This window comes from Camelus dromedarius, chromosome 3 (genome assembly GCF_036321535.1).
Source record: "Camelus dromedarius isolate mCamDro1 chromosome 3, mCamDro1.pat, whole genome shotgun sequence".
NCBI lineage: Eukaryota > Metazoa > Chordata > Mammalia > Artiodactyla > Camelidae > Camelus > Camelus dromedarius.
The window spans coordinates 111,289,390-111,491,934 of record NC_087438.1 but is presented as its reverse complement, the minus strand read 5'-3'; the positions used below and the strand labels follow the sequence as shown (position 1 = coordinate 111,491,934).

The 202,545-nt window shown below is 45.6% G+C and overlaps 5 protein-coding genes, 2 long non-coding RNA genes and 1 other non-coding gene across 12 annotated transcripts in view; 6 read left to right on the top strand and 2 right to left on the bottom strand.

Annotated features, from left to right (window-relative positions):
* Positions 1-4,583: 4,583 nt before the first annotated feature.
* Positions 4,584-112,940, bottom strand: CYFIP2 (cytoplasmic FMR1 interacting protein 2). 3 transcript variants are annotated; one of them, XM_031449411.2, is made up of 31 exons: positions 112,827-112,940; positions 100,330-100,469; positions 98,489-98,578; positions 93,597-93,674; positions 92,040-92,141; positions 89,622-89,803; positions 87,708-87,804; positions 85,988-86,116; positions 83,655-83,759; positions 81,480-81,571; positions 79,548-79,665; positions 77,039-77,158; positions 76,094-76,219; positions 71,378-71,544; positions 70,498-70,645; positions 67,126-67,279; positions 66,029-66,185; positions 65,217-65,313; positions 64,652-64,728; positions 61,830-61,938; positions 60,031-60,150; positions 54,376-54,575; positions 53,412-53,499; positions 38,353-38,496; positions 36,734-36,824; positions 35,819-35,949; positions 17,114-17,186; positions 16,557-16,651; positions 11,238-11,476; positions 9,700-9,847; positions 4,584-7,487 (listed from the first exon to the last, which is right to left on the bottom strand). In XM_031449411.2, the coding sequence occupies exons 2-31, from the start codon at positions 100,444-100,446 to the stop codon at positions 7,320-7,322; spliced, it is 3,762 nt and encodes a 1,253-aa protein (XP_031305271.1). In that variant the 5' UTR covers positions 100,447-100,469; positions 112,827-112,940; the 3' UTR covers positions 4,584-7,319. The 3 variants fall into 3 exon arrangements, with proteins under 3 accessions (XP_031305271.1, XP_064340560.1, XP_064340561.1); XM_064484490.1 differs by lacking the exon at positions 112,827-112,940 and adding an exon at positions 112,423-112,567; XM_064484491.1 differs by lacking the exons at positions 4,584-7,487; positions 9,700-9,847; positions 11,238-11,476 and adding an exon at positions 11,499-13,688.
* Positions 48,511-53,259, top strand: FNDC9 (fibronectin type III domain containing 9). The gene is made up of 2 exons (XM_010987242.3): positions 48,511-48,633; positions 50,678-53,259. The coding sequence occupies exon 2, from the start codon at positions 50,685-50,687 to the stop codon at positions 51,399-51,401; it is 717 nt and encodes a 238-aa protein (XP_010985544.2). The 5' UTR covers positions 48,511-48,633; positions 50,678-50,684; the 3' UTR covers positions 51,402-53,259.
* LOC116152341 (uncharacterized) lies at positions 57,782-63,059 on the top strand. The gene is made up of 2 exons (XR_004135952.2): positions 57,782-58,265; positions 60,628-63,059. It is a non-coding gene; the product is annotated as an uncharacterized LOC116152341 (long non-coding RNA).
* A 47-nt stretch (positions 112,941-112,987) lies between the features above and the next one.
* Positions 112,988-174,224, top strand: LOC116152342 (uncharacterized). The gene is made up of 4 exons (XR_010380407.1): positions 112,988-113,921; positions 145,649-145,709; positions 150,588-150,650; positions 171,979-174,224. It is a non-coding gene; the product is annotated as an uncharacterized LOC116152342 (long non-coding RNA).
* On the top strand, positions 115,639-115,829 carry LOC116152401 (U2 spliceosomal RNA). Its single transcript, XR_004136035.1, has one exon. It is a non-coding gene; the product is annotated as a U2 spliceosomal RNA (small nuclear RNA).
* On the bottom strand, positions 121,030-177,834 carry ITK (IL2 inducible T cell kinase). 2 transcript variants are annotated; one of them, XR_004135951.2, is made up of 18 exons: positions 177,541-177,834; positions 155,743-155,847; positions 154,179-154,260; positions 151,847-151,975; positions 148,253-148,293; positions 146,347-146,498; positions 142,655-142,720; positions 139,630-139,684; positions 132,525-132,607; positions 130,649-130,782; positions 130,178-130,252; positions 128,050-128,221; positions 127,443-127,659; positions 126,333-126,397; positions 126,124-126,242; positions 125,202-125,359; positions 122,222-123,460; positions 121,030-122,125 (listed from the first exon to the last, which is right to left on the bottom strand). XR_004135951.2 is itself a non-coding variant. In XM_010987245.3 (17 exons), the coding sequence occupies exons 1-17, from the start codon at positions 177,676-177,678 to the stop codon at positions 123,389-123,391; spliced, it is 1,863 nt and encodes a 620-aa protein (XP_010985547.1). In that variant the 5' UTR covers positions 177,679-177,834; the 3' UTR covers positions 121,038-123,388. The 2 variants fall into 2 exon arrangements, 1 of the variants encoding a protein (XP_010985547.1); XM_010987245.3 differs by having other exon boundaries at positions 121,038-123,460.
* Positions 177,835-189,427: 11,593 nt separating this feature from the next.
* GARIN3 (golgi associated RAB2 interactor family member 3) lies at positions 189,428-192,667 on the top strand. Its single transcript, XM_031442035.2, has 2 exons — positions 189,428-190,602; positions 191,480-192,667. Exons 1-2 carry the CDS (start codon positions 189,982-189,984, stop codon positions 192,644-192,646), a joined length of 1,788 nt encoding a protein of 595 aa, XP_031297895.2. The 5' UTR covers positions 189,428-189,981; the 3' UTR covers positions 192,647-192,667.
* Positions 192,668-201,645: 8,978 nt separating this feature from the next.
* MED7 (mediator complex subunit 7) overlaps positions 201,646-202,545 on the top strand; it is a 6,900-nt gene continuing 6,000 nt past the window's right edge. Inside the window, exon 1 of one of the 2 annotated variants that reach the window (XM_010987248.3) lies at positions 201,646-201,719. The gene's annotated coding sequence lies outside the window, so the exon portion shown is untranslated. Of the gene's footprint in view, positions 201,720-201,746; positions 202,117-202,545 lie in introns of those variants that run through there. The other variant, XM_010987249.3, reaches the window with a different exon arrangement.

Genomic DNA, 202,545 nt, shown 5'->3' with positions numbered 1-202,545 from the left:
CCTCAATACCACAGCTCACTCTTTAGGGCTCTTCAGTGAACTCGATCAGTGTCCCTTTTACCTTGCCCAAACTAAAGCGAATTACTTTAACAGCATTTTGCCAGCAAGTCCATTGAGCGTGTGAAAGTGGTTATAATGCAAAATCTGATATGTTTCATCAAATGTTCTATCTTTGAACAGCTCCATAAAATACTGTACAGAATCTTTTTTGTTCCAAAAAATGACATCATTTGAGGCACAGCTGTAATCATGTTTCCTAGTAACAAATTCAAACTATGTGCTGTGCGTGGCACAAAAAATGCTCCTGGGTTTTCAGCTAGAAGTGCCGTTCTCACAGGCTTGGCCACTGGGGCCTGAACAGCGTCAGTCACAGAGCGATGTTGAGGCTTTCAGGTGGCACTGAGCCAGCACTGAGCATCAGAGTTTGAGTGACAGAGATGCATAAGGTTGTCTTACAAATTTATTGTTTCGTACAATTGTGACATTCAGAGCCCAGTGAAGCCTGGGGCTGGGGACAGGAGCATGTTTAACCTAACTTAAGCCAGTAAAGGTTAGGGCCATCTCTAGGTCAGCATTTGGTGTTGGTAGCTGACTTAGCTTCAAACTCTCCGTGCCTCCATCTCCATGCGGGCAAATTCTCGTTTTTCAAGTTTAGGTAAACATGGAGCCTCTTCCATGAAGTCTTCCCTGATAGTGCCCTCATCCTCTCCCTCTTACCCTAGCTAGAACACCCTCCTTCCTCTGATGCTGAAAGCTCTTGGCGTGACTGTCTCTTGGGATCCCACAGGATAGAGGCACTGCAGAGTACACTGTGACATGCTTAGGGGTTAAAAGCTTGGGACCTGGATCCAGACCTACCGGACTTTGAATCCTAGCTCTCTCCCTTACCATTTTTGAGACCTGTGCTTCGGTACCTTCACCTGCAAATGGAAGTAAATAATAACACACATCCCCTACAACTTGTCATGAGGCTTAAGTGAGCAAAGCGTTTAAAGTGCTGTTCCTGATGCCTGGCGTGGGGAAAGCTCAGCCAATGCTGGTGGTGATCAGACCCACCGTATCTTCCCTCACACCCGAGTTCACTGCCTGCATGCTTTTATCCTTCCTATAACTCCACACATTCCTTTAGGTCACGGCCATGATAGAATTGTAATCATACACAGAGCCTTGAAAATCATGAGCGTTCAGGAAGTGTTTCTCAAATCAATGGTCCAGGGACCCCAAGACAGCACCCTTCCCAGACCTATTCTTCCTCTTCTCCAGGGTCATGAGCTGAATTTCTCCCTCTACTCTATTCATATGTTGAAGTCCTAATGCCCTGGTATCTCAGAATGGGACTATCTTTGGAAATAGAGCCTTTAATGAGGTAACGAAGGTAAAATGAGGTCCTATGAATGGACCCTAATCCAATGTGACTGGTGTCCTTAGGAGATTATGACACAGACTCAGAGAGGAAAGACCATGTGGAGACACAGGGAGAAGACAGCCATCTAGAAGCCAAGGAGAGAGATCTTAGAAGACATGAACCCTGACGACACCTTGATCTTGGACTTCCGGCCTCCAGAATTGTAAGAAAATTAACGTCGGTGGGTTTCAGCCACCTGGTCCGTGCTATCGCGTATGGCAGCCCTAGCGAGTGAACACACTCAGCTACCCTATGGGCTCCCATCACGAAAATGCTTCCCCCTTCCACCTGAACGCCTTCAATACTTTGCCGCACCCCTGCTTCCTTAATTGTGCCCAGGTGTCAGGACTGTGTGTAAATGGTCCTTTTCCTGTGGGAGTTTAAGAAAGTATCTTAAATGGATTTCCATGCCCTTAGCCCAATGGTTTTCAAAGCATCTTCTATGAGAGGATCATTCATGTAGCGAAAGGAGGGTCCGAGGTCAGCGCCTTCTGGGAGAGGTGGCGTTAATCCAGGCTGATCAAGTTCTGCAGGACCCCTCAGAGCACTGCCAATCTTGGGGGGGGAGTGAACGTGATGCATCCCCCAAATTTACTTGACCGTGGGACCCTCCTTTCATTGCGCATTGATCCAGACTAATAGTGAGTGCTTCAATGACAGTAGATCAAAGATACCAGCCCTACGGAGAACCCTTGGAGGAGGTGACAGACTCACAGCTGAGAAAGATTATGAGCTTCTGAAGTAGTCAGGCCCCTCCAAGTACACCAGCAGGAAGTGACCTAGAATCGGGCTATCAGAGCTGGAAGGGACTGTGGTTTATTTTGTCACCTTGAAGGTGAAGACCCTCAGGCCTCCCAGGCTGCAGCAGTGGGGAGCCCCAACGCCCCGGGGCTCATCTCCGTGGACGATCTTTAGGAAGGCTGGTGCTGGGTAACACGTGAGGCTCTGAACACCGGTGTTGGTCTTGAACACATCCTTCTAGTGATCTTCTAGTGCCATCTTTTCTGCTGAGTGTGACAGGTCCCCAGGTGACTTCAGCCTGGGAACTTCCCTGCCATTATGCTGGGCTTCTCCTGATACCAGGCTCTGATCAATCTTACCGACTCAAAGCCCCCCAGGGCCCAGTGACGAGATTCCTAAGTCTAGTTTTGGGGCCTGGTCTTGCTGATCAGTCTATTGTAGTGTAATAGCAAAAAAACAGCCTTGGAACTGGGTTCAAACCCCAGGTGTCACTTAGTAACTGTGTGAAAATAAACACACCGTATAGCCTTTCTGTCAAAGGCGGGATATAAGACAAAGTGACGGTGGTTGATTCAAAGGAATGGAGGAAAGGGATCTGTCCGCACACATGGCACCCGCACACATCAGGCCTCATTAAATATTAGTTCCCATGCTGCTTCTTAAACCTAGGGATCTAGTGATAAATGATATATAAGGAACAAGACAGAAAGTCCAGAAATAAACCCATGCACTAATGGTCAGTTAATCTATGACATAGGAGGCAAGAATATACAGTGGAGAAAAGACAGTCCCTTCAATAAATGGTGCTGGGAAAGCTGACAGCTACATGTAAAGGAATGAAGTTAGAACATTCTCTAACACCATATACAAAAATAAACTCAAAATGGATGAGAGACATAAATGTAAGACTGGACACTATAAAACTACTAAAGGAAAACACAGGCAGAACACTCTTTGACATAAACCTCAGCAATATTTTAATTGGATCCGTCTCCTAGAGTAATGGAAATAAAAGCAAAAGTAAACAAATGGGACCTAATCAAACGTAATAGCTTTTGCACAGCAAAGGAAACCATCAACAAAATGAAAAGACAACTTACTAGATGAGAGAAAATACTTGCAAATGATGTGACCGACAAGGAGTTAATATCCAAAATACACAAACAGCTCATACAGCTCAATATCAAAAACACAAATAAGCCATTCAAAAATGGGCAGAAGACCTAAACAGACATCTCTCCGAAGAAGACATCCAGGTGGCCAACAGGCACATGGAAGATGCTCAACATCAATAATTATCAGAAAAATGCAAATTAAAATTACAATGAGGTATCACCTCACACTGGTCAGACTGGCCATCATCAAAAAGTCCACAAATAGTAGATACTGGAGAGGGTGTGGAGAAAAGGGAACCCTCCTCCACTGTTGGTGGGAGTGTAGATTGGTGCAGCCACTATGGAGAACAGTATGGAGGTTTCTTAAAAACTAAAAATAGACTTACCATATGATCCAGCAATCCCACTCCTGGGCATATACTCAGAAAAGACAAAAATTCTAATTCAAAAAGATACATGCACCCCAATGTTCACAGCGGCATCATTTATAATAGCCAAGATACGGAAGTAACCTAAGTGTCCATCAACAGATGACTGGATAAAGATGTGATATATATACATATACACACACACAACGGACAATTACTCAGCCGCAAAAAAACAACAAAATTCTGCCATTTTCAGCAATATGGACGGACCTAGAGACTATCATACTAAGTGAAGTCAGACAAAGACAAATATCATACATCACTTATATGTGGAATCAAAAAAAAAGATACAAATGAACTTATTTACAGAACAGAAATAAACTCAACGACACAGAAAAGAAACTTACGGTTACCCAGAGGGAAGAGGGAGGAATAAATTAGGAGTTTGGGATTAACAGACACACACACTACTATATACAAAATAGATAAACAATCAAGACCTTGTAATAACCTATAATGGTAAAGAATCTGAAAAAGAATATATATATGTACATACATATATATACACACACTTGCACATATATATATGTATAACTGAATCACTTTGCTGTACGCCAGACACTAATACAACATTGTAAATCAACTATTCAATTAAAAAAAATTTAAAAAGTGAAAACCACTACGGATGTAGAGTGTACAGATAGTGTTAGACTATAAAATCCCTAAATGCAGGAACTCTCTCGTATATTCTGCCCAGTGCAAGGCAATTTGTAAAGCTTTAATTCCCTCAGTGAGAAAGCAAACATGTCATTAGGGTGCAATGTCTTTATCTTCTTTATGTTTATCTTTTCTCATTCTCTTTCAGCTTGTTTCCTTAGTTACCCGTTTTCACATGGCCTTCCACAGATCGACTAGGACCAGAATATGACCCAGAATCAAGACCCAAGATGCTGGTTTCACTGGTTTGGAAGCAGTTTTAATGGAGATGGAAATGTTCATCAACTTAACACAGGTACCCCAAAAATACAAAGCAAAATATCATCTTCAGCTGCATAGCAAATATGATTTAAGAATTTAACAACATTATCTGATCACAAGCGTAAATATAAGTCACCATAAATAAATGTAGATTCATTGTACAAAAATCTCCCACAACTCTTAATACAAATATGGTACATTTGACAGTTTCTGAAACATTTACTTTTAATTTTTTAAAACCTAAGATTTTTTTTTTCCTGGTTCTTAGATACACAAAAAATCAAAAGGGGGCAGTAACACCAGGAAGGAGAGAACGTTAAACCTGTTCGGTGTTCATAAATGCTGCTGGTGAGCCAGGGAAATGAAATGTCTCTCCTGAAGGCAAAGACCTCAATTTACTGGGATCAAATCTCTTGAGGATAATGGGATTCTACCCAGAGGGTCAAATTCAGGGTGGGAGGGGCGGGTGGTTGAAATAGCAATCTCATCAAATGGATGATCCAAATCTCCATAAAGCAGTGGTCAAGGGTTTGGAACGATCTCCAGGACCTAACAGCCAGTCATCTATCTGAAAGCATGAGCCAGCAACCGTCCCCAGACAGGACTGAAGGCTCCGGAGCTCAGAAATGTCCTGTGGGCTTTGACCGTGGGTTTTATTGTGTAGTTCTCCCGCGTGGTGTAACACCTCGCTTTTGCCTCTGGGACTCATCTATGATCATCAAGAGGGAAAAATGAGAAATCAGAACAGGACGTGGCAGCTCCAGACAGGAGGGCCCAACAGCTTCCACCCTGACCCACTTTCCTGCCCTACAGGTGTCTCTTCCTGGCTCAGAGGGAGCTCAAAGCCCAAGGTGAGCAGTGCCGGGGGCACTCTGCAGCATGGTCCTCAGACTTCCACGGGCAGCACAACAATTCAGCTTGTGGGAAGTGCAGATTTCTCAATCCTGCTCCCAAAGTTGCAGAATTAGTGGGTTTCCGGTGGGGCCCAGGAACCTGCATCACAGGTAACAACCTCAGGAGGCCCTGATGGAGGTGGCCTTTGGACCACACTTGGCGAGCCCCACCTCTCCCCTCTCTGGAGAGCGTGAGTGTATCACACAAACCTCTTGCTACAGACACGTCTTTGCTCTTGCCATACGGTTGAAATGGGCCATCTGGTTAACGGTAATCATTCCCATTCTTCTGCCCTGAGGGAGAGGATTGTTACCGTTCTATTTTCTCTCTTTTCCTTCCTGGGCTGAGGGAGAAATCAAATGTCTCACTTTATACGTTCTTACAAGCTCAGGGTCACAGATGCCCTTTGATGGTGAGACTCTGCAATGAGACACTCACTTCCCAAAGGCTTCCATCCTTCTACACAGTCTCCCCATTTCTTGGGGGGAGATTCTGCAAGGAATTTTGGTTCAGTCTGAGAAATGGAAGTAGACACGTCCCTGTGACATATGTCCCACCCCTCAAAATCTAAGTTAAGGAACACTGAGTTGAGAGTAAAAGATAAAATGTCTCCAGAATCTTTCAGCTTCTTGGACACTGGAAGTCCTGTTCACTAAACCAGGACTCCTCTTAGAGGCGTATTTTGGAATTAAAAGCACACTGACAAGTATTATTTATACTCCTTACCTCCCTGACCCCAAGATGTTTCTGGCTTCTGTTAAAATAACTCCTTAATGTAGTCTTTCTTGTGACGGTCTTCCTTGATGAGAGAGTCTGTGCCGAGAAGTAGCCCCTAATTTGGCTGCTGGCTAATGCTGCGGGCAGTGCATGCCTGGCCTGTTCAAAGCTGGAGCCCCAGTGACTCAGTGCTAAGTACTTGCTCAGTGAACAGAGGACCCAGTCTCCACCAAGCTGATGAGATGGCCTGAGAGCCTTCTGTTTAGGCCTGTGGAATTCCTGGCTGGGTTCATAACTACTGCTTCCACCCAGAGGGCCTAACCATGCTCCTAATTCAATTCCACACTAATTAGTGGGATCCAGCTGTGAATGCATTTCTGAATGCTTTCTAGGAATATCCTGAGAGGGGAGTTAGGACACGGTTTGGGGAGCCCATGGAAGACCAGAGGCAACCCCACGACCCCATCTACCACGGTGCTGATACCGGGTCCTCACCTCCCGTTCACCACGGCTCTCAGTGCCTGGTCCAGGAGTACTCTCGGTGGTGGACTCCCTGGCGTCCAGAGCAGGAGAAGATGCCATCTGGGGAAGTTGGGGGAGGGAGCCAGAGGAGGTGAAGACGCTAGTAAGGGGGGCATGCCCGTCAGGCCAGGCTGACGTCCCGGGGCATGGCCACACTCTGCTCTCCACCTCTAAGGCTTCAGTCCTGGGGTTGCGCCCGGGCACTGGGTAGGAGGTCGCCATTTAGGAAGGAGGTCTTGGGAAGCAGCCACAGATGTGGGGAACCACGAGATTAAGGGTGAAACTAGGACTTTAAACACCGTTGGGGGGAAAAAAGAAAAAAAAAGCACATATTGCCCTGTTTCTTTCTTTCTTTTTTTTTTTTTTTCATGTACACTATGGAGGAACCACCATGGAGATGTGATGGGAGAGCATGCAGGCCCAGCCCTCGGGAGGTGCAGATGTGTCTGGGGAGGCTCTCATTTGCTTCTGGGTCCATCCCACGTGCTGTCCAGCCAGACCCTGTCACAGGCTGGCCATGGCTTTCTCTCTCCTGCTTCTCCTCCTCCTCCAGGACGAGGGGTTTGCAGGACTTCCCGCCTAGCAGGTGGTGGCCAGTGACTGGTGGATGGGCGGCTGGAAGCAGCGCACATGCTCCACGGTGGAACTGTCCGTCTCCACGGACTTCATGTACTTGTTCAAGATGGCAAAAACCTCATTGTTCAGGATCTGGTACTTCCTGATCCTGTCTGCCATCTTCTTCAGGGGCTGCAGAAGGACAGGGGCACGTGGGTTAGGGGTGGGAGGAGGGGACAGAGAAATCAACAGTAAGGGAAGAATTCAGCTGAGGGTGGGATCCAGGGTCCTGATGCGTCAATGATTGTGTCATTTTCTTGTCAAGGCCTTCTATGGGTGCCCAGAGATTGGCAATGAAACGTGAATTTGATCATAAAACTCTGAGTTTCAGAACTTACCACAAAGCTGCAGTAATCAAAATAGTGTGGTTTAAGCGTGAAGACAAGACATATGGACCAATGGAATACTGGGTCCAGAAATATAAACCCTTTCCTTTTATGGTCAAATGATGTTTGACACGGGTGCCCACAACATTCCATGGAGAAAGGATGGTCTTTTCAACAAATGATGCTGGGAAAACTGGATATCCACATGCAAAGAATGAAGTTGGATTCTCACCTTATACCACACACAAAACATTAGCTCAAAACGGATTAAAAATCTAAACATAAGAGCACAAACTATAAAACTTTTAGAAGAAACAGAGGAAAAACTTTATGCCGTTGAGTTTGGCAATGACCTCTTGGATATGACACCAAAAGCACAAGTAATAAATAATAAATTGGACTACATCAAAATTTAAAACTTGTTTGCATCAGAGATTACTATCAACAGAGTGAAAAGGCAACGCCTGGAACAAAAGAAAACATTTTCAAATCAGGTATCTGATAAGGCATTAGTATTCAGAATGGGGAAACAACTGCAACTCAACAACGGCGAAAAGACCAAATAACCCAACTAAAAAGTGAGCAAAACAGTTGAACAGACATTTCTCCAAAGAAGACAAACGAACAGCCAAAAAGCACACGAGAAGATGCTAATATCACTAAATCGTTAAGGAAATGTGAATCAAAGCCACAATGAGACACCACTTCACATACATTCAGACGGCTATTTCCAAAAATATCCAGAAAGCAACATAGAACGGAGGAGACAGAGAAACTGAACTCTTGTGCCTTGCTGGTTGGAATGTAAAATGGTGCAGCCACTATGGAAAACAGTATGGCGGTCCTCAAAAATTAAAAATAGAATTACCGTACGATCCAGCAATGCCAATTTTAGGTAGATACCCAAAAGCAAAGAAAGCAGGGTCTTGAACAGTTATTTGTACACTCACGATCACAGCAGTATTGTTTACAACAGCCAAAGTGTGGGAGCAACTCAAGTGTCCATTGACAAACGAATGGATAAACACAACGTGGTGTATACATACAATGAAATATTATTAAGCCTTTAAAGGAATGCAATTCTGACACACACACATGGTGAGCCTTGAACACATTATGCTGAGTGAAGATTCCCTTATATGAAGTGCCCAGAGCAGTCAAATTTACCAAGACAGAAAGTGGAAGGGTGGTTACCAAAGGCTGGGGAGGGGGAAGGTAAAAGGGGGAGTTACTGTTTACTGGGCGCAGAGTTTCAGTTGGGGAGGATGAAAAGTCCTAGAGATGGTGGTGGTGAGTATATTTAATGCATTAAACACTTAAAAACAGTTAAACTCTATTGAAATGCACATTTAAAAATCATTAAAATAGCGAACTTCAATGTATGTATATTTACCACACTGGAAAAAAAAAATCTCTTGAGGAGGCTCCTGCCTCCTTTTCCTCTCGGCTGGTCCCGGAGACTCTCGCTTTGTTCCAGCCACACATCTTCATGCCTCTGTGCCTTCGCTCCAGCTGTTCCCTCTGTCTGGGGCACCCTCCCCATCCTACACCCCGCTTTCTGCCTGGCTGTCTGCTGCTGGTCATTCTGGACTTCACCCAAGCATCGCCTCGATGGGAAGCCCCCAAGACCCCTTGGCAGCCCCTCAGCCCGGTTATACGGCCCTTCCTGATGCTCCCATCGCAGCCCTGCGCGCCCCCATCCCCACGTCCGCGCAACTTTCGTGTTCAGTAGAAGTCTGGGCAGATGACAGACCAGCACCAGCAGAGTCTGACTGGCAGAAGGAAGGTGTGTTTCAGGTCGGGAGCCTGGCCCTGCCCAGCGGGGTGACCTGAGTCATCCCAGTGCGTTACGAGCAAGTGACTCATGGGTTCCTACGACAAGGTCGCAGCCGCTGAGTGTCTGAACCTCCCTGCCGTGTGGGGAGTTGGCCTCCACAAACAGCTCACCCTCGGCTGCAGACGAAAGCCTGCTTGTCGGGCCTGCCCCGTCTCCCAGGCCCCAGCCCCGAGCCGCTTACCACATTCTTAATGATTTCGTCCTTCCCGTCCTGCCTCTGCACTTTCAGCAGGTGATAACAGAAGTCGAACAGGTCGAAGCGACGCTGCTGACCCAGCAGGACGATGATGGAGCAGCCGGCCCAGTTCAAGCCGTCTCCAAAACACTGCCTGGGAGCGGGAGAGGAAGCAGCTGGAGTGAGAGGCAGGGGAGGAAGAGGGGAGGGCCCTCATCTTGGGCCAGCAGTACAGCTAGTGAGCCGGCCCGTCTCTGGACCAACTCTGTTAATCTGTAGAATGGGTACAAGGGAAGCTGTCAGTGTGGATTCGTTTCTTCCAGGGACTGTGGTTAAGCCCTTTTAAGCACAAAGAGCTGTCAGTGTGTCAGCCCACTAGGGTATGAAAAATCAGTTTTGAAGATGACAACTTTGCAAGAAAAAATATCCAACCAGCCTTTGGAGACTTATCTGGCCATGAGAATTCTGATGAGAATCTGCCTTGGCTCTGGAAAGGAACCAGAGGGCCACCTGAGAGGGTAAGGGCACTTCAGCAAATGGGTAACGCTCAGCCTGCACGCCCCTAATCTCAACAGCAATCTGGGTGATTTAGGAGGCCGTGGGGCATCTCTCACTGGCTTTCCTGTCCCCAGGAGCTGCAGCCCACTGGGAACGTTTCCCTGCTCCCCCATTTCTGAGGCTGAAAGTACAGCTGCTCTGGAAACAGCCTTTCCATCCCACTCCCCACACCACTTCCTCAGGGATGCCTCTCTGGCCCCGACGTGCATTTCCTCTGGAGCTCTTGGCTCCTGGAGGGCAGGTCTTGTCTGCCCCCTGCACTACTGTTTTTGCTGTGTAGCTGGGTGAGTGATGGGAGAAGGGGGTCCCGCCTCTGTGTTCTCTGAGGACAGGACTGGGTTCCTCTCAAGGGCCCCCAGAGGCCTCACAAGCAAGGTAGGGCCTGGCTTCTGCCAGGGAATCCTTTCTTTTATCTAGATCCCCCGGACTTCTATCGGGGTGAGTGGGCAATGAGGCTTTAGTGCCAAACTCTCACCAGGGCTCCCTCCTGCCCCCTCCATCAGCCCAGCGTCCAGTCTCGAGAAGATAGGTCCTGGGAGAGGTCTGAGGTCCTGATGTGCACGCTCTCACACACCACCTGGAGCCTTTCCTGGGAGGTCCCCTTCTCCGCTCTAAGAGCTGAATCCCAGGCAATGTTCAAGCTCAGCTCTAGCCTGAGTTGAATTCCTACACTCCACTCATCTCCCTTCTGGGGCATCTCTCATCCTTCCTGCCCTCACTGCCAAGCAGCCCCATGCATTGCACCTTTTGTCTGTGTTCTTGTCTCCTCTCGGCCCACAAGCCCTATGGAGCCAGGAATCGTCTACTTTTGCTGGGCATGGGTGTTCGTCCGGCACCCAGCACCTAGACGGACACGCATGTGCTCAGTACATCTTCACTGGACAACCCCAACCCCGCCCTCCCTTTTGGCTGAGCTCTGGCGGCCTGGTGGCTCCTGGGGGGATGAGCAGGTTAGGGGGCGGCCCCGCCTTCCCGGGGGCACGCACTCAGCCGTGAACTCGTTGGTCCCCACGGGGATGCAGTACACGAACTGCATGGCGCTCCAAAGCCGGTGGAACTCCACGCACTCGTCCACATGCATGACGCCGTTGGTGGGCGGTGGGCCCCGCCAGATGGGGTCCTGTAGGTAGCTCCTGATGCGGGTCAGGATGACCTCGAACATGGACAGGCCGCAGCACAGCCGCTCCTTGGTCAGCAGGTCGCCCTCCCGAGCGATGGCAATTTGCTGGGAACGGGAAGGTACATAAACCTCTAGTCTCACCTGAGATCCCATCCTCCACCTCTCACCCGAGATCTCCAAACCCTGGCGCCAGCTACCTCTGGAATTCATTCACCGGAACTGATATCTTGTCCAGAGGTGGGCACTGATTTTATAAACCTGAGTGCCATCACAGGGAAGTCTTGTGGTAAGTAAAATCTAGGCGCCGTCGATAGAGGAATAGTTTAAAAAAAAAAAAAATTGAATCTACCCATATAATGACATGCTAGGTAGCCTTTGAAAAGACTGAGATGATTCTATAGCTAGTATTACTACTACTACTACTGTACTATTACTACTACCAGTGCACACGCAGTGTGTGTGTAACACACCAGGCCCTGTTCTGTGCATCTGATTAAGTACTGACTTCATTTATTCCTCACACAAACCCTATGAAGTAGGCGTCATCATTATCCCTATTTTACAGATGAAGAAACTGAGGTTCAGACAGGCAGCCAGTAAGGGGAAAGCTAGGATTTGAACACTGGTGGTCTAGTTCTGTGGGTTAAATTGGTATGTGAATAGAGCACGTTGCAGAAAAGGACATATACTACAATCCTATTAAAAGACATCAACAGCATACAATCCCACAGACAGACACAAAACTATACATGGGGTGGGTGAGAGTGTAAAACATTTAGGAGGATTAACGTCAGTTGTGGGAACAGATGGGCTTGAAGAAGCAGCTGGGATTTTCACTTTTTACTATAAATGCGTCTGTACAGTTGAATGTGCTACAATGAGCATATGTTACTCCTAAAAATTTGCCAGTGATTTTACAGAATTATTTCCTCCAATTAGAAGTCCTCAAAAAGATACCAGCACCCCAATGTTCTTAGCAGCAGTATTTACAATAGCCAAGACATGGAAACAGCCTAAATGTCCATCAACAGATGACTGGATAAAGAAGATGTGTTATATTTATACAATGGAATACTATTCAGCCATAAAAATGACAACATAATGCCATTTGCAGCAACATGGATGTCCCTGGAGAATGTTATTATAAGTGAAATAAGCCAGAAAGAAAGAAAAATACCATATGGTATCACTCATATGTGGAACCTAAAAAAAAAAGATGACAAATGAACTTGAATATAAAACAGAAACAGACTCATAGACATAGAATACTAACTTGTGGTTGCCAGGGGGGAAGGGGGTGGAAAGGGACAAACTGGGAGTTCGAAATCTGTAGATGCTGACAGGTATATGTGGAATAGACAGACAAGATTATACTGTATAGCACAGGGAAATATATACAAGATCTTGTGGTAGCTCATGGTGAAAAAGAATGTGAAAATGAATATATGTATGTTCATGTATGACTGAAAAATTGTGCTCTACACCAGAAATTGACACAACATTGTAAACTGACTATAACTCAAAAAAAAAAAAAAAGTCCTCTCACCATGGTTAACAATCTCTATTAATCATTTAAACCGGCCTCTCATCTGGCTTCTGGTTACTGCATCTCTAATAAGCAGCTGGCTAGACTTGCACAATACCGACCGCTTTATGAGTGAAAATACCTAGGGGCAGAGGTCTCAAAAGCCATGTGCAAAGTTAGATATCAAAATCCAAGGTCAAAGTAAGTTCTCCAAATCTAGGGACAGAGCTAAAGAGTGCTGGCTTCTGAGACCGAGAGGCCCACAGGGCACCCGTGGGGTCAGCTCCCCAGAGAGCTCACTGTACAGTGTGGCTGGGAGTGGGGGGCGCGTTGCCTGACTCTTCCATGTACGCACCCACCCTACTGCCCCCAGAAACAGGGCTGCCTCCACTGAATTAATCCACGCTGGGAACTAAGTCAGGAAACACCAATACTGGAGCCTGATAGGTCCAGAGGGGTGGTGTCATGACAACCATAAATGGATCAGCAGTCTAGGACGAAAAATATGAATTGGGGAAGAAGAGTTTGATGTGTGCTTTGGACAGGGAACCCTGATTCTGGAGACTCAACTTGATTCTGGTGGCAGAGAAAGATGGCTCCAGAGCAGAGAAGCTGCCACAGTTAGCTAGAAATTACCTCTGACCCAGTGCCTGATTCTGCTCTCACCAGGCACTGTTCTGTGGTGGTGTCTGGACCCCGACAGGGCTCTCCACTGCAGAAGGCGTGCCTGGTCCAGCAAAGACGCTCAGTAAATAAAGAACCCACGTTTCTTCTTGGGCCATGAATGTTCTCCTTCATAAACCAATATAGATAGAGAGTTCTGGTTTACTGGTTAATCTCCTGTGCATTTAGTCTGAATCAGCCCACAGAGCATGACAATCGTGGGAGGATCTAAAGAGTTAGCAAGCGGGTTTAAAAATCTGCAGTCAGACTCTGAACTCCAGTGACCCCCAAACTACAGCCAACGAAAGGCCCCCGACTGAAATGGTTAGGGGTTTTTGACCCTCTCCTGGAAAAGTGTTTACCTTTATGAGTTTTCCAACAAACTATAAAAGTAAAATTTGGAAAAAAAAATTGTAAAAATGTTATAAGAAAATAAAAATCTCCTATAAATTCCATTACCCAGAAGTGAGCTTTCTTAAAACACTGGTGCATGATTTGTTTGTGCTTATGTATGTGAGTGTGTGTTTGTAACTATTTTAACAAAATTCAGATCATACTATCTATATTGTCTTTTTCTCTTAAGATACTAATACTACTAAAAAAACCACTTCCTTCAGTATCTTCAGTAACATGGTATTTTAATGGCTATGAAAATGCCGGTTGATATGATGTTATTCTTTTAATCCTCTACTTTTGTTGGTTATTTTATATTGTTCACAAGTTTTCATCATTATAGACAATTCTTAAGCAATTATCTTACATATTACACGTTCTGAGTTCATCTCTGGTTATTTTCTTAGGATAAAATCCTAGAAATAGAACTATTCACTCAAAGGGTATAAATAGTTTTAAAAGGCTTTTGCTACATACAGTGGCAGACTAAGTCCCAGGAAAGCTTCAGCCACTGCATACCCATCTTTTATGCTCTTTTTCATTTCATGAATCACTGGCAGAACACTTTTTATGTTTGTTTTATGTGTGTTGGCATTTATATTTTTTATATTGTGAGTTTTCTTCTGTGTCCCTTTTTCTTTCGATACGACTTTCTTTTTGCTCTGAAAAAGTGCATCAAAGATCATTGCATATATCCCCACTCTGTGGCATGGTGCTATATACACATGGTGTGTGTTTAACATACATTTAATCCATTCCTTTCCTAGTCCACTCAGTGGGGGATTTTTTTTTTCTCCTGTCTCTTTCTGTCATTCTTTTCTGAGTTAACCAGGGTATAGAAAAAGCATCTGTGAAACCATGTGGACAGAGATTTCTGCAGGGAGTACTTTGATTATATTTAGCATACTTTGGAGAAGAATGGTATCTCCACACTCATTCTTCATATAATCTTTGCTTTTTTGAATTTTTAAAACTTATTTGTGTATCATTAACAATCATGAAAGGCAGCTCAGCCAAGGAAGCAAAACAGCTATTTGCCCATTTTATAGATGGGAAAACAAAGGCCGGAGCATTTAATACCTAGCACTAGATTATGTAATCACTAAGGGTAAAGCTGGGAAAAGGAGCCCTGTGAATCCCCGACAGAATGTTCTCTCCATGAAAGCACTGGGCAACAAATCAGGTCACCCCAATTTGTCCCAGAAACAATGCCAGCAGTGCAATACAGTTAAACCCACCCAACTTTCAGTATGCAGCAGAATTTCCCTGTCACTGACCTAGATGTTACGTGAGTTCCCTAAACCCCAGCTAGCTTGGAAGTCAACAACTTGATAATTTTTCTTTGTTCTACAGGAGGACTGAGTTTCGGACTATTCCTCGAGGGCTGGGAGACTTACAAACCTGGCATTTCCTTTCCGGCAGAACGCCTAGGCTTTCGTTTGTTAAATATCAACATCTCACAAATTGAGATTTCTGTCAGTCCCAAGAAGATGGTGTTCACCAGAACAGGGAAGGAATTCACAGACTCCTAAGTGGAAACACATGCCAAACCCTGGGTGCTAGAGGCCAGATTCTTGTAGGATGACACCAACAGCGAAGCAGACACATTTATATGTTGCTGGCTTGGGGGATTTCTCCCTAAAAAGGCAATCTTTAGAGGACTTTCTGTGTTCAGCCCCCGAAGGCCAAAACAGAAACTGTGCATATTCCGCAGCACCCAAATTCTCTCTGCGGTGACTGAAGAACCCAAACGCCGCTAAACGCTTAGTCATTGGTCTCAGTAGGAGGTGGGTGGCCCGCAGGGGGTCCGGCAGGGGCTGCTCACCAGCCTGACTGCCCGGGCAGCCGGGGCTCTGCAGCGCGCCCCAGCACCGGCCGTGGTTTCTGAGAGAGGAGGCTGCCTTCTGCCCTCTGCAGAGGACAACAATCTCTTTGACTCATAAGCTTCTGAGCTAACAGGAGAGAGGGCCTTAGGGAGGCAAGCCCAAGAGAGGATTCGGAATCCTAAACCTTTTAAACAGTCAGCTCTGGCGAACAAAACAAGCCACCCCGGCTGGTGTCACTACTGTGCCCTGTTTCTCTTCTTCCTGAATTACTCCCCTGACCACACCACCCCCAAATGTGCCGTTTGCTTGAATCAACTCGAAGGGAGACAGCACATGCTTTTTTTCTATTGAGTCAGCCCTCTACTGATCGACATTTAGGTTGTTTCCAGTTTTTGCTTTAACAAACAAGGCTATGGCAAACATCTTGTATTCCTGTAAATATTTTTTTTAGCAAAGATACCCACAGGTGAACTGCTGGCTCACAGGATGTGTGGTTTTAACTCAGAGAGATAACTTAGCAGAATTCTTGACACCTAACAGGAGATAATAGAGACTTGCCGCCTTCCTTCTTCCTTGGCAGGACAGATGATACAGAGTGCAGGCCTGAGAGTCAGCAAACCTCATTCCAGACACGCCTCTACTACTAACAGGCTGCGCGGTATTAGAATTTCCCCTTCTGAGCCTCAGTTACCCCATATGTAAAATGAAGGGGTTGGATCAAATGCTCTCCCTCTAAAGCTCCTTTTGGTTCTCTGGGTCCATGAGAGTGGGACTGTACCTGAGGGGTCCCCAGCCGCTCTATCAGAGGGACCAGGTGAAGCGGGGCGTACTTGGCTTCCAGGCGTTTCATTCGGACCTCCAGCCGCTCCCCCTCTGCACAAAGAGCAGTAGGCAGAAAATGAGATTCAGGGCACATGGGGGAAACGGAGAAGGAAGAGCTCTCAGAGGACCTGCTGGATTACTTATATTCCAGCACTTGGATGGAGCATGGAGAACGGTTCTCCTTCTGGCAAGTGTGATCAGGACTCACTACAAGGAAAAATGTTTTATTATCTTTGTCCAACAATGGAATCACCTACCTCATGGGGTGGTGAGTTTCCCATCACTTGAAGGATTTAGACCAAACTACACAGCAACATAATAGGGATGATCTAGAAGGACCAAGGAAACAAGCCTGGAGCATCATTTCCAACACTACCATTCGATGACTATTCAACAGCTGCCTAAAGCTGTAACCAGCTCTCTTTCTGACTGCAGATCTGAGTTTATTGGGGTTAAGTGAGCATGAGGTTCAAATTCAAGCTGGCTCTTCAGCAGCTGCCAGTGGTTTCTTACCTTTGATGTAGACTCTAGGCAAGATGTTCTGGAAGGGTGCAGCGTGGAGCAAATCACAGACTTCCTCCTGAGACTGCAAACAGAGAGCGAGGGAAAGAAAGAAAAAATCATTTTATTTTCAACAAGGATTTTCATTACAAAAAACTTGAGCACTGCAGTCAGCCAGACCTAGGTTCAAATCCTGGCTCTCTGACTTACTAGCTGTGGGATCTTAAGCAAATTGCATAACCCCTCTGAGTCTATTTATTTTTCTGCAAAATGGGGATAAGAACAGTTCCTATTTTCCTGGGTTGCTCTGAGCATTAAGTGAGAGAATATACGGCTTCATAGCATGGTTCCTGCATATAATGAGTGTGCAACACATTTCATTAACATTTTATAAGGAATTTGTTGAAGAATTCAAAGTGGCAGTGGGATCACATAGAGATGATGGACCCACACCATGTCTGGTTGGTTGTGAGGCCTATGGGCTCAAAGCTGTGGCTGGGCCAGTCTCCCAATCCACTGATGTGGGATGATTTGGTGTCAAAACCTGTGTCTGGTTGGCTTTCTCCACACCAGACTTCAACTAGTGGGAGAAGGGGAACTAGATCCCAGACAGATAGGTTCTGATGGGGACTTGTCACGCATAAAAGTAAGCTTAGCAGCAAACATACACTAACTACAAAGGCTGGAGGAGAAAGGCTGGGGGAGGACAGTCTTGGAAGATACGGTCTGATGGGCTTCCCGTCCCAGGACCAGCTTATGATCATTGGATTTCAGAGCAAAGGGTGGGGAGGGGGACCTAGATGAGCCACTCTCCTCGGGGCTCGGTTTTTCTTCTTTAAACTATGGGGATTCAGATGAGATAAGATACAGGCTTCATTCAACTCCAACACTCTTGGAGTCTAAGCACCTAAGAAAATCAGGACTGTGCGTGCCGCTGGCTTTCTTTACCAGGCAGGGGTGGAACATGGCTGTGGAAATCTGGCAGGCCAGCTGCTCAAGAAAGAAACCTCCAAAGTCCCTTCAGTCCTTGAAGTGAGGATAACAGAGGGAGGACAAGTGAACTCTGCAGAGGGACCTGCCTGATCTAAATAAGTGTAATTCTCAGTTTCTCAACCGAAGGGAAAATTTCCCCACTTTCTTAATTAATCGGTTTCTCCCCAAACCAGTGAATCAAGTAACCTGGTCGTCATTGCTATGTCTAAGCTTAGATCCTTCGATTCATCATATAATCTGAAAAATTGGCTATTGATTATTCAGGCTATACTTAAGTTCATTAATATAGTGAATTATACTGAGTGGTTTTTGAATGATGAACCAGCCTTGCATTCCTGGGATAAGCGTCACTTGGCTGTGATGCATTATCCGTTTTATGTATTGTTGGGTTTTATGTGCTGGTGTTCTGGTGAGGATTTTTACTCTATATTCATTAGGGACATTGATTTGCAGTTTTCTTTTCAAATATCTTTGGTGTTGGCATTAGGGTAATGATGACTTTGTAAGGTAAATTGGGAAAAGTTCTCCCTCATTTCTGTTTTCTGGAAGAGATTGTGCAGAATTCGTGTTATTTCTTCCTTAAATGTTTGGTAGAATTCATAAGTGAAACCATCTGCATCTTGAATTTTCTTTGTTGGAAGTTTTTTTGGTTTTTTTCCTAAATAAGTACACAATTTCTTTAGCAGATAGAGGACTATTCAGGTTATTGATTTATTTTCTTGAGTGAGTTTTGGGGGTTTTCATGTCTCAAGGATCTGATTCCTTTCATCTAAGTTTAATTTTGGGGGCACAGAGTTGTTTGTAGTATGCCTTTATTACCTTTTTGATGTCTGTGAGATCTATAGCAATTTCCCCATTTTTTTCCTGATATTGGTCATTTGTGTCTTCTTTTTTTTTCCTTGGTCAGTCTGGCTTGAGGTTTATCAATTTTATTATTATTTTTTTTCTTTGAAGAATCAGCCTTTAGTTTCACTGATATTTCCCTATAGGTTTTCTGCTTTCTTGATTACAGATTTCTGTTCTTATCTTTATTATGTCCATCCTTTTGCTTGCTTTGGGTTTAATTTGCTTTTCTTTCTCCAGTTTCTTTTGGTGGAAGCCCAGATTAGTGACTGAACACCTTACTCTTTTTGAACATAACATTCAGGCTATTCTTTGATATCTCCAGGAATCAAGAGCTCAGTACTCCTGGAGACAGCCCAACCCACTTCTGAACAACTCTAATGGTTAGAAAGTTTGATTTTGTATTAAGCCAAGGCTGCTGCCCGGTCGTTTCCATTCAGGATCCTTGTTCTGCTCTCTGGGGGCATCACTGAATGTGTTTTTCTAGCCACTATCTCCAAGCCATCATTCCCATTTCTCTCCTCGTTTCAGGTCTGAGCACCTTACAAGAGCTTTCTACCATTCCCTCTCTCTCTACTTCCCAGTCTTTACTTCCCTCCACAGCAAACAGAAATATCATGCCTAGCTACATCACACCTCAGCAATGGCCCCGGCAAAGGTTGCCGAGGGTTGCCCTGTTACCAGGTTCAATGGATACCATTCAGGCATATCACAGCATCACTAATGTATAAGGTACTGTCCTCCCTCAGCTACTATGACAGTGAGTTCTGCTGGTTTCCATCACTTTGGTTTCTCCTTTTTAGACTCTCCTGCAGGTCTGACTTCTAACCATCCTTTAAGTGTTGGTTTTCTCCAAGGTCCCACCTTGTTTCCTTTTTCTCCTCACTGTGTTCTACCTGGTTTGTCTCACCTACTCCCATGGCCACAAGCACTGCCTTTGATTCATCAACTCTGCATTCCCAGACAGAACTTCTCTTTCAAGCTCTAGATCTGGATATCCAACTCCTTGCTGGATATTCCCACCTGGATATTCCACAGCTCAGCATTTCTAAAGCTGACCTTCCACTCCCCTTCTCATCTGAGGATCCCTTCTCCCAGAATGGCATAATCATCTCCTCATCTGCCCAAGCCTAAAGCCTGGGACTCATTTCCTCTCTCTTCCTCACATCCCATGACCAGTACGTCATCATGTCTGATTCTCGCCACATTTCTCCACATTAACCACAACGCTATGAGCTCCTTCAGGGTAGGGAGGCTGCCTCTCATCTCCAGGGCCTAGGTCATAATAGTCTCTCAATAATTATTTATCCATGCATGAATACTTGTTACGCCATGTTTCTTAGATGAATAAATGAATTCATTTATTCACATGACTATCTTCCCAGTGAGAATACTATTACATCCATTCATTCATCCAACAAATATTTATCAAGTACCAGGCACCGTGCTTTGGATTTGCAGATGTGATGTTGAACAAGTCAGACTAGATTTTTGCACTCATGTAATTTACATTCTAGTTGGTATGGAGAGAGAAAAACAAATAAACAAATCAGAAAATTTCAGATAGTGATTAAGACACAATAGGGTACTAGGCTAGAGAGTGACTGGGAGTAGGGAAGGGATTGCTTGAGGGAGGGTAGTTAGGGAAAATCTTTTTGAGGGGGAGATATTTAACTAGAGAATGGAATAAAGTGAAGGAGCCAGCCGTGCAGCTATGAGGTAAGAAAACGCCAGTGCAAAGGCCCTGGGGCAGAGAGTAAACTGCAGTTCAGTGATGCAGGGAATCATAGTACAGTCCAAGGCCCTAATGGCTGGGAGGGATCGGATCATGTGAGGCTCACAGACATGGTATGAAGCCTGGATTTTATTTTAAACGCAATGAGGAATTACTGAAGTATTCCAAGCAGAGGATTGGTACACACAGCCCTACTGCCAAGTTTTCTTATCTTCTTGTTTTCTTTTCTTCCCAAAATTTCACTTGCTCCTAGACATGTCTTCCTACTAGGAAAGTTGCCCCTTGCATGAACTGTCAACTTTCTGCTTTGTTAATGTACATAAAATCGACCTTAGGAGCCACCTTAGGGGATGGAGGAAGGGGAAGGAGGCTCTCGGCCCTCTACAACAAGACCCGTGCTGCTGCCTCATTCACTTCACATGATGAGCTTCCACCTCAGACCTCCTTGGGGGAGACAGAGTGTTCCATTGACCCTCCTCTGAACTCTCCCTGCTCTCGAGTTTGCAAAGGACCAGAGGTTCTTTGGGGGGGGGAGGGGGCGCCTGTTGGAGCGCTGCCTGTGTGTTCTCTACCTTCTAATGCCATGTGTTAATGAAGATGAAGAGGCAAGGATGTGGTTTCCTCGTAGAGGTGGGAAGGCATTTGCCTGGAAGGTCCCTGAGGATGAGCTCCATGGCCATTTGCATGATGTGGTGGCCACATACTCAGCCACACCTTGAGTGGGAGGTGTTTGCTGGGCATTCATGAGCTGAGGCCACTGTGACAGATAACAATGTCCCATTCGGAGCACACAAAGGCCTCTGTCAGGGATGCGACCAGGCTTCGTTGTGGGCACTTATGCTAACACCTGACCCCCTCTTGTCTAATCTCTGTCTTAAAGGACCGCCCTTGGCCTTCCACGCTGCTAGGAACCCCTCCCGCCCCTGGCCTGTGAAGGCCACCAGGAGTGGGTTTCTTCCCCACTCTTCCCCCCAACCCCCCAGCTCTTTCTGCTCCAGACACAGCACCTTTTTGTTATTTGAATGCACCATCTGCATATTTACCACTGAATTTTGCCTTCTCTCTGTAATGTTCCCTAACCTGTCATTCCCCCATCCCCTTTGCTTAATCAATTTCCACTCTTCCTCGAATCTCCGCCATCTCCATTCAAGCATCATTTCTTCCAGGGAGACTTCCTTGACCCTTCAACACCTCCCTGCTCGTGCAGGGTTCCTTTGCTGTTTCCTCTTTGCCTTTTCATCATTTGAACTCACTCTCTATTACATATGCCTGCATGTGCCTATTCGATTAATATCTGTCTCCCCCTACTGGAATGTAACCATGAAGCCAGCGACATTGTTTATTTTTGATCATATTTCATGCCCAGGAGTAAGCACAGTGAGCATCTGGTATCTGCCAGGCACGAAGTATGTGGAATGGAAGTTGAATGTCTGTGACAGGTACGGGAACTGAGACCTAGGACAGAATCTCTCCTGTTTTGGGTTTTCTTATGTAGGCCGGGACGCTTCCCCTTATCACTAAGGGAGGTGTTTTCTCTACAACATTACTGATCACTCTATGAGCTATGGGATGTGTTCCTAAGCGATGCTCCATGAAGTGGGATTTTCAGGTGTTTTTTATCGTCTCTCTCTCTCTCCCCCTCCCTGTTTTTTTTCCTCCTACTTGTATGTATATACTAATTTTTTTTTACATTAAACATATATTACTTCAAAAAATTAATCTGAAAAAAATCTCTGCAAGTAACTAATTCTTCTTAACTTGAAACTAAGGGGACTTGGGGATTTTGGCGCTGGAATCAGAGAGAAGAAAAGAAAATCCTGGCATCACACTTGGTCCAGCAAGGAACAATATCTGCATAGGTTTGATCAGTAAATAATACTTGTTTTTGTTTTTTGTTTTAGGCTACACTTCAGGACAAATTACAAACGCAGAACAAAATACGTACGTTACCAAAAACACAGCTGGGATGATATAAAAGTAAAAGTGCAGCTGACAGGAGGTAGGACGTAAAGTGTCAGGAGAAGAGGTTAGGAATGTAAGTTTCCACAGCTTTTAAGGAAAAGAGTGAAGATACTAAACAAAAAGAAGCCAAATGTTACCAAAAGAAGCAACAGATCCGTAAGTATATCATCTCTGATGACAAGAGGAAACAGTAGAAGTAACACAAAATAGAGTCAAATGTTGAGAAGAAGAGACAAGAGAGATGTCAACGAGCTAAAATCTCCTCTTTCCAACCAGGGAGCCCATAACTACTGTATAAAGTTGCTAATTAGGAAACTGAGGCTAACTTCATATTATGAATCGACACGGAGAGAACAACTAGCAGAACTAGTGACAGAAATGATGAGGACAGGTTGCCTTGGGATCGGGGTGCAGGTGGGGAGAGGTGCAGCAGAGCCCAGAATGATGTTTTCCATCACAAGCTCATGTGCATTGCTTGATCTATCACGTGCAATTAAAAATAATTTAAATGAAACAAAATGAACAGGTTGGATGAAACAGTCTCTAAGGGTCCTTCCTTAGACTGTGTGCCAGGTTCTTTGTACCCGCTGTCTGCTTTATGCCCTGTGTGTGAGGACACTGAGACTCTTGGGCAGATGGAGTGTCTTCACCGGGTCCAAACAGCGATAAGGAAGCAGCAGGGCTGACACTGAGACCCAGGGCCATGTCACATTCACACCCATTGCTCTTCCATAGCAGCCCATGCGGCCAAAGCCTTGGGGAGCTTGAAATAGCCACCCGCCCCCACCATCATACATACACTATATGAAAAACGCACTATTAAAAACAGAAACAGGAGGAAATTACTTAAAAATCTCACTACCTGAGAAATATTTTAGCCTCACTCCTATCTGAGAGGATTGCATCCTTTGTTGCTTTATTTACTGGGTTTTGGTCGTAGCAACTAACATTCTTTAAACCTAAAAAAAAAAAAAAGTGACTTATCTATGCTGTTTGAAGAATGACAAGTCTTGCACCATTTTCTAGCTGAAAAAATGGAAATTACTGAAACCTGGTACCCAAACTCCAGAGGTTACCTCTACCCTGAATTTGTGTAAATAATTTCTTTGCAGGTAACTAATTTTTGAAGCTCTGCTGGTTTGATTCCAGGGTAAATAACTGGACCACTCATTGATCCCTATCAATTCCTTCTTTGGCAACCTCCCAAACCACAGTTCTCCACTCATACTTACTTATCCCACAAAGCCCCAGCCAGATGCACCTTCTACGAGTTTTCCAAGCCCCTTTAGTCTACAGTGAAAAACTTTTAAAAAACTGATCAGAGTCCTATTCATTCAGATCCCCCACCAAGCTGTCAGCAGGTTGAGCTGTCTAAGCCAGTTTCAGCCCAGGGCACCCCTGAAGGACAGTCAGAGCAGCGTTTCACAGCGCATGCAAACACTGATCCGTCCCCTCAGAGGGACCAGCCTTATTCAGGACCTGCCTTTTACCAGACATGAAAGGTCACAGAGAGGAACACAGACAACACGGGTATCATATTATCTAGAGACCAAACAGGGAGGTGCCAAATTCTCAGCACTGTCATTCTGACTAGGATATAGCCTGAGCAGACATTAAATTGTTCCTTCTTTGTTGGTTCATTCATTCATTCATTCACTCACTCACTTGCGCGCTCAGTGAATAGCAGTCATCTGTCACACACCTGTCTCTCTGCAAGGTGCTGGGGATACAGCAGTAAGTCAGGCAGACTGGTTGCACGGTCCTCACCAAGATGAGGAGGGAAACAGGCAAAATGGGCGGTTCTGGTAAAGGCTTTAACTACGGATTGCATGGGGGCTATGGGAATATGTATCGGGACAATCAATCCAGACTTCTGGAGTGGCCGCCTTCTAATTTGGACTGGCCAGCTTGCCCCGACCTGCCTTTCCGTGATCCTGAATGGAGACTTCCTGCTCACAGATCAAACAGCTGGGCAGCTTGAGAGTTGTGGCTGAGTCAGGCACTAGCAGATGCCTCTATAAATTAAAAAATGAGGTCAGAAGTACCTCTGGGGCATATGTTACTAAGAATAAATCTCACCAACCAGCAGAAGTAGCCAGAAAAAAAATAAACCCTAATAACTTTTCCTCCTCCTTATACATCATGACCTTGTCTGCTCAGTGACCCTTTTCCTTCTCAACTTCCTAGATTCCATGATGCAGTTTCTTTTACACCCCTCAAGTTTGTGTTATGAAAAATGTGAAACATACATAACATTTGAAAGAACCAATAATACACTTATACCCTTGATGTAGAGTCACAATGAGCATTTTGCCGTATCTGCTTAACTCTCCCTGATTTACTGAATCACCTGAAGGTAAGTTGAAGCCATTGCATTACTCAGCCTTAAACGCTTCAGCACACAACTCCTGAAAGCAAGGACATCTTCCTACGTAACCTCAGTATTATGACCGTCTACATTAAATAAATTCTTGGTCATCATATAATGTACTAAAATGTCCTCAGTTGTTCCTAAGATGTTTCTTTTATAACCTTTTTTTTTTTTTTCCCGAGGGGAACCAGGATCCAACCGTGATGTATTTTCTAAAGTGTGAGGACGAAGCAATTGCCCCACCCAGAAGTGCTTCAATGCTTCTCTCCTTTGCGAGCAGCCGAGTGCTCCTGCTTCTGCACAGGATCCTCTCTGGGAGGAGACAACTGCTATTTGGGAACTTCTACACTTACCAAGTGCCACACTAATGCTTACCACTCCTATTGCTTAGGACTAACGTATTACAGTTCTGAGAGAAGTAGTCATTATAATCAGTAGGAACCAAGAGCTACTGTGATGACTGGATAAAGAAGACATGGTATACACATACAATAGAATACTACACAACCCTAAAAAAGAATGAAATAATGCCATCTGCAGGAGCATGGATGGACTTAAAACAGATTATCATACTAAGTGAAGTAAGTCAGAAAGAGAAAGACAAATACCATATGGTGTCACTTATATGTGGAATCTAAAAAAATGACAAATATGAACTTATTCACAAAACAGAAAGACTCAAAGATGTAAAAAACAAACTTATGGTTACAGGAGTGAGGGCGGGAGAGGGATAAATTTGAAGTTTGGGATTTGCAGATACAAATTATTATATATAAAATAGATAAACAACAAGTTCCTACTGTATAGCACAGGGAACTATATTCAATAACTTGTAATAACCTAGAATGAAAAAGAAAAGGGAAAGGAATATATATATCTATATATATAGATATGAAATATATATATCTGAATCACTATGCTGTACACCAGAAACTACCACAACATTGTAAAGTGATTCAACTTCAATAAAAATAAGTAAATAGACAAAAGCAATAAAAATTATTCTGTATGATACTATAGTGATGGCTATATGTCATTATGCATTCGTCAAAACCCATAGAATATACAACACCAAGAGTGAACCCAATGTAAACCATGGACTTTGGTTGATAATAATGTGCCCATGTTGGTTCATCAACTGTACTGAATAAGCCACACTGATGAGGGAGGCTGAGGGTAGGGGAGTATACACGTGTGGGTGGGGAGGGCTATGTGCCAACTCTGTATTTTCTGCTCAATTCTGTTGTGAACCTGAAATTGTTCTAAAAGAATAGACTTAGGGAAAAAAAAAGCTAGTGTAAAACTGCCCTTTGTCAATAGAATAAAAGAGAAGAAGTTTTTGGAGTGAGGATGCAAAAATACTTTACTATAAGGAACCTACATAAAAACTCTTCAAGGGATGAGTATTTTATTTTTGGATTGCTTTCAGTCTTGAAACTTCCTGATGAACTACGAGGGTTCTCCACAGAAGAGCACAGAACCTCATGTTCCCAACTCACACACTGCATGAGGCTAACTGGGAACTTGGTTTCTCTCGGCTAACGGGTACCACACAGACTCAGAACACCTGATTACAAAAACAGGGTCGTGTGCCCCTACGCATTTCAGATTCACGTAGAACAGCATTAGGCGCTACCTCTAGGCTCTGCTTCTGGGTGAAAAACCACCTGCCAGTGTTAGCTGACTTCCTAAGAGGAATCATCAAACCATTCTCAACACAGTATTTTCTGAAATAACATTCTAAGTTTTGAGGCAACAAAAAGACAGGAACACTAACACGAATAAATTATGTTTTTGTCTTTGTTGAGTGCATGGGGAGAAATGAGCTGCAAAACCAGAGGTGGGGCACCCCCAGGAATCCCCACCCTCGCTTTCCGGTGGGAGGTGGGGAGGCAGGGGGACAGCCCCTGACCAGAGAGCACAGCGGTCTATACATTTCCTTACATGGACGCACACAGATGGTCAGGGTAACTGTTTCCTGCACACTGATGTTAAGCCCCAAGGATACACGGCCTGTGGGGCAGTCATCAACCTAGGCTTCCCATGTCCACCACACCCCTCCTTGGCACAGAAAGTACGAGCTGCAGCTTCCAGCCCCGCAGTGGGGACTCCAGGAGCAGGGGCAAGCTCACATGAGGCACATTCCATCTGCTCCTGCTCCGTGGGCCCCTCACTTCCAGGAGGACCTCCGTAGCCCCGGCTGAATAAACCAGTAATTCAATCTTAATCTGATTCTGTGTGTGTGTGTGGTCTTCTCCCTCCCTTGAATAATGCCACATATGACTAAGTCTCACCTCCACCCCTTCCCCTACCCCCTAAACTGTCAAGGGGAAAATGAATTATTATTTGGATAGGATCAAGTCTGGTCAACTGGGAGAGATCTACAGCCAAAACACTGACCTAGAAAGTAGATTTTCCTTCCCTCCAAGTGCGTGTCAGTGTCTTCCAAGGTCGGCGTTTTCCAAAAAGTGGAATTTGAGGTACAGGGCAATGGAATTTTGTAATAGTGAGTCACCTTGAGTATGTATTTCCATTTTCAGTTTCCTATTCATCTTTCTGACAACTTTAATCAGAAAGTCTCCATGTGGAGCCAGCAGTCTTAGGACTCCTCTAACTTTTGCTAATCTCCGTTTTTAACAGAGAGAGAGACAGTGGGTGCTGAGGTTACAAAAACAACCCTCTCCTGGGAAGTCTTTCCCATTTCCCACCCTTTCCACTGTGTTCCACACATCAGGGCTTGTTCAGTGCCACTTTTCACTCAGTTGTAGTGGATCCTGTAGTGAAGAACTGATTCTTCTCAAACTCTTCCAAAAGACTGAAAAGGAGGGAATACTCCCAAACACATTCTATGAACCCACCATCACCCTGATACCAAAACCAGACAAAGATACTACCAAAAAAGAAAATTACAGACCAATATCACTGATGAACACAGAAGCAAAAATCCTCAACAAAATATTAGCAAACAGAATCTAACAACACATAAAAAAGATCATACACCATGATCAAGATGGATTCATCCCAGGGACACAAGGATGGTTCAGCATATGCAAATCAGCGTGATATACACCACATCTACAAGAGAAAGGGCAAAAATCACATGATCACCTCAATAGATGCAGAAAAAGCATTTGATAAAATTCAACATCCATTTATGACAAAAACTCTCACCAAAGTGGGTATAAAGGGAACATATCTCAACATAATAAAAGCTACTTATGACAAACCTACAGCCAGTGTAGTACTCAACGGTGAAAAACTCAAAAGCTTCCCACTAAAATCTGGGACAAGACAAGGATGCCCACTGTCACCACTCCTATTCAACATAGTTTTAGAAGTCCACAGCCATCAGGCAAGAAAAAGAAATAAAATGGGTCCAAATTGGAAAAGAAGAGGTAAAATTGTCACTATACGCAGATGATATGATACTATATATAGAAAACCCTAAAAGCTCCACACAAAAACTACTAGAGCTGATTAAAGAATTTGGCAAGGTAGCAGGTTACAAGATTAACAGAAATTAGTTCTATTTCTTTACACTAACAATGAAATATCAGGAAAAGAAAGTAAAGAAACAATCCCTTTTAAAATTGAATCCAAAACAGTAAAACACTTAGGAATAAATCTGACCAAGGAGGTGAAAGACTTGCACACACAGAACTACAAAACACTGACTGAGGAAATTAAAGAAGACTTAAAGAAATGGAAAGATATCCCATATTCTTGGATTGGAAGAATCAATATTGTTAAAATGGCCTTACTATGCAAGGCAATCTACAGATTTAATGTGATCCCCATCAAATTACCCATGACACTTTTCATAGAACTAGAACAAATAACCCGAAAATCTATATAGAATCACAAAACCCCAGAATTGCCAAAGCAATACTGAAGAAAAAGAACAAAGCTGGAGGAATAACCCTTCCAGACTTCAGACAATACTACAGAGCTACAGTAATCACAACAGTGTGGTATTGGCATAAAAACAGACAAATGGATCAATGGAATAGAATAGAGAGCCCAGAAATAAACCCACAGACCTACAGTCAATTAATCTTTGACAAAGGAGGCAAGAATATACAATGGAGAATAGACAGTCTCTTCAGCAAGTGATGTTGGGAAAAACTGGACAGCCTCATGTAAATCAGTGAAGTTAGAACATTCCCTCACTCCATACACAAAAATAAACTCAAAATGGCTTAAAGTCTTAAATATAAGACAAGACATGAAGAAAACATAGGCAAAACATTCTCTAACATAAGTCTTAGCAATGTTCTCCTAGGGCAGTCTATCCAGGCAATAGAAATAAAAGCAAAAATAAACAAATGGGATCTAATTAAACTTATAAGCTTTTGCACAGCAAAGGAAACCATAAGCAAAACAAAAAGACAACCTATGGAATGGGAGAAAATATTTGCAAATGATGCGACTGACAAAGGTTTAATTTCCAGAATATATAAACAGCTCATACAACTTAATAACAAAAAACAAACAACCCAATCCAAAAATGGGCAGAAGACCTAAACAAGCAATTCTCCAATGAAAACATACAAATGGCCAATAGGCATAGGAAAAAATGCTCAAATTGCTAATTATCAGAGAAATGCAAATTAAAACTGCAATGAGGTATCACCTCACACCACTCAGAGTGGCCATCATTAAAAAGTCCATGAACAATAAATGCTGTAGAGGGTGTGGAGAAAAGGGAATCGTCCCACACTGCTGGTGGGAATGTAGTTTGGTGCAGCCATTATGGAAAACATCATGGAGATTCCTCAAAAAACTAAAAATAGACTTACCATATGATCCAGCATTCCACTCCTGGGTATATATCTGAAGGGAACTCCAATTTGAAAACATTCATGCACCCCAATGTTCATAGCAGTGCTATATACAATAGCCAAGACATGGAAACAACTTAAATGTCTATCGACAGATGACTAGATAAAGAAGTCGTGGTCTATTTATACAATGGAATACTACTCATCCATAAAAAAGAATAAAATAATGCCATGCAGCAACATGGATAGACCTAGAGATTGTCATTCTAAGTGAAGTAAGCCAGAAAGAGAAAGAAAAATACTATATCACTCATATGTGGAATCTAAAAAAAAAAGAAAAGAAAAAGGACACTATGAACTCATCCACAAAACAGACTCGCAGATATAGTAAACAATTTATGGTTACTAGGGGAAGGGGGTGGGAAGGGATAAATTTGGGAGTTTGAGACTTGCAAATGTTAACCACTGTATATAAAAATAGGCAGAAAACAAATTTCTTCTGTATAGCACAGGGAACTATATTTAATATCTTGTATTAACCTTTAATGAAAACGTATATGAAAATGAATATATGTATGTATATGCATGACTGGGACACTGTGCTGTACACCAGAAATTGACACACTGTAACTGACTATACTTCAATTAAAAAAAAAAAAAAAAGCCAACAGAGAAATCAGTACAGCTCAGCGAAGCAGCCAGCTCTCTGGCGCCGAGTAAGTGAACCATTGGGATCTTGGGTTCTCGTCTCAATTCCTGCACTAGTTGTAGCTCTGAGAAAATCATCTCTTCCTTCAAGCCTCAGTTTCCCATCTGCAAGATGTGGGATTGCAGCAGATCAGTGGTTCTCAACAGGTGGAAGTTCTGTCCTGCAAAGGAGTATCAGGCAGCATCTGGAGACATTTGTGGCTGTTAACAATTGGGAGGTGCTGCTGCCCTGGAGGGGGAGAGCCCACACACAGATGCTGCACAATATCCTGCAGTGCATGGACAGGCCTCAACAACCGGGAGTCTCTGACCCAAAGTGTCCATGGTGCCGAGGTCCAGGCACTGGCCCTGGGCAGCCTCCAACAGCTCTCCTGGATCTGACCTGCCCTAGATTCTGTGAGTTTGGGCCTGAACTCTCCTCACCTCCTGCAAAGGTAAGTAACGCTCTCATGACCAGCCAGTATGACTATGGCTCACTCAACTATAAGGAGGAAGAAATAAATCAACAGCAGGGCCAAAGGCAGGGAACACTCCCAAGTGCTGGGCAGGAGGCCCTGCAGCGAAAGGCAGACAGAAGGGCTGTCTCTTTGGCAAGCACTAAGGCCCTCCCTCGCTCACTTGAATGAGCAGGGCCCTCTCCTGGTGTGTGTGGGCATAACAAACAATGTGCAGGAGAGGAGAGAGGAGGAGAGGAGGGGAGAAAACTACACAAAATTTGAACAAAAACTTGGTGATTGTGGAATTTTTCCTTTATGATTTCTCAAGGTAAAAAGTACTAGACAGAATAATAGTTGTTAATGACAGAAGTTCTTTTGAAAACACCAAAGATTTATAAATAGATACCTAACAAATGGTGGCCCATTTCAGATTTGATTCAACAAGCATTTTTAATAAGAGTCTACCACTGCCAGCACTGTGCGGACACTTGATAAATGAAAGACACAGCACCACCACCGCAGAGCGGGGAGGACGAGGGCTTTTCAATCAGTGACACTGGAACAACTTGGATAGAAATAAAATTGGATTTCTGCCTCCCACTCACCACAAACATCAATCCAGGCAAATAATAACAGACTTCAAGGTCTGGTTAACGCCTGGAAAGGCTAGACCCTAAGAACTTTTAGAAAATAACATCTTCATGACTTAAAGAGTCGGATAAAAATTGCTTACATGGGTCACAGGAGCATCAACCATACAGAAAAGAAAAAAAACCTTAAGAACTTCTGCTCATTAGAAAACATACCCCAGAAATGTATCTATATGTATCCACAATACATACATTAATAAGGAAAAGATAACTAGAAATCAATAAGGAAAAAATAACTCAGTTAATAAAACAGGCAAAAACATCGAACAACGTTTCACAGGAGAGGCTGCCCAAATGGCATTACCATATGGAAGGAGGCCCACCATCATTAGCCATCAGGGAAATCAAAACCGTAATGAGGTATCACAACACATCCACCAGAATGGCTATGATTGAAAAGACAGGCAAATCCAACTGTTCATGAGGACGTGAACAAATTAAAACTCTCATGCATTGCTGAACAGGAGTATGTATGTCGGTACAACCACCTTGTAAAAATGCTTGGCAGGATCTACTGAAGCTAAACATGTCTACACATCGATCCAGCCTTTCCACTACTAGGTATTTACCCACCAAAAATGAGAGCATACATCCACCATTATATCTTTACTCGTAACGGTATCAAACTGTAAACAATCCAAACTCCAATCCACAGCAAAATGGGCAATTCACATAGTCTGTACAGTGAGAATCCTGCATATTCCATACACAGTTGACCTTTGAACAACACGGGGTTTGAACTGTGCAAGTCCCCTTACTCACGGATATTTTCCAGTAGTAAATCTTACAGTACTACAAGATCTGCAGTTGGGTGAAATTGCAGATTGGAACTGTGGGTGTGGGAGGATGGATTTGGAGGGCCCACTGTAAAGTTACACACAGACTTTCAGTTGTACAGAGTGTGGGCACCTCTAACCCCTATGTTGTTCAAGGATAAACTGTGTTACTGTATGTCTGTTAGACCTTCATTAAAAACACTGAGCAAATAGTCCACCCCACAGGTGTATGGCCTTCTGTACTGATACTGCAGCCTTAATTTTTCATAAGCACCCAACTTAAAGAAGAAACTCTATCTTTGTCCAAGTGATCAATCTACTCAATTTGTATTCCCTCCACTTACAAATTTAATGATACATTAATAATCTCTGTTAAAAAAAAAAAGATAAGCCACAGAATAAGAGAAGGTGTCTGTAGCACGTATACCAATAAGGAACCTACAACTGGAAAAACTCTGCAGATCTATTAGAAAAAGACAACACAAGAGACAAGACCTCTCATTTCCTACTTTTCAGTATCCTTCCAGTTTTCTGAAACCATAATGTACTATTTGCGTTCTTTAAATTAACTTTTAGTTCAATGATAATACATGAATATATTTTCCTTGTAAAAAAAAATTAGACATTCCAGAGAAGGCAAAGTCCCTGATGACCTCTGATCCTGGCTCTTGGAACTAGAGGTAACCAGAGAAAATCACTGAGCTACTTGGTATGCTTTTTCCTAGCTTTTTCTTCAATAGAGTTATTTTGCTTGTTTATTTCATTTGTGTGCCATCATAAGGTGTGTCTTGTCTTGAAACTCACTTTTTTTTCACTCAATATTATGTCTTTCACCATTTCCTGTGTTGTATGCACAAAGCCACCTTCACACTTTATTCAACTGTCTCACGGTCCTCTACAGGATGGACGTTCCCGTTTAAATCACCCTTCCTCCTCTATGGATGAACATTAAGGTGAGCGCCTTCCCCCCTCCCTCCCTTCTTTCCTCCCTCTTCCTTTCATTTTTTGTTATTAGTGCTCCTATTTAATAAGAACAATCGATGTATTATTTAAAAATTTGTTTACTTCCAGCTCCATAAACTAAAAAGCTCCAAAAAAGCTCATGCCTCATTCTAACCTCAGAAAGCACTGTCTCAGCTTGGGGATTTCCCCAGCTGTCGAGGTAGAAAGCAGAGCGCACAGCTTTGGGGAGCCCTGATTCTTGCTATGTCCCCTTCCCGCCCCTATTCCCCCAAAGACTGAGGTTAGTCCTGGAAACCTACGCTTTTGTTCTTCCACCTTGCTGCTGATGTGCTGTGTGACCTCAGGCGAGTTATGCCCTCTCTGATTCTCCATTTCCTCACTTATGCATAGAGAGGGTTGGGATATACATACTGCTGTGGTCTCTCTCAGTTCTGAAGGGCTATGATGCTAAGGGTCCTGTTGTCCTCAGTAATATATGCAACTGACCGCCCAGGCAGGGATGCCTGAGACAAAACTTTCCCTTCCTTGAAGCCCCATTTGTACCCCCACCCATAGTCTGCCTCTTGGGGTCTGTACAGGGGAAGCTGAATTGAGGCTGCTCATGAAAGGAGGTGCTGACCAGAGACACTAGGAACTGAGGCCTCAGGGACCCGCCCTCCCCCACTTCCACATCTCCTGTGCAGTGTCTGCTACGTATCCTATCCCTGTGACTTCTGACGGCTAAGTTGCCATAGCAACCAGGTCCGCTGACCCATGTTAAAACCCTGTTACCACAGAGAAGAACACTTAGCTGTCTCCAGAGTCCATTTAAGGGGAAACAGAGAGGCTATTACTCCCTACAGACTGTGCGTCAGAGATCCTCGGGTGGGAAGGGTCTGAGAGGGCAGCTGGTCCAAATCTCTGGTCGTAGAGATGGGGACCCCAAGGTGTGGACTGAGCCAGCTCACTCCAGGTCACAGCAAGGCAGGAAGCCTCTCGGACTTAACGATGATTTCTTGCTCTTACTGCTTCCTTCTTATCTCTCTCTGTCATTGTCTTACCTCCTCCCAAGTTCCTTCCCTTCCCTGCCCCACTCCCTGTGCCTCCTGCCTCGAAGATGACCCCGGGACTGGACAACTGCAAACAACCTTGTCCTTTGCTCATCCTCAAGCTGGTTCTTCTCCCAACAGCCAAAAGGCCACTAAAAAGTAAATCAACCCCTCCAGCCCCCATCTCCCAGCACCCTAAGGCTTTCTCCGAGTCCCATGTGGCCCGGGACTTGCAGCCACCTGCCTCTCCCAGCTCAGCCCTCACCTTGGCTACTTTGCCTCTTCACTCCAGCTCTCTCTAGGGCTCTCTCTTAAAGACATCAAGCTCCATCCTTTCCAAAAAACCGCACAGCCTTCCCGCACCCGACTCTCCATCTATTCCGTTTCCCTGTTTATTTTTTCACAAGTGCCACGATCTGCATTCACATCTCCGGTCGTCTACTTCGTCAGTCGTCTCCCTCTCCAGAATAAAAATGGTAATAATTCGTCTCTCTTATTCATGGCCACCTATCCACCACTTAGCACCGCACCTGCAAGGAGCAGGCTCTCAATACCCTTTTGCAGAACGTGTGTGTGGACAGACGAAGGCAGGGATGGACGCGGAAGGACATGCCTGCTGCGTCCTGAAGAGGATAATGAAACACCCCTCTCCCTCCCTTCCACTGCTCCCCCTGGACCAGTTACCCCACGCCTGTAGCGCTGGCCCGCCTGTGGATGCCGCACGGGACCCGAGCAGACACAAAGCCCAAAGGGCGTGGGGAACGCAGCCTCTGTGAGTAAGCCACGGGGGCCGACAAACAGACCAACTGCCGAGGGGAGAGAGAGCACGCTGGTTCTGTGTGGTCCCAAGAGGCGGGAGTACGCAGACTCTTGCTTTAACCCGTTATGGTAACTCCGACCAATTATTTAGTTCTTACTGTATGCACTTTACATGCGTTATCTCCTTTGAGGCTTTAACTTCCCAGCGGGGTAGAACCGCCGTCTCCCATCACAACAAACGAAGATAACTCTCCGTGCCCTTCCCTTGGCCTAGCACAGCTCTCCCGGGTTCTCCACCAGGCGAATTCCTGGCCATTCTCCAGGTCACCTCCTCAGGGAAGTCCTCCCTCACCCGCAAGACCACACGAGGGGGGCCGGCTACCGCTGCAGCCTCAGCGCAGTGCCTGGCCTATGGCAGCCCGGAGTTGTTACATGTTTAATGGGCGAATGGAAAACTCAGACTCCAACGGGCTAGCCTAGCGGAGGTGGGGCTGGGGTGGAACCAGGTCAGTGTGACTCAGGGCCTGCTTCCTCCCGTGGCGGGACGACCGGAGCTGTCTGAAATGCAAGGCAGAGGAGCGCGTGCCCGCCATGGACGCGCACGGAGCCAAGCTGCGGGGCCCCGGCGCAGGGTGCGCTCGAGCTGCCCGGGGCATCGGTGGGGGTGGGGGTCCCTTCCAGCCCGGGGACGCGCCGAACCCTTGGACTCACCAGAGCTTGCTCGATAAGCAGGCAGAACAGGATGGCGTTGCCCACCTCCCGCAGGCTCTGGAACACGTCGGTTTTGAGCTCCGCATACTCGATGATGTCCTTCAGCTGGTGGTGGAAGAACTCCAGGATCCCTGGGAGATGAAGGGGGAGGGTCGGCGGGAAGTTCCTGCCAAGCACTGTGTCTGCAGTATCTCATTTACCACTCTTAACAATACAGCCAACGACTATTATCCCCATTTTCAGATGAGGCTCAGAGAGGGTAAGTGGCATGCCCACAGTCACCCAGCTGAGGGGGGGGGGGCAAGAATGAAAACCAGAGCTTTCGACTTTCCTTCTCTAACTCACACTGCCCCAGCCGCTGACATCTTGGTATTTAGGAAAAACAGCTGCTGTCAATCTCCTAATCTCCACCTTTCCCTCCTCCCCAGGCCCCTAGTTCAGCCCAGGTGCCTTCACTTTTACAGAAGGAAAGTACTATTTCTCCGCCTAGAGCTGAGCGGCAAAAACTCCTGTTCCCTGACTCACCTACGAAATGCCCCTTTACCTCCTCCAAACAGGCAAACGGAGGAAGGAAGGGCAGAGGGGCCGAGCTAAGGAAGACCTTTAGGAGCACACCTCGCCGTGCAGGACTTAGACGTCCTCACGTCTGCCGTCCTTTTGCAGCTTCCCAGCAGTGCTGCGAGGCAGGCCCGGCGGGCATCATTTACTCTCACTGATGGGAGGCGACACTGCTGCTCAGAGGGTTTAAAAATGGTTCAAGGTGCTCTGGCTAGTGGCAGAGGAAGGAGGCAAAGCCAGCACTCTGCCAGTTCGCTGCCGTGGGAGAGAAGCGGACACCCCGAGGGAGATGGCCAGAACCCACTTCCGCCGTGGGATGGGTCTCGATTATCTTCCTGTCACCACACCATCACCAACCTGGGGAGCCGTACTCATGTCGGGGCAGGCGGCATATCTTGGGCATGACTTCGATCAGTGTTTTTACGTACTGGAGGATGGTGCCTTGGAGCTGACAAAAGAGCACAAGAAGTGGGAAATAATCCATCACCTCTCAGGGCTGAACACTGGGCTATTAGGGTGTGCGGGCTTCTGTTGAGACCTGTGGGTAAATGCTATGGACCGAATGTGTTCCCCTCAAATTCCTGTGGTGAAACCCTAACCCCCAAGGTGATGGTATTTGGAGATGGGGCCTTTGGGAAGTAACTGGGTCACAAGGGTGGCGCCGCCACCATGGGATTAATGCCCTTATATGAAGAGATGAGAGAGACGACCTCCGTCTCTGCCACGTGAGGGTGCGGTGAGAAGGCAGCTGTCTATGAGGCAGGAGGAGGGGCCGCACTTGCTGGCACCCTGATCTTGGACTTGCAGCCTCCAGAACTGAGAGCAATACACCTCTGTTGTTTAAGCTGCCCAGTCCATGGTATATTTGTTACCACAGCCCGAGCTGCCTAAGACAGTAAGGCACTGCTCCCGGAGAGGACAAGCAGGCTATCTCCTAAAGGCGGGGGCAGCCACATTGCCCTTTATAAGGGAACACGGGCTCTCTCTGAAAGACAGAAAAAGGAGCTGTCTCATTACTCCCTTGGGCTTACAGACTTGAAAGAAGGCAGTTTCTAGGCATGGGGTCCTTCCTGGGGTTGGGGTACTTACATGATACCCAGAATAAGAGCTAAAATGAAATGAGGCCACGGAGTGGTGGAGTCTGAGACACATTATCTAATATAAGCATGAAAAATACATGGCACCCCCAACCCTCCTGTGTCCCCAGCAGACGTCTTTAATCAACTACCACATTTTCCTGTGTAACTCTAGATTTAGCTTCACAACCTATAACCACCCCTGGTTCTACACAGCTGCTGCGAGAAGGCTAGAGTTAGCAGGTGAATCCTGTTTGCTGTTCCTGACACGGTTATGCATTACTTTATTTCTCTTCTGTCATCTCCAATTTCAAGAAAGTCCTGTTTCAGCCTTGCTGCAGCAGTGTCCTGGGGAATTAGATGAAGGTTCAGGTGACCTTTCTTGGGGTGGATACAGAATGGTGGCAAAGGGATACAGAATTCCGTCGGGGCCAGTGGAGTGTTGGGAGCAGCAGTCAGCAGGAAACCCCAAGGGGAAGGAGCACAGTGATCAGAGATCTCCACCCGGGGGCCTGAGGGGAGGGACGGCAGCACGTGTGTCATGGATTTATCATGCTCAAATCAGATAATGCAGCACGCGGTGGGGGAGGTGTATGAGCAGTCATGCCTAGGCCTTAAAGTCAAGATCAAGATTGCTGAGTGCAGTCAGCAAGTAAAAAGAGTGAGCTCGGGGTCAGAAAATGAGAGGCAAAGCCACAGGTCAGAGGTGGACTGAAATGTTACAGAGCTATGGGTGAGAGGAATCAAGGGACAAGGGCAGACGATTCCCTGGGTGACTCCTACGGACAGAGATGAAGAGACTGGGACTTGACTTTCCAGGCCAGGGAAAAAGTGACAGCAGGCCTCATTCGTCTCAACCCCACTGCGCCCATCCCAGGCCTCCTCACGGCCCTTCCTTACCAAGCTCTTGACGATCTTCAGCAGTTCCTCCATGACCACAGCGATGCCCTGGTAACCCAGGAGCCTGCAGATGGTCTTGAAGTGAGGGGGGCCCACGAAGTTCCTGTAGGAGCTGTAGATGTGGCTGTAGGCAATGTTCAGAGGCTGGAAAGCACGGAATGTGGTGGAGTCAGTGGTGGAGTACTGAGTGGACACAGTCGTGACTCCTGGAAGGCGGCGTTTCACTGATACAAGGGATGGAAACCTGAGGACACTCGTGCGCTCTCACTGAGGACCCCTGTGAGTACGTCTTGCAAGATGCTAATAGAGAGTGGTGGTCAGTGACCACAGCACGGAGCAGAGGTGAGGCAGCGGCTCCCTAACACAGGAGAAGAAAGGGCTTCCAGGCAAATGCCTTCTTGATAGAACTCATGCCACTCACAAACCAGGACTTGCACAAACTGAGCCATGGGGATGGGGTACAACAGATGATTTTCTTTCTCCAGAGGCATCTGCACTACTAGGAACTGGCTGCAAGAACTGTGTGAAAACTCAATCGCTGGTTCAGCGTTGCCTTCTCTCTTCCACATCCAGGTGCCTCCATCCATCATGGGTAGAGGAGGGGGTCGTGGGAACCAAGGGGCCCGGGAGGCAGGAGACCTCTGCTGAGGGCATGGGAAAGTCACCTAGCCTCTTTGAGCCTCAGTGTCTTCATCTATGAAATGAGGTGGCTAGATTAAATCAGTGGTTTTGTGGCTTTTCAAGTAGCCATTAAAAAAAAAAAAAAGATGCCATGGGAACAAGTACGTGAGACAGATAAAAGCAGAGCTGCTCTGACTGGGAGCTGGTTGGGAGCCCAGAGCCCTGGTCACTGAAGGGCCACCTCCGTTGTCCTCTGGACCCCATGAGACACCTTTGCTGAATTAGTGAGATCTCTTTAAGATCTTTCTGTCTGAAAATATATGACCAAAATGTAGGGCTCTGATTTGGTCTCCCTTAGCTGGTGAGACTATAAAGTGATGACTGACGTTCTGAGATGCTGCCTCTTACGGAGCACCTCATGCCAGACTTCATGAAGCCCTTCATTTAATCCAGTGTATGTGATATAATACAATTCCTGGCCCTATTTCACAGATGGGGAAACTGAGGCTAAGGGTGGTAAGTAGCTTGCTCAAGGTCACACAATTCATAGGTAACTGAGCCCTGATCTGAACCCAGGCAGGTGTGATTCGAAAGCCCGTGTTCTTAACCTCTGCCTATAATGATGAACTTTGGAGGGTGAATTCTTACATAAACATACCCATTAAAAAAAAAACAACAAACCTTCACTCCTAACCTGAGTCCTAAGTACAGTTTTCCTACCTAGAATTGTAGCAGTCCCGTACACAGATCACGCAAATATGGACGGACCACATCTCATATTCTATTAGCCGACATTCTCTATTGGTTGGCTAATGAGAAATCCTACTATATTAAATCGGAACTGTAATGATGCTTTTGGAGTTCTGCAAGAGTCTCGACTCTCTGGAGCCACCGAGGGAAGATTTAATTATTTTCAGTCTGGGTTTTGCATTAAGTATGTTTTACTATATATGGATTATTCACAACTTTCCAAAACAGCATCACAATTACACTGCCCTCTAACAATGAGGATATGTGAAGAACACAATTAGAGGTCCCACTAATAACAAGGATGCGTGAGGAATGAGGACACCCACTCCCCCTGCAGGTGAATAATGGTTCTCCCGGTAAGATAATGCCTATTTATGGGGAGGCTAGGGGTGTGGGATAGAGCAGCGCTCTGCACTCAACGCTGGTGTGCTGTCACCGTAAAACTCTGCCTGAGCCTGGGGGGGGGGGGGCATCTTTCAGGTAGTTACTAAAGATTTCTAAATGGTGTGGGGCAGGAATGGTTTATGCAGGGACGGAAAACAGAACCGATGAGACGCATGCTGTTCGCTGGCGTTGACCGTCAGCAAATCCCGGAGGATGTGAACTGCTGAGTCTGACTGAGTCAGCCGTGGGCCAGGCCATATGATTTCCTGCGTGTGGCGCAAACCCTCTTAGTGCTTCTGTGACAGGCCGCCCTGTCGAGAAGGGCTGGGAGCAGGGAGAGGTGAGTGAGGCACTAGGGCACAGATGCCAGGGGGCGCTCCCTCTCCCAAGTGCACCCGAGTTCTGGCCCTGTAATCAAAGTCCCGCTCTGGGGTCTGTTTCCTCTCCAGGGATGAGGGGTATAAAATATCAACAAACCATGGCTTACCTCTGGTATGGGAAGGAGAGTGACTAGAAAGGGGCATGGGAAAACCTTTGAGATGATGGAAATGCCCTATATGTTGACTGGATTCTTCTCTACACATGCGTACGTTTGTCAAAACTCATGAAAGCATATGTACACTTATGACCTGTACATGCTGTGGACTGAATGGTTGTGTCCCTCCAAAATCCATACGTTGAAATCCTAAGCCCCATTGTGATGGTATTAGGAGGTGCCACCCTCGGGAGGTAACTAAGTCATGAGGGTGGGGTCCTCGTCAGTGGGATGAGTGCCCTTGCAGGAAGACACACAAGATCCCTCTCTCTCTTCCCCATCACGTGGGATGCAGTGGGAACAAGGCTGTCTGCAAACCAAGAAGTGGGCTCTCATCAGTCACTGGATCTGCTGGCACCTTGATCCTGGACTTTCCAGCCCCTAGAACTGTGAGAAATCAAGGCTATTTAAGCCACTCAGTCTGCGGCATTCTTCTCACAGCAGCCTGAAGCTAAGACAGTATCTTTTATCGCTTACGATTATACCTCAACACAAAAATAAATTAAAAAGCCCACTGGGCTGTGTCATAGCCTAATTTGACCCAACATTTGTTTTCAAAGATTCAAAAACGAAAACAAGAATTGAGTTCCTTCCCAAAGAGGGCTGCCGCTCGAGGCCGCACAGGCGGGAGGGCATGATGACTGGGCTCTGTCCCCGGCCCTGAGGGGCACCTCACGGACTCATCCCCCAGGCAAGCAACCTCCCCACTCCTCACCCACCCCAGGCACTCAGGGCCTCTCCTCTGAACCCAGCAAAGCTCTGAGCATCTTCAGTCTTTTTTCAAATATCCTATGAAAGGAATTTTCGAGCAACAGGGAGGTTTCAAATGGATATCCCTGGAGGGGACAAAAAGCCACCAGCGAGGTTTTCTTCCCTCTGTGATTCTCTGATTTCATTTCTGGCTTTGTCTGCGCCCAGAGGTTTTTTTCTTTCTTTCTTTTTTACTGGGGTGGGCACACCTAAGTTCAAATTCCAGTTCCATAAATTTATTAGTTAGCTAATCTTGAGCAAATTACTTAAACTCAGTTAGCGTTGGCTTTCCCTAATTCAAGGTAATAATACCGCTCCAGCAGGGTTGTTGGAGGTTCAAATGAGATAACATACGTAAAGCACTTAGCATGGTGCCTGGCACACTGGACGTACTCACTGAAATAATAAATAATAAAGAACTCATATTAACTTTGTTTTGGTAATTGGGAAGGTAAAGAATAAGTAACTACAGCTTCCCAGTCAAACTTCCTCCAGCAGCTTTGGCTGTAGTCATGAGTCTTTGAATGGGGGGGGGGGGGGGACAAACACCTGTGGGGTGCTATGTTATATAACACAGTGTATGTCCTACGTGGGGATGTGACAGAGGGCACACCTGAGATCGGCTGATGGAACACATCAAAAAATGCAGATGGTGCTCAATATTTAGAAGATTATAAAAATGGGAGCTGTCCAACAGTGGACTGCGCTGGGGAGAGACTGAGAAACACGACACAAGTTGTTGGAAGGCTGCGCTATCTGGGGCAGAGGGCTGGGATAGATGTGTTATGAACTCCCCTCCAAGATACAATTTCCAGGACAGTCCTCCAGACGGGCACCCTTCCTAGCAGTCTTCCTTCTTAACCCTCACTCCCGCCCAGGGAGCTTCTAATACAAGTTTCCCTTAGCATTTCCTGGCAAGCACAAATAAAAATATATCTGGGTAGATGGAAACTGTTTAGCAGCCCCCCTCCCCTGCCTCCCTAGTGCTAGGCAGTGAGGAGCAGTTTTGGAATTGTTTCCCACACACAAGGGCTTTAAAATACCCCCCCTACTCAATGCACACTGGAGGCCTCTTGTTAGCATTCCTACACCAGTCTTGGAGTCTGGTTTACACCAGACAGACATTCAGGCCTCAGCTGACGGCCCAAGCTCAGGAAGGGCCGGCATGGAAACAGCAGAATTCAAATCCTCCTAAGTGCGCAAGCGCCCCTCGCTACCCCCCCCCCCCACCCCGCCCCAGAACACAGCCATGCAGGAGGAGTGGCACACACATGCTGGCAGGGACATGCACGCACACCCCCGCAGGGCACCCGCACACCCCCGCAGGGCACCCGTCTGACCTGCTGGCTCAGTAGGAGGCTGGGCCCTATTGAGAAAATGTGGGAATATGGGAGCCGGGGTATTTTCTGAGGTTTGGCAAAGAAAAACAGGAATGCGACATGACTTGAGACACTGGAAGCTTGCTACAGATCTCCCACACTGAACCAGTCCTGCTAACTGACTCTGGTTACGATCAACGCCTGCCCTTAGGAACTAATTATGTACCCTGTTTGGGACGCCTCACTTAAAATCAAGCTTGGTGAAACCCATCCTGCACAAAATAGATACCTTTATGAGATCTCAAGAAATGATTCTCATTCAGAAATCTGGAGCCATATTATTAATTTGTGACATAGATACAGATACACCTTTTTTTTTTTTTTTTTTTAAAAAGGTAAAACAGTGTTTTAAGTGGAGAAAAGAAAGTTGAACTTGATCTTTCAGATCCTGGGCACTATAATATTAACTGTAAATTGACTTTTTTAAAAAATTGTGGTTAAAATACACATTCACCCATAGATGCTACCATTGTAACCATTTTAAAGTGTTGTAAATGGACTTTTAGTCATAAGGCCTCCATCTCTCACCAGACGGTAAACAAGACCAGCCACTCCAAACACAGAGGTCTGTTTATTTGGCAGGCTGAATTTGCAAGCAATTTGCATCTCTCCTTTCTGGAATCACCATTGCTGGTTTCAGAGATCCCAAGAGGAATTAAAACTGTTTCTAATTTTCTGTTTTACTGACAATTTCTCTAACGTTCCTCGAGCAACTGGAATACCATCGGCCCACCAACACAAACACAGCTCTCTAATTCGGAGAGGGAGAGAACTGGGGCTCCAACTCTAAAACCACTGCAGGTTAACGAAGATGCGGGTACACGAATAAAACAGCAACATCGTCCTTGTCGGGAAGGCCACAGAGCAAGGTGGTGTAAAGAACTGATAAACCCTGGGTTACGGGTTCAACCCACTGCTATGTTGTGGGTAAAACTGATGACGCGCTACCTGTCCCCTCCTGATGTCTGGTGAGCTCTAGGGCGGGGTCTCCAACCTCAGGGTTCCTTCTTGGGCTTCTCAGCTCAGAGGCTGAAAGATCCAGGGGAGCTGCAGTAGAGACCTCAAAAAATGATGTGCCCCACTTTGTTGTCTCATGAGTAAAGTCCTTCAGAGAAGGCAAGAGGGAGAGCAGGGACCCAGCCCTCCTGTTCAGAGAGACCCTATCAACACTGCAGTACCTAGAGATGCTAGAATTTTTGTCACTTTTTAAATAATCTGCACCCATCTGATGACACAAGTGTATCACACTTCTCTGTTGATGAATGTTTCCCATAACAATTCCTTCGTAATTGCTTAGCTGTATTTGTTTCCTTGTCACTGTCACAAATGACCACAAACCTGGTGGCTTAAAACAACAGAAATTTACTCTCCTGGTTCTGGAGACCATCATCCACAATCAGTATCACTGGGCTGAAATCAGGGTCAGCGTGGCCACACTCCCTCCAGAGGCTCCAGGCAAGAATCTGTCCCTTGCCTCTTCCAGCTCGAGTGGCTGCCAGCATTCCCTGGGCTGTGGCTGCGTCTCTGCACCGTCACGTCCTCCTGCTGAGATCTGGCCTCACCTGTGTCCGTGTAGCCCTCCGCTGCCTCCCTCTTATAAGGACACCTGTGATGGCATTGGGGACCCAACCTGATAAACCAGGACAATCTGCCCATCTCAGGATCCTTCACTTACTCGCATCTGCAAAGCCCTTTTTCTGAACAAAGTCACATTTCCAGGTTCCAGGATTAGGGCCTGCTACCTCTAGGGGCCAGAAACTGCCTCCTCCAGCAGGTGAGGCAGGTACAATCACTCCCATTTACCACGGGAGAAATCTAAAGCCCAGATGAGGTGAGGTGAAGGGACTCGCCCTTAGTGAAATATACCGACATTCTGCCATAGCTACCAAATGCCAAATTAGCAAAATTCTTCTGGACTGGGGGATAAATAACACTGTGGAGCCTTGGAGTGTGCCACACAGATACAAGAGGGAGGGTGGTGGTGGCAGGAAGTCAGGTGGTGCCCAAGGCAGAGCCCCTGGTCAGGCCACTTGTGAGCCCGGCTGAGAGGTGCCCATCTGGCTGCAGCAAAGCACTGGGTCCTGGGCCCCAAGGACTGGGACTTAATGGGAGAGGCACCGTGAGAGACATGACGAATTTCCCCTGAGGTCAAACAAGGCTCACGCAGGGGCATCATCTAGCTACTGGCAACCCCTCCAAACCAAAGATCACACCAACAATCTCTAAAGGCCAAAACGTCATTGGGAAGTGACTGGTGTAACTTCAGGGATGATTTGTGCCACAATCTGTATCACTTAGACGGCAGTTTTATGGTAGACTGTCTGTAACTTACCTACAGAATCATACTTTTAAAATTTTGACTCATGTACTAATTTTGGTTACTGAAGCAGCTACAAAAGTTGGCATTTAGTATCACCCCTAACCCCGAGTGACAGAGCTCCTGGGCAGGAGTTCTTGGCCTCCAGACTCCGGAAGAGGAAACATTTATTCGCTGACCGGTTTCCTCCAAATGTATTTGACGTTCCCTCCGGTCCTGTCGGTGATCATCGGGTGGCTGGCTGTCCCCTCTGAGGTCTTTCAGTTTCTTGCCTGTTCCCATCACTTCGGAATCGACCAAACTGCATATTCCTGTCTCTACCCCTCAGTAGAAGTTAAGCAGGAGGCAAAGAGCTACTGGTGACCGCCGTTTGGTGAAGAACCAGCAGAGCAGAGTGCATCGAGGAAGCCAGCTGGGCGCCTGGACTCCAGGCCCCCAGGCCTCAGCGCAGGGCGCCGCTCTGCCACAGCCTCGCTTTGTGATTTGGGTCAAGCCAGTTAATCCCTCGGGGCCTCTGTGTCTCCCTTGGTACACGGTGATAAGAGGGCCTACGCCAGAGTTCCCCGTGGGTGAAACGCGAAAACACACGTAAAAGGCACCAAAATGCTCTCATTGGTATTTCTGAGTTGTATGAGCTTGAATGCTGCCTTTGAACTTTTTGATATTCTTTATGTACAAAGAGCATGTATGTTTTAAAAAATAAAGTGATTTGAAGGGGGAAAAAGGAAAGGAAGCGTTGTGCAGTGTGCAGTCCTTGTCCATCACAGCCTCTGGATGAAGCTACAACCAACTCAGAAAATGGCTCTGAGGAAACGGCCCACCAACCTTTTCTTCTTAATAATGACAGCTGCTGTCTCTAAGCCCGGCTCTGCAGCGGTGGGCTCATCTCACTGCTACAAGGACGCCAGCGGGCGGGTATTACTCACAGCTGCCTTTTCCAGGAGTTAACCAAGGCCTAGGAAGGTGAGAAAATTTGTCCAAGGCCCTGGAGGCGGGATTTGAACCCAGACTGGGGACTTTGGGGCCTGGGTGCCAATCAGCTTTGGGACCGAGGTATGCCCTCACACTGTCCCTTCACTGCCACCTTGAGGGAGGGTGTGGGGACCCCTAGTCTTGGCTGGTTTCCTGTGGCAGGGATTTATTTCCCGTGTAAACCATCCAGAGGCCGCCTCTGGATGCTCTGAGGTCCTCACAATTTGGATGCCCTGCAGGGTCCTCCCCGAAGGTGGAGAGGGTGAGCTTGGCTTGGATGTGATGTCCTCGGGCAAGTGTCCCCAGAGGTTCCATCCCAGCCACAGAGCTGCACGGGCTCCTCTGGGTGCTGCTGGTGAATGGTGACGGCCCTGGACTAGAGTCAGGGAGCCGGATTCCTCTCCTGGCTCTGCCACCCATCAGTCACCCGGCCTGAAGAAAGCTGTCCCTTCTCTTGGGATCTGTGAAGCAAGAGGAATTCACACTCTCCCAGTGTCTCAACTTCTCACTTAAAAAGTTCAATGTTAAAAGCAGCATCCAGGAACATTAAAAATAAATTTCTGTTCTTGGTGGCAAAGGCTTGAGTTCCATCTCATCACTCCACAGGCCCCCTAACGCTGATATTTTTATTCCCCTCAAAATAACTTTTGCAAAAGGCATCTGCAAACGACCACACTGGCCTCTCTGTGGAGAGGACACTTTTATGCTCGGCAGGGAGTTACCATTAGCACGTAAGACAGCAGGTTTTAGACGGACCCCTAGGAAGACAGAAGGCCACCAGAAGCACAGAGCAAGTGTCTAACTGGGGGACAGCAGGCACCCCGAGACTCCACGCCTCACAGAGACCCTTGGCCTGGGGAGGCTCTGTGACCCACCAGCAGCTCTTTATAACTTTTTGATTATCACTGATGTAAATCAAAAGGAAACCTTCATGGGTTCACTTGGATACTTTGGCCAAGAACCAAGAAGAAAAAAGATGATTTTTTAAAACACCTAATTTGTGTTTTATTATTGTGTTATAGAAACCGGGTCTAAATCCACCCGAGCGAGGGCTGCTGTAACAAATCACCACAAGCTTAGTGGCGTAAGAGGACAGAACTGCATTCCCTATTTCAGATGTGCTCTGTGATGTCCCCTCAACAGAATGGTGGTAACACATTCTTTCAAGGTTGAGGGGAACAGGAAGGGCTGGATTCTCAAGAGTCAGACATCCCTTTGTTGAAAGTGCAAAAGGGCGAGGAAGAAAGTCAGGACTCAGGAAGGAAAAGGAACTTTGGGGATCATCCAATCCCCGAAGAGTAAAGCTTCCGTTTCTTTCAACTCCAGTTGGCTGACAGGGAGGCGGCGTCTTGGGATGCTGTGTCAAGAAGGATTTCTGGGGCTGAGTTTCTGAGTCCAACTGGAAGGAGTGCTGTATCATTTTCCTAGGGTTGCCAGAACAAACTACACAAACATGCTGGCTTCAAACACTAGAAATCCAATCTCTCACAGTTCTGGAAGCCAGAAGCCTGAAACCGAGGTGCCAGCAGGGCTACGCTCCCTCCGAAGGCCACAAGGGCGGATCCTTGCATGTCCCAACTCCTGCTGGCTCCTGGCAGTCCTTGGCTTACAGCAGCACCACTCCAACCTCCGCCTCTGTCCTTGCATGGCTTCTACCCTCTGTATCTCGTCTTGGTGTATAAATCTCCTCCTGCTTCCTCTTATTAAGACACTGAATTCAGGGCTCCCCCTCAATCCAGGATGACATCATTTCGAGATCCTGAACTAATTAAATCCACAAAGATCTGACTTCGAATGATGGTTGCATTCTGAGGTTCTGGGTGGGCTGAGGGAGGGACACTCAAACCAAATGAGTACAACTGTCACGACTGTTTAGCCAGCCTCACGTGGGTTCTGGACGGGGCAGGGCTAGTACTCACGTCTTCCATCTGCCATCCTGATCTAGCCAAAACCATTAGCTTTACAGTGGATGGAACTGAGGCCCAGAGAATAAAAGCGCCTTCACCAGCGTCATACAACCAGGTAAAGCCTCAGGAGAAAAGAATGAAGAAAGAAGAGGAGACAGAGGTGGGGTAGGAAGAGGGGCGGTGGGGTGGGAGGGGATGAGGATGCAATGACTGTTCTACCTGTGAGAGAACAGAGAAGGGCACCTTTGCATTTGAAACCACTGCCAAAGATGGTCTAGATAGGGCAAAAATGATAACTAGTCTATTAGTGAGGCAGGTTAGGAGACTTTGAAGAATTAGTACCGTTCTGAGAATCAACGTGCAGTGGATTGTTTGCCTTTTTTTGGCCAAAGGAGTGAGAGCTCCTCTCACTGGGCAAAAGCTCTTCCAGGCTGGTCCCTGAAACACCATGCGTACAGATGCCTGCTGGTTGCCATGGTGAATGATGCTGATCTGAAGAAATGAATAACGTGAGCGCTGGGGGCGACAGTGGGATTACTCAGACAGTGGTGAGAGAGACACCAAGGAGAGCCCAGAGCAGAGGAGGGCAGAAGGCACCATTCCTTCAGCTGTGGTCCACTCTGCCTCTGAGGGCTGCGTTCTAACCGGATCCACTGCGAGCATCAGGTAAGGGACATAAATGGCTCTTCTTGGAAATGGAAATGGCTTTTCCTTTCACACTCTGCTTGGAGGAGGGCCAAGCAATATGGATAGCTAAAAATGGGGGGCTGGGTGGGGGAGGAGAAGTGGATTTAGGAACGGAAGCAGAGGAAGAAAAATAAATAAGGGGAAACATTTGGTCCTAAAAGCTGCAGACGCTGCATCTTGACAGAAAGCTCTTTAAAATGTCTGCTGTGGAAAACTCAGTCTGCAAAGACAGCCGGCAAAGATGTGAGGCAAACAGAAGAGATTCATGACAAGAAACGGGATTCCTGATCACTCCTGTTGGAAGGGTTTACGAGGGCTGTTGCCTCTGTATCTTAAGTAATGAACTGAGTGCTTTTCATTGCAGTTGGATGCATATTTACAGGGATGTGTAGGGTGCTGGGGTGGGATGGACAGGTGCCTACAAGAAGGAGACCGATGGAGAAAGCCCAAATATTCACTCCCCTCTGCAGTGACCCTCCCTGGAGGGATCTGAACACACTTAACCTCATCCCTTTGGTCCCCTATTTTTCTGGGAAAAAAATTTCCAGGCTAACGGAAAGGAATGCTTCCCCTTCCTGAGCATTTTAGTTCACTGTCATCCTAAGAGAAGAAAAACAAGGACTGAAAAACCACTCAGTGCTGTGCACCTTCCTGAAGCTCACCTCCTTTGGGGAACATGGGTACCAAGGTCAGAGGGAGGAGAGGGGAGAGAAAGCAGCTCGTAACAGAAGTCAGTTTGGCTTAATATACAATTCAGGTTCAAATCAGATCAACTGTTCTTTTACTATGTCACTGCAATCCAAAATGAAACCTTCTGTGTTTCACGCGAGAGAAGAGGGGCAGAGAACAGAGCTGGGGGAGGGCTATATGTGAACACACAAAGGTTGAGTATGTCTGGCCCTGAATTTCAGATCAGGGGAAATTCAGAGGAGAGGAACCATCCCTCTCAAACAGATAGAATTAGAGAGAAACTATAAAGCTTGAAGATGGCGCCCTCCTATCAAAGGGAGAGGGCTCATGTGATTTGTCGGGAAAAACAGCAACCCGGTCTGAGTGCCGGCACCTCGTTTTGCAATAACGCTCTGTTACTGAACACAGCAGCCTTGCATGTGGCCATCCAGTGGTTCCATGGCTTTGGGTCTTGTACTTGTTAGCTGACTGCTCCTCTCAGATTGCTCCTCTGTAAAATGGGAATCTAGCTCTGAGGCTGTGATGAACGAAGCCTATTTATTGTACGTGAGCTTCCAGCGCGACCTGTGACAGCAACAGCTCGCTAACTGCTGGTGGTTATTACCGTGGAGAACGTTCACAGTGCCAGCGGTATCAGGCAGAAGCAGTTATGCTGGTGTTCGGAGCTGATTAGCTGGACCTATGAAATTACCGTCCTAGGTAATTTCAGCTTTGAAAGAACAAACAGATGGACAAAACAGGAGCAGAGGCTTTGGGGAGAAATCAGCTGACACTGAGTGACACAAATCTCCTCTAACCATGGGCGACAGAACAGGCAGGCTAAAAACAGTGGCCGGAATGTTCTAGATAAATGAGCTCACAGCACCTGGGGCAGAAACGGGGTCCAGAGGGAAATTCGAGGTGAAATAATTGGCTGACTTGAAAGTCACATACCCTTGGGGACTATCGTTGAGACTCTGAGGTTCTGCTGATTTCTCCTTTCATTGCCTTTTTTTCCCCTTCTTCTTTTTTTTTTTTTTTTTTTAAATGTTTGGGGGCAATGTTGTATTTAAAGATTCTTTAAAGGCTGGGGGATGCAGGCGCATCTTTTATTTTTTTAGGCCTGAAGGCCCCCCGGCTTTGGCATGAGACAGCCCTGACTTGAACTATGGTTCTGCCATTTCTGAGCTGTTCCTCGGTGGAGTATCGCCACCTCTCAGCCTCCATTTCTCCGTCTGCAAAATGGGGGTGATATTAGTCCACATCTCGAATGCTCAATGAATGGTGGCTATGAGTATCATAAACACATCCTTATGCTGGGGGGTGTCACTCTTCCCTTTGATTCTGGTTTCAGAATCGAGATGAACATCGAGGTTGGGAACGTTTCTTATATGGGAGCCATCATTTCCTGGTCGTCCTCGGAGCCCTGCCTGGAGGACTATTACCATATTATGTACAGGCCCAATTGGAACAGCATCTTCTCTGGCTATCTTCGCTACAGCTTCCACCACGAGGAGAAGGTGCCTCGAACGATCAGCTCCGTGGTGCTGGAACACCTCACCCCTTCCACTCTCTACTTCCTGTGCATCAGCTGCAAGAAGATTCTCTTCCCTTACAGGCACTACTGCACCATGTTCCACACCCTGGATAAGAGTCCGCTGGCTGCTGGAAGCTCCCTGGTGGACCCCCAAATCTCCCTTTGGGTGCTGATGGCCATCCTGCTGGCCTGCTTCACGGCCGTCTTAGCCTTCATCTGCCTCCAGTTCTGGTGCATCCGCTGCCACGAGCCTCGATGGTCTTACAGAGCCGGCCACATGGAGGAAGCCAACGGGCTGGTGAGATGGCCAGAGGAGGCCCCCGCTCTGGGTCAGGGGGAGGAAGACCTGCAGGGGCTCCCCCTGGTGGAACTGCCGCGCAAGAACTCCGGAGCCGAGGCAGAACCCGAAGCCGCAGCCGCCGACGCCGCCGCCGCCGCCGCCGCCGCCGCCCCCGAAGCCGACCAGGATGCCCCTGACCTGGATGCCTTGCAAAGGGAGGGGGGTGACCATCCCGTGGTAGTGCCTCATTTCGGGGAGTGAGAGGTCGGGAGGAGGCAGCCCGCGTTACGTAGCTTAAAGCCCTCCAGCCAGTAGGTCTTCTGTAAAAAAAAGCACCCGTAGACTCCCCATGTGTCTCCCCTCAAACGTCAGTGCCCTTGCGGTCATCTGGTTGGACAAATGCCCTTTGACAGAGCTTCTCAAGCACACACCGCCCGGGTGTGCCAAGGGAGGAACATGGTATCTTTGAGGAGTGCCCATTTCGGGGGAGGGGGCTCAGTGAGGAATTAAAGGCATTATTTTAACATTAAAACAACCATAAACACATTATGGCGTAGAAAGCAGAAGTTGCATGACTGAAAGAAAAGCCAACACTTCAGGGGAATTTCTGAGTTGAAGATGGGCCCTAGCTGAGAAAAATACCTGGTCTCCTCTGTTGTTGGGGGGGGGGGGGGGTTATTTTGGAAGGATGTGAGAAGCCTTGCTCCAGAGTGTTTTCCAACTTTTAGCCAATCCCACATCACCTTGTACCCCATCTCCACTTTTTTTTTAATCTCATAGACTACCTTTACTATCATTAAGAACACATTTGCTTTAAATTAACTCACTTTTTAAACTTATGTTAATAGCCATATGTTACTCCCCAAACGAAAAACCAACATCCTCCTGCTATCAATAGAAGGGAAGAGACATAATAAATAGAATAAAGACAAAATAATATTAAATTTGACTTAGATACTATCACCTACTAAAGGCGCTGAGCTTAGGGCCTGCTCTCTTATCTTGGATAAAAAAGGGAGATGAGCAGTCGTTGGAGAGGTATTAAAGATATGTGCACTGATATTAAGACTTTCTCCTTGATATAATCAGCAAGGTTTGAAAGAGAATTGAAAAGGGAGTCACTCTGTGAGCCCCTGTTAATGAACGCCACGCCTGTGAACTATCTAAAATGCTGTCTGTAAGGGTCCCCTGATTTGAAAGAGTTGCTTTGACTGGACTGGCTGCTCTGAAGAAGACACCTGCACTCTCGCAGCATCATTGGAAGACTTCCTAAGGCCCACCCTCAGGCCCGAGGGGTGGGCACTCACCTTGGGTCCTCACACTTCCCATCGAGGGCTCCCTGCCCTGGAGGAGCACCTCTTCTGACAATGTGCTATTTAGCCAGTCATTCTCTCTTCTAAGTCCATCTGTGCTTTGTGAAAATGGGGTCAAGGTGGCCATCTTTCGTCCATCACACACAGAAAACCATTTTGGCTTTTTTGCTGCTGTGGTTGAGATACTGCACCCTTTCAGCGTCCTTCTCCCACGCAAACCCGCAAGGTAGGAAACAAATCTATATGTGTCAGAGTGTTGGGAGACTCTGTGAACCGTGCTCCCCTGTGCCCACCATGGGTGTGGAACTGGAGCCCGAGGAGGGCGGAGATGAGTCTGATTCAACCTCTGCTATATCCCCAGCATGGACAGTCTGCCCAGCGTCTGGCTGCACTGGGGGCTTAAGGAATGTCTGCTTAACAAATGGCAAAGGACAGAAGGTCTAGAAAGGTACCACGTGGAGGCTTAGTTAGTGTCAGGACCTGCACTGGGAACGAGGCAGCAAAGAGACAGGAGAAGACCTGTCTCTCAGCTCTCGCTCTGGCCATCGGCAACTTCCTTCAAAGCCCCACCTTCCCAACTGCTTCCTGCCTGCAAATCCCCCATAGTTACAGAGCACAAAATCCCAGAACCACAGGACGATACCACAGTGAACTGACTGAGAACAGGAGGAGATGGGACGCCAAGACGAGAAGCCCCACACGCCTACTTCCCCGCTCGCCTCCGTGAAGTCCTCCCCAAACGCTCCTGCCCGGAATCCAGCCCCGCCAGGTCTGCGCTCACCCCCGCCCTTGCTGGTTGTGAACAAATAAAGATGAATATATTCTCAGTTGTTTCCACCTGGATCTCACTGCTGCCTCTTTATCTCACACGTCTTGCTTTCCTGATTTGGGGAACACTTTTCTATTTGCTTTAGCTCATTAACCCTCTTCTAAGTAAAACACAGGCGAGGCCACTCACCTTGGACCCGTAGAGGTAATAAGGCTGGACGTTGGCCGGTTTATCTCTTTGCGGTTCTTGGGTGAAAGGAATGGCAGTTCGGACAAAACTAGTAGAAGAAAAGAGATGGGGCGGGAGTTAACTGGGTCCTAATATTATTCTTCAAGGCACACGATATAGCAGGAGGCCTTCCTGACCAGGTGTAGCCACCCTGCTTCTTAGGCAGTTGCCTATACACGTACTAAGCTCTTCAGACAGACTCCCCTTTGATGCCTGTCTCTTTGCCACGGATGGAAACACTGAAGCCCAGGCTCACGGATTCGACTCTGGGCTTGTTACTCAGGACAGAGGTCAAGAAAGTTGAGAACTGGCTGAGCCTGAAAACAGCCTTCTCCGGGGCTCCGACCCTCCAGCCTCACTTTGGTTTCCTCAAGAGCAAGGTTCTGCAAACTCTTTCTGTAGAGACCCAGATAGCAAACATGTGCAGCTTTGCAAGCCAGATGGTCCCTGTCACAAGTACTCAACTCTGTCGCAGCATGAAAACACCCATAAACAACCGGAAACAAGCATGCACGGAGGGCAGCGTTCCCATAAAGCTTTATGAATTTCAAATAATTTCCACTTGTCATCAAATTATAATTCTTCACATTTTCCCCCCAACTATTTAAAAATATCAATTCCATTCTCAGCTCATGAGCTGATCAAAAACAGTTGGCGACTAGATGTGGCTTGTGGGTCGAAGTTTGCAGATCTCTGCCCAAGAGGATTAAAAGTCCCAAATTGTTACAGAAATGGAAGTCCGTCTTGCTAAATGTGTGAATTCCTCCCAGGCCCTTCCAGGCATTCAGCACATACTTAATTAATGCTGGCTGGCCGTGAGCCAGGCCCGGGAGATACTGAGAGGGCCTAGTCTGGAGCAGGCAGCTGTCTGCTCCCGCCCCCCTCTCCTCCCGCCCAAAGTGGCTTTGCACAGAGACTCCCTCACCGGTTGGTGGACCCATTGTAGCAGTAATTGGGGAGGAAGTCGAAGTTCAGCTCCCAGAAGACGTGCAGGGTGATGCGGCCGTAGGGGGCAGACACGTTGTGATTGGCCTCCCGGAACATGGCGTCGAAGCTGTCCAGGGTCATGTGCTTACATAGCAGCCGGTGAGTGAGCCGGTTGATCTCCAGCAGCCACTCCAGCTCCTGTAGAGAGAGAGGGCCCGTGGAGGCTGAGGACTTACACATACACCTTGCACGTGGGCACTGCTATCTGACAGGTTCCTTTCACACAAGGGAGAGCCCCTCAGACAACCTCCTAGGTGCCAACGGAGAGCCTAGGACCCTTGCAGCAGTATGGAACCCATTCCCTCTTCTGAGCAGTGAGGGAAGTGCTGGACCAGGCCGAGGGAGGCTGCATGCCCGTCCCCAGAAAGGGGACCCCAGACCACGTGCAAATCCCATCTGCACCTCCTTGGTTTCCAGTTTCCATATTGCTAACTCTCATGCCTCAGAGTTGCAAGTAAAGTAAATGGAAGCTGAGACTGGCCATCCATGATCCGGGGCTCCGTCTCCATCCTGCAGAAAGCAATCATTAGAGCTACCACCTACCAGGTACTTACAGTTAGGTTGGACCATATGAAACGACTGGTTTTTAGGTCAAACACCATCCAATGCTAGTAATTTCTTACGGCTCAAACTAATATGTGCCTGGCAGTATTCTAATTACTTTACACGTGTTCATTCACTTCATGCTCAAAAACCTCTATAAGGTCAGCATGACAGCTGTTCTTACTATATACGTACAGAAACTAGGCTCTAAGAAGTGAAGTAACCTGGCTTCAAATCCAGGAAGTTGGGCTCCGAAGCTCATAGTCTTAACTGCTGTACACTATAGGAATGCAAAAACCAGCTGGGGGCAGAATGCTCCCTCCTTTGGACTCCTCCCGTGTCCCTCAGTCACACAGAGGTTGGATACACGTGTTGGCAAAGGTTTGGCTGAAAGCCATGGAGCAAGGACGTGCATGAGCTGTGAACCCTGGCCATTCAGGCAGAGAACGGGAGCAGAGCGGATAATATCCAGGCACAGCAGGTCACTGCACTTGCTGAGAAGTGCAAAGAGAGTGAAACCCTCTGGGCTGGCTTTCGTTTCTTACTGCATTCCTATCAAAGAGAATCAAAACACAGTCCTGTGCAGGGAGAAAAGGCCTCCCTCTTTATGATGCTCTTGCGCACTCCTGTATTGCTGTGGTCTTTTGAGATGGGTACGACTGTCCCTGTTTCACAGAGGGGAAAACTGAGGCTCAGAAAGTGAAGTGACTTGCCCAAGAGCACAGAGGGGATACAGAACAGGGCTTAGGAAATGATCCCAGGTCATCTGATTCCGAGTCACATGTGTTTGGCCCCTGTGACACAGCTGCCTGGAATAAAGAAGCAACTGCTGAGAAAGCCCTTTGAAAAGTAAGACAGTGTTACAACATGAAAGCGAAAAGAACTTTGGCAAGGGCAGCTCCCTAGAGCGTGGTCAGGAGGTGGGATGGTCAGAGGGCTAGCTTTAACAGCTGGGACTTGGAGCTCAGTCGTCTGCAGTCATAGGAGGCAGCCTTATACCAGGGATTCAGATTTATTCTCATAGGCCACAAGCCCCCCCAACCCTGGTCGGGGTCCCGAGTGTGGTAGATTCAGACCACACTTCCCATCCCAGAGCTTCGTCTCTCTGAAGTTCAGACCCTGCGGCTCTAAATCGGGGGCACAGAACTGAATCAAAGTTTGCAGACTTAACTGGCTGCAGGTAAGTGAGACACGCTAGGGTGGGAGGGAGTCCCAGGCTGGGCTGTCCGTGGCGGACTGGAGAGTCCCTGCCAGATAAAGGCGGAGCTGCTGCTCCACGCCACTGTTCGCTACCATGTGAGAACAGGGCTTAGAGATGGCAGATCCCGCAATCTTTTAAAAGAAGGCCAAAGTCTGGATTTCAATTCTGGAATGGTAGCTAGAAGAGTAAGTTTCCAGTTATTGTGCACCACGAAGTAAATGAAGGAGGGAAACACAGTATCAGCTGCCTGCTTCTGTCTCTTGGGGCTTTTTTAGTTGGACTGCATCTTTGGACTCACTTAGAATGGGTAAAAAAGTAAATAAAAAATAAATGCAATAAATACACATGAGTTTATTTCCAAACTCACTGAGTCTCATGGCACACGGAGGTGCCGGGTGACCATGAAGACAGCTGCAGATGAGAAACTGGGGCACTGCTGCTGTTCTCACGTTCTGTGATTTTCACAGTCTCACAAATGCGCACCAGTGTTTACGAGGGAGCCTTGGGGAGGGGGGGTCTCAACTCTGCCGATGTGGAGGCTGCTGGAAATGCAGGTCCACTTTTTCCACCGCGCAACAGTACAGGGGTTTTTATTAGGCAATGCAAATTGTGTTTTTGCATCAACTGTGTTCTTCCCGCCTTTAAATCAGGAGAGGGCACTTGTCTGAGGGACGCAGGGCTCAATGCATCAAGGCACAGAGATTTAAAAGACCACAGAGGCGGTTCAGGTGACTTCCGAGAGGATGCTAGCTCTCTACAGTGATGCCAGTTTACTGATGGGCAACCCAGAGAAGCAGAACTGAGTGAATACAGCACCCAAACGGGCAACTTCTGTGAGCAGTGGGAAGAGCTCTTTCACGGGAGCCAGAAAATCTGAGAGTCAGCTGCACTCGGCAGTTACTCAGCTCTGTGGCCCGGGCAGGCCAGAAGAATAGGGGTCTCAAACTCAGACACAGCGGGGCCTGGCAGGGCATCGCATGAATGAAGTGCGCCACGGGGCCTGCGGCAAACCCAAGACAGCACAGCCCCGCCAGTGGGACTGTCTAACCATTTCTAGGCAACTGTTGCCATGTCAGAAGGCTGGCTGGATGTTGCCAGAGCTTCCGCAGTTTTATTCAAATACTCCCCCATGTTAAATGTTAGCTCAAAATTTCAAATATGCCGTGCAGCCTAAACAAAACACAGTCTACAGGCTGCCAGCTCCCAGCTTCAGCGTCAGAGCCCTCCAGAAATCTATTTGCTTAGCTGTGTAGGAGGAGGATGACTGATGGAAGAAATCTCTGCAACCCTGCCTCCTGGGCGTCAAGCCCCTCCCAACCCCCCCATCTCGGAATGGAGCCTCTAAGGTGGAGGGAAGGGCCGAGGAATGCGCGCAGCACATTCCTCGCTTTGTTTCTCAGGAGAGGCAGAACTTCTCAGCCAAGGCGGCAGGGCCCCCTGACCCCACAGGAGAGAGCCTCGTGAGCCCCGAGGGCTCTGTGGGCAGTGGCTACTCTCCTGCGGACCGACCGTTCCCCTCACCTGACAGACCCAGGCTTTCACTGCTTGTTTGGGTTTGTTCCCAGCTAAAAGAACATTCAGTGCCTTTCAAACGGTGGGAAGAGGCCACCAACACCCACACATGCTCCGAAGCCAGTTTTTCCACAAGGAATGCTCATTGCATTCATCACTAGAAGAAAACTAGAAGGTAACAGATAAACAAAGAAGATAAAAAACCAAAACTCCCACCTCCTGGACATAATCACTGCTAACACTTGGCATAAACAAAGACAGACGTTTCTTAAAGTCGGTCTCCCAGAGGCACTTGCACTGTACCATAGTCTCTTAAGTCAGTGATCCAGGACTGAGGTGGGCAGCTGGGTCAAGCCCTCTTAGGAAATGCTGCTGAAAATCCACCCTGAGAGGGTTTCATTTGCAGGTGAAAACGTCTATGTCCCTCTCTTTTTTTCATCAGCTATTTTCCATTAAGTGCAAGGAATTATGCAAAGCTCTTTCCAGACAGTGTGCCTCATTTCATCCTTCCAACAATGCTACGAGGGGAAGTCTAATATTTCCTCGATGGTACTGCAGACCTGTAGTACAAGGTAAGTAACTCTCCCAACATTACCCAGCTAGTAAACAGCAGGGCCGGGACTGCAATCCCAAGGTCCTTCTGACTCTAGTTCTTAGACGCCTTTTTTTTTTAATCACTTTGTCGGTTAAAAAAAAAAAACTTATTATTTTGAAATAATTTTAGACTTAACAGAAAAGTTGTGAAAACTGCAGAGTTCCTGCATCTTCCTGACCCAGTTTCTTTAAATGTTAACATCTTACATACTCATAGTACAATTATCTAAAGAAGGAAATTAACATTGGTACAAGTCTACGAACTAAAATGACAGACCCTTTGCAGATTTCATCAGTTCTTCATGAAGGTCTGTTTTTTTTCTCTCTAAGATTCAATCCCACATTGCACTGAGCTGTCACCACGTCTCCTTAGTCTTTCCAATCTCTTAACAGTTTTTAGTATCTGTCTTTTATGTTCTGGATTCTTTTGAACAGCACTGCTCGTTTTTGAATCCCATTTGATTTGAGTTTCTCTGATATTTTCTCGTGATTCGATTGAGACTATGCATTTTGGCAAGAATACCAGAGAAGAATATATATCAGGGGATGCACGAATGGATCTTATTACTGGTGATAGTAACCCTCCGTGCTTGGTTAAGATGGTGTCTGCTTGGTTAAGATGGTTTCCCCCTTGTAAAGTTATTATTCTTCCCTTCGGAATTAATAAATACCTGGAAAAAGACAGCTTGAGAGTATGCAAGTATCCTCTTTCTTCTCAAAGTTTTTTTAAAACAAATTTGTGAATAATTTTAAAATTTTGGTAAAATATACATAATATCAAATTTACCATTTGAACCATTTCTAAACGTACAGTTCTGCGGCATTAGGTACATTCACGTAATTGTGCAACCATCGCCACTACCCACCTCCAGAACGTCCTAATCTTCCTCAACTAAACCTGTGTACCCGTTAAACACAAGCTCCCCATTCCCGGACAACCACCTTCTACTTTCTGTCTCTATGGATTTGACTACTCTAGAAGCCTCATATTAAGAGAAATCATAAAATGCTCTTCTCAGAGTTCTGCCCTCTAATTTTAGCATCTATTGCCAAATCTCGCTTGCAACAATGACTACTGTGGTGTCCTAATGGCGATTTTCTATTTCTCTCATTCCTTCTACTCATCTGCTTTTGAAGTATTTAACATGTTTCTTTGATTCCCCTAAAGATTTATCAACCAAGTTTATTCTTCTTATTCTTGGAGAGAATTAGCAGAAAGTCCTTCAAATTGCTGATTAATAAAAGAAGGGCGCAGGCCTGTTCTGTATTTGGGCATCAGAAACAGCTACATAACTTGCACGTCCCAGCCCCCAAATAAAAATGTGGGGACCCCTGTTAAAGGATTATTAAGAATTTCAAGACAGTGATAGTAGAGCATTAAACCCAGCAAGACCCTTTCTGGCCTCTAAACCACCGCCTTCCCATGAAGTCAAGCCTGCCGTGCAACCTTCCCTAGCTTCTTAGGACCACCCAGATACTGGCTGGATCTGCAGAATCCTAAGGAACAAGGAGCTGGGCCTCAGGGTTGGCCATCTCTCAAGATTTTAAGACCCGCCCCCAGGAATCAGGAGGATGGGCTTACTCTCATTCTTTGAAGTCTTTTTTTCCCCCTGTTCCATTCAGACGGGAAAGAGACTCATTGCTTCTCTTTAAGTAGCTCAGGACTAGGCTAAAAACAGCTCCCACCGAGTCTCTAGCCTGAGGAGCCCTAGAGTGGAGCTTCCAAGGGCCCCCGACTCTTACCACGATGGAGGTCAGGTCCTCACTCTCAAAGCGGCTGATGGCCTGGTCCAAGGATTTATACATGGCAGCAGAGATGCGCTGGGTGATGAGTCTGTTCAGGTCAATTGATCTGCCCAATAGCTGCATGGAAGAGAGAGAGAGAGAGAGAAGTTCCTTGAGGTTCGCACAGGCACATGGTGACTAAATGCATTGCACTGACAGGAAACTGGACTCAAACTATCACAAACGTTACCAGGACAAACAGGGACTGTATGTAGAAAACGGTGTTGTTAAACGTCCTGAGTGTGATCATTCTATTTTGATGATGAGAGAACGTCCTTGTTCTTAGGAGATATGTGCTGAGGTACCAGGGGTAAAGTGTCATGGTGGCTGCAACTTACTCTCAAATGGCTAAGGAGAAGGTATGCATATTAAAAATATATTTATAAATATATACAAAATATATATTTAAAGTACATTTGCTGTATTTGTGAAAGAGAAAAAACACATGCATAAGAAAAAGAAAATGAAGCAAATGTATAAAATATGAATAATCACGAATCAGGCTATAAAGTATATGTCTGTGTTTATTGTGTTATTCTTTCAACCAACCTACAGGTTTGAAATATAAAAAGTTGAGGAAAGATACGATTCACTCAGACTGCAGGAACTGGCTCAAGACAAGCTCTGGCACCCTGTGCAATGCTGACGTCCTAAATTTAGCCCTGAGGCTCTTCCTGCATCAGGCCTGTGCCCCAGTGCACGGTCACCGCGGAGCAGCAGTCCTCTCAGCAAAGGCCCTACTGTGTGCCTTTGTGGGGGTGAATTAAAACGCATGAGGAGAAGGGCCTATTACAGGATGGAAAATATAGCTTAGGAACATTTCCACTGTGGTACACGTGGGCATTCTTGCAGATGCTATATAGATAGAGCAATAAACATTTATTGAGCACCTGCGGTGTGCACTGCACCTTGCTATATGCCCAAGGGTTATTCTTTTATTTTTTTCTGCTTCCCTTTTAGAAGAGATTTCCTACCAACTGACTAAAGCCCCTTAGAGCCATCTCGCGCACACACAAAGCCCTCAGGATTAACGTGGCTGATTCTAGCTGCACTGGTGACTGACTGCCGTAATCTTCTGAGAGGCTCGTGGGAGCTCTCTCATGAGCCCCTGCTGTTGGCAGAGGTGAAAATGTTTTTCCTCTTAGGATTCTCCGCTTCTCTTGGATTTCTCATAGAGACGGGAAAACCCGGGGTTTACAGGGTAAACCCTCTCCTCTTTACCCAGGGCATCTTCTCAGCCTCAGCCCTGCTCTCTGTCACCTGAGCTGTCCCCACAAACACACACAATAAGCACACGGGGTCACAGCACACGGGCCATTTCACCGCCGCATGGCCGACAGCAGGGCTTGGGAGGAGGGCGCGAGGTCTGCTGGAGGATCTGCTATTTTCTCTGCCTGGCTCACATCAACGGTTTACAGCTGGGGTATGTTTCTGAGCTCCTGGCAGCATTTCCTCTACATCTGGGGTCAAATGTTAACAGAGACTCCATGAAAACAAACGATAACCCTGGGTTTAGCCTGCCATGCTTCATTTCAGAGAACCCAGGGTCCTCCTCACTCAGGCCAGCACTGGGCCCCATTAGGGGTAGATTTACCCATTTCTGAATGTCGGTCCCACCTGAAGGAGGTGGGCTGAAGCTTATGATGGGAGGACAAAGGCTTGGGGGGGCCACACTCATCAGAGGTGAGAGGCAGACAGAACTTCACAGCTCTTCTCTCCTGCCCATCCCACCTCCACTGTGGCTTTCGTCACCATACCTGGACATGCCTCTGTTTCAGCAGCGTTTCGTAGCGGTTGGACGGCGGGTACGGAATGATGACTCCGTAATTCTTACATTCGGCCCTAAAACGTTTGTCCAGCAGGACGCTGCAAGGGGTGAGAGTGAGACAAGGCCAGTGAACATGACCACCACTCACATCTACTTCAGATCAGAGCATCAACTCACGAAGCGCCCCCTTCTATAGTTTAAATGTTATTTTTTTCTGCTCTAGAGCAAAGGTCTTCAAATGTTTTTCAGCCAAAAAAGCTCAGTAGGTGAAGTAGAATTTTTAAGTTTAAGACAGGCTACACAAAAGTTGAGCTTCTTTTTCCCCCTTTTATTCATTTACCAGAAAAGCAACCAAGAGCATTCCTGGTACATCCCAGGAAACACTCTAGGCACCAGGGTTTGTACCCTCATGGAGCTTACACTCTGGTGAAGACAGACTGATGATAAATAAAGCAGAGGAATGAAATAATTTCAGACAATAGTCAATATCTGCATAGTGTCTACCCTTCATGAGGCGTGCGCGCACAAACACACACACACACACGTGTACACAGTCACTTTTTAATCTGAAAACAACCCTATGGACTAGATGTGCTATTACCATCTTCCATCTGAGTCACGGATTGCAGAGTCATGAGTGCTCTGAAAATAATCCAACAGGATCATTTGGTACGAGGAGGTCAGGGAAAGCCTCTCTAAAGAGGTTTTGTTGGACAGACACCTAAATGTTAACACAGGGACGATTCGGGTGAAGAATCTTTCAGGCACAATTAGCCCGGTCCATGGAGAAAAGGAAAGCTGGCCAGTGTAGGTCAAGGGCAGGGCATGCCGGAGAGCATGGTGCAAAAACGACTTTATGAAGTCAGTCTAGGGGCCAGATCACTTGGGACTGTGGAAGCGACAGTAAAGAGGTAAGGTGTTTGCTAGATGTAACTGAAGCCACCGCAAGGTTTAAAGCAGGAAGGTGGCATCTCCTACATCTACACTGTCCAATACAGCAGCCACCCACCACCTGAGCCCACTGGGCACTGGGAATGTGGCGGACCCGGGCTGAGATGTGCTTTTAGTATAAAATGCACACTAGCTTTTAAAGACTTAGGAAAAAAGACAATGGAAACCATCTGTTTAAGAACTGTTCACATGTGATTACATGCTGAAATTCGGTTTTAGATGTAACTGGATTATATAAAATATATTATTAAAATTAACTTCACCTGTTCATTTTTCGTTTTTTTTTTTTTAATATGCCACTAAAACATTTACAGTCACCTCTGCAGCTCACATTTGTGGCTACATTGTGTTTCTGATGGACAGCGCTGATCTAGACCATTCTTTCCCTCTCAGGCTTTCTCTGACTCTCCCAACCTCTCTCAGTCTCCCTCAACTTCCCATATTTTTGAAAACCACAGGTCTTACAGGGAGGGACATAGACTAAGAGTCTTATTTCAGAACAAGTGTTTTGTAAACTAATATACCAAGGACCCAGGGTTTGACAAGTCAGAGTTTGTTATACAGACAATGAATCAGCGTATTTGAAATGAGAATTGCCTCAGAGAAGCTGGAAGCCCAGCTCACTGTTACAACCACACGCAATTCAATCCGGACAATTACAAAGTGACCTCCTGGTCAAAGGCTGTGTTCACTGTGCTTTCCCTGAAATCCTAACTAGATGCTTTCTACACTTTCCATCATTAAGAGCCATTCACTTCATTTAATGCACATTCTGTGTTAACGGAAACTTGTGCATTTATACACCACCTCCTGTCTGAAATGTATCAGAGCAACTCCAGTTGCTGAAAGCAACGCGAAACAAAACCTTACTGTAGAAAGAAAAAAATTAGTAACTATCTTTGAAATGATTGGTTTGTATATTTGGATTTCCAATGAGAAGGGAAATGCCTAATATATATACAGATTAAGGTTTTTCTTGATCAGTATTATTGTTGGTTGGAATTCCCAGGGGTCTAAATCAACACACACTGACACCACCAATAAGCCTGCACAACTGACACACCTCTTACCCAGACTTCTTCCCTGGCCTCCTGTCTGGCCTTCCCACTCCCATTCTTGCTCACCTCCAATCCATTCTCGACATTTTTATGTTTTAAGAGACCAGACTTTTAAAAATAAAAATCTAATCAGGTCGCCATCGTACTTTGGAAACATCCCACGGTGTCCCATTCCTCCTGGGATAAACGTCTACAAGGCCGTGGGACCTGGGCCCTGCCAACCCGCCCAGCCTCATCATGCAGCCCGCCCCCTCTGCGGTCTGTGAATGACACGGTTACCTGTACTGACTCACGTGAAGTCCCCTCAACAGCCCACGAGGTAGGCGTGCTATTATTAATGATTTTGCTTCTGCCCCAGGGACTTTGCACATGTAGTTTCTTTTGCCGGCCATTTCCTGTCCTACTCGTTACCTAGTTTTACTTATTCAACTCCTACCAACTTCAGAAATGAGTTCAAATGTTACTTTCTCAGGACAGCCTTTCCAGTTACTCACTCCAAAGAATAATTCAGGTTTAACTGGCACATATTCCCATTAACTGTTCCTTCATAGGAACCTCCCCTGTCACCGTGCATTCGCTAGTTTCCACTGCCTGTTTTCCTCACTAGGCTGTAAGCACCAGGATGTCTAGCACCATCTCTGCCTGTTTTCCTTTCTCCTATATTCTAGCAGCCAGTCCAGGCCCATGGAATCACTCAGATTTCCGTAGGTGCTAAAGAAGAAGGGAGGTTTTGCAAGACAGAACCTCGTCTTCCAGGTGGCAATCTTAGGACAGTTTGATGCAGTGCCCGGGGCTCTCCTACCTGCCAGCCATGGCCTTGTAGTAAGCAAAGATCTGGTCCGCCAGCTTGTAGACAAATTGATCAAAACACAAGTTCACCTGGTGGACAGAAAGCAGGAAATGTCAGTGGGGTCTGTCTGGCCTTATTACAGAAACTGGGCCAATTCAAGAGGGCAGCTGGGTAGGAATGCCTGAAGCGTATTGTGGAGCAAGATGCTTTGAAGGAAAAAGAAAGGAAGACCTTGTGGCCAAGTTAGTTTCGGGAGTGTGGTCCCCCACTCTCAAGATCCTCAGGTAGGCACAAAGAAGGCAAAATTCAAAAAGCTGTTGAGGAACTGCCCTCCTCACTGGTCCCCTCCTCGCTGCTACAAGGTGCCTGTCTGGGACCCAGAGGGGGCCCCTCACCTGACCACGCTGGCACCTGAGCTGGGAGAAACACACTTCTGCCGTTGGTAAGCCACACGGTCTTATTTTGTTATAGCGGCAGAAACAGACCAAGGCAGCCCACCGTGTCCCCACAGCCAGAGGTCGGAGAAGCCCAACTCTGGGACAAGGTGGCGAGAACCAAAGGAGGAGGGGTGACTTGCCTCGGCTTCGATCTCATCGTACAGGAACTGCTTTTTAAACTTGGTCAGAGCGTAGTAGGCGCTGTCATTGTACAGATCCAACGGATAGAGGACGTACCTGCAGGGGAAACCAATGCGCGGCAGCTCGCTAACCGTCGCTTTTACGGCAGGCTGGTTTGCACTCGCTCGGGAAATCAGAAAAGCTGGGTGAACCAGCGCAGGGTCAGGGAAAGAGACCCTTTCCGCTAAGGTGTTTCCAGCCTCCACTCAGGAATGATTCCCTTTACAGTCTGCCCACAGAAGCCAAAGTCCATGAATGCCGGGGGGAGGGTATAGCTCAAGTGGTAGAGCGCATGCTTAGCAAGCGTAGGGTCCTGGGTTCAATCCCCAGCACTGCCTCTAAAAAATAAATAAATAAATAAACCTAATTACTGCCCTCCCCCCAAAAAAACCCTACACACACACACACACACACACACACACACACACACACACACAAAGTCCCCGAATGTTAATCAATGCCAGGCCTGAAAAAATCAGTCTGAGATGAAAAGCAATTGGGCGGTCATTAAGGACATTAGTTCCCTGACCCCGGGGGAGGATCCTCGTCCCAGTATGGCTCTTATGAGACTGACAACACACAGGAAGGCCAGTTGGGCTGGTGGGCTTCTGAACCTAGCTGCAAGGCTGAGTCACAGCTGGTGTGACTCCATCCTGGATGGGGCTCACAGCCCCATCTGGAAAGTTCTGGAAAGAACCAGGCTCGCTGGCCGGCAAACTGCCCTCCACCTGCACCTCGGGAACCTCCTTGCTGGCCCAGTCCTGCCTCTTACTCCATCATGGAAGGTTCTTTGGTTTCCAGGATGTGGTCTGTTAGAATCCAGGGCATGGACATCTCAATGGGGAACTGGATGCGCCGGCCCATGGTTAACTCCAGGAAGAATTCTCGGAACCAGAGCTGGGAGAGGTCGCAACACTGCTGCAGGGCTTCTGGAGGCGTGGGGGAAAGAGCCTTGGGTTACACATCGGAAGCACCAGAAGACCTAAGTTCTTCCTGTTTTTTTTGACTTTCATTATTCTTCTTCCGCTGTGCGAGGCACAGAGCAGGTCCTCGTGAATAAGACTTAATCAGGAGACCTGCTGTCCTACACCTGAAGGCCAGCCTAATGTCTGTGTGAAGGACAGTGTTTGTTAAGCTTTAGAGACAGCGGTAGTGCACGGAGGAGGGAGCGGCAGTGATGTTTCAGAGTTCTAGATGCCCCTACAACTTCCATCATGCTCTCACAAAGCCATCCTGAAAACACGCCTATCTAAGTGTCAAAGTCTGTTTGCTGTCAGGGTCAAGACAGATCCACGTGTGCCTGCTTCTACCGGGTCTGCAGCTCCCTGATCCGTCACACGTGGTGATTCTGATTCCTTACTGCCCAGAGACCTTGAAGGCCCCTCCTAGGCTGCTCTCCAGGGACAAGTTTGGACTGTAATACTGACAGACACATCACCCCTCCCAGGACCCTGGGAGGCCGCTCTCCCTCCACTCCCCCGGCCCACCTGCACAGGCATCCCGACAGGACAGGTGGAATGGGGGACACGGGATCGGGGTGCAGCCTGGGAGCCTCCTTTGCTAGGAGCAACGAACATTAATCAGCTCAGAGCTGCTGCTTTACAGCAAAAGGCTGACTCAGTCCCTGCGGGGTCACCTGTTTTTGATCCCCCTTTACTAAGGACTTCGTAACAAATTAGCCACAAATATCTACTAAATTTAGCCAAGTCAGAATAGCTGGACCAAGCCTGGCCTTTCTCAGAGCCCACAGGGAAGTATGCCTTTCTTCCTCTGGGTCAATCATCACGTCTCTTTGGAACTTCCAGCCCGGTAGCCTTAGCCGCTCTGGTTCCCAGAAGCCCCCATCGTCTCCCCAGCACGGTGGCTCACCACTGATGTTGAGCAGGTGCGTGAAGAAGAAGGACTGTTTGTGGAAGTCCTCGATGGCAAGGACGATGGGTCCGTCCAGGCTGCTCCGCAGGGTCTTCTTGGAGCCGCTTTTGTCTGCAATGAGCGATTCAAGCATGGTCCGCACCATGTACAGCTTGAAAAAGAGAGTAACACGGGAAGGTCAGGGGCTGGCCCTCCATCCAGGGGAAAAGGCTGCTTTGTGCTGTATTTCTATGCTTTTTTCCTGCAGATATCTGTCCTTAAAAAGCACTGTCTTACGGAAGCACCAATTTAGGGTGTAAATTTGGAATGTGTAACCTTCAAGAGGGAGACCGGCCAGCGGGGAAGGAAGTTCTGCCTGGGGCCCGCATCCCTGGGTCCCCTGGCATCCCTGGGTAGGAGGACCTGCTAATACCAGGTCTTTCAAGGCCCAGGTTCCCGCCTGCTCTGCTCGGCCAAGGGCATGGGCATCAGAGGACAATTTCATTCCATGTCACTCTGGAGTCACTCCCTGCTTGATTGGACAGTTGCGCTGGCACCATGGGTGGAGCACTGGACTCAGGGTCAAAAGACTGGGGTTCAAGGCCAGGCACGGCCACTGATTTGCTGTGTGACCTTGGGCAACAAAGTCCCACTCTGGGCCTCAATTTTCTTATCTGTTAACATGAGGAGGTTGCACCAGAGGCTTTCTCCAACCAATCCCTTTCAGCTCTAACATTCTGAGGAACCATGAAATGGGGCAGTAGGATCAGAACAAGCCCCACCCCCCCCTCAAGTTTCTGACCCTCATTGCTGAGGGATGGCGCCCTCTGGGGGCGCAAGCTGCATGGCACAGCCTGCCGAATCGCTGGGCGGAGAGCAGGTGAAGGTCGGTACTTACACAGGAGGCCTACTAGACAATTAACTCATGCTTACAGAGGGCCTTAATGCAAAGGGCGCAAGTGCTAATCTAGATCTTTCCACACCATGTGTCTTTGAATCTTAGGGCTGGAAGGGGCCGTGAGGAGCCAGGCTAGTCCATTCCTGCTGCCTCCTGGAGAAGTGTACCCAACCAACCCAGCCAGGCGGTGTGATACCAGGGATCGGCAGCCTCTTCGGCCCTGTGTGCCACCAGTGGGGTGAAACAAAGCCCGCGGGGACCACTGGCAGGCCTAAGACATAGATGGGAGAGAGGAGGAGGGAGTGGGAGGGCAGGAGAGACAGGGAAGAGGGAGAGAGAGAAGAGAGAGAGAGAGAAAAGCAAGAGGTATTGTATACGGTGGGAAAGCCGCCACGACTGCTAGGGGCCACCTGCCGGCCACCTCTGAGATGCTCCAACCTCCCTCAGACACCACGTCCGTCCTGGCCGCCTCCAGGCTCCTCTCGGACCTCGCCCACCGTGCGCCCGGCCCAGGCTGGGCAGCGCAGCCACGGGAAGGGGTGATGCACCGTCCCCACCACAGCATGTCCCTTCGTGGTAAAGGAACCACCGGGGCTGCCAGTTTATCAGACAGTCCACCCTCTGCAGCCCTGTCGCCGGGCACGGCTGACCATCCCTGAGACTCGAGAGGCACTGCTCGAATGCTGGCCTTTGGAGTCCTCCGAGACAGGATTCTTCAATCCAATCTGTGAAGCTGTCAACTGACCTGTATCACATTCTAACCGTCTGAAAGTCCATTCCATTCCTAAGAGGGGAAAGAGTTTCCCCGCCTACTTTTATTGAACAAGGCATTTAATTCACCGGAACGGTCACACCCCAGCTCTGCTAGGCACCACATCTACCGTGCTCCAAAGGCCCTAACAGAGCCCCGGGGTGGGAGTCAGGAGACCTGGTTCTCGTCCCACCATCACCTATGCCTCACCCTGTGACTTGGACAAGTCACTTCCCCTCTCTGGACCTCAGTTTCCCCATCTGTAAAATAGGAGGAGGGGACTGGGACTAGTTTGTCTCCAAGGGCTATTCCAAGCCGACTATCTATGAGTCTATTAAGTGTGTCTGTGCCGTCTAACATGACTTAGGGGTGTTGGCTGAGGGGGTGTTAACTTGTGACACTGCCTCTCACATTAACTTTATAAATACTTCTCCCTCCCCGCCCCCTCACTCCTCTCTCATTCTCTGTTAGCCCCTCTCTCAACCTTCTCCTTTCCAGTTTCTCTTTCGCTTTGTCCAGAAAGAAACAGCCCTGCCTAGCCCTGCCAGGCCATTCTGGACCGGAAAGTTCCCTGGCCCTTTGACATCGCAAAGAATTGTTTGTAGACGCTTCCTTGAGAAGTTCCGTATCTCTCCAGCAGGCAAGATAAGTGCCAAGCGGCCCGCAGGGGGCGGGCCAAGGGAAGCTAAGACAACAGTGCCGAGAACCCAGCTCGCCCCTGTCCCGCCTCCCGGCCACCCTGCCCAGACACAGACATACACACAGTGAGGAGGGTCAGGGGTGAGCCTCAGATGGCTCATCTCAGATGGTTCATGGACTCGGGATTTTGGGGATGAGAGAGGTTTACAGGTCACATGAAGTAAGAGTTCCCAGCCTGGGGCTTCAGTGGCCTGTGAGACCTTTAAAAGCTATAATGGGTCTGTATGCTTTTTCCCAATACCTCAAAAAGCCTACCAGAAACCATTTATCCTTAAGTAGGTGGCAAGGATTTAACTAAGATGCCTACGTCCTTTATTTGTTTTTTGTTTTCCTGTAATTTTACGACCACTTTGAGTAAGCCACGGGCAGTCTCTTGCTCAAAAAGCTCTGGTTGGCAACTGAGTATTTCTGATTATCTGACTTTCTCTAAGGGAGCAACGGCCTTTGATACTCGGGATTTGGGGAGGGTGTGGGGAATAACAAAAGAGATCTTTTGTCAGTAACATGATCTCATCCAAAGTTTTCATTTACCAGAGAAGATAATCAGAGCTCAGAGAGGTCAAGACACTTGCCCAAGATCACACAGCAAGTCAGAGGCAGAACTTGGGAATTCCCAAGCTAGGAAGTCACTAGAGGGGAAGGAGTCAGGTTTCATTAAAGAGGGACAGGATAAATGCATACAGCTTCCACTTTAAACAACTCCTACACATTGGAACCTGTACTTCACAGGGCTAGGATAACCAGTCCTGATATTTCCCCCATTTGCCAGATCAGACAACTGAGGCACAAAGAGATTGTGTAACATGCCCGAGATCACACAGGTATCTAGGACTAGAATCCAGGTCTCCTGAATCTTAAGCCAGTGGTCCTCCCTCTTATATCAAAATAAGATGGCAAAATAAGACTAGAGAAGCTGCTTGACCCTGCCCCCTCCTGCCTGAGGACACCCAGCCCCACTGCCCCATGGTCCAGCCAGGATGACCTACCATAGCCTGGCTGGCCTCTGAGTCAGCGGAGCTGGCCTGTGCCTGGAGCCGCTTACCTGTGTGCTGGAGGGCCCCACGGCACGCCGGGGCACCTTGATGTCAAATCCACCTTTGGGGTCCTTCTCTCCTCTCAAGCACGGGTCATTGGGGGGCTCTCGGCCCCCTTCCCAGTCACAGATGGTTTTCCGAATTGCCTGTAGGACACTGGGAAAGACAGAACCAGGACTCAAAAAGGTTTTACCATTGGAAGGAGGCACTGCAAGCCTATTTCTTGAGTCCACAGTGTCCAAGACCATGCGCTTTAAAATTCCCGGGTGCTTGTAAAACGTGCTCATTCCAGGGTCCCACCCCCAGGGATGCTGGCTTAACAGATCTGAGGTACAGTCCAGACGTCTGCATTTTACAATGCCCCTCTGATTCTGAAGCCCACTGGCTGGCTGAGAACTCAGCTCTGAGCCCATACGGTGGGGGAGAACCTGAGTGAGGCAGGATGGAGATTCTTCTTTTTGGTGATAGAACAGTCTCATTAGTCCATTTAAGTCTCTGTATATTTAAAGCTTTAATAATAGCTTACAGGTGTTGCATGCTCACTCCATGATGCTGTGTGCTTAGGTCTACACATGGGTTATCTCATTTCATCATCCCAGTAGCCTATGAAGTAAGTACCATTTATCATCCACATCTTACAAATGAGGGAAACTACGGTTCAGAGAAGGTAAGTGACTCGACTAAGTTCACACAGCTAAACAGTGGTGGATACAGGCTTCAAATGCAGAGATGAAGGCTTAATTCATTCCAAATGTCCAATCTCCTAAAAGGGCCTCCTAGACCTTGCTGGAACTCGCTGGAAGGGTCTGTGTGTGGAAGCTGAATGAGCTGGGACCATCCCAGGTGGCCTGCACCCAGCACCCCCGGAAAGGCCGTCTGAACACCCACCTGATGAGGACGTTCTTCTTCTTCCGCACTGCCTGCCTGAGGGGTTCACGCAGGGTCACCTGGGCGAAGTCCTGCAGGGCCGCGTAGATGGTGTTCCTGATGGCCTGGTTGAAGACACTCTCCATCCTGCCCATGAGCACCTGCAGGCCTTTGATCATGGCGATCACCTGGCCGCGCAGAGATCATGGTCAGGCTCACCCGACCCCGCACACCCGTCTGTCCGGTAGCCTCACCACACCTCGGGAAGGGGGTGCTGGCGGGGACACACAGGAGCATGAGGCCAGCCAGTGCGACTCAGAGCGCCAGTTCACCGCTGGGTGGAAGCGGGTGCCAGAGCAGAAATCAGCAGTCCGCTTCCTTTTGTCAAGGAAGTCCTACTGCAGTGCAAAGGTGAAAGCCCCACTGAGCGTGCGCCTCACCACAAGCTGACTTCCATTCTTGTACCCGCTCCCCATCTAGCCGCTGACCGGTGACAAGTGGCAGCTGGTCCATGGACCAGGTTTTGGGCAGCACTCTGACTTTTAGAGGCCTCTCCACGTACCATGTACCCATGACTATATCGAATAGAACTTTATTTTTACCATAAAATTTCCTGTAGTACTTTTACAATCTTGGATTTTGAAATAATTTGGCCCATTGCTGCTTGAGTGCATTGAATAGAAGTCTTGTCTGGGTAGGTCTCTGTCCTTCTAGGTGCCTCCTCCCTAGCCCCTGACCTCATCTGTCTGCAGAGGTGGGGAGACAGGTGTCTGCGATGCATGTTGCATCACACGGACCTTGGTGCTGTCTGAGATCTATCTGCCTGTGGGGTGTGCCCTCTCCTCTGGGTGCCTTGCAGTTACCACCCCCTCATCCCGAGGAAGGGAGGCGTACATGTACGCAGCTGCTTTGCCTGTTTCCCAGTGGGAAGTTTCATGGGATGAAAGAGGAACAGGGAGCCTGGTGTGGCCTTGGATGGAAGCCATATTATTCTCTGGTCCAGCTTTACTAGCAACAAACTTGATCCTTGGCCACCATCAGCCTCAAGTGTGAGCTTCTAGATTAGCTCAGTATCCAGAGCGGAAAGCCTTGCCAGACCAGCCTTCTGACAACCGTCACGCTTGTCACACCCATCATGACGTGTTCGACTTCCTCCCTCTGCACCAGACTGTAAGCACTGCAGGGGCGAAGCCTGGCAGGCTGTGTATGCCCCCATCCCCGGGGTTTGGGTCCCTAGTGGGTCCACAAGAGATTTTTGTTGAAAAGCAATGAACAAATGAACCAACGAGCTTCAATGCTAAGCCTTTATCTTCCTCTAAAATGTAAAGGAAGAAATAGAACATTTGCGGCAGGGGAAATGGTGAGAATAGAGTTCAGAAGGTGAGGATTTTCAGTAGAACCAACAGTCTAATGGTTTTGCTGAAGAGAACCTTTAGTGCAAAAATAACGAGAGAGAAGCTCTGAAGGAACGTTAGGTCATAAAAGAATCTGGGCTCCTGGCTGGCAATGAAACTAGGAAATAAGGGACAAAAGGACAAGATAATGGAGATGTTTCAGAATAATCCCTAACACAGAAGAGCATGCAGACCTGTTAGACTCGAGGGAAAAATCTTTTCCGCTTTGGGCTGGGCAGAGATTTCTTAGCTAGGACACACACAAAAAAATCATAAACCATAGAGTAATAGATAAGTTTGGCTTAATCAAAATTAAAAACAGTTGCTTCTTAAAAGCACCCCTAAGAAAATAAAAGGGCAAAGTCACCGATCAGAAAAATGATTTGCAGCTTATATGTGACTATGGACTTGTATCTAGACTACATAAAGAAGTCTCACAATTCAATAGTAAGAAGACAGAAAGAAGACAGAATTTTTGAAAACGGGCAAAAAATTTCACCAGATAATCACACTTCACAGAGGAGGACATATGAATGGCCTGTAAGCACTCTGATGTGCAGTATCGTTCCTCTTCGGGGCATTAGACTAGAACCAGCTTTTTAGAAGCAACGCTAAACACTAATGGGAGAATACCTTCAACACTCTGGGGGAAATTATTTACAATCTAAAATTCTTTATCTAAAATTAATAAAATAAGGTACATAAAATTCTGTATCTAGCCACTCACTATGAGTGAAGTCAGAAATAAAATACTTCGGGCATTCACAATCTCAAAAATATCTTCTCCCATGACCCCTTTCTTAGAAAGCTGTTGGTGGATATTCTCCATGAACGTAAAGGGAGAGGCAGCCCTGGGCTCCAACACAGGGGGAGACAGAGAGAATTCCCGTCGTACGCATGAGGAGATGTCTCAGATCAGGAGGTGAACAGCAGATCGAGAGGCTGGCTTTAAAAAAATGGCAGGAATGGCTCCAAGGGAAAAAGAATAAAGGCGGATGGGTGTAGCTCAGTGGTAGAGCACGTGCTTAGCACGCACAAGGTCCTGGGTTCAATCCCCAGTACCTCCATTAAAAAATAAGTAAATCTAATTACCTCCCCCCCCAAATCTAAATAAATAAATAACAAAAAAAATTTTTTAAGAGTAATAAAATTCATAAAATAATTATTGTGATCAGCTATTTTGTAGGAAGTTTTACACGATGTATGTTTGAGGGTTCCTTTTCAATAGGACCATAGACAACCTAACAAAAAAAATAAGTCATGGTTAACTCTAGGAAAAGCAACAGTTGTACCAGACAAGAGATGTGTTCGCATGAGACCACATGACTTAGCCTGGAACAACAGTTACTCAGTTACAATAATAATGCAGAGCAAATACGAACTTCATCAAACAGTGTGAAATCACCACTTTGGGAAGATGGGAGAAGGGAAGGGGATGTGCTTGAGGCTGGGGTCGGAGGTAGAGACAAAAGAACTAAATCCTTTTTTACCCAAAATAGGAAATCAATAGGAAATCAACAGTAGGAAATCAACAGAAAATGCCACAAATTGAAAAACCCAAGAACCTGTCAAGGGAAGTACAGAGATAAATAAATACTGGAAGAAACAGCTTAATGAGGTGAGGTGTTTCCTGTTTGGGGATTCAGGGACGAGGGAGGTGCAGGTTACTACTATTTTGGTTTTGTTTTACTGTTGTTAAGTGCCACATAGAATTACTTTTCTTAAATTTATTTTCACACGTTTTACTAATAAAATAAAAATTATAAAACCTCTCAATGTATAGTAAAGTAAGGGCGAGAAGGAAATACAGCAAAAACGTCACTGGTGGATAACTTTCTGAGGTTGTGGGAAGGTGAGGGTCGGTGTGGGGTTGGGAAGAGTCTTTCTTAAACTACCTGCAGTGCCTACGGATTGCTTTTACTAAGAAAGGTGTAAACCGTTTTACAAAGTTGCACATCCTCTCTGACTGTAAGCCTCACTTTAAGTGGGCTTGAGGAGGACTTTCTCCCCCAGTGACGGTGCCTGGGAGACTGTCCCCTGGGCGGACTATTGGCAATGGAAGTGCCAGGGGGTCAGGACCACTCAGCGCAACGTCACGCGTGATTACAACCTGCCTCCTGCCTGACATCACCCCCCTGAGCCTCAGTCCTCTAATGTGCAGCCTGGAGATCTGCTAAAGAGCAGCACAGCCCCTAACACGTGTCTAACGCTTATAGCCTTCACAGCTCATCCACGCCATTATCTCTGGAATTACTCTTTGATTCTCAACAATGCCGGGAGGGAAGGGGGAAGAGATTATCGACTCCATTTTACAAAGAAGCTGATGCTCTGAGAGAAGGGCCCTGTGCTAGCCATCTGGGTCTTTGACTTCGAGGCTTCAGATGGTCATGAGAGAGGGAGCAGCCACTCACAACCTAGTATGAATGAGCCCCACCACCCTCGGCATCCCCACAATGGAAATACCCTTTTGTGAACAACAAAAGCAGATCAGAAGGTTCTAAAGCAGGAAGTAAGACTCCTCCCTCCAGAAATGACTGTTAGTGGTTTGGTATACATAAATATACATACTTATGTCCTTCAGGTTTGAGAAAATGTGCAGAAGTATATTAATTTTAGTATAAATTGCATCATCTTACATGCTGTTTTTTAACTTTTTTAATCCTAACAATATACTGTGCATCCCTTTTCATGTCAGTACATCATTTTAGTGGCTGAATAGTATTCAACAATAGAACTGTACCTTCATTTATTTTCCCTTGTCCATACTGAAGGACATCTCTGTTGCTTCACATATTTTGGAATTGTAAACAATAAGGCAATAAATATTGTATGTCTCTGCATAGTTGGCTTATTTCCCTGAGATATTCTCCCCAGAAGAACTTTTGAGCCAAAGGGTATGCACATTAAAAATCTGAATGTGTATGATCAGACTGTCCACATAGAATGATTGTAAAATGTAGACTGGACAGGCAAAGTATCTGAGAAGGTCTGCTTCCCTCTTCAACCAGCAACAGACGGCCCCTGTCTTCTGCATCTTTTCCATCCTAACTGGTCAACACCACATCTCATCTTGGTTTCGGTCTGTAGTTCTCCGGCTGTTTATCCATTTGTATATTTTTCTTATCTCTTTTGGCCATTTGTTTTGTTTCCTCTGCTATTTCTAGGGGACTGATGCTTCCTTTGGGATTTTTAGGAACAGAATGAGTTTCTCACTGTCTCTGAATGACAACCATGGACAGGGGCGAGTGCAGGTGGGAGGAGGGGGCAGGGAACTGCAGCCCCACGCCCGAGCCCGAGCGGCGGCCTCGGGGCCGGGGAGGCAGTGCGGGGAGCGGGCACCCACCTCGACGAAGGCGAACTTCTCCTCGCTGGTGTAGTTGTAGCGCGTGGCTCTCTCGTACTCCTCGGCCGTGCCAGGGCAGTCCTTGTTGCAGAACTTGTCTGTGGGGTGAACCAGCTTCCAGGAGTACTGCGGGGAGGGGAGAGACCCAAATGGCCATCAGCAGGTAAGCACATCAAACAAACGTGGTGGGTCCGCGCAGTGGAATATCACTCAGTCATAAAAGGGAAGGAAGTACTGAGCTGAGCAACAATGGACAGACCTTGAAAACATGAAGTAAAAGAAGCCAGACACAAATAACTATATACGATACGATTCTACTTATAGGAAATGTCCAAAACAGGCTAGTCTACAGAGCCAGAAAGGACACTGCCCAGGGCTGCGGGGATAGGTAACGGGGGGGTGACTGGACAGGGTTTCTTCTGAGGTGATGAAAATGTTCTACGTTTGACTGTGGCTGCACAACCCTGGGAATATACTAAAAATCAATGAATCCACATTTTACTTTTTTTTTCTTTTTACTTAACAATGTTCCCTGAAGTTCTCTCTGTGTTAGTACGCAGAGGCTTCACCCACCTCCTTTAATGGCTACACTCACTCCAGATTGTACAGCTGTATTACAGTTTCTTTACCTACTGAAGGACACATAAACGGTTTGCCATTTTTCAGCATTGCAAATAATATATAGCAAATATTCTTTAAAAATTTTCTTTTTAATTTTTAATGGAGGTACTGAGGATTGATCCCAGGACCTTGTGCATGCTAAGCACCTGTTCTACCACTGAGCTATACCCTATTCCCTTAATCTACGTTTTAAATTGATGAATGGTGTGGTGAATTATATCTCAATAGAGCTGTTTAAAAAAAGGGTGCTGGGGAGAGACAGATGCTGAGTGGGCAGAGGTTAGGACGGAGGGGACTGGGGGGGCTCAGCTCTGGGACACCTACCACCTCCATGACGTGGGCACTCCACTTGGACAGGAGCTGCAGGCCCCGCAGAGCCAGGTCAAAGAGCTCGCGGTACTCCTCGTCTGACTTCTGGCTGTCCAGCCCGGAGCCCGTCACCACCTGGGGAACATCAGCCGTCACCCTCACCCTCCATGCACTTGGCACTTTCAAGCCTTATTTCACGGATTGCCTCCAAAACACTGCTATTATTATACCCCTTGACCGACAGAATGAGGCTCAGACAAGTGCCTTGCTGAAGGCCACTTGGCTTGTAAGTGATGAAGGGTTCAAATCCAGGTGGCGTGACACAAGAGCCCCACTCACGATCACCCTGGCTTACTGCAGAGCAGTGGCTTTTAAACTTTTTTGTCTGCAATTTATGGTAGGAAGTATGTACTAACTCAGGAACGTACCTACTGAGAGGTATTCAATATAGACATGAAATGACATTTTTCATGAAGCAACTTTCTTCTTAATACACGAGATGCTGACTTTCTGTTCCCATACCAAAATGCTAATCTGAAACCACTAAATTGATCTCACAGCTCATTAATTAGAAATGACTCACTGACCGAAAAGCACTGGTGAAGATAAACATGAATTTGATGTGAAATATGTAAGCACGTGCCTGTGCAGAGGTATATGTGTCTGTACATGTGTTATGTATGGAACAGGCAAGGCACATACAGACGTATGGAGCCAGTCCTCATCATCTGTGTATTCTGTATTTGTGAATTTGCCTACTCACGCGCTCAAACTTACTTGTAATCTCAGAATCAATCCTTGCTGTTCTTGCTCCGTCATTTGCAGAAATGCACAGAGTGGCAAAAAGAAATCTGAGTCATGTTGCCAGCTGGGACTGAACAAGGCTCTGCCCTCTTGTTTCAGCCCATACTGCTGTCCCTTCCCTGGTCTACGTACTGCCATGTTTCCCACAGTTTTATTCTTTTTACTGGTGATTTCACTATTTAAAATGGCCCCACGCACAGCGCAGAAGCCCTGCCTGTGAGAAAGAAGGCTGTGATGAGCCTTATGGAGAAAATACGTCTTTTAGATAAGATTTGTTCAGGCATGAGTTACAATGCCTTTGGCTGTGAGCTAATGTTAACAAACCAACAACATATATTACACAAGGCAGCTTTAACAGGAATGCAGGTAAAACAAGGTTATATACTAAAAATCAGCTGATGGAAACGTTGTGACCAGAGGCTCGCAGGAACCTACCCTGTGCTTTCCCTAGGAGCAAGGGTTTAGCACTTGCTGATTCAGCGTTCACGGCCACTTTTAATACAACTGCTGTGAATAACGAGAATTATCTGTATATACACATCTGTGAAGTGCATAATTTAAAAAATAGCTCTGAGCCAGATTCATTCTTAGATCACACACACCCTTGACTCCTTGAGTGAAGGAGTCCTCAGTACTTAAACTCTTCCCACAGCTGATGTTCTACTGATCGGCACATATGGTTAAGAAAGCCGAAAGTCTGGGCTGGACTCTGGTCCATGCCCACCAGGGACCTTCCTGATAATGTGGGTCACTCGTGTGATAACCACACCGCCTGCATTTATTTGTCTGACCGTCCTCATTTCAAATATGTTTGCCCTTTGATCAAAGACATTTCCCTGGTTTGGGTTTGGGAAGTGTAACTCTGGCTTCCAGCCACATGGTGGAGCCAGAGAGCAAATGTGGGGTCCTGCAGTCATCCAGGAACCGGGGGTGAAAAAAAAGAAATCCATATTTACTAAACCAACATATATATTCACTACAAGGGTTTATATAGAAAGAGAGCCAGAAGGACCTATACATCCAAATGTTAATCACAGTTGGTTCTGGGTGGTAAGATTTTTCATGATGGATTTTCCCTCCTTCTGCCTATCTGTATTTTTTCCTGAGGTTTATGCACTCATCATGTTTCCCTATTTAAAACAAGAAGAAAAGAGAAATCCAGTGCCAGTAAAAATATAATCAGTGGGATTACAGGAGATTGTTTTGACCTTCTTCTGCCCTAACTGCATTTTCTGGCTTGTTACAATGATGATTTATTATCGCACAGTTTCAAAATACTTAGTTGGTGTTATGAGCACGATTGTTCAGAATTTTGTTTCTCTTGCCATCCAGGGTGGAGATGGTTTGGATCATGTACCGACTACTGACAATTTCTGGGCTCTTACTATCTCCTAGGCACAAAGCATTTACGCATGCATCATATTGTTTAATCCTCTCAATGAACCTTTCTGGATACTATTACCCCATTTCGCAGAGGAGGAAACTGAGGCTCAGAGATGTTGAATAACTTGTGAAGGTCAGCAGCAGAACCACAATCAAACCCAGTTCTGCCTGGCTCTAAAATCCAAGCTCTTGGCCATTCTGCCCTCCGGTCTCCAATGTGCAGTCCCTCACTCCTGTTCTCCATGACCTCTATCAGCATTTCTTTCCGGGCTGGTCCTTAGCCCTTCTCACCCTGGACCCACTCGGGCCTCCATCCCAGCAGCCAGAGCGAGCTTACCTCACTGTTGCTGTAGCGAGCGAGTTCGGAGATGAAGCGGATGTGGTCATCCCGGATCTGAACCATCTGCTCGCAGATATTGTACTGGGGGCTGATGCTGCTCTGGGTGCACGTCCACCTGGGCAGAAAATCAAGGGGTTGGAGTGCGTCCTGGCTTTAGGTGCCTGGGTGGGTAGGCTCCTTCCATTCACTAGATGCTCCCGGTGCTCGGCCAACGTGGCCGGCTCCCCTGGGTGGAACCAAGAGGTGTCCCAGCCACCAGCAAGAGAGCCCGCTAAATCCTGCCGTGGGGATTGCAGGCTGAGTGGAATAGCCTTTCCTTCTCCTTCCTAGGCCGGGCCTCCTCTAAGACCCCAACACAGGCTTTTCCAGATACCCAGAGTCCACAGTACTTACCAGTCATGAGAGCGAGAAGGGACTTGGAGCCTGTCTAGGGCTACAAAGAGCAGGGATTTGAGCACAGAAGCAGCAAAGTGGGTGACCTTCCAAGCCTGTCTCCTGACCCTGACAGCACCCCGTCCTGTGGTTGAAGCTGGCTTTGGAGGGGTCCTTGGGCGGGACTGGGGAAACCGAAGGGGACTGTGCCCCGTCTCCCACAGTGAGCTCTCCACGGGGAGGGCAGCCGCACCGCCCTGAGAGGCGCCGCTCTCCCTCTCTCTTTCTCCCTCTCTCTCCCCCCCGACTCCTCTTCTTCCCTCTTCCTCCCTTCTTTCTCCTCAACCCTTTCCTCAGCTGTTTTGAAAGAGATCATGAGGAACACATCTTGAATTGGAGAGGAAATGAATGAATGAGAATCCCCTCTCCCGCCAGACAGAAAAAAAGACAACCCCGTTCACCGTCCTCTGCCGTCCGCTGCTGGGTGACCCAGTGGACGGATTAAGCATGGGCACCAAACAGGCAGATAAATATTGGAGAGAGAATCAATTTTTTCAGAAGGAGCTCTGAAAAGGCCCGCAAGAGAACACTCTGGTTGGGGACAGACTTCCTCACGCCTACACTGAGGAGCTCCCTGTGTGGGGATGGAGCCACAATCACTCAGACTTCTGCCCCCGACCCTGCTCACATCACCACTCCCAGCCAACTCTGGAGGCTCGAGAATCAATGCAGGGAAAGCGAGGAGATGAGCTCAGCACCCTGGACTCCACGCTTTTCTGAGAAAACCTCACACACTCGCAGCCAGCGCATCATGAAGAGACTAAACCAGCTCTTCCTGGTGAGACCAGCTGCGGGGGCTCAAAGCTGGCGGAGTTCAAGGATGCTCCACTTACATATTTTTAAGGCCTGAATCCCCTCACTCCAGAGACTAAAGGATGGTTGACCCCACAGTATATGGAAATGCAGGCAGAAGATGCCTCCTTAACAACGCCAGAGATCACAGGGGCGGCCAAGGCTGTAGCTGGATGTCCCCCCAAGGTCCATGAGGCGCTGACACCCCGGATCTTAGCACAGGTCACCTAGGATGGTGGCTTATAAAACAAGCTAAGTTGAGGCCATCAACCGACTTCACAGTTGGGACCGTCGGAACCACGCCCTGCATGGCACACTTACTGCGTGAACACGGAACCTGAGGAGAGAACCAGAGTGATGAAGGGCAGGGCCATCTGGCTCCACCTGACCGCTGAGGGCAGGCCGCTCCTCCCCGTTCCCACGGGGAGGAGGACACTGCTGGCCCACTGCAGGGGCCTGGGCCACCGTGGACACAGGCAAGGGGTGTGGCTGTGCTCTGAGCACTGTTGAACCCCGGCAGCAAAGGGCAGGTGCAAAAGGGCTCAGAGCACCCTCCGCTGCTCCCCTCTGCCAGGCGCCAGTGATCTGATGGAATCCACCTGCCCAGGGCTCTGGGGAGGGGGGAGGGACTGAAGTGGCCCCTCGGCCCCCTGCCCGGGCCGGGCGTCCTCGCGGGAGCCGAGAGACATTACGGCAGGCACTCACTTGGACTTGTTCTCTTCATAGTGAGCACTGGTCTTAATGTATCTGGCCAGCTCTATCTGCATGTCGCCGAAAAGGGGCACCACCTGCAGCTGCTGCAAAGGAAGCAAACACAGCGTGTGAGACACGGAGGGAGGGCCAGGCGGCTGCCTTCCACTGGGGGAGGCAGGCCTGCATGTGTGCCTCTGGGCCGACCCCTAGTTTCTGCTTCCAGTGATGCTACCATGTGACCCTGGAACCACAAAGAGCCCCAGCCAGCGTACAGGTCCTCCCCTGACTCCAACCATTCCAATGTTCCAGCAACCGAGCCCAGAGAGGCAGTGACTTGTCCAAGGTCACCCAGCAGACAGAACAGATGAAGGATAAGGACCAGACGGCCTGCCTCCCGGGGCAGTATCTTTTCTGCTCTAATTTTTGTGAGATTAGAGGATCCTTGCTGCTTAGAACTGTGGACTAGAAGTGGGTATCTGCATGTCACTGGCTGGGGGTGGCCCTCATAAGAAACTCCACCATGTGAAGGTGTTGAAAAACACAACCTAACACCAGAGGGCAGGCGACTGCCATGCGAAGACCAGGACAAATGCAGAGGAGGTATTTACTGCCTGCTTCTGACGCGCTAGGCACAGTGCCAAGCACTTCAAAACCAGAGGGTGTTCGGGCAGTGAAACTGTTCCCTATGCTGCCCTAATGACATGATACACGTCATAGAACACACAAGGCCAGAGCTATCCCTACTGCAAACTATGGGCTTAGGGTGGCAACGACGTGTCAATGTAGGTTCATGGACTGTAACAAATGCAGCCTTTTACTGGAAGGCTTCGATAATGCGGGAGGTTGTGTGTGAGTGGGGACCAGGGGTATCTGGGAAACCTCTGCTCATTCTGCTCACTTCTGCTGTGAACCTAAAACTACTCTAAAGAATAGTCCATTAAACAAAACAGAAAACAGTATCTCAGTCCATACAAGAACCCTGTGAGGGCAACACTATTCTCATTTCCATTTCACAGATGGAGAAACTGAAGCTTCAACAGCTTAAGCGATTTTTTTCCCGCAAAGTCAGACCAGCTAGAAGCCAGGGAGTCAGGACTATAACCCAGGGCTCTGATTCACTCCCACTGAATCCTCAAAGGAACCCTATAAAGTAGGTCCCCTTAGCGTCCCTATCTGTCGGGCTGGGTAGCTCAGATGCATAGAAGTTCTGTGACTGTCCCCAAGTCACGCAGCTATGAAGTGGAGAGTGAGACTAGGACCCAGGGCTCGGGGAGGCGAGCTTACGGCCTTCCCTATGCCCCCACCTCATTTGCGCAGACTTAAGGCAGGGGCAGACTCTGCCAGTTCTCCCGAGAGGAGCCCTGTTCTCGTCTGGGGCATCTCCAGAGAAAAGGGAGTTCCAGCCTTGAAAAGAAGCTGAGCCAAGCCACGGGGTGCCTCTGGGCAGCGTATTCCTCCCCCAGCTCCTACGAGTCGGTGGGACTGAGGCCCGGCCACACCTTGCAGGGGTTCCGCTTTTATTTAAGCTGGTTTTCCCACATCTGACCTCAGAGGCTCCACTCCAGACCTGAAGTGCCTGATGCCGGAATAAACTGACAACATGGAATTCAATTCCAGAGTAGGAAACCCCTTTGAGAAAACCTCAAAGGCAAACCGCAAGGTTTTATTGTTGAAGATTTGAAGCCAAAAGATCAAATCTCCGAGGCCCTGGAACGAACTGAGCGCAGACGAGGCATTCTGCCCAGGGCAGGGGAGAGTGAGGGGGCCTCTGGTGGGCTGTGAGTTTGCGAATGTGAATCAATTTAAAATCCAGTCTTTAATCCCCCTGCTTCTGTGAGCTCTGATTTATACTGAAAATTACAGCAGGTGCTATCTTCTCCGATGCCCGTCTTTCTATAGACAGCAGGGGGTTCAGGAAAGGGAAAAAGTAGTACACGGAGAGGATCATGAGGCCTCCCAGCCGAACCCCTGCTGAACCCCAAGACGCGAGCACGTGCCTGACTCACCTGACCCTGGGCAGCTGGAGGCCCTGTCGCTCTAGCCTCCTCCTCTTCTTGGGGTCTTTAGAGCTACAGTTCAACCAACAAGCCCCACTGCGTGCTGGCTAATTTCATTCCTTTCCCGAGAGAGACTGCGCCTTGGCCCCCTGCCCCAGTCCCCGCCCCAGTCCCTGCCCCAGGTGCTGACCTTGAAGAACTTATCAATTTTGCTGAGGTTGATTCTTTTCTTGGCGTCCAGTTTGTAAATGTTACTGACATTTCCATCCATCAGGTAGAGACCAAAACCCATTACCTGAGTGAGAAGAGGCAGAGCTGGAAGTCAGTCACAGCCATCGGAAAAGGTTCAAAAAGTCAAGAAAAAGCAGATCTGTGCCTGTATACACAGCCTCCCCCAACCCCGTAGCGACACTATTACAAAAACCCACGTGTCTTTAAAAAGTAATAATAATAAAGGACACATAGGTCTAATTTCAACCAGAAATTTGATTTCTGTGAAGAAACGCAGGGGACCCTTTAATGTATCATTATGGTGGCACTTCTTGAGTCTATCCCAAAGGCCAGAGTCTGTGCTTAGGGATTTAACAGGCATTACCCTTCATTCTCACAACAACCTTATGCGTCAAGGTCTACACAATAACCTTATTCTACAGATGAGGAACTGGAGACACAGAGAGGTTAGTCAGCTTGCCAAGGTCACACAGCCAGTAAGCTGCAGAGAGAGGATCTGACAACATGTATGCACCTTTGGATCCTTCCTGAGAGCAAGGACGGGGTGGTACTGATGTTGCATCCCTGAGGTCTAGCATGTCCCGGCACTTGATGAAAACTTACTAGACGTTAAATGAATGTGAAACTATTCACCCCTTTCCCCAAGGAAGCTACAACAGTTTCCCGAGGAGCCACTGGTGACTTCATTAACAAAAACAACACATTTTTGCCAGGCAGTGCCCTATCAGGAGGCTGACAGGCTGATTTCTGACGTCCCATCCACATAATAATTTCCTGGCTTATTTTGCTCCTTTTGTCAAATGTACAGCGAGCCTGAGGGCGCCTGAACAACTAAGCTGAAAGCAGCTTCCCTCGGCTCACAGTTGCTGTGTGACCGGGGATAAGTCGCATCTGGCACCTAAGGGCGTGGACCAGAGGAGGGGTACTTGGATTTTGTGGCTCTGCAGGGTGTGCACCAGACTTTCCATTTAAGGTGAAAGGCGCCCCCTGGTGGCACCCGAGACGGGAAACAGCTCAACAGGGCTGGAGACCAGGTTGAAGAGGCAGAGAGGGAATGAGAGTGGGAAGCTGAGTCGTGTGTGGGTGGATGAAAAGCAGGCAAGATGAAAGAAGGGCCTCAGAAAGTGATGGCAGCATCTGAGGATGTCTGGTAGACTGGGATTTTGTAACCTAGTCTGTGGAAGCTGCAATTCTGGGCAGAGCTGTGGTGACTGCCCGGGCATGGCACTGCGGGGTAAGAGAAGCCACTGAACTCTGGGTGACTTCTCTGGATTTTTGATTGTGCAGCGGAAGCCAGAGTGAATGAGTCACCAAGCCACACTGCCCTGCAAGCTTCTTCGAGGTGCTATGGAAATGCAAAGAAGGGAACGCCAGCAGGGCTGGGATTCTTAAAGAGCAAAAGGGGACATGGAGGAGTGGAGGAAAAAGTCAGATCAGCAGGGGAACTTTAAAAAGTGAGGTCCTGGGGAATAAAGAATCAAAAGGGACTATGTGGTGTGTCTGAAGATTATGAAGGTTACTCCTTTCAGTGCTACTGTTGTCCGAGGGAAATTAGAAACAATCTCAGCACCTAGCAACAGAGTAACAGCTAAAGAAATGAAAGTCTATCTGTAGGACATTATTTAAGGGCTGCACAACATTCCATATGCATTTAATGAAACAGGATAAAAATTACACACACATATAATTCATGTATATTGCATATATCAGCACAGAAAAACTGAGGTGGGTATACACTAAAATGCTGAAAGTGTTATCTCTGGATGGAAAGACTGTAAGAGATTCTATTTGGGGGGGGGGGCTTTTCTACAGAATCCAGATTTTCTATAACAATAAATATTACCTGATAATTTAAAAATGAAACTTGTAAACTGATGAAACAAACGTGACCGTTTTGGCAAAATATAGCAAAAGTTGGATGGTCTGACCTTCCCTTTGAGTCAGCAATTCTACCTCCGGGGTGTTTGGCTTAACAAGAGTATGTACACAAAGGCTGTGCTCCAAGGGTTTCAATGCAGTTTAGCAAACAAATATCCAACAACAGGGAATTTGTTAAGAAACAACGACCCCATGCAATGGAATGCTCATCAGCCATTAAAAACCACATTGTAGAAATGGCCTTAATGCTGTCTGGGAAGGTGTACGTGACATATTAAAGGGGGAAGAAAAGGTTACAAAACATTATGTGCAGTAAGATCAGTATCAACGCTGAAGCACACAGAACAATTTTTTAAATAAGAAGGCGGTGAGAGGGCGAGCCCAGATCTCGGGGTGTGTGGCAGGGCGCTGTACCTTGAGGAGCATATGCTTCTCGCTGGGGGTCAGATACATTTTATTCTCGTAGTAATCCACACAGATGTTGACGATGTCCGCCAGGAGCTCCTCGTAGCCTGGGATCACTTCGAGTTGCTGATGGAGACACTAAACAGCAGCGCCCCCTCCTGGTTAGTCCCTCTCCTGCACCCTCCTCACACACCACCTGGAAGGCCGCCAGCTGGGCCCTGGGACAGTGACCCGCCCACTGACCGCCCCCGGTGGAAGGGAGCCTGTGGCCTCTCCTCAACGTCCCCACAGCAGTTGCTAGAGCGCCTGTATATCTCTCAGGGTGGGCACTGACCCCTGGGGCTTTCCATTGTCTTTCTTGGTGGTTCTGATGGTTAGAAAGTGTTTTCTAATGAACTCATCTACGAAACAGAAACAGACATAGGAAACAATCTCATGGTTACCAGGGCAAAGGGGACAGGAAGGGATAAATTTGGGACTTTGAAATTTGCAAAGGTTAACCACTATATATAAAAATAGATTCAAAAATACATTTCTTCCGTACAGCACAGGGAATTATGTTCAATATCTCGTAATAACCTTTAATGGAAAATAAATATATGTATGTATATGCATACCTGGGACATTGTGCTGTACACCAGAAATTGACACACTGTAACTAACGGTACTTCAATAAAAAAAAAGTGCTTTCTTGGCGTGAGCTGAAAAGGAGTTTGACTCCACAGTAACAGGTCTGTGGTCATCTTGGCTTAGTTTTGAGGGTGTGGACTGAGCCGTGATGTCTCCTCAGAGGGTGGCGGGAAGACCCAGCCCAGGGGAGAAGAGCTGGGCAAGCAGGTGTCTCCCTTCTGGCAGGACACAGCAGTGCAAACACATTTCCCCTACAAGAAGGCCTGAGGCCTCCTCTCAGCCCCTTCCCTTCTCTCCAAAGGGGCAGCCCTGCGGGTGTGCAGCGGAGGGCACTGCTGGCTTTCTACAGACAGCACGGGGCTCAGGCGTGCAGCTGAGTCCCCGGGAGAGAAACCTGAGGTCTCAACACTGAGTGTGGCCTTCTGCAGACAACAAAGAGCAGGGAAGACCCCGTGAAGCCAGCAACCCTGAGAGAGATCTAAGCCCGGAAACCCTTCAAAGACAGTGGGCCCCTCTCAGATTTTGGCCTGGGTCCTGCTGACATTCCTGCTGGTGTCAGTTCAAGCTGACCTGGCAGATGCCTAAGACAGGTTATGTTATGTCAGGTGGAGCGTGGGGGTGCCCCGGCAGAGCGGTGGCAGTAACTAACTACATCTTCTCATGTCCTTGCTGTCTGCCAGGCTCCACATGCTAAGGGCTTTTCATATACTGTCTCATGGACTTCTCACCACAGTCCTAGGAGTGGATTCTCATCAGAGTCGCAAAATAACAGCCCCATTTTACAGATGAGTAAACTGAGGTTTGGATCTTGCCCAAGGCCTCACTGTGGGTCAGTGGAGGGTCCAGGATGAGAAAACAAGGCGGTCTAACTGCAGAACCCAAGCTCTCAATCTATACCAATGCAGGGGCCGAATACTGGCTAGAAGATTTTCAGAGGTCAAACTCCAGAGAGGGTGAAGGACCATTGAGACTTAAGTCTGTAGCTTAAAGCTTGAGGAGGGCAGTGGGGACGGAGGATCTGGACACAGCTCCTCTGCTCATGGCCCCCCCCAACTTCCTGGCCCCGACGTTTGTCCCGGGACACAGAGTTTGCCATCACCTGGGTGATCCTGTTGTGGTTGGCCAGGAACATGGAAAGGTTCTGGGACTCCTGGATAGACTGGGGGTCTGCCATCTTCCTCAGGAACTGCGCCGCCCTGGACACGGTGTTGCAGAGAAGAGGGCTCAAGCCAGCCAGCCTAACCTAGGCCCCCCCGGCTCCGGCTCCGGCTCCCACCTAACTGGTATTACACAGTCCCCGAGGATGAGGAGTTCTGAACATCACAAGGGACTCTAACATCAAAGGAGAGTGTGCTCTGGAGTCGTTTCATTTGGAGCTGTCTGCACCCTTGTAATCAGGGTACCTGAAATTAGGAGGCAAGAACGTACTGATGCTGAAACTAGGAAAGACTGAAGGCAGCTAGCATCACATCAACCAGCCCAAGGCTGGAGGACAGAGCAAAGCAGGCATCCGGTGCCTCGCAGTGACCTCCACTGAAGGGAGAAGAGTCACGGGCAGGACGCTTTGTTTTTGCTGTGTATTATGTTACTCATAGGAAAATCCCAAATTTATAAAACAAAACATTGTATGCAAAACAAAAGTCTATGCAACCCAACAGGATTACAGGTGAAGGGAGATGGGTGTGGAGGACAGAGCAGGATTTAAAGGGAGAAAACCACAGCCCTAGGACTTCTCCAGCCGGACCTAGAGGCGGTGCACGTGTGTCACCAGGGCCTGGGAACATGGACAAGACACCCACCTAGCTCACAACCCTAGCTGGTCCTCAGAGTATGTCGGCTGGGATGGAAGGAGTTGGCCAAATCTGGGGAGATTCTGAGAGGAAGATACTGTACTATGAGCTGTCAAAGAAATCTTTGTGAAATTGCCATTTCTGAGTCAGCCTTGAATGGGGTTCTGTCTTCTGGGTGCTCCCTGGTTTCAATTCACTCGGGATAAAACCGTGAGGGTCAGTCTGCTGTCTGCTTTCTCCAGTTACCCTGGAGCCCCAGGGGGATGTGATTCAAGGAGGTGGCCCTTTCCATTAGTGACCCAGAAAATCCTTCCCAAGAGATGGGTCCCAACACCTTGGAGCTTATCTGAGCTTTGGACTGTCTGTTGTCTTTGACTGCCCTCCCTCACTTTTGGGTGGCTGTATCCAAATTTATAGAGGGGAGTAATCCCTCCCCCGCTCCAGACCTTCTTTCTTGTGAGCTGACAGTGACCCCCAAATGACCCCAAGGGCAAGCACCTCTCCCAGCCAAGCACACCCCCACCCCGCCCAACACACACACACAGTGACCCGTGGAGGGATTAGCACACGACCTAAGCTGGGGCAATGACAACCGGCCTTGGGACTTCTGCAAAATATTTACAAGGAGGAGCAACCTTTCCTTCCTTGGAAGCTGGGGTAGCTACGCTGGCCGGAGGGAAGCTTACAGCTTCTGGAGGCCACAGTGGGCACAAGCCTGCCTGATAACGAGGCCCATAATGAGAGGAGTTAAGCTGAGAGGCAGAGGGAACCAGACCAACGACATCACCTGAGTCCCTGGATCGCATACACCAGGACTGTTTCGTCCTGGGAGCCAATCCAGTTCCTTCTTTTACAAAAGCAGTTTGACCTGGCTTTCTGATTCTTGCCAGGAATGACGACTGTGACCATTTTTATGATTATCTTACTGGTCTTGGACTGCACCGGGCACAGGAAATGCTGCTGCCTCACAGGTTGGGCAAATGAGGATTTGATTCCAACCTGAGACAGAAAACCCTGCAAAGATCCAGTTCTCCAAAGCTCAGCTCTACATCTTTAAGGACTATTAAAGGGCAAAAACAGAGACAGAGCCCGCCACCGCTGTGTTGGGGGCGGGGAATGGCAAGTTTAGGTTCAAGGAGGAACCTGGTAGAAGGACCCCCTCCGCTCCCACCTGTCGGACAGGTGCCCAGGAAGGTGGGGGGCGGGGCGGGGGCGGGGCTGACCTCTTGTAGGCAGAGTGGTCGTTCTTGACGCTGCATTTCATGTTCTTCAGCTCGTCCAGGACAGCGAACATGTTGATGAACTTGCCCAGGGTCAGGAGGTAGGCCTCGGACACGAAGTCCTTCCTCCGCTCGGCATGGCACAGCCGCTTCACCTCGCTGCAGAAGCGCTCGATGGCCTTGCGCTGCGGGCAGAGGGGCGGCGGTAAGGACCGGGCGGCTCACCGCGCTTCCCGGTGGGGAGCGGGCCGAGGCCGCCCGCGGGCCCCGCTCAGAGCCTGGACATCTAGAGGAAGGCCAGTCTGCCTGCAGGTCTTCCTCCAGGGAGTCCTGAAATCCAAAGCTGACTTCTGGAGGGGAGCCCAGAAGCCGACCCCGACGTGAGTCAAGTGAATTCAATCATTCACCGCGCCCTGGCTTTGAAGGTTGTATGTCTTGTTCATTTCTGTATCCCTGCGCCTGGGGCAGAGCAGGCACCAGGCGATCAGCGGGTAGAGGTGAAGAGAGACAGAGACACTCAAGGGAAGAGGTTCATGCATCCAATGAATGGTGTTTACTGGGCATCTTCCGTGTGACGGGCACCCTTCTTGGCACCGGGTTAAGGCAAGAAACAAAACAAAACAAACCTCTACCCTAAGGAGCTTGTATTCAAGTAACAAATGACAGAAAACAAAATAAATTCTCTGTATTAGAATGTGCTATGTGCTATGGAGGAAAATATAGCAAGGGAAGGAGACAGGGAGGCCTTCAAAGACGAGATCAGCCACGCTTTCTCCTTCCAGAGTCTAAGTCCAACGAAATTTTCTGCCATAACAGAAATGTCCCGTATCTGCCCTGTCCAAGCAGTAGCCGCTCATCATACCTGGAGACTAAGCACTTGAAATGGCTAATGCGACGGAGGAGCTGCACTGTTTGTTTTATTTAATCACAATTTATGTCAGCAGGCCCTCAGCTCAGCACTTACTCAGCTAGTTTTTCTCTCTTGGACCTGCCTTCCGGAAGAGATATTAGGCTCCTTGAAGGCAGGTCTAGGATGCTAGTAACAGCAACTGTGATTTGTTACATCTGTATAACGAGGCATCTACAAACAGGGCTCTTGACAAATAGAGCTCATTTGTTGGGGAGGGTGTCGCTCAGTGGTAGAGCGTGTGCTTAGTAGGCACGAGGTCCTGGGTTCAGTCCCCAGTGCCTCCATCAGAGTAAGTAAATAAATATTTTAAACAAGTAGACCTCATTTATCTTCACTGAAAACCTGCAAAATAGGCACTTTCCAAGGTATCAGAGCTGTCACATCACTACCAGGGCCCAGCAAGCTGTGGCAGAGCCTGGGTGTCTCTGCCTCACAGCTCCGCCTGCACCTTCCCCAGGTGTTCCTTCCCAGCTCCTGCCCCAGGAGGCCAGCAAGGAGCTGGGCACAGGGCAGACACCCGGCCGGTGCCTGCCAGTCTACCTATGATGCTCACAAGTGCACGTGGAGCACGTGAAGGGCAGTGTGTGGCATGACTCCCACCTGGGTACAGGGTAGCCTTCAAGTGCTCAGCCTGCCTTCCTGAACGGCTTCCAACAGAACCACAATAACCAGCTTGCCCTCTTATCTTCCATTCCCAGGGGCTTCTGGCCCGCCTTTCCCTTTTCCTCCTTTAAACGATCATTCTTCTTGGCCTCCCAGCTGGTCGCCCCACTGCCACTCTTCTCCCCTCCCGCCCTCGACCTCAGTACTGCCCCTACCTCCTATCCACGATCCACACAGCCGCCAGCATGTTTGTTGTCCAACAGCTGGATCAGATCCCGTCACTGGCAACCTCTAGGGGCTTCCCACGGGGCTTGAATAAAATCCACGTATTCTTTGCATGGCCCATGGTGCCCCGTAGGGTCGAGTCCCTGCCTACATCTCCAAGCTCTCCTCTCCTCACCCCTCCTCCTCGCCATGCAGCGTCCCTGGCTTTGTTCCATTTCTTAAACACGTCCTGCTCTTTGAAGCTTCAGGACTTTTGCCTTCGCAGTTCCTTCTGCCTCCATCCCTCTGCCTCAGGGTCCTCACATGCCAACCTCTCTCAAATCATACAGGTCTCAGTTCAGATGCCACCTGCTTTCTGAGAGCCCGTCCCTAAAGCTGAGTCATGTCGCCAACACCCTCCACCCCGGAGTTTTTTCAGCTTTTATTTTATTCATAGCACGTATCATGTGGCGCAATGTTCGGTGTCAGCCTCTCGCCCTACCCAGACACACTGGTCTGCTGACTAGCATGTAAATTACATGCAGGGAGGAGGCTTGGCTGTCTTGCTCACCCAGGGGGGGTTAGGGCACTAGAAAGCATTGGCCAACGAATAAATAACATGGCACAAAAATCCAGACCCCAGTGTCTAGAAGCGTGGGGGCCGTCTCAAGTCTCCTGGTCCAGAGCCACCTGGATCCCCTCACCTGAAAGTACATGAACTTCATGAGCTTGGTGACCTCTGGCTCCAGCACCTCCACCGTCTTCTCATAGATCTCCACTCGGTTGGGCTGCTCGTTGCACTTCACCTGTGGGGAGACGGGGGTTTCACACACCGTGGTTCGCTCAGGCAGTCCTGGTTCACACCTGCTGTCTTATTAATAGGGCCCTTTTTCACTGTCAAATCTACCTCATTGAGGATGATAAATGGCACAGTTACCCAGTGAGAGGGAGGCCATGGTAGCCCTGTTTGATGGCTCTGACAGGGGCAGAGCTGCTCCCCAGACACTGGCTATGGGAAAGAAACCAGCTGGTCCCAAGAACAGAACCTGCCTCCCCTTCAGTCTGCTCTGTGCCTGGACTGTAAGCCGCACACACAGCCATGCTGATCTCCTTCCCTCCGCCTTCTCCGACTCCTTACCCCAGAGGAACCTGCCGGATTCTGAGCAGAGAAAAACGTCCTGTCCACTGTTCTGAATGCACTGGGGGGCAGAACCCCCTGGCCATACTTGGCCCCATCAGGAAGCCCATTTCCCTGCCCAGGGGTTTGCAGCACACCAGCATCGCGTGGCAGGTGTTTGCACAACATGCACACCCAAGGCTGCTAACATGTCACCAAAACTGGAGAGTGAGCAAAGGGTAAGCACAGGGACGTTCTTCACACTGTGGTTTAGAAATTCTTAAAATGGTAGCAACACACGAAATAACCACCAGTCAGTGATTAAATGGATCAACCATGCTGCATTCACATACTATCGTTACAGAACTTTTAGTGGGGATGAGACAGATGTGTGGCCTGACAAGGAAAGGTTGCTACCCTAAAGTGACTGGTGAAAACGGCTGCGGGACAGGAGGGGAAATCTAATCCCATGTGTGTTCAACGAAACACAAACCAGTGTGTGTTGTGACCATACATATACAGGCAAAGGTGCAAACCAAGCTGTTAATAAGTAGTTACCCGGGGGCTAGGAGTGGGAGGACAGGAGAGGAACGGTTTCTGTTTTTACACCCATGCCTTGTTGATTTGGTTCCAGTGGGACCCATGACTAATATGACAATGGTAAAAATAACATCTGTGTGTGTTGACATGAAAAAAAGCCAGTAATAAAGTGTAAAAAAGCAAGTAGCAGAACCATATAAATAAGAAACAACACACTTTTTTAAATGATAATAATTTACAAAGCAACAACCACAGGAATATTCACGATGTCTGAGGACAGAGATCCAGATGAAGGCGCAGCCAAGTGTCTACAGTGACCATACTTTGGAGGGAGGTTGGTTTGGGTGGCTGGGGGAGGATTTTACTTTATACCTTTCTGCAGTGGTTTGGGTGTGTCATATGGTTAGCATATGCTGCTTTCAAAAACAAAATGATACTGAGTTTTTTTTTTAAGTTGGCATCTGTTTTACAGGAAGCTCTCCGAATGTGTTCTGTGCACCCCTGGGGATAAGAGGCCCTGCTTTACTCCTGGCCACCTGGAGAGGCTCAGCAATCCGGGTAGGGGTGGAGGGGGCAGGAGAGCCACCGGCAAGGGCTGTCTCACCTGGGGGATGGCTCGGGAACAGCTGCGCCAGGTGTACAGCATGACCGCGTACTCGTGCCCTTCCTCCAGCATTTCGTTCTGCAAAGAGAAACGTGCTCAGCAAGGAGAAACTGCTCTGGTGCCACACGAGATTTCTCAACAGTGCCCCACCCCCTAAATCCTCACAGTGCGGTCCGCAGACTCCCAGCAACAGCATCACCTTGAGGGGCTTATTGGAAATAAGGGGCCCATGGAATCTGAACCTGCATTTCAATAAAATTCCCAGGTGACTCACACTCCGAGGTGCACAGTGAGAAGCTCTGGCCTAAATTATCCTCATCAGGCACCCCAGGGCTCTCCGAGCAGGGCACATTTTCCAAAGACAGGTGGCCCCCTTAGAAAGGAGGAGGCAGACCTATTAGTTCCAGCAGCAAAAGTTGTCCCAGATATACACTAAGCAAGAAGATAAGCAAATAGCAAAACAGTTTATAACAGCAGATAGGTTACAAAAACGAAGAGTGGTAATTGCGAAAGTGCATTGAAAAATATATCGGTGGGATTGCACCGAAACTATGAAGAGCGAGTTCTCTGTGGTGCTGGATAAACAGGGGCTTCCACTTTTCATGTCATATCATGCTGTAATGTTTGCACTTTTCTAAGAGCCCATGCTACTATTTCCTAAGTGGGAAGATGATTCAGCTTAATTTTAAAAAATAATACAGAGCAGATGGCAAAGCCAACAACAGCGTGAAACACGAAGCTGCTGACTCACCTCACATAGCCAGCACTCCTGTGGAAAGAGCCCGAAAGGCAGGGTCCATCTACCTGGGCTGAAACCCAGCCTCGTCCCTTCTCAGCCCTTTGGCCTTCAGGAAATCACTTAACTGAAAATCCTCCATTTAGTCATCTGTCTAACGACAGTGACAATAACAACCTCAGAGAATTTTATGAAAATTAAATGGAACACACACACACACACACACACACACACACACACACACACACTGGGTAATCCGTAAAGGGGGCTAAGAGTGCTACTAAGTCTGGTAGTTCCTCAAAAAGTTAAACACTGAGTTACCGTATGACCCAGCAATTGCCACTCTGTGGTATAAAACCAGAGAAATGAAAACACATGTCCATACAGAAACTTCCACACTTGTTCATAGCAGAATTATTCTAACAGTCAAAAAGTGGAAATTCACCAAAATTTCCATCAACAGAAGAACCTCTCAAAAAATAAAGAGTATTACTAGATCTTCTCTTTTGTAAATGTCTGTATCAGCACAAAAGTGGGCCTTTACCAACTTACTTTTTATTCCACATCTCTATTTCATAATATCTTCCTAGCATAAGATCAGGTTTAATGTGGAGTTCATTACTTTTTATAGCTTTGTTTTCAACAGCAAAGTCACTGACGAGTCACACATTCAGTTCTCAATTTAGAGTACTTTTTAAATCAGTAACATGTTGTCCTCGAGACCAGAAAGAACTAAGAGCAAGCCACGGGCAGGTGTGAACATTCCAAATCATTCATCCAGTGAGCATTTCACCGAGCACTCACGGATCCCAGACTGCTGCTATGTGCTGCGAACAGGTCAGTGAGCAAGAATGATGTGGACTCTGCCCCGTGGACAGTTCAGGGGACCATCAGTCAGATGTGCTGTATAATTATGCCTGGAATCTAGAGATCAGGATGGCGGGATGAGTCCTGGGCAGGGCCTCAGGACACTTGAGTTCTGGCCCTGGCTCTGCTTGGACCCACCTTTTACCTGGAAAATATCATGGTTCTCTCATTTGGAGACAAAGATTTGGCCTAAATCCCTGGTTCTCAGCCCCGGCTGCCCATTAGACACCTGGGGAACTTTGAAAATGCCTCATGCCCAGGCTGGACATGAAATCATTATCCCTGGGGGAGGGACCCAGGCATTGGTGGTTTTTTTTAATGCTTTCCAGGTGATTCCAATGTGCAGCCCAGGTTGACATCTGCAGGACTAAGGCTCTCTCAGGTCCTTTACAACTGAAGATTCTGTAAGTCCATGATTTAAACTCAATGTGAGTTCAGTTCAAATTTCGGATGGTGACAGGCTGTACCTCTCAGCACTGACTTTGGACACTCGGCCCCCATCTCACCTCCAGCAAAGAACCCTTGACTGTTCCACGTAGCTGGTCAATTACATGGTTTGCACAATTTCTCCTCCTCTTTTCTCCTGCCCTTTGAGAGATTCACCTTGCCCAAGTTTGGGGTAGGAGAAACACAAGATGAACATCTAATGAAGCCACTTGCTGCCGGTAAGTTACTCTAGAAAAAGATTTCGCAAGGTACGAGGTGGAGATTGTTGAAAAAGTGAGGTTTTGGCATTATCCATGAATGTCAACAATACACCCTATTTTTGACCCTGCCCAAAACCACTATCCCTCTGTTGGCAGAATAATGGCCCTACAAAGATGTCCGCATCCTACTCCCTAGAACCTGTGAAAACAATACCTTACACGGCGCAAGGGACTTTGCAGATGTAACTAAGTTAGAGACTTTGGGATGGGGAGGTTATCGTGGATTATCTCGTGCACCCAATGTAATAGCAAGGGTCTTAATACATTAAAGAGGGACGTGAGAGAGTCAGAGCAGGAGATGCGAGGATAAACCAGAGACTGGAGTGGTGTGACTGCTGGCTGGAAGAGGGCTGGGCCTCTGGAAGCTGGAAAAAAAGGAAAACAGACTCCCTGGGAATCCGTGTCGTTCCCTCTCCCCCCTGCTCTGGTACCCAGCTGGCTGTTCAGCCAGGCGGGGCTGACCTCCAGTGTCTCTCACAGCCACACCCCCTCAGCCAGGCTTCCAGTGTGGATACTTGAATGATCTCAAATGATTTATTTACCTCATTCACTCCTCCTTACAACTCCTTCTGCACATAATTGACAAATGAACTTACTCTCCAAGCAGAGCTCTGTTCACATTTCTCCCATCAGTGAAGAATTCCCATTTTGATTAAGTGAATTAAAGCTGCCTGCTATGGGCTGACTTGTGTCCCCCCAAATTCATATGTTGAAATCCTAACCCTAGTACCTCGCAAGGTGATCATATTTGGAGTCAAGGCCTTTACAGAGGTGATTAAGTTAAAGTCAGGCCATAAAGGTGGATCCTAATCCAATCTAACTGAACTTGGACACACAGGGAGACAGCACACACGTGTGTGCACAGAGAAGAGACCCATGAGAATACAGCCGGATGGTGGCTGTCTGCAAGCCGCGGAAAGGCCTCAGGGGAAAGCAATCTTGCTGACACCTGGATCTTGGATTTTTCATCTCCAGAATGGGAAAAGCCACCCAGGTTGTGGTATTCGTTACAGCAGCTCTATCAAACCAATACACCCTCTATGCACTGACCCTTACCTAGTTTTTCATGAATACCCCAGCGAATTTCCCTAATGTACTTTACGTCCCAAGCCCAGGGAGTCTCTGAAAACGCTGGCCTCTGGGCCTTTGCTCATGCTGCTTCCACCAGCTGGTGTGCCCTCCCCATCTCATCTTTGACAGATGAAATTCTAAGTGTGTGGGAAAGCAGGGGTCACAGAAAAGAGATCAGGGCTGGGAACTGGAAGTCCTGGATTCTGGGTTCAAACCTGTGCTTTACTAATTGTGGGCTCATGAGCAACCTGCTCATTAACTTCTCCAGGTCTCAGTTTTCTCATCCCTAAAATAGGTATAATGATCTCTTTCTAAGTCACAGGGCTGTCATAAGGTTCCAATGCTATGATGTATGAGAATACCTTGTATTGTTTAACACCATATATATATATGATTATGATGTGTGTATGTAATATACAAGGCTGCACCCAAAGCCACTTCTCTCATCAAGCTTTCTCTGACCTTCTCAAGACCCCTCAAAACCTTTGAACTTTCACCATGTCTTTTACCTTTAAATTTGTACATTTTTATCTCACTGCAGAGTCATCCAGAGTGCAGGTTTTGTAGTCAAACAGACCTGGGTTTAGTTCTGTCATTTGTCAGTGGCAGAACCCTGAGTAAGTTACTCAACTTTTCTGGACTTGTTTTCCCCATCCATAAAATGGGTACTGCAACAGAACCAACTTCACAGGGCTGAGGTGAGGAGTAACTAGGACAATGCATTTAAAATATCCACACAGAAAGTGGTCCATAAACAGCAGGCTTGTCTCATTCCCACTTGACTCACTGAGAATCAAGCGCCCTATTTGTCCCTGCACACCTCCCTCTCTGGCGTTCAGCACGGCCTCTGCAGGGACCAGGTACATAATACTTATTGAATGAACGGGCAGGGTCTGGTGAGACAAGGCTCAAGAATATCACTGATATAGTGAGAAAGGTCCACTGAGCCGCAGGCAGAGCCTGTGAACGAGAAACCTGGGGCTCTTCGAATTTCAATGATGCGTGAGGATGCAATCGATGACAGCCCAAGGGGGAAGGGGACCCTCAGAGATGGGTCAGACACAGACCCGTCAGACACTGGTCCCAACTTGTGAATGATTTAGGCCACCAGCTTCCTCCAGTCAGTGAGGTGTTACTCCAAACCTTTTCTGAGAAATTTTGTTTCGGTCAAGAGCCAAAACTCCACGCAGTCCGTAATCTATGAAGTATAAGACAAGGCAGGATCCAATCACCTGTTAGCCCTAAAGCTAGAGAAACTCAGGGAAGGGAACTGGGGATACAGTTGGCCCCAAAGGTGAGGAGGATGTGCAAGGCTGGGAGACACGGGAACAGTGTGCCCCTAGGCACTGGGCGGGGTGACGGGGCAGGAGAATGGGCTCACAGAGAGGGGTCTGACTGAGGCAGGGAGTTCTCGGAACAGCTGAGCTGATGCCCCTGGTGAGAGAAGCTGCCCGCAGCCCCGCCCACGCCGGCAGGGGGCATGTCTGTCCCCGAGGGTCACAGAGACTTACCATGCTGGAGTGGACCGTGGCCTGCTCAATGTATCTCGCGATGCCTGTGACAAACGCATTCCTGTCCTCAAAGTTCGTGTCAAAGTTAGCCTGCAGGAATCAGAGGACAGGAATGTTCGGCGGTTGGAAAACAGGTCCATGGTGGCTGGCTGTCCAGGGAATCAACTGCTGCCAACAAATGCCCGAGTCCCCAGTGGAAGCCCACCTCCACATCACCCTCGCATCCTCCCCAAGAAATCGCACCCTGAGTCCCACTGGGCCGGAGCCAGCTGCAGACAGGGCCGCACCTGCTTCCCAGCCACAGTCAGGTTCACCCAGCGAGCCTCGGAAGCAAGGGCTTAAACCGTACTAACCTAAGTAGCTGTTAAAAGCGGAGATGGGGTTTTTTAGAAAGAAGCAGACTTATGGATGCAGAGAACAAACTAATGGTTACGGGGTGGGGGAGCAATTTAGGGGAGGGGAGTGGGAAGTACAAACTACTGGGTGTAAATTGGGCTCAAGGACATACTGTACAACACGGGGAATGCAGCCAATGTTTTGTAATAACTTAATGGAAACTTACCTTTAAAAGTTGTATAAAAATGTTATTAAAATTTTGAAGAGATGCACTGCTTTCATCTAGCAGTTGCAAAAATACTCACCTGAGGGTGCAGATACATCTGTATAAGGATAATAACTGCAGCATTTTTTTTTTGGTAATACAAAAACTGGAAACCATCCAAATATCCATTAACAGCGAAAGGCTAAATCAATAATAGTATATCCATTCAATGGACTTATATGTATAATGTGGTGGTTAAAAATAATGTGGTTGCATTGAAGTGCTGTCAGGAAAATACCCGTAATTTTAAATTAAAAAAGTCAAATCATAGAGCAACATAATATAGTGTCATTCTCTTTTGGTAAAAAAAATTATATACATATGTATATATGGGAAAAGGGTGTGTGTGTTTATTTGTATATATAAATATAGACACAGTCACAGGGAAACTTTTATTTGCTATACTTTGCTTGTAATAAAAAAGATATTTACACAATTAAAATTTCAATCTGAAAAAAAATTTAATCTGGGTTAGAAAATGTGAATAAACCAAGTTTATGAATTGAACCTTCAGGCATGTGCTTAATAAATCTAGCCATTGAATGAAATTAAAAATACATTATGCATTTATATGCAGTCTCATTTAGCAGTCCAAGAATGTTCAAAAGGTCAAATACAGCTAAAAATTTCAAATTAACTTATTTTTCTAAACGGAGTGTACTCGCTCAGCACACCCCGACAAGGGGCATTTCCAAGGCCGCCTCCGGCTGCACAGACGTCCTTCCCGCAACACCCGGGTCAGATGAGGGTTCTGAGCAATCTGATCACGATTTATCACAAGCTTGCCTCTCTACAGCAAAAGCAAACAACTGTGACTGGCTTCCCTGAGCCAGTATCAGCTGCGGGGAGCTGAAGATCTCTTCTCACACACATGAAGGAAAAGTAATTACCCAGGCAGGCTCTAGGGGTTTCTAAATTGCGATATTTAATTCATGAGGTCAGAGCTGCCAAAACCTTGGCTGGTGCCACAGCGAGAACAGCCGGGAAGGTATCTGGGGTCAGAACAGATCAACAAGCCTTCCCCAGGGACGAGAAACAGCCCTGGTATAACGTTTACCAGCTAATCTATTTCTTGCACTCAGCTCCACCAGTGCGCAAGGGGCTCCATCAGCTCATGGCCTTTCGCCTTCAGGATGCAGATATCCCTTTTCCCTCTGCTTCAGGGCAAACCCCCTCAAGGGATCCCCAGAGTTCCTGACCCCCACCCGCTTGCCGGCCCTGGTGCTGTGGGAGGACTTACCTGGTACATGATGGAGGAAGGCGGCGGCTCGATGCATGGCTGCTGGTCAGGGAGGGGCAGCTCTTCCAGCAGGTCCACGTTGGACAGGGCATCTTCCAGGGTGACGTGGGTGGTCATGGCTGCAGTTTCCGTTGTCCGCACTGAGGGGAAGGAAGAGAAGGAAACGGAGCGTTTCAGGGGCCTCCACACATTTCTCCCAGTCTCACCCTGTCCAGGCTTCTTCCAGAGAACCCAGGGAATTAACATGCATTGAGACCACCCCCACTTGCTACTCCTTCACACGGTGCCCTCAACCTACACGTGATGTCTGACGATCTCTTCACAGTTTACAAGGTACTTTTTTATGTCTATTGTCTCGACCGAGCCTCATCACAACCCTCTGATGACAGGTGGTACCATATCCACATAACTGATGGAAAAACAAGGCTCAGAGAAGTTATAGGATGTCCATGCAACCACAGTGACCAGGAGCAAAGAACCTCAAATAATGCCGGATCCTAGGACATGGGCCATAGTCTGCCTTTAGTTGCTATTCACGAGGACACTATCAGTTCCACTTTCAAATTACTGCACAGCACAAATATCTGTGATCGAGAGAGCCAAAGATTATTAACCTGAAACCAGAGCTTGAAATTAAGCTGGAAGTAAGAGAATTCAGACTCCAGCAAACTTAACCTTGCTTGCAAAAACGTCAGGGCCATTGTCTTCCTTGATCTGGAAGTATGGTATGCTTTGTGAGCCACAACAAACAAATCAGCCCTAATTGGACGGTTCTGTGTTTCAGATGCTGGCAGAGTGCAGAGGCTTCAAAGAGAACTTTGCCAGGCAATGAGGATGAAGAGGTTCTAAACAGCAGTTACCTAACTCGAGCTAATCACTGTTTTAAGAACTCAGCACCCAGCAAACAGAATACTCATTTTTTTTAAAGCATATGTGAAACATTACTTTAAAAGTGATCATGATTCAGGGTTCTCACAAGTTCCCCCAAATAGGACCTCCTAGAAATCACATTCACTAATTACGGTGCATTAAAATTAGAAATCAATCATCTAAATTACAGCAAAGGAGAAACCCCATACCTATGAAAATTTGTAAAAACATGCTTCCATGTTATTCACAAAGAGAAATTCAAACAGAAATTATAAAATATTTAGAACTGAAACATAGAGAGCATGAATAAATATTTTAATGCATTTAGCAGAAAATAAGAAAGCAGAATTAAATAAACTGAATTTCCCCCCCAAAAATCTAAAAAAGGATAAAAATCAACCCAAAGAAATGAGAGTGCAGGGATGGCTAATTACAAAAGCAGAAATAAATGCAGCAAAAAATAAAGCAAAACAAGACAAACGTCAAAAACCTGAGTTTTATAAAAAGATAAATAATAGTAATAACAAGCTAACCTTGTAGCACTTTTGAATAAGGGAACACAGAGATGGTTGCCTGTGCTCCTGAGAGCATCCCTCACTGCCCCCCCCCACCGCCCCCACACCACACCCCCAGCCCCAGGGACATGTGAGGCCCACTTCAGGGCTGGAGTTGCAGAGTGCCAGAGAATCTGCCTGGCTCATTAGGGAATGTGTCAGAGACCAGGGCAGAAAAGGACCAGCGGCAGAAGACTGGGCCCAGGCTGGGGAGGGCAGGCACAGCTCCCGGGCGCACCCCACGCAGGCAGCCCCAGTGACTCTTTTAGGCCCTGCTGGGAGGGCAGAGGAGGCTGAGCTTCTGATGACCGCTTCACACTTCACTGAGTTCTCAGCACACCTCCCCATCACGCGCTCAGGCAACAGTGAAGGCCACGTCCATTGAGGGCACGGGGATCTCAGAGGTAACTTCCTCCTCTGCCCCTGCACGCCCTCACCGAGATAGTTTCAGGCCCTCTCCATACCTAGGCTTCTTCCTCTGCTCTCTTCTCTGCCCTGAATGCTAAGTGTGGCATTCAGCTCTACCGCAAAACCATCTGCCAATCCACAGAGAAGACTGTCTTCTTTCTCACATTAATATTAAGTTTATTTTGCAGGAGGGGTTAGTGATCTTACAAGGCATACTGATCTACAAGCTCCAAAGCCCAAATGATTATCTTCATTAACTCAAATAATAATAAAACTAACATTTTTTAGCCCTCACTCCACTATCTGAATCTTGTATCAACCCTATAAAGGTAGGTACTATGATTATTCCCATTTTACAGATGAGCAAACAGAAGCTCAGGATTTAGGTAATTTTACAAGGTCAAGTGCTGGCAAGTGGTGAAGCTAGGCTTGGAACCTAGGTTTGTCCTAAAAGAAAGGCCTACAAGCAACTATCTATCCATCTATGTCCAAGGGACCCAGGAGCCAACTTGAGGCAGCTTCCACTGGCCAAAGATGGGGCAATCTGAGCAACAATTAGTGCAACTCAAAGGACTTGAAACAAGATCACATATATTTAAATCCATGAGACCATAAAGACACTTAATAAAAACTTGGTTTCTATGCCTCTGTTACTGCTGGAGGATGCCTGTGAACCAACTTTTTATGCTGAAAATAATAAATAAAAGGAAAGAAGCAAATGTTTAACCTGTCTTCCCTATACAATCTGGACCACTGGAAAACTGAACTGTAGAAGAGAGGGATGTTTTTCTTTATAACAGTATTTTTCTCGCCCCCAGAATTAATGTAGCCCTATTTTCCAACCCCTAATGAACGTATGGATGTAGGCACTGATCACTGACTGCTGCTAACATCACTACAGGAGGACAATCTGACGTCACGTGCCTCCTGGTGGAAAAACACATCATCAACTTACGAAGAGTGCTGGACCCAACACAAAACACTTGAATCTAATCAAGCCTTTGATACCAACTGAGGGGAAATACAGAGGACAGACAGAACACAGTAAAATACACCACAGCGAGGTAATCAGTAAACTACAACCTATGCGAAAGTCTGCTGGACAAATGACTCAGTGTCTTTAACAAAGAAAGCGCAAGGAGGGGGAGCTATACATAAGAGACTTAGACCATCACATGTGTGTTTACCTGGTTTGACTCTTACGTCAAACAAATCACCACAAAAATTAAATTGCGACATTTATGAGAAACTAGGAACATTTCTCTGGCTAGTTACCAACTCGATATTTGATAACACTGAGGAAACAGTTATTATTTTTAGATGTGACAATAATATTGAGGTTATGTTTTAAAAGAGTTCTTATCTTCTAGAAATACCTACTAAAAGATGGATCAAAGGCTACAGGGGTTTGCTTGCAAATAATACCAGAGCAGGGAAGAGTGAGAAATTGGTGAAACAAAATTAGCTCTGAATTAATGATTGTTAACGCTGTGTGATGCTTACACACAGGGATTTATGATATTTTTTTCTATCCAGTTTTAAATATGTTGGAGATTTTCTGTAAAAACCCCCAGCTCAGTGTAAAACACTCCTGGCTCTAATCGAACATCCCTTCCTTCATCTTTCCTGACTCCTACTTGCCATGATCTTTGCCCTCTCCTTTCTCCTGTAACCTGGGTTTCCTCTGGGCTTCGCAGACTCCAAAATACTCATTTACCAGAATAACCCTTAAGATTTTCGCCTTTAACATAATAATACCCACCCCCCGCACTTCCCTTGAAGAGAATCAATACACAAACAGCCTACAGAGCCAGTAAATTAGGAGTCTTTATTTCCGTCATAAATACAGCTTCTCTAATGGATTTCTCTGTTTGTTTGTAGATCATTCATTGCCCACGGGAGAAGGAACTCAGACATTTTTAATCCAAGTGTTGGAAGTCACTGCCAACACCACATCAAATCAGAAAGAAAAAATATTCCGGAAATTAACAGAGGTATACATGAAAGCAAGTATTTCTCTCCCAGCCCAAGTGTTACGTAATCTTCCAGAGGAGAATTCTTTATGTTCAGTCTGTGAATACGTGGCTAAATTGTGTTACTCTGGAAGAGAAATTAATAAAATAGTTTAAAATTAACTGTGTTCTGGAAGCATTTGAGTATGGAGCATTCACAGCAGATTAGAATTCTTCTTCATAACAAACTTAAACTCAGTGGCCTGGTTTCACCGAGAGGTAATAACGCTGGGCTCCCAGGCAGTTGGCTTCTGAGAAGGGCTGTAGGACTCCCGGGGGGGGGGGGGGTGCTGAGATGTTTGCTAGACTCTGAGCAGAAAGGGGTGGGGGCCCACAAATGCAGGATGGGTGCAAGGAGAGCCTGGGAATGCAGGTTCTGAATCCCACATCCTAAACCCTGCTACTCTCTGAGCAAAAGATTTGTATTGTCATTTTCTGTCTCATTTTCAGAAGGAGAATGAAAAAAAGCAAGAATTTTTACAGAAGTGAAAAATCAGGCTAAGTATGGTGTGTAAGCTTGAGCTATGGGTTCAAATCTGTCATCTGCCATTTCCTGGCTATATAACCACGGGCATGCTACTTAACCTTTCTAAGATTCTGTTCCCTTAGCTGTAGAAGGGTGGTAAATATTAATAGTCCCTGCCCGCAGTGATTTATTCTGAGGATTATATAACGTTACGGCACATGGCACGTTTAGCCCAATGGCAGGCACAGAACAAGCACTTGGGAAATGTTAGCTAGTTGAATGGCCTCTTTTTAACAGAGCAAATGGATGAATTAAACATTGCAACAATTCTCCTACAAAAAAAGGAATGCATTATAATTATATTCCCAAGAGAAGTGAAAATACATATCCACACAAAAACTTGTACATGAATGTTCATCACAGCATTATTTACAATAGGCAAAAAGTGGAAACAACTCAAATGTCCATCCACTGATCAGTGGATGGCTAAAATATGTTATATCCATACCATGGAATATTATTCAGCCACAAAAAAAGGAATGGATTATGGATACATGCTACAATGTAAATGAACTTTGAAAATACTATGCTAAGTAAAAGAAGCATAATATGCTTTTTTTAAGGAAATGTCCAGAATAGGCAGATCTATACAGATACACAAGAGATTAGTCATTGCCTAGACTCGGGGTAAAGATTGGGGGAAATAGATGGCACAAGGTCTCTTTCTGAGTTGATAAAAACGTTATAAAATTAATCATGGTGATGGCTGTATAGCTCTGTGAATACATACTGCAAATCATTGAACTACTGGCTTTAAGTGGGTGAACTGTAGACTATGTGAACTCTATCTCAATAAAGCTGTTGCCAAAAAATGTCAGTATTTGTAGGACTACTTTGGGAGAAATTGAGGTGTTTATAACAGGAGCAGGAGTGGTGTTTGGAGGGCTGGAGCAGGAGCCCAGAGAGCCCAGGGAGGAGCTCTCTGCCTCTTTGCTCAGAGACTGTGCTGAATGGAAATGCACACGGTAGGAAAAATAGAGCAGTGGACACAGTCACCCCACCCCGGGTAGCAGCCCCTAGACCACAGGGTGAGCAGACCACCACGAGGCAGCGCCCGAACCAGGCCCCTCCCCTGCCCGTTTCTGTGGCACTGCCACCTGTCAGGGCCTGGGGCTGCCCCACACAGGAAGGGAGACTCCTCAGACACAGAAATCTCCTAGGTGGGGTGATGGGCTTTGAGGTTTAGAATGAGGACAAGATGGGTCTCCTGCCCGCTACCTGAGCTTTTTCTACTACAAGGACAGTGAGGTCAAGAGATGAGAGGACTTGTGTAAGGTCACTTGGCTAGTTAGGGGCAGAGCTGGGCTAACACTGCAACTTCCTGGGACAGCAAGGGGACCCGATACAATAGCTGATATGACAGTGCTGTAAAAGAAAAAGAGGAATATTAGACAGAAGGAAGGAAGCAGGGAGGGAGGGAGAGGAAGGAAGGAGGGAAGGAAGGAAGGAAGGAAGGATTGATTCCAATTCTGCAATAAGACAAAAATCCATGTACAAAAGGAAATACAATCCAAGGACATTAGCTGGCTCTCTGGTGGTCATCATTTATACATCTTAATGATGCAGACACTTTAAACATGATTTAGGTTAAAACAGAGCTCTTACTATATTGAGAGATGAGGGCAGGGGAGGGCGGGGAGGGGCTGGTGTCAGAAAGCGAAATCGTCATCCATCACAGCAGGAAGTGAAGAGACAACTCGTAGAACAGATAAGTTAGGAAACAGCAGCACAGGCACATCGTTCAGAGATTTGGACACAACTACTGGAGGAAACTGCGAGTTGAAAGCAGCAGCCCCTGGCGGAGGTGGGCCCTGGGTGCTTGTTTTTCACTAGGAGGCTTTCAGAATTACTTGATTTCTTTTAAGCATGTCCGTGTATGGCTTTGAACCAAAATTTCAAATTTACTTGAAAAGATAACAACCCAAGGCTTCCTTGCTGGCAGCCAGGTATCTGGCCAGCCCACAGAACTGTCTCAGACTGGCCTGGCTATGTAAGTCCCTCCCTGCAGGCCTCCTGGGACCAGAGGCCCGGGCACCTGCCGCTTCTCTCCACACAGGGGACCTGAGGTCACAGCAGAAAAGTCCAAGCCAGCCTCCACCTGGGTCTCTGGAGAAGGCCTGCCCTCCTCCTCGTTTATGCAAAGAAGATCCCGCGGGGCGAAAGGGCTTGCTGCCGCATCGGCCCTTTTACTCAGCTGCTTCCTGTGCTGCAGGGTTGAGGGGACCTTTCCGTTGACAACCCAACCAGGCGGATCCTATCCTCTCAGGAGGGGAGGTCATGCCACCGAAGGCAGCTTGCTGATTAGCTGCCGCTGGGGCCTGTGACGGGGCCCCCCAGGCCGGGCACCAACGTGACCTGCATCTGGGGAGAGAAGCTGCCTCTCGGAGGCACCTGCTAAAACTCAGAAAGGGAAGCCAGCACATCTGCTGTGGAAACAAAGAGCAAGACCGGAGTTGGGCCCCCGGCTCGGAGCACGCAAAACTCAGCTTCACGGATGTGAAGGTACAACTCGAATGTGGCTCAGTCCGAAGACTGACAGAGGCCCCCAAGCCACGCTCTCAGTCACTCTAAAAGGGCAGTTTCCCTGTCTGTAAAATATGAAGGTTGACCTGGCTGTAGTTTTCAACCATGACGGCAACACCTCTGTTGTGAAGGTTATTGTGGGAACTTGTCCTAACAACCGATTAGTGAGGTTTGCAAACAAGGTGCTGTTTACGATGTGTGAGGGAGAGTTCAGAGTCCTCCCAGAGTATCAAGAGAATGTCCATCTCTTTCCTTGAGTGGGAGAAGATGGGGTAAAGTCGGGGAGGGGATTGGCTGCCAGAGGTGATGTGTTGAGTGTGTTGAGATTTCCCATCAAATGTACTTACAAAAAACAAAAAACAAAACCAAAAGCAACTAGTTAGGAATCACTGAACTTGAGCCTCCCTCAGGGTCCTTCCAACTCAAAAAGCAAATGACTGTAACCATAGGTGGGACTCTCCACTGTGGCCAGGGAGCTCAGGGGGCCTTAAACCGGCTGATGGACATTCTTACCTTGTGCCTTTGCTCAAACTCTCTCCACTCTCTCATGGACAGTCCTCTCTCTCGCCTTCTTATATCCTACCCTTGAGCACTGTCAAGTCCCAATTCAAGACAGGCCTCCTCCATGAAGGTCTGACCAACTGAACTCCACCACCACCTTCATTTCTTGGATTCCTATAGCACTCACAGTCTGGAGTCCATAATTTCCCACTTCATTATAAACTGCTTTATATTTTACTAATTCTTTGGATCACCAAAAATGGCAAGGATAGTCATCTTTAGTGGGGAGGGGATTTGACCCGTAACAACTAGCACAGAACCGGCCACAGCTTAGGCATTACTTGCTTAACTGACACTCCATGAGTGGTTTGTTGAATGCACAGGCTAGTGGCCAAAATTCAAGTCTTTTGGTTAAAAAAAAACAAAACACAAAATTTAAAACATCATGGTCCCTTAAGGCACCATATCTAAGTCATCCTTATTACTACACAAATCAGAGATTATCTTTAGAAAATTCTTCTGCCATACAGTTTCCACCTCAAACCATAAAAAGCAGAACCTCACTTCTCTTTCCCGCATGAAGGTAGAGCACACTTAGGAGGCTGACGGCTGACACCTAGTTTTGAATCTCGTCTCTCCACTCATCCCTTGCCACAATCGGTCTTAAGGCATCACATTTCAAAAGCACAAACAGAAAGTCATTCTCAGGTATTCTTTCACTTAACACTGAATTACTGAGTGTCTCCCATGAGGGTCAGGCCAGCAGATTCTCTCCGATCTTAGCTGGGCTTTTAGTCAAGTTAGACAATCCTCTCATTCATGCCCAGCTGATTTCTTATTCCACCCACAGAGGCAGCTGTTCCAAACCTTCAGACGTCTCCTGCACTTTCCGAACCAGCCCACCACCTTTAGTTTCTGCAGAGGACCTCATCTCCTGCCTTTTTTAGGAGACAGAGACCACACACCACGGACGGACTAAACATCCCTCCGTTCCACGAAGAGATGCCCGCCTGAGAATCGCTGCTCTCAGACGGCCCACGGATGATGCAGACACAAACCCAGAAGGCCTATTGATGAAGTCATCCCTGGGTCTTTCTCGGGCAGCTCTCCCGAGGGGCATGTTGACTTTCCTCTCTCCTTGCACCATTTCTGAGCTGCCCCAAGTCTATCAAAATGCCACTCAGCCAGAATGACATCTGCAAGAAATTCTGGTTGAACCCAAGCTCCGCCTTCTCAAAACAATTTCTTTCAAGAACCTGCACCCAATTTTTTTTCACCTTTGTTACCAGGGTCCAAGAAGTATGGCCTGAGTGGTAGCCCTTAATGGCACATCACACACATGAGCGGCCGTGGTGAGGGAGCCAGGACCAAAACTCTTTGCATCCTGGGAGGCATTCCACACCCACTGACCGAATTCTGAAGGGTCTTTGTACAGACAAGGGCAGCCACGAGCCTTGACAGAATCTATGAATCACAAAGTGCCTTTCAGTCTCCTTTCAGCTGGCTCCGTGGTACAGAGAGGCCACAGATTCGTCTTCTTAAATTGACACATGATATATAATGAATAAACTGTTCCTTTAGGAATGGAGGGCAGCCATCCAAAGGAGCCACACGTTCAGGAACTTCCTTCTCTTGTCTGTTTCCAGGGCCTTTTCTTCTCAGACAGGGTTTATAGACATTATCTCACCCGCGGGCTCCTGTGTTACCTATAGGTAACAAGCGGGGCAGGCTGCTTTCAGTTCCCCATTCTCAAAGCCAGGGATGTAGTGGCTGATGGCACACAGCAAGTCAGGGATAAATCTTGTGTCCGAAGATCACTGTGCTCTTCTGTCTGCCCGGGCAGCAAAGCATGCCCTCAACATTTTTGAGTTGGATTGCAAAATGCTCCATGTATGTACACAGAGGAAGAGGTCCTTCCTGATCTGTGTGTGTTGAAATGTGAGAACTACCTCTGGGCTTCTGCTCAGCATACACACTCCCTCCCCTTCTCTGCCTACTCAAGTTATACTCCGGCTTCCCTGTGCTCCTCCAGAGCACGTCCTCACTGACACCACGTCTTATCAAGGGCATCCCTTCTTCTGGTTACCTTTTACAGGTCAACCTAGGAAAAGCAAAATTCAGGAAGGCTCTGGAGGTAGAAGGATTGGTAAGAATTCTGGGTCGACTGCATGCATGAGCCACACTGTTAATGATTATGTAATTAAATTACACTATAACAACTGTAACAACATATATATATAAATATAATAGTACGTATTATGTGCTAGACACTCTATGCAGCCCTTTGATGCATCCCTTGTTTCATAAGAGCCTCCAACGAAGGACCAGCTCCTTCCCCGCCACTGCGGGCCTGCCACGTCACTGCCCAGAGGCATGCTCCACCTCCTTGCCCCACCTCCACTACTAACACAGAGTCCATCCTTAGATTTGGGCTTGTGCCTCAGAATAATAAGACCAAAGGCCTTTTACAAAGGCTCCTATGAGGTGACTGATGTCTGGTTTCGTCAACTACAAGTGAATAATTAATACTTGCCAGGACAGAAATGGACTCATTGTTATGGTGGCCACGTGGAGGCTACAAAAGGCGATTTTGTGCAGCTCTTGGTGGAACCCTGGGGCCAACAGCGGCCAAAAGAAACCTCTTTGACAGGGTAGGCTGATCCTCAAACGTGGAGGCTGGAGCTCGGCACTGTTTTCCAGGAGTGCTGTTCCCAATGTTAATTAGCTTGTTGCCTATTCATCACCTAATTCGGCTTGCTGGTCAGTGACAGCAGCAGAGGCCCACCGAATGCCAGAGAGGGCACCATATATGAGGGGGGAAAGGAATTGTTCCTCCAGGACCCTTTTCCAGTTTTTAAATTCTTGTCTACCTCCTTCTCCGGCCCAGCCTTTGATTTGATTTGAGTTGAGTTAAACCTCTCCAGTCCTGCTGGATTTTATACCCCACTCTTGGGTCTTATGCCTAAAACAAGTTTTTCCTTTTCCATTTCCAGCAGGGACTGAACCAGGCAGGCTTGGGTGCCTATAGAACCAGTTAGAACCGGCCAGGAAATATAATAAAGAAGCTTAGTGAGCAGAGTGCTAATGCCCCCAGCCAGAGGCTCAGCCTGCAGGCCTCGCCAGAGGAACTGGCTTTGTGAGAAACAACACACTCTTCTTGTGGCCCAGTAGCTGCCCTGGTAGACAGCAGCCAGAGCCAACAAGCACTTCTCTATAGGAAAGTTTCACCTCCTCCAAGTGGACACTGGGTGCTCAACAATGCCTTCTAGTGACTGTAACCCCCGACCAGTTACACATACACACACACACACACACACACACACATATGCACGTGCACACACACACACTCCTATGGTATTTTTGCCCTTAGGGCTAAAGCTACCCTCTCAGTAAGCAAACAGAGCTGACAGCTGCTAGATACAGTCATTTCAGCGAGCTGTTCCCCAAAATTGCCACCCAGCTGCCCACTCCCACTTTCAGCCCAATGCCTGAAATCACATCATTAGAGATGCCAAATATTTTTTGATTTAAAGCTTTGTTTCCAAAAGTTCATCAAAATGCCTCTGTTTCTTTTCTGGTCAAATGACTTCTCAGGCACCTGCTCTGCATCTAATGGGAAATTCTTTTGTATTTAGCTCTTGAGGATAAATGTGTTCACTGGTTCCTTTCTTGAAAACTATTTTGACACAGGAGAATGGTGGGTGGTGGTGGAGCACAGGGCACTGTATGGAAGTGGAGGTGGGAGGTCTCAGGGCCACAGAGGTCTAATGGTGGAGAAAACAACCTCCAAGGCCTTCACAATCCTGCCCAGGGATATGGACCCAGATTTTTGCCCGGCAACATCCGTGATCTCCATGGTGGCCAGCATGGCTTGCAACAAGGGCTGTGCCTAAAAGTAAGGTAAAACACCCTCTGCCCTAAAGGAGACAGAGGCAGGAGACGGAAAAGGGGAGTGTGGAAATCAGCACTCTCCTGATTTGCCCCTCATGCCCGCAGGACTCCCTGACCATGCCATGAAGGCACAAGCTGGCAGGAAAAGATCCTTGTCCCCTTCCTGGCCTGGCTGTAAGGGGAGCTGATGGTCCATCAGCCTTTGGTGAGTCTTTCTGCTGTGCTGGGGAAACTAGGCGAGTAGAGGTCTAAGTCAGATTCCCTGGGCTGGTGAGGGCACCTGAGCAGTCCCAGTGTACTTTTCTGCGAGGTTCCTCACACAGAGAACCATACTCCTGTCGGACCATGCTTCCCGCCCCTAGCCCCACTGCCACACAGAGAGCACGCCCTTCTCTTCCTTTTCATATGGTGAAAAGGCGGGGGCGGGGGAGGGCGATGTCCTGCAAAGCAGAACCACTACATACAGGTAGACATCTTCCCGATTCTTCAGAAGCCATGAAAACCCAACCTTTTCTCCAGGAGTCAGCCCACTCATCCCCTTCCCACCCCCTTCCCCCCTCCCTCCCCGCCCTCAGACAGCCGGGAGAGAGAGCAATGCTAGGCCAGAAGGCTTCAAAGCGGGTCAGGCTTGCCTCCTCTCTCAGGCTTGCCCCCACCAGCAAACATCGCTGCTTTGACCCTCGCCCCACCCATCTCACGTTCACCGCAGGCAGCCGTGTACCGGAGGAAGCTGCCAGGAGGGCCCAGGCGGCTCTCGCTGGCCCTACGGTAGGTGATGGTGGCTGCAACGACAGAGGCTCTGCAGTACCTGGGCGCCAGGAGGTCGCCGCGGCCGAGCTCGCGGCCGCTACGGAGCTCGGGAGGAGCGCCGCTTTCTCCCGGGCGGATCGCTCGCGTCCAGGCCGCGCACCTGCTGCTGCAGCCACCGCCGCGGCGCCCCAGTTCCGTCGTGAGCCGGCGCCTCCCCACCGGGGGTCCGCGCCCCAGGGCCCAGGGTGCGCTTGAGCGGGTAGAGGGCCGTGCCGGGCCTGGAGCCCAACCTCCGGGGGCTTCCGGAGGCCCCAGGCCGCGCTAGCGCGGCCGCCACGCCGAGCGCCCCCCGCGGGCTAGGAGGAGGGGTGCCGGCGCCTAGCGCATCCTCACGGCCGCGTCGCCATCCCCAGCAGCATCCTGGTCCCCACGCCGGCCCCCAGGCCTGCGAGCGACGCCTACCTGAGTGTGCCGCAGGTCTAGGGAAGCCGCCCGAAGCTTCGGCGGGGCCCCGCGCCGGGGCGCAGGATGCTCTGCGGGGCTCTGCTCCCCGGCTGCTGCGCTCGGCCCCGCCCCTCCAGCCGCCGCGGCTCCTCCTCCGCCCCGGGGCCCCGCCCCTTCGCCGCCCTGGCTGTCGCACAAAGAGCAGGAAATGGCTGCGGCCCGGGGCTCCGGGTGCTCCCCTCTACGCGGCCGACGCGTCCCGGACCTGCAGCCCCGGCTCCCGCCCCAGGAGAACCAGCCGCGCCGCTTAGGGAGCATTTGTCCCCAGGCTCCCCAAGGCCCCCCAGGCCTGGGAACTACACCTGCAGCCGTGGGAGAATTGAAGCCTTGGGCTCCATTCGCATCTCATTGATCTCACATTATCTCCAAGTGCTCATTTATCTACTTAATGTTTGTCGAGCACCTATTTTGTTCCAAGCCCGGTGCCAGGAGCTGAGTATGCACTGGTGTACAGAAGACAGGGTTCCTGCCCTTTCGGAGCTCATCACCTACCAGGAGAGATGGGCATAAATTTACCTAGCAAACGTCCAGTTCCAGCTGGGAGACGTTCTGTGAAGGAGACGGACAGGGTGAGGTGATAGAAAATAAACCTGAGGGCTGGGGAGAGGGGGCTTCCAGCAATGGAGTTGGAGCCCAAATGCTGCTCCTCTGGTCAAGAATACCTGCTCGCCCTCCTTGTCAATTCCTTGAGGCCGAGCCCCTGAAGCTGCCATCTCTTAAGCAGGGACCTGCCTCAATTTCTTTCAAGGTAAATTAATTGCCTAGTGGACAAAAAGACAAATACATGGTGACAGGAAGTGTTTCCTGGCAAAGCCCGGGAAGGAACTGAGAGAGTAGGCATCTTTCTCTTCAAGACTTACCTGCTAGGTAGGGCTCTCGGAAGAAATGGTTTTCCCTTTGAGATGCAGCCACGTGGGCCTTCAGACCTGGCTGAAGTCAGAAAGCACCAAATTCTCGCTTTGGGATCCCTGAGCAGGACCCTTCACCGCTCTGTTCCTGAGATGCCGCCATACTTAATGTGTGGAATAATTGTTGCCTTTCATACTCCACAAGGTAAATAATTGAAAAGCATCTGAAATGTTTTAAAGTTAAGAGGGAAAGTCTTGCTGCAGGGGAAACTTTCTGAAATATTTCCAACGGGCTCACAAATTTATAGTTAATCACTTAGCTATTTCTATCAGGGACTATTTATAGAGGAGCCCCATTACTCAACTCTCAGCAAAGAACTCGTGGAAGTCTTTGCCTTCAGTGATGTCATATCATTTCCCTCAGCATTCAGGATCCTTTGTGGTTTGATGTTACATCACTCATTCTAATTTAAATTGCTATTTCAGAAAGGATGACTTTTATTTATATATATATATATACACACACATTTCTGTCCCTAATATCATATGAGAAAGCTGTGGGGGTGTTTGTGGAGGACGGCTTTAAAAATGAAACTGAGGTTTCTTTCTTGGTTTTAATTTTTCATTTTTCACTGTGATCCTTGGGATTCGGGGTGTCAGTGATTACAAATATGTAACAAGAGGTTGGATTTTCATTCTAAACGGCATATTATTTTGAATGTTGCAGATTTCTGGAAGACATATTTCTCCCTGTGGTTCCTTCCCTGCCTTTTCACCTTGCAGGAGCACATTGCTTAAAAACCAAAGATGATTACATGTATATTTGATTAGATCTGAGGCAAAAATAATTCCCTGGCCCCTAATTCTATTTACTTGTAAGGGGAAGCAATATGGTCTTGTTGAAACCACTGTTTCAGAAATCCAGAGGCTTGCCTTTTGGTCCTGGTTTTGCAACCAAGGGATCTTAGATAAGTCACTTCACCTCTGTTTCTTCATCTATGCAATGAAGTAGGTTAGATATACTTTCAGGTCCTTCTGCAGGTGGAAAATTGCAAGGGTTAAAACAAAGGACCTGCCCCTGCCATGCTTAAAGCACTTCACTAGCTCCCCACTGCCCTCAAGATGGAGCCAAAATTCCTTACCATGACCTCCCAGGGTCTCCATGATCTGGTGTCTACCTCTCCAGCCTCTTCTGCTGTGAACAAGCTCACTGTGCTTCAGCTAAAAGGAATCTTTTAGTTCTCGAAACGTGCTGTGTTATCACTTGAATGTGGCCTTTGCACAAGCTGAGCTTTTTGGCTTGGAATGATCTGTTCTCCTTTCCCTGCCCCTTCTAAACTTTTCCCCCCACAATGCTGCCTAACTTACATTCATGCTTCTAGTATCCACTTAGCTGTCACTTTCTCCATGACCCCTCCATGTTTGGGTTAGGTTAGAGTCAGCTGTCCAGGCTCCCATAGCTCCCTGGGCTTCCTCCATCATACCACCTGTTACGCTGTGTTGTAACAGTGCGCGTACTTACCTGCATACCATCACTTGAGCATAAAATCTAAGAGAGCAGAGATATGTCTTGCTCCCCATTGCATCCTCAGATCTTCGTACATAATGGGAATTCTATTCTGTAAAATAATAGAAACAATAGTAAAAATACGTCAAATGAATAATTACAAGTGATATCTTAGCTTACACATTGCTGTTGAAATTTGTAGCCATCTGCCTACTGCCTTCAGATATCCTTCCCGTCCAACCCCAGGCTGCACCATCACTAATGTGAGGACCACAGCTATGAAGCAAGAATTGCTTTGCCACTTGCACAGCTGTGGGCCATGCGTTGTGGTTCTGTGTGTGGCAACAGTACCTTGTTTTTAGAAAAGCCCCAAGTCAGTTAGGATATCTAGGTCTCCATTTAAAATCCATCACACATCACTTCTTGACCTTTTGGCTAAGATCAAGTGTAGTATCTGTCTTCATCAGTTTAATATCTGATACATCCTCTATCTGAGAACAGTATGTTAAATGGATTTTTGGAGCATGGAGTTGGAATAGGATCTTGCTCTGTCCAATCCACACATTGACCTGGTATTGTAGTACTTCCAGGAACGGTGCACCACTTTGGGGAAATAAAGCTGTTACAAAAAAATTTTTTAATAAATTGAATGAAATCTATCACAGACCTTGCTTCATAGAAACTGATAGTGGAATATCTAGAATGGGTGAGAGAATTGGAGAGAAATATAACTACTACCATTAACAGTGATGGCTGACACTGACCAAATGCATTATCTCATTTTGTATTCAAAATTATCCTATGAGGAAACTGTAATTGTGAGCCTCCTTTTATAACTGAGGAAACTAAGGCAGGCTAAATAACTTGCCCGAGGTAGTGAAACCAAAACTCACGCTCTTAACTTTTACCCAAAATTATATCCAGCTTCATTTTCCCTGAATCCTTGTTTTCAATACACGTGCTGCCTTATTCTAAAACACCTTTAAAGCAAGTTATGGAGATGTATTATATTAAAATTTTCTAAAATTAGTAATACACATTTTTTAAAAAGGAGGAAAAGGGTATGATATGGAGAGAAAAATGTGAAAAATACAAAAAATATCTCCACGTGCTATGGGCTTGCTGCAGTGGGCTCACACGTTTGGTTTGTGAAGTTAAGCATTCGTGTAGTTAGCAGGAAAAGAAACAACTTGATGATCAGCTACACAATTTACATTGTCCATTAGATAAAACCTGACCACTTGCTCAAAATTGCCTCATTTTACAGACGAAAGAACTGGGGCCCAGGGAAGGGAAGGGTTGACCAAGACCAACTAGACCCAGACCTAGGTCTTTCTATTGGAAACTGGGTTGCCTATTTCCTTTTTGAATCTGAAATAATTTCTTAAAGCATATATTTTATTTTATTTTTTGGTGGGGAGTGGTAATTCAGTGCATTTACTTATTTATTCTTAAAGGAGGTACTGGGGATTGAACCCAGGACCTCATGCATGCTAAGCATGCACTCTACCACTTGAGCTATACCCTCCCCTGTAAAACATATATTTTAAACTAACATTTATTGGGTGTTTATTTGGAATCAGTCTCTATGCCAAGTACTGTGTATAGATGGGCTAATTTTATCCTCACAATATCCTCACAAGTGGCCTTGTTTTACAGATGAAATATTGAGGGCTGTTTTGCTATTGAAACACTGCAGCTCCGTCCTGGGCTATTTGGAAATGCATTCCTCCCCCCCCCCCCCTTCTCTGCAGCCTTTCTTTCACTTTGCTCCCTTCCCACAACTTCTAGAGAACTGGCCTCCCTTGAAGGTCAGATATTTCACATATAACTTGACAGCAAAGAACCTTTCATCCTTGTTTAAACAAATATATTTACAACAATTTTGGATAAGAACTGATAAGGAGGGTTTGAGCATATTCCAAACCAGACTTGGAAAGCAACAGCATAGCTGAGCTACAGTGGGGTTGGCTTCTCAAAGGCTGGCATAGGTGACCTTATAATCAGTCCCAAAGAATGGTTGGGAACATGGAATTTGGGAACACACAGGTCTGGCTTCAAGCCCCCATTCTGCCCCTTAATAACTGGGACAATGAATGGTTTTCCTAAATTACTGAGCCCTGTTCTCATCTGTAAAATTGAGAAGATCGTAATTGTACCTATCCCTTGGGTTCTTGGAAGATTCAATGAAAGGATAAATGTAACCCACTAAGCAAAGCCCTCATAAATGCTCCAAAAGGGGAGACTTTATTGTTTTTATTATTATTACCATGGCTCAAATTTCAGTGTGATCTCTAGGAAGAGTGCAGGACTTGGAATAAGCTCTGAGTTCTAGGCTTATTTGAGTTAAGTAGCTCTGCTACCTCAGGCATTCTGTGAATCTCTTTCCCTTTCTGTCAAGTGTCCCCTCACCTGCCCTTCATCTCAAAGCTACTGTGGAGATTGAATATCATCTTAGATAGGAAAATGCTTTGAGATATACACAACAGAAAAGCAAATAAATAGATGTTTGTATGGCTTGTCTCAGCTTATAGACACTGTACTCGAAATTAGAAGATGGAAAGGGACCAGGAACTCCTCAGTAGCCTAGATGAGTGGAGAGAGTTGTGGGTAGATGTGAACCTGGAGGGTGAGGAATCAGAATCCACTAGGCTCCTTTAACTGATTCTCCAGGACGTGTTGGCTTTGGGCCCCAAAGTTCCCATTCCTAACATAAAAATAATGCATGGGAGGAAGGTGGAACAAAATATGTTCCTATTATGCACGTGGATTCCTCTGCCTGGAACATCCTCGCAGACCGTCTCTTCCTCAGCAACGTCCATTTACTCTCCAAGACACAGCTCAGACATCACTTCCTCTAGGAAGCCCTCCCGGATCCTTTGGGTGTTTTCACTCATTCTGTCTCCCTGGATTGTGACCGCTGCTCCATCAGCTCACCTACAACAGCCCTTTACAGTCACAGTTGACTCTCATCATTTGGTAGTTAGGTTTTATTTATAAAGTCACCTGATCTGCACACAACCTTGTTTTAGGCACGTTTCTATTCAAAAGTAGCTTATTTAATATGTATTGTTGCTTCATTAACATGAAACTCACAGTCAACAGCACTATGACTCAGGCTGAATAAGACTCACCTAAGACACACCTTTTCCTTGTAAGGTGGGTCTCAGCCTTCCTGCACTTGGGAACGCTAGACAGCACCTCAGCTGGATGCTTGAGGGCCATTTTAAACAGCAAAACGACCAGTAAAAAGTACACAAGTGCAAAAAACATGGCACTCGATAGACCTCAGAAAAGACTTGTTGATAGTATGAGCTGAAATGCAAAAGTAAAATCTCTCCTTGTTCGACCTTGGTAGGGAGTGTGCATGTAGGGTGACTTAAATTTTTCGCTGCTCTGGGCACAAGCAGGCCATGAGTGACTGTGAAAGGGCTGCAAGAATTGATTTGGGGTTACAAATACATTTTAGTGAGCGGGTGACTTTGCAAGTATAGAATCTGCAAATAGAGAGGATCAACTGTATTTATTTATGTGTTGGACTTTTTTTTTTCCCGCTAGCCTGAGGCTTCTTGCAGGAAGCTTGGCTTCCATACTAGGTGTCCTCTCTGGTTCCTGCAGACCCACTCCACTCTTCTCACCCTGCCCTCTGCCCTGGAGACTGACCTCTGTGAACTCCTCTGCGAGGATTTCCTGGTCCTCCGGTCTCCAGATGGGTCTGGCCAACAAGAAGCCCCAGTAGTTGATTGGGGAAGGGAGGAGAGTGGAGTCAGCATGTTTATTCCACAGCTTCCTCCTTGTGATGCCACCTTGGGCTTCGTCTGTCCCTCACTAAAGGTCATCTCCTCTCGAGGGAACCTTCTCCAGGTGACTCTCTGCCTCCACATTCAAGTGACCACTTCCATTCCTCACTTCTTTGGCCCTCGGGGTGGTATCTGCTTCTTGGCTGTTACTTCCCTCTGTGCCACTTCCTGTGGCTTTTCTAACCCTGAAATGCACTGTGTTAAATAGTCCTTTTTAAATAAGCTCTCCTTGAATTATCTTAATTTAACTGTAATGTGTTTGGTCCAAAACTGATAAGATAGCTTATTCGTCTTATGCATCTGACACAGTGCCAAGTCATAGCAGGTGAATGGTAACTTTAATCGCAGAGTCATAAAACACACACACACACACACACACACACACACACACACACACACACACACACTGCTGCCACCAAGAGGTGGCTCTGGGGAGTGGGCTTTATTGCACCAAATTTCCAGCACCTCCCTCAAAGCCACTGCAAATAAGTATCTACTCTAAGTAAAAACACGGGCTCTCCTTGTGAATGCAGCTTCAACTCCACCCTCCTCTTCCTGATTGGATTGCCTTCCAGAGCCCCTCTAACAAGAGGAGCTGCAGTTTTTTTCTGCACATGCACACGTGTGTGCACGGAAAACACTACCCATTTTGCTGAATGGAGTATGATCTGCCTATTCCTCAGTGGAGGCCTCGTTTTTGGGGAGAATCCAGGCTGAGTAGGGTCTGCAGGATAAACGATCTGAGAAGCAGATCTGTTCATCCAATCGGATTTAGAAGTTTCCTCTCTGAATCATTTGCCAGTGGGAGTCAAGCCCAAAGGTAAATCCCACAAAGGACCGTGTGGAAGCCACAGGCTTTCTAAACCTGTACCTAGTGGTCCTCTGATGCATGAGCTGACTCCTGCCATGCACCTGGGCATTTGGTGAACCGAAAGGTACAGGGAGAGCTCAACACACCAAAACTATAACTCAGCTTTTATTTCACTGGGATTTTAAGAGGGAGAATAGCTGTGCATTGCTGTCCAACTGTGACTGAAGAACTCCGAATTGCAATTTCCACGTGTCACCCACATAACAGATGACAGTGAATGAGTATGAACAATAACTGGTACTAGGGGCAGGACAAAAAATCATCTCCAAATTGGTTTATCATCCACCAGCTTTGCCTCTCCCAAATCCACTCACAACACTGCTGCCAGAGTATATTTTTAAACACAGATTTGACCTTCTCTCCATGTTCAATGACACTTTTCTCTCTACAACTAGAGTTGCAACATTTTTTGTGTTTTAAAATCTAGGTCCTTGCCTAGATTTATAGCCTCCGTTTCAATGTCTTTCCGTTCTGTTATCCTCACCCTTGCTGAGACCACACACACCCCTTATGCTCCAGCGATGGTCAACTGATAATAGCCTCCCAGGACATTTTGTTTCCTCTGTCCCTCCACCTGGAAAGTATTTCTCTTATTTCTGCTCAGGGGCTTGCCTAATAAAAACATAATTCATCTTCAAACCTGAGTCAGACATGCTGTCTCCTGTGACAGTGCTTCCCAAACTTTAATGTGCATATGATCACCTGCAGATCTTGTTAAAATACAAATTCTCATTCAGTGAGTCTCAGGGTGGAGGCAGAGAATTTGCATTTCTCCCAAGCCGGTCATATTGCTGTTGCTGGTTTAGGTTCTAGGAAGTTTCCGCTGATGTTACCTTATGCCGGATAGATTCCATCACTTTTTCTGGGCTCTTTGACCATATTTCTGTTGGTACTCTAATTGCTGTATTATAATTTTACTTGTTCAAATGTCTGCCTTCCCAACCATGCCTGGAGTTTCTTTAAAGTAAAGACTGTCTCTTTTTCATCTTTGTTTCTGTAGCACTCAGCACGGTGTATCAGAGGAACCTAGGAAATACTTGATGTTTATTTGTTGAGCAAATGTTGAATGATACATAGTCTTTACTTGCCTATGGAATTTAAAACCACATAACCATTATTATTTAAGGAAAACTTTTGGTTGTTTGACATTTGGATAAATATGGACACAGGTCTTTCAAACCATATTTACTAAAATACACAATTTATTTGACAGACGTAGCTTTTAACTTGGTGAGCTTTACAAAGGGTAAGAGATATTTGTAACATTTTTATCCTGCACATTAGCAATGACTGTACACTAATAAATATTCAACCTATCAAAATATAAATACATTGTCTCAAAAGGTACAAAATGCAAAATCTATAAAATGCATCTAGAACCAAAATTTTATATAGGGAAATTCCCTGTGAACACATGGCACCATTTTCAAAATGTGAGAGGGAAAGAAAAAAAAAAAAAAAAAACCAGGCAGGAAGCCCATTTTCAGGATAGGACTCTCGACCTGTGTTCACTTAAAGCCTCAATGAACCTGAGCTTAGATGAGATAATACCATGCAAGGGAGAATTTTCTAAACCATACCACAGAAATCAGGGCATCTGTATCTCCAGCCGGTCAAAATATCACATGATTTAGAATGAGGTGATTTCAACACCACCCAATAATCTAAGTGTCTTATCTGAACACCTCAGGAAAATGAAATCTCTCTTACATCAGGGAATACCCTTCCCCACAAAGTGTCCAGGAAAACCACAGCTGGCTCAAAGTTGGAATGATAATTAAAGGAAGCATTTATGCTTCTGCAGGAGAATCTCTTAAAGCTGCTTTGAAGCCCAGCTATAATGGATTCATGCAACGTAACTCTGCTGGCTTGGGTGAATCAAAGGGTTAATTACTCCTTTAGTAACTCCGAAGTTATTAACTCTGATGGAGGTGAGGATACTGATGAGGGAAAAAAGCTCCTATTCCAAGTTGAAGGGCTGCACCGCCAACCTCGCTGGGCTGTGCAGGAGCAGCCTAAGTCGCTGATGGTGCTATGTTGTTGGCTTCTTCATGGGCTTTTTTTGTCTTTCCCCTCTGCTGTATTGATCTCCTCTGTAATCCCTTTCACCCTCAGTAGGAGGCAGTGCTGAATAAAAACGGAGAAGTTGCACCTGAGTCAGACCGACGTGGGCCGGAGTTCCAGCTCTATACTTTCTAGCTCTGTCACTTCAGGCAGGTGTCCAGGCTTTTCTGTAAAATGGGAATAATAAAATCTCATGGGGTCAGTGTGAACTCACGGTGAACTGAGATTCTGCAGATAAGGCTTGTAGCTCAGTGCACATTCACCTTGCATATTCAAGTGCTCAGTCAACAGTAGGCATCCTTGTGCATCTTCAAAGGTCTCCACTCAGTTCCTGACTCAGTTTCCATCCAGATAGTTCGAGCAAGTACAGACCCTTTGTTCCTCTCCTAGAATTTTGGGGAGACTTGAAGTCTCAACCTTAAAGTTGCAAATCTCTAGGGCTTAAACAAGCTTCCATTTCTCTGCCAGGCCACACCACCCAGCACAGGGCTGCCCTCTGGTGATGAGGGTGGAAGAATTCAGAGAGGAGACTGATTCTTGGAGGACTCAGTCAGAGTCAGTGTTCAGAAGCCATTACTTCCTCCTAGGATGCCTGCGCAAGCATCCTGTGCAGAAGGGGAGGCAGAGTCACGCTTGGCTTGGCAGTAAAGGTAAGCGTCCAAGTGGTAACAATCCGAGGCCTTTCTCTGTACCAGTCGGTTCCACCATCTGATGCCCAGACACCAGATACCCAACGACCCAATAGTGGGATCAGAGTTGTTCACCCCAGTGCATCATGCTCCCACCAAGGAGAGAGGTGGCAGTGTACTCTATGGGTGAAAAATAAATCTGCTTCTCAGAACATCCGGCCTCTGATGTAAGCAGCTGTTCCATCATCCTCTAAGGCAGGAAGCTGCGGCTGACAGCATCATAGCGCACAGCTTACTCTTTCTGACTTTAATTAACTCACTGGCTCTCTCGGAAAAAAAGAGTCGTGCTCCTCCTTCTTCTGGCCTCATATCCTCGGATTCTGTGTTGTCGGGTCAAATAAAAAGCCCCTTGCCCATAAACTTTAGATCCCTATTTAAAAGAATAATGAAAGTAACAATCTGGGGTCCTCCCCCATCTCTCCCTTTCTCTAAGAAGTGCAAGAAATGTGCCCTGAAAGCTGTCAGTTGAGGTTTGCGCACCGCCAGAGACAGAGGCCGGGGGGAGGGGAGAGACATCGCCGCTGCTCTGGCCCCGCCCCCAGTTCAGTGGCGGAGCCTCCCGCCGGTGACCCAGTGCCAGCCTCTGTCAGGGTGCTGCCTCTGCAGCAGCTTAGGGACTGGCGCACAGGCCAGCTGCCTCTGGGAGTCCTGTGCCGGTGGCAGCTCTTAATGCTCTATGGAGGGAAGGCTCCCTTCCCCCACTCAGGATCTGCAGCCTGGGGCCCAGCGCTGAGTCTCTGTTCAAAGTCCCAATTCTGCGATTTCAGACAGTTGACTCAAGAGTCTGGAGAAAGGGGGCCGGTTTTCTGGTTTCTAGAAAGGGAAGAAAAGAACTCTGTGAGTTCCTCGTACTTGTGTGGCATAGCTAAATCTAAAGCAAGCCAGAATTAAATAGCAGTACCCTCTGCTGATTTTTAAATAGGCTTCCCTATATATTATACTGGAGGCCATTATGTCTTAGTTGTTAATAGCTGGTATTTTAGAATCATAAAGCTTGCTTTTGAATCTCAGCTTTTCCACTCATTAGCTGTGTGACCTTGAGCAGGTTACTTAACCTCTTTGAACCTCAGCTTTGTCATCTGTAAAATGGGGATAATACTATTATCTGTCTCATAAGATTGTTGTCAGAAATAAGTAAAATCATGTATAAAAATACAGCATAAAATAAGGCTAAATAACACCCCCAAAGAGAAAATACTTAGATATAAATCTCACAAAACCTGTATAGGATCTATATTAGGAAAAATACAATTCTAAAACAAGAAATCAAAGAAGATCTTAATAAATGGAGAAATATTCCATGTTCATGGATAGGAAGAATTTGTATTGTTAAGATGACATTTTTTTTCGACTTGATCTATAGGTTTGACACAATCACATTAAGAATCCCAGCAAATTATTTTGTAGATATTATCAAATGGACATTTGTCAGAACTCATAGAACTGTGCAGTAAAAACAGTGAACCTTAATGTAAATTATGGGCTTTAGTTAACAATAATGTATCAGTGGTGGCTGATTAATTGTAACAAGTGTACCACACTAATACTAATTAATATTATTAATAGTAGAGAAGGGCATACGAGAACTCTCTCCACTATTTGCTCAATTTTCTATACACCTAAAACTTCTAAACAATAAGGTCTATTAATTTTTAAAAATTAATAGAAGTTAAAGAGAAAAAAGTACTAAGTAAATGTCGACTATCATAATTGTTATAATATTTAATTCTTGTCAGGTGGACTAGATTTATTTTGTGCACTTTTTTATGTCTTTATTGCTTATTTCATTGTTTCTGATGACAAAAGCTCTATGAACTTAACAGATCAGGCTTCATTTAATTCTCTTACCAGTAAGAAAAAGGAGGTTCAGAGAATGGTGCAAGATTAATGATTAAGAAATAATAAAGCTGAGATAAAACCCAAGTATCCTGTACTTTTCCAGTCCTCCCTTGTTACCCTTCAATGATCTGAATTTGTGCTACCTCTCTGTTTAGCAACTTTCAACTGTGGTTGAAATTTAAAACTTCCTAACTCAACGAAGGACATCTAAGACTCATGCTGATGTGACTTGAGGCATAGCCTGTCAGCCAAGGATAACTGAGCTGTCTGGAGGGTGCAGAGTAATTGAATCCCATTCTGAATTGTTATATGAATAAAATTAGTTTTAATTCAGTCATTTTAATATTTTCGCAGCACTAGTGAACCTCTGTTCACCAGTTTATAGAACTGACTTCGTGTAGACTTAATGGTTTTATGATGTTACAGATTTTTGTTCCTCAGAAAATTGACATAGGCCTTATCCTCTCGTCCTTTCTGACAGTATGTTGATGGCTTGTAACATTATATTGCAAATCAAATAATATTTAAGGTCCCTGCAAGCTCGTTTAGGGATGGAGAACTTCTTTAGTTAATTGATGCTCAGAGTTGCTTTCCTGCTAATCTATTTTGTCATCCCTACTGCCTCATCCTCTAAGAGGGCTCCTTTCTTTAGGGATGGGAGCAGAGCTTGAAGTTGCAGATTACAATGCGGAGGGAAACCACTTCCTTTACTGACCTCTTTCCAGCAATGATTCATGATCTGGTAGATATGTGATGAGGCCAATCGGGGCTTGTATAACCGAAATCCAGTGGTGATGTCTTCCACCACCTCTGAGTTGCTTCGGTTTTCATATGGGATTTTGCCCTCGCTGAAGACTTCCCACATCAGCACACCTATGAAAAATGGTGAGTGCAGCACAGATACGGTAATGTTCATAAATAGCACAGAAAACAAACAAACAAACAAACTTACATCTAGAAGTCACAGACTCCTTGACATTAGGATTCAAGTCCCTACCACCAGAAAGTACAATATCAAGCCACCTGAGGCCCACTGAGCCGGCACTATTTCCAAAGAACAGAGATTTCCCAACCTTCCTAGTGGTGAAGAACTTTCAAGCTCAGCCCTTTGTTATATCTAACTCAAATGCTACTACTAACAGTTGCAGGGGGTGTAAACTCAAATGTCTACACGTGATGTAAATGAATGAAGTGGATGAGGTGTGCTAGAATAGGGACTAGTGAGGACTGTGGAAAATTGGAGGTCAAAACTTCTGTCTTAAGGGGACAGCTCTGATTTAGCTCCAGCCAACATAGGGCACATGGGAATGAGAGCTCTGGATTGCAGCATTTTCTGATTTTTAAAGAGAAGTCATAAATTGGGAGTTTTAAAATATAAACTCAATTTGATTTTTAAAAAATAGCTGTCACCAGAATCCTGTTCTCTCTTTTATTACTACCCGTCACTTCAAAAATGTCCAAGAACAAATATGGCAGTGAGGGCCCCTTCATTCTTTCCAGAGCTGTTTTTACAGATACCCAGTGGGATGCCCTCACCACCCAGCATTCAGGGAAAGTAGGGTTGCCTGAATTTGACAAATAAAGCAGCTGGCCCACAGTCCCAGGTCATGTGGGTGTGGGGCCAGAACGACACTCACCGAAGGACCACACATCCGACTTGCTGCTGTAGCGACTGAAAGAGAAGACTTCCGGGGACGCCCACTTCACCGGGAATTTGGTGCCTGTGGAACTGGTGTACTGATCATCAAGGACGAACCTGGGAAGAGAGTGGAGACAGGATGTCCCAGTGTCCTGGGGGCCTTGTGTCCTATTCCTGAGACTCTGCCAGCACCACATCCCATATTACCTTGTCATTCCAAAGTCGGACACCTTGATGACTTGATTTTCTCCAACTAAACAATTCCGGGCAGCCTGGAGAGGAGACAGGCAAACAAAAGGGAAAGGAAAACTTGGTGGGTAATCAGTAATTAAGGAGTCTCCTATAATCATAGTCCTTTGCTTATCTAAGCACTGTTGTATAGGGGCAAAGAGGAGCTTCATGAATGTTAATTAAGCTTCACTGGTGCCTGATGGGAAGTTGTATGTGTAAGATCTTTATCAGTTTTTTTTTGGGGGGGGTGGTAATTAGGTTTATTTATTTATTTATTTTTTAATGGAGGCACTAGGGATTGAACCTAGGACCTCATGCATGCTAAGCATGTGCTCTACCACTGAGCTACAGCCTCCCCCCTACAGATTCTTTATCAGGATGAGTAAATCTGGTCTTTTATCTTCATTCCTGGGATCCTAATCCGAAAAGAAATCCATGATGTTGTGTAACCAACGATAAACTCCAGTGTAACCTGATGTTAATCTTAGGGACGGTACAGAGAAGCTGTCACCCACTTGACTAAAATAAGAATATTTTGAGGTTGCTGATTCTCTTAAAACTATTCTTCAGTAGGAAGAGCACCTGGTCCCTAATTCATATCACAGAATGTTGCACGGGAAGAACCCTTAGCAATAAAAGATCCAGTGAGTCTCAAATATTAATCTGCTTGCAAATCCCAATGCAGGGTCAGGGGGAAGACATGTTAAAATGAATAGTCTGGAGCCCCAACCCCCAGAGATTCTGAGGCTGGATTTACAATCACCCCAATGTGATTCTGATAGATTCCTGGAAGGTACTTGGAGAAAACAGGTGCTTGTCAATTTCCCTCATTTTACCAAGGGGAAACCAAGACCTAGAGAGGTTAAGGAGAGGCTGTTAGCTTCCTTTTGGAAGAGTGTAAACTCCGACTTAGTGGGGTAACGTGAGGACATCCCAAAGTTGGGGCAGGGAGGAGGAGGCTAAGAGGGGGAGGGATGGCCTGTGCCTTGTTACTGATTCAAGCACCCCCGTCTTGGTAGCTCTCTGTTTCAGTGGGACACACCCCTTCACCCTGGGCCTGCGGGGCTTTGCCAGGCACACTCTTACCAGGTCTCTGTGGATAACACACTCCTTCTCCAGGTAGGCCATGCCCTCACACACGTCCAGGCACATGCCCAGCAGGGTCTCTGCGGCAAAGAGCCCCCGCTGGCTGCGTAGGTAGTCGGACAGGCAGCCGTGCTCCATGAACTCAAACACCAGACAGAGGGGGGATTGCTCCAGGCACACTCCATAGAGCTGGACCAGTTTGGGGTGAGAGAGTTTCCTGGAAAAAATGGCAAGGGAGGAGATGGTCTATATTCAGTCTCCCAAGAATACACTCCCTCCCCTCAAACAAAAACACGTCATTGAGCTGAGACCCAAAGGCCAGCAGGTGGTCAGCTGGTGTGGGTGAGGACGAACACAGGCCATTGTGGCTGGCATGCTGTGAACCAGAGGAGTGATGCGTAGGCAATGAGACTGGGGAGCAGGCAAGGCCAGACCAGGGAGGGCCTCGCAGGCCACAGCGAGGAGTTGGGTTTCGTTCTCCTTGCCTTAGGAAGCCATCGCTGGACTCAAGCAGGGAAGGGGCACAAGATGGCCTCAGAATGGTCTTTAAAGGACACAGCACATCCTCCCGAGGGCATCTCTGCGTGCTCTTGATTTGCCTACTCACATCATAACTTCAGCCTCCTCTATGAAGTCCTCTTCCGACATGGCCCCTTCCTGAATGGTTTTGATGGCCACCTTGTCCTTGTTGAGCCAGTAGCCCAGATGCACCAACCCAAACTGCCCGCTGCCAATCTCCTGCACAAAAGTGAGCTCCGAGGGATCAATCATCCACTTCCCTGGAAGAGAAAGAGAGGGGTTTCCAGAGTTGGTAAGCAGTGGATATGAGCTATAGGAATACCAGGAGATTATGTAACCCTATATAGAATGTTAGCCTATTGTTAATACAACTCCAAAATGGCAAAGGGTATAAGCCCTTATACTTAGAACTATAGATAGATAAGAATTATTATCTTTTCTTCCCAGATAATAACATAGACTATGCACTGAAAACCAAGAAAAATGTGTGTGGGGACAATTACATGGCAAGAGGAAGGAAGGTAGCACTAATTGAGATATGAAAGAAAGTCAAGGAGTGGGGAGGGTAGAGCTCAGTGGTAGAGTGCGTGCTTAGCATGCACAAGGTCCTGGGTTCAATCCCCAGTACCTCCATTAAAAATAAATAAAATTTAAAAACCCTAATTACCCCCCTCCCACCTCTAAATTAAAAAAAAAGTCAAGGAAAGGGTCCTTGGAAGGTCCCAACCATTTCCTATACCTGATCGAAAAATTTTGGCAGGGGAAGGGCACAGCTCAAGTGGTAGAGCTCATGCTTAGCATGCACAAGGTCCTGGGTTCAATCCCCAGTACCCCCTCCAAAAATAAATAAATAAATAAACCTAATTGCCTGACCCTGCCTTAAAAAAATAGGAATAGAAAATTTTTTATTGTGATTTTTCACATAGAGTGAATTTAATTTGAACTGATTATTCTTGCATTCATTTATCCATCAAGAGCATCCGTGATGAACAGCGCACTCACAAGGCCTTAGCAGGGGTAGTGGTAAGGTGGTGGATTCCGAGAGGACCAGTACAGAGGGACAAGCCAGCACAGGGTCTGTGCTCAATAAATGTTCAATAAGTGAATAAAAGGGCTCCAAATCTCAACTTTCCCACAAACCAAGTAAGTGGGTGCATAAGATACTCTCTGGGCTTCCATCCAGCTTGGACACATTAGGATTCTTCAGGTGTTAGAATTATTTTATTAAAGGAGGCGAAGGGGCATTATTCTTTCCTGATTCTTGATCGAGTACCATAAACAGTTCAATTTCTGCCTCTTCGAGGCAGAGACTCAACAGAAAACTGTACTGAGCACTTCCTGTGCACAGATACATTGCTGGTCAAGGACGGAGAACCCGTGGCAGTGTGTCTCAAAGTGTTACCCCCCCGTGTCAAAATCACCTAGGGTGCTTGTTGAAAATGCAACTCGAGGACCCCACTGTCAGGGGTTGTGTTTTGGTAAGTGTTGGGTTGCGGCCAGGAGTCAACACTTTTAATAAGCATCATAGATCACTTTGATGTACACTGAAGTTTGAGAACCACCATTCTAGAAGATATAAAATGAAAATTACACCAGCCTTCTCAGCCAGCACAGTTTGAACCAGGGGATTCAAACTCAAATGCCTTCAGATTCCAGGCAGAACATCACAAGTGGATGAAACCGTTCCACAGGACAAGAAGGACAAGCAGACCCTATGGCACTGGAGGTGCATGCCTGCCTAAAAGCATTCAAAAATATTTTAATACAGTGCTAGGCAGACACTTCTGGATGCGGCTCGCTTATAGCCCTTGCCATGGACTCATACCCCAAAAAACTAGATGTTACAGACGTTCCTGAAGATAGGCAGGAACCCAGGGCTACAGCACTCATTTCCAATGTTTTTTTTCTAATAGCATTTAGCAGAGTGCTGTGTACAAAGTGGGTCCTCAATAAACACTTCATTGATGAACTGTTACCTGAAACCAATGGATATTGACCAAGATAAATGTGCCTATATATATATATCTATGTATATCTTAACACACACACATTGTAAATGTTCATTTGTGCACACCATCTCCAGACAGTGTACCTGTTTTCATGATCATTTTAAGTCTGGTGAAGAGGGCTCATGGAAAGTGCATTCAGAATTTGCCCCAGAACTTTAGGGATGTGAATTTGTGCAAATGCATAACATTCCCAAATGCATTGCTTACCATATCTCAGCCCTGCGGTGACTGGGGCTCTCTGCCTCCAGGAACAAACTGGATACCGGAGTCTAGTGACCAGGCCTGGGTTGATTAAAAAGTGAAACGTCATCAGAGCTTTACTGCACCAACCATTCAAGTCAAATCACCAAGAAAAAAAAAAAATATACTCCAATGCAAAAGCTATTTTCATTTCTGGAAAACAAATTTCCAAAGCCCCATCACTGATGTTACACCCTCCTGGAGAAGCAGTGTAATATCACAGGTGGGCAGGAAATGAAATCTCATGATTCTAGCAGGAGAATTTGCTAATGGAAAATACACAATGTAGTCAAATATTTGGCATCCTTTTCTATTTATATATTTAGTTATTATTTAGGGTCGGCTTGTCTGAGATGAAGAAACCCCGTGGAGCGTTTGTCAGTTTTCTCCAGTGTGGCCTGTGTGGGTGCCCCTCTGGCCCCGTCCCTTAGAACTCACCTCCTCCGTTGTGCTGGTGATAATTGACGAGGAGCGGAATGGAATCAAACACATACTTTTCAGCCACGTAATATCGCTTGGGGTTGTCATTTGTTTCTTTGATGTGATAGTGCTTTATGCAGGGGTTGTTCTCACTTAAACAAATGAAATATAAATGCGGTGATTATTAAGAAACAATGTTTTGACACAAAAATGTCTACTGGTAGCAGATTCCTATTCGCTCTGTGTTTCACCCTCTCACAAGGACAGCAGATGTATTTCAACTTGTGTGTCAGTCTTGACAGATTGGCCCCGGGTGCTGGGTTAAGAAGGACCTGCTGAGGTTGTATCTGGACCCAGTTAGAATCGGTACCAAGATTGATTGGTGATGTTTCTTCCACAACCACAGAACGGGGGAGTAGTCTTGTAAGTGCTGTATGTTTGCCTTCCCTGCTGTTTGGACTTAATCATCAGCAAATGTTAAGGAAGCATCCTGGCCCCTTCATACTTACTTGACTTTGGGTAGCGAAGAGTTAACATAGCCGCCCTGACTGCTATTCTTAGAAAGGCGTGCTTGCAAGGTTGGCCCTTGGCTGGCATCTGAGAACTTGGATTTCAGGAGGGCTCTCGCCATTCTCTAACTGATGCGGATGGCACCCTGTGCCTAAACTGTATAAACAATGTGGCTTGTGCTCAACGCTTGCTTTTCTTCTGAGAGTCTGGAGTTCTGCTGTGTGCTAGGCAAAGGGTGCTCCGTGACCAGCCCCCACTGAAAGCCTTGAGCGCTGAGTCTCTCCTGTGCTTCCCTAGTGGTCACCATCTCACCCCTGCTGTTGCACTCGGGGCCGGGGGAATGAAGCACGTCCGGCGTGATCTACCAGGAGAGGGCTCTTGAGAGTTGGCGTCTGCCTTCCTAGTGAGTCATTGACCGTGGGCTGATCTTGGGGACCGCCAACACAGCCTGTATCTCTTGTTTCTTCTCCATCTTACGGAGCGGCCGGTCCCAGGCCCGGCAGAGGCACGGCGCCTCTGTGATGGGCACCGTCTTCTTTCCCCGCCCTGGACCGCGCCCCTGCTCTTCACCACCTGCCTATGTCCCGCTCTTGCTCCGAGTCTTACTGATGCCCTCAATCCTCTAACAAGTATTCCCTGAGGGCACCTTACAAAGTATTTTTCTCTCTTCTCTTAATTTTAATGGACTTTGGTCATTGCCAAACTGCTTAGCTCTTACTGATTTTCTAGTTAGAAGAGAATTTGAGACCTGGAAAGGCTCTTAGACATTGCTTTACAGGGAAGGAAGCTGAGGTCTGGAGAAGACAGAGCAGCAGTGAGGGTCAGTCAGCCGGCTGGAGCTCCTCTCTCCTCCCTCCTCTCCCCTTTCTCGTGTTCCGTTGCCTCAGAAGGGGCCGGCAGCCCTCTGTGCGAATGGAGCATGGTAGTCCCTGCCTTCCGGGCTTATGAGGGTTGGCAATGTTCTGCAAGATTCTGGCACGTAGTCACGACTCAGTAAGTATACGCAGCCTTATTAGCAGAGCTAGACCCAGATTTCGTGTCTTCTCACTTGCAGTCAAAAGTATCTTTTCTGTTCTTCTTTGTATTAAATTATAAACTCAGCAAACAAGGGCCAGGTATTTTATTTCTTTAGAGGTGTGCACTCAGGGCTGCTAGCTGGGAGGAGAACCTGGCACCCGGCCCCAGCTCTGTCACTTTCCAGCTGAGTGACTTTAGTTATGGCTTTAATCTCTCTGACCTTGGTTTTCTCGGAGGGATCAGGGGAAACACACCAATTCTAGTGACCCCCACCCCTTGCACTGTCCGATATGCTACTGTGTGGTCCATGGCTCACCCACCCCAGGACTGGCTCTCCCCACTTTGCTGAGCTGAGTTGGCACCATACCTTACGATGGCCTTGGTGAAAACAGACACGGTGTATGTTCCGGGAGTCCTGGAGTCTCGTACCATGAAGGCTCCTTCTTTGCCCTGGAATGATTAGAAAGAATGGAAAATTAGTGATCCCCGGAAACCAGGCTCGTGCATGCAGCTGCACCTCCTTGCCTGTACAAGGAGGCAATACTGGAGGGCAGCTTGGCCCGGGGCAGATTTTCAGCAATAATGGCTGCCATGTCATTGATTCGTTCGAGAGAGATTTCTTGAGCTCCTACCAAGGGGCCAAGACTGTTCTAGAGGTGACTGACCTAGACAGTAAACAAAGGCAAACAGAGAGAATCTCTGTCCTCTTGGGACTCATTACAGATGTTGTCCAACCGTCACCACAGCATTGCACACAAGGGATTTTTATCCTCAGTTTCCTGGTGAGGATGCCGAGTGCCTCAGAGCTGAGGTGACCTTCTCATGCCCCGCAAATGCAAGTGGCAGACCTGGGATCTGAACCTTGAATGTGGCAGGTGAGCCAAACCCATGCCCTTTCTACCAGGCCACGGCACCTCCATTCAACCAATGTTAGAAGCCGCTTCTCTGTTCTCCCACAAGGGCACAACGCTTTCTGCTCTGGAAGCTCCATCAGTTCCTTAATGGGAATATATGTTGCAGGTCCTTTCCTGAGTGCCGGCTTTGCTGCAGGGCAGAGAACACGAAGCTGCTGGTGGCAGCTGCTGTTGGTTCGTGAGGGAAGTGGGGAGAAGGGAAAGCCCTCAGAATGGACCCTTCGCCCCCTTTGATAACTTTGCCAGTGCTGATGAATATGTGCAGAGAGACCAGTTTACTCACTCTTGGTAGGAACCTTAAAACCTTAACTCTGTTTTAACTACTTTGTATCTAATGGTCTGTTCCTCCCCAGCTGTAAATCTGTGCAGGTGGAATTTGCAAAGCCTATTATTACGGTTTATTTAACTTAGACATAGTGAGGGCCACAAGCGGAGGCCAGAGAGAGACAGGAGCCTCATGTGGTGGGCAGACACTTGCAGTGTATGGAACAAAGGATACACAGTTAGAACAACATAAGCCCCTCCACCTGCCAATCCCAAAGGTAGGTCATCTACACATGCAAATAATACAGACAGATGGCCATGCTAATTGTTTGAATCCTAGAAGCTCGGGGTTAGAAAAGACTTTAGAAAGATTCTCTAGCCCAGTGTTATCACAACCTCAGCACTATGGACACCTGGGGGCCCAGTAATTCTTTGCTGGGGGGCTGTCCTGCACATTATAGGATGTTTAGCAGCCTCCCTGACCCCTGTCAACTGGATGCCAGACATCATCACGTGTTCCCGGGGGACAAAATCACCCCTGGTTGGGAACCACTGATCCGGCCTGACTCCCTACACCCCCGTGTCCCACCCTTTGTTGATAATCACAACCACACGAAGAGGCTGAAGCACAACAGAAGACAAAACCAAACAACCACCACAAGCAGTTGACCTCGCCCCCTCCTCCCTCCAACGCACTTAGAATCTCCAGGACTGGGACCCTGGGACCTGAACTTTTAAAAGGCTTGTCATGTGACTCTCAAGGCCGTCCAGCGTTGGTCTCCACTGACCCAACCAAACGTGCAGGTCCTATTTATAACAGTCCTGGAGAGCAGTCTCTGTCTTTGGAAGGAACACTGACAGTTAGAAAGCTCATCCCCGCACAGAAACATAACCTGCTTCCTCTGACTTGGCCCTAAACTTGCAGAGGGGCGCCAGAGTGGGGGACAGTCAGCCTTTACATCAATGTGCATCCTTGCCAAACCTGTCGTTTAACCACAAAAACTTCGTGAGACTCTCAACACTCATTCTTATCTCTGCTTAGAGTCTCAAGAGTCTCTTTTGAAATCTGAGAGAAGGGGAGGGTGCGGGAATTAGATGAAGGCGGTCAAAAGGTACAGACTTCCAGTTATAAAATAAGCCCTGGGGATGTAACGTACAGCCTGGTGACTGCAGTTAACCAGACTGTACTGTATGTTTGAAAGTTGCTAAGAGAGGAGCTCTGGAAAGTTCTCATCACAAGGAAAAAACTGGAACTGTGTGTAGAGATGGATGTTAACTCAACTTATTGTATTAATTATTTTGCAATATATTCATAAATCAAATCATTATGCTGCACACCTTAAATTTTAGTCATTTTTTAAAAAAATTTTCTTGAAGTACAGTCAGTTTATAATGTGTCAATTTCTGGTGTGCAGCGTAATGCTTCAGTCTTACATGAACAGACAGATATTTATTTTCATATTTTTTTTCACCATAGGTGACTACAAGATATTGAATCTAGTCCCCTGTGCTATATACAGTATGAACTTGTTGTTATAAGTCAATTATATCTCACAAAAACTGGAAAAAGAAATTTGAAGCTGAGACCTGAATCTTCAGATCTCTGCTGTTCGACCTTGACCGTCCTTTCCCAAGGTCATGCGCTAGGGCTGCCCTAGCTGTTGCGGGAAAGCGAAGGAAGAATTGAGGGAAATACAGACGATTTCTTGTCCTAAGATATCGTAGTATTCTAGGACAGTCGTAGGACTGTCTTTGTACACCCAGAATTTACTTTAATGGTTTTGTATTTTGTGAATTTTTCCCCTTCTTTTTCTTTTTTCATTTATTTTGTCTTCTTTCTTTTTTTGCTTTTCATGAATTTTTTTTTTAAATTCAAGAAAATGAGTTGTAAATCTTTCTGGACCCATGGTGCCATCATATGCCCACAGTTAGCTTCCCACTTTCTCCACTGTGTGCTCTGTGCATAATCGGGAACAAGGTGAGGACAGAGGAGAGCTAACCAGATTCTTACTTTCTTTTTCTCCGATACACATGTAAACTGTTTATCTAGTTAAGACCCTTCTAATTTTCCTTACAAATCATCCTTTTAAAAAAGAGCTTTGGTTTTCCAAATACTAGATTTTCCCCACTTTGGGGTCAGTAGTTTATTCAGTTTCTGAAGTGAAGGCGATTTATGTGACACCAAAACTCCCGGATTAGTGCATTAGATTTTAAAACAGCTTTTGAGGCATAATTTAGATACCATGAAATTCTCCTGTGTCAAGTGTACAATTCAGTGATTTTTAGCAAAATTATAGAGTTGTGCAACCATCACCACAATCTAATTTTAGAACATTACCATCATTCCCAAAGGACACCTCTATCATATGTACCCCTGCCACACTAATATGCCTTTCTATAGATTTGCCTATTCTAGAAATTTTCATATAAATGAAATCATATAATATGTGGTCTCTTGTGACTGGATTCTTACACTTAGCATATTGTTTTCATGGTTCATCAAGTTGTAACATGTATCAGTCCATTCCTTTTCATGGCTGAATAATATTCCATTGTATGGATTACACCACATTTGGCTTATCTATTCGTCAGCTGCTGGGCATTGAGGTTGTTTTTTAACCTTTGGCCATTGTGAATAGTGAGTCTGTGTCTGGCTTCTTTTACTCAATATCATGTTTGTGATATTTATCCATGTCCTACATGTAGCATTGCTTGTCTTCAAGATTTCTCCCCTTTTGCCAAATATTGAAGTTTTTGCTTTTGCCTTGTTGAAATGTGATGGGTTAAATGCAAGGCAGGAAGAAACAAAACTTTAGCCAAGGCAGATGTTATCTGCATGTATAACTTATTCTAAAGGGAAGCAGCATAGACCAAAAAAACCCAGAAGTCTCTCAAGTGTCTGTGAAGAAGGGAGTGGGAACGTCTGTTCTATTTAAGAATGTTTTGCTGTTGTTGTTATTCTTTCAAAGCAGCCATTATTATTTTGTTAAGTCTGGGATTAGAGAGGGGCCCAACTGTTAACAAGAGCAAAGTAACCCACAGGCATCAGACGAAGGAGAGGTAAGGTTTGCAGCCAGCTCTGCCAAGCATGGGAGGCTGTCAGGGCTCTTCCTCCATTAATGGCTGCTCTAGGTGGCATTCAGTGATGGTGACAGGAAACTCTGGTTTGGGGCTGTGGCAGCCCAGAGTTCTGAGGGAAAGGAAGCATCCGGCATGTGCCTCACCACCTACTTCCTGCAAGGGCCTCAGCGGAAATTACAGCCACCAAGAACGGTGGAGTCTAAAGGATCTTTGCTCCCATCACCGCCATGCAAAGGGGCACCGATCGGGGCAACGCAGCCAGGGTGGGCTGGGGAAGGGGCTCATTCCCACGGGATGTAGTCAGGGTCTCAGTTTACCTTTTATCACTTTATCTAGAAAAATAAAGATGCAACAATAGAAAAAAAATCATGCCAAGAAGGTAAAATGCATGGATGGGAAATATAGGGATAGGAGAATAGAACTTAACTCTTATATTCCCTATTAGGAACCAGAGGAAGTAAGTGATGAGTCAGTATGGAACCAAGTAGAAACCAGAGTCTAGTAATGACTTAGTTCAATTTCTCTTCCTCCATGAAATAGTTCTGATTCCTCTAGAATCTTCTCAAAACCCTGAGTCCACTGAAAGCCTGCGGTATATTCTCAGTTTATCTTAGACTACCCTCTCTTTTCTTCAGTTTGTCTTGTTTCCCACTGGAGTCTAAAGCTTACTGAGGTCAAAGATCCTGTCTCCAGTATCTCTAAGCGCTTAGCTCTGTGCTCAGCAAGACGACAAGGTACGTGAGTTTCTACTGAGAAATCCTCATAAAGGAAATGGTGCAGACATGTCATAATCACGACGGGCGCTAACTGAGACGGCTGACATGGTGTAGACTGCCTGTTACTTATCCGTCACTGGTAAACACACGAGGACTTTTGGAGAATCCACAAACACCTGAACTTGCTCTCTTTGAAGAGAACAAGGAGCCCAAGGGCAGACCATCTCACCTTGTCCTGTTTGCTAGCTGCCTCCTCACCGGCAACTTAACCAAAGGAGAAAAGCCAGGTTCACTGCCCCAAAATATGGCTGTGAGCCCGCCTTCTCCTCTCCCCTTTCCTCTTTCAAAAATTATACTTTGGCCTTTGATAGAATGAATCAATCTATCATCAGTTTCCCCTGTACATTAGCAACCAGCCCTCTGCCTTTAGACTGTTCTTTGACAACATTGGTCATCCCTCCCCATTCCCTTCCTGATACCTTCCCAGGTCCCCGTCTCTCAGCTCACCCCTCCCCAGTGTCCAAACTTAAAATGGTTACCGATTTGGGTTACCAACTGCCTCATTTAGTCCAGGACTGAGGTAGGGGTGCTCCTGGGACACAGGACTCAGTTTTAAAACTGGAACAATCCCTGGAAACCAGGACGATTTGGTCACTCCAGCATCGTTCTATCCAGGAGAGATTTGACTGTCCTTTATGACTGGATCACCGCATTCTGTTGATTCTTATTTTGTGGTTGGCTTTATTCCTTTGATAACTGTGTAAGTTTAAAAAGCTAAAGCTCTAATCTGTTCTTAGAAACCATGATCAGTACCTACATGTAAACTAAAAAAGAAAAAGTGCAGTATACTGTATATACGTATTTACATGCACATAATGTATATGTGCAGTCAAACTAATAATTCTACCTAATAGAACTGAAAAAGGACGAAAAGATTCTTTTTTTCAAATCTATTTAAATGCATTGGTTTTTATTGATTGATTGGGGGGGAATTCGTGTTTTTGTTTTGTCTTTATCGGAAGCACTGAGGATTGAACCCAGGACCTCCTGCATGCTAAGCATGCACTCTAGCACTGAGCTACACCCTCCTCCGAAATTCTTAAAGATAGAAAATACCTTCAAACCATAACTGGAAAATGGTATATGGTAAAATGGCAGGGATCGGGTTGACGTTTTGGCACAAGGAAACTAAGGCCTCCATCAACTCCTACTTAACTGTTTACTGGTCTCACTTGTGAGGCTTGTGTTGGCTATGGGTCATTAACATTACCTGAATATTAGACAGCCCTGGAGAGATTTTTCTCTAAATTACTAATGCTTGAATCCTACCTAGAGATTCTGATTTAATGAATCTGGGGTGGGACCTGGGCATTGGTATTTTTAAAATATTTCCCAGGTGATTTTACTGTGCAGACAGGCCTGAGAAGCACTGCTGTAAGCATATAAGCTGATAAATTGATTGATTTTTCTGTGGAAAGCCTTCTCTCAATACCTCCGCACATTTGGTTTCTCTTCAAGAGCCATAAACGTGCAATTTTCAGTGCTACTCTAAGTGGTCTGTGGATGGGTGCCAGTTGGCAAGTTGTTACTGGTCCACCACCAGATAAAAAAAGAAATTGAGAGTAAGCGTTTAGAATCTTTTGATAGGAATCAAACAGAGTAATTTTATGTCTAATGAATCTGATACTAAGAAAAAATTGGACTTGCATTTTTTTATGTCTTCACTTCTTATTTTTCTTAGTATCTTTTCTAGGAATTCATTTTTATTGCCTTTTACAAACATAAGTCTATGACAAATTGGAAATTAAAAACCAACCACAGAAAAGAATCCATCCCCACAGATACTTTGAGAAGCACTGCCTTAAAATAACAAATGCTTTTCTGATCCAGGAAGAGAGGGTTTACCTTGCATGCCAGTCAACTGATGGCAGGTGCTTGGAGCACTGTTTTGAAGGGTCCCCAGCCATGATCTCTGATCCTGCCTCGGCCAGAGGACCAGGAGCAGAGAGTGGCAGGATGAACCTGGGAAATTGTCCTCCCTGACTTCATCCAAAGCTTCCCTGTGCTCACTGAGAAACTGAGGCCCAGAAGGAAGACGAGATGTCCCCAGAGTTACACACTGAGTTGGAGACAGAGCAGCGGCCAGGACCCAGTACTTTCCCCACCACACCATGCCTTCTCTCTTCTCAACCCTCTCTCCCTGAATCCTGACATCCCTATGGCTCTCGAGAACAGGTGCATGAAAAACAAGTTAAAACAAGTGGTGTATTTCACATACTGCATGTCCAGACTGAGGCCTTTGACTCCCCCAGTTTTCTTACTCTGTTGTATGCTAGCCCTATAAACCCCCAGAATATTTTTCCCAGCCATGATCACCACTGTTAATCTAATACATCAACTCATTGAATTAGCACAAACCACAGCATGGCTGGGAAAAAACAAAACCAAACCACAGTTCATTTTATTGGAAGTCAAAAGGCAGGTTAGGGAGACTTACTGTGTCCAAAAGAAGTTTTTCAGCTTTATCTCGGCTGATACTCTTATTGTACCACCTGAAAGCAGGAAAAAGCCATAGGTCAATAACATTTTTAAAACATTTCATTATTTACTTATAAGAGACAATGCCAGACAACGTTTTGTTCTTTTCCTGTTTCCTACCAGTGCTTTCAAACTCAAAAGCAAAGATGTGAACCATTTCCAGGTAATAAAATGTTTAACTGGAAGGGAACAAATGAATCAGAATTGGTAAAATATTGATAATTGTTGAAGTTGGGTTTTGGGTACATGGAGGTTCATTATATTTTTCTTTCTACTTTGGTGCATGTTGGAAATTTTCCTTGATAAAATTTTAGAAAGCATTTCTCTTCTGCTCTATTTCACAGGTCGGTGGGTGGTTATAAGTAGGTTGAGGCTAGGACAGCGATAAAAATTTAATATAACTTTGAAAGTGTGGCATATATCCTTTTAAAACAATTGCAGTATTTTTCTCTGTAAGAGTGATTCTCAAGATCTTTTGCAAAGTAATTGTATTTTCTTCCCAGCTGCACAAAGGCTCCTACACAAATGACATTGACAGTGTCTCATAAGACAAGTTTATCTTTGTAAAAAATGCAAATGTAGAAAAACTTTAGACATTGCTGTCATTCCTTGTCAAAGGAGTGCTAAATTTATTTGCTGAATAAACTAAAAAAATGTAATGGATATAATCTGCTAAAAATAAGGTAAATATTCACATATGTTCTACGTGTTACAAAGCAAACTTCAAAGTTAGTTTAAAAGGACACTGTCTCATGGGGTTCATTATTTAATTTTCATATTGCTTCATTTTGTGTTTCTGATTTTATTGTACAACTATTTGTATTTCTCCAGATTTCAGGATAATTTTCTCAGGATAAGCGTGTCATTTCTTCTCTGGGGAAATTTTAAAAGTCAGATTTTCTATAAGAAATTTCAATAATAGATTAAATATGTAAATAAAAAAGAAAGTAAAAGATACTAGGTTTTGAACTTTCTCTCTGAACTTAGCTACCAAAGACTAGATCTTAATAACCTGGAATAATAAGTCAGACACTTGGGAACAATGCAGTGTGAAGGAATGATCTGGCTAAGGGGGAATAATGAATCTAAGTACACCATTGGTTCAATGTCATTTTCATAGTTTGGCTTTCATTAACACGCTTACTGCTAAAAGCTCTTCTTCATACATGTCAGGGCATTTGAAACCAGAAGTCCATCTCTTTGCCTGGCTGGCCAGTAGTTTGGAAGTATGGAATATCATACTCAAGCAAGCAACAGCAGATGGCATGTAACATAGATGCAGTGTGGTATCGCTCTTGGAATTTTAATGACTGATGACTCTGAACTTGAATTACACAAGTTTATATATATACAAGGACGCTAACTGACTTTTCATAAAGGTTCCATTAGAACTGCCCAGGTATGAGCTTTGGCATCTTCAGTACATCCTGATTAGTCTCTTTTTTGCATTGGCCGTACTTAGGCTGAAATCACATCTGTGGCCAGTGGACTCCATCAGACTTTGCTGGGAGGAAAGCTCCAGCCATACTCTGGTGAGAACTTCAAGACTGCAAAAATAATAAGTTAATGGGCGGCTCACCTATCACATGTCAGAAAGTGTTATAAGTAGGTTATGAAACTTGCCCAAGGTCACTGAACTAGTAAAAAGTAGGCAGAATGTGAACCCAGGCAGTCTGGCTCCAGAGTCCATGCTCTCACCATCACATCGGTTTGGATTTGTCTAGTTCCTCATGACTGATTCAGGCTGTGTGTGTTTGGGCAGGAGCATCACAGAAGTGATGCTGTGTCCTTCTCAGTATGACACGTCAGGAGGTGCACGGTGTCTGCTTGCCCCGTTACTAATGTGAACTGGGATCGCTTGCTTAAGATGGGGTCCACCAGGTATTTCCTCTTTGTTATTATTAATAAGTGATTTGACACTATGTAAATATCAAACTTTCACCCCCTACTTGCGACATTCACTGGTGATTCTTACCTGAATCAGCTGGTACACTGACTTATAAAATGGTGATTTTTAAACTTTACCATTCCTTCTACATTCATTAGTTGGCATTTTACTGTAAGAAAGAGCTTTTTTCTCTTGTATATTTATTTACTTAATTATTTATCAAGCCATCTATTATTATGTGTTCTTATTTTGTTCAATGGATTTTAGTCCATTACTGTCATTATTTATTTTGACACTCAAATTGTCCCAGATTTGGTCAGAAGGAGCATTTTAAAGCTGACTTTTGTACTCATCTGATATGTCTACATTATTTCACAAAAAAAATGTTGAGGTGTACCTCTTTACTTTTTGGTGCAATAAAGTGTTCCAAGTTCATCTTTGTTCTTTCCCTGCCCTGATTCTGAATCTCCAAGGCATTTCCCTAAGAAGTCCTGGTTCTCTTTAGTGGGAAGTATGATTTAGAAACCAAGATTTGGGTGTGCACATCGCTACTGTGGTGTGATTGTTTCTGGGCTTTCCAGCAACCGAACTAGGAAGTATATGTACGTGGTGAGTACATTGCACTCTACAGTTGGATTTTATTAAACGTTCCATTAAAATTATATCCATGGGAACTCTTCTTTTAAATGACAGCTTGAAATAACACAAGGTAAGCACATATTTAATACTCATTTGTTTGTCCTCTATCTTGGTATTGGATGTATTGCATTAAACCATGTTTTAAATCAATTTTCATTTGATCCAATGTTCATAGTGTTTTTTCCTTCTCAGTTAAGACCAATAGTCCCAGGATTCCTGGAAGAAGGTTTTCTTTTTACTACAATATGTGCAGGCATCTGAGAAGTATCCCTTAGATGAGAGGGGAGGTGGGTGTGCATACCTTCCTCTTCTCCCATTTAAAGTGACCTTCAATTGTTTATTTAGAGATCAAAGTATGCAGGTCAAGAAGAGAAAATGCCTGGTACTTTAATAATCAACCAATAATTCATTCCTGACCTTAGCGCCATGTGTTTGGAAAGCAAACAAAACATCTTACTCGTAGGTTTCCAGGTTATTTGGAGACTTTTCCACCAGGTAACTGCTTGGCACGTATCCTTCATGCCTGTTAAGAGAGAAATTCGTGTTTAGACTAATTAGTGTTATAGAACTAATTTTCACAGCTCCATTTTATAGGTTTAATCAACTAAAAGTCTTTTAAAGATGAGGAAGCCTCATGTTATTTGGCATTCAGGAGACATTTTAAATTTTTTGAAGAAGAGAATTGCAAAATATAACAACCTCAAGTTAAAGGCTATAGATTTTACCACTAAAATATGAACCATAATAAATAAGTAGCTACTTTACTTTAAAAACTGCTTGCTAATCTCCTCATTGTGAAATTTCCCCTACTGGAAAAAAGATTAATATTCAGTCTCTGTCTTCTATTAGGAAACATTTGTGTGTGTGTGTGTGTGTGTGTGTGTGATAATCAGCATTTTTTTCCACTTTAGTGTTAGCATTTTATAGTCAGGAAACCAAAACAATTAAAATATAAAAAATTACTTTCCAACCACAGGTCCCAAAAGATACTGCCAGTCGACCTTGTAAGCTTTTAATTTAAGGCCTCCCTAATATTTGTTGTTAATTGAGCTCCTTAAAATAAACGGTGAAACATGAGGAAAAAAGGATAAAATTATGCTGGAATTGGGGTTGGGACTTTCTTTTGAGCAGGAATAAATAATTGTGCATAAACAAAAACATATGGATCAAGAAACCAATAAGAAAATCGAAATAATTTACACTTGTGTGTAGCTTTGTCCTTTTGAAAGCATTGTCACATTCATCACCCTATTTAACACTACAAGGTGAGAATGGCTTTCCCTCCACTCTCAAGGCCTCTGACTCTGTACCTGTAAAATGAGGGGACCTCAACTAGATCACACATCAGACTCCTCCAGACTCTGCCAATCTACAAAACGATGTCTGATAATTTCTTGCTCTTTATCAAGTGTCTTAATTTTTTGTATAAGGTCATTTTTCAATCTAGTGATTATGTTTAATGGGGAGTGTGTAATCTATTTCACAGAATTGTTTTGAGGTTTTTGGTGATACCAAAATGGGAGATCTCATATCTTGTCATGGCTGAAGCTGCTAGTCAGTCATGGCATGCTGTCTTTGGAGAACTGAATACCCATCCTCAGAATCATTCTTAACCCAGTGCTCAAGGCAGTCAGTGCCAACTGATGGGGATCAACTTGTTCTGAAATTTGCTATTTCTTTTATGTCTTTCTTTTGGAATTACTTTTAATTATGGCTGGTTTTGCCACATCATAGTTTTACAATTATATTAATAGGTCAAATACTATGTTTGCTTTCCTATAGAATGACTGTGTTTTAATATGCCAACCAAAGCTGGGTTACCTACAAAATGATGATCATTCTCTTCACTTGTGTGCAGATACAGAATTTACAAAGCCCTTTCACTTTCTTCATCTCACTGATTTTCTCAACACTCTGAGATATCAATTGGATATTATCATCTGTGTTTTACAGAGAAGGAAATGGATTCACAGAGGTTAAGTCCTGCACAACAAGAGCAGCTGACACTCAAGTCCAAGTCTCCCCTTCTCGTGTACTTTCCTCCAGACCGCACTATTACAAAGCAAACTGGGGAAATTCCCATACACCCATTGGCCTCTGGGGTGTCCTCTTCGATGCCCTTTGAAGTGCAGAGTTGAGCCTTTCCACGGGCCACTGAACAAAGGGTAGACTGTCATTTGGGGAATTGAGACCCAGGAGAAGACATTTCCTGGCACATTTGTTGTGCTCCGTAAATGTCAGTTGATTGAAGGGATGAATTTCCGAGTACGTTCCTCTGGTGTTGTAGAGTCTTGAACCTGTTTCGGATATGGGCCTCCTCAAAACAGGCAGAGAGAAGGGGACGTGGCTGGCCTCGTTCACTCTCACGAGCCGACTAGAGAGAGAGGTTCCAGGTGAGGGGCCCTGGGGTCTGTCCTCAGCTAGCAAGCAGCACCGCCCCCAAGACCACAGTTCTTGATCTAATCTTACTTTACACCCCTGCCTCACTTCCCCTGCAGTGGAGGTGATGGTTAAAGAGAAGGTGCCTTGAAAATGTAAGCTTTGGTGTATGCAAAAAGTAAAGCCTTAACCCCAACAAATTTGTGCACCTCTTTTTTTACCCATCAGATTGGCTTTTTTTTTTTTTAAAGTTTAAATGATACCCAGTATTGGCACTCCCATATCCTGTTGGTAGGAATGTAAAATTTGGCAAACTTTTTGAGGGATTTATCTTTCAAAATTAAGATGTCACATAGTCTGACTCACCAGTTCCACAGTGAGCAATATGAGATACGTATTTTTTTCCTGAAGAAAATAATTATTTTCAAAAATATATTTTTCAAAAAATATATGTGTATTTCAAAAGATTGCCAAGATACATGAGCATGAGCAACAAAAGATCTTCATTGCAGCCTTGTTTGAAATAACAGATAAAACAACCTGAAAACTAAATGTCCCATCATAAAATCTTATTTAAATATTTATGATACAAGCATACGTTTCAAAACTATACAATCATTTTTTAAAATAACAGACTTGTATGTGTTAACTGAAAAGATCTCTTAGATTATTAAAGGTTAAAAGCAAGGTGAAATCCTTAGTGCAAATTAAAAAGGATGCATTTGTAGATGTATAGCTTTTTTGCCTGGGACGCACAAGTAAGTTAATAGTGAATACTTTTAGGACTGATGTGTGGGTAAGTGGAGGGTGGTTTGTTTTTAAGCATATTTCTCTCTACTGTTAGGTTTTTGTTTTTTTTTTTTAAATAAAACATTGACATAGGCTATCCATGTTGTGATGATGGAGTATTTTTTTTATATTTTAAATTAATAATAACCTCATACTTTCAATGTGTTTAAACTTTTAATACTAATTTATAAGGATGCAGTGTTGTGAATATTTGCAAAATATGGGAAACAACCTAAGTGCCCAAGAAGGGAATTTGCTAAATTATGGTATATTTTTATTTTAGATTTGTGCAATCACTGAAATCACCTTCTGGAGATGATTCTGGAGACTATTCCAGGGCACAGGTAAAGACCTCCGATATTTAAAGGAAAAATTAAAGCCTTATAAAGCAATGTGAATCTGACACTTTTAAATTAAGCACTAGCATCTAAGTCACATATATCCCACTACATTCTGAAGGCCTATGACAGTAACTTTGCTGTATTTCAAACTGGGTCATAAGATTTTTTTCATTCAAAAGTCCCAGAGCGGGCAATCGGAATTTACACAACTTTATTTTCTCCATGAATCATTTGGATGGCTAGTTCAAAGATTGTTGGTTAAACTAACCCTCCACAATGGGTTGTATCTCCAACCTCACTTAAGCACTTGAGAACAATAGTGCTTTGTGGAACAGGTTGCCATTCTCCCAAACTGTGGACATCAGTGGAAAAACCCCAGGAGATTTTTAGATGAGTTTGGGGGCTGGGAGAGCTTGATGGGGTGCAGTGAGCTAGCAGAGCAAGTGACTGCCTCCCAGCCACTTCTGAGAAATGGAAAGACCCATTTCCACCACTTCTTCCTTCCTCTTCCTTCTGCCTCTGCCCTCTTCTCCTAACTCAGTGCCGTCATCATGCGGAGATAAGCAGGGAAATCATCTCGGCGTTTCCTTTGTCCCCATCTCAACTCAAAAGTTGGGACAGCAAGCAGAGGCTGCCTTACCCGTTCCTGTCCTGAACTCTCCACCAGTGAATCTCGGAGCTGTCCAGCAGGTAGTACTCCTCGTCCCGCTGCAGCGTGAGTTCCTGGGGATCGTTCGTTTCATAGTCGTACAAGGCGATGGCCACAGTTTCTTCAGGTTCCCTAAGTGATCGCTGGGGGCGGGAAACAACAAAATCAAAGACATAGAAAGGAGGTAAACTGTGGAACAGGGTCAGCGAGTCCCTGAGCTGTAATTTGCTCTTGGATCTATGCCAGACCAGGCACCAGTTCCTACAATCCACTGGGGAAATTCGCTGAGACCACGTGCCTTCCTCTAGTTGGCTTTCTTTAGAAGCTAGGATTATGGTGCTCTGTATGACACAAAGACATTCAGTACCTGGAATTCATCACCTCGCCCGTTCTATGTGGTCAATTCTGACTACGGTGAATTCCAAGCAGCCATTCTTTTCACAAAAGTCTGCTGGCTTCTCTACTCAAACCATGCCACAATTCATCGCCTCTCTGCCAGAAGCACCACGTTCTTGGCTAAGGTGACATAGTCAACACTAAATCATTCAGTCCATGCTTGTCCGATTTTATTTGTGGGTTTGCCCAGGTCCATAGAATCATAGACTATTAGACCTGGGATGCCTCTGAGATATCAATCCACTCTTTTGTTTAGAATGGGGAAACTGAGAACCAGATGGGGAAATGGATGTGGCCAAGTTTAGCAACTGTATTAATCTCAGGCTTTCTCTCCTGTGTCGTGTGGGGTCCCTGTTCCTCTTGTGGGCTCTTTTGCCTGTGTCTCTAGTTTTGAGTACCTTCCTTAGGATGAGATACTGAAGATGTGACAAAGAGACAGTAAAGCAAACAACCACGAGGGTTCAGGATGGGCACACCTGCTAGAGGTTTTGTGGGAGAGGAAATATGGGAAGAGATTGACATTACTGGCTAGAATGGGACTTGGTGCTGGGAAATCCAAAGTTCTCTGAATACACTGAAGCACTTGGTGGCATAAAAATACTGGAGATTAAAAAAATGGGTAGTCATACTGATACAGTATGTCATCCCAGCTGAGCCCAGGTTGGAATTTGAAGTCTAGGTATTTGTGGCGCTTATGTGGTGGTGTATTGGGTACTACAGATAGGAGTCTATGAGCCTGAGGTTTTCACCTGAAGGGCTAATGGAGGAAAGAGCTGAGTTCAAAGACTGAGTTCAAAGGAAGATAGGAGGGAAATGGCACAGTATTCATCTTGTTACAGGCCCAGGTAACTGGGCCTGGGACTCTGCATGTCTAATGAGCTCCCAGGTGATGCTGATGCCATTGGTCCTTGGACCACACTTTGAGACCCATCCCTCAAGTTAAAGACTACCACCCAAGAAATTCTGCAGCCATCTAGCATGACTACTGAATTGCTGAATGGCCTTGGGCCTGCAAACCTCTCATGGGACTTCCTTTCCCAAGCTTTCACATGAGAATAAAACTATGACCCTCGGAAGCAGCTAGAACAGACAGTGAGTTTCTATATAGCTAGTAAAAGTGTAGACATCCTTTGAAGAATATAAAGTATTCTCAAATGTATGCTTCCAAAATGCTGGTATGTCAAAGGGTTATATAGCTGTGAGCTGTCATGTGCCCCGATCTGGTCAGGGGGCTGGACACACAGTTGGGTACCCATAAGTGTTTATTGAGTGAAGACAAGATGGCAAGAGGTGGGATTTGGCACCTGACTCATCTTCTTCTGTGGACAGATCCGTGAGACAGTTCAGGCCCAAGAAACCCCCAGTGTGGCGTTCAGATGCACCATGGCAGTCAGCTGTATTTGCCCCATATTTGAGAAACGCAGGCAGGAACACGCCTGGGAGAGCAGCTGGCCTGCGGCGCCGTGGGCCACCCGCGCCCGGCCCCTGAGCACTCACTCACCCTGTTGTCTTCAGGGGTAGGAGGAAGAGGCTTCTTTGAAGCTGAAACGAGAAAAACAGAGAAATAAGCCTGAAACCGAATGTGCCTGACTGGAGGTGAGCAGCCGGGGGCTTTTCAAAGAAAATGGGCCTCAAAGAGAACAGCAGCAGGAGAGGGTGAGGCCCAGTGCCTGTGTCTGATCTCTTTCAGCCTGGGGTTCCCAATTTTGTTTTCTAGGAGACACGAGAAACTTCCAGAAGCCAATATCCCGGGCCCCTCCTCCTGTATTCCCAGGGAAAGCCTAGTCCAGAGGGGCTGTCACTGGGTCTTGGGGTGTGTCCTTCCCAGTGGGCACAGAGCCGCCCACGAAGGCACCTCCACCTGCTAAGCCAGGACTTGGAATTGGTGACTCAGGGGGACCGTGACTCACTGGCTTCCTGATGCCCTTGTGGGCTTGAGGAGCGGGGGATAAGATGAGAGGTTGCCGGGCTGCTCCCTGAGAGGTCTGAAATCCACTTTCAGTCATCTTGAGGCCTCCGAGTATCCGTTCTTGCTGGCTCCCCCAGACAACACCCCAACACCTCTTTCTCTCTGTTTCTCTCTTTGTGTCTCCATGTCTCCCTCCCTTTCTCTCCTCTGTCTCTTTTTCTTTCCTCCTTTCTCTTCTCTTTTCTCTCTCCCTTCCCCTGCCCCCACTCTTTCCTTTCATCTCTTTGTTTGTGTCTCTTAGTATTTCTCCTCTGAGGCATTAAAAAGTTCAAGTCCATAATCCAGGGACAGAGGCTGTGGGTCTGTGTGTCTGGGAGGATGTGTGGCAGGGGAGGCAGTGCCTTGGCTCCCGTTCGGCTCACAGGCTTCTTTAACAATTAGAGGTAAGGAGGGAATGGCTGCGTCAGTAGGCAGTGAGCCCCTCCCCTCTGCGGGAGGCTGGCTTGGAGCGGGGCAGCCCATGTTGGGATGTAGTAAGTGGAGACTCACACATTGACACTGGAGTCCAGGCCTTGTGCTAACTCCTTAGGCAAGGGCAGGCTGGGGTACTGGGTATGCAATTAACAGAGAAGAGGGAAACAGACATGATAGGAAACATGGTTCCCCTCAAGCGCTCAACTTTGAGCTGGGAGACTGGAGTCCTAACCCCAGCTCCACCACGTACAAGCTCTGTGGCCGTGGGCCCCTCCCAGCCCTGAACCTGCTGGGCCTGGTCTCTCTTCTTCCTCTGGCATTGCTCTTGCCTTTCTTCCCCTCCCTCCGTGGGAAGTCTGTGTGTGGTGAGACCAGGGCCAGTTCTGGTTGCAGAAATGGGTGTTGCTGTGCGTAGAGTTTAGCAGAGCCCATGTTTACTCAACTACCTCTGCCACTTCCCGGTCATATACACACACGCTATCTCAGCTTCAGATTCTTCTGTCCCCAAATACAGACTAGTAGACACCATGACCATTTATTGAGAGCTCACTGAGTGCCAGCAGCTGTGCTGAGAGCTTTCCACAACCCCACTGAGTCTCCCGACAGCCCCTCAAAGTAGCTAATTATTACCATCATCCTCATTTTACAGATGAGGACAGTGGCACAGGGACTCAGAAAGCGTAAGTGACATAAATGAAGTCACAGACCAAGGAAGTGAAGGGGCTGGGACTCACAGCAGGTGTTTTTCATCCCGAAGCCCCATGCTGTTAGACCCAGCCCAGCACATGCCCAACACCGGGAATCCTACGAGCCTTCGCCCAGAGCAGACAGTCATGTGCGGTGTGCACAGTGCAGTGCGCTTCTTGAAAACTCTGCTCTTAATTCAGTCGAAACTTTGGTGCATGAGGTTATTTCAACCAAGTCAGAGGAAGGTACAACGAGGACATGCTCAGATGAGGAGATGACAGTAGGTTGCAACACAAAAGCAAGACCTTCAGCAGAGTGGCCAGGCAGTGGCTAGACCCTGGCTCCATGTGGCGGGGAGCTTAGCTTGCACAGCCCTGCCCTCATGAGTCATTCAGATGTTCTCACACCTCAATCATGTGTCCACACTCAGTGGAGGGAAATACAGTGCACCCTGGAGAGCAATAGCTGCTAAATGCTTGGTGAGAATTGCAAAACGGAAACATAGATTCAAAGAGTTGCAGAATTGGAAGGGGACTTAGAGAGTATTTCATCTTAGGGCCCCTAAAATTTCCCTTTCCATTTCAGAGATGACGACATTGGGGTCCTTGACGGCCATACAACTCATCCAAGGGCCTACAGCAAGGCTCTGGCAGGAATTTGGAGACAAGATCTCTGGCTTTGGAAAGGGCTTTCAGTCAAGCCCATGCCATCCTGTACTTGCGGTGGAGCCCACCCGCATAAAACCTTCCTTTTTTTTTTTCATTAGATACCAGCCTTCCTGAGTATGGACCACAGGGCTAATGCAGAGAATCACTGTCTTCTAAACTAGGTAAATATTCTTCTGCGCCAAGGGGCTGGTAACCTTGAGCTTTCTCTCCCAAGGTGGAGGGCGAGAAGTGGTGGTTGTTAAAGTGACAGTAGTAGGGGCTGCAACTCAGGAAGCCACAGAAAACCCAGCCACGTGTTACATTTAGCACATCCACCTTGGGCTGTCAATCTGAGGGGCTAGTGCCAAAAAGAAACCGACAGAAGAGAAAAGCTAAGTAGGGTAAGAGAGGTTGAGAGGAGAGGGCGGTGGGAGCAAACAGTTCACATGATCCTTCATTCCTACTCAGCCATGGCTTTGAGAGCTCTTCCTCGCTGTGTGACCTTGAACTTACTGAACTGCTCAGCATTCTTTCTTTAACATCACACCATCTACCCCAGACGGTTGTGAGGAATGGGGGCATGACGCACGAAAAAGTGCATCAGAGTGGAGTTGCCCTTCTTTGGGGGTTTGGGTCCCAAAGTCATCACATAAGGTAAAATCCAGTCGCAGTCCATTCCTTAGAACCTGGGTCTTTGACCTTAAAGACCAAAAACACCAATGTCTTCTGTTTTCAGTTTGCATTGAAGCTGTGCCCTCTTTTTCTCTAAGACTGTGGAGGTGAAGGGCAAGCTTGAAGTGGAGGCAGGGAGAAGCCACAGGGTAAAATAGCAGCTTATTTTGGTTTTGCTTTCTTCCCCTTTTAGGTGTCTAGAGTTGAAGTCGCGCAATTAAACACATGCGTGATGTGACGCCACCGTGATAAACAGTATTATAGCTCTCTAAGGCTGTCTCTGCAACTTCAGATCTAAGTAGACCGTGCCATTCAAATTTCCTAACTTGAAGGGATAGCAGTGCTTCACCAACTTTACTGTGCACACACATCTCCAGGGGATCTTGTTAAAGTACAAATTCTGCTCCAGCAGAGCTAGGAGGCGGCCTAGAATTTGCAGTTCTAACTAGCTTACAGGTGATGTTGGTGCCGCTGGTCCAAGAACCACATGTTAAGTAGCAAGGAGTTATAAACACATCAGCTTTGAGATGAAAAAACATCAACAGACTGGTGGTGCAGGTGGTTGATTCCTTTCTGAAAATTCTGAGAATGTGCAATTCTGCCCTCAATCCCTGACACCCCCGATGGTGGGAAGCAAAGAGCTTTTACTTCTTACTCGTGGGGAGGTCAGTCATTTTACAAAGAAAGGGAATTCATAGTCTCTTACCATTCTTGGTTGGATCATACTGGGCACAGCCCACTGCAAGCTTCTCCACCTGACCACAGCACCTCCATCTCCCGTCCAACCAGAAATTAGGATGATACTTGGGCACCAAACTGTTGTTATTCCTCGTTTCTGAAAGGGGTTGGCACCAGCAGAAGAGTTATTTCCAGGTCAGTCTATCAAGGGCCACCAGCTTTATAATTCCTTGAGATTGGACCCTGCTGTGTGAACTTGAGTGAAATAGAACCCGAACGAGTCAGAAAAATGGCTTTTCCCCCATACACGTTTATGGAGGAGTGTATGCTGTGTTCAGACATCAGCAGATCTGGGTTCTTGTCTGGCTCTGCCTTGTGTTAGCTGTGTGTCCTTAGGTTGGGCAAGACCCTTAGCTGAGCCTCAGCTCCTACTGTGTAATGAGGTTGTTAGCATGGATCCATGGGACCCACAAAAGTGACTCAGAGGTAACAGGAAGACAGAGTAGGTAGGATTCCCACTCCTCCATCTCTCCCACATTAAACAGTAGCAACTTGGCTTGTATCCCTTCTAGATTTGTGGCTTTAAAGTCAGATTTTGGTACAGGAAAAAAAAGAAGAGGCTTTCCTGATTGAAAAAAAAAAAAGTATAAAAAACGGAGAACCAGACGGATTATTTCTAATGCTCCTTCCTCCTTTAACATCCCGTGAGTAAAACCACCAATGGGCATAGCTGGAGTCCTTTTGATGACTTTGTACCTGAGTGTTTGTTTTGTGCCCATGACTGTTATACTGGAAACTGGAGTTGACCTGGCACTTGCCTGTTCATATCACATTTGAAACTCACAACAACCTTGGAAGAAGATAAGGCTTGTATATTGATTCTCATTTTTCAGATAGAGGCATCGTGGTTCCTGAGGTTTCAAATGGCTTGCTTACCCTCAGTCCCCACAGCTGCTTAGAGACAGATTAATGTTTGAACTCAGCTCTCCTACAAATCCAGGGCTTCAGGCTAACTGGCAATAATAGTCATATGGACTGACTGCTTTCTTTGGGTATGGTACCAAGTGTTGGAGGCATCCCAACTCTTTCATTGCTCACAGTAATCCAATGACTGCCTGTTACTAGGGAGAATTTATAGCTGAGGAAATGGGGACACTGAAATTAGTCAAGGAATTTGCCCAAGGTCATACATTAATAATTGGGAGAGTTGGAATTTTCTCCCTAGCAGCCTGGCTCTACATTTTACATCTGTAAACACTGTGCTGGTTCTGATTATGCCGCCAGAAGGTGAGCCCTAAGGAGTACTCTCACAATGATCTGAAAATATTTAAAGCTACTTGACATTTATTGGATATTGACCTTAGACCTGGCTAGTTCCAAGGCCTTACTCTTAGAAGCTCTGGACACAGGTGCTTTTTTAAAAAAAAAATATTTATTAAAGTATAGTTGACTTACAATATTATATTAGTTTCAGGTGCACAACCTAGTGATTCAGTACTTTTATAGATTACATACCCTACGAAGTTATTATAAAATAGTGACTATATCCCCTGGGCTGTACACTGCCTCTCTGTGACTCATTTATTTTATAACTGGTAGTTCGTACTTAATTCCCTTCATCTATTTTGCCCCTCCCCCTCCCTCCCCCTCTCTCCTCTTGTATGTAGCTTGTTCTCTGTGTATGTGAGTCTGTTTCTGTTTTGTTATAGTTGTTCATTGGCTTTATTTTTGAGATTCCACATGTAAGTGAAAACACACAGCATTTGTTTTTCTCTGTCTGACTTGTTTTACTAAGTGTAACACCCGGAGGCAGGTACTATTATTATTAATTACTCTTCCCTCCTCCGCCCTTTGTTGGAAATAGACGGGGACACCGAAGCACAGAGCAGTTAAGGAAGTCGCCCAGGCACACGTGGCTAGTGAGTGGCCGGGCCAGGATTCAATCCCAGGTGCTCTAAGCATGGGCCCGTGGTCTTATTCTTCATACGATATCAAGAGTCAGCAGGCTTTTACTTAAAGGGCCAGATAGTAAATATTTTAGGTTTTAATCACCAGCAGGCACAATTGGCATGTTATGGAGGTAGTTACATAACCCTTTAACATAGAACCATTAAAAAAAAAAATTTAAAAACATCCCCATCTCAGAGCCTTACAAAAACAAGTGGCAGGCAGGATGTGGCTGACCCTGTACTGCACTGGTTGTTGAGTCTTGGGCCCAGCATGGAAACTTGGGGGACCCTCCACCAACACCCAAGAGGAGAAATGTTGGACTATCAGCTGCTCTTTATCCTATTGTGGGACCCAAGCCTCCCAGGGGACCAAGGCGTCTCAGGGACTCAATCGGCCAGGAGATGCATTACCTTCTTTCAGGGCCAGCACCCAGCGCTGCCGGCTCTCACGGTCTGGAGCAAAAACATACAGAAGGTAGTTGTCGTGCACGACCTGGAGACACATAGAGTTCAAGGTGAGCAGTGCGCCCGGAGATGGATGACTGACAGCAGACCCGCCTGGCTTACTGGGCTGAGAGTGAGGTTGCTGACAAAAAGGCAAACATCTGGGTGATTCGGGGACTAGTGTCCTTGTTATCCAGATGTGTGGATGCTGAACAGATATAGGGTGAAACTCCACAGTCCAGGCTACCCGTCTTAGATTATGTCACCGTTAGGCTATCACTAAATTAAAATAGCTGGGGAAACAGGCTCTCCACCTACCTAGACAGTATTTATTTCTCACATTAATTTTTCAGTGATTAAAAAAATTCTGGCATATGAAAGAGTATGTATGATATGATGTATAATTGAGATTTTAAAAATTTCTTATGTTGAAATAATGTAAGACACCCAATATGTTCCAAAGATAGTACAGAGTTCCCACATTTCCCCAGTGATCATGTCTCATATAACCGCAGTACATTTCCAAAAGCAGGAAATTGACATTCATCCAATGCGATTAACTAAACTACAGATCTTTGGGTTTCACCAGTTTTTCTCCTTCCTGCACTCATTTTTAATTGGAATTTTAACGATGGGAAACACATGTTACTCCTTTTAGGTTCAGAAGTAAAAATTCCATCTCTTGGAGGTCACCTTTCTGGTAGGAAAAAAAGTCCTTTTCTATGCCACATTGAAAAATCGAATATTTACTCCTCTTATATTGGCAAACCAGAATGGTATCCTAGGATGTGCAAGAAAGTATTCACTCCTTCCTCTCCTTCAGAACCATAAATGTCAAGAGTGGTAACAAGATATAGATGACACCACGACCTAAAGACTAAAGATATTTTCCGCCAGTAGAACTTTCTGCAGGGATGGAAATGTTCTAAAATTTATGTTGTCCAATAAGGTAGCCACTAGCCACAGGTGGCTCTTGAAGGTATGGGATGTTTATTCATTCAGTGTGGTTTAGTGAGACTCAGGAGTTAATTAATATTGTTTAAGTTAAATTACATTTAAATTTAAACAGCCATATGTGGCTAGTAGCTATTGTTTTGGATAGCACAACTCCAGGTAGTTCTCAGATTATAAAATCTGAGTCCTTTACTCCAGAACCTCCAACCAATTTATAACCAAGCATTGCAATCCGTTGTCCCAAATCATGAGTAAATGGCCCTTAAGAAATGTTAGGCTTGGGGCCCTTGATAGTTTTTCCCCCCCCTTCAGGAACAGAATAATTAGGACTTTTCTTGAGGTAGGAAGACACGAGGGAAAGGGCAATGAGAAATGACAATGTTTTCGACATTTTGTGATTAATCTCTGTTGAGTGAATACGCGTCATTGAAAGAACACAGCAAGATTTCTCCTGGGGTTTGTCTAAGTTCTAACCCTAGACCAGAGTCATCTGCATCCCACCTTCCCATACAATGACTGAGCATTTCACCCGTCATCCAAGAAATGGGGAACTCATCCCTTGCCCTGGTGGACTTACCTGAAATGGATACTTATAGTGGCATGGGATGATAATGTCACTTTTCACAATCTCGACACATTTGATTCGGGACAGTTCAATGGAGCCCTTCAAAGTGCGCTTTTTCTGTGGGAAGAAAAAAGCACATTACATTCAAGGAAGAGACAATATTTTGTCCAGGTTGCTTCTAGAAACCCGCTACTAGAAGACGTCCGTTGTCTTTGTAAACCCATCCTTCAAATATCCAGAAGCTTGGCCCTCAGTGCCTGAAAAGGACACTCTGAGCAGACTCCTGAGAGACCATGCCACTTGAACTGTCTTCCTGATGGGGTGACTGACCTCCATTCATAGAGCCTCCGTGACATATCCCAGTGACCTTGTGACACAGAGCAGCATTTGCAGAACTTACAGCTGGGATGGGTGGTGTAATCCATGAGAAACCAACCACACACGTGGGCCAGGTATCTCTACTTTGTACCTATCCATGGTCTTATTAGCAGAGTAAGTGGGCTCAGGCTTGATCTGGTTGGTGACACATACCTTGCTTGGAAACTTTCTTTTCTACATCTGCCTTCTCTGTGTCCCTCAGTTGTCCACAGTCCCCCAATGGCACCCTTGTAGGACATTCCTGATTCTAACCATCCCTTCTCCATGCCCCTGTCAAGCTTTATTGGCCCCATGTCTCATTTCCTTTGACGCTTGCTAGATGTATTCCTTGATAACTCATTCACATGATAGCCTTCAGGATTTATAATGATGTTACACATTATCCATTTCTAAGGGTCCTTGTCCTTGGAGAGTGGATCCCAGGGGATGTTGCCCAACGGGACACATTCTATTGGTGGACTATCAGGCTCCATGGAAGGCTAGTTAGGGAAAAGCTTTTGGAGAGCAGGAGACTTTCATGGGTGCCTGGAATTAGGCTTCCATTGAGAACAGAATTTAATTTGGCTGTGGAACCAGTTGAAAAACACTTCATTATAGCTTATCCTTAAGAAAGAGGTAGCAAATGGTGGTGACTTGGGCATAGTTGGAAAATATAAAGTTAGGCTCTGCCTCTAACTAGCTTTGTGACCTTGGGGAATTCATCCAACCTCCCCGAACTTCAATTTCCACATCTGATAAGTGAGGATAATAATGCTTACCCTTTAAGGGTTGATTGGAGAATAAAATATGGAAACAAGCTACCTGGCTTATAATAGATGCCCTCAATAAAGGGTACCCTCCCAATGGAAGAGGTTAGGGAAGTCAACTATGACAAGAGAGTTGTGATATGTGAGGGCACTTGCTGGGTATTTGGGGAGCTGTGACATCATCAAATTCTCCAGAAGTGAGCTCAGTCTTTACTTACTAGTTTTGGACACCCAGCCTGGTTGCTGGCTTTTGTTTGAGTATCTGAGGCCCAGAAGTGAGATGAAAAGAGGGAAGATGTCAGAAGTACCCCCTGTGAATACAGGGACATTTCATACTATTTCTTTTTGTTTTTAATACTTTCTTTCTGAAAACGCTTTCATTCATTTGGAAAAGTACAAAATCTATCCATGACTGTAGCAAATAAAACCATATGGAGATATGTGAAGAAAATATTTCTAGTGTCTTATTATCCTCTCCTTCTCCACAACTCTGAGGTAGCCAAGGTTAACCATTCGGAATGTATTTATCTTTCCCACACATATTTATGGAGTATATATAAACAAAAATGAATGTCTGCTCCACAGAGTGGTTTAAAATGTGCTTTTGTAATCGAAGGATATATTAAGAGGTCAGTCTTCCCTTAAAAGCCTCTGAAAACATGTGCTCTTTGGACCCAAACTATCTTCTCATTTAGAGTCTTCCACAGCTAGAAATACATGCCCTGATCCTGCCCATAATCACAGTCTTTGGAATGGTTCATGTGTTTTTCAAAAGCAGAAGAGGACAAGTGAACTGCCTTTTCAACAACCAGCTGCAGCTACTGGTGATAAACAGGGAGTCTGAGCTTTGAGGTGATTTTGTTTTTTTACCTCTGTTGGGTTATTTCCTTAGTCATATACATAGTAAAATGTAACAGAAGGCTCACGGCAGTAACCTGACAACTCCGTTTGCAGACATTTCTGTCCCTGGGACCCACTAAGTCCTGCATTCCTGAGAGTTGAGACCAGGACATCTATTACGATCTCCCCCAGGCCTAGCACGGTAGCTGGTCCACAACAGGGCACCCAGTTAGGATGCTATGAAAGAAGGGCACCAAGCTGGAACACGGTTTAAGTAATCTCCATCAGATTTAAGGCTAATGCATTTAGCCCTGCAGAAATATTTATTGAGGACCAGCTGTGAGCTAGGTGCTGCGTGCAGGAAATAGAGAGGCGAACACAGTAGACTTTCTCGTGGGAAGGCAGACAATATAAACAGATGCTATAAGGAGATGAAAACAGGTTGACGTGATCAGCTGGTGGTCAGGGCAGACCTCACTGGAGAGAGGGCATCTGAGAAGAGATCCGAAAGTTGAAAGAGGAACCAGAGATGAGAAGGGAGAGGGAGCCCCTAGGTAGAATAGACAGCAAGAGCAAAGGCCCTGGGGTAGGAACATTCTGGGTGAGCATCAGTTGTTAGTAGCCTAGGATCAACATTATCAGGGCATAAAGTGGACGTAAATAGTATCCAGAGTTGTGAATAGGGGTCCAAATCCTATGTGAAGTTCTAAAGCAGCCCTTGCCCAAAAGAAACAAATGTGAACTGTCCACTAATTTAAAAATTTCTAGTAGCCACACGAAAAACAGCAAAAAGAAATGTTAAATACAGCATTTTAGATCTGTGAGTGGCTGGGTTTGGGGAGGCGACGTTTCTGGAAGCTGCTGGAAAGCGCTCCAGTGGCGGAAGTGACGCCAGCGTCCAGGGGGGTGGGGCGTGAATAAAATTAGTGCGCGGAGGGATTACGCTGTGGGAAGAGAGTGGCCGCGCACGCCGTGCTGCGCGCTTCGTGCTGCGCCCTGGTGGAGCGATCCCAGGTCGGAAGGCGACGCGCCCCCGAGTGATTTGGCCCGGGGGGCGTGCGTGCGTGCGATGAGGGACGGGCTCCCCAGCCGTCCGGGGTGCAAGGGAAGCTCTTGGCCGGCGCCTCCCTGTGGGGCCGCGCTCTCCGCGACAGCCGGACGCGCAAGGCCCGCAAAGCCCGCTCTCCCGAAGCCTCGGAGAGAGCCGCGCCGCCGCAGAGCGTGTTCACAGAGGGTCACCGCACGCGGAGCTGCTCCTCGCCGTCTCCCTGCACCGCAACTGCGAGGCCAGGGGCCTTCCCACCAGGATTCTGGGTGTTTCTCCGCCTTCCGTCCCTCCCACATCGTCTAACGGTAAGGGCAGCAGCCAAAGCGCAGGGACTTCGCTCTCCAGGACCCATTCTTACTAGTCAGCAGCCGAGGGGAATTCTCCTGTGGTTTATAAGTTTAAGGCTCTGCTTTCGTAGGAAGGCCACGTGGTTTAGGGGACTTCGTGGCCGCGGATGCTATTTCTGAGTCTCCGTTTTAAATCTTGGGGGCAGCGTATTCCAGAAGTCCTTCCTTCGCTCGATGGGTTCTGTGTCTTAGAATAACAGTTGTTTCTGTTTCTTTACAGAATAACCACCACTGGCATTTTGGATTGAGGGGTTTTTTGTTTTTTTTGGTGGTTTCCAACTAAATAATTATATTCTGGAATAATGCTGATAATTTTGTTAAGGTGGTAGAGAGGAAGTAAGTCCCGTGTACCGAGAAATTCTTCACTGAAAAAGATTTTAGTTTTCGGTACTTCTGTATGCAAATGGCCAAGAAATCCAGCAAGGAGTTTGTTGTTTTGTTTTTTCGCCCAACTGAAAGATAGGCTGGTTAGTTTTTGTTTACCTTTGTTGTTGTTGTGCTAGATTACTAATTTGCTGGTGTATTTGTTGTGAGATCTAGCTAGTTAGGTTTTCTTTTTCTTATTTTAATGAATTATGATGAAAATATGAGAAGGCAGTATTTTGTCCCCAAATAGTAGCCCAAACTTAGAAGGTTTTTCTTTTTCGCCATTGCTGTTTTCCATTTTTGGAATGGAATACACTTTTTTGTAATAAACATTTGCTGAATGTTAACCTCATACGTTGAACAGAATAACTGATTCTGTTAAAATGTAGCTAAAATTTTAAGATAGAAAAATCAATATCGCCAAACTGAATCATATCAAACATCGTTGCCTGCAAAGTTAATGTATAGTCTTTTAGTGCAAATTTGATTTTTTTGCTAGGAAAATACTATGTGAAAGTTAACAAACAAAATGGAGGTGGGGCTTCGGATGTGGAAAGAAAAGTAGATTTTAGTGTGTACTGTGTTTTGATTCCAGAGCTTTTCCCCTTATAAAAAGTAGAAAAAGGTGTATAAAACTTTATAAGAAGGGTACTAATACAGAGCAATCAATCAGGAAAGGTTGACTAGAAAAGTCCCCCTTTCTTTTATATTAGAGTAATGGTCCTAAGTTGAGAAAATTGTGTACATTTCTGCATATTCCTCACCAATGTATTTAGAATGTCTCTTTCTGTGAACACTGGTCCCTCCAAAAGTGCAATTACCTTTTAGTAGGATTCAAGCTTATTGCCTGCATACCTTTGCTGGCAATGTGGGACAGGAGTTTAATTTACCTGTTTTCAGTTGAAAACTAACATGATCTAATCAAATGAAACCTTTTTAAAAAAATTAAAGTAATAACTACTGAGCAGCTACAATAGGAGTACAGTGTTGTTCAATTAGGATTTTTTTTCTCCTCTTCCCACGTCAGCTTTTGCCCCTCTATGCTAGATTGGATTCCTTAATGACAGAACAGGTCTGCACAAACATGGGGTATAAAAGCTGCTTGCTAGGATTGCTTGTATTGGTTTCATCAAAAAGATGAGAGCAGAAGTGACTAACCATATTTTCTACAGCACCTTTGTGAGTACAGTCTATAATTTCTTATCTAATTCCAACATTCAGAAGACTTTGAAAACCAAAAGCTTTTTAAGCTTGGAGACAAAATGCATTTTGCAGACCTGAACTAATGAGCAGTCATGTATCGTATTTATTTATACCATATGTTTTGCTGACAAAATATTAATATGTTTGATTATGGAATGCCGTCCTTGGCCACTGATGTGTAAGGTGTTACATAATGGTCTGTGTACCTTGTAACACTTTTAAATTCCCAGAAATTCCCAGAAATGTGGACCTCTATTAATATTTTTTGCAGTACACTTGTGCTAAACATTCACATATTTAAAAAAAAAACTTAAGACATTTTAGTTCTTGCCCTCAATGAATTCGGTTGAGTTCGAAGGGTAGGAAAAAAGCACATTTATCATACTGCAATATGTGCAGTGATAGAGATGTGCACAGTCTATTTATAAGTATAGCCATATAGTGACCACGCAAGATGTGAGTAGTCCAAGGGTTTGAGGTTATTTCGTTAATTTAGACTCCAAAATTTAGACAGAACATAACAACCGACTGTGTAGCCTAAACTCACTTGGCTCTGTTTTGCCCACACAAAATGAGAAGACAAAATGATAAAGAAGAGTCCTAGGATGGATGTTGGAATTTCTGATTTCCAATCTTAACTCTTCTGCCATGCGAGCTTACACAAAGTCACTAAATTTTGAAGGCCTCGGTTTACAGATCTCACAGATAAAGTGAGAAGTTGGGGATAGATGGAGCTTTTAAGGAAGGTCCCTTATAGTTCCAGCATTCTACCTGTGGGTATTTATCCTTAGAGTGGCGCCTACTTTTTATAAATGTTTTCCATTAAGAACGTGATCCCGTTTCATCGCAAACTACTTTCTTGCCAGTCCTAATGCTGTGTTTTCTTTTGGGTTAGGCAATACATTCACATGGTTCAAAATTCAAAAGGTAAAGAAAGAATACACAGTGAAAAGCCTTCCTTCCAGTCCTGTCCCTCAGCCACCCAGTTCCTTGCCTAGGAAACAACCAGTGCTAACAGTTTCCTGTAAAATTTTACCCCCAAAATGTATGTATATACAAGCAAATAAGTATGTATATATATTTTATTTCTCTTTTTTTATAAATGTTACATATTATGCACAGTTTATGTACCTTATTTTTTTCATTTATCTTAGAAGTTCTGTAGTCATTATGTATAATGTTTCCTCACACTTTTTTCATGGCTGCATAATATTCCATCATATAATGTATCATTTCATCAGTCCTCTCTTTGTAGACATTTAGGTTTTTGTCTGATCTTATTAAGAGCATTATGCAATGAGTAACTTTATACATCATTTTCTACGTATGTGACTATATCTATGTCCTAGACAGTGATACAGCTCTATTGGGAGAGTGACATCATTCATAAAATGCTATTTAGTAACTGATCATGTAAAAAATTGATAAATCAGGGTGTATTATAAATCTCAAAAGTGTATTTCTAGGGTTCCATCAACTTTGACTTAATGTGTCCCCTATGGCAGTGTAATATGGTGGTATAATAAACTCAATATCCTATTTGGTTCTAAAGTAAACATGAGATAAATCACACACACAAAAAAAGAATACAGCATTTTGTTTAGCCCAATATATCTAAAATACAATCCTTTCCACATGTAATCAACATAAAACATTGAGATAGATTACTTTTAAGTAATAAGTCTTTGACATCATCTCAATTTGGCCATCTCAATTTGGACTTTCCACACTGCAAGTTCTCAGTCACCACACATGACTGGTGGCCACCTTATTGGGCAACGTGGTTCAGGATTTCCAAGGAAGATGTCTCTAAACACAGATGATCTCTTTTGACTTCTTAATATTCACTGAGCTCAAACAGGGATTATAAGAGACATTTGCGCTTTAACAGTCCGTCAGGTAAGCCTGCTCTCCAGTTTGATCTTTTGCTGGAATGGACTTCATATCCCACTAGGGAAGCTCATTCATTCCCAAAATGAGTGCTCGAGCTCCCCCCTCACACTCCGTCCTGCTGTCTCAGTCTTTTCAAAGTCCTGAGCCCTGTTCTCCTCAGCCCCCAGAAGATCTGCTACGTGGTAAACAACATTTACCACGTAGGACCAGAGCCAGGCACGGGACAGCCGGTCAGCAAGCTAAATACAGTTGCATCTCTGGGAAATGGTAATTGCCTGTAATCATCCCAAACAACTGTGCTATTTCTGAAAAATGCCAGCGCAAAACCTTCCCAGGAAACCACACCAAAGACAACAGAGAATGACACCGAATGAAATAAGCCCTCATCCTTCTTGGTTATTCCGTCTGCACCGCTCTGGGTGAAAGTCACATAACTTCACTTGGCCTTGCCTCTTTCCTTGGCCATGTTCAAAGTTGTCCTCACATTCCAGAGCTTCACTTCAGACGCTGGCTGCGTGTCCAACACGACACGACAAGATGCTGATGCCCACATATTTGTACAGAGGCCGGCTCGTGCCAGTGGCTTTGATACCACCTTTCTTTTCATGTTAATGTATTGTATGAAGTAAAATTTTAGATCGTGACTTTCAAAGAAGGAGGCAGGAAAAAACAAAAGATGATAACCATCTTGGAGCACTTCCTACACATCAGGTACTCAACAGGACATCTCCTTTAATCATGGTCCTACAAAGTATTCTTCCCCCATTTTACAGGTGAGAAAATTGTGGCTCAGAGGGGCCAAGTCCCTTTATAAGTGGAAGAGCCACATACAAGCTCAATTCTAAGACTCAAGAGCCTGAGTGTTTAACGACTGTGCTTCATGGCTTTGCACCTGCCATGACTTTATGCAGGAGACTTTTATTCCCTGAGCCTAACACTGAACCATCAGTTGTGTGACTGATTTCCCCAAGCTGTGATTCGAGATATTTTCTGCCTTATCTGATCGTGCAGTGCTTATGTTGGATTTCAAAGCGGGAGCACAGAATAATAACTCCTCTTTGCTCCTACGACATTGGCTCCCTGGTGGCTTGGCGAGTCCAGCAGCTACATCAGTGAGAAGTTTTGTGTCTGTTACCTGTGAAAGAGGGCATCTCCACCCTTCCAAATAACAGCAACACTTCAGCTTTCGTCTCCAGGGAGGCTGCGTGGGACAGAAACGGAACTTGCACATTAGGCAGACCCACGCCTGCCTGACCAGCTGTGCAACCTCAGGCAAGTGCCTCAACTTCTCAGTTGCCTCTTTTTTTTTTTTCAAGTGGAAATAATAGCAGTCCCTGAATCATTGGAGTGATTTAGAAGATTTAAAAGAATGACATCAACCTACTAGCAAAAGAAAACCATTCAAATGATAAACCTACCACCCAAGTGTTACTTCCTTTCCTCCTCCAAATGCTGCCCATGAAACAAGACCTCACTCTCTTGTCTTTATGTGTCCATGTTTTCTTTGGGGGCTTTCTTCTGGGCAAATATGTAACCAGGAGTCACCATTTGGGAGGACAACATTAATATTTAACTGGTGATTTTGACCTTCTGCAGTCATTTGTTTATTTTGACAATTATTTGTAAAATCAGGGCAAAACCTAGTTCTTGGTCTTCCCAGCTGCGTCCCATTTGCTCTCATTTTAGCAAATGGGAGGGTTTAGCTCTCTGCTCCCCCTCCCACTCACCTGGCAAAACCTCCCGCAGATAGTCATTCACCCAAGATGTACCTCCCTGATAGTTTAAGGCTCGGCTTGTTTCACAGGAGTTTGGATTAGGACGGATATTAGGGGCTTAAGCCAAGAGGGAGCTTTGATAATGGAATTTCAGGCATCAGCCGAAAGAGTGTTTTTCAAAGGGAACCAGTATTTTTCAAAGGGGAGTAATGCGTTTAAAACTTCCCTGGCTCTCATTGTAAAAGGAAACACATGCTGCCTTTATCAGAATTTCGTTAAGATAAGGAAATCTTTCTGATGATGACTTCAACCAGGCATTTTGAATATTTTGTTCATTGCCTCTTCTGGAGTGTGGTACAGCCGCTGCACCCATCTGACATGGCACAGTGATACCATTGAAATTAAAACTGATGTCATGTGACATGAAACTTCAATGACTGACTTGGGGTTGTTTTCCCCGCTGCTAACAGAGTGTGGAGTATCGCTTCTAAAATTGGTTTCCAGGGGCTTCCCAGATTCTAGTTGCATCCCTTCTGTAAAAGGTGCTGGAGGTAACCCGCGAGTTCCCTCCACAGTCTCCTGATGCAGCTTTCTGTCTTGTATGAGAAGGAAACCCTCGTGCTGCAGGGGAGAAAAGCAGAGATTGGGAACTTGGAAAAGTCGTGGTTTGAATCCCTCTGAGGACGGGTAGTATTGGGCCAATTGTCTCTGTTCTCTGAGATCAGTTTTCTTAACTGAACTTGATCGTTTAGTTCTTGGGGAGGAATGGGGATGCTGACAGCTTCAACTCAGGGTTATAATGACCTGAGCTACTTGTTGGGAAGGATCTGGAGCTAAGTAGCAGATTTTGCGGCTCCTGGACTACCTTCAAGCCAGGAAACTATGATCCATCCCACACCTGCCTTCTTTTCTTTCCTTTCCTTTTTTCCACAAGACCTTTTAGTCATTGCTAAACCAGAGCCGCCTGGCTTTCCTCACCTCGGCTTTTCACACTGTGGTTTACGATGAGGCTGGTTGTGGAGCAGGGAAAACACTCTAGCCTCCCTTGAAGTCTGCCATCTTGTCAGTAGCAGCACCCTGACTCCCTGCGGAAAAGGAAGGATTTTACCCACCGCCCACCTCCTCACTGCTCCCCCCCACAAAAAAAAAAAAGAGGAGAGAAAGGAAGGACATGACATGAAAAGGAAAAGGACTTTACGCTCATACAGTTTCCAGAAGGCAATCTGGGATCCTCTATTAAAATTTTGAATGTTTTTCTCTCACAAGAAGCTGTTAAAGAGAAGATAGTTGTGGGAGTGGTTCTGGGGTTTGAGGGTAGGAAGCAGAAAGAGAGCTTTTCTCTTCACCTCGTCTCTTTCTATAGTTTCGCTCTTTCACCATGAACATGTATTTCCTTTATTGTATTTAAAAGCCGTTAACTAAAATAAGTAAACACATTTTCCTTATAAAATTTATCCTATGGAAACATGTTTGAAACATACGAGGATGTAGGAAAAAGGATGTTCGTGTGGCGTTATTTATTACACTAAAAAGCCTAAATATCCACCAACAGACAAATGGTTAAATTAGTTATAGTTTATCCATCTTGTGACCAGTCTGTGGCCATCTGTAGCCACCAACAAAGAGTAAACTTGGTCTATGTGAAGGGACAAAAAGTATAGAATATATATTTATTATATACTTAATATATAAAAATATTTATTATATATTTATTACATAGGATACATTAACATATAACAAAATATATATTAAATAGATGGAGTATCATCTCATTTTTGAGAAAAGAGATAATAAAATATATATTCGTGTGTGCAAGACTCAAAGAAATAACACAAGAAGGACCACTACTACACTGGTTCTACCTTGTGGACAACATGGCTGACTTCTGCAGTGTAAGTTGTATTTCCTATAATATTTGACGTTTTTGCAGTGAGCATGTACTAAGCAGAAAAGTAAAAACAGTGTTTTAAAGCAGTCATAAACTTTGAAAAGCACAGCACCATAATATAGTTTTGGCAAATGACTACAGGAGAAGACCAGCTGGTACTCATCAAATGCTGGCTGTTCAAAGTGATGCAGCCCTTGGCCCTGGTAACCTCCTGCCCCCATTAGCAGTCAGCGGCAGCCAGGCAGCACCTGCACCTGCATTTCTGTATCCCTGGAGGTTCCAGTTCATGCCATGTTCCGTCATGCTCTTATTGAGTGATAGCTATTTTCTTCATAGATGTCGAATAAAGCTACTCTGTGTGTTTTTATATGTGGGTGTACTTATCTTAGAAGTGAAGCAATAATTCAGGAATCATTTCCAAGCCTGATTCATCTGAGATAAAGATATTACTGACCCTAACCTTAAAAAAAAGCATGTTTGTTTAAATTTGCTTACAACAGTGGGCAGAGAGAAAAGGACTTAATGCGGAAATTAAGAGCAAGGTATGGAGTAGATCTTCAAAGTGTTCTGGACTTTTTATCTCTCAGTGTCTCTGGTCTGGGAATGCTCTTTCATAGCCCTCCTTTGCAGAACAGGGCGTATCAGATTTTTAATGAGTCTGAAAGAGTGTATTTTTTTGTATCTCTCTGTCAAGCACTGGAGAGTCAGTAGCCAAAGTATGTAAATGTATATAGCAGCTTCATGGAATTTCAGGAAATAACTCCTTGCACAGAGGTGATGTTCAATTAATATTTATTTCTCAGTTGACTGGGGGAACAGCAGTAAGATCAAGTGTCCAAAAGAAAGTAATATTTGTGGACTCTAGGACAAAACTCTTAATAGAAATGATTTGAGTAAGATTTCCAGATTGATTGGCAAATGGGTAACAATTTGACGATGAAAAGGTAAGTTAAATCTAGTCTGAGTGGGGAGGGTATAGCTCAGTAGTAGATTGTATGCGTAGCATGCTCAAGGTCCTGGGTTCAATCCCCAGCACCTCCATTAAAAATAATTAAATAAAATACAACCCCCCCCAAATAATTTTAAAAACTAGTCTCACAAAATGTTTAGCTAATAGATAAAGAGCTCCTACAAGTGATTAAGAAAGATGGAAGATACTAACAACATTATGGAAAAATGTGCGAAAGGAATGTAAATTGCTCTTAAACATAGGAAAAGATGCTCACTCACTATAGCAGAAGAGCAAATAAATTTTACTGAGACATCGTTTTTTAAGTCTTATCAGGCTTGCAAAGATCAAAACATACAATAATAGTGTTGGTGAGGTTTTGAGAAAACAAGCATTTCACATGTGGCCCTGGGGAATGTGGACGAGTACAACCTCTGGGGGGAATAATTTGGTCGTGTTCAGCAAAACAACAGATGTAAATAAACTTTGACAGAGCAGTGCCACCTCTAGAAACGTTTTCTATAGACCAGGGCTTCTGAATCTTGGCACTATTAACATTTGGGGCTGGCTAATTCTTTGTTGTGAGTTTGTCCTGTGCACTGTAGGGTACTTAGCTCCCCTGGCTCCACCCACCAAAACCAGTAGCACTCGGTTCCCCAATAATGACAACCAAAAATTTCTCCAGACATTGCCAGTGATGGGCAGTGATACCTACAAGGTTATTCATTCCGCACTGTTTGTAATAATGAAAAAACTGGAAAAAGACTAATGTCCATCAAGATAGTTTTTTTATCCATACAACAAAATATGCAACCAAAAAAAAAAAAGACTAGAGAAGCTCCTTGCTTTTCAGTGTGGATTGATCTTCAAGAAATGTTGTTAACCAACCAAAAGAAAGGCTAGGAAACGTGTGCAGAATATGCTACCATTGTACAAAAAGGAGGGGAATAAGAATGTTGCTTTGTATTTACATATATATGCACAAAGTATCATTGGAAGAACTGATAGGGAATTGATTCTGTTGGCTGCTTTCAGGCAAGGAAGCAGTGTGGGATCAGAGTGCAGGGAATCCTGTGCGTTAATCCTAAGGCAAGGTGTTCCTTTTACACTTATGGCCTTTATTGTGACTTTGAGCAAATTGCTTGGCTTTTGTGTGTCTCGATCACTTCCTCTCTAAAACAGAATTTGACTTCTCTCTCCTTCAGAGAACTGAGGGTAGATGAGAAAGTCCATAGGTACATGTTTGGTCCCCTCCTGGTGGTGGTGGTTGCCAGTTAAGTTGTTGATGCTGTTGTCGGGCTGTCGTTCAGGGAAGCCCGCTGGGCTAGCAGGAGCATCTCTGCTGGTCCCCGTGCCAGGCTTCATTGGTGAGTTTCCCAGATGGGACAAGGAATTAAGCTGGCAAGGTGACCCAGGCTAGTTAATGCCAGGTCCCCCTTCTGTTGTGCTGCTGTGTTGTTGCTTCCTCACCTCATCCCGCTTTTCTCGAATTACAGAATTACAGTCTGTCTGAGACTTTAAAAGTCCCTTAGATCCTACCTAAAATTAGAGCTGACCTTTACAGAGTGTCAAAAATGGCTTATGTGATACATTCCTGTATTTCATTTCCTTCTTGATAAAGATGCTCGATGATTCAACCCAAAGAGCTCAATCATGTGACCCTTTCAGACCCCCTAAGACGATCATCTAGGGAGACTAATATTTTGCAGAGTAAGAAGCTCTTTGGAACCCTTTAAATCCTGCTATGTAGGTGGTAGGTTCATAAACATATGTATAAGACTGACTTTAAGTCAAATCATCTTACTCATGTATAAAATATTATATATTTTCCTCTCTCACCATAACATTCCAAACCTATAAAAATAGTATATTTGAAGATTATCACAATAATGGGATTCTTTTGTTTTTATTAGTTTCTTAGAAACATAATCTTCTCTAATGGTTCTGGTAACTTTGGGTGGCCCTAGACATTGCTTCAATCTCTTGGAAAGATGTTGTAGCAACAAATGAGAGAGACCAGAAAGTGTTACCTCATGACACACTTACCCCACGCAACTCTGTCCTAAGGAGCTGATTTTAAGAAGAAGGCAGTTCTACATTAGATATACTATTATTTTTCAGTGTTTTTACTACACCTGAAAACAACCTGAATGTCAAACAGTACATGATAGGTAAGTTCATCGATTTGCTCAGTACAGAAAATAGATAAGTATGTCTCTGAAATGAACCACTCGATCATTTTTTTTAAAAATCATGTGTTTGAGAAAATGATTACTTTGGGGTCCATGTATGGAAATGTATCTACAAAAGAATAATGGGAAAAGAATAAATGGAAAAATATAAAATTGTCATGTATTATGATTATAACTACAAGAAATTTATATCTGCATAAGAGTAAAGATCATTCTCACAGAGACAGTAATTGGATGTCTTCAGACAAAAGGGTTTTGGAGAACAATTTATGTAATTGTTTCATTAATTTTTTAACAGTACGGGGATATGAATATTTGCTGCTGTGTCTCTTGAGATTAACTGGAGCAGATTTAACCTGGTTCTACCTTGTTTTCAGTCTTTGCTGCCTCAGGGTGCCTGAGCTCAGTGTGAATCTGAGGTCCACAGTGTTGATACACCAGGCACTTTTCCACCACAGCATGGAGCAGGATGACGCTAGACAAAGTGTGCCCAGAAGAGGGATGCTATAAGAGATTACTGAGCACCCTTTCTTGAGCTCTACAGTATGTTCAAGTCTCTGTCGCTCACACCTGCCAAGCCTTATCCTACCTCGAGTCTTCGCACTGGCAGTTCCCTCTGCCTGGAATGCTCTTCTCCATTTCTTCACTTCACTAGCTCTTTCTCGTCCTTCAAACTTCAGCCTAGATATAAATTTCTTCTCTGAGCACTCTTCCCACTCAGCCCCAGCAACTGCTTAGTCTCTCCATAGAACCTGCCCTGGTCTGTATCTGCTCTGTGCATGTATATACTTGTTTGTGGTCTGTTTCCCCGATTAGTGTGTCAGCATGAGGGCAGACACCTTGTCTCCATCACTTACTACTGTACTCCTGGCACAGCACCCAGCACATAGTAGGTGCTTAGGAGGTGTCTGCTAAACAAATGAATAGATTTATAGATACCAAAATAGAAACATTTCCTTGATATAGTGTTAAGTTAAAAGTCATAATTATAATAAAGATTTGACACAAATATATGTCATTTTGGAGAGAAAAGCCCTATATTGGAATGTTTTAAGATAAACAGGTGTGATTTCTGTGATCTTTAACTATCAAAACAAGAGGAAAAATACAAAGAGAAGCCTACTTATAAATAACTTCAGGTTAGTGGGAGTTAGCAACATAAGGGTTTGGATCAGGTTCTTATTCTATTAAAATGCAATTTTTGCTGAATTTCAAGGAGCTGAGTTTTATACGTATAGAAAACCATGTCAGAACTTGTGTTTTCTCCTCTGGATCACTCCAAGGAGGTCCCCGAGTGTTGTGATGGCAAACCTGGACTAACCTCTCGATGAAAATTAGGTCCCAAAAGATCTACTTCTGTCAGTAGGACTAAACTGATGAGGGGAAGAATTTATGACTACCTAGTTAAGAAAATGAGGGCGTGAGGATTACTACTTGGCCCTTGAAAATTTGAGGAGCACTTTAAACTGATTTTCTCTAGGGTCCATTTCTGAGTTTGAAACACACGTCGTGTATTACATGAGCCTCGTGGTTCGAGAGACTGAGCCCTTGTGCGTTCCAGTTAAACCTTTCTTCCAGTCTGAGCCAGGAGCTAAGCCCTCACATTCATAATTGCCCTGAGTCCTATTTTTATTGCAGAGACTGATTAATGGATATACGGGTCCCTGAACAGTAGGCATTGAATCTAATTTTAACCTGGGAGCATTTGCCTCTAAAACAAGAATTCCCTATGTAACGGCTATCTGCATAAAACATCACCACCACATCAGACAAGCAAAACTTGGTTTACAAAGAAACCCCATTAAGGCAGACATCAAAACTGCACACTTTGGGGCTTTGAGTGGCCTGAATTGTGAAGTACTTTGCTTTGGATTCTTGCTTTTCTTTGCCTGGCTAGACAAGGCCCACATTTTTAGCTGCCAGAGGCTCTTCTGAATTCAGTTTGAGTTATGTGACCTTCGTTCATTCACTAGCTATGTATTGACCACCTACAATGTGCCCAGCCCTGTTCTAGATGTTGGTAACACAGGGATAAGCCAGGGAGTCACGCATGGAAGTGACCTTCCAGTGCATATTGAGAGAGAAAATAAACAGAGAAACACATCAGCAAGCCCAGTAAGTAAGTGCAGATACTGATGTACTGAAGTCTCCATGGTATAAGAAAGGAAGGAAGAGAGGAAGGAAAGAAAGAAAGGGAAGGAAGGAAGGAAAAGAAGGAAGGAAGAAAGAAAAAGAAAGAAAGAGAGAAAGGGAGAAAGAGGGAGAAGGAAGGAAGGAAGGGTCCTGGGAAAAGATTTGCAGAGATGGGAAGCAATAAAGAACTGACCTTGCAAAACCCTTGGGTGTTCTTGACAAGGGGAGCAGCTGATATCAAAGACCCTGCCCTTCCAGGACCTAAAAGTGAGTGCCCCACTAAGTGTGCCTCACCCTAGACCTGCCCCTGTACCAGAGCCCTAGAGGGAGCATGGCTTGGAGTGTTCAAGGTTCAGAAAGAAGGCAGGTGTGATAGAAGCATGGCAGATAAAGGAAACAGAATAAATGAATCAGAAAGTCAAAGAGAGACCCCGGATGAAGAGTCTAGTATGCCATGGTTGAGAACTAATTTAAATACTCTATAAACAGTTATGAAGGGCTTTATAGTAGGGTGTAATGTTTAATTTCTCATTTTAAAATTTTATTTTAGGTGTTTCATAGACAGTAGATCATATGGAGGCTTGAGTGTCGGCGGGAGCCCAGCTCGAAGGCAACTCAGTCCCATAGGAATGAAGTGGAGAGAACTTGTGGTGAAAGTTTCAAGCAAAAATGCACAGGTAGCTTTGAGAATATTATCTACAAAAGGTTTATCTGTGTGAAGGAAGGACGGGAGGGTAAGACAGGGTGGAGGGTAATAGACAACGGAGTTGCTTGCTTCTCCTAAAAACAGGTGGGAGGGGGCAGTGCACCTGCTGGTTTCTGCGTGTGCCTCTCTGACCCAAATCTTAACGTTCCAAACTCCTGGGTCCTCCTCTTCCTCTTTCAAGGCTGCACCATGAACTGCTGCCTCCACGGAGTCTTAGTTACTTACTCCTGCCCCCAGGAATCTCCTGTTTGAAGTCTTACATCACTTGCTTTGTTCTCTGCTCTTTTGGCGTTGAGCCTTGTTCTGTTAGGGTCCATTTGTGTAACTCTAAGCTCTCTATCTGTTTCTGTACCTCATGTCTTTCCTCCCTCCCTCCTTCCCACTTTCCCTTCTTTTCTTTCTTCTACAGAGAATGAATGAGTAGTATGTACCAGGCACTGTTGTAGACACTGGTGATGCCATCTTTAGCAAACTGGGCACCAGCCCTTGTAAAGGCTATAACTGAATGGAGGATGGAGTGGGGTAATAATGTTAGTATATTAATCACATTAATAAATAGGTAATTATACTCTGAAGAAAGGGTATGTGCTGTTGCGGCAGAGTGTAAGAAAAGGTGGTGACCTAGTGTAGGGAGATCAAGGAAGGCTTCCCCAAGCAAGTGACATTTAAAATGGAGATCTTAAAGTTGATGAAAGTCTCAGCTTTCTCAGTGAGATGGGAGAAAATGGAACATGAACTGAGATGGGGAGACCATGTGATGGATTCCGGTGTCCACTCTCAGGGTAAAGGGAGAACCACTGAAGGGACATGCCCGCTTCTGATGAGGGTCATTGGGCCGTGATCACAGTCACCGGGTGAGAAGCTCACATGGGCTTCTGAGGGGTGCTGGGTAGAGTGGGTGCAGGGGGACCATCAGGAGGTGGTAGCGATGCTGGCAGCTTCCATGAGGAAGGGGACTCTAGGAAATGGAGAGAAGTGGGGAGATTCTAGAGGAACTTGAGCGGCAAAGCTTGCCAAGGCCCCCATTTCTTTTTGGACACAAGATGGGGGCTCCCAGAAGTGAATGAAGACAAAGATTTGTCCTGGAATATATGGCTCGTAACATACTTCCTTGCAGAAGACCCATGTGACAGGGGTTGCTGATTTTCAGGACTGCCCTTTACATGGAGGACTCTAGAGCAAGAAGGCATTGCACCCTTTGTGATAACCCAGTGGAACCCCAGTTGCCTGTGGGCAGCAACTGTTAATAGTCATCAGAACCATTCATCAGGGAGGCTGTGTGGGCTCCGGAGACATATGGGAGTTATCTAAGTCCTCGTTGTCTCAGTTACATGCTCTGTAAATTAGGGTGAGAGTACTTCCTAACTCACAGGGTGGTTGTAAGGATTAGAGGAAATAATTCATTTTGCACAGTGACTAGCACATAGTAAGTACTCAGTAAATATTAGTTACTATTGTTATTAGAATCATGGTGGCCTCCATCTCAGTAAAAGGAAACAAGATCAAGAAGGAATGTTTGATCATTTTAAAACACGTAAACACCTTCACAGAGGGTCCTACAGGATTAAGCAGCCTATGCAAAGCCACAGGCTCTTAAGTGATGGAGCTGGTCTTTGACCCAGATCTTTCTGACACCAAAAGCTATGTTTTTGACCACTATGCAATAATGCTGCCAAAAACAAGGAAAGGGGACCATCTCCCCACCCACCATCTTTAATTTAGGAAGCGTACATGCTGTAAGAGATGTTTTAGCTGCTAGCTCAGACTGTGGGCTAAGGGGAAGCAGAGTGGTGGCCCTTATCCCAACACTGACCACAAGGGTGACCTTGACTGTTCCTCCTGCCCCATGTAAATGGTAATAGCACCCACACCATGTGAGCACAGTGAACTTGATTCCTAAGGTGCAAAGAGTCATTAAACCTTTCCACTTCTCCCAGGGGCCTTTCAGAAGATAAGATGGTCCTATCAGTACCAAGCTCATAACATACTTTTCTCATGAAATGCTCAGCATTGCTTGAGGTAGGCAGTATTTGGATCCTTACTTTGCAAATAGGAAATAGAGGCTTAAAGAGATTGAGTGTCTTGCCTGAGATCCCACATCCAGAAAGTGATAGAAAGGAGTGTTGGAATCTGACTCCAGCTGACCATACTGGCCTCAGCCACCTGTGGCTCTGCTCCCACCTATGCTGCCTTTTCCATCCTTTGCTTACTCAGAGTGCCCGAGCCTCCCTACCCCCCATTTCTTTCTTTTACCCCTAAAAAGGGTCTTATATCAGTCATGTGCAACTAAGCACAGTGTTCAGTCGGTAACTACCCCTGCAGACATCATTTTTATTTAAGCCTGCCCAGGGTGTACTGGAGTCTGCTTGTGTTGGCCCATGAGAGCTGATGGTTAAATTTTCAGGAATTCTGTGATCCTATAGACTTCACATCAGTAGTTTCACGTTGGTTATAATAGGAGTATTTACACTACAGAAGTTGGCAAACGCTGCAAACAGAGGCTCTCCAGCACTCTCTGGTGCCACCTCCACTACAGTGATTGTTAAACCAGCACACCCCTGGACTCTGGGCTCTAACTTCTCTTGTCCTCTGTTAAAGAATGTCCAACATCAGGGACCACTTTGCTAAGGAACTGGCAGGCACAAGCTGGTGGGTGAAGTCATGCCTGCCGGTGAGCCTCTACCTGCCGACCCTGCTTCTTTCTGTCCCACTGCTGCAAGCACCACAAGGAGCCTGCCAGCCCCACTGAAAACACTTGCACCTCTCAATATGGCAAGTCTGACACCAGATCTAAATCTGTGTTAAACCAAAGGCTCACTCAGTACACATTATAATGACAATGGGCATGGATAGTTGAAGTTAAAAAGATACTTATTTTGGAGAACGACAGTATTTGTTCCTAAACATTAAGAAGGATTATTTTTGTGTGAAATCATAAATCTACAGAATTTTAGAGCTACTATGAGCATCATTTTACAAATGAGAAGATAAAAGAAACTGAGACCCTGAGAGGGAAAATGTTGGCCCAGCATCACACATCTCATGATGCATGTATGTCTCTTCCCACAAACTTGTATTTGGACATGAATAGAGGGAAGCCAGGACCCTGAGGTTACCTGCCTTTGAAGTATCCTTTCATGTTTCCCTTCATTTGCAAGTGAGTGTGTTATGCCACTTTGTATCTCCTTCACAGATACAACGATGATACAAATAATAGTTAATCTTTACTAGGTGCTTACTAGGTGACAGGGCTTATGCAAAGTACTTTGTATGGTAAGTGGAACTAACTATATGAAATTGCCAATATTTGTTCTTTTTTGATCTACCAAATGGTAATTTCAGATAGGTCAGTCTAAACACATTCTTTCTTTTAATTTTTTCCATGAAGTGAATACTATTATCACACCCATTTTATAGACAGGAAGATAGAGGCTTTAATTTAAAAATAAAAACTTTCTTCTCATCAGTGTAATGCTAGTTTTCTTCATGGCCAATGAACAAATGCACTCTTGTCAAATCGATGCCCCTAAGCAATGGTACATACCTAGGGCATGAACAATAATAACTCATCTTTTGCCTTTCTCAGTGACCTTGGAAAAATTTCTAAGCAACACATTGCTATAATATTTAAAGAAATGCTTTTTAAAATGTTATTTATGACTATAAAGCATAGGCACCAGAAATGTTAGAACCATACAGCTCAGGACTCCGCAGAATGAATGAATTGTTCTAAAATTTTCATAATGCGTGAATGAAGAAGCTGAGCTATTTTACAACATTGTCTACATGCAAATGATAACCAGCAAAATTCTGAACCAAGACCATTTGGTTGTATGACTATTGGCATAATATTGTACAGAATCACAAGCAAACAGTTCACAAATAACAATTATGCTCACAAACAATTAGTACTAAATACTTGACATGATGCTAGGTTGAGTGTTGAATCGGGGAGGGAGGGAAATTGGTGAAAACTGTACAATGGACATTGAAAAAAAATATTTGAAGGTAAATGACTGCTCTTTAAATATGAAGTGAGAACTTCTAATGTCCCATTCACAATAAGAAAAAGAAAAATTGCCTGACGCCATGTGATTAATCAGCTCTAAATGATGAAATCTCCAAGTTGAATACTTGCCTATTGGCCATCTATTAAATTAGTCAACAAACAGTTATTCAGTCCTCACCAAAGGGGCCTTGCACATAAGTAATTCCACATTCTTCCCGATCGGTTGATTATTATCAGTAAGAATCCACTTAAGATGAGCAAGTCTTTTTACTTCTAAAGAAGAGGCAGTATTCTTTCACCTGCAACTTAGAAGTCCTGGCACCCATAGGCTGCATACCCAGCCTGGCCTCCTTCAGGGCTCCATTCACTGAACACTCCAAAGCCCAGCTCTCAAAAGACCCCAGAGCCTTGCCTCCACCTATGGAGTCTGATCCCAGCCCAGAATCAGAGTGCCTTTGTCTCTAAGTGACCATCAAGCACCTAGCATTACTTCCCCTACCTCCCTGACAATGGAAAAATAATACTACGATATAGTAAGAAGTCAAACCTGCTTTGAAAAATTGCTAAGAAGGGCTACACAAATGCTACTTCATAGAAACAAAGGATTTTAAAGAAGAAAGGAATGTTGTAGGTGGTATTTCCAGCGCTTTCATTTTGTTCAAAAAGCTGACGTGGAAGGTACAGACATTTGCCTAAGCTAAGTCACCCAGAGACAAGCAGAGTTTGATCTCCTGACCCCTCTTCCTTTTTGTACTGGACTACATTGTTATGAATATTCCTGTTGCTTTTGTTACTATTAGTATTATGGAATATAAGAATACCTTTAAATATATAAAGACTGACTAGCTACGCAGCTGCAAACTTCTGGGTAAGAACTGCTGCTCTTTCCTGCAAAGCATTTTGTGCGTGATACCCTTAGTCTCCTGGGAAGTTCTCCAAGGAATGAAGAGGTTTACCGCTGGGTCTTGCAAATCTTAGACAATTAAATACCCAGGGACTATTATTCCAGACGCCAGCTGAGTGAAGACCACTGAGACAATTAAAACTGAATTTGCAAAAATGTTGACACTGGATGCGTCACTTAATCATTCCTTTTGCCACTTAAAATACTACAATTTAAAAGTTAAACTTAACCTTGTAAGGGAAATATAAACTAATGAATAATAAACTTACTCTTTTACAGTTTTTAGAGCTGAAAGCACCTAATACAATTACCCCATCTCTTGACTTTTCTCCACATTCTCTTCCATTTACTCCACCTGTACTTTTTAGGTTGTTATAACAAGCACATCTGGGTTCCCTGTGTTCTTATTTTGTTCTATGTGTATCCTCATGATTCAGCCCAGTCTAAATATAAAGTACTGCCTAAAAAAGACCAAAACAAAGTGCTCACATACCCCATGACGGTCCTCAAAGTATGCCAGGCTGGTTTTGGTTAAAACAAAGAATCGAACTTTAAAGTTGGAAGGAGACGTTCTTCTCTTCTGCTGGGATTTCTTGATGAGCTGCTCTTCCAGGAGGATAGAGTTGTTCATGATCCAATTCTTGAAAAGTGATGCACCGTGGGCATCACCCCTCCGCACAACCAGAGAAGACGGCTTCAGGGCCAGGAATGTGCTGGAGAGGCAGTTGATCTTCAGAGGGCTGTTCAAAGACAACCTGCCTCCAACGTTATCGCTCTATCAATGTTCAGTCAACATCGTAGAGCTTCTCCTCTGATGTCAAAGCCCATAACCACATCCTTTCAAAATTCACAAAACCAAGAGGCATATGTAAAAATCATACATACCCTTTGCTGTACGGTTTAGAAATGATGTTGAAAGAACCTTAGACTCAAAATGACATGACAGATTCAGGTTTAATCTTTACCGTTCCTGGTTCAGCCCTTCCAGCAGTGAAGGCACGTCGTGGCAGGGGTAGGGACACGGGCTTTGGAGCCAGTGGACGTACTTTGTGTCTTAGTTTTCCGTTGGCTGCTGTAACAAATTATCACAAGTTCGGTGCTTCACAAATTTGTTGTAAGTCTGTAGTCAAAAGTCCAAAATGGGTCTCCCTAGGCTAAAATCAAGATGTCAGCAGGGTTATGGTCCTTTCTGGAAGATCTGTAAGGTAGAATCTGTTTTCTGCCCTTTCCAGCTTCTAGGACCACCTACATCCCTTGACTCGCAGTGCTCCTCCTCCATCTCCAAAGCCCACGACAGCAGGTCAAGTCCTCTCATCTCATACACCTGTATCCTCTTCTCTCCCTCTTCCATGTTTAAGGATCCTTGAGATTACCTTGGTTTGCCTGGATCATCTAAAATAAGCCCCCTGTTTCAAGGTCTGTTTATTAGCAACCTGAATTCCATGTTCTATCTTAATTCCTCTTTGTCATGAAATCTAGCATATGCACGGATTCTAGGCATTAGGACAAGGATATCTTTATCTACCAGAGTTTGGCTTCATCAGCTAACTAGCTGTGAGACTGTAGGCAAATTACTCAAGAGCTCTTGAGCCTCAGCATTTTTGCCCATGAAGGGGATAAATGGTGGCCTTAATGAGGCACTGCAGGGCCGCTCTCTGGCTTCCTTCCTCACCTCATGCCCTGCTCACACATGCTCCCTCCAGCCCTCATGCATGCTCCACAGGTGGCTTTGAACATCGGCTCATTTTGCCTGAAAACCTCTCCTCTCCCCTACTTTGCCTGCTTTCACTCTAAGTTACACTGCTAGTCTCAGCCTACATGTCACCTCCCCAGGGAAGCCTTCCTGGATTTACTAAGTCAAAACTACCAATTATATGTGGATGGCACCTTATGATATACCCCTGTGTCGGCTGTAATTGCACTTTTTGGACGGTGATTTTTGGATTAATGTTTGTCTCCCCTACTAGTCTAGAAGCTCCCTAATGGTGAGGACTTTACGTGGCTTTGTTCACCATTATATACTCAGCAACCATCATGGTGCCTCACACATAAAAAGGATATTTAGAAAAATGTGTTGAATACTCACCAAACTGGGTTGGACAGTTATAAGAGACAATGGGCATAAAATACTGAAGGGGAATATATTAAAGCTTATTATTTTTTTAAACATAAATGAAAGCCCATAGAAGTTTCTCTGGCTGACAGATAAAATGATTGCCTTTCCATCCCAGAGCTCCAAAGAAGAGCAGAAAATAAGTAAATCTTTCAGAATGGCGTAATAAACAAAGCACACGTGGGCTCAGAAGATGCCTAAGTTATGTTGGTGTCCCAGCTCTGTCTCTTACTGAACTGTTTCTCTTTGAGGATGCTACTTACCCTTGATGATCCTTAGATCCCCAGAGAGAGTTCTTTTGGGGACTAAATCCCATAAACTCTGAGTGGTGGCTGTTAGTCATGTATCTTGCCTTAGCATTAGGACATAAAATATCATATGTGAGTCCTACTTCCAGCATGAAGTAAAAAACAAGAAATCTCAGGGCCAACTTTCAGAGATGGCACATACCAGACAGGGATAAGTAATGAAACAGAACAATCATCACTGTGTAGGAGTGCGGTTATCTAAAATGTATTTTTTTAATGTAAATTACCAGACTACAGCTTAATCTGGTCTCATATATTGGGTGCCCTGGCATAATCAAGACACTCAGGATTGTGGGGGAAAGGATACTTTAAATGATTTCTCCACCTCCATTCTGAGGTTTTAAGACATAGGTGTGAAAATACGCTGCCCAAGAGTTAATGTTTTTTTTTTTTTTTTTTTTTACTCTTGTGAATATGGGCTTGAGACAGGGATTGCCATTTTCTCCAAGTATGTATTCTCCCCTTCTTCCCAGGTAACTGACTCTCTGAAGGTTATCTGGGCATCTGGCCTGCCAGAATAAAGATTGCATTTTTCAATCATGTTAACTGTTTTCTAGCTAATTGAACGGAACAGAATTTATGAGCACTACTTTTGGGAAATATCCTTAATGGCAATTATCATACTCCTTTCATTCTCTTTTTCCTTATTCCTGCTGACTAGAATGTGGATGTGATGGTTGGAGCTGGAGCAGCCATAATATATCATGAGGTAGAAACTGCATGTTGAGGACAGTGGAGCATAAGATCCTGAGATCGTAATGAACTTGGATCCTCCACACAGCCTGGGAGCACTTTTTCTTTAACATAAAAAGAAAATTTTATTTTCAAAGGTCCTACTATTTTGAGGTTCTGCCACAAACAGCAAACGTAAGTCTAACTAATACAGAGTATATTCCAAACTAGACTGTAAAGTCCTTTGAGAAGGGCAGATTTATACCTGGTTTGTTCATGTTGAAAGATTTACAGACTTCACAAAGTATTCTCATGTGGGAAAGCAAAAAGTCATCAGTAGGAGCCTTTCATTTGCCAAGTCTCCACAGAGTGTAATTACAAGTACTTTTATTCTCTCTCTCAGCACCCTCAAGCCCACTCACTAGGTTTGGCCTTTGTCCTTACCTAAACATAAACTTAAGAAGCCGAATAATTTCCCCACCACTGTAAGGAAAACATACATAAGAATAATCCCTTTGTTTTGGTTTTAAAAGTCCAATTCACAGGACCCAAATTCAAGAAGCTCCTACTTGTCAAAGATGGAACAACTCGGGTATCAAATAAGTCTTTGCAATGAATTGCAGAACAGTCAAAATGTTAAAATCACAAGTTCATAAGATACTTGAAAAAAATTCCAACCTATCGATCACTTTCAGAGGATGCTGGAGAACCAATTTATTATTCTCAAAACTAGAAAACAAAGGGAAAGAAGGAAACATACTTCTTATATTCCTGAAGATCTGTATCCCAGTTCAATAATCAAATATTTAATGAGGAAAACCCCTTCTTTACAGAAGAATTCCAATGAATAAATTAAGGAGTGCTAGAATATTACCCTTTTGCAATCCTAATGACGTAATGGATTTAGGCAGTGATCCTCAGTTGCTGCAAAAATCATTATGTGAAAAGCCAATAGGAAAATTTATAATTTATTTATTAGACTGATAACATTGTAACACACAGATCAATCTTCACAGCACAAAAAGGGAGACAACCAGACATTATATATTTCCTGATGTGATGTAGTAGGAAATACACAAAACCACCTACGCAGAAGTCTTGCCAAAAAAAGAAAAAAAAATCAAACATTAATCTCATCAAACCTCTAGATCTAAATTCGAGTTTGCAGGAAATGCAAGAGATAAAGGAACATGACAAATGACAGCACAGAGATGCAGTTGGATAAGTCCAGAATGCAGTTGACCCTCCGAATTTGCGGGTTCTGCATCTGTGGATTCAACCAACTGTGGATCCAAAAAAAAAAAAAAAAAAACTTCTGGGAAGTTCCAAAAAGCAAAACCTGAATTTACCATGAATCAGCAACTATTTACATAGCATTTGCAATGTATTTATAACTATTTTTATAGCACTTATATTGCATTAGGTATTGTAAGTAACCTAGAGATAATTTAAAGTATACAGGAGGATGTGTGTAGGTTATATGCAAATACTACACCATTTTCTGTAAGGGACTTGAGCATCCTGAGGTTTTGGTATTGGTGGGGGGGGAACAAATCTACTGTGGGATGATTGAACTCAAACCACTAAAGACAAATGACCCTGTGTCTGTAACAAATAAATCATAGGGAGAACCCATAGATTAAAAGAGACTTTAAGAGACATATCAAGCATGAGCTGATTTTATCCAGATTTAGATTCAAGCAGATCAATTGCTTAAAGACATTATGAGACACCTGAGAAATCAGAATACTGACTGCATATTTGATGATTAATTACTTTGACATTTTAAGGCATGAAAATGGTGCTTTATCTTAAGAGTCCTCATTTTGCACAAAAACAGACTGAAATAATTATTGATAAAATAACGAAATGTGTGAGATTTGCTTTGTTATAATCCACGGGAGGGGCAGAAATAGGTAGAGGAAGAGATCACAAATGTTCGGTTGAGCTGACAATCGAAGCTGGGTGGTGGGTAGGTTGGGGGTTTTTTATTCTAGTCTCCTTACATTGCTCTATGTTCCAAAATTTTAATAAGTTTTTATAAATTTTAGTAAGTTTTAAAATAAATTTTTAATAATTTTTTCAGTTAAGAAAAGAAAAAGGCCTGTCCATTTCAGTCTAATAACCAAAACTCCAAACATGTATTCAATTTAATGCTTTTCCTCAACCTAAGCAGAAGTCTGCTACAGGCTTTGAAGCATATTGCCTTTTCTACTACGTCCTAACTCCTCCTCCTCCCCCGCACACTCGCCTTGCTCCAGACTCACCCCTTCAGGGGCAGGCTTGTGGGGGAGAAGGGAAAGAAGCACCGAATTCAGTGAGGTTACAGCTGCCATCTGGGGTTGCTGCCCTCTGAATGTGGTCAATACCCAGTTGCTTTTTCTTTCATGGGAAGGTGTTGTCATGTCATTGTTGTCATTATTTTCAGAACTCTGCCAGTAGTTCTCTTGATGCGGGAGATGCCAGTCTGACTCCCAATGAGCCCAACCTTCAGCTCTTGGGCTTCTTCTGGTCCACCTCCAGCATTCTCCTGTCCCCCAACCAACTCTGCTGGGACCCCTTTGCCCTATTGGTTATCCTCTTGGGTAAATTTCCCTTAAAGTGCCTGTCACTTGGTTTCTGGTGGATGCAAACACCTGCCCTCCTTCTCCCTGGGTGACACATAGGGCCCCTAAAACTCTCTCTCTTGACTTTTCAAGCTTTTGTTTTCTAAAGGCTGGAAGTGGGTGAAGACTATTAACTGGCAAACTTGTTTTGCTTCTTATTGTCAAGCATGGATAATAGAGTATTCCGTTTTAGAATAGGATGGCGCCGGTTCCTTGAATGGCATTACTTTAGACCCTTAAGGGGGAGGATACAGCTTAAGTGGTAGAGTGCATGCTTGGCGTGCACAGGGTCCTGGGTTCAATCCCCAGTACCTCCTCTAAAAATAAATAAGTAAATAAACCTAGTTACCACCTTCCCCAACAACAACAAAAAGATCTTAACTGAATCTGAGTTTGATAAGCTTGCTTAACATCCCGTAACAAAGAAACAACCAATTCAGGCTGGCACTCCTGAATCCAGCTACTTAAATAGTGACATCCAAAATTTTGATTTCTGTTTCTTAGTTTTGTGTCGGCTTCACCCTTAGGCAGGCTTTCCTGGCAGGATGGCTGCCAGGAGTCCTAGGCTGATCTTTTACCACTGAAACTGGATTTTTTTCTGCTAATAGTTCCAGCCAAAGTGCCTGAACTGAGAATCATTGCCCTGGCTTGGGTGACATGATAACATGTACGTCGGTTGTTACAACCAAGGCAGAATATTCCACTGTCTGTTTCTAGGTCTGCACCCTCTCCTGGATTTGGGGGTGGGATGGAGTCAGCCCTGCCCAGCCACATGGACTGAGAAGAGGAGGAGCGCACCCTCCGGAGGAACACCAGCGTGTTGTCTCTGGAGGAAGTGGGCTGGAGGCCGGCTCATCGATAAATGGTCTCACCCTTAGCCTAACCTCAAGCTCATTTTTGTTGCTCTATTGTTTGAGGCCCTGCATTTCCAATCCTCTTCTCTGGTCCAGAGAATAGCCATTTGATAAAGGAAGACACTTCTTACATTACCTCAGAGCCCCTCGGTGTCCAGGACAAAGAGATTCTTCAACTGTCCTCTTAGGATGTGGCTTCCAAGGCCTTTGTTGATTCTTGTGGTTCTCATCCAAACTTGATCAGGTTGGTTTGTATCTGTTTCAGAGTGATCCCCAGAACATTTTGGTAATTGCATAGCCTCTTCTTTCTGAAAATTTTAAAAAAAAATGAACAATGACAAACCCTTATTCCTTCTAGAACTATTAGTCCTCGAGGAAAAACATGGCATGAGCACATAGACATTTTTGGGTAGAGTGTTCACTGCAGTGTTGTTTGTAATGGAAACAGCTTATATGTGCATCAGTGAGGAACTAGTTAAATAATCTGTGATGTATCCATTCAGTGGAACACTGTAAGGTGATGAAAATGAATCGAGTATATCTAGGATGTGTCACCCTAAAACAGTCCAAGAGATATTGTTAAGATAGAAAAGGTACAGACCAATAGGTGTGGCATAATCCCATTTTTACATAAAGGTATTTTGTGTTTTTATTAATATATATGTATATGTGTACACTGTATAAGGCAATGTCAAAAAGTGTACATAGCGGACATCTAGCAAATGAAACTGGAGAAGTGGAGAGACGTTTTGCTTTTTAATTTATTAAAAAATATAAAATTATGGGAGAACTTTTTACTTTCCAGTTTGTAATTTAAAAAATATGTCCTTTGTCAAGAAATAGTTGGTTTGATTAGTAGAAGACAGTGATAACTAAGGTGGTCAGGAAGCTTAGACCTAATTTTTTGAAATATTTCTTTCTCATTTTCTTTTTTTGAAATATGTACTTACATATATATATTTTTGTACATTTGTATATGTATATATAAATTCTTGTAAAATATATAAAATTTGTATATAAATAAATTCTTGCTGGCAAAAGCCAGCTATCAAATAGACAAAAATAATAATCACTTCTAGTCTCACCCCATGGAGAAAATCAATGTTACCATCTATCTTACTTTCTTCTAGTATTTTTTTCAGAGTTAAATTTAATATTTAATCATAATAACCATCTTACCCAAGCTCCTGGATTATTTACTCCCCCAACCTCTATACAGTTCCTAATCTTTACTTTTATCTTTAATGTTTTATATTTGTGTGTGTATTTAATTGCAAGCTTCCTCAATATAACATCAAAGAAATAAATACACAGATTGAGATGGAACATCTCATGGCTTATAAACATAGGCAAATTGGAAGCCAAGAGACAGAAATCATTCTAAGACTGAAGAATAGGGCGGAAGTCAGCTCTGAGTGGGGCTAAAGATGGCTGAGGACAGAAGCAAGTCGCGAGCAGAAAGTGGGGAGGAGGGGAAGAGAGGTGACAGTAGTTGGATCGTAGTGTTGAGAAATAACATTATTTAGATCACCCGTCTGGCTTCTTTCAAGTACTCCAGCTCATCTTTGTAAACCTAAGGCGGAAGCAAACTGATTTGCATACTGGCCTTCAGGGAAAGAGTCTAGGTGACTGTGGTCTCTTTTTGACAGCCGGAAGGTAAGGCAGAAATCAGGCTGGCTTCCTGAAGTCCTAGGTGCCTAAGGCTAACCGCAGCTCATCCCACGCCCGCTCGGTTTAGCAGTGTTGACATAAAAGCACTGTGGATTGTATTTGGGGCCGGGGGATTTACCCAGCAGATACATGCTGCGTACAGTATGGAAATCTCCCCACCCTCACATCCTGCCTCACTGACAGTGCCCTCTCCGGTGGCATACTCATCGAAAAGGCTATATATAGCTGCCTGCTGGCCTCACTTCTCCAAGTGATAGATGGGGAGCAAAAGTTATTGACTTGAAACCTCTTCCCATGGTAAGTGTGCAGACTTCAGCCGTCTGTAGTCTTGCACTTCTATATATACTCAGAACGTCACATACAAATATATGGAAAACTATCCTTAGAATTGTAGTTTTGGAGGTTTCTTCTTACAAAACATTGTTGGTTTTCAATATCGAGGTGAGTGTTCTTAGGTCCATACACTCAACCCATTCACTGTTATGCTCTCATGTATTTAGTTGTGCCCCTGTATTGTCCCCCATCTCTTTGGTGGTGACTTATACATGCTTCACTATAGTTCTTGTTAAGAACAACTACCAAAAAGTTGTAACTAGAAAAAATTATAAAGTATGTAACGTACACTTTCAATGTTGTGTTAAAGCATTGTTCATGTACCTGTCTGAGGATTATGTGATTATCAAAGAGAAGGAAAGAAGACAATGGGATTAGATTAATAAATCAAGTCTGAAGTATTGCTGTCTGTTTTTTTTAACAGCTTTATTGAGATGCACTTCCCACACCGAGACATTCGCCCATCGCGAGTGTACACTTCAGTGGTTTTTCATATATTCACAGAGTTGTGAGACTATCACAATGTGATTTTGGAGCACTTCTGGAACCCCAGGAAGGCTATCTGTTGTTGATTAAAGTCTAGGCTTTGTGAAGTTCCATAATAACTTAGAGATTTTCATTCAGAAGAGATGCAAATGACTTCTGTTTAGTAAAAAAATAACCCCAAAGGTTATAATGTCATTGCCCTGTAGCCATTTAACCAGTTCTGCATCTAACCTGGCAATGTTCGCCCAACATCCTTTCTCCAGTGCCAACACCTGTTCCTCTAATTCTCCTTGAACCAGCTCTGCCATCACGTTGATGCCCTCACGGATGAGTTAATTAAATCTCCAACATGTTTTCATTGTATGTTTGTGTGAGAGTCACATTTAAAATGTTTTGAAACTTGTATTTTGGCAACCTGAACGCTCTTAGCACAATGGTGGACATGTAGTGGGCAATCAGTAAGTGTGTCCTGACTTACTACTGATCTCCATTTTTTGGATAAGGAATGTATCAGACTTTTCAACTTTGGGAAGAGGGAATAAATTTTCAGGTCTTTAAGAAAAATCAGAAAATGAATTTTGAATGATATTTTGTGTTTTGGTTCTCAAATTCTAAAATTTTGTGCCAGGGAGAGTTAAATTTGAATGAAGCTAATTATTTACCTCTTTTCTATATCAAGGTTTGAATGAATGAGTATTCTAAGAACAGAATTTTACTGCCAGAACATTTTTATAACTCTATAAACTTAAAGTATTATTTACTTTTGTGTAAGAAGTTTATGTAGTGGAATAAAATCTGAAAGGTATAAAAGAAAATGCCCTGGAAAGCTAAGTCTCCATCCCACCATTTCCCTCAGCCAACAAGTTGCCCAAGATTGCTCCTACTACCAGCTTCCTGACATCTTTTCACACACGCACACGTTAAAAATTTTTTTATTAAAAAAAAATGGCTTACCATATATGCTGTTTTGCAACTTGCTTTTTTCACTTACTAATATCTATTGAAAATTGTCTAACATCCCTATACATAATAGTTGCCTCAGTCAAAACATGTCTAGTAGGTGATCACTTCTCACTACTTGCACTACTACCACAGGCATCTTAGCCTCATCATCTCTCGTGGGAGCTACCCGTCTCCACCTCTGTGCGTATCACAACTCGACCATCTCTTTGCAACATGGTGGCCAGAATGGTCCTCCATATATGTAGTTCAGATCATCTCCCATTTAGAGCAGAGCTAAAGACACACAGTGCCCTACAAGATCCATCCTACATGATCTGTTTCCCTGCCATCACCACCGATGTTTCTTGGTCTCATCCCCTGCCACACTCATTCACTCCACTCTCATCACTGTAGCCCCTTTGGTGTTCCTTTAACACACCAGGCACACTCCCACCTCAGGATCTTGCCCCTTGCTATTCCTTCTGACCGAGATGCTACTCCCCAGATGTCTGCATGGCTTCCTCCCTGACCTCCTTAAGGTCTTTGCTCAAAGGTCACTTTTCCTTGAAGCACCTTGACTACCACCTCCAGCTCCCTCTCCCCTGCATAGACGTCCATCTGACTTTTTTACTTTATCTTTCTCCATAGCACTTACGAGCATTGGAGATACCATATGTTTTACTCACTTACTGTCTGTATACCAGCTCCATGAGAGTAAGGATATTTGTTTTGTCCACTGCTGTGTTCCTAGCACCTAGAACAGAGCCTGGCACAAAGAAGGCACCTAATAGTATTAATTATCAACAATAATTAACAATACTTGTAATTTGTGTTCTATTTGTGTGTCCCAGTGTAGTGTAGTTTAACCATTGCCCTATTTGGGGACTTCCATATGCTTCTGGTGCTGTGTGACCTTGATACAGTTGCTTAACTTCTCTGAGCCTTGATTTCCTCCTCTAAAGAATAGGAATAATAGTGGTAGCTACATTTTATAGGGCTGTTTTGGGATTATATTGTATACATTTTAAGGTTAAGTGTTTAGCACAATGCCTGGCTTATAGTAAGTTCTTAATAATATGATTATGATTTCTCTCATTAATCATTCATCAGAAATGGACTTATGGGAAGAATAGATGGTTGAGAATATAGAAACCTCTTATTTTAAAACCTAATCATGTTAACTTTTAGCCATAATCTCCTTACAATTGAATATAAACCACTTCATACTTTTTTTTGGAGAAGTCATTTAACATCTCCAGAAAAAAAAAAAATTAGCTCTTCAGAGGTGGGACCTTGATCTTTGCATCTCCATTTTCTAGCTGCTCCTAAAAAATAGTGTTTGCTCAATAAATTTTGTTGACTAAACAAATAGAACAATGAATCTCAGGGAGCATCAGCAAGGTTGTATTTATTGAAAAGCTGTAATGTGCCAGGTACTGCAGTAGGCACTGGGGAATATAAAAAAGACCATTTAGGGGATGAAGTTTATTTCAAGACCTTCACATAGTAATCACTGAGTTTGGAGGAATGTATTTTTATTTCAAAAATAGTCTTCTAACTGGGGGAGGGGGAATTTGGATTCATCACCTTGTGCAAAGAACAAAAACTCCAGAAAGACATCTTTGCCATAATTTCTCTGAAGAGCTTTTCAAAGAAACAAAACATCAGTGGTTTATCAGGTAGACATCAAGAGTGAAGCAGCAGGAAAACCAATGCGGGAAATCCTATGGTGATTCAAGACCTCAACGAATTCCTGGGGTCCCCACGCACATCGCTAACTGTGAACAATTCCATATTTGGTGCAGAGTGAGAGTATGATGGTGAGCCGCCAGCTTGAGACAGAGACCAAGACTCTGAGTCGAAGACCTAGTACGGAATCCAGCCTTGCATCCTGAGCCTTGGTTCCTCACCATAAAATTGTGGTTTTAAAAATTAGCCTCCTTGAAATGTCATTCTAAGTGAAGTAAGCCAGAAAGAGAAAGAAAAATACTGTATGAGATCGCTCATATGTGGAATCTTAAAAAAACAAATAAATAAATACAAAACAGAAACAGACTCACAGACACAGAATACAAACTTGTGTTTGCCAAGGGGGAGTGGTGGGAAGGGACAGACTGGGAGTTCAAAATTTGTAGGTACTGACAGGCATATGTAGAACAGATAAACAAGATTATACTGTATAGCACAGGGAAATATAAACAAGATCTTATGGTAGCTCACAGCGAAAAAAAATGTGACAATGAATATATGTATGTTCATGTATAACTGAAAGGTTGTGCTCTACACTGGAATTTGACACAACATTTTAAAGTGACCATAACTCAGTCAAAAAATGTTTTAAAAAATAATCTCCTTGAAATGCAAAAATGGGTGAGAAAACTCTCCATATATTGGAAACCACTGTACAAATGGAAGTCTGGTTCTGACAGGTGGCACTTCTTCTAAGTTCCAGCCAGCACTGTGCTACACCACTGGGGACACAGAGAACAAGGTCCCTGCCCTTAGCAAGCACTCAGTCCACTTCCAGGATTTTCTCCCCAGGACGTCATTTAGCAGAAGCAAAAGTATATTTGCAGGGAGATAATCACTGCAGAGAGACTGATAACAACACAGCAAAACTGGAAACAACCCAGATATTTACAAAGGCAGAATGGTTTTCTAAGTTGTGAGTCCCAACTATCCAGCTTAGCCACACCAACAGCCTGGCAGGGTCAGCCTTATAGAAATGGTGGTTTGTTTGGAGGGGGAGGCTGGTGACCCTGCCCCGAAGGGATGACTGCTTGGGGGCTGGACAAAGGGATATGTGATGGTGACAGCTCACAAAGGACAGTGGAGGATAAATGTGGTAGTGCCAAGTGACTTAGGCAGAGCCCTGCAGGGAGATGGGCAGTTGCCTTCACTCCCTCTCTCTCTCGGCGACTTGATTTGTGGCTGGTGGAGCTATCTGAAATGAAGAGAACTGTGAGCAGTGAGTGTTTGTTACCTTATTACACGGCCAACAGCTACCGTTCAATGGGCGTGTTCAACACCTCCATGGGGGACCTGCAACAACAACTGTACAGGGGAGGAGAGTATGATATTTTCAAGTACGCACCCATGTTTGAGAGCGACTTCATCCAGATCAGCAAAAAAGGAGAGGTGATTGACGTCCACAACCGCGTCCGAATGGTGACTGTGGGCATCGCATCCACCAGCCCCATCCTCCCACTCCCTGACGTCATGCTGCTGGCCCGGCCAACGAAAGTCTGTGAAGAGCACATCAGATTTGTCCGGCCCATCAAGGGGAGAGGTCACAAGCCCCTAAAGACCCTAGAGCTCACCAGGCTGCTTCCCTTGAAGTTTGTCAAGATCTCTATCCACGACCGCGAGAAACAGCAGCTGCGCCTGAAGCTTGCCACTGGCCGTACTTTTTACCTGCAGCTGTGCCCCTCTTCAGATGCACGGGAAGACCTCTTCTGCTACTGGGAAAAGCTTGTCTACCTCCTGAGACCTCCAGCAGACAGTTCCAGCAGCACCCCGACGCTCCAAACTGGAGATGCAACCATGATAGAGGATGACAAAAGCCTACTGGTAAGCACCTACAGAGACTCAGGGAAACGGGGCCGGGTGCTTTGGAAGAGCAGCGCAAAGCTGGTCCTTCAAAGTCTTTGGTGCTCCCTGAGGCTCACCTGGGAAATGCCTTCTATGGTTGAAAAGAGTCAGGGCCAACTAAGCCATCACTACGGGACCTACCACGTTGGAGACGTTCCAAGCGCTACTCCAAATTGTCCCCCAAGGCCGAATTTCATAAAGACCTTAGGTATCATCTACTCTGGTCTCATTCCCAGGGTTGTCATCCCTTCTACAGCATCCTGATGGTCCAGTCTCTTCTTGAACACATGCCCCAGCCCAGGTAGTCTCATCGGTTGTGGAACGTCCTTCATTCGGTCTCCCCAGGACTGCCACGTGCCGTATGCACACCTGCACATGCAGCTTGTTTCAGTAGTCACCAAAATGTAGAATACGTGCATCCCTTGACCCAGCAATCCCGCTTTTAGGCATCTGTCCTGCAGAGATAGGAGCACAAGTGTGTAAAATTAAAGCGTATGATGATGAGGAATTGAATTGGTGCTTTCCCTGGCTCTTGGATTGTTCCAAGCAAAACAGTGACCTTTTGACAGGGGTGCTATAGGTGGGATCTTGCATCAAATGGGAGCTTAAGATATGAAGGATATTCTAATTATAAGCCCTTGGTCAGGGGACGGGGTGTAGCTCAGTGGTAGAGTGCATGCTTAGCATGCACGAGGTCCTGGGTTCAATCCCCAGTTCCTCCATTAAATATATATGTGTGAATGTATGTATATAAAAGATCCTGAGTTGCTCAGCTCCAGAATGGGAGAGAAGCAGAGCATTCTGATCTCACTTTTTGTCACCACTATCTTACCCGTTTCTCCTCCCCTTGGCACAGACCACAGAGCTCCACGGACAAAGGGATCAGGATGGGGTTGGGCCTCACAAGCTTAGTGATGTCTCTGGAGACACTTCTTGTGCTTACATCGGGGGAGAGGGAATCCATCACACCCCCCAGGGCTCCGCTGCAGCCACGAAAACTACCGGAATTGCAGCAGCAGGGACAACGACAGGCCTGGCTGTGGCGGGGACAGTGACGAGCCCTGGGGGAGGAGTGGCAGTAGCAGGGGTAGGAACAGGCTCTTCAGGAGGCGCGGTGAGCTTGGCAGCAACCAAGAGTGCGGGCACCGGCCAGGCGAGCGCGGCCCTGGCAGGAGCCATGGCCAAAGGTCCAAGGGAAGGCGGATCGGGCAAGGCCATTGCAGGGGCGGCCAGCCTGTCCTTGGAGGGTACGAACGTGGTCTTGGCGGGAGCTGCCAGCACATCCTCCACGGGGCCGGACACTCCAGACAGCAGCACGAGCGTGGTGTTCGCCGGCACAGCGACGACCGGCACGCCCGCGGCACGAAGGGCCGAAGGCCTGGTCACGGCCCCCCTGGTCTCCACCTTGCAGAGCGAAGGCTACATGTGTGAACGGGATGGAAGCCAGAAGGTCTCTCACGTCAGTGCTGATGTCCGGAAGGAAAAAAAGGAAAGGAGGGAAAAGAAGGACAGGTCCTCGTCCAGGAGAAGCTCCCATCACCGCAGGGCAGGGGAAAGTCATCACCGGAAGGGAGGGGACAAGTCGATCCGGAAGTCATCCTCCCACCGGTCCTTATCCGGCCGTGGAGACACGAGAGACGACAAGAAAGAAAAAGGGCACAGCAGCGCCAGGGGCAGAGGACACGGCCCTCACAAGAGTGGGAGTGGCAGCCACAGCGCCTCCGCCAGGGAGGGCAGGGCGGCTCCCAAACTGGGGAAGAGCAGGTCCGCCACGAGCTCAGGCACTTTGAGCAAGAAATCCAGCAAGATCAGCCGTTTCTTCAGGAGCTTCAGGGTCATTCCTGGCTCAAAGACCATGGTCGCTGCCCACGACAGAGAGGTAGACATCGTGGCTAAGACGGTAGAAAAGCGCAACATAGAGGCCAAGGTGGAGAAGGCCCCTACCGGCCAGGATCTGGGGGTCCGGGGCACCGTGACATCTGAGACGACGGAGACCATCATCATTGAAGCCAAATCTGCTTAAACAGGAGGTAGGGCAGGAAGCCGCCTGGAGACCTGGCCTCAGGGCAGGGGCCCCCGAGAGTCAATTCCAGCATTCTTTAATAAAGGAAACTGTCCACCACCAAAAGGAATGCTGTCTTTTGTTTGAGTGTCTGTGTCCCCTCACCTGGTAGTGACGTCACAGTGGCTTCTGTGATGTGAGCTATGCTGCAGCCTGAGACCCCAGCCTCCAGCCAAGCAGAACCCCACCTCCCACCCATTCCCAGCAGAGCCGTATTAGTTCCCTCTGCCTTGCCTCAACCCCTTTCTGCCGTTGGTTTCCCCACGACTTTGGCTCCAAGTCACCGCCTGCAGGCTGGGAAGCATCACCACCACCATGTCCCCATGCCCTTCCTCTTCTCCCTGCAGGTCCCTGGGCATGGACATTCAGTCCAGTCCATAGACTAAGTGAAGACAGGCCTCACGTTTCCACTGAGAATAATCAGGGGAGGAAACGAGGGGGTGAGGGGAGCAGCATTTGTAAACCATCAGAATAGCGACGTTTGTCATCTAGGTCAGGAATTGGCAACCTGAGGGCCAAATCTTGCCCACTGCTTGGTTTTATAAATAAAGTTTTATTGAGGCATAGCTACAGCCATTCACTTATAGATTGTCTAAGGCTGCTTTCGCGTTAAAATGACAGATTTGCATAGTTGTGTCAGAGATCACATGGCCTGCAAAGTCTACAACATTTACTTTCTGGCACTTTACAGAAAAGGTTTGCCCACCCAGATCTAATCTTGACAATTCTCCTTCCTCCTGGGTATATACTCTGGAGAAACTCTCAACATGCACTTACTGGGAGACAACTGAGAGAGGGTTTATAGTAAAACAGTTTGCAATAGCAAAACCCTGGAAATGTTCATCAAACAGGAGAAATGATAAATCTACACCTACGGTGCACGTTGGACAGCAGTGAAGACGGATGCAGCTGTACATCCATGTTAGCATGGATGTGTCTCACTTCATGTTGAATAATAAAAGCAAGTCAGAAAAATAACATATGCTACAGTTTCACTGGTAGAAAAGTTCAGAAACAAGATCAAATGATATGTGTGGGGGGCACACATTTGCCAAAAGTGCAGAGAAAAACAAGGATACGGTAAACACAAGATCCACGGTAGTGGATATCTGCAGGGTGAAGAGGAGGCAAGGGGAGCTGGGAGGTACATCATGAAAAGCTTCAACAGGATGGGGATTGTTCTATTAAGCAAATTCCATGGGAATTTGTTATTGTATGTATTTTTTCTTAACATCTCTAACATCAGGATGGTTTTTAAATTGCTGTCAGCCAGGCCAGTCACTGCCTTAGAAATACCTTAATGAACTTATTTCACTTATGCTTTCCTTTTAATATAAGCACAAAAGAGATAGATGGCAAAATACCTAAGTCTGAAAGAGATCTTTCAACAAGTATAAAAAAATTCTAAGTGACATAAATACTCAGTATCCAGGAACATGGAAAAGGTTTAGATATATCATTAGGAAATAACAGAAGAAACCCAAATGCTGTGTACTAATGAACTATGTACATTATGCACGCATGTGGAAAGTGATTCTAAAAATAAAAATCATACTCCACTAGAAACGAGATATATTTTTAAATGTGCATTATAAAAAAAAAGAAATATTGTCTTTCCAATTTAAAGAAATTTGTAAATAAACTTCACGAGTCTGTGAAAACCATTAAATTGTTAAGAACAAATAATCAAAGTTGGATTTGAGAAAAATGATTTGGAGAACGAGGCGTTTGTATGAGTCTGGGAGTCGACCACCTCGTCTTGCAATTCTTTGTTCATTCTCCTCTGTGACAACAGTGTCTACCAGGACGGAAGTTGGGTTTCCAGTAAAACTTAGGGACTTTCTTTGCAGAGCAAATGTATGTGGTAGAGGTGGAGGAGGTGAGAAACAAGGTGTGTGCTCTGGGAGGAGTGGTGGCTTGGGAGCATGAGGGGAAGCCCTTCTCAGTTGCTCTGGTGGGCGGCTGGAAAATTCCCCCTTGGGGTTTCCGATACACGAAGACCAATAGATTCTGAGGATCAACGTGTCCTTGGAGTTGACTCTTGAAGCAGTGGGTCCAAGGAGAAGGAGAGCAAGGGGCATGTTCTCTAAGACCTGAGAGCGGTTTGGGGGACGCCTACTGGAAATGTGAGAGATTATGGTGTAGAGGAGAGAGATGAAGGGAAACTCTTTCCAATGCCTTTGACTCAGAGCCCCACATTTACACTTTGCCAGAGGCTGAGTCATTTTAGCTACCAACGGCTTCATCTCATGATTCTGGAGACCTTGACTTTACCTTTGTCCTTCTTGTTTTATTTTATACTTTCCCACTCCCACACCCTACAGGGCTGCTTTAACTCAAACCTAGTTTGTCCACTATGCAGGGTGTTAGCTGAGCAGACCCACGATTTACACAAATGCCACCAAAATAAAGTGGAGGTGGGGACTTGCCCACCACAACGTGCCCCACCTGGCACTTTCTCTGCATTTCCTTTTCTATCTTGACAGTTCATCAAGAGACACATGCAGAGATACCTACGTATTTCAGAGCCACAGCATCTTCCTCCAGAGGGAGATATCAATTAGGGCATCAAGTCAATACCCCTTATCAGATAAAGGCCAATATTTTGGACACAGTATTCATCACCATGGTAGCAATTCTGCTGCTGCCAGTGCAATGAGGCAGTGGATGGTTGATTACTAACTCACCAGCACCCTGAACTTCACACGTACACACAAAAGATGAGAAAGAGATTTTTTTTTTTTTTTTGCCTATAGCAAAGGAAAGTCATTCACCGAATTGTTACGATCAAGTGGAGTCTTTCAGACAAAAGAAAGATGCCTCAAAATACCGAAGGCAGGGTCGTGCCTGGCAGGGTGAGCCTGACACGAGCGATGCTGGGGAACACAGCCGGGGCTGCGCTGGGAAAGGCTTTGAGGTTCACATGAGGGATTTTGACTTCTGACTTCAGAGTGATGGAAAGCCACTAAGATGTCTTCAGTAGGGGAAACGGCTTGACCAAATGTGCACCTTGTGGAGGGCACTGTGGTTTCTGTGAAAATAAGTATTTGGCTAAGGCATTCTTAATATGTGACTGTATGTCACTTCCTGTCTTTCGCCGGAGAATCTATAAAATGAGGAGATTGGAGGGGATGTTTTGGAAGACACCTTTCTACTGGAAATATCCATATGGGGTGGACATTCCTTCAATGGGGGACTTGTGGCCTCAGCTGCTGGGAGTGATGCCCACAGACGGCCTGCAGCTGGCAGTGAGTTTAGAAATTGCCTCGGCGCCTCACCCGCTTCATTACTCCTCCCAGGGTGCACAGGGAGAACTGACTGATGTGGCGTGTGACCACGTTGTAGCCCAACACAGACCCACTCTAAAGGGTCACTGTAGTTCAAGAGCTCCCTGTGGGGTCTGCATCGCGGCTCAACTTCTCCCTCTGTGCGCTCCTGCTTCTGTCCCTTCCCTTCCAGAGGTGCTGGTCCTAAGAGCATCCTTGTCACAAAACTCTAGCTCAAAATCTGCTTATTGGGAAACACAGCCTGTGATACTGTGTTAGTGCCATGTCCTGTGGTTCCCCGTCCTGACTCCACCAACCCTGTGAAAAGAGTTGGTGATAGCCAGGAAGGCTATTATGTACTGTGTATGGTTTTGAATTTAAACATATTTGGAAATGAAGTACATTTCCTTATTGCAAAATTGGGTCTATTTTAGACATTTTAGAACATGTGGGTGTGAAAAAGAGGGAAAATATCCCATTGATTGCCGTGATCAATGTCAAAGCTTAAGGAAACTTACGAGACCATATGATTCAGTGGCTTCCAAACTTTTGATACAGTTTGACCTTTAAAAAATGTTCTATATGAAATAAATCTTAAATATAACCCAATAAGCAAAGAGATGAAGGTGGAAGTGATCTGGATGAAAGTTGGGACAGGCTGCGCAGCCTAAAGCCCCATCAGATCGGCTCCCCTTGGCCTCAGTGGGCACCTGGAAAGCGCTTCGGTGACTTAGAGGCTACTGATTTTGCCTGAGATTCTCGTTTCACTCAGACAAGACACGGCTTGCCCAAGGTTACCCATCACACTAAACTCTGGTCTCTTGACTCTCAGGCCAGAGCTTTCCCCACTGTGCTCCACTCGGACTGAATTGAAGGGTTCCTCAGCGCAGGTTAACACATGCTGGAGGACAAAATTGGGACTCAACTGTCAGAGCTGGAGGAAGATAACAAGGAGACAAGGGAAAGCAGATGCAGAAGGAAGACAGCCAAATCCTGTGCGCGTCACAAAGACTGGAGTCTGCAGGCAGCGTGTGAGCCCGTAGGGATCGGAACACATGGGATCTGCCTCTTGTCCTCTGGAGGCCCCAGGTTCTAAGATAGGTTCATTCTGGATGAAGTGAAGCAGGTGGAACCAAGTGGGTCAAGGCTTTCTGAGATAAACGCAGAGAAGCAGCATCTGGGCTTGCAATGGGTTGGACCACTGTCACTGCAGCCCTTAGGACAGTAGCTGGCATTTAGCAGATGAGCAATAAAAAATGGATGAATGAACAAGTGCATTAGAAAATGAATGCATCATTAAACTCTTAAAAACCTGTATAAGAGTATATCGCCCCTCCCTCCATGTGTTCAGGAAAATAATCTCAGTCTTTGAATGACAAAGCTCCCTGGAAGGGCCTCTTCTCTTTAAATAGCATACGTGAACTGCAGATCCTGGCTTTATTTGTGTTTTTTTCTTTCTTTTTTTTGGGGGGGTGGTGGTGGTGGTGGTAATTAGTTTTATTTATTTATTTATGTTTAGAGGAAGTACTGGGGATTGAACCCAGGACCTCATGCATGCTAAACGTGTGCTCTACCACTTGAACTATACCCTCCCCCAACTTTATTTCTAATTGTAATGTTTTGTCCCTCGTGGATTTTTTTTTTGCCTTAATTGTTGCCTTTAAACTATTGCATAAAAATATTATTTATCTTGATTACTGAGTTCTTCCTCCTCCTCCTTAATTTTGCATGTGAGACAAGTGCCTCACGTACCTTACCTTGGTCCCAGCCCCAATGTGAAGTGATACCCAAAGCAGGCAGCGCGTATGTGTGCACACTTGCCATGCAGGAAAGGGCGTTTTCCTTCTTTCTTTTGCTTTTGTTCAATACTCATCTTTCAACAAAAATATATTCAGCACTGGCTGTGTGTGAGGCCCGTGCTGGGAGCTGTCAGAGCTGATGCCCAGATAAGTTAGGAACTTAGCTGTAGCCACAGAAATAAAGCAGGTGCATAATGACAACTTAAAGTACAGAAGTGCTGTAAGTGTAAAGCAGAGGCTACGAGTGGGTGTAGAGGTCATTTTTATTTGGGTGAACTTGAAGAAACTTTCCGGAGAATGTCACATTGGAGATGGACTTTAAAAGGGTTGGATACAACCCAGATCCTTTTGGGAGTGTGTGGAAAATAAATCAAGCAACCAATAAAATGGATTTTGTGATGATTCAAAAACAAGTACGATAATGCCCAGCTACCTTTTCTTTGATGACATTCCACGTAACAAAGTAAATATAGACTTTAATCACAGTAACAGGTACAGCAGATAATTTAAAAGGGCTTACCTGCCTTTCTGTAGGATGCTAAATCCTTTTAAAGTTCTTCAGCCTGCAGGAGATAACTGACATCGTTTCTCAGGGGGACCTCGTATGTGGGACACGAATCTGTTACAAAACGACTGTAAACTCAGGGTTACTGCTGCCCCCTGGTGCTACAGAGCGGTGTAGCAAGCCAAGCAAACTGGACATCCTCCTGACCAATCTGTAGCCCACACGAGTGGGTTGTTGAGATTGTTTAGTGATAAGGTCATTAGCACCATGAAACAACAGCATCAGCGAAAGTGATGATTGGGAGTGGAAACCAAATAGCAGACTGCAGAGAATGACGCATTTGCGATGACTCTCACCCAAAGCGCTTTGTTTTAACAATATATATGAGCTCATAAACATCATACGACAGGAGAGAGCAGGAGCTGGAGATGGACAATCTGATTTGCTTCCTTTTTTTTCTGTCTGGGCTTATTAATAAGCAGAGACACAGTGTAACTGACTAATAAGAGTTCAGAGATTATTATTTATGAACCTGTCTACCAATGACAAATGGAGTGAGACCCACAAAATCAATAGATTAAATGTGCTGGAACATTTGGACTCCTACATGCTGGGCAGAAAATCTTTATGACCTTGCATTAGGCAAAGATTTATTGGATAGGACACAAAAAGTATGAGCCATAAAATAAAACAATTGATAAATAGGACTTCATCGAAACTAAAAACTTCTGCTCTTTGAAAGACACTGTTAAGAAAATGAAAAGATGAGCCACAGATTGGGAGAAAATAAATACAAATAACAAAACACATATCTGACAAGGAACTTTCATCCTGTGTGTGTGTGTGTGTGGTGTGTGCTCTTAAAACTCAATAGTAAGAAAACAAGCCAGTTAAAAAATATGCAAAAAATTTGAACAGACAGGTCACCAAAGAAAACATATATATGGCAAATAAGTACACAAAATATACTCGATGCTAGGGAAATGCAAATTAAAACCACCATATAGCTACTAGAATCTCAAAAAGGAAAAGACCAAGTGCAGAGGAGGATGGAGAGCAATTGCAACTCTTCCAGTTTGCTGGTGGAAATGAAAAGTGATAGTCTCCTTAGAAAACTGCCTGACACTTTCTTATATAGTTAAACATGTAACTGCTGTAACACCTTGCCATCCATTCCTGTGTGGTTACTCAGAAGACATGAAAACACTATGTCCATGTGTATGTGAATGTTCATAGGATTGAGAATAACCCAAATGTCCATCAACTGATGAATGAATAAATGAATTATGGTACATCCACACAATGCAATACTACTTCCCTGTGGAAAGGAACAGATTATTAATACATGCAGCAACACTGATGGACCTCAACAGTTTTATGCTAAGTGAGAGAAGCCAGACACAAAAGTCTACATACTGCAAGATTCCACTTACATGACATTTTGGAAAAGGCAGAAGCATATGAACAGAAATCAGATCTGTGGTTACCAGGGGCTGGGAGTGAAGGAGGGGACTGAATACTAAGGAGGCACAAAAGGAATTGCTTGGGGATGATGCAAACATTCTATGTCTTAATTCTGGTGGTAGTGGTTATAGGACAGCATGTGTTAAGCAAAACTCAATTGAACTGTTCACTTGAAGTTAATTTTACTGTATGTAAATTATACCTCAATAAACCTAACCTTAAAAAAATCAACAGGATGGAAAAAAAGTGAATATTTCTGTCTGCCACTTAGGATCAAATGATAAAAATTATATTCTTTATCATATTCCAAGCTCTTAAAACAGTAAGATGCTAGTTACCATGTACCCTGCCTGTTACTGCCTCCTTATCTCCTTGTACCCTCCCTTTGTTTATTAGTCACGGAGCACATAGTCTCCCTTCCTGTCTCTAACTTAGGAGGATCATGGCAGCCTCTGGCTCTTTATCTGCTGTCTCCAAGATATTTGCACAGTTGATGCCTTCTTATCACTCATGTCTTAGCGCCCAAGTTATCTCCTAGCAGAGGCTACCCTGGTCACCTTCTATAAGGTAGCTACCTGCCATTCTGTTGGATAAGGAGGTCTGAGTCAAAGGAGAGAGTGTTGCCAGATCCTGGGTATCACCTGGATATTATGACCTGGATGACATCCTAGTAAGAACTGAGAACTGAGTCCCAGCACAATTCAAATGATCAAATGGGCTGGATGCTGCTGAGAGTAGAGTAAAATGAGGACTAAGCATGCCCATTGGAGGTCAAAGCGTAGGTCACACCAGTCTCAGTGAAGGGAGAAAAGCCTGATTGGGGTATGCTCAAAAGTGAAGAGGTTTCTTCAGGAAATAAACTGATGTCAGGGGGAAATTGAGATGGGGGAAGGAACCTATAGATTAAAAGGTGATTAGAAGATACACCAGCCAGTCACACAGGGGTGAACTTTATTGGATCCTCAGACAATTGGTATCCAAATATGACTTGATTTTGATGATATTAAATAATTATTAATTGATTATTTTATTATTTGATTTTTAAATGAGACAATGGTTCTGTGGTTATGTGGGGGGAAAAAGAGGAGTCCTTATCTTTTAAAAATGCAAGCTGGACTGAAACAATGTCTATGGGTAGATAATTGTTAAAGTCGGGTGATGAATTCACTGTTCTCTCTACTTTTGTATATGTTTGGAACTCTCCAATAGTAAGTTTCAAAAAACGAAATCAAAGAATCTTATTTTAAAGAGGTAAAGTTGAGAGCTTTCATCAGAATAACAACCTTATCTTTTTATGTGCAACATGCTCTTGTAAGATTCTCACAAGTTTAGAAATGTGATACTTCTTATAAAAATAACCTCCAAAAGAAACCGTTAAGTTTGATTTGAAAAAAAAAAAACTTGTTAATTTTTCGCCTGGAAGTAGAATAGAATCTGAATTCCTAAATAAAAATAAAAGTGAATGGATGCTAAGTAATGCAAACTAATAATATATTATTGATTCCCAATCATGTTCATAAATATTTCCAGATTTCAAAGTACATAACCAGCATATAAAATCCAGTCTGATTTTTTTAAATGTTATTTTTACAGTGGCTAACAGTCGATATCATTTTTTTTAAACATCTGCTTCTCTGTATTTTCTAACGTTTATGTAAGGCATGTGGATGCCTTAATTTTAACCGTTAAAAAATTTTTTTAATTTTAAAAAAAAGGAATGCAGCTACCAGCTGCTACTTTTATTGACGGAAAGTACAAAGAGACCCTCCGCCACTCCAAACCCGACGGCCACCGTCGAACTGCGGGGAGAAAGAGGCGGATATGCGCAGGCGCAATACCTAGCCATCAATCTGAGGCGGGACTTGAGCCTCGGGTAAAGGACAGCTCTTTCAGCCAATCAAGGGACAGTATCAGTGGTTTCTTCCTGGAGGTGGAGGCCGGAAGTTAGATTTCGGCTGCGGCAGCGAAGGCGGCTACCGGTGTAAAACCCCTGAGCTGAGGTGAGTGGGCGGCGACGGCTTAGGGCTCCGTTCCGCTCGCAATTCTCCTTCCGGACCCCGCGGCTTTCTCGGGGCGGGATGGGAATAAGGGGAGGCCTGGCGTCGAGTGCTCTCGCCCGCCTTCCTCCCCGGCGTCCCTCAGAGAGCGCGGCCTCCTCGCCGCTCGCGGAGCCCCCAGGTGGGCCGCCCGGCGGAAGGTGCCCTGCGCGCGGCGGCGCGGGGCTTCCTCCGAGTGGGGCAGCCGAGCCCCGCAGGAGGTCGGGAGACCTCTGTTCCAGCCCCGCGCCGTCGGGTTGCTAAGCGGTGTGGCCTCGGCGAGTCATTCGGCCTCTCCGGACTTTGGCATGTGGGATGTGCAGCCCCGCTCTTTCTCCTCGGGGAGCAGCCCTGAAGTCAGGTGAATTAACGGGAGGCGGGGAAGGAGGTAGATGCCACGCCCCATTCACAGTAGACAAGATGAGTCAGACGTCTCGGGATGGGACTCTGGAATTCCTTTCTTTGTTTCTTTTTCTTTTCTTTTCTTTTTTAAATTAAATCCTGCAGAACGGAACAAACAGTAGAAGATCGATCTTGAGTCTAGTAAGCAGCAAAGATGCTTGGCGCTGGTTTTACTGAAAACCTCCTTCGTCTTTGACAAATTCAGTCTAGAGAAGTGATAGAGAAATAAACATGATTTCTGCAATATGTCCTTTCCCTTTTGTACTGATAGACGCTTCATAGTTCATTGATTTCGGAAAGCTTGTACTGCGCAGTTACGAGGACCAAGGGTCAGAATTCCTGCTGTGCCATTTACTACCCTGTCGATCTGGTTGCAAACACTTCCCCC

Bases quoted from the DNA above. Each gene is read 5' to 3' on its own strand.
- CYFIP2 (XM_031449411.2), bottom strand. From the start codon at position 100,446: ATGACCACCCACGTCACCCTGGAAGATGCCCTGTCCAACGTGGACCTG. The intron at 61,939-64,651 runs GTAGGAGAGCCC...CACCCCTTGCAG, and splicing joins TACAAGGCCATGGCTGGCAG to CGTCCTGCTGGACAAACGTT. The intron at 11,477-16,556 runs GTACAGTCCCAC...TCCCGTTCCCAG, and splicing joins AGCGGCTGGGGACCCCTCAG to CAAATTGCCATCGCTCGGGA.
- GARIN3 (XM_031442035.2), top strand. From the start codon at position 189,982: ATGAAGAGAACTGTGAGCAGTGAGTGTTTGTTACCTTATTACACGGCC. The intron at 190,603-191,479 runs GTAAGCACCTAC...CCCTTGGCACAG, and splicing joins AGGATGACAAAAGCCTACTG to ACCACAGAGCTCCACGGACA.
- ITK (XM_010987245.3), bottom strand. From the start codon at position 177,678: ATGAACAACTCTATCCTCCTGGAAGAGCAGCTCATCAAGAAATCCCAG. The intron at 151,976-154,178 runs GTAATGCATCTC...AACCCCTTTCAG, and splicing joins GGTGCTGGCCCTGAAAGAAG to AAACGAGGAATAACAACAGT. The intron at 142,721-146,346 runs GTAAGGCAGCCT...CTCTCTTAACAG, and splicing joins AGAGTTCAGGACAGGAACGG to GCATGAAGGATACGTGCCAA.
- FNDC9 (XM_010987242.3), top strand. From the start codon at position 50,685: ATGAACATCGAGGTTGGGAACGTTTCTTATATGGGAGCCATCATTTCC.